Source organism: Kogia breviceps, chromosome 7 (assembly GCF_026419965.1).
Source record: "Kogia breviceps isolate mKogBre1 chromosome 7, mKogBre1 haplotype 1, whole genome shotgun sequence".
Classification (NCBI taxonomy): Eukaryota; Metazoa; Chordata; class Mammalia; order Artiodactyla; family Physeteridae; genus Kogia; species Kogia breviceps.
Window position 1 is genome coordinate 63,672,382 of NC_081316.1, and position 288,358 is coordinate 63,960,739.

General features: G+C 40.8%; 3 protein-coding genes and 1 non-coding gene across 11 annotated transcripts; 1 reads left to right on the plus strand and 3 right to left on the minus strand.

The window, feature by feature from the left end:
* Positions 1-2,990: 2,990 nt before the first annotated feature.
* Positions 2,991-12,083, minus strand: B3GNT6 (UDP-GlcNAc:betaGal beta-1,3-N-acetylglucosaminyltransferase 6). The gene is given in 5 exon segments (XM_059068590.2): positions 2,991-3,517; positions 3,520-3,720; positions 3,723-4,027; positions 4,029-4,238; positions 12,029-12,083. Coding segments are annotated over 4 exon segments (1,104 nt in total). The 5' UTR covers positions 4,127-4,238; positions 12,029-12,083; the 3' UTR covers positions 2,991-3,017.
* A 197-nt stretch (positions 12,084-12,280) lies between these two features.
* TRNAG-CCC (transfer RNA glycine (anticodon CCC)) lies at positions 12,281-12,353 on the plus strand. The gene has a single exon. It is a non-coding gene; the product is annotated as a tRNA-Gly (tRNA).
* A 9,564-nt stretch (positions 12,354-21,917) lies between these two features.
* ACER3 (alkaline ceramidase 3) lies at positions 21,918-210,051 on the minus strand. Of its 4 annotated transcripts, XM_067038438.1 has the most exons (12): positions 209,707-209,881; positions 139,688-139,798; positions 133,771-133,863; positions 112,616-112,668; positions 95,499-95,551; positions 92,582-92,663; positions 80,158-80,193; positions 64,292-64,350; positions 31,108-31,209; positions 28,666-28,770; positions 23,782-23,827; positions 21,918-23,247 (listed from the first exon to the last, which is right to left on the minus strand). In XM_067038438.1, exons 3-12 carry the CDS (start codon positions 133,823-133,825, stop codon positions 23,194-23,196), a joined length of 645 nt encoding a protein of 214 aa, XP_066894539.1. In that variant the 5' UTR covers positions 133,826-133,863; positions 139,688-139,798; positions 209,707-209,881; the 3' UTR covers positions 21,918-23,193. The 4 variants fall into 4 exon arrangements, with proteins under 4 accessions (XP_066894539.1, XP_058923769.1, XP_066894540.1 ...); XM_059067786.2 differs by lacking the exon at positions 133,771-133,863 and having other exon boundaries at positions 209,707-210,051; XM_067038439.1 differs by lacking the exons at positions 112,616-112,668; positions 133,771-133,863 and having other exon boundaries at positions 209,707-209,967.
* A 48,576-nt stretch (positions 210,052-258,627) lies between these two features.
* Positions 258,628-272,293, minus strand: TSKU (tsukushi, small leucine rich proteoglycan). Of its 5 annotated transcripts, XM_067038443.1 has the most exons (4): positions 272,199-272,271; positions 267,386-267,534; positions 264,765-264,856; positions 258,628-261,121 (listed from the first exon to the last, which is right to left on the minus strand). In XM_067038443.1, exon 4 carries the CDS (start codon positions 261,111-261,113, stop codon positions 260,052-260,054), a length of 1,062 nt encoding a protein of 353 aa, XP_066894544.1. In that variant the 5' UTR covers positions 261,114-261,121; positions 264,765-264,856; positions 267,386-267,534; positions 272,199-272,271; the 3' UTR covers positions 258,628-260,051. The 5 variants fall into 5 exon arrangements, with proteins under 5 accessions (XP_066894544.1, XP_058923765.1, XP_066894543.1 ...); XM_059067782.2 differs by lacking the exon at positions 264,765-264,856 and having other exon boundaries at positions 272,199-272,293; XM_067038442.1 differs by lacking the exon at positions 272,199-272,271 and having other exon boundaries at positions 267,386-271,331.
* Between the last annotated feature and the right edge of the window lie 16,065 nt (positions 272,294-288,358).

The following is a 288,358-nucleotide window of genomic DNA, read 5'->3' on the forward strand; positions in this document are numbered from 1 at the left end:
TCATATGTTCAACAAATATTTTTTGGACACTGTCGTGCGAGAAATAATGGCCCCCAAAAGATGTCTAGGCCCTAATCCCTGAAACCTATACATATGTTAGGTTACATGGGAAAAGGGAATTAAGGTTATAGATGGAATGAAGGCTGCTGATCAGTGGACCTTAAAACAGGAAGATAATCCTGAATTACCCAGGCAGACCCAGTGTGATCAAAGAGTCCTTATAAATGAAAGGGGAGGCAGAAGAGTCAGAGGATATGGGACCAGTGGAAGCAGAGGTCAGAATGATGTGACTGCTGGCTTTGAGGATGAAGGGAGGCCACAGCCAAGGAATGTGGGCACACTCTAGAAGCTGGAAAAGGCAGGGGAATAAATTCTTCCCTAGAACCTCCAGAAGGAATGCAGGCCTGCAGACACCTTGACTTTCAGCCCAGCAAGACTCATCCTGGACTTCTGATATGTAGGGCTATAAGATAATAACTGTGTTTGTGTTTTTAAGCCACAAAGTCTGTGGTAATTTGTTACAGCAGCAATAGGAAACTAATACACTCTCCCGATGGATACAGTTCACGCCACTCGGACAGATGGGCACAAATGAGTGGGCACATCCATTCATTTGTTTACCCCTAAAGCATTTAGGAAGTACTTACTATGAGCCAGACCCTGCTCAGAAGCAAGGCCGGCAAGGGATAAGTGGCCAAGGCTCCTGAGCACCCATGGCCGGGACTGCAGAAAGGGTGTTTGGGTGGTGCCTTTTCCTCCTGCTCTTTCCACCTCCCAGAGCCAAGAGTGAGCCTGCAAGATGCCAGGGCCTCCCTCCACGGGGTAACACCTGATGTGATTCAAACATGGTACCTCCCTCTGGGAGCAGCCAGTCTGGCTGGGGGGAAACAGGGATCAGAGAGGACACATTAGGTTATCTGGGATGAGGCAAGGCTGCCCTAACAAAGTGCTGACAAAATCCCAGAGGCCCAAAAAACATAAAGGTTTATTTTGTTCTTCTCAATAGTTTGAGCTGAGTATTCCAGGTCAGTCCATGGGCAGCCCCACTCCCTGGAGTGAACTGGGAAGCCCTCTTGTTTCCCTGCCTTCCTCTAGGCCAGTGGTTCCCACCTCAGGTGACTTTGCTCACCAGAGTACATTTGGCAACGTTTAGAGATATATTTGGTTGTCATGACTTGGGGTGTGATTCTGGCATCTACTGGGCAGACGACACGCATACGGCTAAATGCTCTCTCATGCTCAGGAACCGCCCTACCCCAAATGGCAATAGTGTCAAGGTTGAAAAACCCAGGCCTAGGCCTGGGGTGTTGTCCTCATCTGCAAGGTCACAGGCCCATCTGTGTTCCAATCCGGGGGAAGGGGGAAGTGAGCACAGGTGAGGCCCAGGTTCAGGAGGGGTCCTCATCACAACCACACACAAGGATGATAGCAGCCTGGTCACATGCCCACGCCTCACTGCAAGGGGGTCTGGGAAGTGTAGTCTAGGTGTGTGCCCAGGAGGAAGCGGGTAGCAGAGTTTGGTGGCCAGCCTCCCCTGCAGGCATCCTCACTGATACAAGAGACATGGACAGTGGTGGTTGGTGGATGTTTCCAGTAAAGGGATCAGAGCTGTGCGACGATGCAGGGGCAGGAGAGGGCCCGACAAAGCACAGCGCTGCACATGGTTCTGCTGGATGGAGTCCGCCATCGAGGAGGACTGGACCTGAGAGCAGGGGAGGCATCTGGACAGTCTTCTGGCTTCTCATCCAGGCTTTCCTCCTTGAAGCTCAGTCCTTCTTGTCCATCTTACATAGTTGAGACCTTGACAGCACACATATCTGCCTCACTCTTAAGCTGTTTCCTTGATTTTTGTACTTTGCCAACAACTGGCAGCTCCTGGAGGTCAGGACCACAGCCTGACCCTCGGAGTCTGGTCACTGAATCCCGGCCTCCTGTTCGATGTTCACAACAGACCCCAGTCGCCCCTGCACACTCCCTAATCACTGTCCTTCACGGTTACTGATCAGGTCCCCTCAGCCTCCAAATATAGCCCCTTACACTGACCTTCCACAGGCTTTCTCAACAGTGTCCCTCAGATTCCCCAATCACTGCCTTTCCTAGTTTCCTCACGACTGACCCTCACGGCATCCCCACACTGACCCCTGAACTGAACTCCCAGCTTGGTTCCCCAAGGCCGACTGATCCTGAGGCCCAGACCCCGGCAAGGAGCCTGTCTCTGTCCCCTGGGAGTGAGTGCTGGCAGGGCAGGTGTGCATGGGTCAGACCCAAACAGGCCATTAGCTGTGGTCAGGTTGAGTGTGGAGGGGACCCATGGTGTGTTGTCTGCCAGTGACCACACGGCCCTGGATTAGTCACTGCCCTGGCTGGGCCTCGGTTTCCACTTTGCACAGTGGGGGTCTTGGCCTCACAGGGATTGGGGTTGGGGAGTAGAGGGGGAGAACCAGGTGGGAGAGGGGCTGCCAGACACCCTCAGCTCAGACTCTAGGGGGGTTGCTTTCTAGGTCCCAGGTGTACACTGACTTCTGGGGAGGGGAATCTCTCTGATAGCTGTCAGTCCAGCTCCACACATTTGTGGAGGAAATGACGAAGTAACAGTTCGCATGTGCCCTGCACCTGCAGGCGACATTTGATCCTGGCTCCTCACCGCTCCCTTGCTCCATTGCCCACAATGACTCGAGGTGGGTGTCCTGGAAGGCTCATAAAGGGGGCGATGGAGCTGGGTCCTTCCCTTGTGCAGTGGGCTTCATTCCTAGCTGCGCATTCCCATGGCCTGAGGAGCTTTAAAAAAATACCGAGAAGTCTGGGGGCACCCAAGACAATCAGAACCTTTGGAGATGAGGCCAAGATATAGGAATTTTCCACGCCCTTCACCCAGGTGATTCCAAAGGGCAGCTAGGATTCAAGGGCACCACGCTGGGTAGGACAGAAGGTATCCAGAGCAGGGAAGATGCGCTCAGCCCGAAAAGCATCTCGTGTGGAGGCTGCTCATCCCCGCCCCCAGCGCAGCCCACCCAGACTCAGGAGACCCTGTGCCCCCCGCCACAGCTCAGCGCAGGGTCGCGCAGCACCTTCCACGTGAGCAGCATCTCGTTGGGGGCGAATAGGTGCACAAGCAGCAGCTCGCGGTACATGCAGGGGTCGAAGGACAACTGCCGGGCGCCGGGCAGCTGCACGCCGAAAGGCCGGATGCCCTTGTGGCCGCTGGGCGCCAAGCCGGCGCACTCCAGACACATGCCCATGTAGGCGTCGTCGATAGGGAAGAGCGGGGTGTGGCAGGCGGCTTGGCGCAGGGCCTGGATCGTGCGGCTGGACAGGCGGAAGCCGCAGCCGCTGCAGTACACCGGGTAGGCGGGTCCGGGAAAGAGTTGCTGAGGCACGAAGTACTTGCTCCCGCTGTCGCGGATGGGCACGGAGCCGCTCATGAGCTGCCCCGCGAAGAGGTGGCGGTCGGGCGGCTGCGCCTACAGGAAGCAGAGCACGTTGGCTGTGTGCACTAAGATGTCGTCGCCGCCGCTGAGCAGCGGGCCTCCAGCCAGTGGATCAGGTGCACGTGCTTGAGCGTGAGGTTGAGGAAGGTGTCCGCGGAGGCCCCCTGCAGCACGCCGCAGTGATCGCACGCCTCCAGCGCCACCACCGCCGCCAGCCGCTCGGCGCGCTCGGGAGCGGCGGCGCCCAGCCGGAAGAGGAGGCGCACCGCCCGCCCGCCGTAGCTGCGTTCCTGCCCCACATGCGGCGGATGAGCTCGTGACGCCCGTAGTTGGCAGGCGATGACTTCACGGCCAGCGGCAGGAAGGTCCCACGGCTGCCCGCACACTTGGCCGGCGCATCCCAGAGCAGAGGGAAGTGGTGGCAGTGGAGGTACCACAGGAAGTCTTGGATGCACATGGCCAGCCGCTCGAAGTCGGCCGTGGCGTTCGCCGAGGCGTTGGCCAAGCATGGAGGCCCTGGGCTGGACGGCGGCGCCGCAATAGGGGCCACACGGGCAATCTAAGGGGAGCCATCCGACATCCTCTCCTTCTGGGGACTTGGCTTCGAGGAACCACAGATGCAGGGCCAAGAAACTCAAACCCACTAGAAGGCAGGTCAGGGTCTTGGGTTTCACGGCCCTGCGGCAGGGAAAAGCCATCTGTTGGGGGAACTGAGTCAAATGTGAGCTGGGAGTTGTCTTTGAATCAGTGGAATGACACCCTTCCCCCGTCACGTCTCTCCCAGAACTGAGAACCAGCTCCTTCTCAACTCTGTTGTTAAGAAGATAAAATAAAGGAACGAGAACTGAAGCATTTCACGTCTCCCAAGTCTGAAGTGTTCTGACCTTCAGATCTGTGTATCTCGTTGCCTCCTGACATCTCCTCTGGATGTCAGGTAGGCCGGGCAGACTCAAGTCAAAGTCAAAGCCTCCGTCTTCCCGTGAATTCATATGCTGCTTTTTCCACTTCAGTGAATGGTACCTCCCTCTACCCAGCTGCTCCAGCCAGAAGCCCTGACTCTCTACCCCACTCTCAACTTATATAGACTTTCCACATCTTGTTGATACTGCGTCCAAATCTCTCCATGCTTATTCCCTCCTCTCCACCCCTGTCGAGCCCTGACCCTCTCTGATCTATTTTCCTCCTTGGCAAGGAAAGGGAAATAGATGCCCATGCCTCCTTGGGAAGGATGAGGTGACATACCCAGGTTAAAATTTAGTCATTACCAGTTATGTATCATCTTGAACAAGTCATTTCAGATTTCTAGAGCCGAGTGTTGCCCTCTATACCAAAGGGTTGGTAGCTTCCTACTTTGCAGGGTAGTTGAGAGCATTAAATGAGCATGAACTGGCCAGTCAATTCATGGCACCCATTCTTTACCCTCTTTGGCATCCTCTGGCCCCACCTCCTTCTATTTCTACCTGTTGGTGTTATTTTGTTTCCCACACATGCCAGGTCAGGCCCTCTCCTCTGTGTATCTAAATCCCCCAGCCTGCCCAGGTGCACCTCAAGCCCTGCCTTCATGACGACACCTCAGGACAAATCGCAGATCACAACAGCCTTTCCTGTATTTATTCCCTGCTAAATTCAGCCACACCAGGTCCTGCTCTTCTTGAAACACACTGCTCTCTGTTTCAGGGATGCCACTCTCTCCTGGCTATCCTCCTGCCTCTTTAACCATGGCTCTCAGTTTTCTTTGCTCATTTCTTCCTCTCTAACGTCCTTTAATAGTTGGGCCGGGGCGGGGGGGGGGCAGTTCTCCAGGACTCTCCTAGACACTCTTTTCACCTTTGTGCAAGATGATTTCCTTCGCTTTTAGCACCTCCAAACTCCAGAGCCATATGTCCAGCCAACAGCCTGTTATTTACCATATCCATGTGGTGGCCCACAGCCACCTTCGGTGCAGCCTGAGCTCTCATCTTCCTCCCCAGAGATGTCCCAGAGTTCCACCCTCACCGTGTTGTTCAAGCCCCAAACTGTGATTGACTGTCTCCTTTCCCTCATCACCCCCCACCAGAGCCTGGTCAGTTCTAACTCCTAAATACTTCATCAGTCTGTCCCCTTCCATTCCCACCATCAACAGGCTAATCTAAGCTAGCATCTGCTGTCCAGATGAACTAGGCTTTTGCTTGGTTTCACCACACACATTCTTGCTCTCAGCTGATCCATCCTCTACAGCAGCTGGAAAAACCTTTGAACAATGAAGATTTGCACGCCACTCCTCATGCTCTTTTCCTCAACTTCTCACTCTCATCCACCTACCCTGGCCGTCAGCCAAGTCACAGCTTTGGACTGCCAACCTCTTCCTACCTTGGAGCTTTCTCTCACACTGTTCCACTGCTGGGGTGGACCTCCCTTCCGCTCCTTCACCTACTTAACACCTGCTTGGCCTCTTCATCCTCTAGTTCCACTTGAATAGGCATGTCGTTGGGAAAGGTTTAACATAACTCAAAGGAGACTAGAGTGTTATTTGTTTCAAGTTTTATCTTCCCTCCTAGTCTGTAAGCATCCTGAGGGCAGGAATGGCATCTGTGTTGTTCACTACTGTCTCCCCAGTGCCCTGCCCAGGGTGGGGAGTTGGGACAACATACTGGTGGAAAATACTGGCTGCCTGGGTTCAAGTTCTGCCTGTACCACTTTCTAACTGCATATGCTGAGCAAGCTGATATAAACTGTCAAATAGCTACCTCTTAAGAGTTACTGAAATGATAATGTCTGTAAAGAATTTAGCATGGTCCTTGGCAGATAGTAAGAGTTCAGTAAATATTAGCTATTATGATTATCAGAGGTACCAATAAATATTTGTTGAATGAATACTTTGCCCAGAATATGTGCTCAATAATTATTCTCGGATTGAGTCGTCTGCACATAGTAGATGTTACCAGATCGAACTGTACTCTCATGTTTGGTTGTTACAGTCCATACACAATGTCTAGCACAAGGTGGGCACAAAGCTGGTGTTCCGTGAAATAATGGCAGCAGTTAACTACAAATAGAAGTGGGAGAATCTTGCAAAAGTTGTAATCTGTGAGGCCCATTAGAAATACTAGATGTAGGGCTTCCCTGGTGGCGCAGTGGTTGAGAATCCAACTGCCGATGCAGGGGACACGGGTTCGTGCCCCGGTCCGGGAAGATCCCACGTGCCGCAGAGCGGCTGGGCCCGTGAGCCATGGCCGCTGAGCCTGCGCGTCCGGAGCCTGTGCTCCGCAACGGGAGAGGCCACAACAGTGAGAGGCCCGCATACCGAAAAAAAAAAAAAAAAAAAAAAAAAAAGAAATACTAGATGTAGGTTCCTATAGCTCTTAATGGATTTCTGCTTCAGTGTTTAATGCACCGAGAAAGAGAAACAGCAAAATAAATGATTTTATCATCACTATATGCTCAGCGCCTAGTCCTATATTTGGCACATTTGGGGCATGCAATACATTTTTTTCCGATGAATGAAAGAATAAAAGAATGAATGAGAATGGAATTTGGAGTCTGAATAACGTGGGCATGAGTCTCAGCTTCTTTCATTAGCTGTGTGACTTTGTATGAATTTGTTAACCTCCTAGGTTTCAGTTTTCTCATCTGAAAAATTGAGAAAAGTTAACATTCATCTCTCAATGAAATACGGAGCAAGAAAATAATATTGTCAGTGCTAAAAAGTGCCATACAAATGTTAGTTTTAAAAAATAATTAAAAAGCATTCTCTACCTCCTCTTCCTGCCCACAATCATTTCGAGAAAGAAAATAATCTCAGTTTCAATGCAACAGTAATTCTTGTCTCAGTTAAACCCTCATTTACTTTGATAAACTTGATCCAGAAATCTGGATCTCAGCCACCTTTTGATATGAAAGGAAGAGGTTGAGCCAGGTCCTGTACCTGAGGATGTCACTGTTTGCTGGGCTCTGTTCTTGGGTGCTGACACTATGAAGCTCTGGGTGTCTTCTGTGTGGTTCTTTTTGCTGGATTTCCCCCCCCGTTCTCAAGCCACTCTTCCAGGCACCCTGGAGTCCCCACACTTTAAGCTGTCACGGTCTCTGCTGGCTCTGATCCCTTGTCTCTCAGGACTCAGCTCAACTACTACCTCTTGCTGGAAGCCTCCTGGTAAGTCCAGCTCAACAGAACCTGTGTCAGTGTTGATTGATACCACAGCTGCTGAGTAGCAAAGTTGGTGAGAGGACAGACCTGCCACTTATGCGACCCTTTCGAACCTCAGATTCCTCATTTGTGGGACCTTGGGCAAGTTATTTATCTAAGAGGATATATGAGTTATATATCCTCAGAGGGTAATATGAGTTGATTGGTGTAAGGCACTTAGAACCATGCCTGGCACATAGTACCATAGTAACGTTAGCAACTGGCTAACACAGGAATGTTTATGGGGCAAAGCAGGTCACCTTTTATGGATTAAGTTCAGCCTTCTCATGCAGGATTGTATAGAGTTGCTTTGTGACCCTCTTTCTGTGCTCCTTTCTCACTCCATTTATCGCTCCACACATTTACTTGCCTCTGCAGTGCTATTCACTCTACTGGGATTCTGTCCCTTATTTTCCCGGGAACAGGAAAAGTTCCTGTTGGTTATTTCCTCTTCTGGCTTGATGCCAAGTGACGGATGGCTGGAACATAGATTCCTCCAGCCCACTACCACCCCAGGGTATTCCTGTATATGCACCACAGATATGGCAGGCAAACACAACTTTTATTACCTTTGGCTCCAACCCCCAACATGGAGCCCTAAGCCTGGGGCTTTGCCCTGGTTCCTTTCCCCTTGGCCTCCCTCTGGTTCCTGCTTAGCCCTCTAAGGAGAGTGGGGCAGGGAGGGGGAGAAAATGCACCTCCTTGTTGATGGGAAGAAGCCCAAGCCCCTATCTTATCTTGAGTGTCTGAGAGAGAAGAAATAGACAGGAGCCATCCCCAGACTGGGACTTACCTTTAACCCCCTTCTTTCACAGGTTGAGGCCCCACCCCCAGGACTGTGGCTTAGGTCAGTATACTTGAATCTGACCAATCCATGCATCCCTCCTCCTCTGTGGAGTGGGGGACGGCTACAAGCTTCCTTCCGACAGTGACAGCTTGCTTACCCTTTATGATGAAGCTAAATGTTATCTCTTTTAGGTGTTTTCTGGACTCACCCACCAACCAACTGCTGTGTACACTCCCAGCAATACACTTGACTGAAACACTTTGATGCTGTATTGTAATGAGTAGTTTCCCTGCAAGACTGAGAGCAACTCCAGGGCCTGGGAGTTAACATAGGATGTGCTTTAAAATTTTTGTTGAGTAATTTGCATGTGAAATGTTCATCGAGGCATACTTTCTAGCCAAATTCATGACATCTGAGTATACTGAACTTGGCAAGTGATCAACGGCTTCATCCCATTACCACTGTGAGTGGTTGGGAGGGAGATGAATCAGACTCAGCGCTGGTCCTCAGAGCTCACTGTTTTGGGAGAGCCGGTTAGTAAATGACTATAAAGTGATGTGATGTGTACAAAACACAGAGGGAACTCAGGAAAGGAACGTGACTGAGCCAGGGAAGACTTCACATTAGAACTGCACTGTATCAGTTATCTACTGCTGTGTAATAAACCATCCCAAAACTTAATGGATTAAAACCACCAGCATTTTTCTCTCTCAATATTCTGTGAGTTACCTGGGAGGTTCTTGTGTTGGAGCCACCTGGACTCTCTCATGTGGCTCTATCCAGCTAATGTGTAAGCTGGGAGCTGGGCTCAACTGGGGTGGCTGGGCCTCGCTCTCCTGTGCTCTTTCATCCAGGGCTGCTACATGGCATGTTGGTCTCAGGGTTCCAAGATGGTGACAGTGGAGGCTACAGGCCCTCTTGAGGCCTGGGCTTCAGAACTTGTATCATGTCACTTCTACCACATTCTGTTGGCCAAAGCAAGTCACAAGACCAGCCCAGATAAAAGGGGTGAGGAGGAGTTCCAAAAATTTGTGGCCATATTTAACCTACCACATGGCTTTTGAGGTGGTAAGGAGTTTTCCCAGCAGGTAAGGAGTGGTGTAAAGAGGGAGAGGGCACTCTGGGCAGAGGTACAGAGGTGGGACTAAACAGGACATGTCTGGGAAACATTCCACGTTTAGTGTCGTTGGAAGGGTAAATATTGGGAGTTGAAGGTGCAAAGATAAATTAGAGGTTCCTGAGAAGGGCCTTGAATGCCGTACCCGGAGTTTTAACTTGATCTTTTGAAAGTTTTGACCAGTCCGTATCTGTTTTCAAGAGTCCATTGTAGCAGCCCATATGTGGTATAGATGCCAAAGAGGGAAATAGTGGAGGAAGGGAACCCAGAGACGGGTACAGTGATCCATGAGAGAGAGGTGAGGCCCAGGCCTGAACTGGGCAGGGGTCATCAGAAGGGCAGGGATGGTGTCCTCAGAGCTTGGTAACTTACTGGATTCTGTAAGAATGTTCCACCTCTCAGGTTCCTTGTTCTCCTTGCTAATTTAGAGGGGCTGGGCAGGGGCAAGGGGGATGTCTGGATGAGAGAAGAGTGAGGATACATGTGAGGGGAGAGTGGTGGGACGGGCCTGACCATATTCCTCCCCAGACTGAGCAACTCCTGTCCCACTCATGGCTGAGTCCAAGGCCTGGCACGGAGCAGACATCCATCCAGGTTGGCCCAATGACTTAATGTTGTTAACTCACTTTCTCCAAGCTCCCTAAAAACTCATCTTTTCTCTTTAGCAGAAATGTCTTTCGGGAAGTTTGGGGGTGAAATGAAGTGGGGAGAAAGTTAAATGGCGGTAAGCTTATTGGAATAAAGTGACCACACTTTAGGACAGGCAGTGATGACCTCTCTAGCAAGGTTCTGGAATGGCCAGGGAGGAATTTAGTGAGATGTATGTACTGGGTGTGGGTGGTAGGGTGGTGTCTGAGAGGTGTATTGTTCAAAAGACGTGGATTAAAGCAATCCTAACTCCTTTTCAGCCCTCACCTTTACAGTGGGTGATTGCTTTCACCTAGTGTGAAAGGTCTCGGTCCATTGCTTGTCCTGCTACACCTTCGTCAGAAAAACGGGGGGTGGGATAAGGCAGAGGAACCCGTCCCCACCTCTAAGACAAACGGGTTCTGTGGGCACAGGTCAGCCAGATGACCAGGAAGGGGAGGAAAGTTGGTTGTTCCAGGTTGAGCTGGTCAGTGGAAGAGGGGCTGACCCCTCAGGTCTGTCCAGCAGTTTTGAATTACCCCTGGCAAGCCTGGGCAGGCACTCTTACAGGAATGCTCCTATTCAGAAAACCCAATATAATTAAATTCTTACTACACCATAGCGCTAACCCTTAAGACAAGTCTACATTTTACATATATAGAACCCAACATTTAAGTGACTTGGACACAATCACACAGCTTTTCAGGGGAGGACCAGGATCCTAAGCTAGGGCTGTTAGACAGCAACCAGGACATGAAGTATGTAATAGCACTCCGCCGGGACTAATGCCAATGGACTCCAACTCGGAGCCTGCTGCCTCAATGCAGTGCTGGGTCGTTACTCCCCTCCAGCCCTCAGGCCTCGTGAAGGACCACATAGCCAGCCCTGCCAACAGCCACAGCTGAACCCAGCCCAGCAGCTGGCATCCACAGACCCCAAGGAACTAGAACTCAGGCCTTTACCCTAGGTTTCCTTTTCAAGTGACTGATGACTCTCTTGGGTTGGAGGTGCCCGTGTCCTTCAACATTCCTCTAACTAACCCTTAAATAGTTTGGTTTCTAGGACTCAGTCGGAGACCCTCTTCCACAAATCATCCACTCACATAGCTTCAAACACCATGTATGCTTTTGATTCTCAAATTTGTATCTTCAGTCCAGATCTCTCACCTAAGCTCCAGATCCACATTTTTTTACTCTCCTTAAGCTCTCCACCAGGATATGTATCTCGCCCAGACTTCAAACTCAACAAATCCCAAACTTGCTTGATGATAACTCACCCCATATCTGCTTCTTTCTGTATAACTCAGGTATATTTGATTTTCTATCTCCAGTGCCTCTATCATCATTATCTCTTACTTGAACTACCACCTTCTCCTTCTCCCTGATATCCCTCCTTTTACTCCATTCTCCACCCTTTCAAGAGCTTTCCAAATTCAAATTCTTAACATGGCTTTCAAAGCCCTGTGTGACGTAATTCCTGTTCATTTCTCCAGAAACCCATCACTTGTTCTTCTGCGATAACCAGCCTCTTTTTTCTTTCCTGATTCCTCTCATCCTTCAGTTTTTAACGTACCGTTCATCTTCAAGGAAGTCTTCCCTTCTCTGGTTCCCTTGTGCACACTCCCAGAGTTCCCTATACCCTTCCTCTGACACCCATCCCAAACGTGACTGGCACAATTATTTGTCAGACACTAGAGTGTAAGTGCCATAGGGCAAGGTGTCTTATTCACTGTACTCCTAGCACCTATCATGACACAACTTTCCAAAGTTTGTTGACGGGAGGGCACAGTGCCGTATGTATGGTTCCCACATAGTAGCGCTCATGAAATGAATCCTCTGTCTCTTTTTGTGCTTTCTCCACATTTTCCTTTGAGAATCAAGCCTTATTTGGGGGCTAGGCCACCTTACCAAGTGAAGCAGGTCCTGACTTCTCTCTCATTCAGGTAGATCCACTCTGCATCCTAGTCAAGGGCTGAAGCAAAAAAAAAAAAAAAGAAAAAGAAGAAGAGGGAAAAAGGTATCTCAGACATGCCACAGCTGATCCCAGAGTAAGCTCAATAAAAATCCAGTAGACTAAATGATTGTGCCTTTGTGTGTGTGTGTGTGTGAGGGGGAGGGGTATATGGCAGGGTGTCTTTAGAAAAGTGAGTACTTGGGACTTCCCTGGAGGTCCAGTGGTTAAGACTCTGCACTCCCAATGCAGGGGACCCAGGTTCGATCCCTGGTCAGGGAACTAGATCCCATGTGCATGCCACAACTGAGAGTTCACATGCCTCAACTAAGGAGCCCACGAGCCACAACTAAGAAGCCTGCCTGCCACAACTAAGACCTGGAACAGCAAATAAATAAATAAATAAAATATATATTTTAAAAGTCCATCTATCAAGATTCTTTAAAAAAAAAACCTGTGTACTCTTCAGAGGTGGAATTGAAGCAATCTTAACTCCTTTTCAGTCATCCCTTTTACAAAGCATGGTCCAAACTGTGTCCTCAGGCAAGGATCCAGGTTCACCTCTTGCCAGCATCTGTTGATCCAGGCAAGGCTGCCCCTCCCTGACACACAAAAGAGGGACTAGTTGAAGAATATCATATGGTCGGCAGTGAGATAAACGATCAATTCATGCAGGCTTGGCTAGGAAAGCTAGTATTTGAAAAGCTGTTGTTTGGAAAACTAGGTGAGTTGTAGGAAATTCTAATTTGTTTTACATCTTATAAGGCACTTTGGTCATTGCCAAAGATAGGACCCTAGACATATGTGGCTTATGCAGTAAGTTTTTTCTGTTTCCAATATGTCCCCCTTCATTGTGTGAAGCTGGAAGGTTCATGTGTTTACTCCAGAGCTCATAAAGTTAAGAATGCTCTGTACTTATGGATCATTAATGTTTAATTGAAAAGTTATTAGCTTTTAACCTTGTAAATCACCCAGGCTTGGAGTAGAAATTTACTGCAGTATCACTTAAGACTAATGACAAAAGTCATAATTACTAAACATCCTTCCCATGAACAGGATTGCTGCTGGCCTATATACAGCCCCCTTCACTCAGAAATGGGAAAAAAGTGTGTCGTGAGACACAACCCTTCCAAGGCACATACCATGAGGCTTCAGCCTGTAGTAACCCCCTCCCCCAACTGGGTACCACTGTGCAGTGCACAAACTGTATGACTAAACATGTGGCCCTGCCTTTATATAAATGTATAGATACATTAAATATAAACCAGGGATAAAACATTACCAGAAGTCTTATTCAAAACAGTATCATTTAATACATTCACCTATAGCAAGGTGATTAATGCTGAAATATAGCCTAGATTATAGCAGAATTGTGTATAAAATCACACAATTCTATCTTCTAGAAAAATAACTTTCTATGTGGCAAATCAAATAGAAAAAGTGAATAAGCAAGCCTGAGATCACCTGAAAATGGTTAGTTCCTTGTATAGATTCACGACCACCTATGTTTATTAAATAATTGCTAGTAGAACAAATATCTGCACCAAAGTGAAACCAGGAAACCCTGTATTAGCTTGGAAAGTTTACCTAATGGTCACATCAGAAATATCCAAAGTATGGAAATGCTTGATAGTAAACAATGCCTTATAATACATTAAACAAAAACTATACCTATTTCTTAAAATGATTCATTTATTAATTGCTATTAAGTAATTTAGTTCTAAAAGAGCCAAGAGAAACAAGTACTAATTGTGGAAAGGATTTTGAACTTCTCCTTTTGGAAAGTAAAAAAAAGTGTACACGACTACGATAGTTTATTAGTTCCTTGACATTACCACATGACACATTTTATATGGCATGAGAAAAAAATGGTCAGATGATCTCATCTTTCTAGAAGTCAACTCAAAAGCTGAATGCAAGTAGCATTTTTGGACTTTATAGCAGGGAATGGAATTTCCTTTATAACAAAAACAAAATCATGTAATTTTCCCCAAAGATTTAGGCACAATGCAGCACGTTGTTGCCAATCTAGTAAAACTGGTATGAAGAAATACTTTATAGTGTAAATATTCAAACACAAACTCTATGATTACATTCAACAAAGAAGTGATTAATGTCTCAAATGTATAAGATATTTCATTCTGACAAATACACACTGGAATCACCCTATGGAGAAATGCAGTGGGAAGGACTTTTGTCCTTCCATATTTGCGGAAGGTCTAGAGAATGGGGGGCAAACTCCCAGAATGAGATAGTGAACATTTGAGGCCTTGCAGGCCACACACATCTGTAACATAGTCCTCTTATTATTGTATGTTTCAACAATGCTTTTAAAGTGTAAAGATCATTTTTACTTTGCAGGCCATACAACCGCAGACTGGATTTCGTCTGTGGGCTGTAGTTTACCAACCCCTGGTCCAGAGCCATTTGATATCACAGAACTTTCATCATTTTCTTTTAGGTGCAGATGATGTCAGGATGAATATTTGTAGGGAACCATATTTCTGTGCTTAACGATTTCTCTAATAAATGTGCTCTGCTGCAACCTTAGAGTTACTTCTTCACACTCGATTTAAAAGTGATGATCTGCAGATCTGACACTTGCCAGAGAAGTTTCAGAAGCTTTACAACATTTTCGTAAATATTTAAATTACCAATGACTAAATCTTGTCCACATCGCAACACTGTGCTCCTTAAAAGCCATGAAGCAGGTCTCGTAATAAGGGTTAAAAAGGAACTGTGAGCCAAGTGTGACCTGTGATTGGTGCTGTAATACTGACAGCTGCTGAGCTAAACAGAGTGGGACAATTTTAGGTCACTTGCAGGCCTGTAATTGAGTGGGTTTTAGGGTTTTCTAGTAGGAAATATTCTTGTGATCATTTTCTATGCTAGCTACCAATCAAAACAGGCAGCAATTTGCTGATTTAATGATAATGAAGGTCTTGTGAAATAATACCAGATATTTAAAGTGTGTAAAGATGGTAGTCAGTATTGCTTATTCCAAAGGTGCATCAACAACAGCAGAAATTCTGTAGGTAACAATACTGCTTAAATTCCTTAGTGATCTGTCTTCTCCTTAGCTGCTCTGATTGCCAACTCTGTTTTCCACCTTTTCCTCAAATATTTCAAGGTTTCATTACCCAAGGTGAAAGGTTACAGTCTAAAGCTAGAGTTTTATCTTCAGTGTGAATTTCAAGTGAAGAAGTGTCTCTACCTGGGTCTAGGTAATGTCCAAATAAGATAAAATACTGAAACATTAATTACTAAGCATAAATTTATCTACTTTTGACTTATTTTTACAGAGGGACTAAAGATGTTTGGGTTTGTTGATAAACATGTCCTTTTACCACATTCAAAAACTGTACTATAAAGAAACATATGCTGGGCTTCCCTGGTGGCGCAGTGGTTAAGAATCTGCCTGCCAATGCAAGGCACACAGGTTCAAGCCCTGGTCTGGGAAGATCCCACATGACGCAGAGCAACTAAGCCTGTGTGCCCCAACTACTGAGCCTGCACTCTACAGCCCGCAAGCCACAACTACTGAGCACGTGCGCCACAACTACTGAAGCCTGCATGCCTAGATCCTGTGCTCTACAAGAGAAGCCACCGCAATGAGAAGCCCGTGCACCTCAACGAAGAGTAGCCCCCACTTGCCCCAACTAGAGAAAGCCCACGTGCAGCAACAAAGACCCAACTCAGACAAAACTAAATAAAGAAAAAAAGAAACATATGCTTCTATACATTGAGGTGGTTTATTCAGAAATTTGTTAATCCACTACAGAATTCTGATGTGACCGTTCACAATTGTCTACTTCCTCATTTTCACTGGAAATTAAGGTTACTAAGGGTTAAGAATTCTAATCAATATACATAAATAAAAATACGAGAAACAATAAAGGAGGAAAGCAATCTTGAAAGGTCTGAAAGAAACGAAGGATGTGTGTTTTTGTTTTTTGTTTTTTGTTTTGTGGTACGCAGGCCTCTCACTGTTTGGCCTCTCCCGTTGCGGAGCACAGGCTCTGGACGCGCAGGCTCAGTGGCCATGGCTCATGGGCCCAGCCAGCCGCTCCGCGGCATGTGGGATCCTCCCGGACCAGGGCACGAACCCACGTCCCCCGCGTTGGCAGGCGGACTCTCAACTACTGCGTCACCAGGGAAGCCCAAGGATGTGTTTTTGTTAAGGAAAAAAGGAGAGTGATTTTGTCCTAAAGTAGTCGCTTAGAGGTTGTCAAATGGTTTTCCAGAATGAGAAAGAGGAAAGTAAAGACAAAAACCCGCATGGGTATAGAAAGTTGTAAAGGGCCTGCAGACGGTGGGGGGAGGAGGAGAGGTAGAGAAGGGAATGGGGGCGGGGAGAATATCTTATTCATGTGGTCAAGCTGGCTAAGACTGAATGCATTTATTTATAATTTTTAAAAAATGAGCTCAATGAACTGCCTGATCTCCTTGCTTGGTGCCTGCAATAACTGCTGTACTTGCCTTCACCACACACACAAAGAGCTCAATAGTGTACAAATGCACAACTAGAGGTTGAAATTCCCTGTTAAAAGGATGGAGTTTCTTGGATTATTGGTCTGTATTTAATGAGACAAAGCAATTACTGTCATTTTGGTCACATAGGTAAGTATTTTTTCACAGTGACCTATAATATTATTTAATTAAGCGTTCAAATCTTTTAACAACTTCTCCAAATCAAATTCTAAATGAAGTCTTCTTGACCTCTGACTTGGAGATTTCCCAGAGGGCCCCTGGAAAACCTCAAAGGATTTGTTCTCTCACTTCGTAAAAAGAGAGGTGTTAAACTAATTAGGTTTATTTGATATGTTAAATTGCATGGCAAGCATTGTTAAATAAGTGATGCTTAACCTTCCCTAGATTATAGTTCCATGGGTATGTGTTATTAGTATAAGTATTTCAGAAACTGTATGAAATTTCTATAAGTTTGTTAATGTCATAGCTGTCCATGATATGTCCTGGTGTAATGTCATAACTCCATTTATCTTGAAATGCTGAATGTCAGAGTCAACCAAATTTCCTTGTCAACTACATTTTAATGAACTCATCAGACCTTTAACCATAGCCATTTAAAGCTTTTTGTCATTCACAGATATTGTTTTACTCTGATGCCTTCCTGAAAACTCTTGTAATCAGCTACAGGCTTCATTTTCAAGATCTTCTCAGAGATCCATGGAAAAGACTGTAACAGGTACCCTGAAGTACAGGCTTACGTAACTTTAAAATCACACCACTGGACTCGATAAGGATTTCCAGAACTAACGGAGAAGCTCATGGGTTTATGAAATTGCTAACCAAAATCAAGAAAGACCTGAATTTATCACATGGGACTGAGTAGAGTGATGAAGAATGATTATGATTCCTTCTATGACTTTTGCTTGGAATAGTGCTGGTTCTTCATTTTTTTAAAAAAAATATTTATTTATTTATTTGGTTGTGCTGGGTCCTAGTTGCGGCAGGCGGGTTCCTTAGTTGCAGCAGGCAGCCTCCTTAGTTGAGGCTCCTTAGTCCTGGCTAGTTCCCTGGCCAGGGATGGAACCCGGGCCCCCCTGCATTGGGAGCGCAGAGTCTTAACCACTGCGCCACCAGGCAAGTTCCTTATTGCTGGTTCTTTAATATTCTGTTTTCAGGATTTAAGGAAAGCCTTTTCTCTTAAGCTATCTAGCACTTACTGCAATTTAGTAACACATCTTTGTAAACAAAAATGAAGCATTTATCTTATCTCCCTGTCTGAACCCTCCAAAATTTGGAAAAAACTCTTATTGAATACTTATTTCCAAGGCAATATAGTTATTTGAACAAGTTCAATAAGAATTTGTTCTCCCTGTAACAGGACACAACTGGAAACACTGATTATATTACCAAGGCTTTGACTGGAATGTCATATTTGAGGATGATGTGCATAGATATGACCGGTTTTAAGGAATTAATAAGGCTGACTTTAAGGAGCCAGTGCTTACAAAGCCCTCCTGGAAAACTGCCTAGTGCCTGGTCTACAGGGGTCCCAGATTTACGGGTGAGTTAGGAAGGCCACTTCCTAGCAGGACCAGAAAGCTTAAGGTATTTTGGGGACCTGAAGAAGGAGGGATTCATCCAAATCTGAAGGCATGCAAGAGAAGTCTGATGGCAAGTTCTCAGCTTGGATTCCTAGACTCGAGGAATTAAAAAGTCCAATCTGGGATTCCTAATAAAAGTTCAAAAGGCCTGTGTCATCAATTACTATTCTCATTGCACTTATATAAACAATCAGGCCAAGTTTGATGAGACTAGACTCATTTTGCAAACAAAACCCGTCTTACCTTGATTATCTTTGACAAAACTAGGGTGATTATAAAGACAAATTTTATGTTTCAATGGAAAACTATAATATACCCATGTGGATTATCAGATTCTAGTCCTGTTCATTCTCCTTGAGCTATTTTCACCTCTTTTTAAGCCGGATCCTGCCATCTTGTGCATTTTGTCACTAATTAACATTTCCAATTTTCTACCACCCTTCTGACTTGGCATTACTAAGAACTAAAACTGCCCTTTTTCTGAAGCCCTGAAAGCTGAAGCTGGATGTAACTTTAAGGGATTTACCACCACAACAGCTTGGGCCACTCAGGAAGTTCACCAGAACATGGTCCTTTGAGCTCCGGGAAATAACCACGTGTGTGAGACGGCCACTACTATCCTGACTCCACTGTTTAAAGATGCCTTAAGACCAACATCTAGAAATCCTCTTGATTGACTGCCCTCTGTACTCAAAAACTGAGTTTATATAATCTGCTCCAACTATTAATTTTTGCTTTTCCTTTTGTTTCTTCATAAATCTATGCCTTCCTTCCCTTTGCAGATCTCTTATCTCCTAACTTCTAACCTGAATCTTCTCTCTACAGCCACCAACTTGGCTTCTGGTCTGTGAAACTTCTTGGAAAGTTTTAGAGGAAATAAAAGGGTCCGGAATACACCACTGTGGAATAAAAAACATTTTAAGCTGAATGCATTTGAGAATCAACAGATGCAGGAAGAGGCTTTTTTCCTGAATTCCCTTTTTATCTGACTAAAAGCAGAACCTCCCTAAAGGACTCAACTGTCAAATCCTCTCCTGGGAGTTTCAGTACCACATCTAAAAAGACACTGTCATAGAACTATCTCCTACCTATTCTCCTAAGGGCCCATTTATCTTTCCTAAAAGTCATTTGTTCTCCCCTAAGTACCCTTTCTGCTGTCCCCTTCTCTTATTAAGATGGTATATAAGCTGCAAATTCTGCCTCAAGTCACATTTTTCTCTGAACTTCCATTTACATATGTAAATAAAAATCTGCCCTTTCTCTTGCTAATCTGTCCTTTGTCAGTTTATTTCACAGGCCTCAACAACTGAATCTACGAGGGTAGAGGAGACGTGTTCCCCTGTTCAGTACGGTGGCACGCTCCCATAAACCTCAGCAACACTGGCAGCTTTTCGCCAGCCAGCAACTCCAATTAGACATAAACGTTTCCTTATTCTTAAAGGAAGTGCAGGAGTTTAAGAAACAGCACTGAAATTTTCCATTCAGATGGATCTTGACGGTTCCTTTTTTTCACTTACTGCCCCCTGCACAACGGACACTTAGCCAAATTTCAGTCATTACTTCCAAATGTTTACAGCATGGTGAGTAAGTGTAATTTTAGACATTGAAAAATAAGACAAAGTGATCAAACTAATTATATTATGGTATTGATGTGATGCACAATGTAAGACAGAGGTAGATCTGCAAATTGCCACTTAGTTGCAAATTCCAATTAGAACTGCTTCCCTTTGAAACATCAGTTTTACATGAACACTTATCCAACAGCACATCATAAACCACAGGGCTAGAATAATTTTTTCTGTCATGTAAATGTGGAATTGAGAGCTAAAACTGTTAAACTTAGCAACAGATGATTTTTTTCAAGAGCAAAGTAATATGCAACCCATAGGACTCATAAGAAACCTTTGAACTAAATTATTAGTCACCTCTAGGGACACTGGCTAAATTCTGAGGGTGTTGGCATTAAAACAGAACTTATTTTTTTTCAGGCATTTAAAGATTTTCATGCATCATGTACCTGAAGTTTTTGGTCTCTCGATTTTCTTTGACTCACACCTCTTCCTCTCCTTGGTATATGAAAAACCCTCTTGGTGTAAGGAAAGCCCAGTCCTGGAAATTTTGCAGAGGTTAAACCATAATATTTGATCTAATTCTAAACCAAATACCACTATTTGGGGGTCTCATTTGTGGATTATTCAAAAACAAATGTTTATCCTGTTCATCATTAATTTATATAATATCACAAGGATACAAGAGATCACTTCAGGAGTGGCAATGTTTCATGAAAGCACCAAGGTGCGAAGGGGTAGGCAGGTAGAGTAACCAATCAGATGAACACAACCACCTTTCACCTAGTTTTTCCTTAAAAAGAGTCAAACTGCTTTCAATTTTCTGGAGTGAAAATGGCAGCATAGGTAGTATAATAAAATGTGCATGGTAACTGCTTCTTTCACATCCTCATAAAGTACTAATGTTTTCTAGAATACAATTTGCTATAGGGCTCAGAGATGAGTACCTTTCACATCAGTTGATATGCACACAAACTACTATCTGCTCAAAAGGAAACAGGTTTTTTTGTACACTCTAGTTAACAGCAACTCTCTCAAGAAAATAAAGTGTGTGGGGGGGGGACGGTAATAACCCAACCCTGTAATAATACAACCCAGAGTCCTAGAAGGGAAAAAAATCAAGCCATATTGAAATAAAGACAATTTAGCAATATCCTAAAGGTCACCAGTATTTCCACAATACTTGATATGGCACAGATACAAAGTCTTGAGTGTGCTGATACTTAGGTTGTGAAAAAGGGAGCCATGTGTGAGACAAAAACTAACTTGGAAAATTAAAGAGCCTGGATTTAGTCTCTGCTTTCTGCTCAATCCTTCTAAAACTTCTTTGCTGAATAGTTTCATGTTGTTTGTTTTTTACAACAGAAACAAGGGTCTTTGAAGACTTGGCCACAGTGTTACAAGTCTCTAAGGTGCTGGACAGCTTTATTCAATAAGAAACTACAGGTGGCAGTGGCTGAATTGCTCATTCAACAAACTGCTCTAAAGGGCCTCAGTGTTAGGGCATGCTCTCTGTACCCTTAATCTGACCTTAACACTGCAGAACCTTAGCCTCACAGCGTTTAGCATGGTTAGGAAGGATACATCTTTGTTTTTATACAGATTCTTTATACAGAAGTATTTCTTAGTGAAAAGTACAAAAACGACAATGGTGTGAAACAAATGAACTCATTAAAAATTGTTAGATGACTGACAGCCTAGGTAGTTGCACACACGAATGTAGCCAGACGCCAGAATCTTGTGGCAAAATAAAGAACAGTCTTACAGGCTTGTGTTGTAACTGTTTAGTTTTCTAAGGCACAACCAAAGTTCTTTTAGATTTATATTTTGGCAAGTGTTTTTCTTGCTGGAGGATCATAAAAGCAGGTGGGAAGTATCTGCCTAATGGCATGTTGGCATGCTAAAGTAAGGAAAATAGTACTTGGACTAAAGCTAAGGCCAGCAAGTGAAGAAAAACAACAAAATCTGTATTCGTTTTAAATTTGTACCAAGGCTTCTTACTGAATACTAGAAAAACAACAGAAGTGTCTTATACCTTTGCTTAAGAAAAAAGTGACTTTCCTTTGGAAGCCGTAGCTCAGAATTTAATCTGGGGTAATGACACCATGTAGTAAAAAAAAAAATCTGGATTTTATAATAATGTATAAGCAGGGAAAAGTTGTAAAAATGCTAAATGGTACAGTGCTACAAATATGGTGATATATGAGCAAAGGGGTCAAATCAGGTTTTTATTCCAGGCAGGTGTTAAGTTTGTGAAGAGTGATTCAATTTGTTATACATTCAAATCCAAATTAGAACTAGCTGCTTTACAATGAGATTTCACCGCCATGTCTTACTTAGCACTTTAATTTTTGGTAGTTCTGTTACAAGTTCAAGTAAGTTAGAGCTGTTTTCAACCCTTATATCTCTTTCCTTCAACAAAATGAAGGAGCCAGGTATTCTAATAAGCTTTATGTACATAAGATCCTGATCATTTTAGCTCTAGTTCACCCAACACATTTCCCTGGTCATAACCATGGCCTCACTGAAAACTGGAAAATATTGCATAATTTTAAAAGTCAGAGTATAACGATATTTACTGGTAACTTCAAATGAGTTATTCTAGGAGGATGAAATATGTTTGCCCACCAATCATGTTTGCCTAGCCATAAAAACAGTGACAACTTAAAGATCTGCAAAGATCAAAGGAAACGGAGCAACCACCTTTAACTGGGTGGAGGTGGAACATTCTACAGGTGTCCTGGTAGCCTTCATAAAGGTTACAAGATGACCCACCCACCCTGCTGGGCTGTGACCACAAACGACATCCCAGAGCCCACCGCAAATCTGGAATGTGACAAGTATAGAACCAAATGGCAGGTCTGAGCTTGCTTATAACACTCGGACCAGCACAGAGGCAGACAATGAAGAACTTCCAGAATCCCACAGATAGCTCTTTTTTCTTTTCTTTTTTCTTTTTTTTTTACCTTGGGAAACCATCCATGAGGTTACTATGACAAAAATATAAATCAAGGCTGAAATAGCTAAGTGCTGCCTCACAGCTGGCCATCTGGATATGGGGTTTTGCCAGTCCTTAGCTGACTGTTTTCATTATTTAATCAAATATTAAAAAAAGTTTAATTCACATGCAAGCCTTGTCAAAAAAGGAAAAAGGTTAATTTCCTATGATCAGCACAAACTGTTAACCTGTTAAGAAAAGCCCAATATTTCCAGCATTCGAGTATATACATACACATCATGTCTGTTTCTTTTGAAACATCTTAGAGTGATGGTGAGGAGGAGGAAGACAAATGAGATAAAGACACAAGCTAAACATCCAACAAGCCCCATTCCTCATTCTCTGTATGGCTGGCAGAATTAGAAAGTCATTCCTTTGCTGCGATGGTCATGATATATTTGAACATGTAGATCTCTAAAGATTTCCTTAATCATTTGACCAGGTCTATGGTACGTGCTATTTTGTTTTACTGGTGAAATAATTCATCACTGCTTCCTGAGAGGCTCAAACAGGATCACCGGCCAGATTCCGAAGAGAAACTGTTTGGAAACAAGTTAGGACAAAATGAAAGAAGATAAAATTGTTCCATGTTATCCCTGAAAAAGAATGAAAAAGAACCCATGGGATATGACTACAGCGGTTTGCTAGTGGTTGTCCTGGTATTAATAACCTGAGCAGAGCATATTCTTTCTAGGTATACACCAGATCTCAGAAACTATTTTTATTTAATTTATTTAAATATATTAAGCATCTACTTTGTCAAGCATAGAGCTGGGCATTTAAATCATCTCAGATCTTTAAATTAACTCTACAATGTAGCTATTAACAGCTCCATTTTACTATTGAAGAAACTAAGGCTTAAAGAAAAGAGACTTGCCCAAGGTCATAGAGCAGTAAGTGGAAGACTTAAGATCCAAGAGCATCTGGTCCCAAAGCCTGTACTCTCTCTGCTACCCCTCCACCCCACCCCCTTCTTCCACCTCCATCACATCCTCCCATTACCTCTGTCCTACACACACACACACACACACACACACACACACACACACACACACCCTAGGAAGTGGACTTACCTTCACCTTTGGCCTGTATCTCAGGTAAAGTGTTCTTGTATATAAACTGAAAGAAAAGGGGAGGGTGGAAAGCTTTTCAGACAAATTTTTTAAAAATTGAAGTATAGTTGATTTCAATTCTGTGTTAGTTTCAGGTGTACAGCAAAGTGATTCATATATATATATATATATATATATATATTCTTTTTCAGATTCTTTTTCATTATAGGTTATTACAAGATATTGAATTTAGTTCCCTGTGCTACATAGTAGATCCTTGTTGTTCATCTATTTTATATATAGTAGTGTGTACCTGTTAATCCCAAACTCCTAATTTATCTCTCTCTCCCCACCCCCTTTCCCTTTTGGGAACCATAAGTTTGTTTTCTATGTCTGTGAGTCTATTTCTGTTTTGTAAATAAGTTCAGACAAGTTTTTAAGTTCACGCAAACCGGCTTACTGACAAATTTAACCACAGTGCCTCTGTATATACAAAGAAAAAGCAACACTGACAAATAAACTTTGTTCATTTAGCAACCGTTTTTTGAGGACCTACTCTATGCAGAACAGTTGGCAAGATCCTAAGGAAGACAGAAATGATCAACTCTCAGACTGGAACCTCAGGATGTTTGTAGTTTAGTAGGGAGCATTCTGTTCATGCTTGATGTGATTCATGTCATGATTGCCAGTTTCATCTCTGAAGATATATGGTAGTAAGAATTAAGGTAGAGTATTCCTAGAATATTTTAGAAATGGTTATACCAGCTCTATCAGGATTACAATATAGGTATGAAATAACCAGGAAGGTATCACTTCTTCAGAGAATCCTTTAAAATGAGTCACCTCTAAAGATGAGATCAGATTCTGGGCTTCCCTGGTGGCACAGTGGTTAAGAATCTGCCTGTCAATGCAGGGGACACGGGTTCAAGCCCCGGTCCGGGAAGAACCCACATGCCGCGGAGCAACTAAGCCTGTGTGCCACAACTACTGAGCCTACACTCTGGAGTCTGCAAGCCACAACTACTGAAGCCCGCGCACCTAGAGCTCGTGCTCTGCAACAAGAGAAGCCTCCGCAATGAGAAGCCTGTGCACCACAACGAAGAGTAGCCCCCGCTCGCCGCAACTAGAGAAAGCCTGCGTGCAGCAATGAAGACCCAATTCAGCCAAAAATAAATAAATAAAGTTATTTTTAAAAAAATAAAGATGAGATCAGATTCTAATATATCAGTCCGTACAGCAAAAATAAAGTTAAATTTATCTCTGAAAAATTTATGAACTGTCCATAACTTAACAGCATACATAGTTTATATACAGTACACAATTTAACTGTATTTGAATAGTAATATACAGTATAAGTACATATGCAAAACATAATTTTATAGCATGAAAAATTTTCTCCTTTAAATAAGAGAATGAAAAAGAGCACGTATGTGTGAATTTGTGTAATTTAGCATGGCTATGATGTCATTCTAATGTACCCAAAACTGGAACTGTAAAGAGAAGCATCATAGATTATGAATACTTTACTGTTTTCGAATATAATCTTACTCTGACAATTTTTCAGATGTTAATCTCTAAAAGAAAGTTGCCATGTTTGCTCTTCTCTTTAGTGAAAAGTCCTGGACTGGGGCAGAGAAGCCCTGGATTCTAACCCTTGCTGTCACCTCCACCGCTCCCAACTATTTGTTAAGTACCTACAACATGGGGGAAAGCACTGGACGCTGAGCTTTATACACACTTCATTCTTAAACTAACCTACGAGGTAGGTAATATTATTCCTGTTTTGCATATGAGAAAGTCTCAAAGAAGGTCAAATATTTCATCCAAGGTGCTACAGCTAGTAAATGCTAGAAGCAGGATTTGAATTCAGGTGCTGACTAATCATTATCCAATATATTCTACTCCAACTAGCCAGTGACCTTGAGTGTCACTTCTCTCTGGGCCCCAGTTTCCTTCACCATCAAATTAAGAAGTTATATTAGTTGATTTCTAAGGTCTTGATTGGTTTGGGGAGACAGAAAACTCTGGGCTCAAATCCAGGCAATAACACTAAGATCATGTGAGAGGCACCTGACTTCTCTGAGCCTGTCTTTCCTCAAGTGTAAAACAGGACCATCATGAGTATTAAAGGAATAATATATATCAAGCCCAGATGAGGCTATGAGCTGAAAATTCAAACTTTTTATTGTGGAAAATTTCAAACATAAGCAAAAGTACCTATCACATAACGTTGTTAAAAATACCTCTTTATCTTCCTTATATTTGCAGCATCTGTGGTGATGTTTCTTGTTACATTTCTGGTACTGGTTATTTATGCTTTTCCCCTTTTCTCTTTTAGTCTCACCAGATGGGTCAGCTGTTAAGTTAATGTATCTCAGCTCCAAATCCACTCTTCTATATTCCATCCTGTTTGTGATACAGGAGATGGACTACAAACTACATTCCTGCCTTGCCAGATGCTCCCTAATAGGCTCTGCTAATTAGGGCATTTGAGAGAGACTGAAAAGCTGGAGGAGAAAGAAAGGACTTTTCATTTTTGTTTCATTTTTATGAGGGGCCACTGGCTTGTGGTTCTTGTGAACAGCATCCCAACAACACTCCATCACTGTGGCAGCAACAGTTTTTTCCTGTAGCAGCAGTACCACTTTTAAAAATACATTTATTTATTTTAATTTTATTTATTTCTGGCTGCATTGGGTCTTTGCTGCTGCACGTGGGCTTTCTCTAGTTGTGGTGAGTGGGGTCTACTCTTCGTTGCAGTGCATGGGCTTCTCATTGAGGTGGCTTCTCTTGTTGTGGAGCATGGGCTCTAGGCACGTGGGCTTCAGCTGTTGTGGCACACAGGCTCAGCATTTGTGGCTTGTGGGCTCTAGAGTGCAGGCTCAGTAGCTGTGGCACACGGGCTTAGTTGCTCCATGGCATATGGGATCTTTCCAGACCAGGGCTTGAACCCGTGTCCCCTGCATTGACAGGTGGATTCTTAACCACTGTGCCACCAGGGAAGCCCAGCAGTACCCTTCTTAAGAGTCCTGAGTCTCAGCCCCATGGGGTCTTTCCTCTGAGCTCAGATACCAGCTCCAGCTGAACAGTGCCTCCTGTTCAGACATGAGTTTGGAGTCCCCAAATTCTTCAATACTCCTCCTGTCAAGAGACAGACTCTATGACTTTGACCAATGGAGTATTGTGAGAGTGATACAATTTGAGTTGAGACTAGGTTATAAAAGGCCCCACTGCTTCCACCTGGTTCTCTAGAGATGCTCCCTCTGAGGCAAGCCATCTGTCAGGTAAGAAGTATTCATTGCTGTATTATATTACACTGCAGTTATGTCCTTGGGACTTCGTGGGCAGTGTTAAAGTGCCAAGTTTTTAATTCTTGGGTTTGCTTTATAGTTATTTTTGTTTCTCCTTTTCTATCATTTGCCAGTCTCCCCAAGCATTTCCTCCCATAAACCCTCCCTCTTAAATAGTTATTTCTAATATGCTATGAGCTGAGAATCTAAATATTCAATGCAGTAAGAAGTAGCAAAAAATAAAATAATTATACTTAGAGTTTAAAGAATTCTTCCATGATTAATAACCTTGAGCTCTTCACAGTATGAATTCAGTGATCCTTATTTAGTTGCCCAGAAGTTCTTTTTATATCATTCACAAGTAGTTAAATTCAGGTTGTCTAAATAAGTTGATCTCTAGACAGGTGAGATGCAAATGTTTTAAAAGGTAGTCTAAAAATTTCACTTGAGTAAATTTTCACATTGGTTCAAAGGAAAATTTTCTTCCCCTTTCTATAAATATTTCAGCTCTCTCAATTCTTGAGATGAATTTGAGATTAAACATAGACTGATCCCCTGGTAAAGAGATCAATATGTATACATTCATTCATTAAATCATTTAACAATATACACTGAGTGCTTACTATGTGACAGGCATTGATTTAAGCACTTGGGAGAGTAGCAGTGAATAAGATAAAGTCCTCCCTCTCAAGAAACTTACAGTCTAGTTGGAGGAGGTAAACAAGTAAACACATGACTGGTTATAAATGCTGTGAAGAAAAATAAGGCTTGCTAAGGGGAAACAGTGATACAGACGTATTATTTGAGCAGGGTGATCAGAGAGCATTCTGATTCCATTTTTGCTATAAATGGCTGACCTCCAACAAATTCTTGAATTTATTTATTTATTTTTTGGCTGTGTTGGGTTTTCATTGCTGCGTGTGGGCTTTTCTCTAGTTGAGGTGAGTAGGGGCCACTCCTCACTGCGGTGCATGGGCTTCTCATTGTGGTGGCTTCTCCTGCTGTGGATCATGGGCTCTAGGCACATGGTCTTCAGTAGTTGTGGCACACAGGCTTAGCTGCTCTGCAGCATGTGGGATCTTCCCAGACCACGGCTTGAAACCATAACCCCTGCATTGGTAGGCAGATTCTTAACCACTGTGCTACCAGGGAAGCCCCAACAAGTTCTTTATTAGGGGAACAAGGAAAGAAAAGTGGCAACCAATTTATTTCAGGGAAGGAGACAAATTAAGTTGGGGACTTCAGATACTCATGCTTTCCCAGTCCCCACTCGGAGGATCTGGCTGCTTTTTTCCCCTTAAATTTGTTTTCTATAAACAAAGATATGATGATCAACAAGAAATGGAAATGTTTATATCCTACTTGCACTAAAAAAGGAGATGAATGATCTACTTAAAATGTGCCAGAGGTCAGTTACTAGAGCTATTACCCTTTAAAGATGAGAAAACAGAGCTTCAGAGAGAGTAAGGGGCTTGCTTAAGATCACCTGGTGGCTGAGGCAAAGCTGGAACATAAGTTTCTGATTCTGTCTGTGACATTTTATATTTACACCATTCTATTTGAAGAGTAAAGAAAGAAACACTCCAATACTAGGCTAAAAAAGTCTCTTTCCTACCTGAAAAGGATATGAAGATAAGAACCAAGGCCAGTTAAAATATGCCACCATGCATGAAACTGTGTGGTAACAGATATGATAGGTGGCACCTTCTTTCGAAAGTTCCTGTGTAGAGAGGGGGGGGAAATATGCATGTCAATTATTTTTTATATTTAACAACTAATGCTGACAGTCTTAGAGCATTTTGAAATTTTGAAATGTCATTTTCAAACATGGCAATTATTTAACTTCCTTATGTCTGCTTTAGTCTGCTGTATTGTTTTCCAAAATGTATTTTGAGGAACAGTATTCCTAGCAGAAGTTCCATGAAGAAATGACTCTTTGGTCAAAAGAAATGTAGGAAACAGTACGTAGGTTATTGCCCTCTTGGAGATTTGTAATGCATATTAACAAATTATAGGCTTTAAAAAGTCCTACCATAACTAAACAGATATTTTTTTCAGGTAACCTACTAATACATGGAACCCTTCTTTCAGGTAGTATCTTATTAACACCTTATGGAACAAATGTTTCCTGGAAAAACACTTTGGGAAACACTGGTCAACTTAGCTATTCACTCAAGAAACTAGACATGACCTTTTTTCTATGCCCTATGTACAACCATCATTGCAGAAGAGCACCAAACAGTCTATAAAGTCCTTTTGTATTTATAATATGATTTCACTTCATAGTGAATCTTTGAGGTGGCTTTATAAGCTTTGTTTTGAAGATGAAGAACCTAAAATAGAGAGATTATTGAGTTGCCCAAGTCACTCAGCTAGTGGTACAGCTGAGTCTCAAATTCTAGATCTTTTGATTAAGTGTGTATCATATTAATATTCTCATTTATTAGAGGGGGGAAATTCAGCGTGAAATACCAAATTATTTTCTAGATATCCCCACAAATTTTGCAGACATCTTTAAGAACCTACTTTATTTCTTAGTAGAAACAGAGGATCTCACCCAGAGGATGATGACTTACCTCTGCGCTGTAAAAGCCCCAGTTGGGGTTCTGAAGGATATTATGGTACTGATTCAGAACCACTCACTCAGATCTTAGTTTTTTAAGCAAGATGTATTATTTGTTTTTGTGCATGTAAAGTCTACATTTCAAACATATGCAAAAGTAGGCAAAATAATAATGTACCCATTACCCAGCTTCAACAATTATAATTTATGGCCAATCTCATATCATCTAAACTTCTCCCCTCCCATATTATTTTGAAGCAAATCCCAGATATTGTTATCATTATACCTCTAAATATTTCAGTATATATCTCTAAAAGGATAAAACTTCTTTAAAACGTAACTATAATACCATTTTCACACCTAAAAGATTAACAATAATCCCTTAACATAATTAGATATTCGATTACTGATCATAAGCTTTTTTTTTTTTAAACATTTGGTTTGTTTGAATCAAGATCCAAAAAAAAGTAATTACACTCAGTTTGGTTGATAATATCTCTTAAGTCTCTTTTAATCTTATGTTCCTCCTCCCTTTTTTGCCCCCTCTGCAATTTATTTGCTGAAGAGACTAGGTCATTCATTCTATAGACTTCCCACAGTTTGAATTTTGTTGATTGCCTTTCTGTGGTGCTATTCAATACATTCCTCTGTTGTCTATGATTATGCAAAACTATTAAGTCAGAATTTTGAGTTGGAAGGATCCACTAGTTTAACCTACTTAACATGTTCATTTTATGGAAACTGAGGCCCAGACAGACAGTGTCTTAGGTGACAGACTAGAGTCCAGAGACCCAAGATTCAAATTCCAGTGAATATATAATTACTGAAAAGGTAGTAAAAAGGAATACTTGCCTTTCTTAGAAAATAACATTAAGCATATTAAAGTACAAAATTATATACACGTATTTCATATGCTTATTACAAATCATTCCTGTTTTTTTTTTTTTTTTTAACAGGAGATAGTGCTAATCTTTTCATAAAAGATCCCATTACAATGGGATCTGTCTGGACAAACTATAATAAATCCGGAAATACAGCCATGCTAATATTAGAAGACAGTTGTTTGGGTGCCTCTCAGACGGGCCCAAGCCCCCCTTTGAAAGTGGGCGTGAATCACAAAGCCCCGCAGCCGCTGCAACTGCACTGCACGCATTTGGTGCAGCAGGCTGGTAAAAACCTCATTCCTATTTCTTATTTCTTCAGTAAAGCAGATTAGGCAGATTTCAAAGCCCTAGTCAATATCTGACTAACTGTATAGTACTGCAATGCACACACAAAATATCCCTACAGATGTTATGGAATATTCTTAGGTCCAAATTTTTACGTAATTTAAACAAGCATTCCCAGAATTTAGCTTCATTGTGCTATATGTATATTTTAAATTTCAATGATGGCAAAAATTCACTTCAGTGCACTAATAATTCTATATGCCTATGAAATGGTCTGCTTAATAGATTCCAAAAATATTTTTCAGAGATTGAAAATATATCTTACCTCAGTGAATCACAAAAGATGTTATCTATGTTCCATAATAAAAATCCCAATAAAAATACACCCAAGGATGTATAACCCAGTCCTCTAAGCCATGGATAAACCCTGTGGGTAAAAAAAAAAAGCAAAATAAAATTTCGTCAATTCATGTCATGATGAGAGCTTGAAGTCATCACTGTCATGAGAGGAAAAGGTTTTCATAAGTATTAAAAGCAAACTTATCTATTAAATTCTCTAATACATTTGCCTATTACATTTAGCCATTAAAAGGTACTAAGAAAAAAATGTGCCACTAAGACTTTGCTAAGTGTATCAAGAGAGTAATCTGAAAGTACCCAGTAACTTTATCAGTCACTTGGAAGAGGCAGAGGGGTGGTGGAATAGAAAGAACATTAACTGAGTCATTTGCTGTGTCAGGCACTACAGTATATTAGATACACACAATATATATACATAAACACACACACATGAATACAATCTTCAAATAAACCCTGTGAGACAGGTATTATTCTTTTTGCTTCGCTGATGAGGGAACTGAAGCTTGGTATGTTATCCAAAATAACAGGTATAGCTAATGTATTTTTTATAGCTTTATCCATCCCCTCCAAAAGCTTAGTTTATATATATTTTTAGAATGTTATATAAATGGAATAATACAGTATGTTCTCTTTATTATATGGCTTCTTTCATTTGGCATAATTATTCTGAAATTCATCCATGTTGTTATGTGTATCAATACTCATTTCCTTTTACTGCTGAGTAGTATGCCACTATATGGATATACCACAATTTGTTTATCTGTCCAAATGTTGGTGGACATTTGTGTTGTTTCGTTTTTTGCTATGACAAATAAAACAGCTATGAACATTAATAAATAAGTCTTTGTATGGACATATGCTTTCATTTCTCTTGGGTAAAAAGCTAGGAGAAGAGCTGAATTGTCTGGCAGGTGAATGTTAAACTTAAGACAGCTAAACTGTTTTACTAAGTGATTGTATCATTTTACATTCCCACCAGCAGGGTAAGAATGTTTTTGTTCTACATCCTCACTAACACTTGCTATGACATCAGTCTTTTTCATTTTAGTTGCCTCAGTAGGTGTATATAGGTATCCCAATGTGGTTTTAATTTTTATTTCCCTAATGATTGCTACTGAGCATCTTTCCATATGTTTATTTGCCATCCCTGTATCTTCTTTGATATGGTATGTTGAATCTTTACCCATTAAAAAATTGTTATTTGCCTTCTTATTATTGAGTTGTAAGAGTTCTTTATATATTCTAAATGTAAGTCCTTTGCTGGACATATATTTTGCAAACATTTTCTCCAAGTCTGTGACTTGCCTTTCATTTTCATTTTTTTGGATTCTTAAAAAAAAATTTTTTTTAAATTGAAGTATAGCTGATTTACAATGTTCTGTTAGTTTCTGGTGTACAGCAGAGTGATTCAGTTATACATATATTATATATATATACTTTTTCATATTCTTTTCCATTATGTTTTTTTGATGTGTTAATATAGGTTTATTTTATTTTTATTTTTTGAATTTTTTTAAATATAGCAGGTTCTTATTAGTTACCTATTTTATACATATTAGTGTATGTGTATCAATCCCAATCTCCCAGTTCATCCCACCACTACCATCACCACCCCCACTTTCCCCCCCTGGTGTCCATATGTTTGTTCTCTACATCTGTGTGTCTATTTCCATCTTGCAAACCAGTTCATCTGTACCATTTTTCTAGATTCCACATATATGCGTTAATATATGATATTTCTTTTTCTCATTCTGACTTACTTCACTCTGTATGATAGCCTCTAGGTCCATCCACGTCTCTACAAATGACCCAATTTCTTTTCTTTTTGTGGCTAAGTAATATTCCCTTGTATATATGTACCACATCTTCTTTATCCATTCATCTGTCGACGGGCATTTAGGTTGCTTCCATGACCTGGCTATTGTAAATGGTGCTGCAATGAACACTGGGGTGCACGTGTCTTTTTGAATTATGGTTTTCTCTGGGTATATGCCCAGTAGCGGGATTGTTGGGTCATATGGTAATTCTATTTTTAGTTTTTTAAGGAACCTCCAAACTGTTCTTCATAGTGGTTGTATCAATTTACATTCCCACCAACAGTGCAAGAGGGACCCCTTTTCTCCACACCCTCTCCAGCATTTGTTGTGTGTAGACTTTCTGATGATGCCCATTCTAACTGGTGTGAGGTGATACCTCATTGTAGTTTTGATTTGCATTTCTCTATTAGTGATGTTGAGCAGCTTTTCATGTGCCTGTTGGCCATCTGTATGTCTTCTTCGGAAAAATGTCTATTTAGGTCTTCTGCCCATTTTTTGATTGGGTTGATTGTTTTATTAATATTGAGCTGCAGGGTTCCCTGGCGGCGCAGTGGTTAAGAGTCCACCTGTCAATGCAGGGAACATGGGTTTGAGCCCTGGTCTGGGAAGATGCCACATGCCACGGAGCAACTAAGCCCGTGTGCCACAACTACAGAGCCTGTGCTCTAGAACCTGCGAGCCACAACTACTGAGCCCATGTGCCACAACTACTGAAGCCCATGCACCCAGAGCCTGTGCTCTGCAACAAGAGAAGCCCGTGCACAGCAACAAAGACCCAATGCAGACAAAAATAAAAATAAATAAATAGATTTATTTAAAAAATATTCAGCTGTTTATATATTTTGGAGATTAATCCTTTGTCCATTGATTTGTTTGCAAATATTTGCTCCCATTCTGAGGGTTGTCTTTTGGTCTTGTTTATGGTATCCTTTGCTGTGCAAAAGCTTTTAAGTTTCATTAGGTCCCATTTGTTTTTGTTTTTATTTCCATTGTTCTAGGAGGTGGGTCAAAAAAGATCTTCCTGTGATTTACATCAAAGAGTATTCTATGCTTTCCTCTAAGAGTTTTACAGTGTCTGGTCTTACAGTTAGGCCTTTAATCCATTTTGAGTTTGTGTATGGTGTTAGGGAGTGTTCTAATTTCATTCTTTTACATGTAGCTGTCCAGTTTTCCCAGCACCACTTATTGAAGAGACTGTCTTTTCTCCATTGTATATTCTTGCCTCCTTTGTCATACATTAGTTGATCATAGGTGCATGAGTTTATCTCTGGGCTTTCTATCCTGTTCCACTGATCTATATTTCTGTTTTTGTGCCAGTACAATATTGTCTTAATTACTGTAGCTTTGTAGTATAGTCTGAAGTCAGGAAGTCTGATTCCTCCAGCTCCATTTTTTTCCCTCAAGATTGTTTTGGCTGCTCAGTGTCTTTTGTATATCCATACAAATTTTCAGATTTTTTGTTCTAGTTCTGTAAAAAATGCCATTGGTAATTTGATAGAGATTACATTGATCCACTATGGTTTATTACAGGAAATTGAATATAGCTCCCTGTGCTATACAGTAGGACCCTGTTTATCCATTCTATATATAATAGTTTGCATCCACTAATCCCAAACTCCCAATCCATTACCCACCCCCACCCCCTGCCCTTGGTAACCACAAGTCTGTTCTCTACATCTGTGAATCTGTTTCTGTTCTGTAGATAAGCCTCTTTGTTGCTCTTTTTCAAAATTGTTTTGGCTCTTCTAGGTCCTTTGCATTCCATGTTAATTTCAGAAATTGTTTCTCAATTTTTACCATAAAGCCTGCAGAGATTTGGATTGTGATTGCATTGAACCTATAGATCAATTTGGAGAGAATTGACATCTTAATAATACTGAAGTTTTCTAACCCATGAAAATGATACATCTATTTATTTAGGGCTTCTTTAATTTTGCTCAGCAAAAAACTGTTCACCACAATTTCTAATATACAGAGCTTGCATATATTTGCTAAATTTAATCCTTAAACATCTGATGTTATTTGACGGCACTGTAAATTGTACATTCAAAAATTTCACTGTCCAATTGTTTGGTGCTAATACATAGAAATATGATTTTTGAATACTGACTTGAATCTCGTGACCTTGCTGAATTCCACTTATTGCTTCTAGTAGTTTTTGGTACCTGTTCTGTGGTATTTTCTGTACATGATCATGTCATTTGCAACCACTATGTTGGATAGACTTCCACCAGTGTAGTGTTGAACAAAAGTGGTTACAATGGATATCCTTGTTTTATTTTTAATTTTAAAGGTAACTTTTAAAAACATTTCATGACTAAATGTGTTAGATGCTGTAGTTTACAGGCTGAGAAAGTTTCGTTCTATTGAGTTTGTAAAGAGTTTTATTTTCTTTATGTGGTTTATTTAGATCATAAATAGCAGCTGAATTTTTCAGAATGCTTTCTCTGAATCTATTGCTATCATCATGTAGTTTTTATATTTTGATATTTTAGCTATAAGTATTAGCATATAAACAAATGAAAGGGGTGATTAACTTAAAAATCATCAGGAAAGCACAAACCTGGCTGTTCATGAAAAGGACATTATTGCCAGTGTTTGATGAAGGTTCTCAGAGATGAACTTAAGAGAGTCATAGTATGCTTTCAGCTTTTCTGAGTTTATCATTGCCCCATTTGAGGGAGGCAGGAATGAGTTCCAGGAAGCACAGAGTTCAGCATAGTGAAGGCATTTGGCAGAACTGCAGTGTGGGCCAGGTGCTGAGATGTGACAGGGATATGATCAGTGGGGGTGGGATACTCTCTATTTTCTCCTTCTAAGCTTACTTACCAGGGCCAATCTTCAGCTCTCAGAAGTAGTTCAAAGCAAAATTCTTCTGTGGGGTGAAATGAATGTCTTTGGTTATCCAGGTAGCAGGGCACGTGAGAGAGAGCAAGAACTTCATCAGCACATGGTCCATGCAAGCTAAGTACAGATAAGATTCTGGGGACAGACTACCTATATATTATCAGGTCAAGAGTAGTATAATACAGAATGCCCTCAACATATCTGTGTCTGGAGTCACACTGCTTCTTTCTGGACTGGCTGCCTGTCTAGTGTACTGTTATCATCTGAAAAGTCCCTTCCCTTTGCCTTCACCTTGGGAATTGCCTTCACCTTTCTCTGTGTTGGATTTCCTATGTCTTGCATCCTATGTCTTCCTCCTTTTTGGTTTTCTCTCTCATTTTGGTCAAACACATCCTTCAACAGGTTCCTGAGCAACAGTTTATGGAATATAAGTTTTTTTGAGAACTTGAATGTATGAAAATGTATTTTGTCACCATATTTTATAGACAGTTTGGCTAGGTTATTATCCTATAATTCTGGCTTCCAGTTTTGCTTTGGTAAGTCCAAAACCATTCTGATCCCTGATCCTTTGTGTATATCTGCCTTCTAACTCTATAAATGTCCTTGTCTATAATTCTGAAACTGGCATGGGTCTACTGCCACCCACTATGCTTAGTACCTAGTGGGTTCTTTCAAACTAATAACTCATATATTTCAATTGTAGGATATTTTCTTGAATTGTTTTGGTGATGATTTCCTCCCATTTTCTCTGCACAGTACCCCCTCCCCCTGTTTTACGTTGGTCCTTCTTTTCCGGCTCAGTAATAATTCTATTGAGTCCCTTCTATTCTTCATTTCCTTCTCATAATACTGATGGCCCCCAGGGTGTGGTCCATGAACTTAAGGAAACACCTGCTATTTAGTTACAGCAGTGGTGGTGAGTGGGCCCAAAGTCCTGAGGCCCCAAGCTGTCCTGTTTACTCTGGACCATACCATGGGTTTAGTGCCTCACCTGTGGTAGATGCTTGCTGGTGAATAGGGGGTGATGGACCATAAGACAATAACAACGTATGTTCAGGAGAAAGAATTCCAGTGCCTTCTTTAACTATATCTTTCAAACCCGTCATTTCAGCTTTTCATTTTATCATATTTTTAATATCCTCTCTGAGGGGGATTCTCTGAATGTTCCTTTTTTATAGCATCTTATTCTTGATTCATAGATACAGTATATATCTAGGAATATTAATGAATTATAATATTTGCTGTCATTTTGTTGTTTCTGAAGTTTCTTCATGCAAAATTTGTTTATTCTAAGCTGATTTATTCCCTTATTATTTGTTTTGGCCTCTTTCATATTGAATGCATTCATCATATGTCTGGCACTGTCTCCTCATTCTTGTGATCACCTTTTGAGTAGAAAACTAAAAAGGTGATCACAAGCTCTAAGCATATGACTGAGGGCTTTAGACTAGAAACCTTCACTGTAGGGTTATTTTTCTGGGCCAATTGTTAGGGAACCCCCAATATCAGGTCTTTTAGGCTGCTTATATTCCCTATAAAAAGATTATTTCAATATTCTTCCTAGATGTCTTTGCATTCAGCATTCATAAAGCATAAGGTTACCCAATTTACCTGATTTCAGTATGGTATTTATTTGCATGCTTAATTGTGCCTGGCAAAATCCAATCTAGAGATACTGTTCACCCTTTCCAGAGAATAAACCTGCAGACTTCTGTAGTTGCTCCATGGCATGCAGTTGTGTGACAGAGCCTAAACAATTAACAGTTTCTTAAAGCTTTTAACCAAACCTCTTTATTTTAGACCCCTCCTCCATTTCCTTTGCCAAACTGCCTGTTGCTGCTAATGCCTGATACTCGAGAATCAATTCTCTGATGTAAACTGGAGATTCTTGACTTAGAATTTGGCTTTCTTGGGTTAGTTAAGGCAGTTAGCAGTAATCCATTTACTTTCTAGCTTTTAAAATTTTACTGAGTCTTCTCCTTGTGGGTTTATGCTTTATAAATAAATTCCTTTGTTGTAGTCTTAGGGTTTCAGAAAGGAACAAAATTAGATACCTGTTGATCTTCAACATTGTACCTGATTTTTTTTTTCATTAATTTCTGCCTTTTATCAGTATCATTCTTCATTTCTCATTGGGTTTATTCTATTCATTTGTTTTCTAATTACTCAAGTTGAATACTTAGTTCATTATTCTTCAGCCTATTTCTAATGTAAACATTTAATGTAAACATTTCCCTCTAAGAACCACTTTAGATACATCTTACTTTGGTTTATAGTATTTTCATTGTGATTCCATTCTAAGTATTTCAATATTTCTATTATGATTTCTTTTTTAACTCATATTTACAAGTATAGTTTTAAGTTTCCCAATATATGGGCTATTTTGACTAATCCTGTTTTGTTTTAACTAATTGTCAGAGAACATGCTATGCATGATACCAATTCTTTAAAATTTGTTGAACTTTGCTTTAAAGCTAGTATTGGCAGATTTAATAATTACTCCATGCATGGTTGAGAAGATCATGCATCCTTTAATTGCTGAGTATATTAAATCATTTTGTTATGTTATTCAAATTTTATCAATCTTATTCATATGTTTTGGGCTGAGTTACTGTGTTAAAATACCTCATCATGATAGAGTAGTTACCTATCTGTCCTTTGTAATTCTGTCAATTTTTTTTTTTAGCGGTACGAGGGCTTCTCACTGTTGTGGCCTCTCCCATTGCGGAGCGCAGGCTCCGGATGTGCAGGCTCAGTGGCCATGGCTCATGGGCCCAGCCGCTCCGCGGCATGTGGGATCCTCCAGGACGAGGGCACAAACCCATGTCCCCTGCATCAGCAGGCAGACTCTCAACCACTGCGCCACCAGGGAAGCCCAATCTGTCAATTTTTGTTTAAAATTTTCCATACAAGTTTGTTGTCTTTTATGGGGGTGTGGTAAATTGAATCTTATAATAACAATGTAACGAACACATTTGTTATGAATAATGCCTTAAAATTCTTTGTTATTAAAATAGCTAGTCCAGCCTTCTTTTAGTCAATACTTGTATGGCATGTATCTTTTTCTTTCAAAATTACTATGTATTTATGTTTTAACCATGTTTCTTATGAACAGTAGATACCTGAATTTTTCCCCATTTGAGTCTTTGTCTTTTAATTGCTTAGCTCTGTTCATTTATATTTACTGTGACTACTGATATATTTTGAATTTTTTCTACCCCTTCATTTTTTGCTTTGTATTTGTCCTCACTTTTCTCTGCATCCCTTTTCCCCCTTCTCTTGATTTCTTTTGGATTCGGTTTTTATAATCCCATTTACTCCTTAATGTTTTTGTAATTGAAATTGTGAAATCAATTACTGTTTTTAGTGGTTACCAAAAAAGCACATGTAAAATCCAAAATTAATCACTGAATGTACCCTATCCCCAAATAAGAAAGACTTTAGGAACTATGTGACTAAGATTATTCTCTTGTATCTCACATGTTATTTTGTCATCATTTTAGTTCCTTAAAAAAAAAACCTCTCAAATTAGATATTATTAAAGTCAAAATATTTTGTTCCGATAGTCCCATAGGTTTTTCATTTTTTCTCCTTCACTGTTCTTTCTTGTATCTCAACTCTTCCTCCTAAAGAATATCTTTTAGAAGGTCTTTTAGTGAGGTGTACTAGTAAAATTTCATCATTTCTATTTGTCTCAAAATGTTTTTACCTAACCCTTGTTCTTGAAAGATATTTGGGTATACAATTCTAACTTGATGGTTAATTTCTCTCAGCACTTTGAAAATAATAGTCTACTGTGTTTTGGCTTCCACTGTTGCTGTTGATAAGCCTGCTGTAGACTATTTGTTATGCCTTTGTTGGTAATATGCTTTTTTCTCTGGATGTTTTTAAGATCTTAGTCTTTGGATTTCAGCAATTTTAATGTGCTTTTTGAAAACAAGTGTCAATCAGGATTCAACTGCAGATAATACCTCTATCTAAAGCAGAAAATAATTTAATAGTTTCAATTCTGAAAGAAATGCTCAACAGATTTAGGCTCTCTGGGAATAAATTATAAACACTACTACAGAATTATCTTGCCAAAGGAATATTTTTCTTTTTCACATTTATGAAGCTGGAGAACAGGAAAGCCTCTGGACCAACTGCTGCATCCAGCATCATACCATCATACCATCTTAGCTATAATTCACAGTCAGGAAGCTGCCATCACACCTGTTTGTACTAGAGCTATGATGCACACCCTAGATCCATAGAAGTAAATGGATGCCTACATACTTCCACTTCTCCTTCCCACTTAACTTGGTTCTGAATCCAAGACTCATGTGAATACATGTGATTGGCAAAACACCTGAATGTATCTGAAAACTTACCTGCAAAGGTAAGATGGGAAATATAGGTTTTAGCTTTTTAGCATCTACATTACAGGAAAGCTCACTTGAAAGAGGCTGAAACAAAGTTGAATGAGCTAATCTATCAAATCTGTCGTACCTGAGAAAGATTTTCTTTCATTTATCCTGCTTGGGAATTATTATTTTTGAAGCTGAAGAGTTATGTCTTTTACCAATTCTAGAAAATTCTCACCTATTATCTCTTTGAATATCTCTTCTTTCCCCATTTTTGCTATTCTCTCTCTTTGGAACTGCAATTAGACATGTTATTTCTCTCTGATGCTTTCTGGCTTATTTCTTTAGACTTGTCTTTCCATTTAATTAATTCTCTCTTCAACTGTCTAATCTACTTTTAACTTATCCATTGAGTTTTTAATTTCAATGATTTTTTAAACTGAAGTTGATTTACAATGTTGTGGCAATCTCTGCTGTACAACAAAGTGACTCAGTTATACAGACATTCTTTTTTAATATTCTTTTCCATTATGGTTTATCACAGGATATTGAATATAGTTCCCTGTGCTATACATTAGGACCTTGTTGTTTATCCATTCTAAATGTGATAGTTTGCATCAACCAACCCCAAACTCCCAGTCCATCCTTCTCCCTCTCCCTCTCCCCCTCCCCCTTGGCAACCATAAGTCTGTTCTCTATGTCTATGAGCCTGTTTCTGTTTTGTAGATAGGTTCATTTCAATGATTATTTTTAATGTCTTTGATTCTTTTTCAAATCTGTAATTTCATTTTTATGTTTTTTTTGTTTTGTTTTGTTTTTTTTGTTTGTTTGTTTGGTTTTTTTGTGTGCAGTACGCAGGCCTCTCACTGTTGTGGCCTCTCCCACTGCAGAGCACAGGCTCCGGACGCGCAGGCTCAGAGGCCACGGGTCACGGGCCCAGCTGATCGCGGCACGTGGGATCTTCCCAGACCGGGGCACGAACCCGTGTCCCCTGCATCGGCAGGAGGACTCTCAACCACTGCGCCACCAGGGAAGCCCTTGTAATTTCATTTTTAATGATATCCTGTTCCTTGGTCATATTTTCATTTTCTCTATTTTTTCATTATATATTTAAAAAACAGTTACTTTATATTTCAGCATCTGATTTGCGGGGGTTATTTCTGCTGTTCCATTTCTCCTGACTTTTGCTTATGGTAGCTTATTTCCTACTCTGGTTTTAGAATTATTGATTGTGTGTATATGTTTGAGCGCCAATCTGTGGAAATCCTGAGGGGCCTACATTAAGGTATATTTCTTTGAAGTTAATTTGCTTTTGCTTCTCTTAGATACATTGGGACTCTATACAAGGTGGATCAGTTTGAGTTAATTTTACATCTTGACGTTTCCCAGACAATGAAGGTTATGTACATTTGAATCTCAAACATGTGTGAAGGCATACTAGTGATTATAGATTCTCAGGGAAGTAAGATTTCCTACCTAAAACTGAGGCTGAAAGACAAGTTGCCTTGTCATCTTCTGTTACTGAAGGGCAAATTTTTTTCTAGCCCAGGCTTCCACTGACAGTATCTCTTTGATGGTCCTGACTTTATGTGTACATGTGTGTGTGTGGTGGTGGAGAGGGAGTTACAACTGCTCATCTTAAACATGCCCTAAGCTTTGTCTTCTATCTACCTTCAATCTCAAACCTAAAGTTCTGATTTCCTGGTATCTGCAAATGCCTTCAAGTTGATCATGATTTGTCATGATCATTTGTCAGTCTAGTCTTCAGCTCCACCTTTGGAGCTGATGCTTTGGAATTTTCTTTACATTCTTTTGAGCTCAGCTATGCATTTAAAAGAACATCTATTGTATTTTATCTGGAATTTCTAGAAGTTCTGTTACAGGAGAGATTTTCACATATCTTGTCATACATAATAAAAGAAACAGAAGTTTCAGAGTTTCAGTTTGATTTAAAACATCTTTACTGATAAGCAATATTCTGAGTTCCAGGAGTTATCAAGATAACTAAGACTTCAAGAAAACTTACAATCCAGTTGGGCAAAGAGATAATAATGAAAAGTACAAAATGATCACAAAATGGAGATATAAAAAAGAAGCTGTGGTAAAGCAGATAGAAGAAAGATGTTTTTATTTCATAGGATTTCCATTTTATATAGGTCCATCATTTATTTCTAAAAGTATTGGTACCCTATCTATCAGACTTGAATTTAAGGCAAGGACTGTGTTTTATATGCTTCTTTACATTTCCCTAAGGTGCCTAGACTAAAAACTGGAGACTTCTGCTTCTGGGAAGATGAAACAAACATAATCTTCCCTATTTTTCCCACTAAGTACAATTAAAAACCTTGAACATTATATATAAAAAACATAAGAAGACTCTGAAAGGTGGAGAGAAGGAGGCAGACTGGTTCAGGACTTTGGGACCCAAGTAATGCTACTGTGATAAATTCCATGTGTTTTCTTGTTGCCTCAGACACCTGAGAGTTGGAACTGAAGAAGCTAGTAAACCAGAAACACCACTAGGCACAGACAAAAAAACAACTCAACAAAAGCCTGCTCTCTCTCCAAAGAACCAGGAAAAAGGCAGTCTAGCAAGACAGAAAACTTACACAATAACCACTCTACAGCCAAACACTACAGAAAAAACTGTGGCCTCACCCCCATCCATTCTCAAAGCCTGAGTGGGAAGCCTAGACTTCATTCCTCATCAAGCCCTAAGAAGGTGCCCTAACCTCCTGCCACAGTAATGTCAAGCAGGGAGGGGCTGGATCTTTCCCCACCCAGCAGTAACAAGCTCTCCACTTCCTGCAGTGTCAGTGGAGACCACATGGGGAGCCTGAACTTCCATCTTCATGTAGTAATAACGAGGTGTTCTCCCTCCTCACTGCGGTGGTATGAGAGTAGAGCTACTGGGGAGTCAGAATTTCTACCACTGACCAGACGTAACAAGGTCATACCACTGAGCTGTCAGTGGAGGCCACATGGTGAGAAATAATTAGGCACTCTTGCCCTTCCCAGGCAGGGTGGTATCAGGAAGGCCTAGTAGAGAGTGGAAATTCTTACCCCAGCTCAGCAGTAATGAGGAGCTTTTTTCCCCATTTGTGTATCAAGAGATGGCAAGGAAGAACGTGGACTCCTACCAGTACCTGGCAATAATGAGGTGGCACTCAGGGACCTGTGGGACTATAAGGAAGATCTAGCATTCATGTTATTGGTGTCCCAGAAGGAGAGGAAAAAGAGGGCAGGAATGAAAAAGTACTTCATGATATAATGGCTGAAAACTTTCAAAGCTGGCATACACACACACATAACGAACACAAACAAACAACAACACTATAACCCACATATTCAAGAAGCTAAACCTATGTCAAACAGGTTAAAACCAAAGAAATCCACATCAAGACACAACATAGGCAAATTTCTGAAAACTAAAGACAAGGGAAAAAATGTTGAAAAGCTGTGAGAGAAACAATACCTTACCCTACACCATATGCAAAAAACAATATGACAGGATTTCTCATCAGAAAACTTGAAGGCCAGAAGGATGTGGCACATTTTTCAAGTTTTAAAAGAAAAGAACTGTCAACCTAGAGTTCTACATCCAGTGAAAATATTCTTCAGGAATGAAACAGAAATCAAGACATTCTCAGATGAAGGAAAACTAAGAGGATATGTTGCCAGATCTACCCTAAGAGAATGGCTAAGGAAGTTTTCAAAACAGAAAGGAAATGATGAAAGACGGAATCTTGGAATGTTAGGCAGGAAGAAAGAGAAATGGAAAGAGTAAAAATCTGGTTAGGTTATAATACATTTTACTTCTCCTCTTGAGTTTCCAAAGTATGATTTATGATTGGGGCAAAAATCAAAATACTATCTGATGTGGTTATAAATGCATGCAGAGAAAATACTTAAGATAATTATATTTTAAATGGGGCAGGAAAAAGGCAGTGTTAAAGGTTGAAGTGTTTTCCCTCAAAAAAGATATGTTGAAGTCCCAACCCCCAGTATCTTAGAATGTGCCCTTATTTGGAAATAGGGTCATTGAAGATATAACTAGTTAAGATAAGGTCGTGCTGTAGTGGAATGGGCTCCTAATTCAATATGGCTCATATCCTTGTAAGAAGACAGCCATGTGAAGACACAAAGACACAGGGAAAACACCATGTCATGACAAAGGCAGAGAATGGAATTACGCAGATAAGAGTCAAGGAATGCCAAAGATTGCCAGCAAACCACCAGAATCTAGAAAGAGGTGAGGATGAATCCCCCTACAGGTTTCAGAGGAAGCATGGCCCTACTGACACCTTGATTTTGGACTTCTAGCCTCCAGAACAATGAATTTCAGTTATTTTAAGCTATGCAGCTTGTGGTGTTTTGTTACAGCTGCCCTAGGAAACTAATATAGGTATGTAAAGGGAAGGTAAGATTTCTGCACTTCACTGGAACTGGTAAAATGTTAACACCATTAGACTGTGATGTTATGTATGAAACCGAGCAGGGCCCCGTGGCGTTCCTGGGCATGGAGGCCTGCTTTGTCTCCCATTTCTTGTAGGCAAGACTCCAGCCTCCATGACCTTCCCTGAGTTCCAAAGGGCAGATTCGAACAGTTGCTAATCAAGGGAGGAGCAGCCAAGAAACCACCTGAGGCAAGATTAAAGTGACCAGAGATGCTCATCAAGATTAGGAGACCACCTGAGACAAGATAAGAGAGTTCAAGCGCTGCACACACCCTAATCTTGTCAGCAACTCCACCCTTGAACTATTGCTATAAAACCCCTCATCAAATCCTCCCAGGTTGGTACACATAGTTTTTGAGGGCAGGAGCCCGCTGTGTCCCCCTTTGCCTGAGAAAGCAATATAGCTATTCTTTTCTACTTCACCCAAAACTCTGTCTCTGATATTTGACTTGGCACCAGTGTACACAGGGTGAGATTTTGGCATCATGTATATATAATGTAATACTAAAAACAATCACTAAAAGAACTATACAAGGATAAAGACTCACAAACACTAGAGATATACTAAAATGGACTTCTAAAAAATGTTCAAGTAACTCACAGGGAGGTAGGAAAAAGAAAATATAGAACAAACAGAAAATAAAACATAAAATAGTAGAATTTAAAAATTATGTTAATATAAATGATCTAAATAAACCAATTAAAAGAGACTGGAAAAGTGGATTCAAAATCATGGCCCAAGTGTATGATATCCAAAAGGAAACTCAATTCAAATATACCAATACAGGCAGGTTGAAAGCAAGAGTATGAAAAAGTATATCATGCAAACATTAATCAAAAGAAATCTATGTTGATATGGCTATATTAATGAGAGATGAAGTAGAGTTCAGACCAAAGAAAATGACCAGAGACAGAGAAGGACATTACATGATAACAAAAGGGACAATCCACCAAAAAGACATAGGAATTCTAAATGTCTATGCATCAAACAAGAGAACTGCAAAATAGGGTAGATGACCGAATGAAGCAAAAATTGATAGAATGAATGAGAAATAGATAAATCCACAAGTATATTTGGAGACTTCAACACCCCCCTCTCAACTGATGGAACAACTACCCAGAAAATCAATAAGGATACAAAAAAACTCAAAAACACCATTGTGCAGCAAATGGCTAATTCACTGGGGTTGGGCTGTGCAAATACTGTACATTCCAAAGAAAGGACTGGCCCTTGACTGGTTCCTGGGAGATAATGCCTAATTACTTCGAATATCCTGTTCTATAAGAGTGTCTTTGTATACCTGACACCTAGGGCCACACCATAAAGTTTACACTAATAATGTGACTAATAGTAAATGCCTGTTTCTTTGTTTGTTTCTTTGCTTAGGGTGCTGGGCCATGCTGTATCAGTTTAACCTCAGGTTAAATGTAACCATGAGTATTAACATTTTTTTCTGAGCGTTGTGAGTCTTTCTAGCAAATCTTTGAACCTGAGTGTGGTCTTGGGGATCCCTGACACAACCATCAAACAACATGATCTAATAGACATTTATGAAAAATTTCCTCCAGCATCAGCTGGAGGTATTTTGAATGAAATTGTATACATATTGAAATATGTATTCTTTTCAAGCACACATATAGAACATATGCCAAGAAAGGCCATATCCTGGTCTCCCAAGAAAACTACAGGTCCAGATGGTTTCTGTGGAGAATTTTTACCCAACGTTTAAAGAATAATTAACACCAACTCTTTGCAATTTCTTCCAGAAAATAGAAGGAGAAGGGAACATTTCCCAGTTGATTTTATGAAGCTAATATTATGCTGAAATCAAAATCAGACAAAGACAGTACAAAAATAAAACTATAAACCAATATCTATCTTGAATATAGATGTAAAAATCCTTAACAAAATATTAACAAGTATCATTCAGCAATATATAAAGATTTTTACACCATGACTGAGTAGGGTTCATTCAGAATACACAGTTGGATCAGTACTTGAAAATTAATCAGAGTAATACACCATACTAAAAGGAAAAAAAATCACATGATCAAATCAAGTGATATGAAAAAAGCATCTGACAGAATTCAGTACAATTCATGATAAAGATTCTCAGAAAATTAGGCATAGATAGTAACTTCTTCAACGTGATAAAAAGCTTCTATAAAATCTATACAGATAACATCATACTTAATGGTAAAAGATTGAATACTTGTCCCCTAAGACTGGGAACAATGCAAGGATAGCTGCTCTCAGCACTGTTATTCAATTCAACATAGTCCTAGAAGTTCTAGTCAGGGCACTAAGGCAAAAGAAGAAATTGAAAGCACATACATTATAAACCGCTGTCTCTACTTGCAGCAAATCTCAAGGAATTTACAAAAGTCTCCTGGAACTATTAAGTTCAGCAAGGTGGCAGAATACAAGGTAAACAAAAAGAAAATCAATCGTATTTTTTTCTCTTTTTAAAATTTAAGCTGGGCTTCCCTGGTGGCACACTAGTTAAGAATCTGCCTGCCAATGCAGGGGTCACGGGTTCAAGTCCAGGAAGATCCCACATGCCGCGGAGCAACTAAGGCCAAGCACCACAACTACTGAGCCTGCTCTCTAGAGCCTGTGAGCCACAAATACCGAGCCTGAGTGCCACAACTACTGAAGCCCGCGTGCCTAGAGCCCATGCTCCGCAATGAGAAGCTACCATGATGCCGCAGTGAAGAGTTGCCCCCTATTCCCACAGCTAGAGAAAGCCTGTACGCAGCAACGAAGACCCAGTGCAGCCAAAAATAAATAAATAAATATATATTTTTAAAAAATTTAAGCTATATTTACTGAGTGCTTCCTATGCTCTGGGTATTCTTCATAGCGCTTAAAATTCTCTGCATGAATTACTACATTTAAGCCTCATAAGGACCCCACAAAGTAGGCATTATTTTTTTTAACATTTTCAATATTCTTTATATTGATTATGCAATGAATTGATGATATCTTGACATACTGGTTATATATAATGGGATTAAAATAAATTTCACTGATTTCTTTTTATTTTTTTCTTTTCTATTATAGTTTATTATAAGATACTGAATATAGTTTCCTGTGCTATACAGTAGGACCTTGTTGTTATCTATTTTATATATACTAGTTTGTATCTGCTAATCCCAAACTCCTGATTTATCCCTCTGGTATCCCTTTGGTAACAATAAGTTTGTATTCTATGTGAGTCTGTTTCTATTTTGAAAATAAGTTCAGAGACTTCCCTGGTGGCGCAGTGGTTAAGAATCCCCCTGCCAATGTAGGGAACACAGGTTTGATTCTTGGTCTGGGAAGATCCCATATGCCACGGAGCAACTAAGTCCGTGCACCACAACTACTGAGCCTGTGCTCTAGAGCCCGTGAGCCACAACTACTAAAGCCCAAGTGCCTAGAGCCCATGCTCTGCAACAAGAGAAGCAACCACAGTGAGAAGCCCATGTACTGCAGTGAAGAGTAGCCCCTGCTCACTGCAACTAGAGAAGACCCAATGCAGCCAAAGATAAAATTAAATTTAAAAAAAGTTCATTTGTGTCATATTTTAGATTCCACATATAAGTGATATGATATTTGTCTTTCACTGCTTGACTTACTTCACTCAGTATGAGAACCTCTAGGTCTATCCATGTTGCTGCAAATGGCGTTATTTCATTCTTTTTTATGGTTGTATAATATTCCATTATACACACACACATGTATCACATCTTCTTTATCCACTCATCCATCAATTCTCTAGATATATGCCCAGGAGTGGGATTGCTGGATCCTATGGTAACTCAATTTTTAGTTTTTTAAGGAACTTCCATGCTGTTTTCCACAGTGGCTGCTCCAATTTACATTCCCACTAACAGTGTAAGAGGGTTTCCTTTTCTCCAAATCCTCTCCAGAATTTATTATTTGTAGACTTTTTAATGATGGCCACTCTGACTGGTGTGGGGTGATACCTCACTGTAGTTTTGATCTGCATTTCTCTAACAATTAGCAATATTGAGCTTCTTTTCATGTCTTACTGGTCATCTGGATGTCTTCTTTAGAGAAATACCTATTTAGGTTTTCTGGCCATTTTTTGATTGGGTTGTTTGTCTTTTTGTTATTGTTTGTTTTTTTTGTTATTGAATTGTATAAACTGTTGGTACATTTTGGAAATTGAGCCTTTGTTGGTCGCATCATTTGAAAATATCTTCTCCCAGTCCGTAGGTTGTCTTTTTGCTTTGTTTATGGTTTCCTTTGCTGTGCAAATGCTTATAAGTTTGATTAGGTCCCATTTATCTTTTTTTTTTTTTTTTTTTTGTGGTACGCAGGCCTCTCACTGTTGTGGCCTCTCCCGTTGCGGGGCACAGGCTCCGAACATGCAGGCTCAGCGGCCATGGCCCATGGGCCCAGCTGCTCCGCGACATGTGGGATCTTCCCGGACTGGGGCACAAACCCATGTCCCCTGCATCGGCAGGCGGACTCTCAACCAGTGAACCACCAGGGAAACCCTATCTTTGCTTTTATTTCTGTTGCCTTGGGAGACTGACCTAAGAAAACATTGGTATGATTTATGTCAGAGAATGTTTTGCCTATCTTGTTTTCTAGGAGTTTATGGTGTCATGTCTTATAATTAAGTCTTAATCCATTTTGAGTTTATTTTTGTGTATGGTGTGAGGGAGGGTTCTAACTTCATTGATTTACATGTGGCTGTCCAAGTGTCCCAGCATCACTTGCTGAAGGGACTTTCTTTTCTCCATTGTGTATTCTTGCCTCATTTCTCAAAGATTAATTGATCATAGGTATGTGGTCTTATTTTTGGGCTCTCTATTCTGTTCTACTAATCCATGACTGTTGTTGTGCCAACACCATGCTATTTTGATTACTGTACATTTGCATCAATAGTATTGTCTGAAGTCTGGAAGGGTTACATCTCCAGCTTTGTTCTTTTTCCTCAGGATTGCTTTAGCAATTCTGGGTCTTTTATGGTTCCACATAAATTTTAGGATTATTTGTTCTAGTTCTGTGAAAAATGTCATGGGTAGTTTGATAGGGATCACATTAAATCTGTAGATTGCTTTGGGTAGTGTGGCCATTTTAACAATATTAATTATTCCAATCCAAGAGCATGGGATATCATTCCATTTCTTTGAATCATCTTCAGTTTCCTTGATCAACGTTTTATAGTTGTCAGCATATAAAGTCTTTGACCTCCTTGGTCAGGTTTATTTGTAAATATATATGTATATATTTGATGTAATTTTTAAAGGGACTGTTATTTTACTTTCCCTTTCTGATAATTCACTGTTAGTGTAAAGAAATGTATGTTAATCTTGTAGCCTGTTACCTTGCTTAATTTGTTTATCAGTTTGAGTGGCTTTTGTGTGGAATCTTTAGTGTTTTCTATATATAGTATCATGTCATCTGCATATAATGACAATTTTACCTCTTTCCTTCCAATTTGGATACCTTTTATTTCTTTTTCTTGTCTGACTGCTGTGGCTAGGACTTTCAATACTATGTTGAATACAAGTGGTGAGAGTGGACAACCCTGTCTTGTTCCAAATTTTAGTGGGAAGGCTTTCAGCTTTTCATCATTGAGTATTATATTGGCTGTATATTTGTCATAAATAGCTTTTATTATGTTGAAATATGTTCCCTCTATACCCACTTTTGGGAGAGTTTTTATCATGAATGGATGTTGAATTTTATCAAATGCTTTTTCTGCATCTATTGAGGTCATTTTTGTCTTTTCTTTTGTTGATGTGGTGTATCACATTGATAGATTTGCTTATGTTGAACCATCCTTGTGACCCTGGAATGAATCTACATTGATAATGATGTTTGATCCTTTTTATGTGTTGTTGGCTTTGGTTTGCTAATATTTTGTTGAGGATTTTTGCATCTATGTTCATCAGTGCTACTGGCCTGTAATTTTCATTTTTTGGTAGTGTCTTTGTCTGGTTTTGGTATTGGGGTGATGGTGGCTTCATAGAATGACTTTGGGAGTCTTCTTTCCTCTTCAATCTTTCAGAAGACTTTAAGAAGGATTAGTATAAGTTCACCTTTGTATGTTTGGTAGAGTTCCCTAGTGAAGCCATCTGGTCCTGGACTTCTGTTTGCAGGGAGGTGTTGTTTTGGTTTTGTTTGTTTTTGTTTTTACAGATTCTATTTCACTTCTAGTAATAAGTCTGTTCAAATTATCTATTTCTTCTTGATTCAGTTTTAGTGGGCTGTATGTTTCTAGAAACTTATCCATTTCTTCTAGGTTGTCCAATTTGTTGGGATATAATTGTTCATAGTATTCTCTTAAGATTTTTTGTATTTCTGTGGAGGTATCAGATATTATTTCTCCTCTTTCACGTCTCATTTTGTTTATTTGGGACCTCTTCTTGGTGAGCCTGGCCAGTGGTCAATTGTGTTTATCCTTGCAAAAAACCAGCTCTGGGTTTTACTGATTTTTCTCTACTTTTTAAAATCTCTTTTTTTTTTTGACTTCCTGTCTGATCTTTATTATTTCCTTCCTTCTGCTAACTTTAGGTTTTATTTGTTCTTCTTTTTCTAAATCTTTTAGGTGGTAAGTTAGGTTGTTTGAGATTTTTCTTATTATTTGAGGAAAGCCTATATTACTATGAACCTCCCTCTTAGGATTGCTTTTGTTGCATCCCACAGATTTTTGTATGGTTGTGTTTTCATTGTCATTTGTCTCAAGGTATTTTTAAATTTCTTCTTTGATTTCAAGTTGATCCACTGGTTTTTTAATAGCATGTTGTTTAGTAATGATTTTTTTCTTGTTTCTCTTTCTATGGTTGATTGCTAGTTTCATGCTGTTGTAGTCATAAAATATGCTTGAAATAATTTGTCCTCTTGAATTTGTTGAGGCTTGTTCTGTGTCCTAGTATGTGGTCTATCCTAGAGAATGTTCCATGTGCACTTGAAGAGAATGCGTATTTTGGGTTTTTTGGATGTAATGTCATAATATCAAAATTAAAATATCAATTAAGTCTAACTTTTCTAATGTGTCATTTAGGATCTCTGTTGCCTTGCTTATTTTCTGTCTGGAAGATCTGTCCACTGATGTCAGTGGGGTGTTAGAGTCTCCTACTATTATTGTATTCCCATCAATTTCTCCCTTTATGTCTGCTAGTATTTGTTTTATATATTTGGGTGCTTCTATATTAGGTGCATATATGATGATGAGTGTAAAATCCTCTTCCTGTATTGATCCTTTTATCATTATATAGTGTCCTTCTTTATCTTTCTTTATAACCTTTGCTTTAAAGTCTATTTTGTCTGATATGAGTATTGCAAGTCTCACTTTCTTGTCATTTCCATTTGCATGAAATATCTTTTTCCATCCCCTCACTTTTCAATCTATGTGTAGGCAGCACATTGTAGGCTCTTGTTTTGTTATCCAGTCTGCCACTCTCTTGTCTTTTGATTGGAGCATTTAGTCCATTGATATTTAAGGTAATTATTGATATATATGTATTTCTTTCCACTTTAAACCTTGTTTTCCAGTGGATTTTGTATTTCTTCTTTGTTCCTTTCTTTTTCTGTTTTTCGTTTTGTAGTTTGAAATTTTTCTTTTGCACTATGCTTGAGTTCTCTATTTTTTGGTTTTTGTGAATCAACTATATGTTTTTGATTTGTGGTTACCCTGTTTTTCAAGTATGTTAACCCATTACTATAACTACTTGCTTTAGACTGGTAGTCATATAGGCTCAAACACACTCTAAAAACAGCCCCTACATTTTCTTACTCCCCCCACCGACATTTTATGATTTTGATGTCCTCTCTAACATCTTCATGTTTATACTTTTGCTGTTCATCATAGTTACCGTTGCTTGCACACAAAAAAGTTTGGGTTTTTTTTTTTTGCGATACGCAGGCCTCTCACTGTTGTGGCCTCTCCTGTTGTGGAGCACAGGCTCCGGACGCACAGGCTCTGGACGCACAGGCTCAGTGGCCATGGCTCACAGGCCCAGCCACTCTGTGGCATGTAGGATCTTCCCGGACTGGGGCATGATCCCGTGTCACCTGCATCGGCAGGCGGACTCTCAACCACTGTGCTACCAGGGAAGCCCCAAAAGTTTTTTTTTAATCTACGCACTGCCTTATTTAAGGGATTTATTTTCCAATTGTGATTTTTCTCTTTCCTATAGATTCTTGCTTCTTTTCTACGTATGTATGTATGTATGTATTTAATTATGCTGCACTGCGCAGTTTGCAGGATCTTAGTTCTCTGAGCAGGGATTGAACCTGGGCCCTGACAGTAAAAGTGCTGAGTCCTAACCACTGGACTGCCAAGGAATTCCCTACCTCTTTTCTATTTAGAAAAGACCTTTCAATATTTCTTTCAGGTTAGGTTTAGTATTGCTATATTCCTTTAGTTTTTGCTTGTCTGAGAAATTCTTTATCCTTCTATTCTAAATAATAATCTTGCTGTGTAGAGGATCCCAGATTGCAGGCTTTTTTGAATATATATTGCCACTCCCTTCTGGCCTGCAGTGTTTCTGTAGAGAAATCAGCTAATAGCCTTATGGGGGTTCCCTTGTAACTAACTCTTTGTTTTTCTCTTGCTACCTTTAGAATCTTCTCTTTAGCTTTAGCTTTTGCCATTTTAGTTATAACATGTCTTGGTGTGGGTCTGTTCAGGTTCATCTTGTCTGGGCTTCCTGTATCTGGATATCTGTTTCCTTCTTTACGTTTAGGAAGTTTTCAGTCATAATTTCTTCAAATATACTTTCAATCCTCTTTTCTCTTTCTTCTCCTTCTGGGATTCCTACTATGCATAGATTGGCTCACTTTATGTTATCTAATAGGTCTCATATATTGCTTTGATTTTTTTTCATTTGTCTTTACGTCTGCTGTTCTGATTGGGTGATTTCCATTATTCTATCTTTTAGATCACTTGTTCGTTCTTCTGCATTATTCAGTTTTCTATTTATTGCTTTCAGCTTGGCTTTCATCTCAGCAAATGAGTTTTCTAGTTTTAATTGGCTCCTCTTTATAGTTTCTAGTTCCATGTTATAGTGATCTGTATTTCTGTCAATAACCTTTCTTAATTCCTTCAGTATTTTTATTACCTCCCTTTTGAATGTGGGATCTAGTACACTGGAGAGGTCTGTTTCATTGTTCTTTCAGGGGATTTCTCCCATTCTTTTAATTGGGACTATTTCCTCTGGTTCTTTTTACTTATATTTCTCTGACTCTATGAATTTAGGAGAAACAGTCATCTACTGTGGTCTTTAAGGGCAGTTTTTATGTGGAAGAATTCCTGTGGAGCCTGCATGAGTCTAATATTTTTGGTGTGAGGGCTGTTTTTAGTATGGATGCCTGCTGTCTCTTTCCTTAGCATGTGCTGGCCATTATCCCGTTGATAGGGGGTGTGACTGGTGTTGTGGTGACCAGAGCCCATACTGGATATTGAGTGGGGCCTCCTCTTTGCTCTGTGGCTGTCACAGCCCTGTCAGGGGCAGGATCTGCTCCCCAGCTGTTGGAGTAGAAGCCCCCAGATCCAATTCTTAAGTGCAGTGTTTTGTAGGTGGAACTGGAGCACTTCCACTGGAAGAGGATCTGTAAGTATTCCTCCGCAGGAGCTGTCCACCAGAAAGTGAGCTCTGTGGTGTCACCTGTCACCGGTTGTGCACACTCACAAAGTACACTGTTGTTGGTACTGCCTTCGGCCCCATCTCAGTCCAGGGAATGCAGGCAATCGGCCTGAATGTCCCTCAGCTGCTGTGATCACAAAGCTGCTGGCACAGATCTGCCGAAGTCAGACATAGGGACCTGCCAGTCATGCACCTGGACCTGCCATGGGAGCTATGGAATCAGCACAGACCCTGGCCTGCCTCTGTGTGCACAGGCCCGCAAAGCCAACTGGTGCTAAATCTGAACCGACCCAAGGCTCAGGAGCACCAGTAATCCACTGAGATGTCCAGAAGGCCCTGAGCTAATAAAGGCACCAGTGTTGTAAATCCATCAGTCGCAAAGCTGCAAGCCCAGATTTCAGCCGTGCCTCTGAGTGTGGGCAACGGTCAGGACTTGCAAGCTCCCAGAGCTTGTAGAGGTGGAGCTATGCCTGCTGTGAGCAATGAGGAAAATGAGGCTGCTGTGGCAGGGGCTCATCCCTCCCTTTGCGTGTGCATTAACAATGGGGCTTCTATGTCATACCTGGGCTCAGTCCTGTGCATACCCCAAGTTGTGGCCTGGGCCACACTCCAGTCTCTTTGGGCTGTCTCCGCAGAGCCAACCTCAGTCCTCTCCCCAGGTTTGTCCTCTGAAGCCCAAGTTTCAGCACCCAGCCCCTGTACACACCAGCAGATGCATGTCGCAGACTGGGGAGTGCAGCAAGGCGGCCATGACTATGCTGGTCTCTCTCCATTCTGCCTGCCGCAAGCCAGTTGCTGCACTCTCCTCTGAACCTCTGACACTCCCTTTCTGCCCTGGCTAATCTTCCAGCCAGCAATGGGGGTTCCCAGGGTGAGGGAACCTCTCCTGTTTCACAGCACCCTCCCAGGGTATAGGTTGAACCCCAATTCCTTTTTTTTTTCGATTTCATCCTGCCCAGTTACATGGTGCTGTTTCTTGCAGCTCTTGTTGTATGAGATCTTTTGCCAGTGTTCAGTACTTATTCTGTGAGCAATGTTCCACATGTAGGTGTATTTTATATGTATTTGTGGGAGGAGGTGAGCTTCATGTCCTTCTACTTTGCCATCTTGATCTCTCTGGTACCGTTATTAATATGCTGTGTTTCTATATAATAGCAATAAATGTGTGCATACCAAAATTTTAAAATACAATATCATTTACAATTGCTTAAAAAAAAATCAAAGTTTAGTTTGCTTCCTTCTCAGTACCAAGTCAGTGGTTTTCCTAGCAGAAGTCTCTGGAGATTGATTCAAGATGGCGGAATAGAAGGAAGTACATGCTCTCACTCCCTCTTGCAAGAACACCAGAATCACAACTAACTGCTGAACAATCATCAACAGGAAGACACTGGAACTCACCAAAAAAGGTATCCCACATCCAAAGACAAAGGAGAAGTCACAATGAGACAGGAGGAGGGGTGCAAACACAATAAAATAAAATCCCATAACTGCTGGGTGGGTGACTCAAAAACTGGAGAACACTCACACCACAGAAATCCACCTGATGGAGTGAAGGTTCTGGGCCCCACGTCAGGCTTCCAAACTTGGGGGTCTGGCAATGGGAGGATGAATTCCTACAGAATTAGACTTTGAAGGCTAGTGGGATTTGATTGCAGGACGTTGACAGGACTGGGTGAAACAGAGACTCCACTCTTTTTTTTTTTTTTTTTTTTGTGGTACGCGGGCCTCTCACTGTTGTGGCCTCTCCCGTTGCGGAGCACAGGCTCCGGACGCGCAGGCTCAGTGGCCATGGCTCACGGACCCAGCTGCTCCGCGGCATGTGGGATCTTCCAGGGCCGGGGCACGAACCCGTGTCCCCTGCATCGGCAGGCGGATTCTCAACCACTGCGCCACCAGGGAAGCCCGAGACTCCACTCTTGGAGGGCACAAAGTAGTGTGCGCATCGGGACCCAGGGGAAGGAGCAGTGACCCCATAGAGACTGAACCAGACCTACCTGCTAGTGTTGGAGGGTCTCCAGCAGAGGCGGGGGGTGGCTTTGTCTCACCGAGAGGACAATGACACTGGCAGCAGAAGTTCTGGGAAGCACTCCTTGGCCTAAGCCCTCCCAGAGTCTGCCATTAGCCCCACCGAAGAGCCTGGGTAGGCTCCAGGGTTGGGTCGCCTCAGGCCAAAAAACCAACAGGGAGGGAACCCAGCCCCACCCATCAGCAGACAAGTGGATTAAAGTTTTACTGAGCTCTGCCCACCAGAGCAACAGCCAGCTCTACCCACCAACAGTCCCCCCCATCAGGAAACTTGCACAAGCCTCTTAGATAGCGTCATCCACCAGAGGGCAGGCAGCAGAAGCAAAAACTAGAATCCTGCAGCCTGTGGAAAAAAAACCATGTTCACAGAAAGTTAAAAAAGATGGAAAGGCAGACGGCTATGTTCCAGATGAAAGAACAAGATAAAACCCCAGAAAAACAACTAAATGAGGTGGAGATAGGCAACCTTCCAGAAAAAGAATTCAGAATGATGATAGTGAAGATGATCCAGGACCTTGGAAAAAGGATGGAGGTAAAGATCGAGATGATGCAAGAAATGTTTAACAAAGATCTAGAAGAATTAAAGAACAAACAAACAGAGATGAACAATACAATAAATGAAATGAAAAATACACTAGAAGGAATCAATAGCAGAATAACTGAAGCAGAAGAACAGATAAGTGACCTGGGAGATAGAATGGTGGAATTCACTACTGCAGAACAGAATAAAGAAAAAAGAATGAAAAGAAATGAAGACAGCCTAGAGACCTCTGGGACAACATTGAACACAACAACATTCGCATTATAGGGGTCCCAGAAGGACAAGAGAGATAGAAAGGACCCGAGAAAATATTTGAAGAGATTATTGTCGAAAACTTCCCTAACATGGGAAAGGAAATAGCCACCCAAGTCCAGGAAGTGCAGAGAGTCCCATACAGGATAAACCCAAGGAGAAACACACCAAGACACACAGTAATCAAATTGGCAAAAATGAAACACAAAGAAAAATTATTGAAAGCAGCAAGGGAAAAACGACAAATAACATACAAGGGAACCCCCATAAGGTTAGCAGCTCATTTCTCAGCAGAAACTTTACAAGCCAGATGGGAGTGGCATGATATACTTAAAGTGATGAAAGCGAAGAACCTACAACCAAGATTACTCTACCCAGCAAGGATCTCATTCGGATTCCATGGAGAAATCAAAAGCTTTACAGGCAAGCAAAAGCTAAGAGAATTCAGCACCACCAAACCAGCTCTACAACAAATGCTAAAGGAACTTCTCTAAGTAGGAAACACAAGACAAGGACCTACAAAAACAAACCCCAAACAATTAAGAAAATGGTAATAGGAACATACATATCAATAATTACCTTAAACGTGAATGGATTAAATGCTCCAACTAAAAGACACAGGCTTGCTGAATGGATAATAAAACAAGACCCATATATATGCTGTCTACAAGAGACCCACTTCAGACCTACGGACACATACAGACCTAAAGTAAGGGGATGGAAAAAGATAGTCCATGCAAATGGAAATCAAAAGAAAGCTGGAGTAGCAATACTCATATCAGATAAAACAGACTTTAAAATAAAGAATGTTACAAGAGACGAGGAAGGACACTACATAATGATCAAGGGATCAATCCAAGAAGATATTACAATTATAAATATATATGCAACCAACACAGAAGCACATCAATACATAAGGCAACTGCTAACAGCTATAAAAGAGGAAATAGACAGTAACACAGTAATAGTGGTGGACTTTAACACCTCACTTAGACCAATGGACAGATCATGCAAACAGAAAATAAATAAGGAAATACAAGCATTAAATGACACAACAGACCAGACAGATTTAATTGATATTTATGGGACATTCCAACAGAAAACAGCAGATTACACTTTCTTCTCAAGTGCGCACAGAACATTCTCCAGGATACATCACATCTTGGGACACAAATCAAGCCGTAGTAAATTTAAGAAAATTGAAATCGTATCAAGCATCTTTTCTGACCACAACACTATGAGATTAGAAATCAATTACTGGGAAAAATATGTAAAAAACAAAAACACACGGAGGCTAAACAATACGTTACTAAATAACCAAGAGATCACTGAAGAAATCAAAGAGGAAATCAAAAAATACCTAGAGACAAATGGCAATGAAAACACGATGATCCAAAACCTATGGTATGTGGCAAAAGCAGTTCTAAGAGGGAAGTTTAAAGCTATACAAGCGTACCTCAAGAAAAATCTCAAATAAACAATCTAACATTACACCTAAAGGAACTAGAGAAAGAAGAACAAATAAAACCCAAAGTTAGCAGAAGGAAATAAATCATAAAGATCAGAGCAGAAATAAATGAAATAGAAACAAAGAAAACAATAGCAAAGATCAATAAAACTAAAAGCTGGTTCTTTGAGAAGACAAGCAAAATTGATAAACCAACAGCCAGACTCATCAAGAAAAAGAGGGAGAGGACTCAAATCAATAAAATTAGAAATGAAAGAGGAAAAGTTACAACAGACACCACAGAAATACACACAGCATCCTAAGAGACTACCACAAGCAACTTTATGCCAATAAAATGGACAACATGGAAGAAATGGAAAAAAATCTTAGAAAGGTTTAACCTTTCAAGACTGAACAAGGAAGAAATAGAAAATATGAACAGACCAATCACAAGTAATGAAATTGAAACTGTAATTAAAAATCTTGCAACAAACAAAAGTCCAGGACCAGATGGCTTCACAGGTGAATTCTATCAAACATTTAGAGAAGAGCTAACACACATCCTTCTCAAACTCTTCCAAAAAATTGCAGAGCAAGGAACACGCCCAAACACATTCTATGAGGCCACCATCACCCTGATACCCAAACCAGACAAAGATGTCACAAAAAAAGAAAATTACAGACCAATATCACTGATGAATACAGATGTAAAAATCATCAACAAAATACTAGCAAACAGAATCCAACAACACATTAAAAGGATCATACACCATGATCAAGTGGGATTTATTCCAGGGATGCAAGGATTCTTCATTATATGCAAATCAATCAATGTGATACACCATATTAACAAACTGAAGAAGAAAAACCATATGATCATCTCAATAGATGCAGAAAAAGCTTTTGACAAAATCCAACACCTACTTACGATAAAAACTCTCCAGAAAGTGGGCATAGAGGGAACCTACCTCAACGTAATAAAGGCCATATACGACAAACCCACAGCAAACATCATTCTCAATGGTGAAAAACTGAAAGCATTTCCTCTAAGATCAGGAACAAGACAAGGATGTCCACTCTCACCACTATCATTCAACATAGTTTTGGAAGTCCTAGCCATGGCAATCAGAGAAGAAAAAGAAATAAAAGGAATACAAATTAGAAAAGAAGAAGTAAAACTGTCACTGTTTGCAGATGACATGATACTATACATACAGAATCCTAAAGATGCCACCAGAAAACTACTACAGCTAATCAATGACTTTGGTAAAGTTGCAGGATACAAAATTAATGCACAGAAATCTCTTGCATTCCTATACACTAATGATGAAAAATCTGAAAGGGAAATTAAGGAAACACTCTCATTCACCACTGCAACAAAAAGAATAAAATACCTAGGAATAAACCCTACCTAGGGAGACAAAAGACCTGTATGCAGAAAACTATAAGACACTGATGAAAGAAATTAAAGATGATACAAACAGATGGAGAGATATACCATATTCTTGGATTGGAAGAATCAATATTGCAAAAATGACTATATTACCCAAAGCAATCTACAGGTTCAATTCAATCCCTATCAAATTACCAATGGCACGCTTTACAGAACTAGAACAAAAAAATCTTAAAATTTGTATGGAGACACAAAAGACCCCGAATAGCCAAAGCAGACTTAAGGGAAAAAAACGGAGCTGGAGGAATCAGATTCCCTGACTTCAGACTATACTACAAAGCTACAGTCATCAAGACAATATGGTACTGGCACAAAACCAGAAATATAGATCAATGGAACAGGATAGAAAGCCCAGAGATAAACCCATGCACCTATGGTCAACTAATCTATGACAAAGGAGGCAAGGATATACAAAGGAGAAAAGACAGTCTCTTCAATAAGTGGTGCTGGGAAAACTGGACAGCTACATGTAAAAGAATGAAATTAGAACACTCCCTAACACCATACACAAAAATAGACTCAAAATGGATTAGAGACCTAAATGTAAGACTGGACACTATAAAACTCTTAGAGGAAAACACAGGAAGAACACTCTTTGACAGAAATCACAGCAAGACCTTTTTTGATCCACCTCCTAGAGTAATGGAAATAAAAAGAAACATAAACAAATGGAACCTAATGAAACTTAAAAGCTTTTGCAAAGCAAAGGAAACTACAAAGAAGACGAAAAAACAACCGTCAGAATGAGAGAAAATATTTGCAAACGAATCAACGGACAAAGGATTACTCTCCAAAATATATAAACAGCTCATGCAGCTCAATATTAAAAAAAACAAACAACCCAATCCAAAAATGGGCAGAAGACCTAAATAGACATTCCTCCAAAGAAGACATACAGATGGCCAAGAAGCACATAAAAAGCTGCTCAACATCACTAATTATTAGAGAAATGCAAATCAAAACTACAATGAGATATCACCTCACACCAGTTAGAATGGGCATCATCAGAAAATCTACAAACAACAAATGCTGGAGAGGGTGTGGAGAAAAGGAAATCCTCTTGCACTGTTGGTGGGAATATAAATTGATACAGCCACTATGGAGAACAGTGTGGAGATTCCTTAAAAAACTAAAAATAGAATCCCCATATAACCCAGTAATCCCACTACTTGGCATATACCCAGAGAAAACCATAATTCAAAAAGACATGTGCACCCCAATGTTCAGTGCAGCACTATTTACAATAACCAGGTCATAGAACCAACCTAAATGCCCATCAACAGACGAATGCATAAAGAAGATATGGTACATATATACAATGGAATATTACTCAGCCATAAAAAGGAACGAAATTGGGTCAATTGTAGAGATGTGGATTGATCTAGAGACTGTCACAGAGTGAAGTAAGTCAGAAAGAGAAAAACAAATATGGTATATTAATGCATATATGTGGAACCTAGAAAAATGGTAAAGATGAACCCTTTTGCAGGGCAGAAATTTGTTCTCTACATATGATATGCAGAGAACAAACGTATGGCACCAAGTGGGGAAAGCGGCGGGGATGGTGGTGGTGTTGGTGTGATGAATTGAGAGATTGGGATTGACATGTATACACTGATGTGTATCAAATGGATGACTAATAAGAACCTGCTGTGTAACAAAATAAAATAAAATTCAAAAATTAAAAAAAAGAAAATCAAAACTCCAAAATGCTAATGGAAGAAATCAAAGATGACCTAAATAAATGGAGAGACACAGAAGACACACAGTGTTCATATACTGGAACACTCAACATAGTAAAGATGTCAATTCTTCACAAATTGATATGCAGGTTTAATGCAATTCCTATCAAAATGCCAATAAGATTTTAAATATAGACATTATTATTCTAAAATTTATACATAAAGGCAAAGGAACCCAAACAGCAAAAACAGTTTTGAAAAAGAAGTGAGAGGAATCAATCTATATGATTTGAAGAGGTATTTTATAGGTAGACTAATCAATTATCAGAAAGTAGGATTGGTAGAGGGATAGACACCTAAATGAATGGAACAGAATAAAAAAACTCAAAAATACATCCACACAAATATACCCAAATAATTTTTGAGAAAGGTGCAAAAGCAATTCAGTGAAGAAACAGCCTTTTCAACCAGTGGTCCTGGAGTAGTTGGACCTCTGTAGGTTAAAAAATGGACCTCAACCTACTCCTTAACCCTTACATAAAAATTAACTCAAAATAAATCATAAACTTAAATGTAAAACTATACAAAACTTTAGGTAAAAAAACAGAAAACCTAGGGTTAGGCATTGAGTCCTTAGCCTGGATGCCCAAGCATGATATGTAAAAGGAAAATTGATAAACTGACTCCATCAAAATTAAAAACTTTTGCTCTGTGAAAGGCCCTGTGAACAGCATGAAAGACAAGGTACAGACTGTGAGAAAATATTTGTGAGCCACATATTTGATGAAGAGTATCTAGAATATGTAAAGAATGCTCAAAACTCAAATAAAAAAAAGAGAAACAATCCCATTAGAAAATGGGCAAAGACATGAACAGACGTTTCACCAAAGAGGATATACAGATGGTAAATAAGCACATGAAAATATGTTCAACATCATTAGCCACTAGGCAAACAAGAATTAAAACCACAATGAGATATCAGTACATATCTGTAAGAATGACTAAAATAAAGATAGTGACAACACCAAATGTTGTCAAGGATGCAGAGAAACTGGATCACACATACACTGCTGGCGGGAATGTAAAATGGTAGAGCCACTCTGGAAAACAGTTTGGAAGTTGGGCTTTCCTGGTGGTGCAGTGGTTGAGAATCCACCTGCCAATGCAGGGGACACAGGTTTGAGCCCTGGGCTGGGAATATCCCACATGCCGCAGAGCAACTAAGCCCGTGCACCACAACTACTGAGCCTGTGCTCTAGAGCCCGCAAGCCACAACTACTGAAGCCTGTGTGCCCTAGAGCCCGTGCTCCACAAGAGATGCCATCGCAATGAGAAGCCTGCATACCACAATGAAGAGTAGCCCCTGCTCGCCACAATTAGAGAAAGCCCACATGCAGCAACGAAGACTCAACGCAGCCAAAAATAAATTAATTTTTTAAAAAACAGTCTGAAAGTTTTAAAAAGAATTAAACATATGATTATCATACAACCTAGCAATTCCACTCTGGGCATTTATTCCCGAGAAATGAAAACTTATACTCACATAAAAACCTGTAAACAAATATTCATAGCAGCTTTATTCGTAATAGTAAAAAACTAGAAATAAAAAACTGGAAATCCAGATGTTATTCAACAGGTGAATGATTAAACTGTGGTACATCCATATCATGGAATACTACTCACAATAGAAAGGGTGAACTACTGATACACTCAACAACTTGTATTAATCTCTAGTGAATTATGCTGAGTGCAAAAGGCCAATCCCAATGGTTATATATACTGTGATTCCATTTATATAACACTCTGAAAATGAAAAATTGGAGAAATGAAGGGGAGATTAGTAGTTGCTAGGGGTTAATAAGCACAGGGGGTAAGGGAATGGGGTAGGAGGCAATTGGGTGTGGCTACAGAAAGACCACACAGGGATCCTTGTAGTGATAGAATTGTTCTGTATCTTGACTCTGTCAGTGTCAAATCCTGGTTATGACATGGTACTATAGTTTTGCAAGATATTATCACTAGAGGAAACTGGTAAAGGGTACAGACAATCTCTATTATTTCTTACAAATGCATGTGCTTCTACAATTATCTCAAAACAAAAAGTTTAATTAAAAAAGAAAAAAACAGGAACAAACCCATAAATCATATTATGTACTTACTGAGCATCTGTTATGTGGCCAGGTCCTATGTCAGGTACTCACATGAAATATTTCTTATTTTATTTTTCATGAACTGTATAAATATTATGCCTATTTCCTAAATGATCTTTCTGGTATACTGTTTCTCTGTGACACTAATAGTCTTCCTTGAGAAGTGTTCTGCAAAAAGGGTTCCTTAGTTAAGTAGTTTGAGAAACACAAAAACAATTATTTTCTTTTCTACTGTAGGATTTTTCAAGGCCTTTAATAAACTCATGTACATTATAAATATTCAAAAGGAGGCCATCACACACAGCTTTCCTCAAATTTCTTTAATTTTAGAACTCTTGGTTTCACGTGATGTCTATTAACAACTTACTTAAAGAATTAGTATTTCTTGCAATATACCATAATAAATGTTGGGTTATAAGTTTTCTATCAGTATACCTTCTGGAGTTGGGTTTTATGTGCTATTTCAGTTTAGGCTACAGATTTACCACCTAAGTGTACTCTTTTGATGATCCAAACTACTTACCATGTAACAATATAAATAGATCGAACTACTAATGTGAAGACCAACATTCCATACATGACCTGAAGAAGAAAGGGAAAATGAAGTTAGTAAAATCATGATTCTTTGGCAAAGGAAGTATATTTTGCCTACAAAAATAGTCCTCCCGGTTAAATGTAAACATTTATTATCTTTCATTACATTTTAAAGAACAGATGTATAATTATATAATGAAGAGTTATACTAACCTTTGAGGAAAGAGCCTTCTTGTGAATTATCAATATCAGAAGTCTCATGTCAATTTTAATTCTGGTTACATGAAATTTTAAATATCTGCTAAAACCTGAACAAATGCTGTATTTTTGCCTCATATTCCCTAGAGATCCTTTCCTTCTTGTTAGCTTCACTTTCAGCAAATGATTCTACTTCCCATTTTATAAATCTGAACTCTTTTAAACTCTCCTCCCAAGTGTTTCTGCATTCATATGCATCCTCTCCCTGCATTCTTTCTCCCATTCCTAGTTTCTAAAGAAAGAGGTGGCCATTTCTTCTTGACTGAGGTTAATCTACTCCCCTGTGTTCTTTATTCTATATGCTCCCACATCTTCCCAGACTTGGCTCCAACAACTAACCTCTTTCTCTTCTATACTGAGCACTGGATAGGTACTATTACCTGGAAACCTGAATCTAGTGGGAAATTTTAACTTTTAAAAGTGTGAAATATTAAATATAAGAAAACTGCATAGAATATAAATGTATAACTTAAATATTTATAAAGCCAATAACTGGGAAAGTACCATTCAGGTCAAGACACATGTTATCTCTTCCCAGTCCAACCCTCTCCCCTACTCCTTAGAGGAAAACACTCTTCTGACTTTTAAAATAAACACATTTTCTTGCTTTTCTTTACGTGTTTACTAACTTAAACTCGCGTCCTAAATATGCACTCCTAAATAAGTTTTTAAAATTTTAATTTACAATAGAATAATGTTACATACACTTGTTTTTGTTTTATCTTTTAGGATTCAATTATGTTGTATACGTAGCCACAGTTCATTCATTTTTGATATCACATAAATAAATACCACAATTTATTTACCAATTCTTGTATTGATGGACATTTTGAAGTTATTTCCAGTTTTCACTGCTATGAACATTTTTACCCATATATTCTAATACATACATACAAAAGTTTCTCCAGGGTATGTACCTAGGAATGTAAATACTGGGTCAGAGGATATATTATTATCAAAATTACTAAAAATGTCAAACTGTTTTCCAAAGTGGTTATACCATCCTTTACTCCAACCAATGTGTATTCTGAGTGTTTCTTTTATGCCACATACTCAAAACATGATATAGTCAGACTTCTAAATTTTTGTCAGTCTATGTGGTTTTTTTTTTTTTTTTTGCGGTATGCGGGCCTCTCACTGTTGTGGCCTCTCCCGTTGCGGAGCACAGGCTCCGGACGCACAGGCTCAGCGGCCATGGCTCACGGGCTTAGTTGCTCCGCGGCATGTGGGATCTTCCCGGACCAGGGCACGAACCCGTGTCTCCTGCATCGGCAGGCGGATTCTCAACCACTGCGCCACCAGGGAAGCCCTCTATGTGGTTTTTAATATTTCTCTGATTACAGGTTGAACACTGTACATTATGTTCACTGGCCAATTGATATCTATTGTTCAAACCTATTTTTTTATTTGGTTGTCTGTCATTTTCTTACTTACTTGTTCCTGTTTTAACTTTTAAAAACTTTAAAAATTAAAATATAACACACACACCAAGTGCTTAAAACATAAACACCGTTTGAGGATTATCACAAAACAAATATCTTTGCAATTTTTGACTTTGTAGGTCAAAAAACTGAACTTTGGCAGAATACCATAAATCAACCTCATACCCCTCTCTCAAGTTCTATACCCTTCTCTTCCCCAAGATTTACCACTATGCTAACTTCTCACATTAGAGTTCAGTTTTACCTGTTTTGAACCTCGATATAAATGGAACTCTGTTTTATATACTTGTGTCAAGCTTCTTTTACTCAGTATTGTGTTTGTGAGCCTCATTCAACTTGTTATATGAGCTGTGGTATATATCAGTGTTCATTGCTATCTAATATTCCATTATTTAAATATGTATATTTTATATATCCATTCTACTGCTGATGGACATTGGGGTCTAAGTTTTAGCTATTTATAATAATCCTGCTATAAACATATATAACATAGGAAGAACACTCTTTGACACAAATCACAGCAAAATCCTTTTTGACCCACCTCCTAGAGTAATGGAAATAAAAAGAAAAATAAACAAATGGGACCTAATGAAACTTAAAAACTTATGCACGGCAAAGGAAACCATAAACAAGACGAAAAGACAACCCTCAGAATGGAAGAAAATATTTGCAAATGAAGCAATTGACAAAGGATTAATCCCCAAAAGATACAAACAGCCCATGAAGCTTAATATCAAAAAAACAAACAACCTAATCCAAAAATGAGCAGAAGATCTAAACAGAGGTTTCTCCAAAGAAGGTATACAGATTGAAAGGATGCTCAACATTACTAATCATTAGAGAAATGCAAATCAAAACCACACTGAGGTGTCACCTCACATGGGTCAGAATGGGCATCATCAAGAAATCTACAAACAATAAGTGCTGAAGAGGGTGTGGAGAAAAGGGAACCCTCTTGCACTGTTGATGGGAATGTAAATTGATATAGCCACTATGGAGAACAGTATGGAGGTTCCTTAAAAAACTAAAAACAGAACTACCATATGACCCAGCAATCCCACTACTGGGCATATACCCTGAGAAAACCATAATTCAAAAAGTCATGTATTGCAGCACTATTTACAATAGCCAGGACATGGAAGCAACCTAAATGTCCATTGACAGATGAATGGATAAAGATGTGGCACACATATACAATGGAATATTACTCAGCCATAAAAAGAAATGAAATTGAGTTATTTGTAGTGAGGTGGATGGACCTAGAGTCTGTCATACAGTGAAGTAAGTCAGAAAGAGGAAAAAAAAAATACCATATGCTAACACATATATATGGAATCTAAGAAAACCAATGGTTCTGATGAACCTAGGGGCAGGATAGGAATAAAGATGCAGACATAGAGAACGGACTTGAGGACATGGGGAGGGGGAAGGGTAGGCTGGGACAAAGTGAGAGAGTACCATTGACATATATACACTACCAAGTGTAAAATAGATAGCTAGTGGGAAGCAGTTGCATCACACGGGGATATCAGCTCGGTGCTTTGTGACCACCTAGAGGTGGGATAGGGAGGGTGGGAGGGAGACGCAAGAGGGAGGAGCTATGGGGATATATGTATACATATAGCTTATTCACTTTGTTATACAGCAGAAACTAACACAACATTGTAAAGCAATTATACTCCAATAAAGATGTTTTAAAAAATGTGTGTGTGTGTGTGTGTGTGTGTGTAATTTTTGGTGTACATGTTCAGGGATTTCTACTGGGCATAGGCCTAGGAGCCAAGCTGCTGGATCATAGCGTATGCATAAATTCAAGTTTAGTAGTTTTTACAAACTCTTTTCCAAGGTGGTTATACCGATTAACACTCCCACGTGCAGTGTATGAGTGTTGCTTAATAGCCTTGCTAGTCAGCTCTTGGTACTATAAAGTCTTTTTTATTTTAGCCATTCTGTTGAGTACGTAGTGGTATTTCATTGTATTTTCAATTTTCATTTCCATGATGACTAATACAGATTGAATACCACTTCGTATGTTTATTGGCCATTTGGATATAATCTTTTGTGAAATGTCTCATCCATTTTTCTACTGGGTCTCCTACTTTTTTTATTGGTTTGTAGGAGGTCTTTACATATACTAGTCTTTGCTCGATTATACGTGTTGTGAATATCTTATTCCACTCTATAGTGTTATGTGTTCACTCTCTTTATGGTGTCTTTTTATGACCCTGAATTCTTAATTTTAAGATTAAATTAGTGTTGTCTGTGTCTTGTAATAATGGTATAGCTATTTATTTATTTAGGTATTCTTTAATGTCTGTAAATGTATTTTATAATTTCTTCCATATATAGGTCTTAGACATTTATGCTAGATTTACTCCTAGGTACTTCATAAATATTTTTAGATGATTATCATAAGTAGTAATTTTTTTTTTTTTTTTTTCGGCACACGGGCCTCTCACTGCTGCGGCCTCTCCCGTTGAGGAACACAGGCTCCGGACGTGCAGGCTCAGCGGCCATGGCTCACGGGCCCAGCCGCTCCGCAGCACGTGGGATCCTCCCGGACCGGGGCACGAACCCGCGTCCACCACATCGGCAGGCGGACTCTCAACCACTGCGCCACCAGGGAAGCCCAGTAGTAATTTTTAAATGTCATTTTCTACCTGTTTGATGCTATTATATATAAATACAATCATTTTTTTGCAAACTGCTTTTATATAATGTGACTTTACTTTTTAAAATCTCTTCTAATAATTTATTTGTAGAGTCCTTAGGTTTTCCCTATATACATTTGTATATCACTTGTGAATATTTACAGTTTTGTCTCACCCTTTTTAATTCAATAATTTTCATTTCTTTTTCTTGCTTAACTGAGTGGGCCTGCTCCCCCAGTACCATATGAATAGAATTGGTGGTAACAAGTACTGCTATCTCATGCTCAGTCTCAAAGAGAAAGCTTTCAATGGTTCATCACTAAGTGTTACATTGAGTGTAGGATTAAAAAAAATTTTTTTTAATAATCTTTATCAGATTAAGAAGCTTTTATTTCTAGTTTGCTAAGCGTTTTTAAAAATCATGAATATATTTTATCAAATACTTTTTCTTGAGATAATCATATAATTTTTGTCCTTTAATCTTTTATTATAATTTTCTAATACTGATTAATAATCTAACCAACTTGATACTCCAGGGATATATCTAATTTAGTCATGATGCTTGATTCTATTTTTGTTTATATTGGCTGATTTGGTTTGGAAATATTTTGCCTAGGACTTCTGCCTGTTATTTTAACTCTTTCAAACTCTCATTACTGGTATTAAAGTTTTGCTTGCCTCATACATGAGTTGGAGAGTATCTCTTCTTTTTGTTCTATTCACTATGAGAATCTGTGTAAGACTGGAATTATTTCTTCTTTTAATGTGTGGTAAACATTCTAGCAAAGTCATACTTGCACACAAATTTCTGACTACTGACTGAACCACTTTTCATTGTTATAGGACAATTCAGGTTTTGTATTCTCTGTAAGTTTCTACAGGTTATACTTTCTTTTTTAGGAATTTGTCCATTCAAAAAAATAAAAATGAAAAATGTAAATTTATTGGCATAAAGTTGTTCATAATATTCAATTAACTTTTTAATGTCGCCAGGACTTGATGTGATATCACTTTTTCATTTCTTCTTTTTTTAATATTTATTTTTTGGCTGCGTCAGGTCTTAGTTGCGTCACGTGGGATCTTTCATTGCAACGCACGAGCTCGCTAGCTGTGGTATGTGAGATCTCACAGTGCATGGGCTCATTAGTTGAGGTGCACAGGCTCTCTAGTTGTGGTGTGCAGGCTGCAGAGCACATGGGCTGATTAGTTGTGGCACGCATGCTCTCTAGTTGTGATGCATGGCCTCAGTAGTTGTGGTGCGCAGGCTTAGTTGCCCTGTGGCATGTGGGATCTTAGTTCCCTGACCAGGGATCGAACTGGCATCTCCCGCACTGCAAGACGGATTCTTAACCACTGGGCCACCAGGGAAGTCCCTTCGTATCTGATGTTGTTTGTGCTTGCCTTTTCCCCTCTTGATCAAATTCACCAAGGGTATGTTAGTTTTACTTGTCTGTTTAAAGAAGCAACTTTTGGCTTTGCTGATTCTCCCCATAGTATATTTGTTCTCTATTGTATTCCTTTTTGCTTTTATCTTTCGCTTCTTGAAATATACGCTATATCTTTCCATTTTTAGCCTTTTTTTCCTGGTACATACACTTTAAGGCTAGATATTTCCCTCCAAATATGAATTTTGCTGAATCCAAGTTTTTTTTAAATGTAGCCATTCTTTTATATACATATATATATTTATTTTGGCTGCTCTGGGTCTTGGTTGCTGCACATGGGATCTTCGTTGAGGCATGCGGCATCTTTAGTTGTAGCATGCGGACTTCTTAGTTGTGGCATGTGGACTTTTAGTTACAGCATGCATGCCGGTTCTAGTTCCCCAACCAGGGATCAAACCTGGACCCCCTGCATTGGAAGCACGGAGTCTTACCCGCTGGACCACCAGAAGGTCTCCCAAGTTTTAACATGTATTTATTTTCATTGATTCAATTCAAAATATTTTCCCATTTCTATGATTGGAAATTTATATATTTCTTTGATCTATATTATTTAAAATTATATTACCTAAATTCTAACATAATTGCATTACAGTCAGAAATTATATTCTGATTACAGTCCTTTGAAATTTGTTAAGACTTACTGTATGAGCAAGTATATGGTCAATTTTTGTAAATGTGGAAAAACAAAGTGTTTCTGCAATTGTTGGGTGCAGTATTTTACATTTGCTCTACAGGTCAAGTTTTTTAATCAAGGAGTTTAAATCTATATCTTCTTGAGTTACTGAGAGTTGTGTATGAAAATCCCCAAAGATTATAGATTTTTCTATTTTTTCTTCTAGTTCAGTCATTTTTTTCATTATACATGTTGAGGTATTATATATATTAAAGGTACATACAAGTTTTAAATTAATACAATTTTCTGAATTTAATACTTTTAATACTACAAAGTAATCCTCTATCAATAGAAATACTTTCCTCTTAAAGTCTACTTTGTCTGATATTAAAATAACTATACCATATTTATTTTGCTTAGTGTTTGCATGGTATATATATTTTTCCATACTTTCACTTTCAATCTTTCTATCCCCTGATGTTTTAGGTGGGCTGGCCCTGCTATGACTCCTGCCTACTACTTGTGGTCTCTCTACTAAATGGAATCCAACAAATATGTATTGAGCATTCTACTAGACCCTGGGGACATCATGGTCTGAGTAAAGGGTTAACTAATATCCAGCCTGGGATGATGTAAGCCTGGCTGCATATGACCTCAAGTCTTCCAGCTGTGAATATAACAGTTAAGATAAATGGGGAATGTTGTGTCTGCTTTTGTTGTTGTGAAAGACTGCACCTAGGTTGCAGGCTTGGGGTCTGTATCAGAACAGTATAAAAGATGCCTATTATAAAGAATGGTAGGGGGAAAAAAAGGGGGGGCTGTAGCTTCTGCATGTTACAGTGACTTCCAATACACTTAGCTCTCATCCCTGGCAGATGTACACAACTTACGTGGATGAGAGGGCAAAAGAAGCTGTGTATAAGGATAGCGCTGAATCTCCTGATGAGATGAAAAGTTACACTTGCTGTATCCTTGACCTAGTATTCTACAATAAAGCTAAGTAAACACAGTATTAGATGAAAGCCTATTAGAGACTGATTGCCCACCTGAATCAATAATTGCAGCCATGCTGCTATAACCGTGAACAAGAAAGGCACGATCCCTGCCCTCACTGCAATTAAAATCTAGTAAAGAGAGGTATAAGTAACCAGGCAGTCAAAATGTAGTATTTTAACTCTGTGACAGGGACTGAACAGAGTATTTTCTAAGCACATAGGAAGGCCACCTAATCCAAACTTATGCAGATCAGAAAGACTTCCATGGACTAGGGATGTAATGTACAACATGAGAAATATAATTAACACTGCTATATGTTATATATAAAAGTTAAGAGAGTAAATCCTAACAGTTCTTGTCACAAGGAAAAAATTTTTTTAAAATTTCTTTAATGTTGTATCTATATGAGACGATGGATGTTCACTAAATTTACTGTAGTAATCGTTTAATGTTGTATGTAAGTCAAATCATTATGCTGTACACCTTAAACTTATACAGTGCTGTATGTCAATTATGTCTCAACAAAGCTGGAAGAAAAAAAGACTTTTGGAGGATTTAATGTTTAATTTTATAACTGAAGTATTAGTAGGACAAGCATTATTAATAATAAACATTATTGAGAAGGTGGAAGACAGTAATGGTCATAGCTTACATTCTGGGGACTAGAAAAAAGTAATGCTGTGTAGAATATATTGTTGGAGAGAAGAGTAGGAAAAATGAAGTCAGAAAGGTAAGCAGAGGTCAAGTCTGGCTTTTCAAGTCATGTTAAGTAGTTGGACTTTATCTTAAGACCAATGCAAAGTCAATGAAAGTTTCAGCAGTAGCTCAAGATGATCACTCATGTTTTAGAAAGATGTCCCTGTCATGTTAGGTAGAGAATGAATTAGGAGGAGGCAAGACTGATGGAAAACAGACCACTGACAAAGTATTGTAGTGACCTAGGTGAGACATGGGGCCTGAACTAGGGTAGTGTTACTGGGAAAGGAGAAAAATGGATAGATTAGGGAAATATTTAGGGCTTAGACTGATAATTAATTTGATATGTGAGTTAGTATAAGTTGGGAAAAATCAGTGATAGCCTGGTTTATGACTTAGGCAGTTGGGTGCATAGTGAAATTGTTTATTGTGTTAAAGAATAATATGAAAAGAAAGACAGGGGATAAAAATGTTGACTTCATTTCTGGATATGTTTTGAGTTTGAGGTGCCAGTTAGATATCCAAGTGGAGATCTCTAGCAGGAGTTGGATATCTGGGTCTAAACCTTAGAAGAAAAAACTGAGCTGAATTAACAGATTTATGACTCATCAGCATAGAGAAGTCAAAAGAAATGGACTGTACAGCGAGTATGTTAAACACAATAAATGCTGGATAAGAACGTATGCACTGGAAGTGCAATGGGGATTTTTCAAATGAATTTTCTTCTCTTCACAAGCACCTCTACCCTATACATTCTGATTCTCCCCTAGGAATCTGAAGCAGACCCTGCTAGTGGCCTACGCAGTATCTATTCTTGCCTCTGTCTTTATAGAAGACTGATTTTATTAGGCTGGCAATATGTCCAGCTACAAAATCTTTATTTCCCAGGCTTTCTTGAAGCTAGAGGTGTCCATATAACTTTTTTCTATGCATATTTTAAGATGTCATTTTTAAAATAAAAAGATAATAGAATACATACTTTTCCACTCCCTGAAATTTTCATCTAAAAATATTTTTAGAAGGAATTTTCATATGTTTCCATATTTAATAATTTTTTCGATCTTCAAACTCCAAAGACTATAAAAATATTATTAGTGTTTTCTCCCTGCTAAAGCATCATAGAAATATGCTGTGTGTAAACTGAGACCTGGTATTTATCCTTAAGGAGCCTATAGCCTAGGAAAAAAGCATGTTGTGTTTTTGTTTATCAGTAAAAAGAAAAGTATCTTGAGCAAAGTAGAAAAACAATCTTTTGTTCTGTGACTTGGCATTAAGATGCCTGTGTGCAAAGATTTGAAGATAGATGAAACAGCGAGGTAAAAGATGGCAAATTAAGTGGGATGGGGCTGTAGTGTGGGACCTTGGAAACTGTAGATATACAATAATTATTTTGATAATGAGGGAGACTGACTTACAATATTTCTTCAGAGCTAACATTCTCCACTAAGGAATAGACTCATTCCTTATGGTCTATTCCTTGGATTAAGCCTAAACATGGAGGAGTTCCAAATAACTGACCAGTTTATTTTTTCTACCAAGTATTGGGTTGGCCAAAATGTTCGTTCGGGTTTGTTCGTAAGATTTTACGGACAAACCCAAACAAACTTTTTGGCCAATCCAATACTTTTTTTTTTTTTTTTTTTTTTGTGGTAGGCGGACCTCTCACTGCCATGGCCTCCCCCGTCGCGGAGCACAGGCTCTGCATGCCCAGGCTCAGCGGTCATGGCCCACGGGCCCAGCCACTTCGCGGCATGTGGGATCCTCCCGGACCGGGGCACGAACCCGTGCCCCCTGCATCGGCAGGCGGACGCTCAGCCACCAGGTAAGCCCCCCAATACTTATTGAACACCGACTGAATGACAGCCATTGGACGAGACATCCATTCATCATTCGAAGATGAAAAGACACCCTATTCCTGACCTCAAAGAGCTCAGTCTAATAAAGGAGAGACACATGTAATCACATATCTAGTACGTGGATCTGGTTTCTAAATTCCATTCTCCACTCAAAGAAACCAAGCCTCCATGGAGATCAGGCCTGGAGCAGGGAAAGAACAAGATGAGCCAAGAACATCTTCTTGTGCCAAAAAGTAAGAGACATTCAAAGAACGATGGGAACAGGTCAAAAGGACACAGACACCGGCCTGAAAGTGCTCCACTTGCCAAATCTGAGACAATTTTTACACCAAAATAAACCATGATAGTAACAAATGTTAACTCATTGAATAAAATAGGAATACAAGAGAGAGTCCATAGAAATAAAAATAAATTCAAAGTTTAATAATTAAGAGTATTTTCATAAGTCTCAGAGTACTTTACTACAAAGTTCTTATTAATTATGAAGGGACAAAGAGTAACTTTACAATGGAGAAGTCTAATAGACACTATCGTAAGTCATCATGCTCCAACAGGTTGACAGTATACTTTCAAGTGGTTCAGGTGGAAAAGTTCTTTTTATCATTCTTGCAGCTTTTCTGTAAGTTTGATATTGTTTAAAAATAAAAGATATTTAAAAGATAAAGAAAGAATTCCCGCTAGAATAATTATTAGCTTCACGCTGAATGCCCAGAGGGAGCTCAAGTCTTTCACTCTAGGAGAAAGGCACTCAGCTCACCTGTGGTCACGAACAGTTTATTAGGGTCGGAGATCAGGTAGTCATTTGTGGATAAAGCCCCAGTGAGTGGGAACCTATGGTGGTAATAGGTAATGGGATTTAGGCATTTGGAGTTTGTAATGGACTCATTCAATTGCCCAAACATAGTAAAGAGAACCTCTAACAGAAAAAGCCAAGGGCTGCAGTTGGGGGATTCTAAATTTTTCTACCACCTGATTACTGCCTCAGTACATGACCTTGAATAAGTCACTTCATTTATCTTAGCCTTGGACTCCCATTTGTAAAATGAAGGGAATGAACTAGGTGACTGTGGTTTCATATTTCTATAATCATAGTCAAAATAGGGATGTAAGAGGCATTTTATCTTGGGAGTTAATATATAAATTTATTCTCATATGATAAGGCTAAAAGGTTGGTGCTTCCTACATACTTAGAGGATAGTTTAAATAGTAATAAGCTAAATGTAGACATTACTTTTTAACTATAAAACAATTTCATAAGTCTCATAAGGCAATGTGGTCTATTGGTAAAAACGTAGTTTTTGTAGGTATATTCAGAACTGGTTTAAAATCTTAATTTGCCCAAACTATACAGCCTTCTAATCCATCCTACATACAACTGCCAGAATTATCTGAAACAGATATAATCTTATGCCTCTGTCCATGGCAAAATCATAAGTTTCAAACTCTAGCATGACAGCCAGTGATTCACAAATTGGTTCCAGCCTTCTTTCTCTTCTCATGTTCTGCAGGATCTAGTATTTAGCACAGGATTTCCCAAACAGTCCCCCAGAATACCACTGTGCTGAGAGACATTCAATAAAAAAGGGTTCCGTGGTCAAATAAATCCTGCTCAAATGTCATTTCCTATGTGAAGCCTTCCTGAAATCCTTCTATAAAAATTACTTAATCTCTTTTTATTCCCAAAGTACTTCACTTATATTTAACTTCGGGCAGTTTTTTGAATTGATAACTGAATTAAGGTTTACTTAAAGTAAACCACAGCTATACCTAAGTTTTACATATTCAGTCTTCACATTTTTCCAAGTTAATTATTGTACAAAAATCTAAACAGTATTTTTCATTCTTTTGAAAAACATCTGACAATAAATTAGATTCCAAAGTAATCTGCTATAAGGACATATCATATCATAAACGCAATATGGGCTTTGGGGAAAAAAAAAAGATCTGGTTTCCATTTCCAGTTCTGCCACTAACTAGTTGAGAAACACTGGGCAAATTACTAAACCCCTTCTGACTCTCAGTTATCTTACCTATAAAATGAAGATAATTCCTAAACAGGTTTGTTGATATTTTAGTAAGATAATGAGTGAGTCAATCTATATAAACTATATGAAAGAATATATAATATTTAGCACATAGTAGATACTAAAATAGTCATCTTCTTTTCCAAGTGTGCTTATACAGTAGTTTCCTTCTACCCTAATTTGTAATAAAATGGCACAAATGAAACATAATAGAATTTTTAAACATCTACTTAAGTTCCTGTTTTTCAAATTGTTTACATAGTGTTCCTTCTTGCAAACCTTGAAGGTCAAATTAGAAGTTTTTTTTTTTTTTTTTTGCGGTAAGCGGGCCTCTCACTGCTGTGGCCTCTCCCGTTGTGGAGCACAGGATCAGCGGCCATGACTCACAGGCCCAGCCTCTCCGCGGCACGTGGGATCCTCCCGGACCGGGACACGAACCCGCGTCCCCCACATTGGCAGGCGGACTCTCAACCACTGCGCCACCAGGGAAGCCCTGGCAAGAAGATTTTAAACAACAGTACTCTTTGAGACATTAGATGAGATCTCATCTGAGATACTCAACTACTGATTTGTCAATTAGCTACTTTAAGAGGGTTCAGTAACTTCTTAAAAATTCTTTTAGTCTATTCTCATGTATGCTTTTCTTTTTGTTTTCTTTCTTAAGATATGTTGGTGTTTCTATTGAATGTGACACCTATGTGATCTGAGTATTATCCTTTGCAAGGCCATCAAAATGAATAAATGGCATTTGGCTCTCCTTTGGAGATGTTTGGATCACCTTGGATTTAATACAATAAAGTAGAACTGTTATCAGTATATTCTCCCTCAGGGAAGCTAATCTGGTTAGCAAGACAATCATCCTTGTTATGACAGATACTTTTAATTGTACTATCACTACTTATCTCTCTAGCTCAACTCAAATATCTCCTTTTAGAAGCTTTCCATGATCATCATAGGCAGAAATTTATGCACATCTTACTAAGTACTTTTATTATCACACAGTATTAGTATGTTTATTGCCTTGTACTTTGCATTACCTTATATAAATTATTTTTATATAATCCTTGTGAAATAGTACCTTTCCTTGTTTTGAACATTTTATAGATGAAGATACTGAAGAATAGGTACAGCAAGAAATTTTTCGGTGGATAACAAAATGGCAAGAAATCAAGATTCTGAACTTCAAGAAATCAAAGTGATAAGAAATCAAGATTCCAGTCTTAATCAGAGCTCCTTTAGATTAGATCACATTGCTTTTCCTTCTTTTTCCATTATTTTTAAGATCTTGAAAAATATTGTAAATCTTGTAACAAATTTCAAAATAATTTTCTACTTACAAATTCTAAAACAATTTTTCTAAGTTTCTACGCATAAAAATATCAAGTTACCTGAAAGAATTGAGAGTAATACTCCAAACTTTGACAATTAGAAGATTCTCAGAAAAAGAAGTTCTCTTTTCTTAAGAATGATACCCAAAAAATAATTAGGGAAAGATTTTTTTTTAAGCCTTGAGTATAAATATCAATAGAAAGTATCAATTCTAATTTCTTAACAGACTAGCATAGGATACTCTAGATTAGACATTTGAGGCAAAGGTCTCTTTAAATAAAACTTAACAAAGCAGTGAGGAATACTACTGTATCAAACTAGTGGGCTATTTTCCTTAACTTGTTCTTTAGTACTAGAGTAAGTAATAATTTAGCTACATGCACTAGGTGTATTTTGTAATCCTATTTTGAGTCATCTAAACAGACAGATTGTGCCCTTGCCTACATTAGTACTTCTTTTACATGTTTATTACAAAACGTATATACTACAAATCTTCCTGACCAGATAGTGAGTTCTTTGAGACCAGCAGCCATGTCTTATGTGCTTTAGTATATTAACATTAGTTAACATTTACTGAGTGTTTTACTACATGGTAAGGTTTAAATGCATTATTTCATTTAATACTCAGACAACTATAGGAGATTATTATACCGACTTTAGAGACGCGGTCTATGAGCTCTATAAGAGCAAGAGACCTCATTATTTCACTCACTAGTACATCTCCTGTGCCTAGTACAGCACCGGGCATACTGAAGGCACTTAAAAAGTTTTTGCTGAATAACGAGGAAACCAAAGCTCAAAGAAGTTAAGTAACTTATCCAGAGTATACTGTGAATAAGAGGAGAGACTAGTTTGAATCCAGGTCTGCCTCACTTTAGATCTTAAAAGTCTGTGCTCTACTGCCTCTTTACTTCCAAATTCCAGCTCAGAATTTGGTAATGAGAAAGTACACAGTAAACACCTGATGAATGAATGAATGAATGTCTTACCTTCAGATTGCTTATCTACTTCGCCCTAGCATTCCTTTACTTCTTCACTTCCCTATCCTGATTTTTAATCTCTAAGCCTAGGATATAAGCCATAGCTATAAGTTTTCATCCTGCCTACCTTCCTATCAGCATACACAGATATCTATGCATCTTCCCTATACACAAAGAAGAAAATATTTATTACTGGAAAAACACATGGATATTGCAGCATGAAAAGCTATATGAATAGTTTGTTCCTATTATTACATAAACACAGTGTCAAAAAAGTCAAAAACACAAAACAGAAAACTGAATGGTAATAAACTTAGAAAACTTAACTCAAAATTTCCAAATTTTGTTCTTTTGTGGTTATGATTTTTCTTTCTTATAAAGGCAAATAAGAAGTTTATAAAAACGGAAGTATTCTTCACATAAATAAACTTCATTTTTTACACTGTGTCAATAAGTATTTCTAATAAAGGGGTAAATATATAATGACATCACTTCAAGCTATAATAAACAGGAAGTGAGAATGCCCCACCCCCCATAATATCTACATTAGTACATCTACTTTCAGCTGGCCTGTGGAAAAAGCAAGGCACAATAACGTGGATTTGGAATTTATTTCTTCAAGAAACATATTTCAGGTGGTATTGTCTAGTTTAAGTTTTAAAGATTATAGGAACATTTACTTTTTTATATAAGCAAAAAAATTCTAAAAGTACAAGGCCTCTAATCCTCCTGAAATGTGTGCTTGTTTGCATGCTTATTTAGTTATTTATCCTTTATCTATCTACCTATCATATCTATCATATCTATCTATCTATCTATCTACACTGCATTGTTAAAAGAAGGATGACAGGGGTCAAACAAATCTAGTTACAGCCCTGGCTCTGTCCCTTAATAACTGTGTAACTCTGGAACAAATTACCTAGTATCTCTGAGCTCATTTCCCTTAAAATGTAGACAGTAATTCATAATTTGTAGGACTGCTGGGGAGATTAGAGTCTATGTAGTAATAAGCATAGTGACCAGGCACATCATAGCACTCAATAAATAATAGCTCTCTTTATTTAGGGTCTGATACTTCATTTTACTCTGGTTTCATTCTAGGATGCACTTAAGTTATTATTTCTTATACCAAAGTTTCTTATGTTTGTTTCCCTCAATATAAATAACCTCCCACCTCAAAAAACTACTTAAAATGTTAGACTGAACATTCCATGAGTATTTTCCCCTTATCTTTTCTAGAAAATAATGTCATAAAAAAGACTATTTACATGTGCATGTGTATAATGCTTCCTGGTTTTTTTTTCTGCTTATAAGAACAATGTTGCACCTGCATAACTATCTACCAATAGCCATTGCGGCCTGGGCATTGACTATTCTTGGTATATTCCTGTTTTGCTTACATGTGCTTCTGTAGCAACCTGTTTGTAATCTCTGTTTTAAACACTGTTATTTCCTAAAACATCTACCATTTCATTTACAGAAGTTATATATGCATATAATTTCCTAGAAAAGGAAAACACAAGGCAGGTTAAATAATAAAATGTGTAAAAATTTTTAAAAATTACCTGATGGAATACAGGTTCCTTTACCTTAAGGTAAACCTGAAAAATATTAAAAGAAATACATGTAAATTAAGTGCATTACAAAGGGGAAAGAAAACCTATTCCTGCTACTCTGCAAATCTCAAATGTCTCCTGCTTCCCTAGTCTTGCTTCTTAGATCTGACTCCAGCCATGTAAAACCAATCAGATTAGGTGGCATGCCACAAAAGGGCTGTTACCTACAGGTGGGTGTGCCCCAGTGCTCACTTCATCATGGCAAACTAAATTTTTCAAAGCTGTTGTGGATTACTCTGACCTCTTGGCCTCTGCATCAGCATCAAGGAGAGGCAGAGATGCGTGGATAACTCATGAGGGCTGAAGAAGTTATGCTGACAATCCCTGCAGCAGATCTATTCCACAGCAGCAAGAACGCTGGACTTAGAGATAGGAGCTAAATTTCAAACTGCCACTTACTTGCTACATGCCTGAGCAAGTCACTTAACCATAAGATTCATTTTTCCTTATCTGAATAATGGGAATAATACTGGTGAGCAATAATAAGCCAAAATATGTGCAAGTGTCTGGCGCATAATATGTGCTAATAGGTGAAAACATTTAAAACAAATTTCTTGTCCTTTCTTCTGCTTCTGAAAACCTCTAACTCATTCACCTAGATACAGAAAAGTTACACAAACCCTAGTTTTAGGCTCCAGTGTCATGTGGGTGATTAAGTTCAATGCCTACTTATTGCATGCATTTATTGCCCTATAAGAGTACACCTTTAGGGACTTCCCTGGTGGCGCAGTGATTGGGAGTCCACCTAGTCCACCATGTCCACCCACCAGGGGACATGGGTTCGAGCTGGGGTCCAGGAGGATCTCACATGCCGCAGAGCAGCTGGGCCAGAGTGCCACAGCTGCTGAGCCTGCTCTAGAGCCCATGAGACACAGCTGCTGGGACCCCTGCGACTGGAGCCTGTGCTCCACAGTGGAAGGGGCACTGCAGTGAGGGGTCCACGTGCAGCAGTGAAGACCCAACGCAGCCAAAAATATATTAATTAATTTAAAAAAAGAAAAACAGTACACCTTTAAAATGACATGGTAGAGAGGAGTCAAAATTTAAATCATAAGCCTGAAATATCTCCCATCGCTTGCAAGACAAAGTCCAAATTTCAAAGTCTTCCATAATCTTGCTTCCGCCTTTCTGCTTAGTCTTATTCCTCTCCTCTTGTCTCTTCCTCATCCTAGGCTCCAACAAATATGCTAGTTTCATGCTTCTGTATCTTTAAACATGCTGTGCTTTACTTTGTTCAGAAATTGCCCCCTGCTGGTAAACACTCATCTTTCCAGATTCAGCTCAAACTATACCTCTTTCTTGAAATCTTTTCTGACTCCTTCTCTGCTAAGCAGAATCCATAACTCATCCTCTTTACCTGACTGTCCATATATAAACTTTACGCCGTTTATTAGTTTGTTTCTCTCCCCTACAAGGCAATAATCTTTTTGACAGAAAGGACGGTTCTTATATATCTCTACAGCCTCATTTAATGTATTGCTGATCTCATAAACTTTATGTAATTTTATAATTTGTCTATAGAACTTCTTATTCCTGGAGGAATTTCCCTAACCACAGCAAGAGCAGATTATTTCCTTGAAGCACCCATAGAGCTTTAATAGTGATGTAGGGGCTTCCCTAGTGGCACAGTGGTTAAGAATCCACCTGCCAATGCAGGGGACACGGGTTCGAGCCCTGGTCTGGGAAGATCCCACATGCCACGGAGCAACTAAGCCCGTGAGCCACAACTACTGAGCCTGTGCTCTAGAGCCCACGAACCACAACTACTGACGCCCTCGTGCCTAGAGCCCGTGCTCTGCAACGAGAAGCCACAATGAGAAGCCTGCGAACTGCAACGAAGAGTAGCCCTGACCACAAATAGAGAAAGCCCGTGCATAGCAACGAAGAACCAATACAGCCAAAAATTTAAAAAAACAAATTAAGTAAGATGTGTAGGAACATTTATATAACTCTAAATTCAGTAAGGCAGAATGCTTTTAATCTCTGAAATTTGTTATTTCAAAATACGAATTTTCCTTTACATAATTTCAGATTCTCATTGTTACTAATAAAAGAAATGCAGAAGGGCATGCCTCTTAAAAGTATTTTTTAAGGCAAAAGAATTATGGAGTCCTTACTATGCGCCAGGTATTAATTCTTACAACTAATGTGAAATGTATGCTATTATTAATTTTACAGATGAGGAAAACTAAAGCAGAGTTACCTCTCTCTTTAGTAACTTACCCAAAGTCCCACAGTTATTAAGTAACAGTGTTGGTCAAAACTCAGATATGACTGACTCGCAAGCCTAAGTTTTCAACCCCATCAGCTCTTAACTTACAAAGGTAAGTTGTCTTGACTCTACCACCAATTCTCCATATAAATTTGGTTGGCCAGGCAAGTCACTAAAACTCTCTGGACATTAGTCTCTTCTTTTATATAGTAACAAGACTTCCTTTCACCTCTGAAATTCTAGGAGTCTTTCCTGATTAACAAGTATGTATGCAAAGGACTACACAGGGCAATGTAAAAACGTAAGGAAATACAATATCTTTGCTCTTTCAGTCTCTTTTTCACCTTCTCAACTCACTGAAATCTAGGTTCTGCCTTCATCAATCTGCTGTGGACAGTACCCTCATTAATGTTACTTGGTCTTTTTTATGGGTCAAACCTCAATTTCATTTTATTCAGCCTCTCAGAGGCAACTGGTACCCTTTCTAGAAACCTCTTTGTACTCTGTGACATCAAGTTCTCCTGGTTTTCCTACACCTCTGATTACCTCCTTTGTTGGCTCTACCTCTTTCACTTGACCCTCAAGTGGTCAATGTTCCAAGGTACAGCATGATGACTATAGTTAATAATACTGGACTGAATACTGGAAATTTATTGACAGATTAGATTTCAGGTGCTTTCATCACACAGAGGAAACAGTAACTATGTGATATGTTAATTAGCTTGACTGTAGTAATATTTTCACTATGTATATGTATATCAAATCATCATGTGGTACACCTCAAATGTATAAGTTTAAATTTTTATTTACAATGTTGATTCTTATTGAATTCGTTAGATATTACAAAATGAGATATTCTCATTTTATCTTTTTAAATTTTATTTTTCTATAAGTAGGTCCCTGTTGGTTACCCACCTTAAATACAGCAGTGTGTACATGTCAATCCCAAACTCCCAATCTATCCCTCCCCCTTAAAAAGAATTTGCATATTGACAGGTTTTAAATGTCAAAAAGACAAATCAATTATAACTTTTAGGGTATAATATCATAAATGTATATTCTTTTGTTATTATTGAGGTAAAAAAAAAGCCCAGTGTTACAAAGGGTTGTATCTTTTTTTTCTTTTTAACATCTTTATTGGAGTATAATTGTTTTACAATGTTGTGTTAGTTTCTGCTGTATAACAAAGTGAATCAGCTGTATGAATACATATATCCCCATAGCCCCTCCCTCTTGCGTCTCCCTCCCACCCTACCTATCCACCCCTCTAGGTGGTCACAAAGCACTAAGGTGATCTCCCTGTGTAATGCAGCTGCTTCCCATTAGCTATCTATTTTACATTTGGTAGTGTATATATGTCAATGCTACTCTTTGTCCCTGCTTACCCTTCCCCCTTCCCGTGTCATCAAGTCCATTCTCTATGCTTGCATCTTTATTTTTGTCCTGCCCCTAGGTTCATCAGAACAATTTTTTTTTTAGATTCCGTATATATGTATTAGCATACGGTATTTGTTTTCCTCTTTCTGACTTACTTCACTCTGTATGACAGACTCTAGGTCCATTCACATCACTACAAATAACTCAATTTCGTTTCTTTTTATGGCTGAGTAATATTTCATTGTACATATGTGCCACATCTTCTTTATCCATTCATCTGTCAGTGGACACTTACGTTGCTTTCATGTCCTGGCTATTGTAAATAGTGCTGCAATGAACACTGTGGTACATGACTCTTTTCAAATTATGGTTTTCTCAGGGTATATGCCCAGTAGTGGGACTGCTAGGTCATATGATAGTTCTATTTTTAGTTTTTTAAGGAACCTCCATACTGTTCTCCATAGTGGCTTTATCAATTTACATTCCCATCAACAGTGCAAGAGGGTTCCCTTTTCTCCACACCCTCTCCAGCATTTACTGTTTGTAGATTTCTTGATGATGGCCATTCTGACCTGTGTGAGGTGATACCTCATTGTGGTTTTGATTTGCATTTCTCTAATGATTAGTGATGTTGAGCATCCTTTCAATCTGTATATCTTCTTCGGAGAAATGTCTATTTAGAACATCTGCCCATTTTTGGATTGTGTTGTTTTGATATTGAGCTGAATGAGCTGCCTGTATATTTTGGAGATTAATCCTTTGACAGTTGCTTCGTTGGCAAATATCTTCTTCCATTCTGAGGGTTGTCTTTCTGCCTTGTTTATGGTTTCCTTAGCTGTGCAAAAGTTTTTAAGTTTCATTAGGTCCCATTTGTTTATTTTTGTTTTTATTTCCATTTTTCTAGGAGGTGGGTCAAACAGGATCTTGCTGTGATTTATGTCAAATAGTGTTCTGCCTAGGTTTTCCTCTAAGAGTTTTATAGTGTCTGGCCTTACATTTAGATCTTTAATCCATTTTGAGTTTATTTTTGTGTATGGTGTTAGGGAGTGTTCTAATTTCATTCTTTTACATGTAGCTGTCCAGTTTTCCCACCACCACTTATTGAAGAGGGTTTTTTCCCCTCCATTGTATATCCTTGCCTCCTTTATCAAAGATAAGGTGACCATATGTGCATGGGCTTATCTCTGGGCTTTCTATCCTGTTCCATTGATCTGTATTTCTGTTTTTGTTCCAGTACCATACTGTCTTGATTACTGTAACTTTGTAGTATAGTCTGAAGTCAGGGAGCCTGATTTCCTCCAGCTCTCTTTTTCTTTCTCATTACTGCTTTGGCTATTTGGGGTCTTTTGTGTTTCCATACAAATTGTGAAATTTTTTGTTCTAGTTCTGTGGAAAATGCCATTGGTAGTTTGATAGGGACTGCATTGAATCTGTAGATTGTTTTGAGTAGTATAGTCATTTTCACAATGCTGATTCTTCCAATCCAAGAATATGGTATACCTCTCCATCAGTTTGTGTCATCTTTAATTTCTTTCATCAGTGTCTTATAGTTTTCTGCACAGGTCTTTTGTTTCCTTAAGTAGGTTTATTCCTAGCTATTTTATTCTTTTTGTTGCAATGGTAAACGGGAGTGTTTCCTTAATTTCTCTTTCAGATTTTTCATCATTAGTGAATATGAATTCAAGAGATTTCTGTGCATTAAATGTGTATCCTGCTACTTTAGCAAATTCATTGATTAGCTCTAGTAGTTTTCTGGTAGCATCTTTAGGATTCTCTATGTATAGTATCATGTCATCTGCAAACAGTGACAGCTTTACTTCTTTTCTGATTTGGATTCCCTTTATTTCTTTTTTTCCTCTGATTGCTGTGGCTAACACTTTCAAAACTATGTTGAATAACAGTTGTGAGAGTGGGCAACCTTGTCTTGTTCCTGATCTTAGAGGAAGCAGTTTCAGTTTTCACCACTGAGAATGATGTTGGCTGTGGGTCTGTCACATATGGCCTTTATTATGCGGAGGTAAGTTCCCTCTATGCCCACTTTCTGGAGAGTTTTTATCATAAATGTGTGTTGAATTTTGTTGGAAGCTTTTTCTGCATCTATTCAGATGATCATATGGTTTTTATTCTTCAATTTGTTAATATGGTGTATCACATCAATTGATTTGCATATATTTAAGAATCCTTGCATTCCTGGGATAAACCCCACTTGATCATGGTGTATGATCCTTTTAATGTGCTGTTGGATTCTGTTTGCTAGTATTTTGTTGAGGATTTTTGCATCTATATTGATCAGTGATATTGGCCTGGAGTTTTCTTTTTTTGTGACATCTTTGTCTGGTTTTGGTATCAGGGTGATGGCGGCCTTGTAGAATGAGTTTGGGAGTATTCCTCCCTCTGCTATATTTTGGAAGAGTTTGAGAAGGATAGGTCTTAGCTCTTCTCTACATGTTTGACAGAACTTTTCTGTTAAGCCATCTGGTCCTGGGCTTTTGTTTGTTGGAAGATTTTTAATCATAGTTTCAATTTACTGCTTGTGACTGGTCTGTTTATATTTTCTATTTTGTCCTGGTTCAGTGTCAGAAGGTTGTGCTTTTCTAAGAATTTGTCCATTTCTTCCAGGTTGTCCATTTTATTGGCATATAGTTGCTTGTAGTAATCTCTCATGATCCTTTCTACTTCTGCAGTGTCAGTTGTTACTTCTCCTTTTTCTTCTAATTCTGTTGATTTGAGTCTTCTCCCTTTTTCTGTTGATGAGTCTGGCTAATGGTTTATCAATTTTGTTTATCTTCTCAAAGAACCAGCTTTTATAGTTTTATTGATCTTTGTTATTGTGTTCTTCATACTTTTTCATTTATTTCTGATCTGACCTTTATGATTTCTTTCCTTCTGCTAACTTTGGAGGTTTTTGTTCTTGTTCCTCTAATTGCTTTAGGTTTAAGGGTAGGTTGTTTATTTGCGATTTCTCTTGTTTCTTGAGGTAGAATTGTATTGCTATAAACTTCCCTCTCACAACTGCTTTTGCTGCATCCCATAGGTTTTGGGACATCGAGTTTTCATTGTCATTTGCTTCTAGATATTTTTGTTTTCCTCTTTGATTTCTTCAGTGATCTCTTGGTTATTAAGTAGTGTATTGTTTAGCCTCCATGTGTTTGTAATTTTTACAGTTTTTTCCCTGTAATTGTTATCTAGTCTCATAGCATTGTGGTCAGAAAAGATACTTGATATGATTTCAATTTTCTTAAATTTACCAAGGCTTGATTTGTGACCCAAGATATGATCTATCCTGGAGAATGTTCCATGAGCACTTGAGAAGAAAGTGTTTCATGTTGTTTTGGGATGGAATGTCCTATAAATATCAATTAAGTCCATCTTGTTTAATGTATCATTTAAAGCTTGTGTTTCCTTATTAATCTTCTGTCTGGATGATCTGTCCATTGGTGAAAGCAGGGTGTTAAAGTCCCCTACTATGTGTTACTGTCAATATCCCCTTTTATGGCTGTTAGCATTTGCCTTATGTATTGAGGTGCTTCTATGTTGGGTGCATAAATATTTACAATTGTTATATCTTCTTGGATTGATCCCTCAATCCCTCGATCACTATGCAGTGTCCTTCCTTGTCTCTTGTAATAGTCTTTGTTTTTTTTTTGTTTTTGTGGTACGTGGGCCTCTCACTGCCGTGGCCTCTCCCACCGCGGAGCGCAGGCTCCGGACGCACAGGCCCAGCGGCCACGGCTCATGGGCCCAGCCGCTCCACGGCACGTGGGATCCTCCCGGACCGGGGCACGAATCCGCGCCCCCTGCATCGGCAGGTGGACTCCCAACCACTGTGCCACCAGGGAAGCCCTAGTCTTTGTTTTAAAGTCTGTTTTGTCTGATATGAGAATTGCTACTCCAGCTTTCTTTTGATTTCCATTTGCATGGAATATCTTTTTCCATCCCCTCACTTTCAGTCTGTATGTGTCCCTAGGTCTGAAGTGGGTCTCTTCTAGACAGCAAATATACGGGTCTTGTTTTTGTATCCATTCAGCCAGTCTATGTCTTTTGGTTGGAGCACTTAATCCATTTACATTTAAAGTAGTTATTAATATGTATGTTCCTATTACCATTTTCTTAATTGTTTTGGGTTTGTTATTGTAGGTCTTTTCCTTCTCTTTTGTTTCCTGCCTAGAGAAGTTCCTTTAGCATTTGTTGTAAAGCTGGTTGGTTGGTGCTGAATTCTCTTAGCTTTTACTTGTTTGTAAAGGTTTTAATTTCTCCGTCGAATCTGAATGAGATCCTTGCTGGGTAGAGTAATCTTGGTTGTAGGTTTTTCCCTTTCATCACTTTAAATATGTCCTGCCACTCTTTTCTTGCTTGCAGAGTTTCTGCTGAAAGATCAGCTGTTAACCTTATGGAGATTCCCTTTTATGTTATTTGTTGCTTTTCCCTTGCTGCTTTTAATATTTTTTTCTTTGTGTTTAATTTTTGACAGTTTGATTAATATGTGTCTTGGCATGTTTCTCCTTGGATTTATCCTGTATGGGACTCTATGCGTTTCCTGAACTTGACTATTTCCTTTCCCATATTAGGGAAGTTTCCAACTATAACCTCTTCAAATATTTTCTCAGTCCCTTTCGTTTTGTCTTCTTCTTCTGGGACCCCTATAATTCGAATGTTGGAGCATTTAATGTCCCAGAGGTCTCTAAGACTCTCAATTCTTTTCATTCTTCTTCCTTTATTCTGCTCTGTGGTAGTTATTTCCATTATTTTATCTTCCAGGTCACTTATCCATTCTTCTGCCTCAGTTAGTCTGCTATTGATTCCTTCTAGAGAATTTTTAATTTCATTTATTGTGTTGTTCATCATTGTTTGCTCTTTAGTTCTTCTAGGTCATTGTTAAACATATCTTGTACTTTCTCCATTCTATTCCCAAGATTTTGGATCTTTACTATCATTACTCTGAATTCTTTTTCAGGCAGACTGCCTATTTTCTCTTCATTTGTTTGGTTTGGTGGGTTTTTACCTTGCTCCTTTCTCTGCTGCATATTTCTCTGTCTTCTCATTTTGCTTAACGTACGTACTGTGTTTGGGGTCTCATTTTCACAGACTGCAGGTTCATAGTTCCCATTGTTTTTGATGCCTGCCCTCAGGGCGCGAGGTTGGTTTAGTGGCTTGTGTAGGCTCCCTGGTGGAGCGGACTGATGCCTGTGTTCTGGTGGATGAGGCTGGATCTTGTCTTTCTGGTGGGCAGGACCATGTCCGGTGGTGTGTTTTGGGGTGTCTGTGAACTTAGTATGATTTTAGGCAGCCTCTCTGCTAATGGGTGGGGTTGTGTGCCTGTCTTGCTAGTTGTTTGGCATGGGGCATCCAGCACTGGAGCTTGCTGGCCCTTGGGTGAAGCTGGGTCTTAGCGTTGAGATGCAGATCTCTGGGAGAGTTCTTGCTGATTGATAGTAAGTGGGGTTGGGAGGTATCTGGTGGTCCAACGTCCCGAACTCAGCTTTCCCACCTCAGAGGCTCAGGCCTGACACCAGGCCAGAGCACCAAGACCCTGTCAGCAACACAGCTCAGAAGAAAAGGGAAAAAAAAAGAAAAAAAAATAATAAATTTTTTTAAAAAGATTATTAAAATAAAAAAGATTAAAATAAAAAAATAATAATAAAAAAAGAAGAGAGCAATGACACCAATAAAAAAATCCACCAATGATAACAAGTGCTAAAAACTATACTAAGATAAACATAAAAACAGTAACAAGTCAGTTGCAGACAGCAAACCCTAAGTCTACAGTTGCTCCCAAATTCCATTGCTTCAATTTTGGGACAATTCATTGTCCAGTCAGGTATTCCACAGATGCAAGGTACATCAAGTTGATTGTGGGGATTTAATCCGCTGCTCCTGAGGCTGCTGGGAGAGATTTCCCTTTCCCTTCTTTGTTCGCAGAGCTCCTGCAGTTCAGCTTTGGTTTTGGCCCTGCCTCTGCATATGGGTCACCCTCAGGCATCTGTTCCCACCCAGACATGAGAGGGTTAAAGCAGCAGCTGATTAGGGGGCTCTTTGCTCACGCATGCCACGGGGAGGGAGGGATATGGTAGTTATCATTGGAATGCAGGGTGAGCCTGCAGCGGCAGAGGCCAGCATGACATTGCAACAGCCTGAGGCGCGCTGTGTGTCAGGACCCTGTCAGTGGCTCCTGGGTGTGTGTGGGGGGGTGCATGTGGATACTGACCTGTGAGTTTCATGCCCGTCTCTGGTGTCCAAGCTAATAGCCGTGGCTCGCACCATCTCTGGACCTCATTTAGTCAGTGCTCTGCCTTCTGTGTGCAGAAAGGGAAGGAATCCCCTCCCCTTGGGCAGCCGGAAACAATGGTCTCTTGCCTCTTAGGCAGGTCCAGACTTTTTCCCGGACTCCCTTCCTCCTAGCTGTGGTGCACTAGCTCCCTTCAGGCTGTGTTCACGCAGCCAACCCCAGTCCTCTCCCTGGGATCTGATCTCCAAAGCTGGAGCCTCAGCTCCCAGCTCCCACCTGCCCTGGCAGGTGAACAGACAAGCTCTGAGTGCTGGTTGGCACCGAGTCTCTGTGTGGGAATCTCTCCACTTTGCCCTCTGCACCCCTGTTGCTGTGCTCTCCTCCATGGCTCCAAAGCTTCCCCCCGCCCACCCCCCGTCTCTGCCAGTGAAGGGGCTTCCTAGTGAGTGGAAACTCTTCCTCCTTCACAGCTTCCTCCCAGAGGTGCAGGTCCCATTCCTATTCTTTTGTCTCTGTTTTTTCTTTTGCCCTACCCATGTACGTGGGAATTTTCTTGGCTTTTGGGAAGTCTGAGGTCTTCTGCCAGCATTCAGTAGGTGTTCTGTAGGAGTTGTTCCACATGTTGATGTATTTTTGATGTATTTGTGGGGAGGAATGTGATCTCCACATCTTACTCCTCCTCCATCTTGAAGGTCCCCCTCAAGGGTTGTATCTTTGGTCATCATAACGGTCTATGCTATCGCTGTGCCAGTTCATCTGTTCCCACATTTCTAGTACTACCTATAACCTGACAATTACCAAATCCACATCTTTAGCCCAACCTACTTGTTAAGCCTCAGATATCATTAATGTCAGGCACCTCAATCTCAGCACATTTCAAAGTGAACTTATCTACCCCTACCCCGTGACACAAACCTACTCATTATCTTTCCTGCAAAACCTGCTCATGTTCCAAGTTGCCTGTCTTGGTTAAGAACTTACTATGTACTCTGAGGACCAGGCCATAAACTGAGGAATCACTGTAGACAATTCCTTCTTTTTACTACATTTCTACCCCTTTCTACTTAGTGGGTCACAAGTACCATGGATTATTTATGACAGTTATTTTACTTCAGTCTGAGTCTCATATCTTGCCTAAGCAAATGCAAAAATCCCTAGGTCTAGGTTCATATTCCTCTAATCCATCACCCATAATCAAGTCTTTCTAAAACATGTATCTATTGATGTATTTCCTCTACTTTAAACCAATTAATGGCTCCATGTTACCTTGAGGATAAAAATCCAAATTTAAACATGGTATATAAGAGTCTTCATAATCTGACATTTGTCTGATTCACTACACTTGTTCACTCCTCCCCACTTAACTTTGATCCAGTCATATTAAATCTCTCCTAATTCCACTGGCAGTGATGATTTAATGAGAAAATAAATGTAAAGTACTCAGTAGAGTATCTGGCACATACTAAGCACTTAAAAACAATAGTTCACTATGTGTTCCAAGATTCTAGGCCTGTGGACAACATAATGGTCTATTTATTTATTTATTTATTTATTTTTGCGGTTCGCAGGCCTCTCACTGTTGTGGCCTCTGCCGTTGCGGAGCACAGGCTCTGGACGCGCAGGCTCAGCGGCCGTGGCTCACGGGCCCAGGCGCTCCGCGGCGTGTGCGGACCGGGGCACGAACCCGCATCCCCTGCATCGGCAGGCGGACTCTCAACCACTGCGTCACCAGGGAAGCCCCGATTCACATTTATTTATTTATTTATTTATTTTTCATAATGGTCTACTTAGAAGTGCTTCATAACATTCTTACCCAGGGGCCTGGTGAACTAATCAATTAAAACCCAGCTCAGGTACACCTCTCTGCAGCTTTCTTTGACCCACTCAAGCAATTCATTAATCCTCATTTATCTCATCGTCATATAACTGGTTTTTACCTGTATGACTGCAATTATCATCTTTTGATCCAATTCTTTGTTTACATGTTTAAGTTCCCCACTAGAATGCGGTCCTCAAGCATAGTGACTGCTTCTTAGTCATCGTTGTATCTTCTACTGCCTGACATGGTAGATTTGTGATAAAAGCTTGTTGAAATTAATATCTCTTAATACAAAATGTAATTCACTTGAGGAAAAAAGTGCTAGGGTAGGATCAGAAATGATTGGCTATCTCAACCTATTTGGAAAAGGTTAACCATTAAAAGAGTTACACTAGGCCCTACAGAGCAGAGCCAATTTCATTTTTTAACAAATAGGAGGTAATATGTGAATCCATGAGGAAAAGTTAATTGTTTTCCATTGCTACTAAATATTTGCCTTCTGACTTTTTCCTCTTCTGTAAAACAAAAAAACAAAAAAAGATTTTTTAAAAAGTTGTTTCATCTTTTTGTTGAGAAATAACACCTAAACAGGAAACAAAGGGGCAATATCTATAAGTAAGTTTTGTGTAGAAATATTTCCGTTTGAACAGCATGAAGCAAATACTAGAAGCAAAATGTACCAAACTCCATAAATGGCTAGTTTACTTGCTTAATCTGTTAGAAATAAAATATGACTTACTGTGGTTACTATTAAACTGAACAGAATTAAAGTAAAAAGTAGATGGTAGTTTACAGAGTTCTTTGTCTTGAAACATTCAAACCTTAAAAAGAAAAAAGAGAGAGAAAGAAACTTGTTTTAGAATATATAACTAGGAAAACAAATAGAACTCTTTTACCACTTGTATACTTGCCCCTGGGTCTAGTGATGCCCATCATTTCCTCTCAACCACACACTCATCATAGAGAACCCACACTGCCTACAGCCTCCAAGAGGCCATGGGGACCAGGAGTAGATGCCTGACTTAAACTAGGCCAGCGAGAGGCTCTCTTCTGAAAATTTTGGAGCTTGGGAGCCAGAGACTGAATCAAGTGTAGAGAATCAAAGTATAAAGCCGTGTGGACTCAAGGTCTGATGCTTATATTTGGCAACTAACTTGAAATAGATGAGTGAGCAGAGAAGTGATCTGCAGGGAGAGAAAAAGAAAGCAGATACAAAGACTTGAAGCCATGTGGAGAGGAAGGAATAGAGAAAAGAGGGAGGGAGAGAGAAGTTGCCCTTCCATTTCTGGTGAGCTGGGCTTCCTGCTACTGGGTGCCATATTCTCTCGTGTCCTTACAGTAAATAAATATCTCCTAAATCAACTGTCTTGAGTAGGTTTCCACATCTTGGAACTAATGATCCCTGACTAATGCACACTGTCATAGAAAATATCACTCTATTACAATTGTCTCTTTGATATCTGTCTCCCCAACCAGAGTGTGAATTTTTTGTGTGCAGGGATAAAATCTTTTTTTCATATACCTAGTCACTAGGAAAGTCTGACACAGGAAACATTCAGTGAATACATAAATATGAACATATATTTGGCTATCAGCTAAGTATCCAAACTTTGAACCTATGTTTTGTATAAGCAGCAGGAGAGTTCTCTCAGTTTACTAATTAATAGGAATTGGACCCAACTCCTATTTCCCTATCTGTAAAGAAAGGTGGCTGGAAAGTAATGGCGATCATATATTGAAAAGAATCAGATAACCATCACATAAAGGATTCAGAGAAGTCTTACTAGCACTAAGACCTCTTTTACCTTTAAATTCTGTGACTTGATGACTTTTTGTGTGTGTGCATGCTGTGCTTGATGGTTTTACCATATTGCTTCATTTAATGAGATACATAACCAGACTATTTGAGAGGGATATTTTTGGAACAAAACATAAACTCAGGTAAGAAAGCAGTCATCTTCTGCTTTCTGCTCTCCCTTTCTTGTCGTACTTGTCTGGGTACTTTTTAAGTATCTGCTCTCAGCTTTGTCCCATGCAGGTACAGGTACATCCGGACATTAGCATATCAATGCTCGCTGTTACTTTATTTTTCTTTTAATAAATATAGTTTTGACAGAAAAGATAGATCAGTAAACAATGTCAAGGAGAGCCAAGACCTTAGTCTCAGTCTTGAGGACAGCTTTCAGAAAATGGTGCATGGGATTTCCTTGTTTTTGATCTTGTTTTCTAACTGCCCAAATCTGCTTGCCACAGATGCAGACTGTGATGGGCTGATGACTTATTAAGAAGAGTCACCTGAAAATATTTTTCTAGATCAGGGGTAGCAAACTACAGCGCAAGAACCAATTTCTCAACCTAAGTCTGTTTTTGTAAATAAAATTTACTGGAAGACAGTCATACCCATTGGTTTACATATTATCTATGGCTGCTTTCACACTACAACAGCAAAGTTGAAGACTTGCAACAGAGACCACAGGCCCAGAGAGCCTAAAATAATTACTGTCTGGCCCTTTACAGAAGAAGTTTCTGATGAGCTCTTTTAAATAATATATTTTTTCAAACTATTTGTTTTTTTGCGGTACGCGGGCCTCTCACTGCTGTGGCCTCTCCCATGGCGGAGCACAGGCTCCGGACGCGCAGCCTCAGCGGCCATGGCTCACGGGCCCAGCTGCCCCGCAGCACGTGGGATCTTCCCGGACCGGGGCACGAACCTGTGTCCCCTGCATCAGCAGGCGAACTCTCAGCCACTGCGCCACCAGGGAAGCCCTCAAACTATTTTTATTTTTACATATCTTTAGAAGATATTCTTGAGCTAGCAATGATGATCCTGTTGAAAAGAATCAGGTAACCATCACATAAGAGGTTCAGAGAAGTCTCAAGAATTAACACTAGAAAACCACATTTTTTTTTTTTTTTTTTATTGCGGTACGCAGGCCTCTCACTGTCGTGGCCTCTCCCGTTGCGGAGCACAGGCTCCAGACGCGCAGGCTCACGGGCCTGGCCGCTCCGCGGCATGTGGGATCTTCCCGGACCGGGGCACGAACCCATGTCCCCTGTATCAGCAGGTGGACTCTCAACCACTGTACCACCAGGGAAGCCCAGAAGGTATATTTTAAAAGTTAAGTTTATTAAACTTGCAGTTCAATTTCCAACTGTGACACTTACTAACTGCATGACCTTAAGCAAGTCACCTAAGCATAAGCTCTGCTTATATTCTTAGATAAAATGGGGACAATACCTATTTATCTTGCACAACTGTGAGAATTTAGAGATGATTTCATGTGCTGCCCAGCACAATTACAGGTACAAAGTAGAGAAATGTTATTATGGCATAATATATAAAATCTTTACCTAAATTTTTATATATTCATAACTCAAGGAAAGGTAAATTGTGTAAGTAAGTTAATCTTAATTAATTTAAGTAAGATTCTATCGAAATTGGCTATAAGGTTTTGAGATCAAACAAGTTCATAAACAATATTATTATAACTTCCCAGAAATTATACTCTACATTGAGATCACAAAAGTTACCATCTTCTACACTGCTACAATCTCCCAGTAATGCCACTGGATTAGTTATATTACATAATTCCCTATGAAGCAAACATGAATTTAAAAATATATCAAGCATATGAATTTTAAACATAAATACTTACATGCAGTACACAAATATACAACAGCTGTAAATCATTGGGAGTTCATCCAATAGCTGTAAGAAACAAAGGTAACAGGACTTGAATATTGTAGAGCTGCAATTATTATGTGAATCCAAAATAAAACACCAGAATGATTAAGATGGTCACCTCTTATTATCTGATATCTTTTACTAATTCTCATACATTTATCATCATCTAATTTATTCTCAGTATGTATATTTAGTTTATTGTTTTTGAATAAAGAAGCTTACCCACCTATCTGTCCTAATCTACACACCTAAGTAGGATGCCTGACTCACTGGTCAGCTTGGATCATTCAGTATCATAAACCATGACATGCCTCCAGGAAAGAATGATGTCCACCATCTACAGGTGATAGGTCCTATCAGTATTCTTTTGCATTTTCCCCCCATCCTACAGCACCTAAGATAAATAAAATGTTCAGTCATATACATAAAAAGAGATAGTAATGGTTGGGGAAGTCAGTTAATCTAAGTATGTCTCTGAAAAATAATAATATCATTAGCAATAATAACAACTATAGCTATTACATATTAAACTACAAGCTGGACACTAAGTGTCCAGCTAAGTGTTGTGATAGGGTATTTCTAATACTTAAACCAATCCTATAGAATTTATTCACCAGATATGCATTTGATGAATTCTTTAATAATATATCTACTATGTGCCAGGCAACATGTTAGGGGCTGAAGATACGATAAAAACAACACATAATCACTACCCTCGGGGAATTCAGTCTAGTGAGGTAGAGGGAATGAAAAACATGTGATTAAATACACACTAAAGATTCCAAAAAAGGGGGCACAAAGAAGCCAGAAAAGGTGGTGGCAGGAAATGAAATGATGGCAGAGAGGCACTCTAGGAAGAAGGAAGAGAATTTATGCAAAGTGATATATTCTAGTAAATTATTGGAATAATGAAAATGACAGCATTTGTGCAAGGTCTTATGATTAAATGTTTCACATTTATTATTTCATTTAATTTTCACAATTGTAAGGTAGGAACTATTATCTACGTTCCGAGAACACTGAGACTTAGAAGGTTTAAGTAGCATTTTTTTTCCACATCTTTATTGGAGTATAATTGCTTTACAATGTTGTGTTAATTTCTGCTGTACAACAAAGTGAATCAGCTATATGTATACATATATCCCCATATTCCCTCCCTCTTGAGCCTCTGAAGATCACATGCTAATATGCAACAGAGCCAGATTTTGAACGGACTCCTCTATATTATGTTGCCTCCAAAACCATTCATTTGAATCACCTTTAAATGTTCAAAAAAAACTGGTATAATATCATGACTTACTGCAGGTAAATCTACCCGAGTTTTATGATATACAGAAGATTCCTTTATTTAAAGTTTTGAACCAGGATCTACTGACTTCACATTAAACACCTTTAGATGGGTCTTTTGTGTTTCCACATGTATTTAAAAATTTTTTATTCCAGTTCTGTGAAAAATGCCACTGGTAATTTGATAGGAATTGCACTGAATCTATAGATTACCTTGGGTAGTACAGTCATTTCTAATATTGTTTCTTCCAATCCAAGAACATGGTATATCTTTCCATCTGTTTGTGTCATCGTTAGTTTCTTTCATCAGCAACTTATAGTTTTTGGAGTACAGGTCTTTTGCCTCCTTAGGTAGGTTCATTCCTAGGTATTTTATTCTTTTTGATGAGATGGTAAATGGGATTGTCTCCTTAATTTCTCTTTTTGATACTTCATTGTTAGTGTATAGAAATGCAAAAGATTTCTGTATATTTATTTTGTATCCTTCAACTTTACCAAATTCACTGATGAGCTCTAACAGTTTTCTGATGTTGCTTTAGGATTTTCTATGTATAATATATCATGTCATCTGCAAACAGTCAACGTGATTTTTGAGGGGACACAATTCAGTCCACAGAAATGTGGCAGTGTGTTTCAAAATATAAATTTTATTATTATTCAAGTATGGTGACGGCAACAGATCAGGAGATGATTGCTACTGAAAAGGAATTCCCTGGCAGTTAGGACTCCATGCTTCCACTGCTGGGGGCCCAGGTTCGATCCCTGGTCAGGGAACTAAGATCCCGTAAGCCATGTGGCATGGCCAAAACAAACAAGGAAGTAAACAAAATAGGAGGTAAAAATTAAGGGGGAACTTTCCCCCGTTAAAAAAAAAGATAGTGTGTAATTCACAGTTCCCAAGAGGAGGGGGCACACCATGCCATGCAGGACAGCATAGGAAAGCACCAGGGTCTGTCAGGAGGCAGAAGGAGCAAGAGGAAAAGTGTGGGCAAGACTCTTTATTGCGGTTTCCTTAAGAAAGGCAAGGCAAGGGAGGGTAAGCAGGTTTAGAACTGGCTAGTTTGAATAACATCAGGGGGCCCTGGGGTATAGGAGCTATCTTTAGTTATCTGGCACTGGGCTCTAGGGTGATTAGAGCAGAGGAATACTGCCTCCTGGAGTGTAAAGTGTGGCTTAGAGAATGGGCTCTGGATTGGTTAGTTTGCATATGAAAGGCACAGACCAGGTTGAGTTGTTTGCTATATCTAAGAACTGGCTATCCCTGGGAGGGGCAGTCTCTCACTAATCAGCGAGGACCCAGATGCTAGAACATCAAGAATACAGAAGATAATATAGTTGTTATGAACTGAATGTGCTTGTGTCAGACACAAATTCATATGTTGATGGTCTATCTCGAAATCTGATGGTATTTGTAGATGGGTCCTTTGGGAGGTAATTAGGGTTAGATGAGGTCATGAGGGTAGGGCCCTCACGATGGGATTAATGCCCTTCTAAGAAGAGACACCAGAGAACTTGTGAGAAGGTAGCTGCCTGCAAGCCAGGAAGAGAGCTCTCACCAGACCTGACCATGCTGGTACCCTGATCTCGGACGTCCAGCCACCAAACTATGAAAAAAATAAATGTCTATTGTTTAAGCCACCTACTCTATGGTATTTTGTTATGGCAGCCCGAGATGACCAATAAAGTAGTAAATATTTGGTGCCAGATCAGGTACGTGTGGAGAGTGCTCTGAAGGGAAAAAACATGGATGTGGGATGACTAGCTAGGAGGTTACAGAAGTCAGACTAAGCAAAGTTGCTACTTGGATTAAGGTAACAGAATTGGGAATACACCTCGGTGAACAGACTTGAGAAATACTTAGGAAGTAAAATAAACAGAGATTTGTGATTGATTTGACATAAAGATGAGGCAGAACAAACTCTCAAGGATGACTCCCAAGTTTCTTGCCTAAACACTTCAGTTGATGGTAAGCATAGTTTACTGAGATTGTGAAAACAGAGACAATTACAAGAACAATTTTCAACATGTTGAGTTTGAGGTACCTGTGAGACAGCCAAGTGGAAATGTCAATCAGACAACTAGAAATACAGATCTGTAGCTGAGAAGAAAGGTCTGGACTCCAGATGTTGGCTGCTTTTCTATTTATTTGTTTAAAGAAACTAAATTGAATTAAGCATATGTTAAAATGGCATGGATTTTAAAATTTGGTTAATATAAATATAAAAGTCTTATTTCAAAACCATAACTCGCAAAATTATGACTGGTAAAAGAACACAGAGTTCTAGAGTGAGGTATGTGTTTGAAGATGAATCTGGAGAGGTAGGCAGAGGCCAGATCACAAAGCCTGTGGTTTAAATTCATGTGCTTGAGCTCTGGGAAGTATTAAAGAGGTTTAAAAAGTGACATGCCATCTGAAGAGCGGGGACTGTATTTATGCATCTCATCCCCAACACTCGTACAAAGCCTAGCAAACATTGCTAAAAGAATGAAAACAGGAAGAGTATTTCTATTCCAGTGTGACAAAAGGATAGGGGAGGCAGGGACACCAATTAGGAACCAGTTACAGGAATCTGGGTTGGAGATGATGGATTAAGGCAGTGGCAGTGGAGACAGCTAGAGGTAGACGTATTTAAGAGTTATTGCAGAAGTTGAATCAAGAGTTATTACAGAAATTGAATCAAGGGTTTGTAGAGGTGAAAAGAGTAGGAGAAATTAGAGATGAATCATGGGTTTTTGGTTTGGGGTTTGGGTGTAAGCTGGTTTCATTTACTGAGATAGGGAGCAAAAGGAGAAAGAAGGGTAGTAGTTATAACCAGAACATCTGCTGTTAACATTATAAAGTCTGACTTAGCTTATATTACCTAACATTTAAGCTATTTTTGTTTCTGTATTATAAATAAAGTTATAAGTGAACAAAATAGTTTTTTTGTTTTATTTTCTAGGATAAGTATATTTATTTTTACTTATGAGAAATACATGAATACATTTTTTACTAGCATTTTTTCCTAACATCAAACATATTATATGCTCAGTATAGAATACATGGAAAAAGCAGAAAAACAGAAAGAAAAAACTAAAAAATTACGTTCAATTTTACCCTCCCTGTGATTATCAATAACTGTATGTATCAGTTAGTGAAAGCAAAAAAGAATGAGTTGAATGAATGAATAGTTGAAAAGAAAATCTGGGAGAAGTCTCCTAAAAACTTAAAGTTCCTACCACCATCAACATAAGATAAAATCCTAAAACAGGTAAAGGCAACAAAAGAATACAAAACAAAATGTGGGTCCTAATCTTGTCCCTAACTTCTAGCCAGATCACTTTCCCTCTCTTGGGCTGTTCTTCCATTTGTAAAATTTACAGATTTGGACTAAATTTCAAAAATCTCTTTTAATATTAAAGTTCTATGATTCTAAATTGTTCTTTGGTAACTTTTACCCCTTACGTGAAGGCTGTCTGCTCACTCCTGTTATCTCTACCCCTTCCCTAATGTTGTCCTCAATCTCACTCCCAAATGTATTGCTCTTGGCTGGTTGCCACAAGAATGTGACACATTAATCAAGAGAAAGGAGTTAGTAATAGCTTAAAATGTTACCCTCCACAGTGGCACACATAATTTAACACTACTTACAGGAATGAATCACTAACAATGAACCAATAATGGTGGTTTCAAACATTCTGACTGACTGAAGAAAAAGGAAGGAAACTAACAATTATTAAACACTTATTTAATAGATCCTATTAAATAAGGATGTCCTTTCACATACGCCAATCAGCTGATCCTCATAATACTCCTACAGGCATATTAGACCCATTAGACAGATGAGAAAACTAAGGCTCAGCAAGATTAAGTGGCATGTCTATGCTCAAATAGCCAGTAAACTGATAGAATAAGAACTGGAACCCATGCAGCAGCCACCTAGGAACAATAAATCTGATGAAAATACCATTCAAGCTCCAAATCATTCTGAAGACAGAACTGTCAATATCTGCTTGTGCTCAGTTTAGGCAGGAATAAAAAACAGGCCTCCAATTTCTCTACGGCTACAACAAGCCAAGTTCAGGCTGGTGAATGGTTCGCTGACCACCAGAGGCAGGTTAAGTGGCAACATTGCCATTTCTTACTTTGCTTCAATGACTGTGCATAACAAATGATGGCCTAACATTGTTGAGTCAAATTTATCCTGAAAGGAGACAAGACAGGGAACCTGCAATGGATATCCATGATCATGTTATGTTTCGATTAAAGAAATGGAGAAGCTATTTAAAGAAATCCTTCGATACTGATGATTCTCTCCTCTTCCTCAATCATTGGGAAAATGGGTCATGTGTCATTTCTGCCATGTTAGGCAAGCACATAAAACCACCATCGTGTAGACCAAAGGGGGAACGAAATAAGGCATGTGTAAAACGTGTCCATGAAGTTGATAAAGCAGTATGATAATAATGATAAAGCATAGTGTCAAAGATCTCAGGATCAATGGCCATCTTGTCCATCCAAATGCTATGTTATCTTGGTGACAATCTTGCCAACTATTAAGTTTACATGCAAATCAAAGTATGTCCCACCTCTGCTCAACATACAGGTTAAAATAATGGTTCACAGGGGATAAAGTCCATGAGGCTTTGATGCGCCTGTGGTTAGTTCCCCAAACCACATCTGCCACTTAGTTCATTGCCTGCCTGCTCAATAATGTAACAAATGTTAGCTATTATTACTGGTAGAACTGTCACCATCATCACCACATCCTCCCACTCCAAGGCTACAACCATAATGTACTACCTGCAGGGCTCTAAGAAGCCAAACATACTCTCACAACTCTGTGTGTTCTAGTTGGCCTGGCAAATTCCTATTCATCTTTGACAATGCAGTTCAAACATGTGTCTGAGTCTTCTGTGTGAAACCCCTTTTCTGACCTCCCCGCCCTAATAATCACTTTCTCTTTCCAATCACTTTATTCACTAGCATATTGTCTTCATTCCTAGACCATAGATTCCTTGAAAGAAGGATTATATAATCTTTACCTATGCATAACTGTTACCCAGATACCAAAAAATTTTTATTGAACTAATGAAAGTGTTTGTCTAGCCTATGCTTGGGTACCTCCAGGGACAGAGGACTCCAGATCTTCTATGGCAGGCCTTACTATCTATGGGCTCAGAAAGTTTTTCCCTATGTTGAGCAAGATGTCTCTTAGTCTTTAATCCCACTAGGATCACAAAGAATAAACCTGGTCCTCTTCGATGTGTCAACGCTTAAATACTGATTTGTAAAACATTTATGTTGTGTTATATGCCAGACCCATGGGATAAGTAGAGGATACGCCAAGGTCAAGCAGAGAGAGTCCCTGCTCCTTGGGAACTCACATTCTGATAGAGAAGTCAGACACATAAATATACATAAAATAACACTGATAAGGGCAAGTAATAGTGATACATGGAGCATGATATGGAAGAACACATGAGGGTACATATGCCACCCTGGAGCCATGGAAGGCCCCCTAGAAGAGCTGCCACTCTGCCTGAGAGTTTAAAGGACAAACTAGAATGGAGAGAAAGCCAGGTATGTAGAGCTGAGTGGGGGTAACTGAATATGTCTTCTCTTCTTCAAGCTAAACGTTCCCAGTTCCTTCCCCTAGTCAGGTATCATGACTAGATTTTTAATTCTTTCACCATTCTGGGGTCTCTCATTTGAATACATAGCCAGGTCAGGCCTTAGACCTGAATGCAATATTCCTGTCATGATCTGATCAGTGCACAGAAGGGGAGTCTATCCCCCTGACCCCGCCCCACCTCACTCAGAGCCTAGTCTTGCCTGACAGCTTGTCTCAGCACATTGATCCAGCTGTTTCCTCATGTATGGAAGAGACACACACTAACTTCCAGGGTAAACATTTTAGGACTAATGGACAGCAAGAATGATCCTTGAGATTTAAAAATTTAAGTCTTAGAAAACATGTGTTAAGGGAATGTTAGAGAATACTGCATGCACAGAATTAGACTAGAAGCTTTGTAAATTTTTCTGGTTAAAATATTTGTCACTGTATGAAAAACCACCCCAAAACTCAGCAGCTTAAAATAGCAATATTTACTTTACTCATTAATGTGTGTTTAAAGCAGGGTTGGGAATGGAAGGTCCATCTCTACTTCACTCACTGTGAGCTGGGATAGGTCAAAGGCTCAGAACTGGAATCATCTAAAGATTCACCCACTCAAATTTTTGGCAGTTGATGCTGACTGAAGTCTGGGGATTTCAATGAGGTGTAGCAAGAACACCTACACATGGCTCTTCCAAGTGGCTTCTTTACATATGGTGCTGGGTTCTGAGGGTAAATGTCCCAGGAAGACTAGGCAGAAGCTATACTGCTTTTTATGACTCAGTCTTGGATGTCATATAGCTTCAGGTCTACTCTAGTCACAATCCTGCCCAGATTCAAGGGCAACAAACAAGAGATTCCACCTCTTGAGGACAGTCAGTGTCACCTTGTAAGAAAAGCAGGTGGGATGGCATATATGGGTGTGAACATATTTGGAAAATAAAATAATCTTGCCACATAAATAAAACTCAAAACTGAGTTAAATATCCCCAATAATAGGAGGAAGTCTGCTTTAGGATGAAGGGTATTCTGATTGGCTTATTAGTATTACTATTCCTCCGAAGAAACTTTGGAGTCCTTTAAAGTCTCCTTTCTTTACAACAAACATAAACATGTATTTTCCATATCATAAAAGTACTTCATATTTACTGTAGAAAACTTACTAAATATAGAAATGCAGAGAGAAAGAAATATAATTGCCTGTAACCCCACAAACCAGGGGTAACTACAATTTAATATTTCAATAGAACTCTTTAGTCATTCACTTGTGTGATTAATTAAATGTCCTTCCTTCCTCCCTTTCTTCCTCCCTTCCATGTATGTTTTTATCGTGCATACATATGTCAGCACTATTTTATATGCTAAGATAGAGCAGTATTTAAGAGAGGTGAGATACATGCTCTCAAGTTTACATTCTAATAGGGGAAAGTGCAAATAAGATAATTTCAAATAGCAATAAGTGCTATGAAAAACATAAAGTAAAAGCAATTCACGGAAGGGATTGCTTTACATTAAATGTTAAGAGAAATCATGTCTGAATAGATGTCATTTGTATTGAAGAGTCAGAAGGGAACAGACATGCAAAAATTTGCGATAAAAGTATTGCAGGCAGAGAAAATAGCAATTACAAAGGCCATGAGGTCTCGTCTGAAGAACAACAAGGCCAGTGTGGCTAGAATGTAGTGAACAATGCAAAGGAATTGTAAAAACTGAAGCTGCAGAACTAGAGCTGGATTGGATCATGTAGGCCATGGTAAAGAATTTGGATTTCACTTTAATGCAAATGGATGCCTTGGAGAGTGGTTTTTTTTCTTTTTAAATTTTATTTATTTTTGGCTGCATTGGGTCTCCGTTGCTGCAGGAGGGCTTTCTTCTAGTTATGGTGAGTGGGGGCTACTCTCTGTAGTGGTGCGTGGGCTTCTCCTTGCGGTGGCTTCTCTTGTTGTAGAGCACGGGCTGTAGGCATGCGGGCTTCAGTAGCTTCAGCACGCAGGCTCAGTAGTTGTGGCTCACAGGCTCTAGAGCACAGGGTCTGTGACGAACTGGCTTAGTTGCTCTGCGGCATGTGGGATCTTCCTGGACCAGGGAGGGCTCAAACCTGTGTCCCCTGCATTGGCAGGTGGATTCTTATCCACTGCACCATCAGGGAAGTCCCCTTTGGAGAGTTTTAAGTAGGAGAATGACGTGACCTGATTTAAAATTTCAAAGATCACCTTGGCTGATTACTGCAGTAGTCAGGAAATGGGATGGTGATGCCTTACACTAAGGTAGGAGTAGTAAAAACAGGGAGAGTAGGCAGATCCAGGTATATTTTAAAAGTAAAACCAGAAGAACAGATTAAATGTGAGGGATGAGGGAAAGAAAGAAATCAGGGATGAGTCTAGGTTTTTGGCTTCAGCAAATGGGTGGGTGATAGCATCACAGGGCAACACCAGGAAGGAACAGGTATGGGAAAAGAAATAAAGAATTATATATTGCCCATATTAAAGGTTGAGATTTCTATACTATGTCAAACATACAATTGGATATACAAATCTAGAGCTAAAAGTTTTGGTCAGAACTGAAGGTAGATGTTTTGAATCATCAATATATAGATCACATTCAAAGCCATGAGATTATATAAGATCACCTTGGAGAGAATACAGAGAAGGTAGCCCAGGACAAAAGAGTAGCCAGTGAGGTAAGGAAGAAAGCTAGGGGAATTTCCTTTCCCATAAACAAGGAAAACTGGGAAGCCCAGACGAATGTTTCATGAAGAAAAAAGCAAACAGTGTGTGGAATGCTACTGAGAGGTCAAATAAGAAGAATATAAAAACGTGTCTAGGGCTTCCCTGGTGGTGCAGTGGTTGAGAGTCTGCCTACCGAAGCAGGGGACACGGGTTTGTGCCCCGGTCCGGGAAGATCCCACATGCCGCGGAGCAACTAAGCCCGTGAGCCATGGCCGCTGAGCCTGCGCGTCCGGAGCCTGTGCTCTGCAACGGGAGAGGCCACAACAGTGACAGGCCAGGCCCGCGTACCTCACAAAAAAAAAAAAAAAAAAAAAAAAAAGTGTCTATTGGATCTGGTAAGATGAAGGTCACTGTTGACCTTGACAACAGCAGTTTCTGTGAAGTGAAGGGAAGAGATGCCTAACTGGGATGGGAGGGAAAGAAAGGGAGGTGAGTGGAGAGAGAGAGGAGATAATCAAATGTTTCTGATGTGATAAGGAACTGAACAATGACTCAAGAGCTAGGGCTGGACACAAGGTCAATGGAGGGATAATTTTTAAAAGATAGGAACTGTCTGAGCATGTTTGATGCAGATGGCAGTGACTGAATGTAGTTGACTTCCTAAAGACTGTGGTAGAGCAAGAGACTGCGGTGGGGTATGTAACTGTAGGAGTGAAGTCTTTGAGTAGGAGGGAGGGGATAAGTTTAGAGCGGAAGGGGACACTGGCTTTGACAGGATTTGATACATTTCTTCCATAATAATAGGAGGAAGAAGGTGGTGACAGAAAGATGAGGGAATTCTTGACTGATTCTCTCTATATTCTCATGAAATATCGAAGAAGATATCAGCAAGGAGAATGGGGTATGAGGCAAAAGAGATGTAAAAAGAAATCTAAAGAAAGGAACAGGTGTGAAATAACAGTTCTGGGAAGTGAAATTATCCGGGAAATGTAATGGCACTGCCTTGTGGCATTGAGTGCTTATTTGCGATTTCTGTTCAATAATTTAAAGTGAGATCATTTAACAAACGGATGTAATTTCTATGAGCAATACTTTGCTACTCAGTTCAGGCACAGAATAGGCATATAATTGAGCTGGATGTGGGCTGAATATTACTCAAAAAGCAAGGGGCAAGGGCTTTAAGGATACCTGTATGGGTGGGTAAGAGTTATAATTAATTTGGGGCCATAGGTTGCAAACTTTGTAAAAAGGGTAAAGAAGTGAGGCAAAATGTACTCCCTTCCAGTTGTTTCACTATTACTTATAAAATTGATATCAGATTACATAAAGTTTTGTTATTTCTCTATAACATTTTCCCATGTAAATAGTCTTCAAAATATTATTTTAATTTAGATATATCATAGTATATTTAACAATCTCCCTACTTTTTGTTTTTTGGCCATGCTGCGCAGCTTGTGGCATCTTAGTTCCCTGACCAGGGACTGAAGCTGGGCCTCGGCACTGAAAGTGCTGAGTCTTAACCAACGGACCGCCAGGGAATTTCCAACAATCTTCCTATTGTTAAAACATTTAGATCATTTAAAAGTCTTTATCACGTGTAATGCTGTGATAAACATCCTTGTGAAAATCTTTTCTCTGTCTCTGATTACTTTCTTAGGAAGTATTCCTACGAGTGCAATTACTGGGTCAAAGGATATGTATATTGCTTTTCTGTTTAAAAGAAACTATTAAAACAATTCCAACCTACAGAAAGGTTTGAAGTACAATACAAATAATCTTCTTCTACTGAACCATCTGAGTAAGCTGCTGACATGAGGTTCCATTACTCCAAAGTACTTTAGTGCATGTTTCCTTCAAAGATATTCACTCGGATTATATGCCTTGACCAAATGGGATTTATCACAGGAATGCAAGGTGGGTTCAACGTATGAAAATAAATCAACATACTAGACCTTACTAATATAATAAAGAAGAAAACCCACATGATCATCCTGAGATGCAAAAAAAAATTTTTTAATTCCAACACATTTTCTTGATAAAAACACTCAACAAGGAATAGAAGGGAACTTCCTCAGCCTAATAAAGGACATCTACACAAAGCTCCAGCTAACATTATAATTAATGGTAAAAAACTGAAAGCTTTCTTCCTAAGATCAGGAACAAAACAAGGATGTCTGCTCTCTCAACTTCTATTCAACAGTGTCCAGAATATAAATGAATGTATATGTAAAACAGAAACAGACTCACAAATATAGAAGACAAACTTGTGGTTACCGAAGAGGAGAGGAAGAGGGCTGGAACAAATCAGGGTATGGAATTAACAAACTACTATATATAAAATAGATAAGCAATAAGGATATATTGCATAGCACAGGGAATTATAGCCATTACCTTGTAATAACTTATAATGGAGTATAATCTGCAAAAATACTGAATCATTATGTTGTATACCTGAAACTAAAATAATAATGTAAATCAACTATATTTCAATTAAAAAAAACAACTGTGCTAGAAGTTCTAGTCAGGGCAGTTAGGCAAGAAAAATAAGCATAAGGCATCCAATTGCTAAGGAAGAGGTAAAACTATATCTATTTGCATATGACATGATCTTGTACACACAAAAAACCCTAACAAATCTATATACACATACACATAAAACTGTAAGAGGTAAAAAAAAACAAGTTCAGCAAGGATACCAGAGCAATATGCAAAAATAATTGGTATTTCTATACAATATGTGCATGAGAAATCAGAAAGTGAAATTAAGAAAACAATTTCATTTACAATAGCATCAAGAAGAATACTTACAAATAATGTAACAAACGAAGTCAAAACTATAAGACAGCACTGAAAGGAATTAAAAAGACTTAAATAAGTGGGAAGACATCCTGTGTTCATAGATTGGAGGACTTAATATTAAGATGGCAATACTCTCCAAAGTATGGATTCAATGCAATCCCTTTCAAAATCCCAGCTAACTTTTTGCAGAAATTGATAAGCTGATCCTAAAATTCATATGGAAATTCAAGGGACCCAGAATAAACAGTTTTTAAAACAAAGAATAAATTTGGAGGAATCACAGCTCCCAATTTCAAAACTTACTACAAATCTACAGTAATCAAGGTACATATAGGTCAATGGAATAGAACTGAGAGTTGAATTGAGCATCAAGAAATAAACTCATACATTTATAATTGACTGATTTTCGACAGGGGTGCCAAGACAATTCAATGAGGAAAGAACAGTTTTTTCAACAAATGACTTGGGACGACTGGATATCCACATGCAAGAGAATAAAGCTAGACCTGTACATCACACCACATACAAAAATTAATAAAAAATGGACCAGGGCTTCCCTGGTGGCGCAGTGGTTGGGAGTCCGCCTGCCGATGCAGAGGACACAGGTTCGTGCCCCGGTCCGGGAAGATCCCACATGCCACGGAGCCTGCACGTCCAGAGCCTGTGCTCCGCGACAGGAGAGTCCACCACAGTGAGAGGCCCACGTAATGCAAAAAAAAAAAAAAAAAGGACCAAAGACATAAATGTAAGAGCTGAAACTATAAAGCTAACTTCTAACTATGTTAGAAGAAAACATAGGTATAAATCTTCATAACCATGGATTAGGCAATGGTTCCTTAGATACAACATCAAAAGCAACCAAAAAAAAAAAAAATAAAGTGAACTTTAGCAAAATTGAAAACTTTCTTTTGCTTCAAAGAATGCTATTAAGAAAGTGAGAAAACAGCCCACAGAATGAAAGAAAATATTAGAAAACCATATATTTGATAAGGTCTAGTATTCAGAATATATATAGAACTCGTACCATGTAATGACAAAAAGGCAAATAACCCAATTTTAAAATAGGCAAAAGGATATGAATAGACATCTCTCTTAAGAAGGTAAACAAATGGTCAATATGCATATGAAAAGATGCTCAGGATCACTTATTAGGGAAATGCAGAACAAAACCACAATGAGATACCACATCACACCCACTAGGATGGCTATAATCAAAGGGAGGGACAATAACAAGTATTGGCAAGGATATGGAGAATTGCCAGCAGGAATGTTAAATGGTGTAGTCACTGAGAAAAACAGTCTAGCAGCTCCTCAAAAGGTTAAACATAGAGTTACCCTTTGACTTAGAAATTCCACTCCTGAGTATATACCTAAGAGAACTGAAAACATACATCTACGCAAAAACTTGTATATGAATGTTGATAGCAGCATCATATACAAAGGCCAAAACCTCATAAACAACCCAAATATCCACTAATTAATAAATGGATAAACAAAATGTGCTGTATCCAAATAATGGAATATTTCAGCCTAATTGAACCAAAAGGCCACATATCGTATGATCCATTGCTATGAAATGTCCAGAATAGGCAAATCCATGAAGAAAGAGTAGATTAGTGGTTGTCAAGGTAGAGGGATTAATGGGGAGTGACTGCTAATGGGAATGGGATTTCTCTTTGGAGTGATGAAAATATTCTGGAATTAGAGAGTGGTGATGGTTCCATAATTCTGTGAGTATACTTAAAACAACTTGTATACTTTAAAAGGGTATATTTTATGATATGTGAATTACATCTTTAAAAGAAGATATTCACCTACATATCCACAATACTACCAACAAAATCAGGAAATTAACATTGATTTATTACTATCATGTAATCCTCAGACCCCATTCAAGTTTTTCTAAGTGTCCCAATAATAAGTATAAGCATATACACACACACACACACACACACACACACACACCACACAGGATCCAGCCCAGAATTACACAGTGTATTTACTTCTCATATCTTTTTAGTCTCCTTCAATCTTGAACAGTTCCTCAATCTTTTAATTTTATGACCATGGATACTTTTGAAGACTACATGCCAGCTGTTTTGTAGAATGTCACTCAATTTGATTTTGCCTAATGTTTCCATATGACTAGATTCAGATTATGCATCTTTGGCAAGAATATCAGAGAAGTGATGCTATGTTTTTGCCACTGCATCCTCCAGTGGCATACAATTCTGATTTGTCCCATTATGAAGATACTCATTCTGATTGCTTGATTAAGGTGTTGTCTGCTAGTCTCCTCCACTGTAAAGTTACCCTTTTTCCCTTTATAATTATTTCATAATAATGTACTTTGAAACAATGTAAATTCAACATCAAACTTTTAATCTATTCATTTATTCATAATCACTTACTGTTTCAGTTATTATATCATGTATTATGTCAGTATGGACTCATGATTTCCCATTTTATTCAGTGGGTTGTGTCTTCAATGGCTTTAATAACTGTTATAATCTGTTACTATCATTGCTTATCTTAATGCTCAAATTGTCTCAAATTTGAGAGAAGCCCTTCAAGTTGGCTTCAGTGTCCTTTTGACATCTTCCCATCATTCTTTTATCATTTCCATTCCTTCTGGCACAAAAAGATGTTTCAGGCTCATATTGTCCTTTTTTTCTGCCCCAACCCTCAGAATCCAGCCAGATTCCTTTTAATGGTGAACGATCTATATGATAGGTATGCTCTTTGGTGTTGGGATTCCCGGCTCCTAAGTCCTCTCATGGACAGAGTCAGAGACTAGAATGGACGTGTGTGTGTGTGTGTGTGTGTGTGTGTGTGTGTGTGCGTAAAGAAATCTGCATGCGTGTGTGTGTGTGTGTATGTGTATGTGGTGTGTGTATATCATTTATAAACCGTGAATGATTTTGGTCAAATCAACTAGCCTCTTTCAGCTGTAGTACTAGAATTTGTAAAACATGAGTAATGGGCTTCCCTGGTGGCGCAGTGGTTGAGAATCCGCCTGCCGATGCAGGGGACACGGGTTCGTGCCCCGGTCCGGGAAGATCCCACATGCCGCGGAGCGGCTGGGCCCGTGAGCCACGGCTGCTGAGCCTGCGCGTCCGGAGCCTGTGCTCCGCAAAGGGAGAGGCCACAACAGTGAGAGGCCCGCCTACCACAAAAAAAAAAAAAAAAAAAAAAAAAAAAACCATGAGTAATAACTACCTAAGATAGTATATATGGAAGCATTCGATGACTGCTAGAGCTGGACAAATTCTAGTTATTTTTTAGTATGATAAAATGCAAAGCCTTATTTTCAGAGTTATTATTTAGCTGTTGCTCACTGGTATCACCATTCTGATTGCTGGTATTCTTGCCATACAGTTAAAAATTTTTGAATATCATTCCTGTCATTTCTTCAAACACATTTTAAGTTCTAGCTTTATCACTGTTGTCAGATACACCATCATTGTAATGACTCCCTGCTTCTGTTTATGTCATAGTGCAAGTGCAGTATGTCATTTCACCTTTCACTACCTAAAAAGTTTCAACTAGATTCTTTCAGATTCTGTTTAAATGTTTTTAACGATTACAGATTCTTCTAAGCTCCACTGTGTTGCCATGGCGTATTTGTACTTCTTTAAAAATAATTTCCATATTATATCACTGTTTATAAGTCTTCTTTCCCAGCCAGAGAGTGTGAGAAATGTGTTCTATGCTCAATTAAGTCAGACCAGTGTCTTACTCATTTGTGTATTCTCCATGTCAAGCATGGCATGCACAGGAAACATGACACCTTATAATAAATATGTGTTGAATATTAAAATCAATTCTAAGAATTCTTACATTTTAATATAGCTATAATTAATAATTCATAGACTACTGTATAAACATATTCTTCCAGAACAGCACTATCCAACACAGTAGGCACTAGCCTTATGTGGCTATTGAGCACTTGAAATAAACCTAATCTTAATTGAGATACACTTTCAAGTGTGAAACATACACCCAGTTTCAGGCTGTGAAACATTTCATTAATAAATTTTTATAATGATTACATGCTGAAGTAACACTTTGGATATACTGGGTTAAATAAAATATATTATTAAAACTGATTTCACCTATTTCTTCTTAATGTGGTTTTTAAGATGTGGCTACTGGAGATTTTTAATTATATACGTAGTTCACATTATATTTCTACTGGACAGTGCTATTCTAGAAGTTTCTGGGCTAGTGATGGGGAACAAAGAGGTTAAAAGATTGAGGACTAGCTATATGGCCCCCTTAGAGCAAAGACAGTAAATAAAAATCCTTGCATAGCTCTAAAACCTTGCTATTAGAGGGACCAGTCCATTCAAGTGGATGCCACAAGAGAGACATAGGCAATGTAGGCAGCCAAGAATAAGAATGCATTACTTTGGTGAACTGATTTTATCTTCTTAAAATGTCTCCATGAGACTCTACTTTCTAATACTACTCTAAAATCATACATGCCTGCACAGAGGTGGTCAAAAACCCATTCTGCTCTCGCTTGTTTTCTCTATGGACAACTTATTTGCTTGCCTCTTCACTTACTCAACCTGGATCCTTTGGCCTGAAGTAAAAAACTCCAGGGATTACAAATTCCATCATTTTTTCTTCTTGCCTCAATGTCATCCTCTAGTAATGTGCTCTTTCCTCAAATATGAAGTGTCTATGGATTAAGAGAAATAAGCATTTACGTCAATTTTGTCATTACTGACCTGCATTTCATATTTCAGAGTCATGTGGAAGCACCAGGATCCCATTCCTACCACTGAAATTAAAACAAACAAATAAAAAAAAAACAATTAGCATGAAATTCTTTGGGGGTGGCCAGAGTGACTTGAGAAGACAGTTAAGATATTTCAAAGCACTGAGTTTTAGAACAAATTTATGAAATCTTGTGACAGGATATAGCAGACCCTGCTTAAGCTCTATCTATAATTGATGAAATTTTGGTACAGAAAAAAACAAGTACAAGTTATCTTAAATTCCCTCCACTAAGTGATTTATTAGATTAATAAATATTCTCCATTTTTTGCATAAAATGTATTACAGATGCTCAGGGTAAGCTTTAATGATCATAGCTGGTCAGCTACTCTTCAGCACTTCCTTCGGATTAGCTAGTTCTAATCCAAATAGCTGAGGTGGATGCTTAATAAGAGCCACAGTCACTTTTGTTTGTTCCTAAACTTGTTAATGCCACTGTGTTTAGTTATCAGAAGTATGACTGCAAAAAGAGAGCTATTATTTCTGCAAAAACTGTTTAAAATGTTTAAAACAGACTCAATAGAATTGAGTTGCTAATAAAAATTGCTATTGAATTAGCTGTGGATAAGATATCTGTTATAGATTGGGAAAAACAGTAAAAATCTAAAGATTCTGGTATTCATGTCTCAAAGTTCTTTCCAAGTGCCTCCATTTAAAATTTTTTTCATTTTAGGGTTTAAAATTTTTTGTTTGTTTTTCAATGCAAGAAAGACTAAGGAGAACTATAATTAGGGTCCCATATTCAAAGGCCATGCCCTACATCAAATCATTGTCAAAGATTATACAACTATATGTTAATTAAAATAAAACTTGAAGGTGGGTATACATTTTTTTCAATATAATTATAGCTTTGACTCTTTAAAAATTAACAGACTAAATATCACTCCCTATCACATCTGATAACACAGCTTCTACTATGATTAAGTTTAGTTCAACAAGCCTTTACTGAATACCTCCCATTTGCCAAATTCAACTACAGATGCTGAGGTACAAAGATAAGATCCAGTCGTTGGCCTTAATGAAGTTTATAAGCTCAAGGAGGAGACAGGCAGATAAATAGAAGATGCCAGTATGTGGAGATATGATTTAAAAAAAAAGATATGCATAGAGTACCATATGAGCACAGAAGAGGGGACTTATGAAAGAAGTCAGAGGAGTTAGCCTCAAGGATGTAAGAGTCAGCCCAACAAACATGGTAAATGTGGATGTTACCAAATCATTTGTATGAAGCCACTTGAGAAAAATTTCAAACTCTTTGTTACTCTTGCTTTTTAAAAAAATCATTATAGACATTATCACATTATTTACTGCTCAAAATGAGATGAGAGAAGTAAAGAGTTATTGCACTCATCTTACTAAAGAAATGAGGAAATGGATGGTTGCTGTCTTTTTTCCAAAGGAGAAATTAGAAGGTGCAAAGTAGAATAAATTAATGGAAGGAGGGAAAAAAACAAAACCTGTGAGTTATTTAAAGTCACATAATATACTATAAAGTAAAAAAATTAAAATGAGGTGGATGACTATTCATCCTGAAAGGTAGACTGGCCACTAAATCATGTCTCACTCAAAAACTGTTTTTATCCAAACCTTTCCAAATGTCCTCTTGTTACTGTTTACTATATCACATTAAAAGTCTGATTTTTAAAAAATCTCTACAGTTTATTTCCTTTCAACACTCCATTTAGAATGCAAAGAAATGTAATAGAAGAACATCACCTTTCTCCATGCAGTATTTTATATTTTGCCACTTTAAAGAAAACTACCAATTTTTGCTAAAATTTATTATCTTTACTGATGTAATTCACATACTACAGAGTTAAAGTATACAATTCAATTGTTTTTAATATTTTCACAGAGTTGTGCAGACGTTATCATTATTAGAACATTTTCATCACCCCAAAGAGAAACCCCAGGCCTATTAGCAGTCACCCCTATTTCTCTTCAAACCTCCTCCCTCCTCAACCCTAGACAACCATTAATTTATTTTCTGTCCCTAAAGATTTGTCTGTTTTGGACTTTTCATATAAGTGTAATCATACAATATACAGTGTTTTCTGTCTGGTTTCTTTCATTTAGCATATTTTCAAGGTTCATTCATATTACAGCATGTATCAATACCTTCCTTTTATGGATGAATAACATTTCATTGTATGAACATGCTACATTTTATTTATCTATTCACCAGGTTATGGACATTGCTAAGGACTGCACATTTGTGTCCCCTCCAAATTCACGTTGAAGCCCTAACCCCCTATGTGACAGTAGTTGGGCATGGTGCCTTTTGAGAAATAAACAGGTTTAGAAGAGGTCAAGAGAGTAGGGCCCCCATGATGGGATTAGGGTCCTTACATGAAGAGACAGGATTTCACTCTCTCTCCCCACCTACATGCAATAAGGATAGGCCACATGAGGACACAGGGAGAAGGTGGCCCTCTGCAAGCCAGGAATGGAATTAGTCAACCCTTAGTCTTGGACTTCCAGAACTGTGAGAAATAAATTCTATTGTTCAAGTCTATGGTATTTTGTTATGGCAGTTTGAGCTAACTAAGAGACATTTAGGCTTTTTCTACATTTTGGCTATTATTAATAATGTTGCTGTGAGAATTCATGTATAAGTTTTTGTGCAGATGTATGTTTTCATTTCTCTTGGGTATATATTGAGGATGGAATTTCTGGGTCATATGGAAACTCTATGTTTAGCATTCTGAAGAACCGTGAAAGTGTTTTTCCAAGTGGCTGCACTATTTTATACTCCCATTAGCAATATATGAATTTCTCCACATCCTCCCTATACTAGTTGTTGGTTGTCTTTCTGATTATAGCCATCCTAACGGATTGAAGTGGTATTGTGGCTTTGATTGGTATTGCCCTAGTGATTACCCCATTCCCTTTTTTTTTCTGATAAAATGTTCCACATTTCAGATTTGTCTCACTGTGTGTGTGTGTGTGTGTGTGTGTGTGTGTGTGTGTGTGTGTGTGTTTAATGGACTTTATTTTTTAGAGCAGTTTAGATTCATGGCAAAATTGAGCAGAAGGTACAAAGATTTTCCATATAACCTCCACTCCCACACACACATAGTCTCCCCCACTATCAGCATGCCCCACCACAGTGGTACATTTCTTATTACAACTGATGAACCCATATTGATACATCATTATCACTCAAAGTCCATATTTCATATTACATTTCAGTTTTGAGCATAGACAAATTTATAATGACATGTATCCACCATTATAATATCATACAGAATAGTTTCATTGCCCTGAAAATCCTATGTGCCCTGTCATTTCAACTCTCCCTCTCCCCTAACCCCTAGTAACCACTGATCTTTATAGTTTTGTCTTTTCCAGAATGTCATACAGTTGGAATCATACAGTATGTAGCCTTTTCAGACTGGCTTCTTTCACTTAATAATATACATTTATGGTTCCTCGATGTCTTTCCATGGCTTTATAGCACACTTCTTTCTAGTGCTGAATAATATTCCATTGTCTGGAGGCACCACAGTTTATTTATCCATTCACCTGCTGAAGGGCATATTAGCTGCTTCCAAGTTACGGCATTATGAATAAACCTGCTATCTGTGCGCAGGTTTCTGTGCAGACAACAGTTTTCATCTCTATCAGGAAAATGTCAGGGAACGTGATTGTTGGATTGTATGGTGAGAGTATGTTTTACAAGAAACTGCCAAACTGTTTCAAAATGGCTGTGCCATTCTTCATTCCCACCAGCAATGAATGAGAGTTCCTGTTGCTCCACAACCTCATTCTCTTTTCAACAAATATTTACTGGGCTCTTAACAATGTTCCAAGCATTTCCACTGAGATAAAGGAGTGAACAAGAGAGATATGTTTCCTGTCTTAAGAACTTTAAGCTAGCCACTAAAAATATGAAAGGGGCCATTTCAAAGCTATGCAAAGGGGTTACTACCTTGTCTAGGGAGTCAGAAGAGGGCTATCAGGGGAAGTAACACATAAGCTAGGACTTGAAAAATAAACTGAGTTAACCAGGTGAAAAGAATTTTTTTTTAATGAGATCACCTTACTAGAAGGATCATCTAACATAGAGGCAAGGTAGTGCATTCAAAGAAGTAAAGGAGCTTGGCTTAGACCATGAACACTTGCATCCAGTGAGAAGACTGGCATGATTTGTAGGCAGTAGACTGAGAAGAGCCTTTAAAGTCATGTTACGATTTGGACTTTATCCCAAACACAAAGTAAGTTGTTGAAAAACTACATACACATACACAAACACATAAATACACACACACACATAGAGAGAGATTAACAGGACTGATTTTACATTTTAAAAAATATCACTCTGGGGCTTCCCTGGTGGCACAGTGGTTGAGAGTCCGCCTGCCGATGCAGAGGACACAGATTAGTGCCCTGGTTCGGGAAGATCCCACATGCTGCGGAGCGGCTGGGCCCGTGAGCCATGCCCACTGAGCCTGCGCGTCCGGAGCCTGTGCTCCGCAAAGGGAGAGGCCACAGCAGTGAGAGGCCCTCGTACCACAAAAAAAAAAAAAAAAAAAAAAAAATCACTCCAGCTACAAGGCAGGAAAATGTCTACAGGAGTAGTCTCCTAAATTTGATAGCAAAAAAATTTTTTAGGAACTCCATATATGTATATTTATTTATAAATTGTATACATACTGCTGTGTTAAGATACTACATATATTTTAATACATAAAATAGAAATTTTAAAAAATGATATAAATATATACAAACAGAAGTTACAAAGTTTTCTTCCTGCACCCCAACAGATCATTTTTCTCACCACCTGGGGAATGAGCATCCTACTTGGTAACTGCTAGTTTTAATGATGAAAACTAAACTCCTTGCAGGGCACACATGGAGCTTCATAATCTGGCTCCATTCATTTCTTTTTACTGAACTTGTAATTCAGTTACACCTGACTGCTTACCTGTCTCTTATCTCACACTATCATATTCTAGTCTGTTCTGCTTTTGTTCAGAGCCTACCCTGTCCTTTCAGCCTGGAATACTTATCCCCTTCATTATCCAATCCTGCCTCTACCTACGTCTCTTGCTTATTGGAATCTTATGTAACTTCTGGATCCAATTTATTTTTGATCTTCATTCCTTTCAGCTTCATTCTTTTCAAACAATTTCAAACTTCAGAAATGTTGAAATAGTATAATAAACTCCTATATATACTCTATTCAGATTCACCAATTTTAGTATTTTGATATATATATAAACTACTATTTTTCTGAACCATTTGAGTAAGTTGGATATGTCATATCCCTTTACCTCTTAATAGTTCAGTGTGTATCCCAGATCCATTTAAAATATCACCTCCTAAGTTAAATCTTCCTCTGCTTCCTCCCCACATAAGTCAACCATACAAGGCATCTAAGAAATAATGTTTGGCTAGGCCAGTAGTTACAGTTTTTGAAAAACACTATTTTGCCTCGAGATCTTTGTAAATGCTAAGCCCTCGTCCCAGAAACTCCTGATTCAGTGGATGCCCTGGTTACCTGTATTTTAAAGGCCTGTCAATGATTTTGTTGAACTCAAAAGCCAAAGATCACTGTTAAATTCTAAGATTCATAAGGCATGGTCCAAGTCTCTACAGTTCACTAAAGAATCTCCAGAACCTAGCACAGAACCAAGCATATAGAGAACACTTACTAAGTATCTGGTGACTGGCTGATTTTTTTTTTTTTTCTTCCTTCTCGATGACCCAGCATTTCACTTTAAAGTAACAGTATGTGTATGTGTAGTAGAGGGAAGTGAGGAATGAACTGAGAAAATATAATAGAAGAAATAAATGAGTTCCAAAGAGGAAAAAGTGTTATTTGGGTGGAATGTTGACAATAAGAACAGAGAGGCTTGCCTGGAAAGGTGACATTGGAGCTAGAGAGATTCACAGACAGAGATAGTGAGGGAAAACGTATAAACACAGAACATACACAGTCTGAGTCTAAATATTTAGCTACAATAACACTCTGGTTCTGTTCTCACTGTTATCAGTTAGTGTTCCATGTTGCCACCACCTCAGGACCAGTGTGCTCCTTCCCTCCTTCCCTGTGGCAGCGTGCCTCTTCTGTGCAAAGGCCAATCGGGCTCTTGTGCTCTAGGATATCACCTGGTCTCTAAGATCTTCATGTTATTTATCACCTTTCTCTCCTGTACCAGCCATCTCCACCTCTCTAATGGACTGTTCACACAGTCTCTAATATCTCCTGTCCCATTTACCTGCACCTCTTCACGTTCCTGAGTTTTCAGAAGAACTGCCTCCACTTCCTCACCTCTCTTCTGCATCCCCCCCCTCAATTCTATTCACACCAATGAAACAGCCCTTCTCTCTCTCTTCATCCTCCTCAGTCTCTTAATAGCATTTAATAAGTGAAAACACATCCTCTCTAGTTTTCTGTAACACCGTGTTCTCCTGGTTTTCCTATCTTGGTGTTGCTTCCTCATAGGTTCCTTTGTTGGCTCCTTCTATCCTTAACGTGTAAATCAGGGGCTGTAAATTCAAATGCCCAGAGAGGCATTTGACTAAAACAGGCTAAGTAAAAGAAAAATAAGGAACAGTGTAGAGACTGTGGTCAACTGGACAGACCATACTAAAGAGCATAGCTTAGGCTGATTGTTACTGCATAGAAATACAGGCTCAGTGATGCTGCACCTTCTAATTATTCAAGAGAAGGCAAAGATCCGAATTTTTATGGGAACTCTCAATTTTCAAATGTGAGAAACCAGTTTAAAGCATTTTTAAATTTTAAATACGGCAATTAAAACATGTCTGGATGCCAGGTTTTGCCTTGGGTGAATGAGCTTGTGGTATTTATGTTCATCTTTGGGCCCTCTTCTCTCTATATATTCATCCTCTTGGTGATCGCATCAGTTCCCATGGTTTTAAATACCAATTATAACAATGATGCCTACACCTCACCTCTAAACTCCGATGTCACATATTTAAATGCCTATTTGATTCTTCATTGAATGTCTTATAGGCATTTCAAACATAATCAAAACAGAATGCCAGCTTTTCTCTCTACACAGCTGCTCAAACTAGAAACCTGAAAATAAACTTTGAAAATCTTTCCTTTTTTTCAACCCCCACTTTTAATGCATTAATGAGTCCTATAGGCACTAACTCCAAAATACATCCTGAGTCATCCACTTTTCTCCCGTCTCCACTGGTGCCATCCTAGTCTAAGCCACTCTCATCTCTCACTTGGACCACTGTAGTAGCCTCTGTTGACTGGTTTTCCAGCTTGCACTCTTACTTTCCACAAATCCATTCTCCACCAAGCAGCCAGGGAGATATTTTTAAAACACATATAGGATTCATGTCACTCTCCTGCTAAAACCTTCCACTGGCTTTTAGAATAACATCCATTCTCTTTATCTTTACTCTGGCCTATGTTAAGACCCTACGTGATCTTCTGGTCCCTGCCTAAATCTCTCCAACCTCATATTCTGCTACTTTCCCCCTTAACTACTAAAGAATATTAGGGGAAAATCAAAAAGTAAACAGATAATACAATATGGTGTAGTAAGTGCTGTGATAAAGGTATGCATCATATTCAGTGGGTCATCTAATTCTATCAAGAGGCTGAGGAAGGTTTAATGGAAGGCTTTCTAGAGGAAATGACACTTAACTGAGTCCTGAATGACAGACATGCCCAGTTTACCACACATAAGAGGTTAAAGGAAGAGATATAAAAATATATATGGTACTAAAAACAGCAAATAGGTTTATATAGCTAAAGTGTAAGCTACATGTGTGAGAGTTGTAGACAGTGAGGCTAGTAAGGCAGAGGGTCCAGATTAGGACCAACCTGCCAAGGAATATATCAATAGATTTTCAAATGGGTTATCTCATTCAAAGAGAAAATGGCTGAATCAAAAGAGGCATCCCTGCCTGGAGAATACTGGTAAAATTTACCAGAATACTGGTAAAACAGTAAGCCAGTTTTCACCAGTGACACACTACAATTTATCAAAAGGTACATATTTTCTAAAATATTATCCAAATTGGCACAAATAAGAAATTCAAGAATAGGAAAGTTGAGTTATTTAGGCCAAAGAAACAAATGTTAAATGTGTGAAAGCAAAACAACACTCACTGATCCCTGACAAATTAGAAATTCTAGAGATACTTAAAAGGATCTAAGCATTTTCCTTTTCTTCCTTTGCAATTTAATTGATTCTATCACATGGAGAATAAAACATTTGATTAATATAAGGGTGACTCAGCCAACATTTCATCACAATGTCTCCCTTAAAAAGTCTGAGACATCAAAGTGAAAATAAAATTCACATTTTTAGGAATTATCCAGAGCATTCCAAAAAACAAGTAACAGGGACAAACAAATTTGCCTACATGGTTGTGGCTATACGTAGTGAAAACTGAGGCAGTCAAAATAGTAATGGAACCGGAATAAAGAGGTCAAATGCACCACTTGAATCTTCTAACTAGATGTTCATATTCACAGCATTTTACCACAATTTTAAGAGTCTCTCAAGCATATAGATAGAATTTCACCAAGTTGGAACCACTTGATTCAAATATTTTGGCATGCTACCAAACTTATTCAAGGTTACAACAGAATACAGATATGTTCTGATACACATTTATTTTGATCCATTTGACTGACCACACTGGGGAAAGAGTGTACAAGGGCTTTGGAATCAGACCTAAACTAGCATCCCAAATCTGTTACTTATTACTTATCAACTTTGGCAAGTTGCTTAAATCCCTTTGAGACTCAGCTGCCTCAGTTGTAAAATAAAAATAACAATGTTTATCATGAAAGGCTGCTGTGAGGATTATCTAGCATGCACCTGGCATACAACAGGTATAAACAAATTTTATTTTCCAGTCTACGAAAAAATACTCATGTACATAGAGAATGGAATCACTAGGTTTTGGAAGTAGCCACAACACAAATTTAAAGGCCCAAGAAATACTATGAGTTCCTTTTAAATTATACCAAGATTTACCATGATGCACAAGGGACCTAGAATAAATGAAAAAGGATATATTACCTTATATTACCCCAAAGTATCAAAGGCATTAAAAGTGTAATATGTGGTTATTTTAAAACCTATGAATTCAGAGTTCATTTTAGTATTATTGGTGGTGTCAAAACAATGCCAGCTACAATTACAGGAATGCGTGACTGTTCTTTCCAGGTGAAGCTAGCATTCACATCAGAAACAAAAGAGTGGTCACAGAATGTAGTAATTAAAAGTGTGAGCTTTGAAGAGCTGTCCTAAGAAGTTTGGACTTTATCCCTAAGCTGATAGGAAGCCAATTTAGGGTATTTAAAAAGAACTTTTCTAATTGCTCCCCACCTACCCTAAAGGTAAGTGATCACTCACTCCCTTTTCAAATCTATCACTTGTCTAGTATATAATCTTATTATACTCACACACACACACACACACACACACACACACACACCCCAGAAGATCCTACTTAGCCTTATCAATGTATTTTGGATTACTTTCTCCCCACACCCAACATGGATTCTGCAACATTAGTAGCAGATGAGCTACCACATTACTTTAGCAACTCTTGGGCTATCATACTAACTACACTAGTGTGGTACACAGAATAATGGCTCCCAAAGATGTCTATGCCCTATCTCTGGAAGCTGTGAATATGTTGCCTAAAATGGCAAAAATGACTCTGCAAACTTGATTAAATTAAAGGCCTTGAGATGGGGAGATTATCCTGGATTATTATAATGTGCTCAATTTAATCATCTGAGTCCTCAAAAGCAGGAACCTTTGGAAGATGTGACTATGCAAGAATGGTTAGAGAGATGTAAAACTGCTAGGTTTGAAGAAGGAGGAAAATGGCCCAAGTCAAGATGGAAAAGATGGAATTATGTGGGCTGCCACATAAACTGGAAAGGACATGGAAATTGACTCTCCCCCTAGAGCCTCCAGAAAGGAACACAGACTTACCAACACCTGGACTAATGAGACTTGTATCAGAATTCTAATTTAAAGAACTGCAACATAATTAATTTATCCTGTTTTTGGTACTTTTTTACAGTAGCAGTAGAAAACCAATACAATTACTAACAGATAGCTAGTTTATTAGTTACTAAACTGGTATCTGAAGTGCTTCTTAAAACTCTTGCCTAAGAACTTTGGCTCATCTGAAGATTCTGAAGTAAAGTAAAAACTCAAGCTACAGACTAGGAGGAAATATTCACAATACATATAATATCTAACAAAAGGCTCACATATAGAAAATGTGATACAAAAATCAGATAGAAAAAGACAGCCCAATTTTTAAATGGGCAGATGATTTGTAGAGGCACATCACAAAAGATGATACCCAAAGGGTCAACAACAAGTGCTGAGCATCATTATTCATTGGGAAATACAAATTTAAACCTCAGTGAGATATCACCACGTAGCAACCCAGAATGACTAAAATTTAAAAGACAGACAAGTATAGGACTTCCCTGGTGGCGCAGTGGTTAAGAATCTGCCTGCCAATGCAGGGGACATGGGTTTGAGCCCCAGTCTGGGAAGATCCCACATGCCGCGGAGCAACTAAGCCCGTGTGCCACAACTACTGAGCCTGCGCTCTACAGCTTGCAAGCTGCAACTACTGAGCCTGCGTGCCACAACTACTGAAGCCCGTGCACCTAGAACCAGTGCTATGCAGCGAGAACCTACCGCAATGAGAGGCCTGTGCACCGCAATGAAGATTAGCCCCCACTTGCCGCAACTAGAAAAAGCCCGCGTGCAGCAACGAAGACCCAATGCAGCCAAATAAATAAATAAATACATTTTTTTTAAAAAGATGGAAAAAAAAGATAGACAAGTATAGATGACAATGTGGAATAACTGGAACTCTCAGATATTATTGGTGGGAGTGTAAATAGTCCAAACATTTTAGGAAATTGTTTGGCAGTTTCTAATGAATTTAAACACAGACTACCGTATGATCTAGCAATTCTACTTCTAGACATACAGCCCTTAAAGAAATGAGCACAACTGTTCATCAAAAGACATATACAAGAATATCCACAGAATCTTTATTCATAAAAGTCTCAAGTGAAAACCCAAATGCCCATTAACAGAAAAATGGGCAAATGAATTATATTCACACAATGGAATATTATATATCAATAAAAGAGAATGAACTACTGATAGAAACAACATAGATGAATGTCAAAAACATTACATCGAATGAAAGAAGCCAGATGCCAGAGTACATACTAAATGGTTCCATCTATATAAAGTTCAAGAACATGCAAATTAATATATGGGCATGTAAGTCAGAATATCGGTTATCATTTTGGGGATGTGCTGACTGAGAAGGGGCACAAGAGAACTTTCTGGGATGACTGAAAATTTCTGTATCTCATTGAGCTGTATGTATACTTAAGATTTATACATTTTACTGTTTACGGAATACACCTCAATCAAAAAAAAGAATTTGGAGGGGGAAACTTTCATGTGCAATGCTCCAAACATACTTTGCCTGTAAAAATATTCCCACCTTAAGTGATCTGCTTTAGTACTTTTCATACTGTTTCTGAAACAACTCTATCCAAGCCTTCAGGCAGGTTAAGTTAGTAACAAGCAAATGTTCCACAGGTAGAGGAAAAGTAGGAACACAAAAGAACAACGATAATAACGGATGAGACAGAATACGGTAATTGAAAGGAGAACCAAAATAATTCTGTTTAAGAATATCTATAGCCAAGTGAGGGGAATGTTTGGATTGCCTAGGGAGGTTAAGGTATGTTAAAGAGAATGGAGCTAGAGCAATAATAATAACAGACATAATAATAAGAAAAATGAGATGACCTTATGATATTTTATACTTATTTTCTTAGAAAATAAGTGTCATTCAATTATTATCTTATTCTGGCTCCAGCCTAAAACACTGAAACATAAACCACAACTGAGGCCACAGGAAGCAGATGAAGAGCCGTTACAGCTCATGTTTTCTGGCTTAGGCTATTTTCTACCTGGCTTTCTACCTTTCTATTTTTACTTTCTACCAGGCTATTTCCCTGGCCATTTTCACTTCCTCACTTCCTGTTCACTGACTACACAGGCTACTTAGCTAACTGGTTCCTGCTTCTCTGGCTGAACCTATCCCTGGGTTTTGGCTTCTAGGTTGGGCATGTTTATTAAAAGTGTAGTCATATAAAACCACAAATGCATATGCACAAAGATTAGGAACTATTAACTAATAAAAGAAAATACTGTTTCTGTTGGGTGATGGGATTATGGGTATTTTGCACTGTCTTCCAAATTTGTCTTCAATGTTACTATATTACTTTTTCCACTAACTAGAAAAAAAGACCATTGATATTTCTGGCAATGTCTGGAAAACTGGGACTAAATAAAGGGGAATAAATAAGTTAGTAAACAAGTTATGAAATGATTTCTGAAGTTCCTTTCCCCAGCGTATTGATTTTTATCTGTTTCACTGCTAAGTGTAATTGCTATAATCTAAAAGATTATTAGTCTAGTATGCAGTCCACTCACTTTCCCCTTGACAAATGGTATAATATTCTTAAGATCACTTCAGATGTCTTTGATTCAGTATGGCAGTGACTACTGTAAGTATGATCACACTAAACTTAAGGCTACTCCATGCAAAGCATTTCTAGTGGTCCTTTCCATGGGGAAATGACTGTGATATTTCTATTTCAGCACTGAAGTCTATCTTCAACAGACTTTTTCTGCCCTATTTTATTAATGTTTTGACTATTTTACCACTAATTTTTTCTTGTTGCCAATTACCTACTCATTTAGATAACTGCATAACAAATACATTTGTACAATTACAAATAGATTTTGTTGTTTATATGCAATTCATCTCTCCTCAATGTAGTATAAGCTCTCTGGGGACAGACTTTGTCTTTTTATGCTGGCACACTGTATGTACTCAATATAATTTGTAAAGGAAAGTGAACCTATTTCTATTTTAAAGGAATAAGATAGATAACAATTTGTGACTTTGGGAGTAAAGAGAAAAATTAAATTTCATGGAAAAAACAAATCTCATGAAAGGGCTTCTTTTGGTTTGTTCTATTTTAGACAATGCACAGTTGTAAATAAGTGTCTTATGGCATAATGATTAAAAGCATATATATTTGGGTTCAAGGTATGGCTCTACCATTTACTAACTGTGTGATCTTGGTCAAGTTACTGCTCTTCTCAAATATTACCTTTATAAAATGAAGTTGAAGAGTTCCTCACAGATTGTAGAGAATTTTAAATGACATAATATAATTTAATGTACTTCCCACAGAGCCTGGTATATAATAAATGCTCTATGAATGACAATTACTATTATCTCTCTAAACTCCCCCAACATTAGCAGAAAATTTTATGACCTCATAAAAAGTAATGACTAATTCAATACCACATGAAGCTTGGAAAATGTTAAGAGTCCTAACGTCAAATACTAATAGCAACTAGGCAGGCAGAATTTAGCGTCAAATACTAATAGCAACTAGGCAGGCAGAATTTAGCGTCAAATAACTTGTCTTTACTTTTCAATTTATTCTCCTAGTTTTATTGTGGGACAAGGAGTATTAAATTCACTTGAATTCTTTATCTTCCTTCTCTATATTTAAGCAGAAATAATTTTGCTGATTTTAAAAATGTTTACTTAAAACAAGTGTTAGGTTCTTAATCCCCCCCTTCTTTTATCTTGGCTGCCCCAAGTCTTAGTAGCAGCACGTGGGATCTTCATTGCAGCATGCAGGATCTTTAACTGTGGCATGCAGACTTCTTAGTTGCGGCATGCGGACCTCTTACTTGCAGCGTGCGGACTCTTAGTTGGGCATGCAAACCCTCAGTCACGGCGTGCATGCGGGATCTAGTTCCCCGACCAGGGATCGAACCTTGGCCCCCTGCATTGGGAGCATGGAGTCTTACTCACTGGACCACCAAGGAAGCTCCCCCCCACCTTTTAATAGCAAGTTTTACTAAGAGACCTATTAGAAAAATAATCAGAGAAGACATTTTTGATTCTTCTATTGCTGTGTTATGAGCATCTCTTCCTTTCATAAAATGTGCATATTTGGAATAAAAATAAACAAAGAGGAAGAGAAAAATATTAGACAAAGGGACTGGGTGGTTCCAAACCAGCTATAACTGGGCAGGTGGACTAAACTGAAATCAGGCTTATTGGAAGAACTGGCAATTGCTCAAGGACATGGGATGGGAAAAAATATTTTTAAAGTAATGTCTGTAACTCTTAACTTCCCTAATTCTTCCTCACTGTACTTGGTACCTATACTTATAACACTTACCACACTGTTAGTGCATACTTAATTATAAAATTATTTGATTAATCTCTGTTTCCCCTGCTAAACTCTAAGCTCCAATGAACAATGGTTTGAGAGCTAGACCTAGCACATAACTGATTCTCAGTAAAAATTTGTTGAATGAACTAAAATATGACTAAATTCTTAGTAAATCTAGGCTCTAAGCCAGAACACAACAACTCTCATAAATTACTAACAATCTGTTCATAATATACTTCTACACAATGCCAAAATTTCCAAATCCTTCTGCAAAATCTCCCTCAACTCCAAAAAGTTCATATCAACTAAGTAGTTATTATAAATTTTTGGTCATAAAATTAAGATACTGAAAAATCTTATATGGTATTCAGTAAATGTCCTTGATTTGTTAATCAAATCTGTTTCCAGATAAAGTTTGTTCCCTGTGTGTGTGTGTGCATATGTGAATCTCATACACACACACACATACAAATTTTGCTTTTGGTGGGGAGACTTATCTCAGTGAAAAATTCAAACAAGTACATGAAAAAGAAGTCCTAGCAAAAATGCCTGTTGTTTAAAATAAAGTATCCATTCATTCATCAAACAGCCTCATGTATTTGGTTTGCACCAGGTATTGCTGAATGCTAGAAATCCAGAAGAGTAAAAACTCAGCTGCTTTCAGGAAGCAAAGCTTAGTCTTGTAGAAGGGACAGACTTAAAAACCATCCTTATTCAAACTTTGCTGTTTTCCCAATATTGCCTTTTAGACCTTCTCCTTGTGCCCCAACTCAGGATCCAATGAAGATATTGCATGTAGTTGTCCGTCTCTTTCAACCTGGAACAGTTCCTCAGCCTTCCTTTGTTTTCATGACTTTAACATTTGTAAAAAACAAAACAAAACAAAAAACAGGTTGGTTGTTTTATAGAGTAACCCTCACAAACTGGGTTTTTCTGATTGTTTTCTCATCATTTGGTTCAGGTTATGCACTTCTGGCAATAATATTGTATAAATGATGTTGTTTCCTTTTCAGTGCTTCACACCAGGAAGAATCAGTTGTTAGTTTATACTGTTATTAATGATGTTAGGATTGATTACTTAAATAAGGTGGTATCTGCCAGATTTCTGTGTTGTTACCATTTTTCCATCTGTAACTAATGAGTGATTCATCAGGAGATACTTTCAGGCTGTGTAATCATGTTCCCAAACACTTTCACCCAATATTTTTAGCATTCACTGATGACTCCTGAATCAATTATTACGATGACGGTTGCAAAATGATGATTTTAAAAAACCCTATCATTCTGTTTACATTTATTAGTTGGCAGTTCTACTCTTTAAAATAACAGCTTTCTGCTTCTCACACCATTTTTTTGTTAGTATCAGTATGAGCTTGTGCATTCTTTTTTTATACCATGTGTTACATAACCCATTACAGTCATTTTCCATTTGGAAGCTCAAATTTTCAGTTTGGCCAAACTGTCTTCTGTGTCATTTTGACATTATTACCTCATTTTTTGAGCCCTTTCTTACTTTCTGGAGTGACAAGATGTTCCAGACTCATCTTGTGCTTTCCCTGCCCTATCCCAGAAATGAGGCATTTCTCCAAGAAGCCTTAGTTCCTTTTAGTGAGGAAAGATTTTTAGAAACCAAGGTGTGGCCACTAGGTATGTTCATTGCTACTTAAGACTCACTGCTTCCAGACCCTTTCAGAGGATAGAACACGTGAAATCTTTTTTTATTTTTAATCATACTGATACCTCAGATTTCAATGTTCTTTCAGGGTTCTTCCTGCCTTCCTCCATCCAAATTTGTACCTCCTTCTTCTACATGAGAACCCTAGCCCCCAACAATATCAATATATTTCCTCATTTGCTTAATCCTAAAATGCAAAGATAACTTCAGAATTGCTATATTCATACCATTACTGACAATAAAAAGTAAATAAATAAATACACAGTAAATAAAGTTAGTAAAGTAAGGTTCAATATCTCACTGAATTCTCTTTCTGTTTTCAAATTGGGTATATGAGAAAACCATTTCAAAGTTAACTAGATTAATACTTTCCTCTTATGTGGTTATGTTCTCTGTTTGATAAAGAGTACAATACATTTTAAAAACTAAGACTTTTTTTAAAGAATAGTTTTAGGTTCACAGCAAAATTAGGCAGATGGTACATATATTTCCCATATCATGCCTGTCCTCCTCACCCCCCCAACCCTCTGGCTTCCCCCATTATCAACACCACTCCCCCAGAGTGATACATTTGTTACCATAGATGACTCTACACTGACACATTATTAGCACCCCAAATCCATAGTTTACATTACAGTTCACTCTTGGTTTTGTATATTCTATGGGTTTGGAAAAATATATCTACCATTACAGTATCATACACAATAGTTTCATGATCCTAAAAATCTTCTGTCCTCTGCCTATCATCTCTCTCCCCACAACACCTAGCAAACACTGATCTTTTAACTGTCTCCACAGTTCTGTCTTTTCCAGAATGTCATATAGTTGGGATCATACAGTATGTAGCCTTTTCAGACTGGTTTCTCTCACTTAGTAATATGCATTTAAGGTTCCTCCCTGTCTTTACAGTTTGATAACATAATTCTTTTTGGCACTGAATAATATTCCACTGTCTAGAGGTACCACAGTTTCCTAATCCATCCACCTACTGAAGGACATCTTGGTTGCTTCCAAGCTTGGGCTTTACGAATAAAGCTGCTTTTGTGTAGACATAAGTTTTCAACTCCTTCGGGTGAATACCAAGGAGAGTGATTGCTGGATAGTATGGTGAGGACACATTTAGTTTTGTAAGAAACTGCCAAACTGCCTTCCAAAGTGGCTGTACCATTTTACATTCCCACCAGCAATGAGTAAGAGTTCCTGTTGCTCCACATCCTGGCCAGCATTTGGTGTTGTCAGGGTTCTGGATTTGGGCCATTCTAATAGATGTACAGTAGGATCTTACTGTGGTATTAATTTGCATTTCCCTGATGACATATGATGTGGAACAACTTTTCATACTATTTGCCATCTGTGTATCTTCTTTGATGAGGTGTCTGTTAAGGTCTTTGGTCCATTTTTTCCATCATGTTGTTTGTTTCCTTATTCTTGAGTTTTACATTTATTTTATGTACAAAAACGTTCTGTGTGTATTTTGGATTAACAGTCCTTTATCTGATGTGTCTTTTGCAATTTGATTTTCTTTGTATTCAATTTTAGGGTCTCTCTTCCTCATTTCCCCAACTCTTGTTCTTGTTGATCTAATTATATTCTTTGAATATGTGAAATCATAACAAGGTTGAAAAAATAAAAATACAAAAGGGTTTACTCAGAGAAGTGTCACTCCCTCCTCTAGCCTTTCCACCCACCCCCTGTAGAAACTAATTCCATTATTTTTCTGGTTCATGCTTTCTATGTCTCTTTTTGAAAAACTAAGCAGATGTATGTATATTTTATTTCCCCCCTTTCTCCAAGAAAAAAAATTATATACCTTGTGTGTGTGTGTGTGCGCGCGTACGTGCGCGCACGCATACTTTCACATGCTGCATCTTTTACTTAACAATAAATCCTGGAAATCACTCCATATCAGTTCAGAGACATTCCTCACCCTTTCTGTACCTTCATAATACTCACTGTGTAGATTCCCCAGTTTATGCAACCAATTTCCAACATATGGGCTTTTACGTTGTTTACATTATTTTGTAATTAAAAATAATTCTGTGATAAATAATCTTGCGCATTTAACTTTGAATCACAGGAGATATATCTTAACAGAAAATTTTTTTTAATGCGGTTGCTGAGTCAAAGGGTAAATGCATATACAGTTTTGTTAGATGTTGACAAATTCACCTGCAAAAATTTTGCATTCTCACCAGCAATGTGTGAAGAGTACCTATATCTCCTACAGCCCTGCCAAGAGTGTGTTGTCAAGTGTTTCATTTTTTGTCAATCTGATAAAAGAAAAATAATGTATCAGTGTAGCTGGATATCTTTTCTTATATATGCTGGCTATTCTGTAGTATCTTTTTTGGAGAATGTTCTGTCTGTCTTTACTTCTATTGGATGTTTGGTCCTTTTTATCCTCAATATTTAAAAGTCATTTTTGTATCAGGGATATTAAACCTCTATCCTTAGTGTATGTCACAAATATTTTCACAATTTGGTCTTCTGCTTTGGACTTGCATATGGTATTTTTTGCCATGCCAAAGGTTTTATTTAATTAGCCAACAGTTTATGACATCTGGATTTTGAATTATAAATACTTTCCCACACACTGAATATAGAATAATTCACATTTTCTTCTAGTATTTGCAAGATTTTAAATCTATCTACTTTTGGCTGCGTTGGGTCTTCGTTGCTGCATGCTGTCTTTCTCTAGTTGCGGCAAGTGGGGGCTACTCTTCGTTGTGGTGAGCGGCCTTCTCATTGAGGTGGCTTCTTTGGTTGCAGAGCACGGGCTCTAGGTGCGTAGGCTTCAGTAGTTGTGGCATGCAGGCTCAGTAGTTGTGGCTCATGGGATTAGTTGCTCCGCAGCATGTGGGATCTTCCCGGACTAGTGCTCCAACCCGTGTCCCCTGCATTGGCAGGCAATTCTTAACCACTACGCCACTAGGGAAGTCCCACAAGATTTCAGTTTTTACATTTAGGTCTCTAATCAATTTAGAACATATTCACATGTACAATGTAAGGTATACATCTATTTTATCTTTTTCCAAGTATCATTTATTAAAATATTCATCTTTGCCCCAATGCTCAGAGATGCCATCTTTACCATACACTAAACTCTAATATGGATTTGGGTCTATTTATGATTTTTCTTTTAAATTCCACTGTATTATCTATCAAAATATCTGTACTCTACTATTTCACTGAGGCAGGTTTTGCAGTATGTTTTAATATATAGGAGGATTAGTACATCCTTCTATCTCTTCTTTTTTAAAGATTGCCTAGATATCTTTGCATGTTTATATTTTAATATGAACTTTAGTATCAACTTGTTTAATTAAAAAATACTTATTGGGTTTTAAAAATTATTTATTTTTTGGCTGTATTGGGTCTTCATTGCAGTGTGCAGGCTTCTCATTGCAGTGGCTTCTCTTATTGCGGAGCGTGGTCTCTAGGCTTGCGGGCCTCAGTAGTTGTGGCTCGCGAGCTCTAGAGCGCAGGCCCAGTAGTCGTGGTGCACAGCTTAGTTGCTCCGCAGCATGTGGGATCTTCCCAGACCGGAGCTCGAACCCATGTCCCCTGCATTGGCAGGCTGACTCATAACCACTGTACCACCAGGGAAGCCCCCTACTTATTGGTATTTTTATTAGTATTATTTATTAGATATAACTGACATCTTTCAGTTTTCTTAAGTTATTCAAGAACAACTTTTCATTTGTTCAGGTTTACTTTCATGTCTTTCAGAAGTGTTTTAAGTTTTCTTAATATAGGTTTTACACATATCTTGTTAAACTTATTTTCTGATATTTATCCTTTTGGATGTTATTTTAAATGGGATTTTCTTCTCTATTATATATCTAATGGGATATTGTTTGTATATATGAAGGCTATTGCTTTTTGTGATCATTTTAAACCTAATATCGAACTGAATAGTTTTATTGTTTGAATAATAATTGTTTGCTTGATAACTGATTTTCTAGGCTAGAGTTTTCAGGAATACCATGACAGCTGTAAATAGAGATAGTTTTCCTTGTTTTCCAGTCCTTAATCATTTTCTCTGGTATAAATGCATTGATTAATACCTCCAGTACTTTGTTAAATAGCAGTGGAGACAGACACACTTGCCTTGTTTTTGACCTTCATAGGAATGCTTCTAGGGCTTCCACACTGAGTAAAATGCTAGCTTTAGGACTGATGTGTGTATTTATCATATTAAGACAGGATTTGTGAATTTCTGTTTTCTTGAGTTTTTCTTTTTAAATCAGAAATGGTTGCTGAATTTTGACAAAGGCTTTCACAGCATCTATGGAGATAATCATGTGGTTTTTCTTCTTAAATCAATTAATATAGTAAATTGCATGAATGGATTTCCTAAATTTTAATTGTCTTCAATTCTGGACACAAACTCCATTTGTCTTGGTGTTTTATTTCCCTAATGTCGAACTAGATTCTGTTTACTGTTTACTACTTTTTAAAAGAAAACAGAGAGTTAGATAAATTTATATATCTTGTTTAATAAGACAGTTCCCAAAAAATCTTTTAAAACCAAAAGATGTTTTGTCCTTTAAGTTTGGCACAAATTCATTTGATAGCAAAACCTGACCTAACTGGACATGAGGCTATTTATAGTGATTATTTAGCCTAGTTACTGTGAATATTCACACGCTAAGCAGGAATATGGATATGTTCACCTACAGGGTGCTGTCCCAGGTTTTGGTGGGCTTAGTATACTATAGCAAACACAGTCTATTAACTTTCTAGAATTCAAAAACAATCTGAGTTCAGAAATACTTCTGGTCCCAAGGATTCGGATAATAAGGACTTGTTAATGTATATTAGTGATGTAATTGGAAAACATTGAAAGAAAGAAATTGAGCTCAAGGGCTTTCTCTGAACTTCAGATAATGAACTTTATAAGGATGACTTTCCATGAAGAGATACTGATACAAAGAGACCTGTCTAAAAATTATCTTCCAACTTTCTTCAGTTGGAAGAAGGTTACAGGAAAAAATAATTTAGAAAATATGTTCCTCCATATATTCACAAGAATATTAGAAGAGGGCAGATTACTGTATGTGGAATAGTTTCTCAAATCATCGTATCTGTATAAAGATCAAAAAATAACTTTAGGTCTTTAACGTGCAAAGGAAATCTCTTAGTAAGACCTGGATCCTTGTTAAGAGCGAACAGAAAATCCTCAATGTGACAAACAGGATTCATCTATCTTGAAAAATCAGGAGTGGCTGCCTGGATTCTACCTGTCAAGGACAACAAGAAAAGTAGTTGTATTCTACTAGAGAAGAGTTATAGCACTTATACATGCTAGCACTGACACACACACACATATATATATATATATATATACATATATATATATATATATATATATATGTTGTTTTTTTTTTTTTTCCTGCTCTACTGTTTTCTTTCTTCCTTCAACACCACCTCTGAGATGTAAGGACTAAATATCCCTCTTTCTTTCACACAGTGTGCACATTCCTCCATTTCCTGTGTCCACTGGTTTTTATTTTTTAAACAAGTACTGAGATATACCGTTAAATTCACTCATTGTAAATGTACTGTTTTAGGAGTTTCAGTAAATTTAAAGAGTTGTGCTACCATCATCACAATCCAGTTCTGTGATAATTCCATCACCCCGCAAGGTTCCCTTATGCCTATTAGCAGTCAACATCCACTCTAAACCCCAAGTAACTAATTTTTTGTTTTTATCTCTATAATTTTGCCTTTTCTAGAAATTTCATATGAATAGGATCATATAATCTGTGGTCCTTTGCATCTTTTGGTTCCTTTCACTTGGCATAATGTTTTTAGGGTTCATCCGTATTGTTACATGTATCAGTAGTACTTACAAAAAGTATCATTCCTTTTTGTTTGGTAATAATTTACTTAGTATATCTGCACTGATATTAATTCACGATATTAGTCCTTAATTTTCTTTTTTATGGCATTTTAATTAGGTTTACATAACAATGTTGTTTGCCTCATAAAAAGAATTTGGAAGTTTTCTTTCATTATCTATGCTTGAAAAAATTTATGTAGCATTGGGGCTATCTGGTCTTTGAAGGTTTATTGGAACTCTCTGTGAAACTATCTAGACCCAGTACTTTTGTGGAGGAATTCCTTCATAAGTTACTCATTTCCTATACAGAAATTGGTCTGTTCAAAGCTTTCTATATTTGGGGTCAATTTTGACAAATTGTATTTTCCTAGGAAATTATCCTATTTATTTATTTACATAGAGGTTAAAAATTTTTTTTCCTTTGTTTCAGTGGATATTTCCTCTTTGTCATTTCTTACTTTAATGTTTATGTTTGCTTCCTTTGTTCCAAAGTTAGCTAGTTGTCTACTTTTTCTTAAAAAAAAATAGATTTTGATTCATTAATTAGAACATTTTTCTGTTCTCTATCTTGTTACTTTCTGCTTTTATCTTTATAATTTCCTCCCTTAAACTTTCATTTGGTTTATTTTGCAGTCTTTTTCTTGCCTTTTGAGTTGGGATTTTAATTAATTTTTACCTTTAGTTTTTATCTTTTATTATTATTTAATTGTTTAAGCCTATGTATTATGCTCTGATGGCTGCTTTATATAAATCCCCATAGATTTTGATATGCAGACTTTTTGTTACAACTGTATTTTAGGACTCCTATAATTTCCATTTCTATTTTCCCTTTCAACCAAGAGTTAACAGAAGATTTAAAATTTCAAAGAGGAAGAGCTTTTTTATGGTTTGAATTTGTTGTTAACTTCCAGCATGGATGCACTGTGACCAGAGGATGTTGTTTTAATATTTCTACTTAATAGAACTTACTGTTTTGTTTTTATGAATGTTCTTAATAGAACTTAACTGTTTTGTTTTTATCAATGTTCTATGTATACTTCAAAAGAGGGTATATTCTCTATTATAAGGGTGTAAAGTTCAGCATAAAGCCATAAGATCTATTTTATTGTTTATGCTCTTTAGGTCTTCCAGATATTACTGATATATTTTGTTCACTTCATCAGTCTTATACTGAGTGTGGCATATTAAAATCTTCTATTATTCTTATGTTTCTATTTTGCTTTGTATCTCTTGTAGTTTCTGCCATATAATAGTAGCGGTTGTATTATTTGGTACAGAGTTATTAAAAACTTGTATTTTCACTTTGAATCATGGCTTCAACATTAAAAACATCCTTTTGTCACACAATGCTTTTTGAAGGGAATTCTACTTTATATGATATCAGGATCACTACCCCTGCTTTCTTATTATTTGTTTCTAACTTTTCTGAATCACTTTGTTTTAGTTTTAGATATGTCTTTTGTATACAGCATAAAGTTCAATCAATAATTGCTGATCAAATTCAAAAATCTTTTTCTTTTGATATTAAGCTGATTCATATGACTGATGTTTAACCTCAACTCTGTCATATTGTTTTATTATAATAGTTACATATATTACTTTATATTTAATATATTTCTCTAAGTGAAATGTCTTTTTTGTACTTAATTCTTTTGGTATTTAGAAAAGAGGATTTTTTGGCCTAGGGGTTAGTTTTGTACTTACGTCTTTTATAGAACCCTGAGTTCTCCCCTTTTTTTTCTTAACCTTTTACTGTCTAGTTTGTTACTTTTAGATCATATTCTTCAATACTCAACTTACTACACAGGCAATAGTCAATGAACTTATTCTACTTTGCCCTTTCCTTCTCCCATTTAAAAAACTTCATTCTCTCTACTTTATCAGACCATATAATGTCCATATACTATTCTTCAGTCCTTATCACATCTGTTTTAGTCTTAGGTCTATAGTTAAATGTGTTAAATGCTCATCATCAGACATTTTGCCCAAGTTTGCCCAGTCTTCTCTTAGTGGGATGAACATCATTCTCTAGTACAATGCAGTCAGTAGAACTTTGTGATGAAGGCAATGTTCTACATCTGCACTGCCCAATACAATAGCCACAAGCCACATATGGGTACTGAGCACTTGAAACGTGGCTAGTGTGACAGAGGAACTGAAATTTGCATTTTATTTAATTTTCATTTCTTTAAATTTAAATTACTACATTTGGCTAGTAGGTACTAAATCAGAGAGAGCAGTACTCATGGATTCATCAGGAAGGGGTCATGTGTACAGTTTTCAATGAGTACTTGTATGTTTAAACCTGTCTTTCTATAACCTGGATAACTGAAAAACAATTTGGTTGGAATATAAAATCTTTGGTTTGCACTAAAAATGCAGTTCCACTGATGCCTTTCTTTTTATGTTGCTGATGAGGTCTAGTGCCAGCCTAATTTTCTTGCCCTTATAAGTAGTCTGGTCTTTTTCCCTGGGGCTGTGAGGATTTTTTTCATTTTTAAAATCCAGTAATTTTACTAGTCTCTTTCAGAGTTGACCATTCCAAGTCAGTTTTATGAGACAAACATGGACTATTCAATATCTAGATTTGGGTCTTCTTCTATTTCCAAAAAGTCTTCTTTCAAATTAATTTGAAAATTATAATTTTTAATATAAGATTTGTTCCATTGTTTTATTTTCCTTCTTCAGGGACTCCAATTACAGTTGTATTGAATCTTCTTTGTCTGTCTTCCATTTCAATCACTTTCTCTCTGACTCTTTTTATTTCTTTATCTCATTTTCATTCTCTTGCTTGTTTCTCTTTCTTAAATAGCCCTTATTAAATACTCAACACATTGTAATTCAGGCTTAATTTCTTTCCTAAGTTTAATCAATTCTAATTTTATTTCTTTTGGCTGGTGAGGAAGCTATTTCTGTTATTACTTTTTATTTTTTTAATTAATTTTTATAGGTGTTATTAGTTTTTAAATTTTTATCCATTTTATTGGTTTGAGGCTAATTCAGTTAGGAGTACTGTGCTGCAGTTTCTTTCTGCTTTATAATTAGTTGTGGGGAAAGAACATCCATGAGCCAAAAGGTATTGATTCTCATTTTCTGTTTTTTTATTACAGTAGCTTTGCATGAGTGTAGACTGATTTTGCGGGGGTTCCACTTTGTGGAAAGAGTAAAGGTTTGGGGTGGCTTAAAAGATTTCAAGTTCAAGCCTGCCCCCTTCTGAATAATAAAGGTTAGTGTCCTTTTTCATATACATTTATTTGTTTTGGTGGCAGGGTGGGGTGCAGGCAGAAGGGTCTAATGTATTTTATAGTTGTTTTGTTTCAGTAGGATCTTAATTCCTCACTCTAACTTCCTTCTTTCCCTACACTTACACATTTCCAATAGCTATCTTCCTCTTTCTAGTTATTTCTTTCCCAGAAGTAATACCTTTCCCAAACTGCCACTTTAGGTCTTGTACACCTTCAAGCCCTTTACTATGTATTTTAAAGTACTGTGTACTTTATCAAGTACTATGATTTACCAGGTCTCATAACGTTTTCAGAAATTTTGCACTTATCATGAAGCTTTCTCTTTCTATTGGTGTTCTGTCAGATTAAGCCCTCAACTCTCTCTCCTCTTCTCCATATAGTTTTTCAAACCTCCCCAAGTCTAAAACATTAAAGACAGTTCTGCTAGAATGTAGTGTTTATTTGTTTAAAAATGATTTGATGTTCATGGTATTCTTTTTCTCTTAGTAAGGCTGAAAGTGTGGGCTAAGTGTGGTTTTTTTGGTTTGTTTTTTTTGTTTTTTTGTTTTTTTTGCGGTATGCGGGCCTCTCACTGTTGTAGCCTCTCCCGTTGCAGAGCACAGGCTCCAGACGCGCAGACTCAGCGGACATGGCTCACGGGCCTAGCCGCTCCGTGGCATGTGGGATCTTCCTGGACCGGGGCACAAACCCGTGTCCCCTGCATCAGCAGGCAGTCTCTCAACCACTGCACCACCAGGGAAGCCCCTAAGTGTGGTTTTATTTACTTTCCTTCTTAATCTGTATGGTTTTCTAGAAGGATGAATGGACAAATTCTAACTCAGGATGTCAATATTATCCTAGGGCAACTTGGAAGTCCCTCAAATCTTTTTATTCTTATTACTGATTGTGATTTGTTGGTATTTTATAAACATTCTTAAAACATCCCAGGAATTAAAGCAAAGGGCTAAGTTTGTGGACAAATCTTCCTTTTGAAGATGAATGAAGTAACTTTCTCAAAACACCACACATATGAGAAACAGATTCAGAAATTAAACTCTCTCATATGCAATGACTAATATAATTATATAAAATCTGATATACTATAGCTTACAGTTTTGTGGTAATTAGAGGTCCTTTCTGCCCATGTGTAAATAATATCTACCTTGAACTAAAACAAAAGAAATTGTGTTTAATTTAGAAAGTTATATAAAAGAAGCAAACTAGAATCCACTTTCTTTGCTATTTTTGTCTTTATGATGATAATGCAAGGACATGAAAGAGTGATTTTCCCATCTTAGGCTCTGGTAAAGTTCACTCATCCCTCCATGTAACATTTACTGAGGACCACTAACTTGCCAGGCAATAGGGATACAAAGATAACTAAGACACAGTCCCTGTCTCACAGACAAGTAGAGGAACAGGAGTAAGTTGCAGAAGATCAGATATAGAATATCCTTTACAAAAAGTTTTAAAATATGTGAATGATATTTTTCATATTTTTAAGGATATATACATATATAGTATAAATACCAAAATGTGAAAAAATGATAATCAAATTCAGTATAGAGGTTAACTCTAGCAGGGTGAGCTGGGAGGAAGATGGGAATAAAATCAAGCAGGAGTAGAAAGGGAGCTTCAACTTTATCTATAGTAGTTTATTTCTTTAAAAAAGAAAAAGTAAGAACTGAGACAAATATTGCAAAGTGTTAAGATCTGACAAAGAAGGATGGTGTGATACATGGATATATTTGTTATATTATTCCTGTTCTTTCTGGATGCTTGAAATATCTTGTTATTTTTAAAAATTTATTCAAAATACAGTTCAAATATTGGCAAGATTTGTGGAGTTTTAATTCAGAAGTTTCAGAATGTGCTCAAGTTGTATAATAAACAACACAAAATTGAGAAACAATTTTAGGACAAATGAGAAAAACAGTCTGTCTGAATATGGTACATCATTTTTTTCACATCATTTTTTAGATGAAGTGTTATACATACCTGTGAGTGCTAAATAGGAAGCAATGTACCGCTTTTCCAGTCCACCTCTAACACTGTGAATTGCACCAAAAATTGGAGGTATAATCATAATCAGGTTACTCACTGTATTCCCTATAGAAAAAAAGAAAAACACACAAGAAGATAATGAGATTAATCAATACCACTTTAAATAAAGATATACACAGTTAGCCCTTAGCAAAAGTTAAGTAGGTGACTTCTTAGAAAGATGATGGAAAGATATTTACAAGGTGCTAAAGGAAAATAGTTCTCTACTCAACAAAAAGTTCTTACAAAAATCAAAGTAAAATACAGATACCTTCAGACAAATGAAACTAAGAATTTTCAACCAGAACATCCACTAAAGGAACTTCTAAATTCTCAAGGTAAAAGGCAAAAGTATCTCAGAAAGAACCTCAAAAATAAGCAAAAAGTGAGTTGGAAAAAGCAGCTTACACCAATGCTACTGAAAGCGTGGTCCATGGATAACAGTATGACAAGATAAAACACAAAACTGAGTTAATTTGTCTCTTGAAATGAATGACAACAAATCAGGGCTTGCATTTTGCATCTCTTCTTAAACTTTAACTTCTGTGCCAACATTTTTAGTTCCTAGTTTCTGTTTCTAGTAAACACAAAAGGCAACAGATCTTGATCTGATTTTTGATCCTCTCTTTACAAAAACAAAGCTGAAACATGAATAGCAAAGAAATAATAGAAACCGTAATAGAAGAAATAAATAGTAAAATGGGGAAAAAGATGGCTAAACTGTTTTGTATATTGATTCTGGGTAGTATTTTATACATCTATTCTGGGAATATAGTGGCACAAAACATTCAAAATTCCAAATTTGTGATTTTCAACATAGGAGCATATCAATTAATGGACATATACAAAACACTCTACCCTACAACAACAGTACATACATTCTTCTCAAATGCACATGAACATTTTCCAGGATAGAGCATATGTGAGGCCATAAATTAAGTCTCAATAGAATTAAAAAGGCAGATATGAAGTATCATACAAAATATCTCCTCCAACCACAAAAGAATGACATTAGAAATAAATAACAGAAGGAAAACTGGAAAATTCACAAACCTGTGGAAATTACACAAAATATTATTAAACAATCAATGTATCAAAGAATAACTCACCAACCAAATTAGAAAATGCTTAAGAGATGAATTAAAATTAATACACAACATACCAAAATTAATTGGATGTAGTAAAAGCAGTGCTGAGTGGGAAATTTACAGCTATAAGTGCTTACATTTAAAATCTTCCAGCTGAACTGAAAGAATGTTACTTAGTAACATGAAAATATATGAAAATGTATAACACGCTGGTAAAGCTAAGCATAATCAAATTCAGAATACTGTAATATGATGGTGTATTAACCACTTAAGTCTCGTACAATGATGAAAGAACAAAAGTATTAAAAATAACTACAACTACAATAATTTGTCAATAAATACAAAATAAAAAGCAGGTAAATTGTGATATCAAAATCCTAAAAGGGTGTAGTAAAAGGGTAGAGTTTTAGTATGCAAGGTTGCTATCAGTGTGAAAAAGACAGTTATAGATATAACTTGTTTTATGTAAGCCTCATGGTAAGCACAAAGCAAAAACCTACATTAGACACAACAAAAGACTGTTGTTGGAGGGAATCAAAAAGGAGGGAATTGAAGTATACCACTACAGAAAATCATCAATTCACAAAGGAAAGCAGCAAGAAAGGAATACAGGAACTACAAAACAGACAGAAAAAAATGAATAAAATGAAACTACTAAGTCCTTATCTATCAGTAATTGCTCTAAATGTAAACAGGTTAAATTCTCCAATTAAAAGGCATACAGTTACTGGAAGGATAAAAAAACAAGACTCAACTACATGCTGGCTACAAGAGATTTACTTCAGCTTTAAAGACATACATGGGCTCAAAGTGAATGGATTTAAAAAGATATTCTATGGAAGTAAAAACCAAAAGAGAACAAAGGTATAGCTACAGTTATATCAGACAAAATAGACTTTAAGCCAAAAACTGTAACAAGACATCAAGAAGATCATTATGCAATAATAAAGGGTTAATTCATCAAAAGGATATATCAGTTGTAAATATATATGCACCAAATCAGAGCACCTAAATATATTAAGCAAATATCAACAGATCTGAAGGAAGAAATAGACCACAATACAACAATAGTAGGGGAATTCAATACCCCACTTTCAACAATGGATAGATCATCCAGACAGAATATCAACACAGAAAAGTTGGATTTCAACTACACTTGAAACCAAATGGATCTAACAGACATATACAGAACATTCCATCCAAGAGGCAGCAGAGTACACATTTTCCTCAAGCACACATAGAACATTCTCCAGGACAGATGATATAATAGGTCACAAAACAAGTGTTAGAAAATTTAAGAAAACTGAAATCATATGAAGTATCTTTTCTAAGTACAATGGCATAAAACTAAAAATCAACAATAGGAGGAAAACTAGAAATTCAAAAATATGTCAAAGTTAAACAACACACTCCTGAACAACAAATGGGGCAAAGAAGAAGTCAAAAGGTAAATAAAAAATATTTTGAAACAAATGAAAATGGAAACACAACATACCAAAACATGGGATGCAGCTAAAGTAGTTCTAAGAGGAAAGTTTATAGTAATAAATGCCTATATTAAGAAAAAAGATCGCAAATAAACAACCTGATATAATACCTCAAAGAGCCAGAAAAAGAACAAACTAAGCCCAAATTCAGGAGAAGGAAAGAAATAAAGATCAGAGTGGAAATAATGAAACTAAGAGCTGGTTTTTTGAAAAAATAAAATTGACAAACTTTTAGCTAGACTAACTCAAAAAAAGGGTACTCAAATAAATAAAATGAGAAAAGAAAGAGGATATTAAAACTAATACCACAGAAACACTCACTGGAGAAAGGTTAGTCTTCAATAAATAGTGTTGGGCAAACTAGATAACCACATACAGAAGAATGAAACTGAACCTCTATCTTATAAAATGAACTCAAACTGGATAAAAGATTGAAGCACACATGAAAAACATGCTCAACAACACTAATCACCAGGGAAATGCAAATCAAAACCACAGTGAGATATCATCTCACACCTTATTGCTAATTATTAGAGAAACGCAAATCAAAACTACAGTGAGGTACCATCTCACACTGGTCAGAATGGCCATCATTGAAAAGTCTATAAATAACAAATGCTGGAGAGGGTGTGGAGAAAAGGGAACCCTCCTACACTGTTGGTGGGAATGTAAACTGGGGCAGCCACTATGGAATGGAGGTGCCTCAAAACACTAAAAATAGAGTGGCCATATGATCCAGCAATCCTACTGCTGGGCATATATCTGGACAAAACTATAATTCAAAAAGATACATGAACCCCTATATTCATAGCAGCACTATTCACAATAGCCAAGACATGGAAACAGCCTAAATGTCCACTGACAGATGAATGGATAAAGAAGATATGGTACACATACACAATGGAATACTACTCAGCCAGAGAAAAGAATGAAATAATGCCATTTGCAGGAAAATGAATGGACCGAGAGATTACCATACTAAGAGAAGTCAGAAAGAGAATGACAAATACCATATGATATCACTTATATGTGGAATCTAAAATGTGACAAAAATGAACTTATCTACCAAAACAGAAACAAATTCACAGACACAGAAAACAGACTTGTGGTTGCCAAGGAGTAGGTGTGGTGGGGGAAGGAGGGATTGGGAGTTTGGGATTAGCAGATGCAAATTATTATATAGAGAATAAATAAACAACAAGGTCCCCCTATATAGCACAGGGAACTATATTCAATATCCTGTGATAAACCATAATGGAAAAGGAATATACATATATATGTATATATATATACATATATATGTATATATACATATATATGTATAACTGAGTCACTTTGCTGTAAGCAGAAATTAACATAATACTGTAAATCAACTATACTTCAATAAAATAAATTTTTTTAAAAAGATAAGTGTTGGCAAGAATGTGGAGAAAAGCGTTGTAAAACGTGTGTTGGTGGGATGTAAAATGGTATAGCCACTACATAAAACAGTACGGAGGTTTCTCAAACAATTAAAAATAGAACTACCGTATGATTCAGCAATCCCACTTCTTGGTATATATCCAAAGTAAATGAAACAGGACCTCAAAGAGACACCTGCACTCCCATGTTCATTGTAGCATTATTCACAATGGCCAAGATATGGAAACAACCTAAGTGTCCATCAACAGATGAATGGATAAAGAAGTTGTGATATATATATATACAACAGAATGTTATTTCAGTCGTGAGAAAGAAGGAAATCTTGCTGTTTGCAAACGACTTGGATGAAACTTGAGGGAATTATGCTAAGTGAAATATGCCAGAGAAAGACAAATACTATATGATATCACATATATGTGGAATCTAAAAAAGCCAAACCCAGAGAAACAGAGAATAGAGTGGCAGTTACCAGGGGCTGAGGGTGGGGGAAATGGGGGAGATGTTTTCAAAGGATACAAACAGTTACATGACTAACAAGTTTGGGGATCTAATGAATAGCATGGTGACTACAGCTAATAATACTGTATTATATACTTAAAAGTTGCTGAGAGAGAAGATCTTTAAATGTTCTTAACACAAAAAAGAAATGGAAATTATGTGACAGGATGGAGGTGTTAGCTAATGCTCTGGAAGTAATCATTTTACGAATATGTGTATCAAATCAACAGCTTGTACATCTTAAATTTATATAATGTTATATTTCAATTATACCTCAGTAAAGCTAGAACAAAATCCAAAAGGATCAAACTATTTCCAAGTAACTTAACTGAATCCTAGAACAAAATTCAAGCCTATTTATGGTAATACAAAAAATATTCAGGACCCAACAAGGTAAGAAGCACAATGTCTGACATCCAATTAAAGATTAGCAGGCAGGGAATTCCCTGGCGGTCCAGTGGTTAGGACTCTGTGCTTCCCGTGGGGCATGGGTTCCATCCCTGGTCAGGAAACTAAGATCCCACAAGCTGCACGGCACAGCACCCCCCCAAAAAAGATTACCAGGCATACAAAAAGGAAAACAACCCCCCAAAACACTCAACTGAAACCAGCCCAGAACTAATATAGATGTTAGAATTGGCAGACAAGGATTAAAACACTTCATATAAGTCTAGAAAATACAAACTAACCTATACTATAGTGTCAGAAAGCAGATCAGTGGTTGTGGGTAGGGCTGGGGTGGAAGAGACAGCAGGATGGAGAAGGACTTATAAAGGGACATGAGAAAACTTGGAGGTGATGGATCGTTCACTGTCTTGATTGTGGTGATGGTTTCACATGTGTATACATATGACAAAACTTAATTTGTAGACTTTAAATAGGCACTTTCTATTGTATGTCAACTATACCTCAATAAAGCTGTTTAAAAAAAAAAGTTTTGCCTCTGGGGATTAGAATTGGAGGGTAGAGAGGAAAGTTAGGGAAGGGCACTGCTTTCTGGTTTCATTACAAGTCTTTTAGCACAGGCTGGATTTTTATCTATTTTTAATGCATTACTTTAATAAAATAAAAGTTAAAGAAACTTTTAGAAAGGGAATAAAATAGTTGGGGATAATTTCACAGATGTGATAAGATTTGAGCTAGACCCTGAAAGGAGAGAAAGGAACAATAAAATCTACTGAGCCTATTATTAAGGACCAGGTACTGGAATTCACATTTTACACGTGCTAACATTTGCTTTTCATAACAATATTGTGAAATATTATCGGCCAATTAAACAACAAAGTCAGGCTACGGGATTATATAATTTACCCAAACCCTCATCAAGTATAGTTCGGCCCAGCAATGATAAACATATGTTTTGGTAAAAACAAGTTTTATAGTTGTTATCAGTAATAGTTAACAATTTATTCCCTCTCTGCTCCAAATTGATCATTTATCTCATGCTCTGTGAAAAATGGACTTGGGCCCTTTAAATTTGTTTCTTTTGCCAACTAGCCGGATGTTAAGCTTTGTCAGTAGAGGGCGCTGGAGAGACGTTGCAAGAGGTAGAGTTTTCAGTCGTGGTGGTTGTGTGCTGGCTTGGTGGCTTCTTAAGTGCCTGGCTCTTGCAGTGCCAGTGGTTCATCCAGCCTCTGTCTCATACAATGCCCAGATCCTGAAGTTTGCTCAGCTTCTCCAGTGCCAGCTCATGCATGACTGCAGTCAGCAGCACCCAGTGGCCAGTAGCTCCCCACTCCAGGTGATCAGCTTTTCCCCCCGCATCCCAGAGGGCAGATTAAAGACAAGGTCCTAAGGGTGGATTTTCACTGAGGTCAGCAGGGGTGGCATCACAGCAACTTCTCTGCTCTTTGTTGAGCTGTGGTCATGCCCTCTCCCACAGGGTCTGCATCTCAGCCCTGGCTGAGACCTCTTCTTGTAGTGTTCTGTCTCCATCTTAGGAGTAGTGGCTGTTGCTTACATCTGCTCTTTCTATAGTCTGTAGAGTTCTCTTTACTTACTACTAGCTATAAAACATCAAAATTAAATTCAATTAAGTTACAGAGAAGCATATTTCCACTCAATACAAGGCAAAACATTCTAAAATTAGAGATGTCAAAAAAAAAAACAAGTAACAAGACTATGAACTTTTGGGGCAGGGACCAACCACGTCTTACTCATATCTGTATGCTTTTGACTGGCACAATACCAAGGACAGAGCAGGCACTCAAGAAAGTCTGGTAGAATGAATAAATTCATACATGCATGCTTACTGAAACCCGAGTATAGCAGTTTCTCCTTTTATCCCCTGCTATTATTCACAAAATTATGTGTTTCTTACTTTTTTGATTTAACAATGGTTATAGCAGATGGTAGCTTGCTTATTTTAGCATAATTTCACTCTTTTTAAAAAAGTGACAAACGTTTACTGTAAAAAATTTAAACAATTCAGAAAAGTGTAAAAAAAATTAAATCATCAAATATCCTAACACCCAGTAATTATCATCATTAATATTTGTTAAGGGACTTCCCTTGTGGCACAGTGGTTAAGAATCCACCTGCCAATGCAAGGGACATGGGTTCAATCCCTGGTCCAGGAAGAGCCCACATGCTGCGGAGCAACTAAGCCCATGTGCCACGACTACTGAGCCTGCACACTGCAACTACTGAAGCCCGTGTACCTAGAGCCCGTGCTCCGCAACAAGACAAGCCACCGCAATGAGAAACCCGTGCATTGCAACGAAGTGTAGCCCCCGCTCGCCTCAACTAGAGAAAGACTGTGCACAGCAACAAAGACCCAACGCAGCACCCCCCCCAAAAAAAAATTTTGCTACGTTTTACATATACAGAGAGAGAGATGAATGGATGGGAATTTTTAAAAGTTTTAAAGACTATTAGACATGCTGTTCTTTTATAAAAATGTTTTAACAAAAGTAAAACTGAGTATGAAACGACTGAAAGATTAGAGTGCTGATTTTTACATGGTTAATTTTTATAGCATATGCATCCTTGCCATGAAACAAAGAAATTCACACTCCCAAACTTCCTCCCACCTCCCTTCCACTATGTACTGATTTTTATTAGTCGTATCTACATTTTCAAGGACTATATATTTCACATTGTCAAGGATTTACATTTAGTTCTGCAAACCACATTTTTCATCCCTGTTTTTTAAAAATAACAGATTTATCAAGATATAATTCACATATCGTAAAAACAACCCTTTTCATGTGTACAATTCAGTGGTTTATAATGTACTCACAGATTTGTGCAACCAACATCACTATCTAATTTTCGAACATTTTCATCAGCCCAAAATGAAACCCCAGACTCATTAGCAGTCACTCCCCCATCTCTTCTCCCCGAAGTCCTTGGTGACCACTAATCTAATTTCTGTCTCTGGCTATCCTGGACACTTCATATAAATGAAATCATATAATATGTAGGCTTCTGTGTTTGTTTTTTCTCACTTGGCATAACATCTTCAAGGTTCATCCATGTTGTAAGCACGCATGTGTCCAGAACTTCATTCTTTTTTATTGACAACGAGTTCATTGTTATGGATATACCACATTTTGTTTATACATTCATCAGTTGGACATTTGGGTTGTTTCCAACTCTGTGGCTATTATAAATAATGCTGCTATGAACATTCATATACAAGTTTTTGTGTGGTCATGTTTTCAATTCTCTTTAGTATATACCTAGGAGTGGAATTCCTGGGTCATATCATGATTCTATGTTCATCTTCGCTTTTAGTCTCAGGTATCTATTTAAATGGATATAGTGCCAAACTCCAGTCTTTTTCCCCATGGCTTTTCTTTCCATTTTGCTTTTTTTTTTTAAACCAAGTTTTACTTGTTTAGATTTCATCATTCATCTTCATATAGTTTTTTCAAGGATTTATATGTGCTGTATTCCCTGACTTCTTGAGTACATGAGAATATTGTCTTTTACATTTATACTCAAAAGATAACTCAGCTATAAAATTTTGGGGTCTCTTTCTTTCAAAAGTTTGTAAGTACTGTGTTATTGTCTTACAGATTGAATATTACTATGAAGAAGTTCGAAGCTAGTCTGAATTTTTCCCTTGTAGATGACTTGTTTTGCCTGCACTCCCAATGAATTCTTTCTTTATACTTGAATCTGTGTATTTGAGTAGCCACTGGGCATCCAGATAAGATAGAGATGCTGTACCCACTCTATCTCTATATAAAGCTAAGTAAATATAGTATTAAAGACTTTTTTTTTTTTTTTTGCAGGCCTCTCACTGTTGTGGCCTCTCCCGTTGTGGAGCACAGGCTCCAGATGCACAGGCTCAGCGGCCATGGCTCATGGGCCCAGCCGCTCCGTGGCATGTGGGATCTTCCCGGACCGGGGCACGAGCCCGTGTCCCCTGCATCAGTAGGTGGACTCTCAACCACTGCACCACCAGGGAAGCCCTGAAGACATTTTTTACTCAAGTCAGACTGACAACTTGGACCTGTAACTGCCACTGTGATGCTACACATATAATTTACAATAACCTCAACACATGTCACATACCTAGATACAAATCTAACAAAAGATGTGCAAGACATAATACTAATATCAATAAAACTCCCAACAGGTTTTTTTGGGTACAAATAGATAAACCGACTCTAAACTTTATATGAAAATTTAGAAGGCCAAGAAGAGCCAAGACAATCTTGAGCAACAAAACTAGAATATTTATACTACTAGATATCAAGACCTATTAGGAAGGACAGATAAACAAAACAGTAGAACAGATAAGATTCTAAGAACAAACTAACATTTACAGTCACCTGATTTATGACAAACATGACCCTGCAGTGCAGTATGAAAAGGACAGTCTTTTCAATAAAGGGCACTGGATCAACTGGATATTTACACGGGAAAAAAATGAATCTGAACCCCAACCTCACACTTCTTATACAAAAATAAATTCCAGATGTACTGCAGATCTAAATGTGAAAGGTAAAACAGTATAATCTTTAGAAGAAAACATGGGAGAACACCTTCATGACCTGGGAGTGGCAAAGAATTTTTCAATAGGACACAAAAAGGATGAACCACAAAAGCAAAAAGACTAAAAATGTCAAGAAGCTAAGACAATAAAATCAAAAAGAATAAAAGGTTGTTTTTATTTTTATTTATTTATTGGCTGCTTTGGGTCTTCGTTGCTGAGCGTGGGTTTTCTCTAATTGCGGTAAGCGGGGGCTACTCTTCATTGCGGTAAGCGGGCTTCTCACTGTGGTGGCTTCTCTTGTTGCGGAGCACAGGCTCTAGGCACGCAGGCTTCAATAGTTGTGGCATGTGGGCTCAGTAGTTTGTGGCTTGGGGGCTCTAGAGTGCAAGCTCAGTAGTTGTGGCACACGGGCTTAGTTGTTCCACGGCATGTGGGATCTTCCCGGACCAGGGCTTGAACCCGTGTCCCCTGCATTGGCAGGCGGATTCTTAACCACTATGCCACCAGGGAAGCCCAAAAGGTTGTTTTTTTAAAAGTTGATTTAGAGAAAAATAGATGCGAAATTGCTTTGTAAATAAGGAGATACATGCATACTAGCTAATTTAACTTTACTGATCAAAAAGAATGCACAAAAAATTATCATGGACTGAAAATTTTGGGTTAAAAAGTGCTATCAGCCTGGGTCCAATCAGGAGCGATAAGCCACAGAGTAATTTGAACAGGAAAAGTTTACTATAAGGAATCATTAACTAGAAGAGGGAACTGGAGTAATGAGAGATTGGCTAGTAGTAAGTAAAGAGAACTCTACAGAATATAGAAAGAGCAGATGTAAGCAACAGCCACTACTCCTAAGATGGAGACAGAACACTAAAAGAAGAGGTCTCAGCCAGGGCTGAGATGCAGACCCTGTGGGAGAGGGCATGACCACAGCTCAACAAAGAGCAGAGAAGTTGCTGTGATGCCACCCCTGCTGACCTCAGTGAAAATCCACCCTTAGGACCTTGTCTTTAATCTGCCCTCTGGGATGCGGGGGAAAAGCTGATCACCTGGAGTGGGGAGCTACTGGCCACTGGGTGCTGCTGACTGCAGTCATGCATGAGCTGGCACTGGAGAAGCTGAGCAAACTTCAGGATCTGGGCATTGTATGAGACAGAGGCTGGATGAACCACTGGCACTGCAAGAGCCAGGCACTTAAGAAGCCACCAAGCCAGCACACAACCACCACGACTGAAAACTCTACCTCTTGCAACGTCTCTCCAGCGCCCTCTACTGACAAAGCTTAACATCCGGCTAGTTGGCAAAGGAAACAAATTTAAAGGGCCCAAGTCCATTTTTCACAGAGCATGAGATAAATGATCAATTTGGAGCAGAGAGGGAATAAATTGTTAACTATTACTGATAACAACTATAAAACCTGTTTTTACCAAAACATATGTTTATCATTGCTGGGCCAAACTATACTTGATGAGGGTTCCCCAAGCACCAAAATGAGAGAGTCTTCAGATGGTAAAGTGATGGCTTTTTCTCTTCTTTTTTTCATATTTTCTACAATGTGGTTATATTGTTCTTATAATTTAAAATTAAAATATTAATAATATAAGGGAATGATAGAAAATAAAAGTTATATTTCTTCTATAAGAGTTTAATTGAGTTTGGGGTGCTTCTAGAAGATTCAATTAAAACAGGGTTTTTTCCAGAAATGAAAACTAGAGATTCATTCATATACCACACAGTAGTGTACTAAAACTTTAAAGTGAGAAAAATCTTTTTTTTCTACAGGGAATCCTGTTTTGATATGGACTTATGGGATTTAAAAAAACAATCTGAAAACCATATTTTTATACTCCCAAACACAATATCTCTGAATTCTCCCCTCAGTACAAATTATGGACGAAGCTGATGATATTTCAATAATTTCAAGATTTCTTAACAGGTAAAGCCATCTTTTAGCAAGTGAAAAGAAAACTCAAATATCAAAAATATAAGAAAGAAGGTCAGGGGAAAAAGGTAATGTGCAAGAGTTTGAAACAACTCTGAATGAAGATACAGTAGGAAGATGTTTGCCTCAGCCTGACAGTAGGTGGAGCTAGTGTGCTCAGCAATCTTAAAAGTGCTCCCAAGTTTGGCAAAATACATAGAGACCTAGGGCAACCAGGTAGACAATTTAGAGCTCAGTTGTATTTACAATTGTGTAACCACCACCCAAAAAAATAGTAGCATTAAAACCTGGTTAGCTGAAAAAGTGATCTATACTGCTTCATTGCCGCTGTGAGGATCCCTCCTGCACAGTCAGCAAATGAGCTAGATGAAAGCAGTAACTGGTTTGAGCCTGAAAGCAACCCAGTACTTTCCCCAAAGCAAGTTCATTTTGTCAAATATTTTACTGTTTATGCAAGTGCTCAAATAATGTTAAAGATTCCCAGAATTTCAGAGTCTTTGGAGCTAGAAAAAGACATGGAGATCATCTAATTTAATCTCCTCAATTATAGAAGGCAACATTGTGTTCATACCTACTACCACTTTTTAGCTGTGTGAAGAGGGCAACTTATTTATGCTTAAGCCTTAGTTTCCTGACCTATAAAAAGGGGAAAAATACTTTTTTTTTTTCGGTACGCAGGCCTCTCACTGTTGTGGCCTCTCCTGTTGCGGGGCACAGGCTCCGGACGCGCAGGCTCAGCAGCCATGGCCCACGGGCCCAGCCGCTCCGCAGCATGTGGGATCTTCCCAGACCGGGACACGAACCCGTGTCCCTGCATCGGCAGGCGGACTCTCAACCACTGAGCCACCAGGGAAGCCCGGAAAAATACTTTTTAAATAATTAAAATGATGAAAATAAATATGACCAAATAACACATGTAAAGATTATTTCTGATATGAGAAAGATCCACTGAACATTATATAGGAACTTCCACAATCTTGCTATGTTAAGAATTAAGTGCTGCCTGGGAATTGCCTTGGTACTTGGATCAGCTCAACAGCTGTCACAAGTGAGAAAGTTTGTCTTCCTATCCAGAACAATAACAAGGAAAGTTGAGTACTCTTATTCACTAAGTTAAAAAAAAAATTATATACATGCATGTTATAGTACTAGAAGCTCCTTAGCATCTTTTAATTAAGATAGATGTAAGAGGGCTTCCCTGGTGGTGCAGTGGTTGAGAATCCGCCTGCCGATGCAGGGGACACGGGTTCGTGCCCCGGTCCGGGAAGATCCCACATACCGCGGAGCAGCTGGGCCCGTGAGCCATGGCCGCTGGGCCTGCGCGTCCGGAGCCTGTGCTCCGCAATGGGAGAGGCCACAACAGTGAGAGGCCCGCGTACTACAAAAAAAAAAAAAAAAAAAAAAAAAAAGATAGATGTAAGAATAAAAACAGGAAACTATTATAGGTATGTCTTACTTTAAGAAGCGATAAACAGGGCTTCCCTGGTGGCGCAGTGGTTGAGGGTCCGCCTGCTGATGCAGGGGACACGGGTTCGATCCCTGGTCTGGGAAGATTCCCACATGCCGCCAAGCAACTAAGCCCGTGTGCCACAACTACTGAGCCTGTGCTCTAGAGCCCACGAGCCACAACTACTGAGCCCGTGCATCACAACTACTGAAGCCCGTGTGCCTAGAGCCCATGCTTTGCAACAAGAGAAGCACTGCAATGAGTAGCCCCTTCTCACTGTAACTAGAGAAAGCCCATGTGCAGCAATGAAGACCCAACACAGCCAAAAATAAATAAGTAAATAAATTTATTTTTTAAAAAAACCACAAATAACAAATGTTGGTGAGGATATGGAGAAAAGGGAAACCCCATACACTGTTGGTGGAAATGTAAATTGGTGCAGCCACTGTGGAAAACAGTATAGTGGTTCCTCAAAAAAACTAAAAATAGAACCACCATATGACCTAGCAATTCCACTCCTGGGTATGTATCTGAAAAAAAGGAAACATTAATTTGAAAAGATACACACACCCCAATGTTCATGGCAGCATTATTTACAATTGCAAAGATATGTAAGCAACCTAAGTGTCTATCAACAAATGAATGGATAAAGAAGATGTGGGAGTTCCCTGGTGGCTAGTGGTCAGGATTCCAGGCTTTCACTTCTTGGCCTGGGTTCAATTCCTGGTCGAGAAACTGAGATCCCACAAGCTGAGCAGCAGCTCAGCCCAAATAAATAAGATGTGAGATACATGCACGTGCGCACACACACACACACACACACACACTAAAATACTACTCAGCCATAAAAAAAGAATGACATTTGCAACAACATGGACAGACTTGGAGCATTATTATGCTAAGTGAAATAAGTCAGAGAAAGACAAATACTGTATGATTTCACTTATATGTGGAATCTAAAAAACAAATGAACAAACATAACTAAACAGAAACAGACTCACAGATAAGAGAACAAAAAGGTGGTTGCCAGCGGGAGAGGGATTGGTGAGGGAGATCAAGAGGTACAAATTTCCAGTTACAAAATAAATGAGTCACAGGTATGAAATGTACAGTGCGGTGAATACAGCTAATAATTATGTAATACCTTTGTATGGTGACAGATGGTAACTAGACTTATTGTGATCATTCTGAAATGTCTAGAAATAATCAAATCATTATGTTGTGTACCAGGAACTAACATAGTGTTGTAGGTCAATTATACTTCAAAAAAAATTCATAGAAAAAGAGATCAGATTTTGGTTACCCACAGGTAGGGGGTAGTGGGAGGCAGAATTGGATGAAGGTAGTAAAAAGGTACAAACTTCCAGTTATACAGTAACTGTACTATAATAGTACTAGCGATGTAACATACAACATGATAAATATAATTAGCACTGCTGTATATTACACATGAAAGTTGTTCAGAGAATAAATCCTAAGAGTTCTCATCACAAGGAAAAAGATTTTTCTACTTCTTTAATTTTGTATCTATGTGATGATGGATATTCACTAAATTTATTGTGGTAATCATTTCATGAGATATGGAAGTCAAATCATTATGCTGTATACCTTAAACTTATACAGCATTGTATGTCAATTATATCTTAATAAAACTGGAAGATAAAAATAAAGAAAAAATATTACCTGAACAATGAACAATTTTTAAAAATGTGTCACTGGTCACTGTCTTCTTTAATCTATAAATAGAGACCTATCATTTTAACAAATGATCATATAGTATTACATTTTATGGATATATTATAATTTATGTAATCAATCCCTTATTGGTGGACGGTTTTGTTAGTTCCAGGTTTTTACTTCAGAACAAAAATGCTGTAAACATCTGTATTAGTATCCTAGGGCTACCATAACAAATTACCACAAACTGGGTGACTTAAAACAACAAAAATTTATTCTTCGGGAGGCCAGAAGTCAGAAATCAAGGTGTTAGTAGGGCTGGTTCCTTCTGAAGGCTCTGAGGGAAAATCTGTCCCATACTTTTCTCTTAGCTTGCAGCTGCTGCTGGCAATTCTTGGCGTTACTTGGCTTGTAGACACATCACTCCAATCTCACCCTCATCTTCACAGCTTTCTTCCCTCTCTGTCTCTGTGTGTTTTCTTCTTATAAAACTATCAGTCACTGGACATAAAGCCCACTCTAAATCCAGTATGACTTCATCTCAAGATCTTTAAGTAATTATATCTACAAGGACCCTATTTCCAAATAAGGTCACATTCCAAGGCTCCAGATAGACATAAACATCGGGGAGATACCTTTCAAACCACTACAACCTTGAACATATTTGTTTATTCATTTTATTAAGTTCACAGGATGAATTTCTAGGAGTAGAATCTTCTCTTGGAGAAAGTGTCCAGCAGCTTCCTTTTAGTGTTGGCTCCCTAGCCCCTTCTGGAGTAGGTAATGGGAGGTTACAAGATCTTCCCAGTTCCCTCATCCCCCCAGACAAATCTCACACTAATTCCAGACTTTTTGACTGAAAAATTAAAATTAGGACTCAACGAAAAGCAACACTCTTTTGGATACTTGTACTGAAAGGTAGTATAAAGCTAAAGTCAAAATATCCGTATTTAGGCGAAGTGTATAATGAAGCAGAGAAAGTTGTTCTGAGGAAAAGCGCAGGTGGGCAGAGAGTAGCAGACATGACACACCATATAGTAGCAGACACTGTAGAGAGTAACCTTAAAAACTATAAAAAACTTTACGGCTCTAAAAATAGTTTTTATGAATATAATGGCACTACATGTCCATTGGAAAAAAAACTGGAAAACATAGAAATATAAAATCAAAATCATGCATAAGCCTTCTACCATACTGTTAATATTTTTATGTATTTCCACCTAATTAAAATAAATTTAGAATTGTACAATAATTTAGAATCATACTATAACTTCAATAGTACTGAATGCTAATTTTCATACTTAATATTAGCACATGAGTATTCATCCATGTAACTTAATAATCTTGAAAATAATAATTTCGATGGCAGTATAATGTTCTACCAAATGATAATCACTTTATTAATCATTTTACTTGTGGGTACATTACACAACACAACCAAACTGCTTTCCAGAATGGTTGGAAAATCGTTCTCCTATTAGCAGTGTGTAAGGCTGAGTGGCTCACAGTATAACCCTAAAATTGAACAATATAATGTCTTATATAAGAGGTGAAAAATTATATATCATTATATTTCTTTGGGTTACTGAATTACTTTTATGTTTATTCATTTTTCTTTTTATTAATAGTATATTTTATGAAATGTTTATTCAGGTTATTTAACCACCTTAAGGCTTAATCTTCTCATACGTAGATTAGGTTCAATACCTATCGTTATGATAAAATACTGCAAAAGTAAACTGAGTAGGTATACAATAAATGTTAGTTCCCTTCCTAAGATTTTATTCTATAATAAGATAAAGTTTTATTATAATAAGGTAAAAGAGTTTAGAAAAATATACAACTATAAATCATTTGTTTGAAAAAAAACAGTAATAGATTCACTGGAATTACATGTAATCTTTAAAAAAAGAAAATAGGAAATGGTTATCTGTGAAAATTATAGTTTGTATACCATGATAAGCAGTAATAGTTTTATAAAACTGGACATTGTGGGCTTATTTCCTTAGATTCAAAAATAATCTTCTGTGGGCTTCCCTGGTGGCGCAGTGGTTGAGAGTCCGCCTGCTGATATAGGGGATGCGGGTTCGTGCCCCGGTCTGGGAGGATCCCACATGCCGCGGAGCGGCTAGGCCCGTGAGCCATGGCCGTTGAGCCTGCGCGTCCGGAGCATGTGCTCCGCAACGGGAGAGGCCGCAACAGTGAGAGAGGCCCGCGTACCGCAAAAATAAATAAATAAAAATAAAAAAATAATCTTGTGTACTTCCCTGGCGGTCCAGTGGTTAAGCCTCTGCACTTCCAATGCAGGGGGCACAGGTTTGATCCCTGATCGGGGAACTAGGATCCTGCATGCTACACAGTGAAAAAATTTTTAAATTGAAAATTAAAAAAAAAAATCTTGTAAATCTGAACAGTTAAAAATCAAGATGAAAAAAAGAAAGTCATGAAGAGCCTAGGGGTAGGACGGGAATAAAACAGAGACCTACTAGGGCATGGCCTTGAGGATATGGGGAGGGGGAAGGGTAAGCTGTGACGAAGTGAGAGAGTGGCATGGACATATATACACTACCAAACGTGGGGTGGATAGGTAGTGGGAAGCAGCCGCATGGCACAGGGAGATCAGCTAGGTGGTTTGTAACCACCTAGAGGGGTGGGATAGGGAGGGTGGGAGACACAAGAGGGAAGAGATATGGGAACATATGTATATGTATAACTGATTCACTTTGCTGTGAAGCAGAAACTAACACACCATTGTAAAGCAATTATACTCCAATAAAGATGTTAAAAAAAAATCAAGATGAAAACAAATAAATGCACTCAAGAAAGTCACCAAATGAGTATGTTATCCTTGTTGCCAACAATATGAAAGAGGCAACCACAGAAACAGAGACATAATCACACCAGCAGCAAGTCCACTAATAACAAGTTAGCTAAATAGCACAGGTTTCACAATAGATTCATTTGAAATAGTGTCTGGTGAGTTGTAATTTACACAAAGACTTTCAAGTGCAGAAGAAATAACTGAATAATAACACAAAAGTTGCTAGACTGGGAGTATTGTATCTCTCATAATAACTGGTTCTTGGCCCAATGTATTTTAAAGAATGTTTGTTTCCTGAATTTGTACCTCAGAGTATTCCTTCGAATTATGGTTTTCTCCAGATATATGGCCAGGAGTGGGATTGTTGGATCATATGGTAGCTCTATTTTTAGTTTATTAAGGAATCTCCATACTGTTCTCCAGAGTGCCTGTACCAGTTTACATTCCCACCAACAGTGTAGGAGGGTTCCCTTTTCCCCACACCCTCTCCAGCGTTTATTATTTGTATTTTTTGATGACGGCCATTCTAACCAGTGTGAGGTAATACCTCATTGCAGTTTTGATTTGCATTTCTCTAATAATTAGTGATGTTGAACATCTTTTCATGTGCCTCTTGGCCATCAGTATGTCTTCTTTGGAGAAACACCTATTTAGCTCTTCTGCCCATTTTTGATTGGGTTGTTTGTTTTTTTGATATTGACCTGCATGAGCTGTTTGTATATTTTGGAGATTAATCCCTCGTGGGTCACTTCATTTGCAAATATTTTCTCCCATTCTGTGGGTTTTCTTTTCATTTTGTTGATGGCTTCCTTTGCCAAGCAAAAGCTTTTAAGTTTAATTAGGTCCCATTTGTTTATTTTTGTTTTTATTTTCATTACTCTTGGAGGTGGATCAAAAAAGATCTTGCTGTGATTTATGTCAGAGAGTGTTCTGCCTATGTTTTCCTCCAAGAGTTTTATAGTATCCGGTCTTACATTTAGGTCTTTAAACCATTTTAAGTTTGTTTTTGTGTATGGTGTTAGGGAATTTTTTTTTTTTTAGAGCAGTTTTAGGTTTTATAACAAAATTGAGAGGGAGGTACAGAGTTTTCCCATGTGCTCCCTGCCCCCCACATGTAAGGCCTCCCCCATTATCCACATTGGTCACTAGAATTGTACATTTCTTACCAAAAATAAATCTACATTGACCCATCATAACACAGAGTAATTTTAGGGCAGTAAAAGTACTTTGTATGATATTATAATGATGGATATATGTCATTATACATTTTTCCAAGCCTAGAGAATGTACAATGCCAAGAGTGAAACCTAAGATTAACTATGGACTTTGGGTGATTATGATGTGTCAATGCAGAAAATGTTCCAAGTTCATTATTTTACATGTAGCTGTCTAGTTTTCCAAACACCACTTATTGAAGAGACTGTCTTTTCTCCATTGTATAATCCTGCCCCACCAATAGGTTTTATTAATAAAAATTATAATGGAGAGATCCATTAGATAAAGGATGCTCTCCATCATTCCTTTAAATTGCTGTATAGTATGCTATCACAGGAATATACCAAATTTTATGTAACTATTCTCATACCAATGGACATTCTAGGATGTTTCCTATGTTTTTCTATTAAACAGTATTTTGGTGAAATCCTTATTTATGTACATTTATACAGGTGTCTTGCTTTATGCTTTATACACATATGGAAGAATATTCCTGGTTGGGGGTGAAGGAAAAGAAAAGAAGAAAGGGATGGAAAGGGGTCCTAGCTATCACAGGAGGCAGAAGGTCAATGGACAAAGGATGAGAATGCTCACTGGAGTAGAATTTCTTTACATCCATCTTCACTGTCACTGCCATATTTCAGGCCCTTACCTTGACATGTATGATAAAAAGTAAAGTAAGTGAAAACTTAAAGAACAATGCATGCTAAGAGTATTATTTTACAAGCAGGGAGTCAACAGATATTGTTTCACTTTTTTTTTTTTGTGGTACGCAGGCCTCTCACTGTTGTGGCCTCTCCCGTTGCGGGGCACAGGCTCCGGACACGCAGGCTCAGCGGCCATGACTCACGGGCCCAGCCGCTCCGCGGCATGTGGGATCTTCCCAGACCAGGGCATGAACCCGTGCCCCCTGCATCAGCAGGTGGACTCTCAACCACTGCGTCACCAGGGAAGCCCCTTTTTATTTGTTTGTTTGTTTCACTTTTGATAGAGAAATGTAGGTTCAATTTTTCTTAATTTAAAGGTAAACTTTTCTTTTTATTCTATAGGTGCTTATCTTCTAAATTACTTTTTAAAGGCATGTAAGTATTCATTAAGTGAGAAAAATCACATCAGAAACATTACATAATGCATAATCATATTTTTATTTTAAAAAATATATGTGCATATACATACAGAAATAGAAGAGTCTGGAAAATTTATAGCAAATAATTAACTGGTCTTAAGAAATTTTCCATGAGGCCACAGGTATGGGATGAGGGTGGGATGGTGAAGCAGTAGGAGCTGGTACCATGGAATCTAAGACACCTGCTTCTGCAGTTTAATTGTGCGTCATGGACCTGCTTGGGTCAGGTCCCACATTTACCAATTTCATTTTATAACATAATGCTGGGCAGAGTGATTACTGGTGCTTTTCATTTTCTTTTTCTGCTTCTTTATATTTTCTTTAATTTTTCCTTCACAATACTTTGAAGAGTTAAAGTATTTGTTTGTTTGAATACTTCCCCAAGTCTACTATGAGCTCCACAAAGACTTTACCACTGTTTCTATCAGGCTTAGCATTGTGCCTGGCATATTGAAAGTAATCAATTAATATTTGCTGACTAATTAAAAATGTTCTACAATAGGAAAATAATTACTTTCTAATAAGAAAAACAAGAACAGTTGTTTTCACAAGGAAAATTCATATGAACATAATATGAATTTTTATTATTTAAAAAAAATTTAACGTCTTTATTGGAGTATAATTGCTTTACACTGTTGTGTTAGTTTCTGCTGTAAAACGTATAATGAAGTGAATCAGCTATATGTATACATACATCCCCATATCACCTCCCTCTGCGTCTCCCTCCCACCCTCCCTATCCCACCCCTCTAGGTAGTCACAAAGCACTGATATGATCTCCCTGTGCTATGTGGCTGCTTCTCACTAGCCAATTATTTTACATTTGGTAGTATATATAAGTCCACGCCACTCTTTCACATCATCCCAGCTTACCCTTCCCCCTCCCCATGTCCTCAAGTCCATTCTCTACGTCTGCGTCTTTATTCCTGTCCTGCCCCTAGGCTCTTCAGAACCATTTTTTTTAGAGCATATATATGTGTTAGCATACGGTATTTGCTTTTCTCTTTCTGACATACTTCACTCTGTATGACACACTCTGGGTCCATCCACCTCACTGCAAATAACTCAATTTCTTTTCTTTTTATGGCTGAGTAATATTCCATTGTATATATGGCCGACATCTTCTTTATCCATTCATCTGTCGATGGACACAATATCAATTTTTAAAATGTAACATATGAGAAACTTGTGGAGCCTGAACCAAGATGGTGGAGTAGAAGGACACACTCTCACTCCCTCCTGTGAGAACACCAGAATCACAACTAACTGCTGAACAATCATTGGCAGGAAGACACTGGTACTCACCAAAAAAGGTACCCCACATCCAAAGACAAAGGAGAAGCCACAACGAGACAGTAGTTGGGGCACAATCACAATAAAATCAAGTCCCATAACTGCTGGGTGGGTGACTCACAAACTGGAGAACACATACCACAGAAGTCCATCCACTGGAGGGAAGGTTCTGAGCCCCAGGTCAGGCTTCTGAACCTGGGGGTCTGAAAACAGGAGGAGGAATTCCTACAGAATCAGACTTTGAAGGCTAGAGGGATTTGCTTGCAGGACTCTGACAGGATTGGGGGAAACAGAGACTCTACTCTTGGAGGGCACATACAAAGTACATCAGGACCCAGGGGAAGGAGCAGTGACCCCATAGAGACTGAACCAGACCTACCTGCTAGTGTTGGAGGGTGTCCTGCAGAGGCGGGGGGTGGCTTTGTCTCACCGAGAGGACAATGACACTGGCAGCAAAAGTTCTGGGAAGCACTCCTTGGCCTAAGCCCTCCCAGAGTCTGCCATTAGCCCCACCAAAGAGCCTGCAGACTCCAGTGTTGGGTCACCTCAGGCCAAACAGCCAACAGGGAGGGAATCCAGCCCCACCCATCAGCAGACAAGCCGATTAAAGTTTTCCTGAGCTCTGCCCACCACAGCAACAGCCAGCTCTACCGACCATCAGTCCCTCCCATCAGGAAACTTGCACAAGCCTCTGAGATAGCCTCACCCACCAGAAGGCAGACAGCAGAAGCAAGAACTACAATCCTACAGCCTATGGGACAAAAACCCCATTCACAGAAAGATAGACAAGATGGAAAGGCAGAGGGCTACGTACCAGATGAAGGAACAAGATAAAACCCCAGAAAAACAACTAAATGAACTGGAGATAGGCAACCTTCCAGAAAAAGAATTCAGAATAATGATAGTGAAGATGATCCAAGACCTCGGGAAAAGAATGGAGGCAAAGATCGAGAAAATGCAAGAAATGTTTAACTAAGACCTAGAAAAATTAAAGAACAAACAAACACAGATGAACAATACAAAAACTGAAATGAAAACTACCCTAGAAGGAATCAATAGCAGAATACTGAGGCAGAAGAACAGATAAGTGACCTGGAAGACAGAATGCTGGAATTCAATTCTGTGGAACAGAATAAAGAAAAAAGAATGAAAGAAATGAAGACAGCCTAACAGACCTCTGGGACAACATTAAATGCAACGACATTCACATTATAGGAGTCCCAGAAGGAGAAGAGAGAGAGAAACGACCTGAGAAAACATTTGAAGAGATTATAGTCGAAAACTGTCCTAACATGGGAAATAGCCACCCAAGTCCAGGAAGCACAGAGAGTCCATACAGGATAAACCCAAGAAGAAACACGCCAAGACACAAAATAATCAAACTGGCAAAAATTAAAGACAAAGAAAAATTACTGAAAGCAGCAAGGGAAGAACAACAAATAACATACAACAGAACTCCCATAAGGTTAACAGCTGGTTTCTCCACAGAAACTCTACAAGCCAGAAAAGAGTGGCATGATATAATTAAAGTGATGAAATGGAAGAACCTACAACCAAGATACTCTACCCAGCAAGGATCTCATTCAGATTCGATGGAGAAATCAAAAGCTTTACAGACAAGCAAAAGCTAAGAGAATTCAGCACCACCAAACCAGCTCGACAACAAATGCTAAAGGAACTTCTCTAAGTGGGAAACACAAGAGAAGAAAAGGACCTACAAAAACAAACCCAAAACAATTAAGAAAATGGTCATAGGAACATACATATCGATCATTACCTTAAATGTGAATGGATTAAATGCTCCAATCAATAGACACAGGCTTGCTGAACAGATACAAAAACAAGACCCATATATATGCTGTCTACAAGAGACCCACTTCAGACCTAGGGACACACAGAGACTGAAAGTGAGGGGATGAAAACAGATATTCCATGCAAATGGAAATCAAAAGAAAGCTGTAGTAGCAATACTCATATCAGATAAAATAGACTTTTAAAAAAAGAATGTTACAAGAGACAAGGAAGGACACTACATAATGATCAAGGGATCAATCCAAGAAGAAGATATAACAATTATAAATATATATATGCACCCAACATAGGAGCACCTCAATACATAAGGCAACTGCTAACAGCTATAAAAGAGGAAATCGACAGTAACACAACAATAGTGGGGGACTTTAACACCTCACTTACACCAATGTACAGATCATCCAAAATGAAAATTTAAAAAGGAAACAGAAGCTTAAAATAACACAATGAACCAGACAAATTTAATTGATATTTATAGGACATTCCATTCAAAAACAGCAGATTACACTTTCTTCCAAAGTGCACACAGAACATTCTCCAGGATGGATCACATCTTGGGTCACAAATCAAGCCTCAGTAAATTTAAGAAAATTGAAATCATATCCAGCATATTTTCTGACCACAACGCTATGAGATTAGAAATGAGTTACAGGGAAAAACACATAAAAAACACAAACACATGGAGGCTAAACAATACGTTACTAAATAACGAAGAGATCACTGAAGAAATCAAAGAGGAATTCAAAAAATACCTAGAGACAAATGACAATGAAAACACAACGATCCAAAACCTATGGGATGCAGCAAAAGCAGTTCTAAGAGGGAAGTTTATAGCTATACAAGGCTACTTCAAGAAACAAGAAAAATCTCAAATAAACAATCTAACCTTACACCTAAAGGAACTAGAGAAAGAACAAACAAAACCCAAAGTTAGCAGAAGGAAACAAATCATAAAGATCAGAGCAGAAATAAATGAAATAGAAAAAAAAGCAATAACAAAGATCAATAAAACGAAAAGCTGGTTCTTTGAGAAGATAAACAAAATTGATAAACCATTAGCCAGACTTATCAAGAAAAAGAGGGAGAGGACTCAAACCAATAAAATTAAAAATGAAAAACAAGAAGTTACAACAGACACCACAGAAGTACAAAGCATACTAACAGACTGCTACAAGCAACTCGATGCCAATAATATGGACAAATTCTTAGAAAGGTATAAGCTTCCAAGACTGAACCAGGAAGAAACAGAAAATATGAGCAGACCAATCGCAAGTAATGAAATTGAAACTGTGATTAAAAATCTTCCAACAAACAAAAGTCCAGGACCAGATGGCTTCACACGTGAATTATATCAAACATTTAGAGTAGAGGTAACAACCTTCCTTCTCAAACTCTTCCAAAAAATTGCAGAGGAAGGAACATTCCCATACTTGTTCTATGAAGCCACCATCACCCTGATACCAAAACCAGACAAAGATACTACAAAAAAAGAAAATTACAGACCAATATCACTGATGAATATAGATGGAAAAATCCTCAACAAAATACTAGCAAACAGAATCCAACAACACATTAAAAGGATCATACACCATGATCAAGTAGGATTTATTCCAGGGATGCAAGGATTCTTCAATATACACAAATCAATCAATGTGATACACCATATGAACAAACTGAAGAAGAAAAACCATATGATCATCTCAATAGATGCAGAAAAAGCTTTTGACAAAATCCAACACCTACTTACGATAAAAACTCTCCAGAAAGTGGGCATAGAGGGAACCTACCTCAACGCAATAAAGGCCATATACGACAAACCCATAGCAAACACCATTCTCAATGGTGAAAAACTGAAAGCATTTCCTCTAAGATCAGGAACGAGACAAGGATGTCCACTCTCACCACTATCATTCAACATAGTTTTGGAAGTCCTAGCCATGGCAATCAGAGAAGAAAAAGAAATAAAAGGAATACAAATTGGAAAAGGAGAAGTAAAACTGTCACTGTCTGCAGATGACATGATACTATACATAGAGAATCCTAAAGATGCCACCAGAAAACTACTACAGCTAATCAATGAATTTGGAAAAGTTGCAGGATACAAAATTAATGCACAGAAATCTCTTGCATTCCTACACACTAATGATGAAAAATCTGAAAGAGAAATGAAAGAAACACTCCCATTTACCATTGCAACAAAAAGAATAAAATACCTAGGAATAAACCCTACCTAGGGAGACAAAAGACCTGTATGCAGAAAACTATAAGACAATGATGAAAGAAATTAAAGATGATACCAACAGATGGAGAGATATACCATGTTCTTGGATTGGAAGAATCAATATTGCAAAAATGACTATATTACCCAAAGCAATCTACAGATTCAATGCAATCCCTTTCAAATTATAAATGGCATTTTTTACAGAACTAGAAAAAAAAACTTAAAATTTGTATGGAGACACAAAAGACCCCAAAGAGCCAAAGCAGTCTTCAGGGAAAAAAGCAGAGCTGGAGGAATCAGACTCCCTGACTTCAGACTATACTACAAAGCTACAGTCATCAAGACAATATGGTACTGGCACAAAAATGGAAATATAGATCAATGGAACAAGACAGAAAGCCCAGAGATAAACCCACACAACTATGATCAGCTAATCTATGACAAAGGAGGCAAGGATATACAATGGAGAAAAGACAGTCTCTTCAATAAGTGGTGCTGGGAAAACTGGACAGCTACATGAAAAAGAATGAAATTAAGACACTCCCTAACAGCATACACAAAAATAAACTCAAAATGGATTCGAGACCTAAATGTAAGACCAGACACTATAAAACTCTTAGAAGAAAACATAGAAAGAATACTCTGACAGAAATCACAGCAAGATCTTTTTTGATCCACCTCCTAGAATGGAAATAAAAACAAAGATAAACAAATGGGACCTAATGAAACTTCAAAGCTTTCGAATGGCAAAGGAAACCATAAACAAGATGAAAAGCAACCCTCAGAATGGGAGAAAATATTTGCAAACGAATCAATGGATAAAGGACTAATCCCCAAAATATATAAACAGCTCATGCAGCTCAATATTAAAAAAAGAAACAACCCAGTCCAAAAATGGGCAGAAGACCTAAACAGACATTTCTCCGAAGAAGACATAGAGATGTGCAAGAAGCACATGAAAAGCTGTTCAACATCACTAATTAGCAGAGAAATGCAAATCAAAACTACAACGAGGTATCACCTCCCACTAGTTAGAATAGGCATCATCAGAAAATCGACAAACAACAAATGCTGGAGAGGGTGTGGAGAAAAGGGAACCCTCCTGCACTGTTGGTGGGAATGTAAATTGACACAGCCACTATGAAGAACAGTATGGAGGTTCCTTAAAAAACTAAAAATAGAATTACCATATGACCCAGCAATCCCACTAATGGGCATATATCCAGAGAAAAACCATAATTCAAAAAGACACATGCACCCCAATGTTCATTGCAGCACTATTTACAATAGCCAGGTCAGGGAAGCAACCTAAATGCCCATCAACAGACAAATGGATAAAGAAAATGTGGTACATATATACAATGGAATATTAATCAGCCATAAAAAGGAACAAAATTGGGTCATTTGTTGAGATGTGGATGGATCTAGAGACTGTCATACAGAGTGAAGTACGTCAGAAAGTAAAACAAATATCGTATATTAATGCATATATGTGGAACCTAGAAAAATGGTACAGATGAACCAGTTTGCAGGGCAGAAATTGAGACACAGATGTAGAGAACAAACGTATGGACACCAAGGAGGTAAGCGGTGGAGGGGTGAGAGTGGTGGAGTGATGAATTGGGCGATTGGGATTGACATGTATACACTGATGTGTATAAAATTGATGATGAAGAAGAACCTGCTGTATAAAAAAATAAAATTCAAAATAAAATAAAATTGTAAAAAAAAAAAAGTAACATACCATGATGGAGGTTGATAAAAAAATGTTATCAACTAATTAAACCTTGGTTTGGTATAACTGATGAAAATTTCACAGAAGAGATATTTGTGTGTGCCTTAAAGGGTAAGTAGGAATTAGACAAGTGCAGAGAACAGTATTCAGGGGAGAGATAAAACATGGATATGCGAAAGCAAGAAAGAACACGGTGTGCCTATGAAACCACAAGAAATAACCTATATTATGTCTAGCAGGCAAGTTGTGTAAGGAGATAAAGCTACTAAGATAAACTAGAATGAATATAAACATGGGTAACATGTTTGTGATCTCCCTATCACACTGAAAAATTTGAACTCTATCCCAGAGGGAGCAAATGGAGAGCAAATGATGCAGAAGAATGATAGAAAGACAAGTAACTTTAAGATAAGCCTGACAGACTGGTTATGGTAGGAAGGGGACAAAGAGGACACTAAAGCAATAGTCCAAATAAGTGACGATGAGGGCTTGAACTAAGACAGCTGTAAGATGGGGAAAATGGAAGAGTAGGCATAAATTTGACTAAGAGAGTTCTCTACAATGAAAGAATGCATTCCCAATTGGTTTCCCAGTTGATTATACAAAAGGCAAATAAAAACATGCAAGTATGTAATTACTACTCTACTGAAACACTAATAAAATGTCAGAAGTGTGAAGAAAGTTACCTGCTTTCTTTCCGTAGAAGGAGGAAATAACTTTAAACATGAAGGGCCATCATCATTAATATACCCTATTCAGATTTTTCATTGTAATTAAACAAGGTGCTTAGCATAGTGGCTGGTACACAGTAAGTGCCAGTAAATATGAGCTGCTGTATTAATATTGTTGTTTTTAATATTATCAAAAAGGCCACAAAAGGAACTCATTTTCCCCTGGACATCTGCATATAAAACAAATAGTGATTCCTCCTTGAAATACTGGCCTGAGTTCTCAGAATTTAAATCTTTCCTACTGCCTAGGGCATAAGGAATTACATCAGATCTAATCACTGAAAGAGTCCTTCAATAGAACAGGAAGTACATAAAACTATTTAGCAGTGGCAGGGAGGCTACCAATGAGCATTTTAAATATGTCTATGCATAGAGTAGCGTCCATTATCTGAAACGACTAATTAATTGTATTTTCTTACTTCCTGTTAACTCCATGTAAATGCTTCTACGAAGTACCAGACTTCAAAAAGCAAAATGTTAAATATTATGTGTAAGTGTATAAATCTTTTCTTAGTAGGTTAGAGCAACAGTTCTCAAACGTGGTCTGTGGAATCTTCAAGGGGCCCTTGAGGTCAAAAGTATTTTCATAATACTGAGAGTTATTTACTTTATTCACTGTATTGACATTTGCACTGATGGCACAAAGGTAATTCTGGGTACAAATGCTGGCATCTTTGCGCGAATCAGGGCAGTAGCAACCAAACTATACTATAATCATTGTATTCTTTTTTTTTTTTTTTTTTTTTTGCGGTATGCAGGCCTCTCACTGTTGTGGCCTCTCCCGTTGCGGAGCACAGGCTCCGGACGCGCAGGCCCAGCGGCCATGGCTCACGGGCCCAGTCGCTCCGCGGCATGTGGGACACTCCCGGACCAGGGCACGAACCCGTGTCTCCTGCATCTGCAGGCGGATTCTCAACCACTGCGCCACCAGGGAAGCCCTAATCATTGTATTCTTCTCTACCACTGAACATTCACAGTTTTTTAAAAAGGCAGTTTCATGTGAAGTGATGTCCGTGTTAATTAACTAGATTATGGTAATCATTTCACAATATATATGAGTATCAAATCATCATGTTGAACTTTAAATATATACAATTTTGTCAATTATACCTCAATAAATCTGGGAAAAAAGTGTTAAAATAAAAAAGCAGTGTCAATCAGCAATGCCTTTGATGAAGGCTTTCATTCTGATGAAGCCTTTAAATAATGTCTTTTATTTTGATAAAATAAAAATTACCAATTGTATTAAATCTCAACTCTTGAGCAGACAATTTTTTAATATTCTCTGCAATGAAATGGGAATTTGCACTAAAGAACTAAAGATTTTAAAGCATGATGGTCATCTGAAGAAAATCTGTGTGACTGTTTTGAGTTGTGATCTCAATTAGCTACTTTTTCCATAGAACACCATTTTAAAAGAACTGACAGGTAAACTATGATTATTCATTTTGGGGTATTTGGAAGACGTTTTCCTAAAAATGAGTAACTTCAAGAAAAACAACTAACAGTACTTTTGCCAATGATAAAATTCAAGCTTCCAGGCAAAAATTAGAATTTTGAAAAATTTGCATCTGCCATTGTGAGTCTGATAGCTTCCCAATACTTAAAATACCTTCCAATGCAATATGAGATGAAATATTAACAAATGTGACCTTCTGATATTATATAAAGAAATATGTCAACATCTGGAAGATCGGCATCAACAGTGAACCAATATTTTCCGTAAGATCAATGATGCATGATACTACAAAATCATGCATGGGTAAAAGTCCATTCAAAGTGCAAGATAGACCAATGAATTTTAATGTATCATAGTTAAGAAAAGTTCAATGATACAGCCTCAGATTCCACATTCCAATTAACCCCAGGATAGCCACTTGTCAAGTTTTGATACACTATCAAAGAAGAATATCCACAATTACCTGTAAAGGCTATTATTAAAATAATTCTCCCTCTTCCAGCTACATATGTCTGTTTAAAGCCTGATTTTCTTTACACACTTCAATCAAAACATTATTAAAAGAGATTAAATGCAAAAGCAGAAGTGAGAATCCAGATGACTTTTTTTTTTTAATTTATTTTTGGCTGCAGCGGGTCTTCGTTGCTGTGTGCGGACGTTCTCTAGTTGCCACAAGTGGGGTCTACTCTTCATTGCGGTGCGCGGGCTTCTCGTTGTGGTGGCTTCTCTTGTTGCGGAGCATGGGCTCTAGGTGTGCGGGCTTCAGTAGTTGTAGCATGTGGGCTCTAGAGCGCAGGCTCAGTAGTGGTGGCACACGGGCTTAGTTGCTCTGCCGCATGTGGGATCTTCCCGGACCAGGGTTCGAACCCGTGTCCCCTGCATTGGCTGGCGTATTCTTAACCACTGCACCACCAGGGAAGCCGTAGATGACTACTATTAAGCCATACCTTAAAAAGACCCCCAAAAAACGTAAAGCAATGCCACTTCTATCAGTAAATTTTGTTTGTTTTGGCTATTTTTCATAAAAATGTTATTTATGTTAACATGTAATAGATTTATTATTTTTAAATAAATTAAAACATAAATATTTAAAATTTTTTCTCAGCTTTAATTTTTAATATGGTAAATATCAATAGATAAAACCCACATATAAATAAAAACTCTTTGGAATTCTTAATTTTTAAAAGTGGAAAGAGGTTCTGAAAGCAAAAAGTTTGAGAACAGGAGAGAACAGCACTAGCCCAAGCCAATCTTCTATTCAGAAACAGCAAGAATTGGGAGTTGAGGTTAGGGAGGTCTCCTTTAGTCAAGTTCCCATAATGCACTTCTGTCTCAAAGATTTCCACTTAGTGGGACAGTAGTGAGAAGCCCTGAAGGAAGGATTCCACTAGTCATCTTTATTCCCCTTAACCACTGTATGGAAGGATAAAAAGGAAGAATAAAATGTCATGAAAACCCCAGTTGCAGCTCCAGAACTTGGGCTTTGGTAAGACAGTAAGGATACAATGGATGGTAGATGTGTAAAACATGTTTCAAGGATTCAAACATTTAAAAGCAAGAATCCTTCTGTACAGAGGGACAGATACGAAGTGAATTTCCTTATTTTGCAGTTTGGCCTAAGGGCAAGCCACAGTCGTTAATGGTGCAGCTAACCTCCAGAGAGAAAGCCTACAGTCACTTTGGCCTGAGGAAACAGGGAGTGGAGCCCAGGGCAACAACTGCCACCTGAGAGTGAGGGGAGAAACACAGATGGGGGAGCCCTAAATTCTGCATATGAACTCTACCCAAGTCTCTGGTAGACCCCTGAACTATGCATGCACAGAGCCAACTCAAAGCAGCTTGCATCTATGGTTGGAGAAGTGAGCTGATATGATTATTTCTAAATATGGCAAATGTTGATAGACACAACCTATATAAACAAAAGCTCTTTGAGGTCCTCAATTAAGTTTTCAGAGTATAAGGGGTTCCAAAACCAAATTGTTTAAGAACTGCTGGTCTGGGACTCCCCTGGTGGTCCAGTGGGTAAGACTCCACGCTCCCAAAGCAGGGGGCCTGGGTTCAATCCCTGGTCAGGGATCCCACACACATGCCGCAACTAAGAGTTCGCGTGCCTCTGAATGCTGCAACTAAGAGCTGGCATGCCGCAACTAAAGATCCTGCATGACGCAACTAAACATGCCGCAATGAAGATCCTGCATGCCACAGCTAAGAGCCAGTGTGGAACGTAGGAAGGAAGGAAGGAAAGAAGGAAGGAAGGAAGGGAGAAAGAAAGAACTTCTGGTCTATAGGATAAACTATTATTTATAAGATAAAATTAAACTTATTAAGATGTCATATAAAAGCTTTAATAATCTGTCCCCAAATCACTTTTCCATTACCACTATGCATTCTATGCACAATCACATTAGATTATCTGTTCGCCAGAAAAGCTTGCACTTTGATCATGTATGGATTTGAACATATTGTTCCCTACTTTAGGTGACCTATAATTAAATATATCAAATATTAATTGAATGTCAGCCACTTGTGCTAGACATTGGCAAAATTCTATTCATCATTTAAACTCATCTAAATTGTTATTTCCTCTGTGAAGCCTTAAATAAGTCTTTACCAGACACCCTAACAGAGTTAGCTGCTTATTCCTCTAAATGCCAATATCACTTTGTTGATTTTCTATTTTTTCTTCACTAATCTCTGATCTCTCTAGTTGTCTTACTCCTCTTGGTATGCCAAAGTCATAGCATATACCTTGTGCACAGTAGGTACTCCAATATAATTGTGTAGGATACAGTCTATTTATAGCTGGACTAGGAAAGCTCTATCCTTATCTCTGGAGACACCTAGATGTCTGGCTTTTGGACAAGATAAGGTCAGTTGGATTTATGATGTGCTGTTTAGAGTCTAAAACTGCCCTGGTGGCCTCTGAATCAGTGTTTATTAATGGTTTTCACCTGACAGAACTCATTAGCGAACCTACGTTGACTACATGACCAGAGCGACATAAAAATACCCCACTGGGATCTTCTGCCTTGAGCGCTCTTGAACGCAAGACTTATTACACAGATCTTGGTGGTTCAATCCAGAGATGAAAGGGACCTGGGTGCAAATTAGGATACTGAGTTTTCCTTTGACATTCCCCACATCCTCATTGCTCGTCTGCCCTCTCTCTTGCTGCACCATATCCTTTGCCTTTAAATAAAAGCCCTAGGTGAATATGCTCTATGGAGATTTGTGAGTCCTTCAACTATCCAAACTTGTGAAATCTTGCAATAATACTTTCTACACACTTTACACGCTTTCGTGAATGTAAAAACAAGCCCCATGACCCAGCTCATATCTGTGTCAATCTTAATAAAACAAAAATTTCTATATTTTATAAATACTTTCACATCCACTAACACTAAATTCCCAAAGAAATCCTGTAGAGGGGTAGTCTCACCATTTACTAGAAAAACTCAGGCTCAAAACATTAAATGACTTGTCCACAGTAGCTCAACCAGTTAGGGGCAGAACTGGACTCAAGCCTAGATCTAGGCCTCTCAGCTGCACTAGGCTTCGCCCAGCGTTTGCAGCAATCATAGTTGACTCTTGAACAACATGGGTTTGAACTGCACAGGTCCACTCACTCACTGATTTTTTTCAATAAATAGGTACTACAGTAGTACACGATCCACGGTTAGCTGAATCTGTGGATGTGGAACCCTGTACACAGGTATAAAGTTATACAGGGGGGCTTCCCTGGTGGCACAGTGGTTGGGGGTCTGCCTGCCGATGTAGGGGACGCGGGTTCGTGCCCCGGTCGGGGAGGATCCCACATGCCGCGGATTGGCTGGGCCCGTGAGCCATGGCCGCTGGGCCTGCGCGTCCAGAGCCTGTGCTCCGCAGCGGGAGGAGCCACAACAGTGGGGGGCCCGCGTACGGCAAAAAAAAAAAAAAAAAAAAAAAAAAGTTATACAGGGATTTTCAAGTATGCAGGGCTCGGCAGCCTAACCCCTACGTTGATCAAGGGTCAATTGTACATGCCTATGCTGTAATTTGAGGATTTAAGGTAATATCTCTGTATCCTGATAAAGTTTATTGAAACAAGTCACAAAGACATCTGCATTCATCTATTAAAGAGGTTAATAGTAATATACAATGTTGATATCAAGAAGGTGAACATATTAATCCCTTTACTCCACAATTATATGAGCACCAATTATAGGGCTTAGGCACTGTGTTAGGTAGAGTTTACAGTTTTAGTGAAAAAGTGAAACATTTTAAAGAAGAAAAATGAATACCTTTTCAGTTCATGGATGAAAAGAAAGTTCGAATTTAAGTGCATAATCTGATATTCTAAATTCTTAAGAAAGTCATTAAACAACATTTATATAGTACTTTAGAGTGTATAAAGTCATTACTTTGCCTAATTTCATCCTCAAAACCTGAGACATTTTTAATCCAATTTGACAGCTAAGGAAAGTGAAAATAAAAATTAAGTAATGTGTCCTAATATATACAAAATCATAGCTTGTATAAGGCAAAGTCAGGATTCAAGTGCAAAGGTACTATTTATTTTCTTTCTACTTTATACTTCTCTTATTCTTATGTTGATTTAAATGTGCTATTTCACTTTTTGTTTTAAAATCCATAAAATGAAAATTAAGTAAAACATTTGCTTATCATAATTATTAATAATTCAGAATTTAAAGTAAAATAATTTAAATGTCCTGGTGATGGTTTTCTGCTTTCTTTTTTTTTTAATTGAAGTATAGTTGATCTACTGCTCTTTCTAGCTGATGGCTATAAATATGTTTCTTAAACATTTACTGAATGACATATCTTTAACCTCTGGGTAATTTTAAACAGTTTTTTGATAAATGAAATAAAAATCATTCATTTCTTTTAGTCAGCCTGCAGATCAATATAAGGAAAACGAATAACTAAATTTAGATATGTATTTTCTAAACATGAAAAGCTTTCTGAGTTGCAGAATTTTGGGAAAATGTATAATTAGTTGTTAATGTTTAACAGTATCTCATTCTTGAACAATGTAAGCAACTAAATATATTTTTTCCAAAAGAATACATTAGGTAAAAAATAAGTTTATGAATTTAATTCATTTAACTTAAATTCTTAAAGTGTTCATGCTAAATTCCTAAGCAGTAAGGAAAAAATTAAAGACTGTAAAACACAAGTTTTAAAATTTTTTTAATTCCCAAATCTCTCAAATGAACTGTTCTAGTTCTATCTGAATCCTTTGGGCCAAGTTCCACTGGAACAAGTCTTTTTTCCAGGGTATTCATTGCCCAAGTGTCAGCTTTTAAAGGTCTGAAAAAACCTGCTTTAAAGAAAGCCAGAGAAAATGAGATAGGCCAGCCAAGACAAGTGTGCCATGTAGCAAACAGTGGTTTCTCTGTGATCCAAATAAAACAGCAGTGCTGTTATACCCATACAAACATATAACTGGAATATTTCTATGGTCTTTCCCATTAACCTTTAATCTAAATACTAATTTATTTTTTTAAACTTGGTTTTGATTTTATATTAAACAATAAAGAGAATGAAACAGTGAAAAAATTCACACAAATTACATAATAAAAGACAAAGAATAAAACAGTACTAAAATCTATTGAACTTGTATGCCTGGAATCATGCTGGTGACTTTATTTACATAATCTCTCTTAATACAAACTATCACCTTGTCAGCTGGTGTTAACATTCTTATTTTACATATCAGGAAATTGAGACACAGTATGAATAAGAAACTTGCCCAGTGTCATATCACTCCTAAATGGAAACATCTACATTCAATCTCATACCATTTCTCTTTAACAAGCTGTGGTCCTCCTACCACATCATGCAAAAACAAAAAGCAAAGAGAAGAAAAAGGACAAAAGAGACAAAATCATGAGCATTGGTCTACTCTAATAATTCTTTTTTTTTTTTTAAACTTTAGTAGCCTTACTCTTTTTTTTTCGGCTATGTTGGGTTTTCATTGCTGTGCACGGGCTTTCTCTAGTTGTGGAGAGTGGGGGTTACTCTCTGTTGCCGTGTGTGGACTTCTCATTGCGGTGGCTTCTCATTGCAGAGCATGGGGCTCTAGGTATGCAGGCTTCAGTAGTTGCAGCGCATGGGCTCAGTAGTTGCAGCACACAGGCCCTAGAGCGTGCAGGCTTCAGTAGTTGCGGCATGTGGGATACAGGGCGTGTGGGCTTCAGTAGTTGTGGCACGCAGGCTCAGTAGTTGTGGCTCGCAGGCTCCAGAGCACAGGTTCAGTAGTTGTGGCACACGGGCTTAGTTGCTCCGCAGCATGTGGGATCTTACCAGACCAGGGCTCCAACCCGTGTTCCCTGCATTGGCAGGAGGATTCTTAACCACTGCCAGGGAAGTCCCTCTAATAATTCTTAAGAGGGAAGCAAACCATATAATTCTGGCAACTATACTAGATTCATCTGAACCTCTACAGAATTTATTCGTTTGTAATCCATAACAGTAAAGAAACAATACTGTCTTAAAAACAATTCCTTCACTGGTGTAATGAATCATTTATCTTTTGTGCTATTTATCTTTTCACATTTTTAAGTTTATATACTAGCTAGCACATAACCTATTGGGGAAAAAAATCCATCATACAGCACTGCAAAGTAATACACATAGAGTAGGTATTTAGTAAATATTTGTTGAATACTTTGTATATTCACAATGCTTTGAAATCAGTAAGTAGCTGAATAGCTAATGATATGATTAGCCTTCAGGGACACTGGTCTTAAAGTTCTGGTTTTGGAGTTCTGTTTGCAAACCGGGTCTATTTTAATCAATCATGACCAAGACACACTACTGTTTATCTGAGTTCATCATTTCTCTAGTATTCTCCATTTTATCAAAATGGCTTCAAAATGACAACCAGGCAAAATAAATCTTTTTTATTCTGCAGATTACAATGGGCAGAACATGCCAAACAATTCCTCACTGGTTTAATAAACATTTACTGATAACTTAATCCATATTAGAGACTATGCTAAGTGCTGTGGATTCAAGGTTAGAGTTTAAAAGTTTTTAACTTGAGGCATTATCAATATAGTGGAGAATATAGACACATATATAAATAATTACAACACTGTGTGAAGTGTACACACATCATTCATTCAGTAAATATTATTGAAAGCCTCATGTAACAAACACTGTAACAAGCCTGGGATACAGCAATGAACGAAACTCTAGGGTCCCTGCCCTCATAGACTTTATAATTTAACATGGCCTCAAAGACTTCCCAAGTCTCCAGAAAAATGAACTCATGGTCAAATATCACAAAAACACATGAGGGAACATGCACCCATAAAGAATGAATCAGTAAAAGAACAAGCAACAGAAACAAATATGCAAAGATGAAAGACACTGAAATTAATGGATACAGAATATTAAGTATATGTTTAAAGAAATGAAAGCAACAAAAAGAACCAAAGAATAAAAAAATCATTAAAAATCATCATGGAGGAATGGGGCGGGGAGGGGAAGGGCGAGGGAGGCAAAAAAATAAATAAATAAATAAATAAATAAAAATCATCATGCAGATGTGAAAAAGAAACAACAGAACCTTTAGAAATGAAAAAATATAATAATTAAAAATATTAAAGACAAAAAGTAAATTTAGGAGGAAAGAAAATAAGGCTGAATTAACCAAATAAGAGAGATGAGAGGGAGAAAGCAGGACATTCCAGACAGAAAAGACAGTATATGCAAGCACATGAAACCATGAAGCTGCATTCTGTGTTCGAGGAAATAAAAGCTGAATTATATTGCTGAAGTATAATGTGCAAGTGTTTAAAAAGGAAAGCGATTACATCAGAAAAGTCATCAAGGGCTAGATTGTGAAAGTCTTCATACACTATACTTCTCAACTCTATATTCCATGTGTGCCTATACCGATTATCTGAAGTTCTTATTTTATATATATGTAAGTATACATATTTATATGTATATACAGTAAACAATATTTCCAGTTTTGAAATATATAAATCCTTAGTTAAAAGAGAATAAATATCTACTGGGCAATTTGGCAGACAACCCAAAAGTCCTCTCTTTACAAACACCTAGATATGTTGGATAATATTTAATAGGTTTATTTTTAAATGCACAGTTGAGCTCCTGAAAGACTAAAGGTAATTCCCAGAGAGGGAAAAATGAGAGTAAATTGAAAATCAATATGGTATCTGGGTATGACTCTCCTACCAAGGGAAAAAGGTAGGGCAGTGAAATGCCTGACTCAGTACCATAGGAGGTTGAGTTTCAATGATCACACAGGAATAGGAGATGAGGCATTCGACCATGCAAGGATGGGAATTAAATCTGAGATCATGTACATAAAGCTGAAATGCTTGAGAGACTACCTACTCAGTAGCTAAGTGAAGTAGAAAAGTAACCACTAGCCCAGAGAAACAAGAAAGCTGTTATATATTTTAAAAATACAAATAAAACAATAAAAACAATTACCTCACTTAGAAGTATAAAAACAAGATGTGTGACAACCACGGAACTCAACCCCATGATCCTTGCCTTGAGCTTGCTTTTGCTTTCTCATCACCTACTCATAATCTTTATCCTTTCTTAAAACTAATTTAGCTTTAGTCCCCCAATCTCTTATTGAAAATACTTTATAGAAAGTTGAGGACAATGGCCTTCTCTGATCTATATAGCTATTTTATAGATCCTTTCTCTCATCATTTATTTTGGCCATTCTTAAAATTTAAACTTTATTTCTATGTCGTTCTTGATAAGAAATTCTTACGTTTAAAAAGCGAGGGTACCTGAGCACACAGGCCTGCTTTGTCAGATTCTTCTCCTTTCAAATTTCATCCTCGTTCTTCATCAATCCTAGTCTCCCTCCATGATCAATATTCTCCTTAGAAGATGGTTGTTTCATGAAAACTTTCCCAATTTAATAACATCTTCATTTTTAATCACATAATTGTAACATGTTAATATAACTCCCAAGCGTTACACTGTCATTGTCATTGGTACTATACTGACTTGTTCTGAACTGAGTGTAGAAAGATTTACTCTTCTGGCTAAAACCTTCCAAGGGCTTTTGATCACAAATAAAATAAAAACCAAACACCTTACCATGGACTACAAAGCCAACACATTCGACCTCTGCCTTCCTCTTCTAACTATTCTTCTTGCCCACCCATTCCAACACTAGCCTTCCTAATGCTTCTAAAAACAAACCAAGGCCATTCCAGTCTCACGGCCATAAGCAGAACTACCTGGAACATCATTACCCCAGATTACCTCTGGGTAATTCCTTCTCATTCTTTAGGTATTATGCCAAATACTACTAACTCAGAGAAGCCTTCCTTAATTACCTTATCTAAAGAAGTCCTCTAACCATTCTCTATCATACTACCTGTTTTATTTCTTCATAGCATTTATCACAATTAGAAGCCTTTATATACTCACTTACATATTTGTCATCTTCCCTCATTAGAATGCAATCTCTTGACAAAATCAATCTTATTTATTTTCTTCACTGCTGTTATCACAAACTCCTAGAACAGTACTTGTAATAGCCATGTGTTCTGGTTTTCATAATTTCTGCTTTGACATGTGGGGTCTTGCTGACCTTGGTGGGACTGTTCTTCCCAAGGCTAGCTAGTTAGCATACTGCTTGCCTGTAAGCACACCTTTTATATGCAAACCAAACAATCACAGCCCATAACCCCACCTACCTCCTTTATCAGACTCTAGGCCACTATTCCTCTGCCCTAATCACTTCTGGGCCATGTACCAGACAACTAAAGACAGTCCCTAAGCCCCAGAGCCCACTGAAATTATTCAAACTAACCAATCCCAGGCCTGCTTACCCTACCTTGCCCACTCCTTCCCACAGAAGCCACAATAAAGGTTCTCACCCACATCTCCCCTCCACAACCTCCCCTCCCTGGACTAACCCTGGTGCTTCCCCATGTGGTACTGCACAGTGTGCTATGCCTCCTGCTTCTGAGGAACTGTGAGTAATAAAAAATTCTTCCTGGGCTTCCCTGGTGGCGCAGTGGTTGAGAGTCCGCCTGCCGGTGCAGGGGACACGGGTTTGTGCCCCAGTCCGGGAAGATCCCACATGCTGTGGAGCGGCTGGGCCCGTGAGCCATGGCTGGTGGGCCTGCGCGTCCGGAGCCTGTGCTCCGCAACGGGAGAGGCCACAGCAGTGAGAGGCCCGCGTACTGAGAGAAAAAAAAAAAAAATTCTTCCTTTATGGCAGTCATTTCCATGTTTGTGTGTCTTATCATACCTAATTAAACAAATCTCAGGTACCTTTAAAATAAGTGCCTAGAATAAAGTACATGCTCAACAAATATTGTTGAATGTATCACCTGGAGAATAAATTGCTTTTGTTTCCTTTCAGTTCCTAGCATGACTGAGTTTACTCATATCATTCTTCAATACACTTTAATAGTTGAATCATTTGTAAAACATGTATTCTTTGCCCAATAAGAGATAGTTATCATGCTAAGTACTAAAGATACAGGGATGAATAAAAAATAGATATGTTCTGTTCATAAGAGTTTCAAATAAGACATGAGAATGCAGAAAAGTCGAAAATAAAAGAATGAAAAGATAATCTATAACTACTACAGAAAAAAAAACTGGTATAGCTATCATAACATAAGACAAAAAAAGAACCTTAAAATAAAAAGTATTACAAAAATAGGGATCCAATTCACCAAGAAGATATCATAACCCTAATCATCACATACATATCTAATTTAATTGCATAGCTTCAAAACACTTAAAGCAAAAACTAACAGAATAATATAGGGAAAGTAATCATATCCATCAACATACCCATCTCAGTGTTTGAAATATGAAGAAACTTTCCCCATTCTCCTCTCCATACCACCCCAGCCCCAAATCAGCAGGGTTCCAGAAGATTTTAACACCACAAGTGGCTTGAACTAATAAACATTAGCACTAATAGACATAAGGACACTACAATAATCTGAGGGCCTTTCACATGTAGCCATGACAGAGTAACTGGGACTGGACCTTTCCCTTGCTGTCAACAACTAGAAAAGAGGTCAAAAGATATGAAAAACCTCCTTTCAGACGTTGAACAACAAGGTAGTACAGAAATGTGACCCCTGAGAAAAGGGAAGCAAATGAGGTAAGCGATATGATTACCCCAGTTTTCTAGAGGACACACTTTCCAGATCTTGGTGTAAAGAAAGGGAATCCAAACATAACACAGCCATCTCACTAAACTGAGGAGACAGAGATTAAACTTCAGAAAGACTGAGCCATTAAGATTTATAGGACAGAATACCAAAGGAGGTAGCTTTGCAGAGAAAGAGGTCCAAAACTTTAAAGGGATCCTCTTGAGTCTGTTGTTGAATACTGAGCTGCACATGCACAGAATAAGACTCAATTAGGCAGAGAAAAGAACTACTGGGGAGAAAATCTACTAGAGAGCTGTAAAATGAACAACTACCATAGCACACAGACAGAATACAGATCACACTGAACACCTAGTGTATTCAACAGGGATCCCAGAAAGGTCACATTTCAGTAAGGAAGCAAAACTAGCCAGAGAGTAAAGACAACAACTCTAAACCCACCCAAAAATGTGTTTTAAAACAAGCCATGAGAGATAAGCTGACCAGAAATTAAATCACTGGCCAAAAAAGAAGTCAAACACCCTTTAAAAGAAGATAACAAAATTCAGTCATTCAACAACATCACAATTCCAACACCCAAACAAAAACTGCTATATAAGTTTAAAAAGCAAGAAAATCAGTCAAAAGAAATAGCCCAGAAATGACAGTGATGGTGAAACTGGCAAAGATTTTAAATCAGCTATTATAACTATGTTCAAGAACATAAAGAAAAACATGAAAATAATGAAGAGAGAAATGGAGTAAATTTTAAAAAGACAAAATACATTTCTGCTTCCAGTAATGACAGAGTAAGATCCTACTGTCTGATTCTCCCTCATAAAAAAAGGTAAAATCTGGAATAATACAAAAAGAGATTTTATGTGAAAGCACTGGAGAGTAATAGAGAAGCAGACAGACTCCAATGGAGAGTACATACTTGAAGAAGGGGAGTTATACAAAGTGGGTTCCCATTTTCACAGCTTTCAGCCTTGGGCAAAGTACAACACACAAGGGGCAGTGGAATGTAATACTACAGGCTTTCTAGCCTGGGGAACCAAGAAACTGAAGTCAGAAGAAACATGACCACTGAAGAAAATGGAGAAATCCTTAAAGGGAACAAGACAGAGAAGGTACCCCCAAATTCTATCTGCTTATGTCTCTACCACTAGAGACCCATGCATGTACATATGACAGATTGAAAGGAGTTCAGCTAAAGGTTCTGGCCAAAAACAGAGTTTACAGTTCAAGTCAAGTCAGTCAAGATAAGTGTCAACTGAAACCAAAGAAACAACACTCACCAGGAAAAAAAAAAAAAAAAAAAGAACAGAATCTCCACAATTTAACATTCTTTTTTCCTTTTATATATATATATATATAGGCTGTGTTGGGTTTTTGTTGCTGTGCATGGGCTTTCTCTAGCTGCAGTGAGTGGGGGCTACTCTTCGTTGCGGTGCACGGGCGTCTCATTGTGGTGGCTTCTCTTGTTTTAGAGCATGGGCTCTAGGCACCAGGGCTTCAGGAGTTGTGGCTCATGGGCTCTGGAGCACAGACTCAGTAGTTGTGGTGCACGGGCTTAGTTGCTCCACAGCATGTGGGATCTTCCCGGACCAAGGCTCGAACCTGCGTCCCCTGCACTGACAGGCGGATTCTTAACCACTGCGCCACCAGGGAAGCCCTAACATTCTTACTATCTAAAATAAAATCTAAAATTACTCAATATATGAAGAATCAGGAAAATGAAACACATTCTCAAGAGAAAAGAGTGTCAAATGAGACTGACCCTGAGATCACCCAGGTAGACAAGGGCTTTAAAGCAGCTATTATAACTATCCTCAATGAATTAAAACAAAATATGCTAACAATAATGAAAAGATAGGGAATTTGTGGAGAAAAATAGAAATGATAAAAAAAGCACTAAATCCAAGTTCTAAAACTGAAAAAATACAGTATCTGAAATAAATTACTCACTGAATAGACTTAACAGACAAATGGAAATGACAGGAAAAAAAAGTGAACCTGAAGACTGATCAATCAAAATTATCCAACCTGCACATGCACAGAAAGATAAAAATATATTTTTTTGTAAAATGAACTGACCTTAAAAGGCCTGTTACATGACAACAAACAGTCCAACATACTTGTAACTGGAAACAAATTACAGAAGAGAGAGACTGAGGCAGAAAACAATATTTAAAGAATGAACAAAGTTTCCCAAAATATGCTTAAAGGCAGAAATTTATAGATATAAGACTCTCAACTTGCTGAAGGGAAATGATACCAGAGGGAAATCAAGATCCTCAGACAGGAAAGAAGAGCATTAAAATGGTAAACCCCCAATTAAATGCAAAAGTTAATTATTTTGTTTTCCTTAAATTTATTTATAACTTATTTACTTTTAACGTATAGCTGTTATGAACATAACATATATAGATGTAATATAACAACTATAACATAAAGAACATGGTAAGTAGGATATGGACCTATACAGCTGTCTTATTCTGCACGCTTCTACATTTTTCATGAAGTGGGCTGTGAAAAGTTAAGGATGGATACTGTAATCCCTCAAGAAACCACTAAATAAATAATACAGTTGAAAAGCCAATAGGAATGTTAAAATGGAATTCTCAAAAATAGTCCAAAAAAATTTTAAAGTAAGAAAGAACAGAGAAAACTCAAATAAAAATAAAATGGCAGACCCAAACCTGGCCATATTAACAGTAGTAAACCTGATAGTCTGTTGCCCTGTTGATAATATTTACATTGTTATCTGTTCAGGATTTTGTTTGTTTTTAAAAAGATAAAAACTTGCAATATTTCTTTGTTAGAAGAGAGCTTTGGGAATTTCCTTCTCCTTTCATACTTATAAGTAAAATAAGACTGTAACTCTAATGAATTTCTTACTTTAAAAGTTTGAGGGTTGCTGTTCATTTAATTCAACAATTAGTGCCTAGACCAACCCATATGAGAGCAGCAACTGAAGAATAATGGCTCAAGGTGGGGCTCAGATAACAGCTGGAGAGAAAGGTAAAAATGACCTTCACTGGGGTCCCACAGAGGAGCCTGCCTGTTTCTACAGTTTGTTTCTACACTGTTTCTGTTTGTTCAGAACTTCAAACTGTTTATACTGAAAGAATCTTCGGAGTTATCAGAAGGTGTCCAAGGCAATTGCATAACAGAATTACATGGTTTTCCTCTTGCAGTTATCTTGAGGTTCTATTGATTATTAAGATGCATAGTACATGTATTGAGTTAAAAGAGTGACTATCTGGGTTGTGCCCTGAAATTCTAGAGTTCTGGTTTTGAGAGCCTGATCAGGGTAGAATCTTAATCTGATCTAAGGAAAGAGTTTTTTTCCTTTGCAAGAATTACAACTAACCCAATCCTAGAGAGGGGAGGTGTCCCCAGACTGCAAGCAAACTAGCAGACATTCTACGAGGTAACTGGTATATAATCTTTAAAACTGTCAAGGTCACAATGGTCAAAAAAGATTTAGGAACTATTCCAGATAGAACGAGACTAAACAGATGTGAAATCTAAATGTGACATGTGATTCTGGACTGGATACTCTTGCTATTAAGGGCATTATTGGGACAACTAAAAAATGTTAAATAGGATTATAGGATTAGATGGTAGTAATATATCAATGTTCATTTTCTGATTTTAATGGTTGTATTGTGGATATGTAGAACAATATCCTTGTTTGAAGGAAATATACAATAAAATATGAAGGGTAACAGAGGATTACACTGGCAATTTACTTTCAAATGGCTTACAAAAAGTTACTTGTCCTGTACTTGAAACTATTCTTTACATTGGAGATTGCTTTCAAAGTATTTTTTTTCACTAAAGCAGATACAGCTATAGATAAAAATGTTTATATATTTATATATTTACTCTACATGCAAGGAATCAGGAAAATGTGACTTACTACAAGGGGAACAAAATCAGGCCTAGAAATGAAGAAAAGAGCAGAACTAGCAGATGAGGATTTAAAACACCTATTACAAATATGTTTGAGGATTTAAAGAAAAACATGAATACAACAAAGAGAAATATATAAACTATTTTTAAAAATCAAATGAAACTTCTAAAGCTGAAAAATACAGTATCTGAAATTTAAAAATTCATTGTATGTGCTTAAAAAAAAGGATCAGTGAACTTGAATCTAAGGAAATAGAAACTACAAATTGAAGCACACAGAGAAACAAGGCAAGAAAAAAAAAGAATGAAATGACAGGTAAGATAATATCTATTTAACACATGTATAACTGGAGTACTAGAAAAGAGGAAATAGAAAACAAAGTAGGAAAATATTAAAACTATACTGACTTAAAATATTCCAAATTTTATTTTTAAAAAAATCAAGCCACAGATCTAAAAAAAATCAAGAAACTTCAAGCAAGATTACCACGCAAATACCACCATCAACACCACCAAACCACACTAAGGAACATAACAACAAACTGCTGAAACCAAAGATAAAGAGAAAATTCTAAAAGCAGATAGAGACAAATGGCAAGGGGAATAAAGATAGTAATAAACGACTTCCTAAACAAACAAATAAACAAAAGGCAAACTACAAGAAAATGTAACGAATTGTTAGGTGCTAAAAGAAAATAATGATCCAACAAGAATTCTATACCCAGAAAAAATGTTTCAGATAGGAAGGTGAAAAAAGACATTTTCAAACAAATATAAGCTGAAAAAACTTATCACCAGCTGAAGTGTACTATAAGAAAAGTTAAAGTACACAATTTAAGGTTATTACATTATACATAAAGTGGTATAATATTATTTGAGAGTAAACCATAATAAATTAAAGATATATACTGTAAAGTCCATAGCAAACACTAATGAAATAAAAGAGAGATGTAACAGAGAAGCTAGTAGACAGAATGAAATAAAACACTAAACACACACACACACACACACACACACACACACACACACACACGTAAATTAAGTTAAAAGAAGCCAGGAAAAGTGTGAGGGGGAAAAAGCCAAAAAAAGGAGATGAAAAAAATATAAAATTAACAGCAAGATAGTAACTTAATCACACTGATAATTACATTAAATGTAAATGGACTATATGCACTGATTAAGAAACAGAAGCGGTCAGGGAGTTCGTTGGTGGCCTAGTGGTTAGGATCTGGGGCTTTCACTGCCATGGTCCAGGTTCAATCCCTGATTGGGAAACTGAGATCCTGCAAGCCACGCAGCACAGCCAAAAAACAAAAAAAAAACTTAAAGAAATCAGAGATTAGGAACCAAAATGGCAGAGCAGAAGGATGTGCTCTCACTCCCTCTTGTGAGAACAGCAGAATCACAACTAGCTGCTGAATAATCATTGACAGGAAGACACTAGAACTCACCAAAAAAAACACCCCATATCCAAAGACAAAGGAGAAGCCACAATGAGACGGCAGGAGGGGCACAATCAAAACCAAAAATCAAAAACCCATAAAATCAAAACCCATAACTGCTGGGCTTCCCTGGTGGCGCAGTGGTTGAGAGTCCGCCTGCCGATGCAGGGGACACGGGTTCGTGCCCCGGTCCGGGAAGATCCCACATGCTGTGGAGCGGCTGGGCCCGTGAGCCATGGCCGCTGAGCCTGCGAGTCCGGAGCCTCCGCAACGGGAGAGGCCAAAATACCACAAAAAAAAACCAAAAACAAAAAAACAAAACCCATAACTGCTGGGTGGGTGACACACAGATTGGAGAACACTTATAACACAGAAGTCCACCCACTGAATTGAAGGTTCTGAGCCCCACGTCAGGTTCCCAAGCTGGGGGTCCAGCAACAGGAAGAGAATCAGACTTTGAAGCCTAGTGGGAATTGATTGCAAGACTTCGACAGTCTGGGGGAAACAGAGACTCCACTCTTGGAGGGCACACACAAAGTAGTGTGCACATCGGGAACCAGGGGAAGGAGCAGTGATCCCAAAGACTGAACCAGACCTACCTGCTAGCACTGCAGGATCCCCAGCAGAGGCTGGCAGTGGCTGTGGCTCACCAAGGGGACAAGGACACTGGCAGCAGAAGTTCTGAGAAGCATTCCTTGGTGTGAGCCCTCCCAGAGTCCAGCATTAGCCCCACCAAAGAGCCTGCAGACTCCAATGTTGGGTCGACTCAGGCCAAACAACCAACAGGGAGGGAACAGAGCCCCACCCATCAGCAGACAAGCAGATTAAAGTTTTACTGAGCTCCGCCCACCACAGCAAGAGTCATCTCTAACCACCACCAGTTCCTCCCATCAGGAAACTTGCATAAGCCTCTTAGATAGCCACAACCACCAGAAGGCAGACAGCAGAAGCAAGAAGAACTACAATCCTACAGCCTGTGGGACAAAAACACATTCACAGAAAGATAGACAAGATGAAAGGCAGAATGCTATGTACCAGATGAAGGGACAAGATAAAACCCCAGAAAAACAACTAAATGAAGTGGAGATAGGCCAGAAAAAGAATTCAGAATAATGATAGTGAAGATGATCCAGGACCACAGAAAAAGGATAGAGGCAAAGATCGAGAAAATGTAAGAAACGTTTAACAAAGATCTAGAAGAATTAAAGAACAAACACAGATGAACAATACAAAAACTGAAACGAAAACTACACTAGAAGGAATCAGTAGCAGAATAACTAAGGGAGAAGAACAGATAAGTGACCTACCTGGAAGACAGAATGGTGGAAAATTCACTGCTGCAGAACAGAATAAAGAAAAAAGAATGAAAAGAAATGGAAACAGCCTAAGAGACCTCTGGGACAACATTAAACACAACAACATTCGCATTACAGGGGTCCCAGAAGGACGAGAGAGAGAAAGGACCTGAGAAAACATTTGAAGAGATTATAGTCAAAAACTTCCCTAACATGGGAAAGGAAATAGCCACCAAAGTCCACGAAGCACAGAGCATCCCATACAGGATAAACCCAAGAAGAAACACGCCAAGACACAAAATAATCAAACTGGCAAAAATTAAAGACAAAGAAAAATTACTGAAGGCAGCAAGGGAAGAACAACAAGTAACATACAACAGAACTCCCATAAGGTTAACAGCTGGTTTCTCAGCACAAACTCTACAAGCAAGAAGGGAGTGGCATGATATACTTAAAGTGATGAAAGGGAAGAACCTACAACCAAGATTCCTCTACCCAGCAAGGATCTCATTCAGATTCGATGGAGAAATCAAAAGCTTTACAGACAAGCAAAAGCTAAGAGAATTCAGCACCACCAAACCAGCTCAACAACAAATGCTAAAGGAACTTCTCTAAGTGGGAAACACAAGGGAAGAAAAGGACCTACAAAAACAAACCCAAAACAATTAAGAAAATGGTCATAGGAACATACATATCGATCATTACCTTAAACGTGAATGGATTAAAATGCTCCAACCAAAAGACACAGGCTTGCTGAATGGATACAAAAACAAGACCCATAAATATATGCTATATACAAGAGACCCACTTCAGATCTACGGACACATAGAGACTGAAAGTGAGGGGATGGAAAAAGATATTCCATGAAAATGGAAATCAAAAGAAAGCTATAGTAGCAATACTCATATCAGATAAAAGACTCTTTAAAATAAAGAGAGACAAGGAAGGACACTACATAATGATCAAAGGATCAATCCCAGAAAAAAGATGTATCAATTATAAATATATATGCACCCAACATAGGAGAACCTCAATACATAAGGCAACTGCTAACAGCTATAAAAGAGGAAATCGACAGTAACACAACAATAGTGGGGGACTTTAACACCTCACTTACACCAATGGACAGATGATCCAAAATGAAAATAAATAAGGAAACAGAAGCTTTAAATAACACAACAGACCAGATAGATTTAATTGATATTTATAGGACATTCCATTCAAAAACAGCAGATTACACTTTCTTCTCAAGTGTGCACAAACATACTCCAAGATAGATCACATTTTGGGTCACAAATCAAGCCTCAGTAAATTTAAGAAAATTGAAATCATACCAAGCAGCTTTTCTGACCACAACGCTATGAGATCAGAAATCAATTACTGGGAAAAATATGTAAAAAACAAAAACACACGGAGGCTAAACAATATGTTACTAAATAACCAAGAGATCACTGAAGAAATCAAAGAGGAAATCAAAAAATACCTAGAGACAAATGACAATGAAAACACGATGATCCAAAACCTATGGGATGCAGCAAAAGCAGTTCTAAGAGGGAAGTTTATAGCTATACAAGCCTACCTCAAGAAACAAGAAAAATCTCAAATAAACAATCTAACCTTACACCTAAAGGAACTAGAGAAAGAAGAACAAAGAAAACCCAAAGTTAGCAGAAGGAAAGAAATCATAAAGATCAGAGCAGACATACAAGAAATAGAAACAAAGAAAACAATAGCAAAGATCAATAAAACGAAATGCTGGTTCTTTGAGAAGATAAACAAAATTGATAAACCATTAGCCTGACTCATCAAAAAAAGAGGACTCAAATCAATAAAATTAGAAATGAAAAAGGAAAAGTTACAACAGACACCACAGAAATACAAAGCATCCTATGAGACTACCACAAGCAACTCTATACCAATAAAGTGGAAAACATGGAAGAAATGGACAAATTCTTAGAAAGGTAGTAGCTTCCAAGACTGAACCAGGAAGAAATAGAAAATATGAACAGACCAATCACAAGTAATGAAATTGAAACTGTGATTAAAAATCTTCCAACCAAAGTCCAGGACCAGATGGCTTAACACGTGAATTATATCAAACATTTAGAGAAGAGCTAACACCCATCCTTCTCAAACTCTTCCAAAAAATTGCAGAGCAAGGAACACTCCCAAACTTGTTCTATGAAGCCACCATCACTCTGATACCAAAACCAGACAAAGATACTACAAAAAAAGAAAATTACAGACGAATATCACTGATGAATATAGATGGAAAAATCCTCAACAAAATACTAGCAAACAGAATCCAACAACACATTAAAAGGATCATACACCATGATCAAGTAGGATTTATTCCAGGGATGCAAGGATTCTTCAATATACACAAATCAATCAATGTGATACACCATATGAACAAACTGAAGAAGAAAAACCATATGATCATCTCAATAGATGCAGAAAAAGCTTTTGACAAAATCCAACACCTACTTACGATAAAAACTCTCCAGAAAGTGGGCATAGAGGGAACCTACCTCAACGTAATAAAGGCCATATACGACAAACCCACAGCAAACATCATTCTCAATGGTGAAAAACTGAAAGCACTTCCTCTAAGATCAGGAACGAGACAAGGATGTCCACTCTCACCACTATCATTCAGCATAGTTTTGGAAGTCCTAGCCATGGCAATCAGAGAAGAAAAAGAAATAAAAGGAATACAAATTGGAAAAGGAGAAGTAAAACTGTCACTGTTTGCAGATGACATGATACTATACAGAGAATCCTAAAGATGCCACCAGAAAACTACTACAGCTAATCAATGCATTTGGTAAAGCTGCAGGACACAAAATTAAGGCACAGAAATCTCTTGCATTTCTATACACTAATGATGAAAAATCTGAAAGAGAAATTAAGGAAACACTCCCATTTACCACTGCAACAACAACAGAAAATACCTAGGAATAAACATATCGAGGGGGAAAAGAGACCTGTATGCAGAAAACTATAAGACACTGATGAAAGAAATTAAAGATGATACCAACAGATGGAGAGATATACCATGTTCTTGGATTGGAAGAATCAATATTGTGAAAATGACCACACTACCCAAAGCAATCTACAGATTCAGTGCAATCCCTATCAAATTACAAATGGCATTTTTTACAGAACTAGAAAAAAAATTTTTTAAATTTGTATGGAGAAACAAAAGACCCCAAAGAGCCAAAGCAGTCTTCAGGGAAAAAAGCGGAGCTGGAGGAATCAGACTCCCTGACTTCAGACTATACTACAAAGCTACAGTCATCAAGACAATATGGTACTGGCACAAAAACAGAAATATAGATCAATGGAACAAGACAGAAAGCCCAGAGATAAACCCACACACCTATGGTCAGCTAATCTATGACAAAGGAGGCAAGGATATACAATGGAGAAAAGACAGTCTCTTCAATAAGTGGTGCTGGGAAAACTGGACAGCTAAGTAAAAGAATGAAATTAGGACACTCCCTAACAGCATACACAAAAATAAACTCAAAATGGATTCGAGACCTAAATGTAAGACCAGACACTATAAAACTCTTAGAGGAAAACATAGGAAGAACACTGTTTGACATAAATCACAGCAAGATATTTTTTGATCCACCTCCTAGAGTAATGGAAATAAAAACAAAAATAAACAAATGGGACCTAATGAAATGTCAAAGCTTTTGCAAAGCAAAGGAAACCATAAACAAGATGAAAAGACAACCCTTGGAATGGGAGAAAATATTTGCAAATGAAGCAACGGACAAAGGATTAATTTCCAAAATATATAAACAGCTCATGCAGCTCAATATTAAAAAAACAAACAACCCAATACAAAAATGGGCAGAAGACCTAAATAGACTCTTCTCCAAAGAAGACATAGAGATGTGCAAGAAGCACATGAAAAGCTGCTCAACATCACTAATTATTAGAGAAATACAAACAAAAACTACAATGAGGTATCACCTCACACCAGTTAGAATGGGCATCACCAGAAAATCTACAAACAACAAATGCTGGAGAGGGTGTGGAGAAAAGGGAACCCTCCTGCCCTGTTGGTGGGAATGTAAATTGACACAGCCACTATGAAGAACAGTATGGAGGGTCCTCAAAAAACTAAAAATAGAATTACTGTATGATCCAGCAATCCCACTACTGGGCATATACCCAGAGAAAACCGTAATTCAAAAAGACACATGCACCCCAATGTTCATTGCAGCACTATTTACAATAGCCAGTTCATGGAAGCAACCTAAATGCCCATCGAAAGACAAATGGATAAAGAAGATGTGGTACATATATACAATGGAATATTACTCAGCCATAAAAAGGAACGAAATTGGGTCAATTGTAGACACGTAGATGGATCTAGAGACTGTCATACAGAGTGAAGTTAGAAAAAGAAAAACAAATATTTTATATTAACACATATATGTGGAACCTAGAAAAATAGTACAGATGAACCGGTTTGCAGGGCAGAAATTGAGACACAGATATAGAGAACAAACGCATGGACAACAAGGGGGGAAAGAGGCAGGGGGTGGGGTGTGTGTGCGATGAATTGGGCAATTGGGATTGACATGTATACACTGATGTGTATAAAATTGATGACTAATAAGGACCTGCTGTATAAAAAAATAAATAAAATTAAATTTTAAAATTTAAAAAAAAAGAAATCAGAGACTGTCAGACTAGACTAGAAAGAAAAAAAGAAAAGAAAGCGAGCGAGCGAGAGAGAGAGCCAACTATAAGCAACTACAAGAAAAGCATTTTAAATGTAAAGATACAGAGAGGTTAAAATTAACAGCATAAAAAAGAAGTACTATGCCAATGAAAATTATAAGAAAGATGACTGGCTACATTATCAGGCAAAATAGACTTCAGAACATAGGATATTGCCTGAGAAAAAGGAGGACATTTCATAATGATAAAGGGTGAATACCTCAAGATTACATGACAATCCTGAAGTGTATATGCCTAAGAATGCAGCATAAAAACATATAATAGAAAGGAGATACAGAAAAATATACTACTGAAGTTGTAGTATAGTATTTGTGATTCCAATACTCTTCTTAATAATTAACAGAAACAGACAGAAATATCAGTAAATATACAAAGACCTGAACAACACCAGCAACCAATTTGACCTATTATAGAATACTACATGTATAAATGGCAGAATATATATCCTTTTCAAATCTGTGTGGAACATTCACCAAGTAAAACATGTGAAGAGCCATAAGACAAGACAATAAGTTTAAAAGAATTTAAATTAAAAATATGTTTGGGGCTTCCCTGGTGGCGCAGTGGTTGAGAATCCGCCTGCAGATGCAGGGGACACGGGTTCGTGCCCCGGTCTGGGAAGATCCCACATGCTGTGGAGCGGCTGGGCCCGTGAGCCATGGCCACTGAGCCTGTGCATCCGGAGCCTGCGCTCTGCAAAGGGAGAGGCCACAACAGTGAGAGGCCCGTGTACCACAAAAAAAAAAAAAAAAAAAAAGTGTTTGAGGGACTTCCATGGTGGTCCAGTGGTTAAGAATCCACCTTCCAATGAAGGGGACGTGGGTTCAATCCCTGGTCAGGGAACTAAGATCCCACATGCCACAGGGCAATTAAGCCCAAGCACTGCAGCTACCGAGCCTGCACACTGCAACTAGAGAAGCCCGTGCACCACAACGAAGAGCCCACATGACACAACCAGAGAGAGAAGCCCACACATCGCAACTAAGATGCAACACAGCCAAAAATTAAATAAATAAATAAATAAATAAATACTTTTTTAAAAAATAAAAATGTTTTCTGAACATAATGAAATTAAACTAGAAATCACTAACAAAAAGATACCTTGCAAATTCCAAATATTTGGTAATTAGACAACACATTTCTATATAACCTATAGCTTATTTCTACTTCCCCTGTGATTTCTTCTTTAATCTATGGGTCATATAAAAGAAATCACAGGAAGAATGGAAATAAAGCATATTAAAATGTGTTGACACACAGCTATAGAGTGCTAAAGTGAAATTTATAACTATAAATGATTCTAATTTTTTAAAATAAGGTCTAAAATTAGTGTTCTAAGCTTCTATCTCATGAAACTAAAAAAATAATGAATTGAGTAAAAAATAAGTAAAAGAAAAAAGAACAGAATAAGAAAAAAGTAGAGAAAATTAACATAGCAAGAAGTTGTACTTCTGACATGATTAATAACATTTAATAAACCACTAAGATGATTAATCAACAAAAAAAGAGAGAATACACAAATTACCAATATGAGGAATGAAAGAGCAGAGATCACCTTAGAGTCTACAGACATTAAAAGACCAATAAGAGAACATCAGAAAATTCAGCAATTTACATAAAATAAATTTCTTGAAAAATACAACCTATAAAAAACTGACAAAAGAAACATAATGGAAAACAAAATTATAGACCAGTCTCTCTCATGAACAAAGATACAAAATCCTTAACAAAAATACAGTTGAGGGCTTCCCTGGTGGCGCAGTGGTTGAGAATCCGCCTGCCGATGCAGGGGACGCGGGTTCGTGCCCCGGTCCGGGAAGATCCCACATGCCGCGGAGCGGCTGGGCCCGTGAGCCATGGCCGCTGAGCCTGCGCGTCCGGAGCCTGTGCTCCGCAACGGGAGAGGCCACAACAGTGAGAGGCCCGCGTACCACAAAAAAAAAAAAAAAAAAAAAAAAAAAAAAAAAAAAAAAAAAAAATACAGTTGACCCTTGAGCAACACTGGGGTTAGGGAAGCCAACCCTCCAAGCAGTTGAAAATCTGAGCATAACTTTACAGTCTGCACTCTGCACCCACGGGCTCCATATCAGGGGGTTCAACCAACCATGGATCATGTAGTATTGTAGCACATATTCACTGAAAAAAAATCCCTGTATAAGTAGACTTGCACAGTTCAAACCCATGTTGTTCAAGGGGCAACTGTACTGGCAAATCAAACCCAGATATAGATTTATAGATATAGATGTGGATATGGATATGGACATGGACATAGATAGAGATGGAGAGATAGAGATGCTAATACATCATGTCCAAATGGGCCAGGAAAGCAAAGTTGGTCCAACATTAAAAAATCAATTGAATTCATCATATTAACAGAAAGGACAAAATCACTTCAATAGATATAGAATAATATTTGACAAAATTCAATACCCACTCATGATAAAACTAAAGCAAGTCAGGAAAAGAAAAGAATTTCCTCAACCAAGAAGTCCTACAAAAAATCTACAGCTTACCTAATAATAAAAAAAACCCATCATATCTAATAATAAAATATTTAATGCTTTCCTCCTTAAATTAAAAAATAAAAATAAAAAAGGCAAAGCTGTTTGCTCATATCTCTTCTACTCAACAATGTACTGGAAGGTCCTAGCCAGTACAATAAGGGAAGAAAAATAATGCATAAAGATTATTGAAATGGATGAAGCAAAACTTTCTATTCATAGATTACATGATTATTTACTCAGTGACAAAAAAATTAATAAGTTTAGAAAGGTAGAAGATATAAGGATGATGACAAAAATCAATTTAAATATCTATGCTAGCAATAGAGAAACAATGAGAAAAATGAAATTTTAAAAATATAATGTATAAGAACATCAAAAAATAAAAAGTACTTAGAAATAAATTTAACAAGATGTTTAAGACCTCTACAATGAAAACTACTGAGAGAAATTAAAGGAGACCTACATAAATGGAGAAATACAACATGGTGAATTGTAAGACTATTATTTTTAAGATGTCTGTTTTCCCTAAGATGATTTATAGATATGATACAATCCCAGTAGGCTTTTAAAACAAAAATTGATGTATTATCTATTTTATATAACAGATTACCTCAAAACTTAGCAGCTTAAAACATCAGACATTTATTATCTCACATAATTTCTGAGAGTCAAAAATATGCAAGCAGTTCAGACTCAGGATCTTTCATGGGGATGCAGTCAAAATGTTGGCCAGCTCCAAAGTCATCTGAAGGCCTAAATGGAGCTGGAAGGTCAACTTTCGAGATGGCTAATTCACCTGTCTGTTGGCTGGAGGCCTCAGTTCCTCATCACATAGACCTTTCATGACATGAGGGCTGTCTTCCCCCAGAGCAGGTGACCCAAGAAAGAGGCCAAGAGAGAAGCAGTCATGCCGTTTATAACCTAGTATCCAAAGTTTCATCACATTACTTCTAATTTATTTTATTAGAAGCAAGGTACTAAATTTGGACCACACTCAAGGGGAAGGTAATTAAGTTCTACAGAGAAATAGCAAAATGCACAACTTGTATTTATTATTATTTTTTTTGCGGTATGCGGGCCTCTCACTGACGTGGCCTCTCCCGTTGCGGAGCACAAGCTCCGGATGCACAGGCTCAGTGGCCATGGCTCACAGGCCTAGCCGCTCCGCGGCATGTGGGATCTTCCCAGACTGGGGCACGAACCCATGTCCCCTACATCGGCAGGTGGACTCTCAATCACTGCACCACTAGGGAAGCCCAGTGCACAACTTTTAAAACCACCAAAAGAGACAAGCTGATTCAAAAATTTATATGAAAATGCGTAAGACCTAAATATCCAAAATAATATTCTAAAAGAAAAAAGTTGGAAGATTTATAGTAGTTGACTTCAAGGTCTACTATAAAGCTATATATATCAAGACTCTGTGGTAATGGCATAAGGATATGCAAATAGATCAACAGAGCAGAGAGTCCAGAAATAGACCTACATGTACAGCTCACTGATTTTTGACAAGGAAGCAAAAGCAATCCAATGGGGGGGGGATGTTTTTTCAGCAAATAATGCTGTAACAACTGGACATGCATATGAGAAAAAAAATAAACTTCAATCCCTACCTCACACCATATATACAATGAATTTGGGATGGATATAGACCTAAATATCAAGCTATAACTATAAAACTTCTATAAGAGAATATGGGACAATACTTTTATAATCTGAGGGTAGACAAAAGTTTTTAAATGGGATAAGAAAAGCAATAACTATTAAAAAAGATAAATTAGACTCCATAAAAATTTTAAACTTCTTCTCATTAAAAGATACTTTTTAGAAAATGAATAGACAAAACACAGACAGGGAGAAAACAGTCACAAAACATCCATCTGATAAAAGGACTTATGTCCAGAATATACAAGAAACCCTTGCAACTCAATAATAAAAAGACAACCCGGGGGCTTCCCTTGTGGCGCAGTGGTTGAGAATCTGCCTGCTAATGCAGGGGACACGGTTTCGAGCCCTGGTCTGGGAAGATCCCACATGCCGCGGAGCAACTAGGCCCGTGAGCCACGACTACTGAGCCTGCGCATCTGGAGCCTGTGCTCCGCAACGAGAGAGGCAGCGATAGTGAAGAGGCCCACGCACCGCGATGAAGAGTGGCCCCCACTTGCCACAACTAGAGAAAGCCCTCGCACAGAAAAGAAGACCCAACAGCCAAAAATAAATATAAAAATAAATAAAGAAATAAGATTTTTTTTTTTTTTTTTTTTTTTTTTTTTTTTGTGGTACGCGGGCCTCTCACTGTTGTGGCCTCCCCCGTTGCGGAGCACAGGCTCCGGACACGCAGGCTCAGTGGCCATGGCTCACGGGCCCAGCCGCTCCGCGGCATGCGGGATCCTCCCGGACCGGGGCACGAACCCGTGTCCCCTGCATCGGCAGGCGGAGTCTCAACCACTGCGCCACCAGGGAAGCCCAATAAATAAGATTTTTTTTAAAAAAAAGACAACCTGGGCTTCCCTGGTGGCGCAGTGGTTGAGAATCCGCCTGCCAACACAGAGGACATGGGTTCAAGCCCTGGTCCGGGAAGATTCCACATGTTGCGGAGCAACTTAGCCCGTGTGCCACAACTACTGAGCCTGCACTCTAGAGCCTGTGAGCCACAGCTACTGAGCCCGTGTGCCACATCTACTGAAGCCCATGCACCTAGAGCCTGTGCTCTGCAACAAGAGAAGCCACCGCAATGAGAAGCCCGCACACTGCAACGAAGAGTAGCCCCCGCTTGCCGCAACTAGAGAAAGTCCACGCGCAGCAACGAAGACTCAACACAGCCAAAAATAAAATGAATTAATTAATTTTAAAAATAAAAAGACAACCCAACTTTTTTTAATGGGCAAAAGATCTGAAAACACAATATACAAAAAAAGATATATGAATGTTCAAGAAGCACATGAAAATGTGCTCAGCATCTTTAGTTATCAGTAAATGCTAATTAAAATCACAATGAGATGCCACTATATACACTCCAGAATGGATAAAATTAAAAAGCATGGCAACGCTAAATGTCCTTGCATGTGTGGAGCACCCAAAATTTCCATGATGAGAATGAAAAGTTACATCACTTTGGAAAAAAGTCTTGCAGTCCCTTAAAAAACTAAACATAAACTAACTCTATGACCTGGTAATTCCACTTCCATGAACTTACCCAAGAAAGATGAAAAATATATGTTCACAAAAAGACTTGTATAAGCTGTTCATAGCAGCTTTATTCATAATAGCCAAAAACTGTAAGCAGTCCTAGTATCAATAGGTAAATGGATAAACTAACCATAGTATATTCATATAGTGAAATACTACTCAGCAATAAAAAGTAACAAATTACTGATTCAACGGTAGGACAAATCTTATTTCTCATAGACATGAATCTTAAATGGACTAATAAAGATTTGTTTCTAATTTTAACTTCTAATACAGTAAATACCAATAGATTTAACTCACAAAGTTCTCCAGGGTTCTCAATAATTTTAAATGTGTAAAGGGGTCATAAGACCAAAAAGTTTGAGAACATCTGATCTAATAAAAGTTGAATATAGGCATGCCCTACAATCTAATAATTATACTCCTAAATATATACAGACACTCTTACACTTGTGTGTACCAGAAGATGTACAAGAATGTTCATAGCATTATTTGTAACATCAAACACCTGGAAACAACAAAACATCCAACGACTGAAGAATGGATAAATCAATATATTCATACAGTGAAATTCTAAACAGTAAGAAAAAAATGAACTACCTAACCTATCAACGTAGATAATTCTCAGGAACATGGATGATACTAAGGACCACAATCTGAGTGAAAAAAAACGAGTTGCAGAAGAACGTATATATAGTAAAATTCCACTCACATAAAATGTAAAACAAGCAAACCTAAACTGTATTTTCTAGGAATGCATAAGTGGTAAAAGACTAGGAAGTGAAACACTAAATTAAGGATAGTGGTTATCTCTGAAGAAAAAGAAAGAAGATGGGATGAGGGAAGGGCACATAGGGGGCTAAATGTTTACCCAATGATGGCTGCTCTTAACCAAAGAATAGTCCTCCTTTATCAAGGTCATAATTCTCTTCAATTGTCAACCTTTAAATTGGACATTCCTAGAATAGTGAGAACAAAGAATATCCATTTGATTGGCAAGCCTAATTGAATCAACTCCAGTGATCAACAGATCAACAGAGTATCAGACAACAAAGCCAGACTGCCCTCACATCTACTTTAAAAAAGCATGTGTGTACATGGGGACAACTTATGGAATGGGAGAAAATATCTGCAAACGATGCACCTGACAAGGACTTAATTTCCAAAATATATAAACAGCTCATACAACTCAATATCAAAAAAACAAACAACCCAATCAAAAAATGGGCAGAAGACCTAAATAGGTATTTCTCCAAAGAAGACATACAGATAGCCAATAGGCACATGAAAAGATGCTCAACATCACTAATTATTAGAGAAATGCAAATCAAAACTACAATGAGGTATCATCACCTCACACAAATCAGAATGGCCATCATCAAAAAGTCTACAAATAATAAATGCTGGAGAGGATGTGGAGGAAAAGGAACCCTCCTACACTGTTGGTGGGAATGTAAAATAAATTGGTGCAGCCACTGCAGAGAACAGTATGGAGGTTCCTTAAAAACCTATAAATAGGGTTACCATATAATCCAGAGTCCCACTCCTGGGCATAAATCCAGAAAAGACAAAAACTACCACAATGTTCATAGCAGCACTATTTACAACAGCCAAGACATGGAAGTAACCTAAATGTCTAGGTATTTACCTATGCGAAGTGAAAATATATATCCACAAGAAGACCTGTACAAGAATGTATATCACAGCTTTATGGTTACCAAAACCTGAAAACAGCCAGGTGTCCATCAACAGGAAAATAGATAAACTATGTTATATTTATACAATGGAATACTAATTGGCAATAAAAAGGAACTGCCAACACATGCAACAACATGAATATCAAAAATACTATGCAAGTGAAAGAAGCCTGACACCAAACAGTAAATATTATATAATTCTACTCACATGCAGTCCTAAAAATGAACAAATCTAATGTATGGTGAAGAAAAAAATCAGAACAGATAGTTGCCCTGGAGAGAAGGGGGAAGGTGAAGGTGAGAATTACAGGGAAGGGGCATGAGGAACTTTCATGTTTGACGGTAAAGTTCTCTATCTTGATAGGGGTTTTGGTTATGCATATAAATGCACTTCTTAAAATTCAGCAAATACAGACGATTTGTGTATTTACATTGAATATAAATTTTACTTCCAAAGAAAAAAACAGAGAATTGAACTTTAGTTAATGATATGTATGTCGAAGTATTTAGAGGGAAAGTATACAGATGTTTGCAATTTACTTTAAAATGTATCAAAAAATAAAATGAATTGATAGAGGAATAAATAGATATATGATAAAATAGGTACTGTATACTAAAATGTTATTGGCAGGATTTAGGCAATAGGGGAATGGATAAACACTGCAAAATTCTTCTAACTTTGCTGTACATGTGAAAATATTCATTAAAAAAAGGGGCTTTTCATGCCATATTTACTATTTGGCCTTTATCCTTCAGTCAATAGAAAGTCTTCAAATGGAAACAGAAGAAGCACCTAATTCTGTAAGGAGTAATCAGTCAAGGTTTAAAGAGGTATCCACTGACTGGGAAAATGCAGCTACAAATGACAAGGGAACAGCAGATGCAAAAGCAATCGGGTTAAGGTTGTGAGGCACACTAGATTACTCCAACTGACCTTTCCACTGAAAACATCTAAAAATTCTGGTATATTCACAAAATATTCAAATAAATGAAACAAAGAAGGAAGAAAGGGAAGAGGGGTGAAGGGAGGGGAGGTCCACCAAGGTGAGGGGTCAGATATGAGACCTCCCCAAATAAAGGTTTAACTTCCCTACCCCAATCCCTAAACTCAGTGTTTGCTCTTGAGGCCTTTCAACTGTTTAAATGAGGCCCACTCACATTATTGAGAGTAATCTTTACTTAAAGTCAACTGACTGTTGGTGTTAACCACATTTACAAGATTCCTTCAGAGCAATACCTAGATCAATATTTGATTAAGTAACTGGATACTATAGCCAAGCCGAGTTCACACATAAAACTAACCATCACAGATAAGAAGGCCACAACTATAACAAAGCAGTATTTATTTTTTAAACTTATTTTGACTAGATTCCAATTAGACTTTTATTGAGCACCTAGTATTTGCCAGGCACTTCCCTGTGCATTTTCACATGTATCATGCCATTTAATTCTCACAACCCTACCAAATACTCATTGTTCTCATTTTATAGAAAATAAACTGGTACAAAGAATGATTAAGTGATTTGCCCAAAGTCACAATGTTCAATGGAGCAAAGTTCAGAGAGGATTCTGATTCTGTCTTCAAGTCATTATGTCAGGTACTTTCCCCACAGGAAAGCACGTAGGGTTTCATGTCACCATAAACTGCTTTTGCTGTCTCTTTTGGGCTCAATCATTTTTCTGGGTCCTAAAATGTTTCTTCATGCCTTTACTTTTTTTTTTTTGGCTGTGTTGAATCTTCGTTGCTGCGTGCAGGTTTTCTCCAGTTGTGGCGAGCGGGGGCTACTCTTCGCTGTGGCGCGCGGGCTTCTCATTGTGGTGGCTTCTCTTGTTGCTGAGCACGGGCTCTAGGCACGCGGGCTTCAGTAGTTGTTGCTCCCGGGCTCCAGAACGCAGGCTCAGTAGTTGTAGCAACTAGGCTCAGGGCCTAGTTGCTCTGCGGCATGTGGGATCCTCCCGGACCAGGGCTCGAACCCGTGTCATCTGCATTGGCGGGCAGACTCCCAACCACTGCACCACCAGGGAGGCCGCCCTTACTTATTTATTGTAAAACACTCTTTGTTGCACTACTGAAAACTCTCCAGGTGAGTGTTTTTTCTGCCCACTATGAAACAGTTGGCAAAGGAACAAGGGTAGAACCCCAAAATCTAACAAACAACTTAAAATTTCAACCTGAAATAATAGTGTACTGCACAAAACTTTAAATGTTTACTATTCTCTGTATTCCAGTTAGTAAAGTTGCCCAAATTACAATTTGAGGTATTTGTTCTCCTTATTTACCCATACATCAATTACTGTTCCATTAAAATAAGTAAATGGGGACTTCACTGGCGGTCCGGTGGTTAAGACTCTGCGCTTCCACTGTAGGGGCCACGGGTACAATCCCTGGTTAGGGAACTAAGATCCCATATGCTGCACAGCACAGCCAAAAAAAAAAAAAGGAAATAAATCATTTCTTCCAACATGTGCTACAAAATGACAAGTTTTCCTAGTTAAAATCTTGGATGACCTAGGTAAATGCTAAATCAAGATTAGACTTCAAACTGTACTTAGCCTTCAAGTACAGTAGTTTCTCCTAATCTGCGGTTTCACTATCCAAGCTTACAAATACCCATAGTCAACTGCAGTCTGAAAATATTATATGGAAAATTCCAGAAATAAACAATTCATAAGGTTTTAACTGTGCACCGTTCTGAGTAGCATAATGAATCTTGCACCGTCCTGCTCTGTCCCGCCTAGGATCCTCAACCATCAACATCATCTGCTCCTGACATCCAACCATCTACATCATTATGGTTCAATGATCCAGGATCACCCAAAGCAAATGAATCTCCTTCTCTGCATAATCAGAAGTTAATAGTAGCCTAACATTAGGTCACAATACCTTCTCATCATGTAGGCATTTTATCATCTCAGATTATCACAACAATAAGGGTAAGTACAGTACAATAAGATATTTTGAGAGAGACCACATTCACATAACTTTTATTACAGTATATTGTTATAACTGTTCTATTTTATTATTAGCTGTTATTAATCTCTTATTGTGCTTAATTTATAAATTAAATTTTACCATAGGTATGTATGTATGGAAAAAACACAGTACATACGGTTGACCCTTGAACAAAACAGGCTAGAACTGTGCAGATCCACTTACAACTAATTACTAACTATAGACCAAAGTCTAAAAGATAGTTTGGTTTGAGCTTCACTTAGGTCTTGGGAACAAATGAAAAGTAAACTGTTTCTAAAATGAAACTGTAATATGTTCAATTTTAAATTCAATTTAGCTCATTACCCAGAACAATCATTTTCAAACTTTGGTTCACATGCAGTATTTTGGGCCTGTTACTGCTGGGGGCAGGGTGGAGGAGGGGGGGTGGTGATCAACACCTAACTTGATTTTCAAGTTAGAAACCTAGGTTCCAGTACCAGCCCTGTGATTCTGAACAAGTCACTTATCCTTTTGAACCTGGTTCCTTACATACAAACAGTGATAACACTTACAGCCCATAGGAAAAAAAGAATTAACAGTGTTTTTTGAACTATAAAGTCTTGCTTCTCCAAGTATAATCTCCAGACCAACAGCACTGGAGTCATCTGATAGCTTATAAGAAATGCAGAATCTAAGGCCACATTCCAGACCTACTGTACTGGAATATGAATGTTAACAAGACCTCCAGGTAATTCACATGCACATTAAAATCTGAGCAGAACTACTATAAAGCACTCTACAGATGTTAGGTATCTTCACCATAAAAAAAAAAGTTAATTAGGAGCTCTTGTTGTGAGGAAGTCCTATGAGCTGGTAACCCATTAACAATATGACATCAACAATATTTGACATCATCCTCCTCAGCTCTACCATTTCCCACACTGAGAAACTACTGAATATGGATTCTGGTCGAGGTTTCACAACTAATTGGCAATATAATCTTGAGCAAATCATGTCAACTCTCAAGGTCCTTCTCCTTACATGTAAAATGAGAATGTTAGACCATTAGTTACCAACCTGAGGTCCCTGGACGCACTGGGGTCTGAAAAAATAGTAACGGAGGGAGGCAAGATAGTATGATAGTTAAGCGCATAGCTTTAGAATCAAATGGCCCTTGGGTCACTTAGGCTCTGCCACTTAATAGTGTTGACCTAGGGCAAGTTACTTAACCTTCTTAAACTTTAAAAGAGTTGTTATAAGGATTATAATAAGGGTTTGTATAAGATAATATACACATAGAGCTTTGCACATAGTATCCCATAATGTTAGCTTTTATTATTTCTATTGGCTATTTTCAGTATCTCAAAAATCATATTTATCTGAAATAAGGCTGCAATAAAAGTATTATGCTTTTTTGCTTTGGACTAGAATTATATCAATATATTAAGGTAATACATTACCTTATCTCATATATCTCATATGGATCAATACAGTGTAGTAGCAGTGACTAGATCTCCTCTAATTGACAGTCACACGTGCCTCTGATTATTTGAAATGGGGATAAAGTACATTAATAATTATAATTTATGCAGAAATAATAAGTTACAATTTATATAAAAATAATAATAAATTCATGGAGCCCATGACAGAAAATAATAAAATGCTTCTTTCTAATGAAAAAGTTAAAATAGACGCTACATCACCATATGATCCAGAAATTCCACTTTTGGGTTGAAGAGATATTTGCACATCCATGTCACAGCCTCACTATTCACTACAGCCAAGAGGTGGAAGCAACCCATGTGTCCATCAATGGATGAATGGATAAGCAAAATGTAGTGTATACATACAATGAAATATTATTCAGCCTTTGGAAAGAAGGACATTCTAACACATGCTACAAAATGCTACATAAGGACATTATGCTAAGTAAAATAAGCCAGTCACCAAAAAAAAAAAAAAAAACAAAACAACAAAAAAAACCCACTGTTGATTCCACTTATATAAATTCATAGAGACAAAAAGCAGAAGATTGGTTGCCAGGGTCTGCGGGGGAGGAGGGAATATGGAGTTGTTAAATGGAAATGGAGTTTCAGTTTTACACGATGAAAAGAGTTCTGGAGATTGGTTGCACAACAGTGTCAGTGTACTTAACACTACAGAACTGTACACTGAAAAATGGTTAAGACGGTAAATTTTATGTTATATGTGTTTTTCCACAATGATTAAGAAATACACAAACAACCAGCTAGCTAGCTGGTATGGCAGTTCTTCCAGCACTAACACTGTAAAGTCTTTATGCTTTAAGTTTTTAATAAGCACCCCTTCCTTGCATTCCAAAGTACCATATACATATGTCCATCACAGCACCCGGAACAATTTACTGGCAGTCTCTGACTATGTAAATTAAATCTAAACCCTTTGGTACACGAAATTTGACCCTTCATTTGGCCTTCATTCTTCAGTGGACTTATGGTGTTTCTGAGCTATGAGTCAGAGGCAGTGATGCTTGCTCATCAATAACTCTCAGGAAAAAGACTATCTTCCTTAAGGTGACAGGATGTCACTCCACCAGCCCACAGAACCCCATGGCCAAAAGAAGCCTGAAGCACGCTCACTTCCTTGAGGCTACTATTCAGAGAAGATAGTGGGAAGGGGCCTGAAAAAACGAAAGGAAAAGGGTACAAGGAGGTACAAGCAGCTAGATGCCTTGAGTGGCATATGTGTACGGCAGTGGCAGCTGATTAAAGCCTCTCTAGTCTTGTGCTGCACTGGCAATGAAGGACAGACTCCTTTATCCCATCTAAGCAAATCCCATCATAAAGGTGTAAAGACTGAGGGTTGCCCTGCTTCCCTTCTGCCCAATTCCTATGAATAGGATGGGGAGAGGGGCAGCAAACCTGTGAGAAGAGACAACACCTAACTAGCTTGAATCATCCTAGCCCAAGGACAAAAGGGAGACAGCTAGATGGTCCTACCAGAAGTTACCATCCATTCTCCCCATCCATGAAAGTCTTACTAGCCAGGTTACCCCCTCAGACTGAAGTAGCTCCTATGAAACCCATAATTAGGATTTTAAAATATTCTTTAGCTTTCTAATAAATAAACCCTCCTTTATAATATATCAAATTTTAAACATTCTTCTTTCAAATACATTTTTAGGAATGCATTTCCCTTGAAAGTAGGAAATGCCTATTTGAACTTATCTGTTCATACCTCTACTGGCTTATTAGCTACCTTGAACAGGGAGACAGTCTTTGTATGGTTTTGTATTTTAAGTCAATGACAAAATAAGTTTTCAATAAATATTTGCTGAATAAATTAAACACTCTGAAAAAAAATTTAACCGGGTTATTCTCCCTTGAGGCCATAATTAAAACACAGAATTTCCTTCTGCTTCCCTTTAGGAAATATTTCTTCCATAAAAACGACAGCACCTGAAATTCCACTTCCTGTAACAGTGTTTCTTGGTAGAAATAGTTGCCAGACCTATATTTGAATACCATTTCTGCCACTTAATAGCTGTATAACACTGAGCAAGTGACTTAACTTCTCTAAGACTCAGTTCCCTCACCTATAAAATGGAGATAACACCACCTATTTACTAGGAATGTTACTAGGATTAGAAATACACAAGCAGTCTTCACTTTGCAGAGTTCTAATATGCACAAATTTCAGTTACCACAGTTTCGTTAAACAATATCGATTCCCCAACAACACAATTCAAATTTCAGTTACCATAGTATATTAACTGTGAATAACTGAATACAGTACAAACTTCACTGCTAGATCTTCAACCCACAAATGACTATGTAAATAATAGAAGCACATCACGATCGGTGACTAACCAAGTCACTCCTTTTAAAGTTTGTTGGTGGATTTGACAAAATAAATTGCAAAGGAACAACAATTAGGCCATTGGTGGACTCCTCATCAGTAACACTAAAAGCCAGGATACAATGGAATAATATCTTCAAAGTGCTGACAGAAAAATATCTCTCTGCCTAAATTTCTAACTATAGATAAAAGACCAGGGCAAAGTCTGTTGGTGTTTAGTCACTGCACATCTGTTATTCAGTTCATGTACAGACGGCAAAGCATGTAGCTGAGTTGCCTCCTTGTCTCCTGGTGATGAATGTACATGACATGTTACAAAAATGGATAATTGAAAGGCGGAACAGGCCAACAATGATGAAAGTGCAGCAAAGAAACAAGAAGTAATAGTGTTAAGGGAGTGGGGGAGGGATGGATTGGAAGTTTGGGATTAGTAGATGCAAACTATTACATAGAGAATGGATAAACAACAAGGTCCTACTGTACAGCACAGGGAACTATATTCAATACCCTGTGATTAACCATGATGGAAAAGAATATGAAAAAGAATGTATATATGTATAACCAAATCACTTTGCTTTACAGTAGAAATTAATACAACATTGTAAGTCAACTATACTTCAATAAAATAAAATTTTTTTAAAAAGTAATAGTGTTGGAAATAAAATCCCAATCAAACACAAACAGAGTTATAGAAGAAATAACTGACCATGACAATGTTGACCCTGTTGCCATTCGAGAGACTAGATATGCAGCCAGAGGAACTTAGTGAAGGCAAACTTATCGATACAAATGAAGAAAGTGGTTGTGAGAAAAGGATGAAGATGGAACAGAAGTGACACCAGCAAAAACTCTGCATTAAAGGAACTCTCAGAAATATTTCACAATATTCAAAGTGCAAAGAATGAAATGTTGGAACCTGATCCAAAGTTAGAAAGGAGCATGACAATCCACCAAGGCACAGAAAAAAATACTCATTCCATATCATAAGTTACATGGCAAGAAGGCAAGTACTACTCAAATTACTCTAGATAAGTTCTTCTACAAAGAAATAACATTTTAATTCTCAATGTTTTTAATGTTTTAAATTACAGTGTACTAAATAAATATTAATTTTAACATTTTTTTCATTTCTCCATATATTTATGACTAACTATAAGAGGATTTACAATGTTTGACAAAAATGTGTAAAGGTCATGGAATACTCATAACTTTTCTCATTGATTATGAAGATTATTTTGCCAGGTTTTAACTTGCATGTTCATTTGTATTGTCCCATACTACCATGCAAAGTACCTGTAACTTCTGGCACATCAAGGCACTTAGTATTTCACAACTAAAGAGAAACTGGCTACCTTTTCCCCTGATTCTTACAATCCGCCCAAACAAAAAAGGTATATGAGCTCATCTTGGATGACGTTAAGAAGACAGCGTTTCAGGTTTTTCAGTGACTGAGAACTGTTGCCATCTTTACATGCAATTCCCCAAACTTGTCCTTAGATTACCCAAAACACACACACCCCAATGCTGAAAGATAGGCTTCCTGAATAGTTATTCAATTTGTCATCTGTGATAGTATACTACTTCATGCTTGTCCTCATCCCCTGCAGGCAGCGGCAAAACAATGAATGTGTGATAGAAGTAATATGGTATATAGTAGCTTTAGAGTCAGACCTCAACTTGAATACTACCTCTATCCCACTTTTTGCAACCTTAGATACATTACTTGTTAGAGTTTCAATTTCCTAATCTGTGAAATAAGGATAATGCCTTCTTTTCGGAATTATGGTAAATATCAAAAAAGATAAGATATATGAAGTGCTTAGCAAAGTGTGGTACATAGTAAGCACTTAGATATAGCTATTAGCACCATTATTATTATCCTGAATATTCCTATCATTATTGTAAATATTATAATGATGATAAAGTTGCACTTGTTTTAAACACATTATTAATCAGCCTGTTTTTCAAAGATCAAGTCTCTTACTCAAAGATATGATAGACACACACCACTTGCTGGGTGAGAAGGTTGACCTCAACCCCCTCCAGATCATTTTCTCCCAAGGTACAAGTGCAAAGGGCTGCCAACACTCACTCAACCTGTTCTCGCAACCCCTGATTCCTATGTCAAAACCCTCCCTGCCGGCTGCTCAGTTTCCTCTTCTGAGGTCATTAAGAACTAAAGGCATTTCCCAATTCTCAGAGCTATCTGTCAAAACAGAAGTATCTTGCTGTCTCATAACTCACATGACTTAACTGTCAGTTTTCTCTTTTGATTCTAATCCTTCGTTCTAAACTAAGAGTCATTATTACCTATATCGACCCATAAAGCTGCAAAGGACCTAAAGGCCAACTAAAACCAACCTGTTTTCTCTACCAAACAATTAATTCCCCCTAAAATATCCATGTGAGTTAGTTGAGCAAGGTCTGTTTGAACACCTTCAGTAACAGAAAGCCCTCTACCTCTCAAATCAACCCATTCAAAGATTATAACTTTAAAATTTTCCTTACATTGAAGCAAAATCTCTCCCCTTACAGGCAGTTTATACCCATAGCCTCTAATTCCACATTCTAGAGAAATACAGAAAGCTTAACTGCTCTATATCACAGCCCATTCAACATTTTAAGAAACCTGAGTTTCACTTTTCCATATTACAAATTTCTAGTTCAGAAAGCACAATTTTAAGTCCCTTCTCTCGTGGACCTCCTCTGGACCATGTATGGGCTTGCCAACGTGATCTAACAGCAAACTGGTAAAGCACTTCCTTTGCCAACATTTGAGCTGCCGAGTAATTATACTACGAATGACCCCTTTGCCCATATTCATCCATTATTATATAAAAATTATTAATTTAAGCTAGTAGTTCAGGAAAAGTAACTCTCAGCCTAAATCACAGTTTAAAGGGAATACTACTAAAAGTCTTAAAAACTACCAAGAGTTCTTTTTTTTTTTAATCCTAGCCAATTACTGGGAATGCAATAAAGTAGGATCAGCTGGCATGAAAGTCTTGCCTCTTTCCTACAAAGCGAAACACATGTCTGGGACAAAGACCCAACAATGGGAAGGTTAGCTAAAAAAGAGTTTTGCTTCATGTCCTGAGAAAGTTGAGCCAATTAAAAGAAGGCAGTAATAATGAGCCAAAAAATATTCTCTGTACCTTGCCAGAAGCAGGTACCTGAAGAAGGATCAAATGCTGTGCTCTCAAAACTTGACCACAGTAAACTACAGAAAAAGAAGTGGCAGATTTTTCCTGTTCCTAGCCTGGAAGGAACAATCATCTGGGGAAATACACACACACACACACACACACACACACACACACACACACACACACACGGAACAATCATCTGGGGAAATACACACACACACACACACACACGGAACAATCATCTGGGGAAATACACACACACACACACACACTCTCTCACAGCATCCCAAGGGGCCAGTCAGGGGCAGCAGCTGGAGGAGGATTCTTCCCCAAGTCCTCAGAAGGTGTAATCAGTGGATGTAGCGTCCTCAGAAGAACCTTAACCTTCGTCAGGTAGTCGGAGAGGAGGCAGGGTGGAGTAGGGACTTGATCCCTTGTGCTCTTAGGAACCTGGCACGAGCCGGAAGGTACAGACTAGATGCTGCTTTCTACTCCTGGTGCAAGGAGATACATGAATGATGGTACTCAGAAAGGAGGTGATCGCTGGTACCCGAAGATATCCTGGGTGAGACTGGACTGGGGGCTAAGGGTTGGGGGTCGGTATCCGAGACCGGGAAAACCATTCCCTGGAGTTGACCGAAGGAGGACTCACAGGAACAGAGAACGAGGAAGGGAAAGACCGCGCTTCCACGTATTTGGGGGAAGACTGAGCTAGGACCCGTTCCCTTCTCCTGTGCCCTTGCGATGAAGGTGGTGGCAGCAACACTAGGAGCAGGTGTCCCGGGCCCTCATTCAAATGAGCAGAATCCCCCACTGTCCCAAGCTCCACTCAGGCTGCCCCCCACTTGCCCCTCAGGCAGCGAAATCCTCATTCCCAACCCTGCCCCTCAGGCTTCCCCTAAGGTCCAGCAGGGGCTCTCCACATCTCTTCCGCCCCCCCAACCTCGAGGCCCCCCTCAACCCGTCCAGACCGGCCCTCCTCACCCGCCACACTGGATTCCCCTAGCTGCTGCCTTCCTCCGCAGCATTCCCGTTCCTGTCCCCTGGCCCGGTCTCCCCACGCCACCTCCCCCGGCCAGGCCCCATGCCTCCCCCGGCGGCCAGGTCCGCCCTCTCCCTTCCTCACGCGGCGTCTCCCCCCTTCAGACCGGCGCCCTCCCTCCCTCGCTCCCGCCTCAGGCCGGCACCCGCACTCACAGAACTCGGCGATGTACCAGGTCACCGCGTAGTTCTCCTCGCACCAGTCCAGCGTGGAGGTCGTGGGGCCCCAGTAGCCCTCGCGGTCTCCAGCCGGAGCCATAGCGTGCGCCGCCGCCGCCACCCAGGCGCTCCGCTCGTTGCGCTCGGTTCCGCGGGTTCCCAGGCCGGCTCTGGCCCTGCTGGCGCGCTAGCCTCGAGCTCCACCCGCTCTCCCTCCCCGAGGGGCAGGGCCCAGCGCCGTCAGAGACCCGCCCGGCCGGAGACCCCGCCCACCGCGGCCGGCGCAGGGCCCAGCCGGAGGGCGCCGGGACTGCCCTGCCCCCTCCTTCCCAGGGAAAGGGTGTGAGCTGGGCCACCGGCCCCGCCTCGACACGCCCTTGACTGTGGGTTGGGCGTTCCTGACATCCCGGAGGCTGTTTTCTATCTGGATGCTTGAGCTTCTGTGTGTGTGCAGCTGGGGAGGGGGGGCGGGGGGTTGATTTTACTGCGGCGGGGGTGGGATGAAGGCTTCAATCAAGCCCTGGCTTGATGAAACCAGTGCAGAGAAGCACTTCAGTGTCTTTCTTCGGCAGCAGGCCTGAAAAGGAGCTCAGAAACCGAATACTCCCAGCCCCGCTGGGGACTCCCAGGAAATAATAATTTTCTGATAAAGGTGTGTCACCTGGGAACAAAGGGAAAGGGCAACAAACCCCGGACCGAGCAGAAAGAAGGGGGAGGGGAGGACTTAGGGATCCAAAAAAACAGTGCAGCCAGAGCACTAAAGCAATTTACCTGCTTCTGTTTGGGCTTCCAAGCCCAGAAGTTTCTACCTTCTAGCAATCTATAATTGTGTCCTACTCTTCAGGCAACCAACAGCCTCCCCTACCACCAGCCTCAAGACCCTAATACTTCACAGAGTTGCTGGAAGGATCTCTTTAAAACACAAATGCAACCGCCCCCTGCACCTTGTGTTCAGCTACACCAAACTCTTCCCTAGCTCAGAATGTTGCAGAGTCCACTCCCATCTTCCTGCCTTTGCTCCTGCAGTTCAGCTGGGACTGCCTGCCTTCCTCTCTTCTCCATTTATCTAATTTCCACGGGTCCTTTAGAATCCAACTTCCTGAAACCCTCCCTGACTCTCAACCCCAAGGGTTCCCTTGACCTTTGTTCACCTCCTCCAGTGATAGATACATCCTGATCTGAAAGTTTGATTTCCGTTCTTTACTGTCCTAACACCCAGGACTCCGCCTGACCAAGCAGTTTGAAATGAAGAGTATAGTTAAGGATGACACAACTGCTATTTTCTAAAGAAATAAGTCAATTAAGGTGTAATTGAAGGTAAAAAAAAAAAAAAAAAAAAGATGAGGCACCCACAGCCTCTTTACAAAGTGACCCTACCGGATGACAGAGGCAGAACCTTTACTTGCAGGGTGAAAAACCTAGGAATAGAGGCTGTGTTTTAATAGAAATAGTAGGATATCGAAATTTTTCTTTTGAACAGCAGACATTGAGCTTCTGCTATGTGCCCTGCCTTTGGCTGAGTGCTAGGAACACATGGAGGTAAACAGTAAAGATTCAAGATGGCAGTTTCTGGAGAGATTAATAAAATTGAGGTGTGGGAAAACTTCTATTTCTAGTCATTTTTTATCTTGTCCTCTAAAATTTCTGTCTCATATGTATTCTTAATATGTATATTAATCATAAGTGTATATAATTTATAAATGAATAAATATACATATATTTGTATACTCATAATGAATATGCAGAAATACATACTAAAAGTGATTTGCTGATGAGATTGCAATAAAAACTGTAGAGACCACAAGCATAGACTGTGATAATACTTGCTAGGAGTAAAGCAAAAATTAGGGTTTTGTGGGAGCCCTTATGTGGAAAGAACCCCTAACTCAGCCAAATGACTCAAAGCAGGGGATGAGGCCTTGGCTAAATACCTTGTCACATCAACAGTTACAGGGAGGTGGGACCTACCATGACCAGAACAAAATTTAGAGGAGAAAAATTAATTTTCTCACCAAGGCAAAAGGTACACTGCAGTAGTATCACTCAGAAAACACAAATGTATTTCATAGGTCCTTCAGCAATGTCTGTCCTCCTTTCTCTCTTTTCTAAAATACTCCCCCCCAGTAAAAATGCAATGCATGGAAATGTAAGGAACCCAGAACAGCCAAAACTATCTCGAAAAAGAACAAAATTGGAGGACTTACACTTCCTGATTTCAACACTTAATACAAACCTACACTAATCAAGACAGTGTAGTACTGGCATAAGGATAAACATGTAGATCAATGGAATAGAATTGAGACTCGAGAAATAAAAACTAAATTTATGGTCAGTTGATTCTCAACAAGGATGTCAAGGGAACGAATAGTCTTTTCAACAACTGGTGCTGTGACAACTGGATATCAATATGCAAAAGAATGAAATTAGATTGCTTCCTGCCATAATAAACAAAATTTAACTCAAAATGGATCGGACTTACATGTAAGAGCTAAAACTATAAACTCTTAGAAGTTTATATAAAAGTAAATCTATTGTGTAACCTAGGGTTAGACAATAGTTTCTTTTATAAAATACCAAAAACACAGGTGACAAAAGAAAAAATATATAAACTGGACTTCAACAAAATTTAAAACTTTTGATACAAATGATACCAAAAATAGGAGAAAACATTTGCAAATCATATATATGATAAGAGACATATTCTGAATATATAAAGAACTCCTACAACTCAAAAAAAGAAAAATAACCCCCAAAAATGGGGAAAGCAACTGAATAGACATTTCCCCAAGCAAGATACACAAGTGGCCTATAATCACATGAAAAGATGTTCATATTTGCCATACTAGAAATGCAAATCAAAACCACAATCAGAGATGTGGATGGACCTAGAGACTGTCATACAGAGTGAAGTAAGTCAGAAAGAGAAAAACAAATATTGTATATTAACGCATATATGTGAAATCTAGAAAAATGGTACAGATGGACCGGTTTGCAAGGCAGAAATAGAGACACAGATGTAGAGAACAAACATATGGACACCAAGGGGGAAAAGTGGGGGGGCGGGGGAATGAATTGGGAGATTGGGATTGACATATATACACTAATATGTATAAAATAGACAACTAATAAGAACCTGCTGTATAAAAAATAATTAAAATTCAAAAAAATAACCCACAATCAGATGCTACTTCACACACACTAAGATGGCTATAATCAAAAAGACAAACAATATGGGACTTCCCTCATGGTCCACTGGCTAAGGCTCTGCACTCCCAATGCAGGGGCCCCCGGTTTGATCCCTGGTCCCACATGCTGCAATTTAGAGTTCACATGCTAAAACGAAAGTTCCCACATGCCACAACTAAAGATTCCCCACGCCACAATGAAGATCCTACACGCTGCAACTGAGACCAGGTGCAGCCAAATAAATAAATAAATAGACAAACATTAACAATTCTTAACAAAGATATGGAGAAATTAGAACACTCATACATTGCTGGTATGTAAAATGATGCAGCCACTTTGAAAAACAGTTCCTTAAAATGCTAAGTGGAGTTACCATATGACCTAACAATTCTACTTTTAGGTATATATATATATATATATAAAAAATTCTACTTCAAAAGACTTGAAAACATATGTCCACAAAAAAATTGTACAAGGATGTTCATAGCAGCATTACTCTCAATAGCCAAAGAGTGGAAACAAAGCAAATTCCATCAACTGATAAATGAGTTAACAAAATGTGGAATATCCATACAATGGAATATTATTTGGCAATAAAAAGAAATGAAATACTGATACATGTTACAACGTGGACGAGCCTAGAAAACTATGCTTCATCAAAGAAGTCAAAAACTAAAGGGTACATATTGTATGATTCTGTTTATACAAAACATCCAGAGCAGGCAAATCTATAGAATAGAAAATAAATCAGTTATTGGCTGAGAGAGGGAATAGGAATGCAGAGTGACTGCTAGTGGGTACACACTGGTTTCTTTGGGGATGATGAAAGTGTTCTAAAATTAGTTTGTGGTAATGGTTGCACAACTCTGTAAATATGCAACAACAAAAAAAAATGAATTGTATACTTTTTTTAAATTAATCAATTTATTTTTATTTTTGGCTGTTTTGGGTCTTTTTTGCTGTGCGCAGGGTTTCTCTAGTTGCGGTGACCAAGGGCTACTCTTTGTCATGGTGCGGGGGCTTCTCATTGTGGTTGCTTCTCTTGTTGCGGAGCACAGGCTCTAGGTGTGCAGGCTTCAGTGGTTGTGGCATGTGGGCTCAGTAGTTATGGCTCGCGGGCTCTAGCGCACAGGCTCAGTAGTTGTGGCTCACAGGCTTAGTTGCTCCATGGCATGTGGGATCTTCTGGGACCAGAGCTCGAACCGGTGTCCCCTACATTGGCAGGCGGATTCTTAACCACTGTGCCACCAAGGAAGTCTGAATTGTGTACTTTAAATTGTACACTAAATGGTCTAAATAGTGGAACTGTGTGGTATGTGAGTTATGTCTTAATAAAGCTTTCTTTAAAATACATTCTCAGGGGCTTCCCTGGTGGTGCAGTGGTTGAGAGTCTGCCTGCCGATGCAGGAGATACGGGTTCGTGCCCCGGTCTGGGAAGATCCCACATGCCGCGGAGCGGCTGGGCCCGTGAGCCATGGCCGCTGAGCCTGCGCGTCCGGAGCCTGTGCTCCACAACAGTGAGAGGCCCGCATACTGCAAAAAAAAAAAAAAAAAAAAAAAAAAAAAATACATTCTCTGGCTTCCCTGGTGGTGGAGTGGTTGAGAGTCCGCCTGCTGATGCAGGGGACACGGGCTCGTGCCCCGGTCTGGGAAGATCCCGCATGCTGCAGAGCAGCTAGGCCCGTGAGCCATGGCCGCTGAGCCTGTGTGTCCGGAGCCTGAGCTCTGCAACGGGAGAGGCCACAACAGTGAGAGGCCCACATACCGCAAATAAATAAATAAATAAATACATTCTCATGTTGGAAAAATTAGAAAATATCAAAAAAAGTGTAAAAGATAAAGGAAATCACCTATAATCTCACCAACTAGCAATAACCATTGTCAACGTTTAAGTATATTTTCTTTGAGCATTTTATCTATGGATTCTTTTTCACATGATAGAACTAATAATGCATTTATACAGCATATTTTTTCATAAGCATTTCTCATGCCATTAAAAAATCCTTGTAAATATATTAGTAGTTATATTCAATTTTACTGATAAACCACAATTTACTTAATTATTAAATATCCATGTTACTACTCCCTTACTTCTAGGTAGTTAGGTTATTTCCAAAGCCTATATTTATTTTTCAGCTAACAAATGAGAAACCAAATCTGAAAGCTTTGAACCAGATTCCTACTGGAAACCGTTTCTACTAGTTCCCAAAACATCTAAAGAAATCCCAGCTGTAATCAATTTTTTCCACACAAGATACATTGCACCATAACTTCATAACTGCAAAGGAAAATTTGAATCTACCAAGACTGAGTGTGTAGGCTCGCCACAGATTAAGTGACCTTATGATCTACAAGTTACCTCTTGGCCTCTCTAACAGCAAGGCACAGTCATGGCAGCCTATCAACACTTCCTAGCCCCCATTCATAGGGGATATTAGAGCATAACCCAAACGCAATAGACTGCAACCTGGGGACACAGCCCCAAGCCTCTCTGGGAAGAGTCTCCTGACAGCCAGCCTGGGTTGGGGCCTCTCTATGTTCCTGCAGCCCTTGGGTTTCCTTCCACCATAGCCCTTCTCACCCCTCACAGTAGTCCGTTTAGGAGTTGGTCTCTAGGCCCTGTTGCATTCTACCTCCGTATCTCCCTCCAGTCCCTCACTTAGTCCTGACACAGAATTGGTGCTCAGGGAATAGTCATAGAACAATAATAATAATAAGGTAACATTTATTAAACATTTAACCATGGGCCAGGCCCTGTTCTGAGTCCTTTATATACATTAACTTAGTTAAACCTTACAACAACCCTATGAGGTATTTAGATACTGTTCTTTTCCCCATTTAATAGTTAGGGACATTAAAGTACAAGGAGGTTGAGTAACTTGCCTGAATATACATGACTAGTTGGCAGCAGAGCCAGGATTTGAATTTAGCCATTCTAGCTTCAGAGCATGGGTGCTTAACAGCTATGTTAAGAAAAATTGCTAATGAATTTGTAAAATATTGAGAATGAAGCCTAACTCTGAGAATTTTATAGGGATATGGAGGGCACACATGAAGGTAAACTCCACGAGTACAGGCACCATGTAACACCACTGTATCCCCAACATACTGTTTGATACAGATTAAGTCCTCAATGACTATGTGGTGAATGAATGACATAAAAAGACAAGGATGGAAAAGGTACAAGAGAAGAATTTTTAAAGTGTTACTACATTTGTTATTTACTTTCTCTGTTTAATATAACAGCAATACACATTCATTATGAAAAACTTAACAATATAGATGAGGAAAAGTTTTATTATGAAATATATGATATATAAAATATCACTTATATATAAAGTATCAAGAATAATAATGAAGTGAATCTTGATATAGCCACCACCCAGCTTAAGGGATAGAACTGGATTCCTTAAGCCCTTGTGTGTCCTTCTCCAATCTCATCACTTTCCTCCTTCCAGAAGTAACCACCTTCCTGAATTTTGTTTTTATCATTCCTTTACTTTTCTATATACTTTTATCACATGAATATATCCCTGAGCATAAATTTTGTATGTTTTTAAATTTTATAAAAGTGGACTCATATAATAAGTATTCTTCTGAGATTTGCTTTTTTAAGCTCCACATTATTTTTTTAAGAGTCATCATGTTATGCCATAAATCTGTAGTTTCTTCATTTTTAGTCTTTTATAATAAGTCTTCTGGGGAATTCCCTGGTGGTCCAGTGGTTAGGACACTGTGCTTTTATTGCTGTGGGCCCAGGTTTGATCGCTGGTTGGGGAACTAAGATCCCGCAAGTAGCGTGGCCAAAAAAAAAAAAATTTAAATTAAAAATTATAAAAGTATTCTCTTGTATGAAAGCCACAGTGGATTTATCCATTTTCCTGAGATGGATATAAGTTGTTTCCCATTTTTGCTATTATAACCAATTCTACCCTGAACCTTCATTTTTACAAATCTGATACACATGTGCAAAAGTTTCTTTAACATGTTACCTGTGAATGGAAGTGTCTTTGCATCTTCACATTTATTTGATAACACTAAATAATTTTCTAAAGCGGTTGTACCAATTTACATTTCTACAATAAAATTATGTTTCATAATAGAAAATGTATTTATACAAATAAAAATATAATCCACAATAAAAAATGTATATATAAAGAATCACTTGAAATTTCATCACTTGGTAGTAACCACTGATAATACTGATATTTTGGTATATAACTGGCCAAACATTTTTCTGTGTGTGTGTGTATGTTTTATTAAGCCATAGACATGTGTTTGTTTTGTTAAAATAGAATAAAATAATACAGATCATTTTGGAGCTTCCTGTTGTCACTTACAGTACATGAAAAGCATTAAAGAATAAATGTTTTATGCACCTACCGATGCTTATGTTCCCAGAAACATCATTAGTGTGATCATCACTCCCAATCCCAAACTTTGAGACTTAACTGCCACTTCTATGGCTGGACCCCAAGCCCCACTTTCAGGCAGAGTTAGTGCTTCCTTCCCCTTGCTTTCTAGCTCCCTGTGCATTTCCCACACTTGGCTTCATTGCCTGTTGACTAGTTTGTACCCACAAGGCAGCTATGAGTTCCGGGAGAGAAAGGATATCCTATATTTATGTTCCCAGTGCCCAGAACTGGGTCTAGCACGTGAGCAAAGATGCAGATATTTTCAGATTAAGTGATAAATCCACTTTTATGAAGCAATCTGAATAGCAGTTAAGGGTATTGGCTTTGGAAAGTGGCAAACATGACCTTGTATCCCAAACTCACCTCTTAATAAGCTGTAATTTAACCTCTCTAAGGTTTCCCCATCTATAAAATGGGGAAGCAGTAGTACCCACTTCATGTTTAGATTAAATTCAAAAAATAATTGCTAAATACAGTACCTGGAAATGGAATGAGATCAATACATCTCAGGGTATTATGGTATTATTACTCTGAAGGGAGGAGGAAGCCTCCTTGGTGAAGCACAGGGAATCATACTGTCCACCAGGCACAGGGAAGATACTGGGGAACATTTGGGCCTGATTTTCCCATAAGACCTGTTTCTAAACTAAGATGAAACTTGGATTACAGAGAACAAAAAGTCAATTTCACACTCCTTGAGGTAGTTGAACTTCCTTGGCCCCTAGTCTCCCTGTATTTCCTCTCACAGTCTGTCCCCCACTCCCATACTCTAGTCACAGCCATCTGCTGCCAGTGTCTCTGGCACTATTCTAGACAATAGAAGAGGACAAAATAGACACATTTCAAGCATAGAAATGAGGTGTAACAAACAATTATAATAGTTAACACTTATGTAATGTTTACTCTGTTCCTGACACTGTTCTGAGTACTTTTCAACATTACCTTCTAAAATCTAACAACCCCATGAATGAGCGCTACCTTTAGCTCTCATTTACCAGTAATGAAACTGACATGGTGAGGTTTCACCCAAGAGCACACAGCTAATAGTGGCTGAGCAGAGGCTGGAATCTAGGCACTCTGGTGCCAGTGGCCATGTTCTTAACTACTGTGCCAGGCTGGTCCTGCAGGAGCTCAGAAGAGGGGCTGTGCAGGACAGAGAGGACTGTGGACAACACTGGATTTGAATTCTCTCAGCTCCTGGAATATAGAAAATGAGGCTTGAGAGTTCTGCAGGGACGATTCCCTTAGGGACCTAGAGGGTTTTAAGGAAGACATTGACCTGGGTAAATGTGCAGAGGGGAGGACGGATTGATTGAATTGGGAAAGACTGAAGACATGGAGGCTCCTCAAGAGACTTGCAGTGATTTGGTTAGTATCAGGAGTGACAGAGAGGAGAGGGCAAATTTGCAGATGTTTAGGGGATAGAATCAACAGGAGTTGGAGAGAGACTGGGGATGATGGGGGGGGGGGACTGAGGAAGAAGTAGGAAGTGGACTGCTCCTGGGTTTCCAGCTATTCCTGGCTGCTGGAAGACCAGCAAATGAATCTGGCTGCGGTGAGTATGTGTGGGTAGGCAGTCAGTGCAGGAGACGAGAAAGCATTATTGGGCAAGAAAACAGCCTGCAAGGGCTTGAAAGGGCAAGAGGAATGTGGGCAGAATGAGACATTCAGGGTGGCTGCCCATGTGTGCAGAGATGGGGGAGTGGTGGAGGCAATTATCAGGGATCGAGGCTGGGAAGATTGGGGCTTAATATGCTGTAATAAGGCATTTGGGCTTTATCCTAGAGACCACAAAAGTGTTCAAGAGAGGGAGTAACATGTTTTCATGTGTTAGGGAGAATAGATTTTTGGCCTGGGGATTTTTTTTGTTGGGGGCAAGGTGGGGAGAAGAGAGGAATCAGGAAAATTAGGCTCATTGGCTTCTTAGTCAATTAGGATGCTGTGACAAATAATCTTGACAAAAGATAGGACAGGCCGGTTAAATTGCAACACAGGTCCTGGGCCAGCAGCACTCACACCAACCTTCCCAGAAGGAACTCCAGGGGTACTTGCTCCAGGAAAAACAGAGAACAGCTGAGGTTTACCAAGTCAGCTCCTGAGCCCCAAACATACCACACCCTGGGAAGTAAGTCACCACACTTATGATCAGAGTCATCAGCCCTTGCTTAAGCACCTGGAAAGTTGTTACAAAATACATTTCTGGTAGGTTGAGTATGAATTGAATAGCCCTAAATTGATTGTTTTGTTTTGAATGAGGTTATGGAAACATCAACAACAAAAATGTAACCTAAAGACACTTGCCCTGTGAACAGGAACTCCGCCTTTCAACATTGCCCACAAACTGAGCCCTCTCTATCCTTTAACCCATAAGAATCTCTTACTTTTGTGCATTTTGGGTGCCTGGTTTTCTTGTATCGACCTAAACACTGTCAGTTACCATCTAGATGCTGACCTAAATCACTATCTCTAACCCAGATCGGTCTCCAGAGCTTTTGCCCTTGAATCAATTAAGATCATGTTTTGTGCAGGTGACAGAAAACCAGTCCCCATGGCTTAACTAAATTAGGGTTTCTTATTCTCAGATGGTAAACAGCCCAGGGCCATACAACAGCTCCATAATGTCCAAATCCTTCTGTCTCCCTCCTCTACCTTCCTTCCTTAGCATAAGCCTTCATCCTCAAGGTTACAAAATGGTTGTATCTTGTCCAAGCATCGCAACCCTGTTTAGGCAGGAAGAGGGAAGGACAGGGTGAAGGGCAAATGCCTCCTGGGCCTGTACATTGTTATCAGGAAAACAATAGCTTTTCCAGAACCTCCACTCGAGATGTCCCCTTAGAGGTTATCGGTCAGAACTGGGTCTCATGACCAACCACAGAGAGTCTGAGAAGACTGGCAAGAGAGTCTAGGAGGGTAAATGTTTTAACTGGGCACTTCACTGTCCCAAACAAAGCTGGCTTCTGTTAGGAGAGAAGAAGGGGGAGAGGATATTGAGTGAGTAACTAGCAGGATTTCCACCTATCTTCTGGATGGCTCTACTTGGGTATTTCATAAGGATCTCAAATTATGTCCTAAAGTGATCTTGTCCTTTTCCCTCCACACTGGTTTCTCTTCCAGTGTTTTTTTTAACTATGATGAAATTCACAACCATTGACCCAGTTTGCTAAAGAAAGTCTTAACTCCTTCCTATCCACATCCAGCCATATCCAATCAGTTATCACCCGTATGGATTCTCATATCTGTCCCCTTCCCACCTTCTCTCCCTGCCATTGTCCCAGTCCTAGTCAGTAGTGCCTGTTCCCTTCCTGATTGCCCTGAGGAAATTCTTGCCCTATTCCAGACCTGCAGCCTATTCTTTACATTGTGTCTACCACAGGGTTCTTTCTTTTTTTCCTTTTTTAAATATTTATTTATTTATTCATTTGGCTGCACTGGGCCTTTGTTGCGGCACTTGGGATCTTCGTTTCTGCCTGTGGAATCTTCCTTTCAGTGTTTGTGATCTTTTAGTTGCAGCATGCGGGATCTAGTTCCCTGACCAGGGATTGAACCGGGGGCCCCCTGCATTGGGAGCACAGAGTCTTAACCACTGGACCACCAGGGCAGTCCCCACAGGGTTCTTTCTTCAATTCAAAACTATCGATGCCCTCTCCCCCAAAATAAATTTCCCACTACCTGTAGGGTAGTCCAAACTCCCTGATGTGACCGGCAAGGCTCTGTGACCTTTGTGACTTTTCTGCCCACTTCTGCAGCCTCATTGCTTCATTCTGCACTCCAGTCACACTAAAATACTTTAAAATTCTCTTCTCTAAAAGAGCCATTTCTCTCATTTTCCCTTCAGCTTGAATCCACCCTTTCCTTTCTGCCCCCTTGGCTTTTTCTAATCTGACAGATCTCAGCTCAGGCCAGACTTCCTCCAGAAACTCTTCCAGGACCTGCCTTTGTAACTCTTATCATTCTGTATTGTAGCCATCTGTTTACTTGTCTTCCTTACCAGCAAGATCAGTGACTCTCAAACTTATGTGAATGTCAGAATCTGCTCATAATGTTCCTCCAGAAACCTACAGAATCAGAATCTCTGGGGAGGGGGGAGTTGGGAATCTGCATGTTGAACAGGCAGCCAGGGTCACTGACAGGCGGATGATCCAGGAACCAGGTCTTGAGAAACACTGAACCAGACTCCAGGCAACCTCAAGGAAAGTGTTTTGGTCCCTAGTGCATCCCTAATGCCTAGCACGGAGCCAGGCACAAAGTGGGTCATCTAACTCCAACCTTTTCTCCTTCCTCCTCTCTACACTGCCTCATCGACATAATAATAATGATCACTATCTATAGGGTAGCACAAACCGCTGTCAGGCAAATGAATGAATTATTCTCCTTCAGTGATTCTCCATTGTCTGCAGTTTCAAAGTCCAAACTCTCTGACAAACCTGAGATTTGAATCCAGCAGTACCTCTTACTATCTCTGTGACTTTGAGCAATTTGCTTGAACTATATACACCTTGGCTCCCTCACCTGAAAAACTATGCTAATACTTATACCAACCTCATATGGTTGCTATTACAAGTAATTGAGACAATGAGCTTCAAGCACTTAGCACAAGCACTTAGCACAACGCCTGACACATAGCAAGAACTCAATACAAATTGACCATTTATTATTGTTATTATTACTACTACTATTACTCCTCCTACTACTACTGTTTTTGGAGTACCTATCAAATTCTAGCCAGGCATTTGAGTATGCATTTTTATATGCATTATTTTCTTTAATCCTCCTACTCATCATAGCAAGGTAAGTATCATTATCCCCATTTTACAGATAGGAAAACCCAGGCTTAGAGAGGCAAAATAATTCATACTAGGTATAATTGAGAGCAAATAGAAGAGATGCAATTTGAACTTGGTTAAAAAAGAAACTTTTTAAAGCTTTATTAAAGTAAATCAAGTTTGGCAACCACATAGAACAATATGAACTTTTATACACTGCTGGTAGGAATGTAAAATGATTTATGATCACTTTGGGGAGCACTGTCTGGCAAAGGTGAAGCTGTGCGTACACCATGATTCAGCAAATACACTCCTAGGAATATATCCTAAAAAATTATCACACCTGTGTATTTGGAGGCATGTCCAAGAATGTTCATTGTGTGATTATTTATTGAACAGAGGGAAGTTTAAATGAACTGGAATATAATCACAAAATGAAATATTATACAGTAGTTATATTGAATGAATCTCAAAAATGTTGAGGGGGGATGAAAGGAAATTCAGGAATAGTTACAGGAGAATACCGTTTATATAAAGATTAAAACATGCCATCTATTTTTGTGGATAAATACGTGTGTACTAGAGGCATAAATACACACATTGAGTTGATAAATTGATAAGCCCCAAATTCAAGATGGCAATGACCTACAGGGAGAGAAGGAAATGGAATTAGGGAGGGTTACACAGAGACATTCAGCTATATATTTAATGCTTCACTGCCTAAAGAACAAAACAGCTGAAGCAAATACAGGAAAATACTAAGATGTGACTAAGCTGGGTAATGAGTACATAGAGACTGGTTATATTATTCTATTTTTGTGTATGTCTTATTTCCTAATTTTTAAAAGGTTTCATTAAGAACACGGAGAATAGACACTTTGGGGTCCAGAAACGTCCTACATCTCCCCTTGGGCCACTCCACCACCATCCCTGACGGTCGTCGCCTCCCCAAGCCTCCTGGCTGCCTGGGGGCCTCAGCGTCAAAGTGACTGACCTGCGCCATGGGCGCCCGCAGGTCTGAAGTCTAGCAAGCTCTGGGCACTCGCGTGACCTAGTCTGCAACTCTCCCCGGCGGGGACGCCTGCCCGCCGGTGCCACCGAGTTTAGAGCCAGAGGAGAATCAAAGTTACCCTCCAGGAGCCGGTCCCAGCCATGAACCTCCGCAGCTCGATCACTACTCCACTCAGCTCCAGCCACGCCAGAGAGCTTGAAGTGGGGAGACCAGCGGACATCAGCCCTAACCCGGCCCGGACCCACCCTCGGGCCCGCCTTCCGGCCCGGGCCCCGCCCCTGGACTCTCGGTTCCCTGCGCCAGCAGCACAGGGCCCAGCATGCCCTGCGGTGAGCCCGCTGTCCCTGCCTCCCGCTGTGACAGGATGCTTCAAATTCCCGTTCAAAATTCATCTCAGCATTCTCACATATAAAGGGGCTTGGAAGCCACCTGAACTTCATCAGTACCATCAGATCTATATTCATAGACATGAAAAGTAATGTCATAAGATAGTAATATGAGAAAAACAGGTTACAAAAAACAGCATGTGTAAATATAATCCCATTTTTTAGCGTGTGCCTAGAGAAAAAGGCAGATAGATATGAGTATCTGTGTGAAGTAGGGTTAGGAATGATTTTTATTACTAGCTGTATTTTCTAAATGTTCTACCATGTTTTACTTGGTTAAAAAAAACTGGTGTAGGGGAGGAAAAATAATTTTCCTTCTACCCTTCTAGGTTCTTAGCTGAGACGTCCCACCCCCATAATAAAAAGGCAGATTAATAGAAGAAAATCAAATTTCTGCAAATATATGAGACTCAAAGGCAACCGGGCAATTGAGGCTAATCTACCATCCTGAGCTAAGGAAAGGGATAGGAGTCCGGGTCTTCAAAGAGGGGGAAGCAATTCACAGAAAGGTGAGAAGAGCAGATGTTTGTCCTCCCATGCGGATATGTCTCTCAGATGAAATACTTGTCTCTGGTAACAGCTCTCTTCTTGCGACAGGCCCCGTTTCTAAATTGTTTTAGGCAATTAAGGGAGAGGTAAAAAGCTTTTTTCCTAAGTGCTGGGTCTTGATTGCCTTCAGCTCAAAATAACCCAATGGCAAAGTGGCACGTTTGGGGGTGGCATATCCTACCCACCTCCCTCCCAGCCTCCCGTCATTAGATTAAAAGAAAAATAACTACACAGTTCAAAAATTCACCAAGTACAAAAACGTACTCAAAAAGTAAGTCTTCCTCTCACCCCAGTTCCTTAACCCTCCTCCCCAGAGTAGGGCTTTATATTCTGAACCAATTTTTATAATCAGAAACAAAGGGCTATTTGCAACGAATGGGGTGTTTGTTTCTGGGTTTCCATCTCCCATTAAGAGACTGGGGAGATTCCTATGGCAGGGAAAGAACTCTGAGCTTTGGAATCAGACAGGGTTTTGAACCATAGTTCTGCAACTAGTGCAGTCTTGAGCAGGTTACCAAGCCTTTCTAATCCTCAGTTTTCTAATCTTTGAAATGGAGTAACCACCCAACCCAATATTTTATTACAATTAGATGAGATCATGTGTATAACGCACTTAGTACTATTTCACACATATAAATGCCCAATAACTGCCAGCCTCAGTCATTATAGTAATTATTTCTGATGTGTGGTACATGAGCTGGCACTCAGTTAAGTCTCCAGAAATGGACTGATAGACCATCTGTGTGGCACGGGATAATTTTTTTAAAAAAATTTTCTCCTTTGAATTTGTCCTGCGTCTGGCATGTAGTACAAGTTATATTTATTTATTTATTTTTATTTTTGGTTGTATTGGGTCATCGTTTCTGTGCCTGGGCTTTCTCTAGTTGCAGTGAGCGGGGGCCACTCTTCATCGCGGTGTGCGGGCCTCTCACTGTCACGGCCTCTCTTGTTGCAGAGCACAAGCTCCAGACGGGCAGGCTCGGTAGTTGTGGCTCACGGGCCTAGTTGCTCCACGGCATGTGGGATCTTCCCAGACCAGGGCTCAAACCCGTGTCCCCTGCATTGGCAGGCAGATTCTCAACCACTGTGCCACCAGGGAAGCCCAGGGGATAATTTCTGAGATGAAAAGCAGCTACAAAAAAATCCCCTGAAGGTGATATAGGCTTCAAGGAACCACAAACTCCTTTGCAGCTTAATAGCTGTTGGGCAGGGTGAAGGGTTCATTATGGGAGGAGGAATGCTAAGACTATGCTCCGTAGCTAAACCACGCTGCATAAAGCTGTGGGCAAACCCAAACATATATGCTCTCAAAAGTCTCAAAAGGCAACCAACCAACCAGAGGAACACAAAAGACCAGGACCCAAGAGTGAGGAAGTTATGCATTTGTCCACTGTGCTGAACTCGTGTCCCCATCTTCTGTGGGTGAGTGGTCCCCAACATGCACATAAAAGGCTCAGAACTTGGAGTACTTGATTATGGTCATAGAGTTTGGGGGAAGGGCCAGGTAAGGAACTAAGATTTACTGAGCCCTGACTACTTGTAAGGCAATTCATACACATTTTTTTCATTGAATCCTTGTAGTTTTGTGAGGTAGGTGCTACTGCCCCATTTGCAGATGAAGCACTCAGGATTAGGGAGGTTGGTGACTTGATTAAGGTCACACAGTTACTAAGTGACGAAGCTCAAACTCAGAGTCAAACTCAAAGGCCGACTTACCCCAAGCTGGCATCCTTTCCCACCACACCACTCTACCATGTCAATTTCCATTGCCTTGACAAAGGCTTCATGGAGAAGATGGCTAAATATAGTGGAAAGGCAGGGGCTCTCAATTAGAAAACCTGGCTTCAATTCTGGAGACTTTCTGTGTGGATCAGGGTGAGTCACTTGATATTTGTGGACTTTGGTTTTCTTATCTGCAAAATGGAGATCATGACACCGGTAGCACTGAATGGTTGGATAGATCAAATGCATCTGACAGTGCTGCTTAAACTCGAAAGAGCTCTGTGAATGTTAGTGCTTTTTGTTAGGGGCTAGAACTTTAGGATATCTCAGAGGAGACTGTTGCCAGCAAGGTAGTATAGATGCAAATGCAGAGTAGGCCCTTTGCTTGAGCTTGGAGAGATGAGATGGAGAGAATGACTCGGCTTGCTCAGAGAAGGAGGGCTTTTGCACAGCATTTGGTACTTTAAAGCAGGTCAGTAAACATTAACTGAAATTAATCCAGGCATGGCACAGGAAGCGGTTTGGGTGAAAATCAATCCTTTCATTCAATATTTGTTACTCACTCTGTGCAAGGCCCAGGGGAGATAAAGGAGAATAAGACAGGGCCTTAATAACATGAGATATAAGGTGTAAATATCACTAGAGAAGTCCTCTGGAACTGCTGTGGAAATAGACATGAAAGACCCTTGCTCAAAGAGCTCCATCTGGGAGAGGGATACACTGCATCCTAGGCAGAGTAATCAGGATTCTCAGAGTGGGGCAGAGGTGTGTGTCATCAGAAGGGGAGGGAAGATGCCTGCCTGGGGGCAAGAGGCTGAGAGACAGGAAAGGTGGAAAGAGTAGGTGGGAGGTAAGGTCCTTGGCTCTTGGTTTTAACTCAGGGGGTGGTCAGCATCAATATGAAACCTGGACAGTAGTGGGGTTTAGGGATAGAAAGGGAGGGGACAAGGAGAAATGAGGTTTGGAGGGAGGGACTGGTGGGGTGCTGTGAGGAATGGGATGGGGGGTTGGGGGAGGGGGCATGGATTAGAAGTTGTCCAGAGAGCAACTCTTTGCCTAGGGAGTGGGTCAGAGGGTGGATTCCTCCTCTGAGGGACCACTTCATGAGGTGGGGAGATTCAATATACAAAAGCCTCACACTTCTTATTAGACTCCTATCTTTCGTCATTGAAGTTTTCTGAACCTCAGTTACTTTATCTATAAATGAGGCTAATTATATGTTCCTCATATGATTGTTGTAAAGAATGAACTAGATCAATTCCATAGCATATGTTCCCTAGGAGACATATCCAAGAATGTTCCCACTAGCACTATGCGTAATGGAAAAACACTGGAACCATCTTAAATTTTCCTCAACTCAATGGATACATAAATTATAATGTATTCATAAAACAGAATACTATACAGCCAAGAAAATGAATGAATTAGGACTCTATGCATTAACAAGTATGAATCTCAGGAACATAATGTTGAATGAAAAAAATGTCACAGAAAAACAGGTGTGCTCTAATTCCTTTTATATAAAGTTTAAAAACATGCAAAACTTAAAAAATGATACTCTTTAAAGATACAATTATGTTGTTATAAAGAAAAGCAAGAGAGAAAGGCAGAACATGGGAGAGTGATTATCTCTGGGATGAGAAGGAAGGCAATGGGATGAGGGAGGGGCACTCAGGGGGTTTCCAAGGTAATGGTAATGTTCATTTTTTTAATATAAAAATTGTTTTTGGTAGTGGTTTTTTTTTTGTTTTTTTGCGGTACACGGGCCTCTCACTCTTGTGGCCTCTCCCGTTGCGGAGCACAGGCTCCGGACGCACAGGCTCAGCGGCCATGGCTCACGGGCCCAGCTGCTCCGCGGCATGTGGGATCTTCCCGGATTGGGCACGAACCCGTGTCCCCTGCATCGGCAGGCGGACTCTCAACCACTGCACCACCAGGGAAGCCCTGGTAGTGTTCATTTTTAAAAACTGGTTTTTGGACTGTTCTAACAGTCCAAGCCCCAGGAGTTTTGTTGTATCATTTTTTAATACTTTATGCATATTTTATGTTTTCTTTTTTGCCTACTTAATATTAATACGAAAAAAATGTCTATCCCACCTAATACCAACTGCTATAAATTGCATAAGAGTTTTCAAAAGAAACAAGCAAACTTAGGGAATTAACTTTGAATGATTTGGCTTTTGATGAATTAGTTTCTGGTTTATAAGCCATTTGGCAAAGTGATGGTTTGGGGAATTATTCATTTGGGCGGCTGACTTTTTGTGATTTGCTTGTTGGAAAACTGACCTGGAGTCTGGTGCTGGGTGCGACCAGGACTATTAGAAGGAAGCAAGGCCTGGGCCAGCCTGGGGGAGGGGCCTTAACTTGCCTAGAGGAGGAAGGGAGGTTTGTCAGAGACCTGGGGTGAGCACTGCTAATGAGTAACTGCTAACCAGTTCTGTCAACTCTCCCCCTCAGCAGCTCTCAGATATGCTCCCTTCTCTCCACCCCCCACCCCAGCACCACCCTGGACCACTAGTGTGGGCCTCCTGATGGGTCTCTTGGCATCTACTCTGACCCCCTTCAGTGCTCCATACCAGAGCCAGAGGGAAGTTTCTCACATACAGATCTGATCTCTTTTCCCTGCTTGACATCATTCAATGGCTTCCCTTGACTCACCGGATAATAATCACAATTATTACCCTTACAGGTTATTGGGACAATTAAAGGAGTTGACACATGTAAAACGTCTAGAAGAGTGACTGGCACATAATGAGTGCCACACAAATGTTAGCTGTTATTATGGTTACAAGGCTGTGCCCCTCCCCCTACCTCCACCTTGCAGGGTCTCTTCAGGTTCACCTTGGGATCTTGTCCCTGATCTCCAGGTACTCCCCACTTGTCTTCTCAGTTCCTGGAATGCACCAGACTCCTTCTTCTTCAGGAACCTGCTATTTGGGACTTAGCCACGTGGTGACTTACCTGTTCCAGGAAGTGTCTTGGATCACACAGTCTGCTTCCCCAGACAAGACGCTTCTCCAGGGCAGGAAGCATCTAATTTCTCTCTGTGTGCTCCGTGCCAAGCACAAAGCAAGTATTGGCAAGCTTTGTTAAAGAGAAGAATGACACAGTGAGGGTCTGAATGGTTGAAGCCAATGCCAGACTGACTTATTTCTTGCCACTCTGATGATAGCAAAGCTGCATTCCGCACTGTGCTGAGCTGTCAGCAGCCCGTGGGACCTGTTCATTGGCCTAGCATTTTGGGGGTTGCAGGGAATTTCCTGAGGACTTTGCCACTGAGAACCACTCACCCAAAGCCTAAGCAGGAGCCCCAGGACAGCCAAAGCTGAAGCATCTTTTGCTATTAACCAGGAGGATCCTGGACTCTGAAATAAGATTCGAGAGGCCCTGGCAGCCTTGGGTCGAACTTTCGACGTTGTCCCACCCTATTCCCTGCTTGACTTCCTCCCCTCCATTCCCCTGCACTCAGTGTGGCTCATTTACAGGTCTTCCACGTGTGCCGGCACCTTGCGAGCACTAGGGGACAAGGGGCACTCAGTGATGACAGCCAGCAGCAGCCCGGACCTCAGGGCTCCGGGCGAGGAAACGAGGCAGGTACAAGCACAGTTCATGTCAGCACAGTGACGACAGCAACCTCAGGAATCTGGTCAGTGCAGCAGCTGCCCAGAGGGGATGTCTGGTGCACAGTGAATGGCCAGTATTGTGGGGTGGATGTATGGCTAGTATGGGTGCTGTTCATGCGGTCAACCATCTCCTCCTTCACAGAGGAAGCTTTTATCAGAACTGGGTTTTGAGGCATGGGCAGCTGTTTATCAGATGTTGGGGGACGGTGAGTGGAGGTAGGGTGTCATTTGAAGAGGAGGGAACAGCGTATGTCAAGACACAGAGGCCTGAAACCACACAGAGTTGCCATGGTATTACAGTAGCTCTGGAGGAATGCAAGGAAGTATGTGGGGCGGGGGACAAGGGAACCTGGGGGAGCAGAGGACTAGGCTGAAGAGGAAGGCAGCTGAGGCTTCACCCTATGGCACTTGGAGCTAATGAAAGGTTTGCAGCAGCAGAAAGGCATGATGAGATTTCTGTTTGAGAAAGGTCACTCTGATAGGCTGTGCAGGCTTAAAAGTAAAGAAGGGAGACTGCTAGGAGCCTGTTCTAACAGTCCAAGTGAACGACGACGGTGTGGTCTGACCTAGGGCTGTCAGCAGCACTGAGGAGCAAAGACCAATTCAAGACACCTTTGCGCACTAGAACAGCAAGGCTAGGTGGCTCATCTATTAAATACGCATCATGCTCCTGCTGTGTTCGGGAAAACGTGTGTGTGAGAGAGGAAAGGTGCAGAGATGAAGGAGACACATCCCCACCCTTAGAGAGGGGAGGCCAACCGCGTTCGTCCATCATGTTCACCGAGGGCCCATTTAGCCCAGGCACAGAGGTAAACACAATACAACATCTGTGGCAGCAAGCGGGCGAGGAGCTGCACCATGAAGCACTGTGGGAACTTAGGTGCAGGAGGGACCCTTCTAGCTTGTGCAAATGGGTGAGGCCAGGTGAAGAGGTGGCATTAGAGTGGGACCTTGGGATATGGGGGTTTGGTGCCTTGGGAGGCCGCTCCAGACAGGGGGCACAATGTGAGCAAGGCATAGTGATGCCAAGGAACTATGATTCAGTCTGGTGCCTCTGTGTGTGTGTGTGTGTGTGTGTGTGTGTGTGTGTGTGTGTGTGTGTGTGTGTGTGAGGGGGAGAGAGAGAGGACATGATGGCAGGGGCAGCCAGGTGTGGTCTGTGGTGAGCCTTAAACACCAGCCTAAGGAGCTGGGGGTGGGGGGCAGCTCTAGTGAGCCACGAAGGCTTCTGCGCAAGGCAAGGGACATGGTCTGTGCTTTAAAAAGACAAATCTGGCACCATGTTCAGTAAGCTGGAGGGACAAGCCCTTCTCTGAATGGGGAGATCAGTAGGTGGTTGTTGGCAGAGCCACCATGAGAGACGATGATTCTCTGGACCAGATTTCTGGCAGAAAAAACAGAACTGAAGGGACAGATGTGTGAAGCAGGCGAAGGGAGCCCACTTCGGAGTCCACAAGTATTAATTCTCTATTCACTGTTTACTGTCTGTTCACAGGGCCAGACTCTGTGCTAGGCATGAGCGGGAGGGCAGATTCAGGCCCGGTTAACAAGGATCCTGTGCTTGGCAAGCTCACAGGCCAGTAGGGAGAAGAGCAAAAGGAAACATTTGTTGCCTTTGGAATTAGGTGCTAGTTACTGTGCCAGAAACTTGATATACTTAGTCTCAAAGCTACAGCTGGAGTAAGATTATCTCCATTTTTCAGATGTGGAGACAGACTCTGAAGCATGAAGTGACTTACCCAAGGTTGCCCCAGCAAATTAGGGGAACCTTCCAAAGACAGCGCTTTGTCTCCTATACCAGGAGTCTCCACTGAAGCCATCCAGACATTTCTGGCATTCTTTTCCCTCACTGCATATGGAGATATCAACAATGATATCAATGACTAATAGTTGAGAGGTACCAAGAATGGTTTATGATGTATACCAACTAATGTAATACTTGTAACAACACTGTGAGTTGGATACTATTATTATCCCCACTAGATAGACCAGGAAACTGAGACTCAAAGGGATTAATGATTTATCCAAGGTCAAAGCATTGGTAACTGGATGAGAAAGGATTTGAACCCAGGAGGTCCAGTTCAAAGCCCATGCTCTTAACCAATGTGCTATCCATAAATAATAACCAGATAGATTCCCCAAGGTAGACAGAAATTAAATCACCTAGCGTGCTTGTTTGCAGATTTTATATTTACATGTTTATTTATTCATTCAGCATTTACTGAGTGCCTTTTATGTGCCAGATCCTCTATCTAGCACACCAAGGATCCAGGGATATTTAAGACAAGGGCCTGCTCTCCGGGTTGGTGGGGACACCAATGAACAGGTACAGTGAAGTACAGGGAGGACGTCAGAGGGGTTGAGCAGAGGTGAGACATTATCTAAATTAAGGTTTATCATGTTCATTCTGCCTGCTGTGTGGACAATAAACCTTAGGAGGGTGAGGGTGACAGTCAGAAGACCAGTGAAGGTTATTGCAATAGATCAGGAGAAAGACACACTCACTGGTGGCCTGGGCCAGGGCAGTAGCTGTGCAGTTGCATTACAGGGAGTCAGTGGTTTGGCTGAGTGCTCTGCTTGAATGGGGTCTCCCACTAACTCCTGGCTCTCCCACTCACTGACCCTGTTAGTCTCTGGGCAGGTCTCTTCTGCTGGACCAATGTGAGGTGAGATGCTTGGGTCAGAATGACTCTACTGTTCCTCTCATCTCTAAGGCTGAATGTCATTACCCTGCTTACCTTTCGCCAGTGACTTTCTCTAGCTGTCTAAACTCCGTGCCATGGCCCTGTATGATCCCATCTCCTTCCTACGTCATTTTCTGCCACTTTCCCTATTGTTAATTTACTCCAAACACACTGGCTTCCTTTCTGTTCCTCAGAGACTCTTACTTGGCCCTACCTCAGTGCCTTTTCACCTATACCCTCAGCCCAGGAAGCACTTTCCCTAGATCATCACTTGGCTAGGTCTTTCTCAACCTGATCTCAGTTCAAATTTCATCTGCTCAGGCCATTTCTAACTACCTTAACTTAGATGGAACCCAAATTTACCATATCAATTCTCCTAGATTACATTTCTCCTAGAATTTAGAATAAACCAAAATCATCTTATTTAGTTGTTTTCATCTTTATCGTCTGCTTCCCAATACAAAGTCAGTTCTATGAGAACAGAGACCTTGTCTGTCTTTGTACATTATGATATATCCAGTGCTTAGAACAGTACATGGTCAGTACATAGTAAACGCTCGATAAGTATTTGTTGAATGATTGAGTGAATGAATGAATGAACAAATGAGCCATCTTTCAGCTTTTTGTAACATATAATCTAAAACAGGACATTATCCACTTCCTGAATCAGGAAAAAAAATTTTTTTTTAATTTAAATAGTTAAAAGCCTGGATTTAAGGAAGGAAATGGACATATATTCTCCTGAATTATTTTTTTTTTTAAATCATGAAGTCATAGACTGTTCAAATTGGGTGGGAACCATCTTGGTCTTTAGAATCAGGCAGACCTGGGTTCAAATGCCAGCTCTGTTGCTTGCTAGCACACGTGGTCACTTAACCTCTTGAGCCTCAGTTTCCCCACTATAAAATGGGGGTAATAATGGCTACCTTAGAGAGGGCATTAAAATTAGACATTAGATATAAAATGCTGGGGACACAGCTGGTGCTCAGTAAATGTTAATTCCTCCTACATCCACCCAGGGACTTTGTGGGCACGAGCCTGTCTCACTCTCCAGGCTGTGACCTCCCGAGGGCAGCCTTGTCTTCAGTTTTTCCTCTGTGGGACTGTGCAGGTCCTGAAGATCTGTATATGTTGAACAAATAATGGAACCTACTCCAAGACCCTCATTCCACAGAGAAGGAAACTACAGCCCAGGGAGGCAAAGTGACTCTCACACACAATGTGTGTAAAAGGCAGAGTGTGGTTTAGAGCTTGGCTTAATTTAGAGCCCTGGGCTTTTTTTATCACCCCCCGTTCTCATTCTCTGCTGCCCTGGTTTTATTCATTGTTCACAAGCAGCTCTGGTTTTGTATGCATCCACATAGCTCTCCGAGGCTCAGGGGGATATTTAGGCTGCGAGGAAGCCTGTGCCAGAGCTAGTAAACAAAACTGAAATACTTTGCAAGCTTTATAAAAAGTGTTCCAACAGGCTTACAACTGGCTTATAATGGTAAACTCTGAAATAAATTCTCAAAGACTAGAAGTACAGGCAAAGAGTCACACTATTATATCCACCAGCCCTCAACTGTGCTCCCATATCATTCTGTTCAGTTCATAATGTTTCCTGATGCCACCCCAGTGGCTGGCCTTGTGCTGAGCCCTGGACCCTGGAAGACCAGTGACATCACATTAGGGGATGGGAACAGATATGGACATGGGCAATGACCACACGATGTAATCTGAGCAGAGACAAGAGAAATACAGGAAGCTGGGGGAACCAGAGAAGGAGCACCTAGACCAACTTGGCTGCATGGGGGGCGGGGGTGGGCTTCCTGGAGGAGGTTATATCTGAGTTTCACTTTTTTCTGTATGAGGAATATTCTCTTGCCCTGGTAACATGACTTTCATCAAACCTGGAAAATTTGTAGGTGAGGGGAAATGAACTACCCCCAAAGCACTTTAGTTTTGCTTCTTGGAGGTTTAGGTAATTCTTATTTGCTGATCAGATACTGATGTGGGCATTTTTGCCACAATGCCATATATATGATCCTGAAAACAAAACAGAACAAAGTAAAACAAAATCCATTTGCAAAATCACATGGTGTAAACACGAAAGGGTTTAACAAACAAATTTGGAGCAGATCATTTAAAACCTATGGGTCTTTGTAAGCAGAGCTCTAACAAAAACAGCACCGATCCCAATAAAAGAGCAGTGGGGCTAAATCACCAGCAGCATTTGCACCCAGACTCATGGTCACTTTGTCCTAGCAGCCTTAAACCTGAGGTTTTTTATCTTCTCCCAGATGTAGGATCTTTGTGGCATTTGCCTCTAACAGAGACTAGGTCCACCAAAGTGAAAAAAATCTAAGGTCTAGACTTCTTCAAAAACAACAACAAAAATTGTTTTCTTAAATACCAGAGGAAGTATCTGCACTCTCCACTTCCTCAGAGAGCCTAACATTGGAAGGGACTGTGGTTCATGAAGCCACTAAACCAGTGACGACTAGTACCAGAGAAAAGCACTTCTGCAGGATTTTCCGTGTTTTTTAAGGTCTTCATAAAATGCTACAGCTTCCTCTTTAGTGGTGAGAAGGTGTGCTCCTAATTGCTTCAAAACATGTACAGGCTGGAATATACTGCATAGGAATCAATATGACTTCCACATAATATGGACACTGTACCCCCTTTACCAATCATGTGTGTGCTATTCCTATGAAAGGAATACACATTTCAGCAGAACAGACTCTTTTGAATTTTCCTTGAGGAAGGAATTTTAAAGTGGTTTCTTCTTCAGGAAGTTTTCAGAGACCCTCTGGCCTCTCCATTCTTCGGGCTAATCATCAGAGCCCACTCATCCTTTACAACGCATGTGACCCTTTATAACGTACATTCTTGCATAGTCTTTTTTTAAAAAATATTTATTTATTTGGTTGTGCCAGGTCTTAGTTGCAGCAGGCAGGCTCCTTAGTTGTGGCTCCCCGGCTCCTTAGTTGCGGCACGCGAACTCTGAGCTGCGGCATGCATGTGGGATCTAGTTCCCTGACCAGATCGAACCCCGGGCCCCCTGCATTGGGAGCGTGGAGTCTTAACCAATGTGCCACCAGGGAAGTCCCTCTTGCATAGTCTTTTCTTCAAACTTCACAATAGTTTTGTGGATTAAGACATGTAGGTGACAGATACCACCTTAGTGGAGAGGGTGATGAAATTATCCACTGCTGAGGGCCCTGAGGCTACAAGCCTTGTGCCAGACACCTGCCATATGCCACCTAATTTCATCCTCACCACGGCCCAGTGAGGCCAAGGAGGATTTACTTCCAAGACAGTTTGATGTTGTCTTCACTTTTCAGGGGAAGAACCTGGAGCTTGGGGATATTAAGGTCATGTAGCTGAGGTGTGATAGGGCAGGATGGGAACCAGGCCCTGTGTGAAGATAACCCCTGTGGTCTTTCCCCAGCGCCTCCGGGAGCCAAACTGGCAACTGGCAGCAAAATGGATGAGGTTATCTCTGCTGCAGAACAGCCCTTGAAAGCCTGAATGCCTCCCAGGCTGAGAGCAGGAAGCTCACATCTCAGCAGGACTGTGAGAATAACGATTCCTATTTAGTGAACATTTATCATAAGCCAGGCACTGTGCCAAGTGCCTTGCAATATTATCTCCCTAAACTTCTCCCAAGCCCTGTGAACTGAGGGTTTTTAAACCTGATTTGCAAGTGAGGAACTTGAAGCCAAGAGTCCTGTAACTTGCCCCAGAGGCTTGTTAAGCAAAGGGCTGGGATCTGAATCCACATCCCACCGACTCCGTGTGCATCTAAGGGTGCTGGAATCAATGAAGCCTGACAGGGCTGAGACAGCTTCCTGTTTGTCTGGGCGTGTCCTTGGAGGCACCAATGACCAAGGGCAAGACAACCCACCTGTGACAAGCTAAGAGACTAAAACAACCACTGTAAAGAGACACGAAAGCTGAGACTTTGACAGAAAAAGAAGAAATGAAGATTTCACTGGAGAGTGGACAATATTGTCCATCTCTGCCCCGCCTGTGTCCAATCCTGACCCCCATGTGGGAAGGGTAAAGGGGAACTTCTTCCTTTCTTAAACCAACTGAGGGGGCTTCCAGGGAACCATCCAGAGAATGTGTTTTGTGTGCCTTAACATTTAACGGGTGTAGAACTAGTCCCTGACCCACACCTGAAAATGTCTATGGGTGAGAGGCTTGGCTAGAGCACCCACTCATGGCCAAGTTGTGAGATGGCGTGCTTTGGGAAGGGCCCAGATTCTGGCTGGGCAAGAATGCCTGGGTGTTTCCTAGGGCCAGGTGTGTCTCCATGGAGAGGAGCTGGATTAAGAGGACCTTCTAGAAGGGCAGGTGACCCCTAGAGGGGTTGAATGGGAGCTGAACTGTCAGTCAGAAAGGCAAAGCCATGTCAAGGTGCCATAGGTGGGAGATCCCCAGGGATGGGGAAGGGCTGTGAGGGACCCATGGACCCTCTCACAAGACAAATGCCAATGATTGGACAGCTATCTTGAAGGAGGCCCCGATGCCAAGTTATGTCTGCACCTGTCAATTTTGACTTTGGCTGCTCGGATCTCACCTCCTGTCCACTTCCACCTAAGGGGGGTTTAGAGTGTGTGTGCGTGTGTGGGGTGGGAGGAAACAGCAGCTAGAGAATGGGAAAGGAGGTGCCCAGCCCACCAAGGGCACCACTTAGAGACAACTGGACTCAGCCACTCCCTTCTGAGGCCAAAGGGATAATCATTCAAGATACTTAATTTTCTTGTAGCGATGAAATATTCTACATGTGGAATAAATCCCCTTTTTCTTTTTTAGTATCCCTTTAAGCACTGCCACTCTTTTGTCCTGCAACAGGAGTAGGAGGTGCCTGTTGCTTTTTTAAAAAAATTAATTATTTTTGCACCTGTTGCTTTAAATTAACATCTGGCTACACTGTGGCTGCTCAGTTCCATCCCTTACTTTTTGTGAGCAGAGGTGTTCCTGAAGGAAAAGGCCTGCTCTAGACAGGAATTCCACGTGCCTTAGATGGGAGGTGGCCTGGACACGGTGGAACCCTGCACTGAACTTCAACTTTGTACCAGGAAATTTCTCCTGCTCTTGGGGAGATGATTGAGGAGGACTGTGTGTATGAAAACATAAAGGAAAATGCCTGTCTCCTCAGGCAGACTCACAGGTCACTGTATCTCTGTGAGGTTCCCAGGGAGACTGTGTCCAGCTAATCAAGCCCCAGAGAGACCCCAAAACAAACATCACTAACTTTGGGATGAGTGGGAGACTTATTACTCTTACAAGAAAATAGATATTAGTTTTTCCTTTTCACATGTGTATTCGTTTATTAACAGACATTTTACTATGAGCCAGGCACTGTGCTCCATTCTGTGTATAACTTGCAGATTTAATAAGAGCCTTTGGGGAAAACAAGAAATATCACTTCACTAAATGTACATGCAAATTTTCAGACACATCCCGATTTCAATAAACAATACAAGGAGAATAACGCATGTCTGGGAGGTGAGGCGCTAGAGCAGCTCTCTTGGATGGGACTGCTCTGTGCCATCCTGGCTCTCACCAGGCCTCTCTCAGAGCTGGAGCCTGCACCTGGTTACCCTACCTTGGCCTGGATCCAGCTCCAAAGCTACCAGGACCCCTAGGAATCAAATGCTCAGGACCCTGCCAAGGCCCTACTATGCCATCTGGGCAAGCCCTGGATGACAGAACAGGGTGGGGTCCACATTTCCAGATGGCTCCTACGAACAGCTCAGTTTCTGAAAGCAGTCCATCAGATCTCACCCACTGACGTATGAGGCTGGGATAGCAGGTGCCTACAGGATTTGCTGGGACTAAGAGATTCAAGATGGATGACAGTGCAATAGTCCTTAAAAGCATTTCTTATTATTACATAAGCAACTTCTCCTTGTTGAAAGTTGAAAAATACAGAGAAAGCAAAAGAAAAATAGCTATTCAGATCATCACCCAGAGATAAGCACTTTTATCATTTTGGTGTGTAGTGTGGAAAACTGATCCATCTTCCCCCTGCCTGCCTGCTGCCCTCAACACACACACACACACACACACACACACACACACACACACACACACACACACAGACACACACCACATGCACATATATAACACTCACAAACACACACTCTCACATACTTCCACAACACTCACATGCATGAACATCACACGCACAAACCTCACATACATACCCACCTCACGTACATCAAGAAGAGAACTAAAGCATTTAATAAAATCCTTATTAGAATGGTCAATCTGAGCCCCTCCTTCATTTGAAGGAGAGAACCAAGGGGCAGAAGTTTCCAAGCCTCAACGGATCTAAAAACTACCTGGAAACATGTTAAAGGCAAGAAGATGGTGAGAAGGAGGCTTTTGGAGGAAGAGAGGTGTGAATCTCAGAGCAAGTGAGGGGAGGTTAGAAACTGGGGTGTGCCCTGTGGGAACCTCTCTTTTACGAAAAATCCTAAGGGTTTCCCTTCCATATGCTGGGAAATGTCAAGAGAGGGAGAGCCTTGACCTTCCCCTTGGACACTGTAGCACCTTTTAGGATTGTCCCAATCCTTCTGTGCAGAAAGGTTTAGCCCCGTTCCTTCCCATCTCCTTCAGGGCTTCTGTGGTGTTCACGTCCCATTGAGGGGGCTATAGCCCAGGTCCCAAGGCAGAGACCTGTAGCCCAGTGGGTAGTGGCCCAGTCAGGAGTGCTCCTGGGTGGACAGTTTAAGAGAGGCAAGAAGACTGAACCTCCTCTGACCCCTGCCTGTTAGAAAGAGTTTCACTTTTGAAAGGAGAAAGAAAAACACCAGGAGTACCAGGTCACCTGTAGCCCCCTTGGTGTCTCTGTGCAAATTAGAAAAAGGCACACTTCCTCAAGACCCTTAACTTGCATCTGTCACAAACTGTCATGATATTATGAGAAAGCAAGCACTTGACTACCATCCACTGGAAAACTGTTATAACAAACATACAGCTCTCAGTGGGGAAGAGCACGACCTTAGGAAGGGCACCCTGACATGCTGCAAGACTGCGTGGGACATACTTGCTTACAGGTGTCTGTGAATTTTACAGCTGAAGAAGCTGAGCTGAGAGAGGATGAATAAATAACTTGACCAGGGTCGCACTGCCAGTTAGAGGTGGATTCAAACTCAGCCAGTCTGACTCCAGAGCCCAGGCTGTGCACCATCAGGCCCCTGTTCTTTCTCTCTCTCTCTTTTTTTTGTCTGTGCCACATGGCTTGTGGGACCTTAGTTCTCTGATCAGGGATTGAACCCAGGTCCCCACAGCAGTGAAAGCACCAAGTCCTAACCACTGGACCCCCAGGGAATTCCTAGGCCACTGTTTCTATTGGGAATGTTTGTTACTTCCTCATCTTCCTGAAAAAAAACTTAACTATTATCCTTAAAAATGTCTAATTTTAGGGCTTCCCTGGTGGTGCAGTGGTCGAGGGTCCACCTGCCGATGCAGGGGACACGGGTTCGTGCCCCGGTCCGGGAAGATCCCACATGCCGCAGAGCGGCTGGGCCCGTGAGCCATGGCTGCTGAGCCTGCGCATCCGGAGCCTGTGCTCCGCAACGGGAGAGGCCACAACAGTGAGAGGCCCGCGTACCGCAAAAAAAAAAAAAAAGTCAAATTTTAAATTTCAAATATCACCTCTGCTTATGCTGCTTTCTTTGACCTCACCATGTTCAATTGGCCATTCCCTCCTCTGAACCCCACTCCTGGACTGTATCCAGCCCTCTATTGAAGCCTTATCTTAATGAGTGAATTTGGCAAGTTTACCATCTGTCTCTACTCTCAGACCATGAACAAATTCTTCAAGGGCTGCTGGGGAGACTGAGGAGTGCCAGCTCTGAGCTCCCAGAGCCTGGCACTGAGCCAGGCACAGAGGAGCAGCTCGGTTAACGATGGATGAAAAGAACTGAAATGAACTCTCATGTGAGGGGATGGACACAAGGCCCTCCAAGGACCACCCCAGCTCTGACCTTCATGAGTGCTTGACTCAGTGTCTGATGGTATTTTTTAAAAAATATTTATTTATTTATTGGCTGCGTTGGGTCTTCGTTGCTGCGCGCAGGTTTTCTCTAGTTGGCAGCGAGAAGGGGCTGCTCTTCGTTGCAGTGCAAGGGCTTCTCATTGCGGTGGCTTCTCTTGTTGTGGAGCATAGGCTCTAGGCACATGGGCTCAGTAGTTGTGGCATGTGGGCTCAGCAGTTGTGCCTCACAGGCTCTAGAGTGCAGGCTCAGTAGTTGTGGTGCACGGGCTTAGTTGCTCCGCGGCATGTGGGATCTTCCCAGACCAGGACTCGAACCCATGTACCCTGCATTGGCAGACAGATTCTTAACCACTGAGCCACCAGGGAAGCCCCTAGTGTTTGATTCTAAACCTCTGCCAACGCTGGAGGGTAGAAATCACAGCTGTGTACAACAGAGGGAGGCAGGATAAAGAGTTAATGCCAGGAAATGGCAATCACAACTGCTCAGAAGATGTCAGAGTGATTAGATGGAAATTGGTCTAGAAATTGTGGAACTTCTTGGGAGGCTTACAGGAGCCCATGAAATACCACTGAATGCCTGAGGGCTCCCCAGGCAGAGTGGGGGAAGGGAAGCTGTCAAGGTCATGTCCAACTTTGAAATCCCCCTGAAGCTACTCCATGAATAGGTTTTCAGGAAAGGAAGAAAAAAGCAATGGGCTGTCATTCTAATCAGAGGACATGAATAATGCTCTCACTAGAAAAAGGTCAGGGGCTTTCCGTCAATTTCAGTCAAGTGTCCAAGGACATCCTGTGTGTTCAGAACTTTTGGGGGGGATAGTGAGAGATTAGTGGGCTCAGGGGGGTGACAAGACACAGCTAGTGAGACCCCTGGTTCCATCTCCTTCTCTGCACTTAGTGGAATGTAACTGAACCCACCATGGACTGGGTCCCACCATGAGAGAAGAGGCGACCTTCTTGCTCCAGAACTCAGGGGAATCTCGAGGGGTCAGTGGTGTCTCTCACCATTTAGATTTTACTAGGACTGAGCTCTACTAATCTGGGCCAGCCAACATACAGTGACTCATACTCGATGATTTAATTTCTTTATAATTCTGTCTGATTCACTCATCGTTTGAAAAAAAGAATTCTCAATGTATCCAAAAAGATTCACAAAGTTGATCTTGCCCCTTCATTAATTCATTCAGTATGTTTTCTTGCACATCTGTCATGTGCTCCTGGGCCAGCTCGACAGCATCTTACCTTTGTCCTTCTCTTCACCCACTTGGAAGGAGTCCCCAGCACCCTCCTAAGCCAGAGATCCTGATGCAATTCATTAGTGGCCTCTGTCCCACCTGGACCAGGGTCTAAGAATCAAGAGGGATTGTGCCATTCAGGACCCAGAGAAGCAGCCGCTCAGCCGCTGCCCAGGCACAAGGGGCTGCTTCCTCACTCGTCAGAACACCCAGGGTGGGGGCACACACATGGGGACAGAAGTACCTTCAGACCCTTTGGCGTTGCTCTAAGGGACTTTCAGTCCAGAATCCGTATCTTCATAGCAGAGGACATAGCAGAGCAGTAATATTTGTTTTTGTTCCCAACGAAGGAATGAGGAAAATACATACAGATAGTAAAATATCCCCTGTGATTCATCATCAAGAGATAATCACTTTTAGGGCTTCCCTGGTGGTGCAGTGGTTGAGAATCCGCCTGCGGATGCAGGGGACACGGGTTCGTGCCCCGGTCCGGGAAGGTCCCACATGCCGCAGAGTGGCTGGGCCCGTGAGCCATGGCCGCTGAGCCTGCGCGTCCGGAGCCTGTGCTCCACAAAGCGAGAGGCCACAGCAGTGAGAGGCCTGTGTACCACCAAAAAAAAAAAAAGAGAGATAATCACTTTTAACATTTTTATGTTTACTATTTAAGTTCTTTTAAAAAAAATTGTATATAGACACATCCATCTATTTTTACAAAAATAGGATTATTCTGCAATACTTTTTATGACTCCCTTCCAAAGCATAAATTATTGCAACTATTTCCCCATGTCTCATATTTCATAACATTGCCTAATATGGATGTAACAGTTTATTTAACTTACTCTCTATTGACATCTAAGTTACGTACAATGTTTTTTCTACTGTGCACAGGGTGAATTTTTAAAAGACATGATAGGTATTTCTTGTTAACTCACCGTGTAGCCCTCTCCCCTGGTCTTTCCTTCTGTGTTTCCACAACCAGCTTGTCAGCCAAGCCAGAATTCTGGAGTCAGTCCTGCCCCCTCCCTGCCTCACACCTCCCCATCCAGTCAGTCACCAGTCACCCAGTGGTCTCTTCTTCTCCAGGTCCTCAGCCCTAGCTCAGACCTTGTCCGTTCTCTCTGGACCATCACAAAGGCCTGGCCTCCCAGAGACTCCCCTCAATTCCTCCTCCTCCCCACTCTGAATCATCTTGGACCAGGATGATATTCAGTTTGCTCATCTACTGTCCTTGGGGGCAGGGAATGAAGCCAAAACTCCTAGTCTTGGCAGAGTGGCAAGAACCGTGTTTAATGGGGATGGCTGTACCCATGTTTTGAGGAGGCCAGTTTCTGGGTATAGGGGAGAAATTGGTGATGGGGTGTCTGAAGGAAAATGTTCTGAATCTCCAGGGTGCCTGTTAGAAGGCCTCGGGGGGTCAGTCAGGGCACTGTCTGGGCTGGCTCTGCTAAAAGGAGCTCAGCCTTGGGCCGCTGGCCAGCGCCCTTCCCAGGCCTTTCCCCTGCGCATATGTTCTTTCACAAGTCCTCACTCTGGCAGGGGCTCAGGCCCTCGCAGGAGAAGCTCAGAATGGGAAGTTAAAACCCCATTCTGGGAAGATGAAGGCCCTCAGGGTAGGAGAGGCTGTGCCTGTTTAAGGCGGCCTGCAGTGGCATGCAAATTCCACTTGGGAGTTTGGTAATCCTGTAACTTGGGCTCCAGACCCTTCTTTAGTCCTGAGACGTTACACTTCCTCTTGGGTGCAGAGGGAAAATGACCTTATGTTTTCCTTCTAATCAGGGTCAACTCGGAATCTCAGACTTTAGAAAGACATGAAAGGCCTTTTATTCCAGCCTCTCTGTTCTCTATTTAATGTTATCTCCCCTGAGTATTCCAAACAAAGCCAGCTCCTTCCCATGCCCTTCCTTCCCAGGAAGGCTTTTCAGCCTTTTCAGGCTTTCAGATCTTTAGAAAGCTCTTCTTGGACCGTGAGGGGGAGGCCGTTTCTCACATCCTTGCCTTTGCTTTGTAAGTTGGCTCTGCCCTTCCCCATCTTGTCCACCAGGGCAAACTCTCATTCCTTCTTCAAATCCTGGCCTAAGGTCACTTCCTCCTTCTTTGTATCTCACAGGCTGAGTTGATCTCCCACAGGGTCCTGAGCTTCTCTTTTTCATTTGCAACTGTTAGTTTACTCATCCACATTTTGACCCTCTTCTTTACCCGTTCCTGTCACCATGGGCACTGCTGAGGGTGGTACCCAGGCTGATTCATTTCTCTATCACTAGTGCCTGGCCAAGGACTTGGCCAAGAGAGGATGCCTGAATGAATGGATGAGAAGGGAAGAAAGGAGGGTCCCTGACCACTTTAAACAGCAAGAACTCCTGGACCACCTTGGTTATCCCAGGTCCCTGATTTTCTTAAGCCCTCCCTTATCCCCGATCCTACTGGATCCTCACAGCAGCCCTGAAGTAGTTTAGTTAGGGTGGGGACTTGCACCCTGGTTGGCAAATGAGGAAGCTGAGGTCCCAAGAGGAGAAGTGACTTGCTCAAGGTCACTTCAGAACCCCTTGTGGGAGACCAGTAACTGTTCCCTTCCTCTCTCACCTTCTCTTCCTCAGCTCCTTCTACCTGACTCATTTCCCTCAGGGCTGCAAGAGCAGAGCTGGGACTCCCAGTGGGATGTGAGGGATTTTAGAGGCCTGGAAGCTGTTCTGGGCAGTGAAGTCTGTGGGTGGAGTGCATGCAGACTCCCCTGTTTGTGAGGGAAGGGTGATACTGGCTCCCAGAGGACCCCAGAACAAGTTTGGCACAGAGATATCTCCTATGTCTCCTTTCCACTCCCTAGTCCTGAAAGGGAGATCCCAGATGGTCCCCCAGTGTCCAGATAGCTCCACCCATGTCAGCAGAGTCAACAGAGTGCTGTGCCAAGGCAGACACTCATTAATCATATATTGAAATTGCTGTGTGACCTTAGGTAAGTCACTCAACTTCTCTGAGCATCAGGGTCTGGATCTAGAAAATTTAGAAGCTTGGAGTCCTATCCTTAGGAACTAGGGACAGGGACAGATTATTGTCTCCCAAATTCTACAGGACTGTAGAACTACAAGGAAAAGGGGTCATACTTGTTTGTGTAGCCCAAGGGGCAGGATTAAGATGGATGAAGGAAGGTGGAGGAATGCAGTGTAGATTTGGGGTCAGTGGAAACGCTGGGCCATTTACTGAGCATTAGAGCAGCTCTAGAATGGAAGAAGCTCCCTGTGACTGGAGGTATGCAAGTAAGGACCAGGTGGCCATTTGGGGGCATAACGTAGAGGATGGTAGCATTGGACTAAATGACATGTGAGGTCTAACTCAGAGAGCTATGATTTCAGTTACCTTGGAAGTCCCCTTGGTGCCCAGTATGGTCTTTTGCCCATGTTAGCAGGGTAGTGATGGTGAAAGCTCAGGGTCAGAGCTGGCAGACCTGAGCGCTAGTCTTCACTCAGATTTGTAAATGTGGAGAGACTTTGGATAAGTGACATCTCCTTCCTGGGCTACAATTGCCTGATCTTAAAAATTGTAATAATGATCTCTGTCTTCCTGATCTTTCTAAATAATACTTGTAAGCTAGGAAATTCCATACAAATATCAAAGATTAGCATATAAAACAACTTTTTGTGTGTGTGTTTCCAAAAGTAATACATATTTATCGTAGCAAATATGAATAAGACCAAAGAAGAAAATTTAGAATCAGCTATTATTCCACCACCCAGAGATAGCCAGTGTTAATATTTGGGCATATCTTCCTTTAGTCACTTTTCTATGCATGTATACATTCATATAATTTTTAAACCAAATATTGTATCAAATAATATATACTATTTTGTACTCTGCTTTTATTTCTACTTAAGATATCTATATTTAAGTGAACATTTTCTCACATCCTTAAATATTCTTCTGCAGGTTTAACCATTAAGAAAATGTTTTCTTGAAGTATTGATATAATATAGGTACAGAAAAGCTCATGGATTGTAAATGTACGGCTCATTGAATTTTCACAAACTAAACTCATCTGTGTAACCAGCACCCAGATCAACAGAACAGAATTACCTGTCCCCCAGAGGGGTCCCTCAGGCTCCCTCCCACCCCTGGGGTTGCAGCTTCATACAAAATTTTCATTTTGAAATAATTATAGATTCACAGGAAGTTGCAAAAGAGATGTACAGGGAGATCCAGTGTATCTTTCATCCAGTTTCCTCCAATGGCCACATTTTTGTGTTATCAAAACCAAGAGATGGACATTGGTATCATCTACTGAGTACTCAGATTTCACCAGTTTTACACGTACTCACTTCTGTGTATGTGTGTGTGTGTAGTTCTATGCAACATTATCGCTGGTACAGATTCATGTGACCACCATTACAATAAAAATACCTAATTGTTCCATTTCCACAAGGCTCCTTCCTGCTCCTCCTTTATAACCACATCTACTCCCCCACTCCTAACCCCTGGCAACTACTCATCGGTACTCCATAATTTTGTTCCTCCAAGAATATTATATACATAGAAGTATACAGCATATAACCTATGGGATTGGCTTTATTTTTTAAATTAATTACTTACTTAATTTATTTGGCTGCCTTGGGTCTTAGTTGCAGTGAGTGGGCTCTTCGTTGTGGCATGCAGGCTCAGTTGCTCTGTGGCATGTGGGATCTTAGTTCCCCGACCAGGGATAGAACCCACGTCCCCTGCACTGGAGGGTGGATTCTTAACCACTGGACCACCAGGGAAGTCCCGGGATTGGCTTTTATAACACAGCATAATTCCCTTGAAATCCACCCAAGCTGTTGCATATATCAATAATTCATTCCTTTTTATTGCTATGTAGTATTCCATGGTGTGGATATACCGTTGTTTGTTTAACCAGTCACCTATTGATGAACAGTTATTTCCATTTCTTGACTATTGTGAATCACCTTTATGAATATTTGTGTACAGGTTTTCTGTGAAACACAAGTTTTCACTTCTCTGGGATAAATGCTGAAGGGTGTGATTGCTGGGGCATGTGGTAAGTACATTGTTTATAGTTTTATAACAAACTGTCTGTTTTCCAGAATGGCTGTTCCCTTCTGCATTCCCACCAGCAATGCACGAGTGATCCAGTTTCTCTACATACTTGTCAGTACTTGGTATCATCACTACTTTTCATTTTAGCTGTTCTGAGAGGTGTGTGGTGGTATCTTGTGGTTTTAATCTGCATTTTACTGATGGCTAATGAAGTTGAACATCTTTTCACATTTATTTGCCATCTGTATATCTTCTTCAGTGCACTGTCTGTTTTTGTTTCTTTTTTTGCCCATTTTCTACTTGGGGTGTCTGTTCTTGATCTGTTGAGATTTGAGAGTTCTTTATATATTCTTGATACAAGTCTTTTGTCAGATACGTGGTGTCCAACTATTTTCTCCCAATCTACATCTTGTCTTTTCATCCTCTTTAGGGGGTCTTTCATGGAGCAAAAATTAAAATTCTGATGAGGTCTAAATTATCAATTTTTTATTTTATGGATTGTGCTTTTGATATCAAGTCAAAAATCTTTTTGGCTAGCCCTTGGTCTTGAAGATTTTCTCTTGTTTTTTTTCCTGAAACTTATATAAGTTTATGTTTTACATTTAGGTCTGTGATCCAATTAGGATCCAATTAGATCCTAATTTGAGTTAATTTGTATAAAATGTGAAATTTGAATTAATGGTTGGTTTTTTGGTTTGTTTTTGGTTTTGCCTATGCACAGCTTAATTTTTAGAGTGGCCAATATTCTATCCTTAGACATATCATAAGTTACTTAAACAGCCACCCTATTGATGAATCTTTAGGTTGTTTTCAATATTTTTGCTGTTATCAGTAGATGATGAATATCCTTGTAGCTAAATTTTATACTTTTCCATGATTGTTTTCTAAGAAGAGTGTTTTAGAAGTGGAATCACTGTGGCAATATTTAGGGCATTGGGTAAGTACTGCCAAATTGCTCTTCAGGCAAGTCTCAAGGCACACCTGTGAACCCACACAGGTGAGAAACCTTACCACTGTGACTGGGACGGCTGAGGGTGGAAATCTGCCCGCTCAGATGCACTGACCAGGCACTACGGCAAACACACCAGGCACTGCCCCTTCCAGTGCCAGAAGTGCGACGGGGCATTTTTGAGGTCAGACCACCTTGCCTTACACATGAAGAGGCACTTTTAAATCCCAAAACAGTGGATATGACCCACACTGCCAGATAAGAATTCAGTATTTTTTTACCTTTCACACTGTCTTCCCGGTGAGGGGAGGAGCCCAACTGGAAAGCACTACAATCATGGTCGAGTTTCCAAGGAGTCAACTTGTGAATGCATAATCAGGAGACATGAGGAAACCAAATGACAAAGAACAGATGGGGTCTGTGATTGGATCTTCTATCATTCCAATTCTAAATCCAACTTGAATATATATTCCTGGACTTACAAAACGCCAAGGGGGTGACTGGAAGTTTTGGATATCAGGATATAAATTAGACCTGGGAGTTGGGGAGAGGGAAGACCAAAATCCCTTGAATTGTTTCAATGCAATATAAGTATAAAGATCACCTTATATTCTCTTTGCCTTTTAAAAGCCATTATTATGATCTTAGAAGAAATTCAGGTACAAAAAATGTGTTTTAATAGCCTAAACGATGGTGCTTGGTGAGTCTTGGTTCTAAAGGTACCAAATGAGGCCAAAGTTCTCAAACTGCTGCATACTTTGACAAGGAAAATTTATTTTTGTCTTCCAACCTACATTTATGACCTAACTCAGGTAAATACACCTGGTTTACTTTAACCTTTTTATGCAGTCTGTTATGCACTGTGGTTTCAGATGTGCCATAATTTGTACAGTGGTTTATTCCCAAGTATGCCTTAAGCAGAACAATTGTTTTTTTCTATATAGTTCCTTGCCTTAATAAATATGCAATGTAAATTTAAGCAAACTTCTATTTTGTATATTTGTATATTACAAAGTAAGAAAAATGAACATTTTGTGGAATTTGTATTTTGCATATTCAAGGTGAGAATTAAGTTTTAAATAAACCTATAATATTTTATCTGAAAAAATATGCTTCATCATCAAGGAGATTCATAGAAAGGCTATGGAAGCAGTTACAACAGTTCCACACCAAGATGATGGCTATGTGAGGATTCCAGCCCATACTGACCTAAAACAAGGAGCTTTCCTGTCCCTGGGGCCCCTAGATCAGGCATCCAGAGATTTTTACTCCCTGACAGACAGGGTCGATGCCCATACTCAGCCTTGAAGCAGTTATAGAAGACAGACCATCGCCCTTCTGTTTCCTGTAGGAATATGGGAGTAAAATCTCTGAAGGGGGAATGAAACAGGAGGGAAGGGGGCAGGGTACAGCCTCTGAAAGAATGACATAGACCTAGGACATGACATAAACTGATTAGAACCAAATGGGCCCAAGATGGCGGACAAGTCAACTTCCACTAGACCCTGAGCCTCAGTATACGCTCACTGTAACACATCAGCAAGCTAAATGACACACCCACAGGCACCATGACAGTTCCAAGGCCAGTATCATAAGGATCAAAAAGTGGGTGGTAGCCCAATTTCTGGAAATCCCTGCCCCTTCACAAAATAGCTGGAATACCCCTCCCACTCATTAGCCTATGAAATTACCCACCCCTATAGAAACTGACAAACCCATACCCTGGTGCCATTCTCACATTCTGAGATGGCCCACACTCTGCGGGAGTGTGTTTCTCTTTAAATAAATCCACTTCTTACCTATCACTTTGTCTCTTACTGAATTCTTTTTTTTAAAATTAATTAATTTATGCTTGCATTGGGTCTTCGTTGCTGCGCACGGGCTTCTCTCTAGGCTCCAAGGCATGTGGGATCTTCCCGGACCAGGGATTGAACCCATGACCCCTGCATCGTCAGGTGGATTCCTAACCACTGCACCACCAGGGAAGCCCCTCTTGCTGACGTCTTTCTGCGATGAAACATCAAGAAGCTGAGCTTCATTAAGTCCTAAAACCAGGTGTGTTATCTCAGTTGGAAGACCGCGGGTTTTGGCCGGGTTAGAGTCCTGGCTGCGTGGGTTAGAGTCCCAATCTGAGGTGCACAGTTTCAGGACCACTGGCCTGCAGGACCCAGAGTCCCTTCTAAAGTCCCCACCAAGCCGATCTTGGCTTCTGTAAGGAAAGAGCCAAGGAGGCTGGCACTCTGGGATTCTCTGTTTCTGATTCTGTAAGGTTAGTATTCATAGTTTATTTCTGGGCTCCAGAATCAGACAGACTTACTTTTAAAATCTATATACTCTGTCATTTACCTGCTGTGTGACCTTGGGCAAATTACTTAACCTCTTTGAGCCTCAGTGTTCTCAACTGTCAAACATCTTTTTGTATAGTGAAAATGAAATAAGTCAATATATAAGCATTAACCATTTGTTGAATTGGAAAAAAAACCTACCTGAATACGTTAGTTTTAAAATTCTGTAAAACACAAAGATTGGAAGTTATTTCATCAGAGGGGACGATGTGAAAGCAATGGAGTCCTTGGTGACTGCCGAAAGCCACTGCTGGTTCTGGCTCCTGCTTCTCTGAGTTTGCTCTGGGCTCTGTCCTTACGCGACGTCCCCACCCCCACCCTCAGGCCTGGGCTAGAGCGTCAACTCCAGGAATCGAGGGGGAAGAACTGCGCAGAGAAAGGAAAGGGGAGTGTCCCAGGCAGCGCCTTCTGGTGGCCGGTCTAAAACCTGCACTCAGCCCGGAGCTTGGCCTGCAGCTCCGTTCTTGCGGCGCGGGGCGGCGCCCCTGGTTCGCCCATCCGTCAGATGGGAACTCACGTTCCAGCCCCGCCTACGTAGCCACTTGCCACCTTGTATAGCAGTCGAAGACTGAGGAGCCGCGGGGGCCAGGGCTCGGTTTGTTCCACCTCTGGGTGAACTGTGGCCAGGCTTAAAATTGTGTGGGAGCGGACCCTGAGCTCTGAGGCCTGGGGCTCACCCCATGGGCTGCCCTTATCTTTTGAGCCACTCTCTCAGCATCCTGTTGCCTTTGTCCCAGAGTTTTATTATTCCTGTCATCTCTCACCCCCATCTCCTAGAGAATGGGCTTCCCACCAGATGATTTAGCTCCCTGCCAGGACTAAGCAAGCTGTTTGGGCAGGTCTATCAAGTAGTTATATTCATTCTCCTTTTTTTTTTTTTTTTTTTTTTTTTTCTGAACCAGAATCACTCTGCAGAGGAGTGGGAAGAGGACAGAATCTGGAATAGGGCTTTTGAGTGCAAGTCCCAGGTTCTGCCACCCACTCTCCAGGCATCATTTTCCCCATCTGTGAAATGGGTTAGTGATCGGCCCTGCCCTGCTTTCCTCACGATAAGGTTGTGATGAGTACATGAGGTATGGGTGTGAGATGTAAGATCTGTGTAAGCTTTAAAGTGTTGCCCAGACCTAATGATGCAGTAGAATCATCTGGATTTGTTTGTTTTCAAAATCTGAAAACTACCATCACATGTGCACACACACACACACACACACACACACACACAGACAAACACACACACACAAAATAGTGGAAGTTGGAAACTTATGTAATATTGAAGTAAAATTCTGGTACATATGATAAAAACAAGATTTCTGGGCCTTTCTGGTGCTTGGTGAAGGTTTGTGCTTCATGCCACAGAGCAAGCAATGTGGAGCTGGCCACGAGCTAGGTTTCTGCAGTCTCGTTCATAGGGGTTCCCAGACCCTCAGTTAGAAGGAGCCTCCCGATCTCCGACTCATCTTTCAGCTGCGGAAGCATGCTCTGGGAGGTGGGACTTGCCCTTCTATAGCCAGTGGGGCTGCTGTTGGGGTGGGTGAGGTGGGGCACAGATTTAGACACAGCGTGCAAGTCAGAGCAGAGGTGGGACCCTGCCAAGGAGCTGGAGAGGAAGAGTTGGACCCTCACAGGGGACTCTGGCCCCTTCAGGCCTGTTAGTGCACACACCTGCCTCCTGAGGGGTAGGGGAGGAGGCAGGGGAGGGAGGGTCCTGTTGCGCAACTGGAAGTCTCAAGAGCTGGTTTCTTGCTGAGCTTGCTGTGCAGCCTTAGGAAAGTCCCTTGACCTCTCTAGGTCTCCATTTAACCGTCAATAAAATGGATGTATTTTATTTTTTGGATGTGTATTGATAACCAACTATGTGCCAGGCAACAGCCTGGGTGCTAGGGACCCTTTGAAGAGCAAATGTAGGCACAGTTCTTACCCTCAGTGTAAAGTGGAAGCTGGAAAAATAAACAGAAAATAAACGTGATGAGTGTCACTCTGGAGGGAAGATGGGGTATTGGGTGAGCACAGATGAGGTTCATCTAACCTTGCCTGGAGCAGGATGGGGAAGGTGGTCAGGGGAGGCTTCCCAGAGGAGGTGGCAGGAACACTGAGGCAGGAAGGATAAGTGGGAGGTAATCAGGCTGGTGGGTGTGAGGACAGGCGAGCATTCACCGACTCCTCACCTACTCCTTTGAGCGTCACCTTCCTTTAGAACATATTAGCAAAGGGAAGTTCTGTGTAGTCACTCCCGAGGGGTCTGCTCCAAACCTAAGACACACTCCCTCCAAACACCCATCCTGTTCCCCACCCCCATGTGTCTGCACAGATGTCGGATGGGGCCAGCCAGGGAAATTACAGTGTTTGTGTCTGTGTGTGTGGAGATTATTTTTAAAGCTTGAGCTAAGTATGACTTTGTCCGCAGTTTGCGGGAAGTACTAAAAAGCTACACCTTCCCCAGAGTCCCCTGTGTTCCAGACTGGCTTCCCTCTTCCCTGCTCTCCTCTGACTGCTCTCACCTGCCCCCACCCAGTGCCTGGCCTCCCACCAGCCTCAGTTCGCTGCTTGTAAGTCCCTGGGTCTGGAGGAAAGGCCCTGAGGGAAGGAGAAGGCCCCTAGCAGGACAGTGGGTCTAGGTCTTTACTCTCCAGGTTTCCAGCTGGGGCTGTGGAGAGACAAGGGAAGTCCCGGCGTGAGAGGTGTGTCTGTCTGGGGACCTGCAAGTCATTTGTCTGGTCTGAGAGGAGAGTGAGAGGCTGAGGGGAGACAGGCCAAGCCTGCTGGGTGGCCGTGACACAAAAGTATAACAAGAGATGAGCTCATGTGCAGGGTGGCACCTCATAAACTTTAAAATACCGGGCACATGTGTTTCCTTTCAACTGTGCTTCTCTGCTTGGTCCCTTCAGACTGACCATCCTCAAGGAGGCTCTGGCTGTCTGGCTTTGTCATTTGGCATCTTTGCATCTTCAGCTGCTCATGTCCCATGACTAGGTTAGCAGTTCTTTCACCAGGAAAGCCAGAGGGGGTGGAGGAGGGGCGACAGGGCTGGGGAAACCCAGCCTGTGACTTGGTTGTTTTGGTTATCTACTGCTGTGTAAGAAACCACTCCAATGTATAATAGCTCAGCACAGCAATCATTTTATTTGCTCACTATTCTGTAATCAGGACTGGGATCAGCTGGTTGGTTCTTCTGCTACTTTTGTTGCAGTCACTTATGTGTGTAAAGGGTTGGATGGGGTTTGCTATCTGCTGGGATACTGGATTAGCTTCTCTGTATATGGCCTTAGGGCTTCTCCACATGGTCTCACCAGACTCTGTACATGGCAGCTGTGGATGCCCAAGACTGCAAAAGGGAAAGCTGCCAGAATTTAAGACTTAGGTCTGGAACTGACCCAGAGCCACTTCTATTCATTCAATTGATTAAAGCAAATCACAGGCCCAGCCCAGATTCAAGAGGATGGTTCTACACAGGGTGATGATACCAGATGTGGTTCGTTGGGGGTTACCAATATAACAGGATATCACATTGGTTGGTAGAGAAGGCAGCATATGAAAAACACCTTATCCTTCAACTATCTTCTTTATGTCTCACAATCTTGCCTCTAGGATCATAATGTTAAGCAACTGTCCTATCAACATATCACCTTAAAATCACTTTTTTAAAGTCTTTTTTTCATTTTTATTGTATTATTTATTTATTTATTTATGGCTGTGTTGGGTCTTCGTTGCTGCATGTGGGCTTTCTCTAGTTGCAGCGAGCGGGGGCTACTCTTCACTGCGGTGTACAAGCTTCTCATTTCAGTGGCCTCTCTTGTTGTGGAGCATGGGCTCTAGGCACACGGGCTTCAGTAGTTGTGGCTTGCAGGCTCAGTAGTTGTGGCGCATGGGCTTAGTTGCTCCGTGGCATGTGGGATCTTCCTCGACCAGGGATCAAACCTGTGTCCCCTGTGTTGGCAGGCGGATTCTTAACCACTGCGCCACCAGAGAAGTCCCCAAATCAGCTTTTAGAGTACATCACATCTGGGCCCCTGCCTATCCAGCGAGGACATCAGACAACAATCAAAGCTAAAGCCAAAGAGTAATGGTAGAATTTCAGACAGAGAGTGAGGCTGTCTGGGAGAGTGAGAAGAGTAGCAAGTTTTCCCTGCATCTCAAATTGCAGCAGGTCAGCCATTCCATCTTTGACTGCCAGGCCTGGGGAGGATGGTCATGCAGATGTTTCCTCAGCACTGAGTGTTGGGAGGAAGCTGTGTGGTGAGGCCATTTTGAAATGTTCTGGTGCAGAGGGTAGAACCTCATTACAGTCAAATTCCTAAGCATAATAGCTTCTATGAGATCACCTGCTGAGAGCTGATGGCCACCAAAGAAACCCTGTCTGAGAATGTTTTGAGTCATAGCATGCTTATAAGCTTGACAAAAGAAAGAATTTTCAAAAAAAAAAAAGTAAGGTTGACCCTTGAACAACACATGTCTGAACTGCATGGGTCCACTTATATGCAGATTTCTTTCACTAAATGCGTACTACATGATCCACAGTTGGTTGAAACCACAGACGCGGAACCATGGATATGGAAGGCTGGCTGTAAAGTTATACTAGGATCTTCGACTTCTTGGCGGGTTGGCTTCCCTAACTCCTGAGTTGTTCAAGAGTCAATTGTATTTCATATTATTTATTATATGGCACTTATTATATGCCAGGCACAATTCTAAATGTTTTATGTACATTGACTTTCCCACAACAACACTTTGAGGTGGCTACTACATCCATTATACAGATGTGGAAACTGAGACTCAGAGAGAACCTGAGGGACTTCCTTGGTGATTCACTGGTAAAGAATCCACCTTCCAATGCAGGGAATGCGGGTTTGATCCCTGGTGGGGGAACTAAGATCCCACATGCCGCGGGGAAACTAAGCCCGTGCGCCACAACTACTGAGCCTGCACGCCACAACTAGAGAGAAGCCCATGCACCGCAATGAAGGGCCTGCATGCCACAGTGAAGATCCCACATGCTGTGACGAAGACCCAATTCAGCCAGAAAAAAAAGAGAGAGAGAGAGAGAGAGAGAGGCTGAGTGGCTTAGCTGGAAGTAGCGGAGCTGCCCTTGAGCCAGGCAGCCTCCCTTTGGAGCCTGTGCCTTACCCACTGGCTCTTCTGCCCGAAGGAGCCCTTGCATCAGTGTCTTAACGTTATTAGAGAACCTAGCTTTTTTCAGCCCAGTGTAGGGCTTTTTGTCCTTTGCCAGAGCAGGAGGGCCGACGTCTCGAATTATCACTCAAATTTGGAAAAGTTGCTTCCTTTAAGAATCAACTAATTAGAACATTTTTCTTGTCTTGACACTTCTGTTCTCAAAGCAGTTTCTCTTTTTCTGTCTTTCTGTATCATTCCTGTATTTAATAATTATATATACATGTTACATGTACATATGTGTATATGTCAAGAAACATAAATGTATGCTTGTGTTCCTAATTTGGAATATTTTGACTAATGGGTATGCCAAATAAAATAATAAATAGCTTTTGGAATTAAACAGAAAACACAGGAAGACTTTCCCACCCAGCTCAACAAACACAATAATCCCCATAAATACAGCTACTGGGAGTTAAATAAATAAAAGAGAAGAATAAACACAGGGCATGTAACTTAACTAGATGGCTATTTGCTGTTGCCAGATGTTAAGTCTGGACCAACATTAGGTAGTGACACAAAGAGCAGTGATCCTTGCAATGAACTACCTGCAAGCACTGGCATTGGTGTGTGCTGGGCAGTAGTGGACACTACCACCACTGGACATTTTCCCTTTGTGGATATCAGCCATTGGTGAGGGCTGTCATTGATGGACATTAGGTACTGATAAATATTAGGTATCAGTGGACATTTGCTCCTTGGTCAAATTAGCCCACACAGAACATTGAGCATCAGTGGGCAAGCCCTGTTAGCCTACGATGACCTCTAGTGTCTTGGCGGACATTAGGTACAAGTAGAGGTAGGCCTCTGCCCCCCACATGCCTGGCAGTCTTGTCCAGAGAAACATCCTATCAGCTGGTTTGGAGGCAATTGGTAGGTGTTAGTATCTCCATTGCCATCTGCCTTCTCTCTCCAAGAGGGCAACCCTTTGGCCCCTTGGCCATGACAATTTGGGGAAATCAGGGGATGGTACGATAACACCATGGAGGGAAATTACTGGATTTGAAAGAGTCTAATCAGCTCCCTGAGCCACAGAGGGTTTGGGTTTCATACAAATCCATACAGATGCTCTTTTGCCATATTGACCAACACAGGGCATTTGCCTCTTCCTTCTCTGTAATGGTACGATTAAAGCACAGCAGGGCTGGCTTCATGGGTGGTGGGACCTTAGAAGGATCCCATGCTTGGTTTAAGTCTCTGCTCTTGCCATCTTGAAATTCTTAATAATTTTGAACAAAAGACCCCACGTTTTCATTTTACCCTAGGTTCCGCCAATTATATAGCCAGATCTGAAGCATAGAATCCTGGCCATGTGGCCATGTCACCTGCCATGTGACCTTGGGCTGCTCCTCTCTGGGCCTCCATCTTCCCATCTGTGAAATGGGGCCAGGAGGGGAAGGATTTTATCTTTGGCTTTTCATGCTCTAGGATCTAGAATCCGTGGTCTGATTGGAGATACTTAGAGCTGTGTAACTCCACCCCCCCACCCCCTTTTTTTTTCCAACAGAAAAATAAATGGAGTCCTAGTGTTTTTGGTTTCTTAGAGCACCTCTGCCCTCTCTGACACATGTGATCTGCACAGCTGGTCCAGTCACTGAGGTAGGACATTCAGGAATGAGAGACTTGCCATATGACAGATGAAGCCAGGCACAGGCTGCTTTCCTCAGCTGTACGGTGACAATAACATCCAGGGCAGTTGTGGAGAGGAAATGATAGCATGTACACCAAGTCCAAGGACATGTGCCCAGTAAACGGCAACGGAATTATTAATGAAGTGCAGTGAAATGTTTGTGACCCAATCTGTGCTGTGATGGCAAACTGTACTCAGATGTTTCCCCATCTCTAAAACTCAACTGACAAGTGTGTTGAAGGCTTATTCCGTGTTAGGTACACAGGGCAAAGATCCTGCAAACTACACTATTGTTCCTCAATTCTACCATCCTAAAGCTTTACAAAATCCTTCAGTTCTGCATCCGTTATCAAAATATGAGTCTAAGACTACACGTTTCTGTAATCTAATCCATAATTCAGTGGTTGCATGAGGGAGGAAACAAGCGTTTCTGGAATGTCTATTTTGTGCCAGGCACTGTACTTGATTCTTTACAAATGTTACTTCCTTCATACAATCCTGTGCAGGGAGGTATTTTCATCCCCTTTTCCAGGCTTAGAGAAGTAAAGTGACTTGGCCAAAGTCGCACAACCGGCTCGTGACGGACCAGGATTTTAACTCTTTTCTGGGAACTCCAAAATAGAATCTTTGCACTAACCTCTGTAATTCTGTAAGATTCCAATGACGTCATTCTCGGTCCCGGGATTCCAGGAAGGCGGAGGGTGGCCGGATGAAGGCGGTCGGCGAGGGGAAAAAGGGGCTGGCTCCGCAAACTGCGCAGGTCCACTTTGGCCTCCAGAGGCCCTGGGCTCCGCGACCTCTTGGATCTGGGGTGTCTGGCCACGCGTGAGCACGAGGTGGCGCTGCGGGCTGAGAGCCTCCGGAGGGGCCGCGGGCCGGCTGCCCCGCGGGGCTTCTGCTTTCCTTACAGCACGCAGGGGCTGGGGGTGTGCGAGGTGATGCCCCCACCAGGAAGGAGAAGCCCGCACGGTTTGGCGGCGTCTGCCCACCTTCCCGCTGGAGCTTCAGCCCCGCCCCATTTTGCAGATGTGGAAGCTGCAGCTCAGGGAGGAGGTGAACAGTAGGAGTCCCGGCCTCCCTTCCCCTGCTTTCAAAGACCCTTATGTTCCATGGCCCTCCCCAAGGACGCCTTCTTCAAATGGGGCTTTAAAGCCCCACTGAGTGGAAGTCCCAGGGATCTCTCCCTCACCCCTGTATTTGAGGCCTCTCTTGTCCCAGGGCATGTGGGAGGATGGAGTACCAATCTGAGGACTGTGAAGGCTGGGGTCTCACTCTGACCCTCCCCTGTCCCCCATACTTCAGATCCTTCCCATATTGGCAGGGGCCAGCCTCTGGCTCAGGGAGCCCAAGCCCTGGGGGGCCTAAGCCACATGATGGGCAAGCACCTCAACCCTACCCATGGCCTGAATGTCCTGGGATCTGTGCCATTGCTCACCCATGACCCCTCTCAAGTGCCGGCCACCTCTGTCCAGGTCCACTTGTCCTTCTCAGCTCCATGGATGAGCCTCCTCCAGGGAGCCTTCCTAACCCCACCACAGGTCTCTCACAGGTCCCTGTACTGCTCTTATAGTTAGGTGTCCTCCATGTGTCCTTCCCCCTCCCACCCCAGGAACATGAATCTCAGGGCACAGAGTAGACAGCAGGAAAAACTTGGTGGTAGTGATGGTGATGGATATTCCTGCAGTTCTTGGCTAGTTAGAAGGAAGAACTTGCTGACAGCAGAGCCATTCAGATGAGCTGGAAGTGGGTTCCCTGTCACTGGAAGTGTGCAAACAAGAGTTAGGATACCACAGCAGTCAGATGCCAAGAAGGAACACAGTACTGTCGGAGCTCAGCTCAGTGGAGGGAGGTGGACGGGGACCTCAGGGAAAGCTTCTAAGGAGGTGAGGTGGGAACTGGGTCTGTTAGGCTGGGAAGTTGAGAAGCAGGGATGGGGGCAAGGGCCAGGTCCCAGAGTAACAGCCTGAGCAAAGGCGGAGGCATGCAGGGCCTGACAAGTTCATGGAGTTGGGGCGTCAGGGAGAGGGGAAATGAGGAAAAGCAGGCAGTGTTAGCTTCAGTGAAAGGTGCCACCTACCCCCGAGGAACTCCCTCCCTCACGTCACCTCACTCCCCTAATCCTGGGAGGTTATTGGGCTTTTCAGAGAGAACAAGCTTGTCTCAATTCATCCTTGTGGCCCCAGGGCTCAGTCTAGGGAATGTCAGTGGATGCTGGTCAAATGATGGGAAGAGGGCCTCTTTATAGTGTTTATTAAACCAAGGACCAGGTGTTGGGTAGGGCCGGTGGGGGAGGACAGAGCTCTCATTGTCCTGTGGGTGTCCCTGTGGGACCAGCCCCCTGACGCCCACATGGCCACATATGGATGTCTTTCACCCAACGCCTCCTCCCCCAACCCATCCCCAGGACACAATATTACAAAAGCGAACAAATGCAATGTCTTTCTTCTTTTACAAATGGCATGTTTCCATCCCCTGCCAGCAGGGACCTGGACGGGGGTGCAGGGTGGTTGAAAGTGACAGTCCATTAAAAAGGCAACAACTTTTATTAACCCCATGCTAAGGAGAGAGCCCAGGGCTGGGAAGCTGAGATGCCACCCTGGTGGCAGAGCATAAACATGGGTGGGGTCTCCCCTATCTCCTTCACTGCATTCTCAGTAGGATGAGCTGGGCTGTTGGGCATAGGGCCAGTGGGGTCTGAGGGAGCTCAGGAGCTCAGGGCCTGGAGGGGCTCCAGGACTGCATCTAGAGGCAGTACCTCAGGGGTCAATGGGCGCATTTCCATTCTTGATGCTGGGGGACCCCCCCCTCCACAGAGTGGGAAACTGGCAGGGCTGGGACTGGTATCCCTGAGGCTTCTAGAGGCTCTGAGGTGAACTGACTTAGCCTGTGCCACAGCCGGTTACCGGGCCCAGAGTGCCACCCCCGAGGCCCTGGTCTCTCCTCCTGGGGTCGACAGGGAAAGGGCACAAATGGCAGGATGTGAGTCTTGGAAGCAAGGGGGAGCCCAGAAAGGGGAGAGGGAGGGCATGATTTAGAGAAGAGAGAAAAGTGCAAAGGGGCCCTGCTGGGAGCCTGGACATTGGATCCATTCACGCTTCTGCCACTGTAGGACCTCAGAATAGCATTTTTCCTTCCCTAGGCCTGAGTTTCCCCATCTGGCACATGAGGAGGTGGACTAGATTTTTTTCTCCAGTCCTTTCTATAAAGTTCTATCCAGAGTTCTAGGGGAAGAAAAAAGGATGAAGTAGGCCTCACACGCCCAGAGCAAAGAGAGGGCTGTGTCGTAAAAGAAACCCATGCCTGAGTGGCTGGACCTCTGCCCTGCAGCACTACTTCCCGCCCACCCTCCTCCTGTCATGGGTCAGGTTGGTCCAGGCCTCAGGGAAGGCACTTTGGGGACAAGTAGGGAAGGACAGCAGGGGACTGCTGTCTGGTTTGGCATCGAAGACCCTCGGCTTATGGTCTGGGGAGCAACATAGACCAACGGGCAAAACCTTGCTCCTGGGTGTGGGTCCCAGGTCCAAAGCCTTTCTTTCAATGATGCTGCCACACAGGCCTGCAGAGTCCCTGCTGGCATTGGCACGTTAAAATATAAATTACCCAGGACCCGAGGGAGCCCAGGGCGAAGTCTGTTACATGGCCCCAGGCCACACCATTCGTCACAAGGTATCAGAGCCCCCAGCAGCTAATTCCTGGGTGTCTATGCAGTGCAGGGCCACCTTGGGGGCGGAGCCAGGCTGCCTGGGGTAGGTGCCCTCCCGCACCAGGCGCCGGCACTGCACGCCCTGGCCCACGCTGATGCTCTGCAGCGCCGGGAGGTGGAGGAGCAGCTTCTCGGGCAGGGGCACCAGGCCTGTGCCTGACAGGTCCAGCTCCTGCAGGGAGCCCAGGCCTGAGAACACCTCGGGTCCTGCCCACTTGAGCTTGGGGTTGCTTGACAAATCCAGGACCTGCAGGCCCTGCAGCTCACGGAAGCCATAGGGCGCCAGCTGGGGGAGACGCTGCAGGCTGCCTAGCGACAGATGTGTAAGGCCTGCCAGCCCCTCGAAGGCCCCTGGGCCGATGGCCGCCAGTGGGTTCCCGTCCAAGCTCAGGTAGCGCAGGGGCAAGTCCCGGAGGTCGGGCACGGTGTGGAGCTGGTTCCAGGCCAGGTTCAGGCTCTGAATGGTGGGTGCCGGCAGGCTGGCCCGTGCGGGGTGGGGCACGAGGCTGTGGAGGAGGTTGTGCGAGAGGTCCACGTGCAGAGGCCTGCCCTGGCTGTGGGTGGCGAAGGCGGACACGGAGACCTTGCGGAGCTGGTTGTGGCTCAGGTTCACGTCGCTCAGGGGCGAGCTGGTGAAGCTATCAGCGGGCAGGGCGGCCAGGCCATTGTGGCTGAGGTCAAGCGACTCCAGGTAGCGAAGGCGGGAGAAGGCCGTGGGCGAGAACCTGGTGAGCAGGTTGTGGCTGAGATCCAGGCCGGCCAGCGTGGTGTAGCCTGGGCCTGCCAGCACGGACTCGTTCACTGTCTCCAGACGGTTGGAGGACAGGTCCAGGTGGGCTGTGTCCAGGGGGATGGGCACGGGCACGATGTGAGGACCCAGGCCGCTGCAATCCACCCGTGTCAGGCTGAAGCTGTCGAAGAGGCCAAAGGTCTCCACCTCACACTGGCATCCAGGGAAGCAGGGCCGGGTGGTCTGGGCCTCACCGGCGGCCAGCAACAGCAGCAGGGGCCACAGCATGGTGTGGGCTAGAAAGAGAGCCACAGGTGAGGGCTGGCGGCAGGCACCCCATACCAGATGGTTCTAAGCCACCCCGTAAGACACCAGCCGGTGTGTGTAGGCACAGCTACAAATTGCCACCAGCCCCTCAGGGCCCCCAGACGCTTTCCCTGAATACCCCTCCTATATAATTCCTAGTCCCTATTCCTCTCTGGCCTTAGTCTCCCCATCTGTATGGTAAAGGGGGTTAGGCCAGATGGCTGAATTTTAAACTGGAAGCAGGAGAACTCTTCGTTAAATAAGATTAGCAAGTGAAAGTGGGCCTGTTCTGGTTGAAGTGAAGGTGAGGGCCTGGAGCCTTCCTTGAATGTTAAGAAACCCAGTTGGAAACGCACTGGACAGGATGGGTCTTTGGCTGGCCTCTCCAGCTCTGAGGGTCTAGGGTTCATGGGCTCATCTTGACCCAGGCCCTACTGCAGAGGGGCCACAGCTTAGAGGCTAGGGTATTCCATTTACCTCTGCTGAGCATATGCTACACGCTGGGTGCTATGTGCTGGGTGCTGTGCTAGCTGCACCCCTGCACGTTCCCACTTAACGCTCACAACCATAAAAACTGCAAGGCAGTAATGCTGTCACCACGTCACGAAGAGGGAACTGAGACTTAGAGAGGTTCAGAAGGTCATGCATGGCCACAAGTAAGTGGGAGTGGAACCTGATGGCATACAGAGGAAGCATGGCTCACTGTCGTGGTTTGGCAGTGGCTGAGCCATGCCTGAGACCCACACTCCAGCTTCCCAGACAGAGGCCTCTTCCTGCAAGGGGGGTCTGCAATGACTGTCCCCACCTCACTCCTTTTGTGGGTAACAGTGGCTGGGTCCACAGTCCTAAGCCCTCTCACCTGGCCTGGCCTTCAGAGGCAGGATCCTTCATTCCAGTTGGGGGACCCTGTGCCAAGCCCCTTCCCCCTTGCCCTGCCCTGACCCCAGCGGTTAGAGCTGTTATACCTCTCTGGCCCTTCCTTTAACCTAGGGCAGGCAGCTGGGCTGGTTCCCCCATTATACAAATAAAGAAATAGAGGCTCAGAGAGGAAAAGGGTTTTACCCCAAACCAGTAAAAAGCAGGGCAGGATTAGAACCCAGGCCCGCTCAGTCCCAATTCCTCTATTTTCATCTGCCGCCTACAGCAGGACTGTCAGGAGAGATGGGGTCCAAGAGGGGCTCTTCCCACCAACACAGGCTACGATGCAAGCCACTGCCTCTCCCTGGGCTTCAGTTTCTCTCCCTGGACAATTGTAACAGCAGCTGCCATTGATGCCGGGCACTACACGTACACTGTCACCTTCAGTCCTCATATCCATGCATGTCTGTAGCTCCTGGGACAGTGGTGCTCGCAGGAGGATGAGAGAGAGGGTTGAGCAGTGAAACCTCTAACTAGGCAGTCTGTGGCTACACTCGCACTCTGCACAGCAGCCACTCAGCCCAGGACATAGAAGGCACTAACTAAGCCTCCCTCGAGCAGGTTCTTCAGCTCTGCACCCTTGCCCCATTGCCCCATCTTCCCCCCACCTATTCCTCCCCCTGGTCTTCAGGTAGGGGTGGACTAGGGACCTGACCACCTTGTGGACTGGGGGTGGGTGTGGAGGGAGCAGCAGGACAGCATTACTAGCCCTACATGAAACTTTAAAGGGGCAGCCACTTGATATGCACTTGGGCTCGGAGCACAGGCAGGGAGAAGGGGGGCTATTCTCCCCTGCCCCCCTATGTGGGCCCCTCCTCTCCCGCCCCTTTCTGCTGTAGAGTCCAATTTGAGGATTAAACCCGGCCCAGGTGCATCCTGGGCTTGGTCCCAATTGAGGCAGGACAGAGTGTTCCAGTGTCTGGAACTGAAAGGAAAATATTAAGTTACCTCACACCCCCTTTGTTCCCCTGGTGAGCTTCTCACTGCAGGGGTTCATTACCACCTAGGGCCTCCTCTTCCCTGCTAAGCTGATCTGCTCATACCCACCCTTCCTGGGGTTTAAACAAACACCAAAGACGCACAAAAAGGCCCTAAGATTACCCTTTGGTTCCCAAAGGTGATTATACAATGTGCCTCTTAAGTGCCAAATGGCCCCTCATGAGCTCCTGCTTATGTAACACAGCCCAACGCTCCCCCTCCCCCTCTAGAGAGGGGGCCTCTGAGGCCTCAGCTTCGTCCTCTGTACCACAAAGCAGTATTTCCTGCCCTCCTCACATACGTTGATGCAACTCTCACTGCAGTGCAATGCAAACTGTGAAGAGCTGTGCACACATGCTGAGTGGTCACCACTGAGCCACTGAGGCAATGGGGGTGACAGCTGGTACAGAGGGAGCAGGAGCGTAGATTGAGACCCGCCTGGGTAACTGTGCTTGTGATGCTCCCAGGGCACTGTGGACAAGGTCTCTGCTCAGCCCTGCACAGTGGACACCTCTCCCTGGGCCCCTGTTCTGTGCTAGGCCTGGACCTTAAGTGGAAAGTGCTGACAGTGACAGAGCCTGTCCTCACTAAGTGCTGGACACATGTTCCCTATGCCATCCCGTCACTCCAGGAGGTGAGCAGTCTTATGTCCTTGTTACAGTGGAGGAAACCGAGGATGGCAAGAGGAAGATAGCAGAGCCAGGAGGTGAACTCAGGCCTTTGTAACCTCATAACTGGCTTGGTTCAAGTGGAACATGTACTTCTGTGTGTTGCTGGGGAAAGAAGAGCTAAGCATCCAGAGTCCTAGGGCCACGCTCCAGCTGCCATCGGCTGCTGGGACAGGTAGGTACCAAGCTTTCTAATACTCAGTGGCTCTGGGGCTTTCCTGAGGTCACAGCGGAGCTCAGAGCCCTCCCAGGGCCATCCAAGGCTGTTGGGAGAGGAGAAGGAAGAAATCTCTAAGATGCCTCACAACTTTGGACCCAGAAGGGGGCAGAGGCAGAGGTGTGGGCTAGTGGTCTTTGAGGGTCAGTGCCCCTGTTCTGCTTAGAGGCAATGTCCCCTTTGGGGTAACATAAGGAGGGGTGCTTTCATGTGAGTGTCTCACGAGATGCTAGGTCTGGCATCGCTGCTTGGAGCAAAAGATCCAGGAGCCAAGGGGAGGGCAGAACTTTCCCAGGAGGAAACTGAGAGAAGATAAGGAAATCCCCTGCCGGGGGCACAGCCCCTGATAATTTCCAAAAGACCTTTGCTCATTTGAGCTGTGAGGGCTGCAGAGCAGTGCATGCAATCCCTCACTTTAGTGATGAGAAAGCTGCGGCCCAGAGAGCATGCAGTGACTTATCCCTGGGTCCTCAGTGAGGTGATGGCAGCCGATGCTCAGGCTGACCCCTGACTCCAGGACCAAGCTTTCCAGCCCACTCAAGATGCCTGTGGAATCTCCTAGGGATCTTATGGAGTCAATAAAAATAATGCTCAGAAGAGTCTGCAACCTCATGGAGGGGGCTGATGCCATAATGCTAGAGATCATAAGGATAGATTGCATGCTAAGAAAAGTATAACTATGCATTAAAAAAACAATGTAAATCGTAATTTTAGAAAGTCTAGAATAAAATATGTCAACCCAGTAGTGGTCTTTCTTTAGATGGTAGAACTTCGAGTGGTTTAACCATGTCTTGATCTCCTTTTCTCCTCTTATTTCCTCTCTTATAGTAAAAAAATATCTATAAAACACACCGAGTAATGAAGCTTCCTAATAGGACTGCCTCGCGGCCATCTCTGCTTTCTCTGATCTTGGCTAGCCACAATCTGAGCCTCAGTCTCCTCATCTGTAAAATAGAGATGTTAAGAGCCATCTCACAGGCTTGTCACGAGGATGAAACATAATGGTGGGAGTAAGGCACCCAAGCAGGGTTCCCAGCACAGGCGAAGGGTGCAGTGGGGATCCCCTGCCTCCCTCCACAGATGGGAGCGGGTGGGGTGGGGATAAGTGGGTGGGCCTGACCCCATCTCTCTTGCTCCTTCCTCCAGCAAATATGTATCAGACATGACAAAGCTCTTACCACTGCCCTACTGGAAAGCAGGTCTTCCCTAGGAAGCCACACTATGACTATGCTGTTTCTCAACAGGGCTGCTGGGTCTGGGAAGGGATGAGTAACGTGAGTTCCTCTTCACAGAAACCACTAGCCTCAGCTCCACGGAGAGGAAAGGGCTTCTTATAGAGTGAGAAGGCCTTGAACACCAACCTGCAGTGTGAACAGGGCAAGTCACTTTACCTGGACCACTTCCTTCAGCTGTGAACCTGGGATGCTAACGATGGTCCTATCAGGCTCAGAGAGGATGGCTGTGAAGATTAGACTGAGAAGACCAATGCCCCAGTAGAGAAATGAGGCCACAAGGGGTAGAAGCCACATAATGGAAACACTGTACCTTTTCATTCTACCTATAATACCCATAGCCACTGCAGACAGAATTAATCAATTACAGCACTAAATTGCTAAGTGCAAGGCAGTGTACTAGGCCCTGTGAGGTGTATGTTGGGGTCAGGGTGGGAGATCCCAGGGCCCCTGTCCTCATGGGGCTTACAAATCTGCAACGTGGACAGGAGAACAACTCATATCAAGATCACTAGCACCTGCCTTAGACCCAGGAGATCAGGACTCTAGTTCCGGATCTGCTACTAACTGTGTGACCTTAACAGTTTTCTTTCTTTCCTGGAGCCTCAGTTTCCTTTTCTGTGTAGTACTGACTCTGCCTCTTTCCCTCCCTCTGGGACCCTGTGATCTACCCTCGGGAGAAAGGGAAAGGCAGACAGGTATTCACCATGGAAGGCCAGGGAGGATCTCTGGCCCAGGATACATCATTTACTTTCCAAACCCTGACCTGCAGATAAAAGGCATCTACTGATCAGCCAGGTTACAGAACACAAGGGCAGCAGGATAAAGGCTTAGTAACTGTACCCACCCTTGGTTAGGGGGATATAGCATAAGGTCCTCTGGGCAAGGGCCATGAGTTAGTCTTTGTTGGGTCCACTGTGACTCTAAGGAAAGTTTACAGATGGCCCGTGAGGTCAAAAGAGTCAGCGGTGTGGCCCCAACAGGCCCCAGGCAGGTTCCCCACTGCGACACTCCAGACCCTGCTAGGAGAACCTCTAAAACAGCTTTGGCTACATCATCCCCCCTCTCAAAAACCACCTGACTTCTACTTTACCTACAGAAATCAAGTTCCCTCTCGCACAGAGGTATCTGAAAGTTGTCCCCACCTTCCTCCCTCCTTCGGCTGAACTCTCTTGATTTGAACCTATGGTGGTGGCCTTTGGACGACTCTCAGCCTCTGCTCATACTTTTCCAAACTCAGAGAATTCCAGGGCTGGAGAGCTGGAAGGCCCCTCAGAGATCACGAGTAACTGAGGCCCAGAGATGGGCAGTGATTGCAAGTAAACGGCAGAGCAGGACCCAGGACCTGGGTTCTGATGCCTCACACTATTGCTGGACTGCCGCATCCCCAGGCCTGCCCTGGCCCTGCCAGTGGAACAAAGCCTGTTCTGTCCACTCAGGCTCCCGGGCCACACCCCCCTCCTTTCCTTGCTTCCCGGGCCTCTCACACCACACTATCAACACACCTCCTTCAGACACACACTGGGTAAATTCTCCGCTGTTATTTACCCGCCCATTTCCTGACTTGAAGTGTGAGCAGCTTGGGGCAGTGACCCTGCCTTCTTCACCTGTTCATTCCTTCCCTCACCTGGGGCCACAGCCAGGCCTGGCAGGCCCGGCAAACACGCTGGATGAATGAAGAGCCCAGAATTTCGAGTCAACCACGGGACTCAGACCCAGGTGTGAATTCAGCTCTCTACCTACTAGCCTTGGGCACATCTCAACCTTGCTGAGGCTCAGTGTCCTCAACAGGGGCGACAACACAGGGCTGGTGAAAGCGTTAGGGGACAGCATGTGAAACAGTCAGCTCAACTGCCATACTTTGAGTGCTGAATGCATAGTAGACAGTGATGGTGATGATTTATTAAGCTTCCTGAAGGCGATGACCGTGTTATTCCTTGTTCTGTTCCTCCCTACCCAACTACCCAAAGAGGTGCCAGCACCCGGCGGGTCTGTGACTACCTGTGCTAACATCCTCTGGTCACCATGCTGGTGTCTGCTGACAAGGTCCCAACCTCCCTCCTCCTCTGAGGAGGGCTCCCTGGGGTTAGGGATTCCAGCTCGGGTCCTCCTGGCTCCAGCTGCCCGCCCGTGGTGCTGTATCCCAACATCTCTGGCCCCTAGATTTGCCAGCTTCTCACCACAACTTCAAGGGGGAGTCCCTGGCCAAGGGGTGAGGTGGGCAGGGGGCCGAGCTCCCACCTGAGACGGGCTCTGTCTCCACCGGCTGCTCCATGCTGAGATGCCTTCAACCCTACTTATGTTCATCGTGAGCTCCCTCAAGCTGACGCCAACGAAATCCCCAGGTGGAAATTCCATTAATGTCCTGGGCCCCAGTGGCTTAGTGAGTTCTGGAAACGCAAGGCAAAAAGAACGTCAGGGCCAAACTCCCGGAGCCTTGCGGGTCGGCTCCCCCAACAGAAGCTCTAATGCCGCACATCTGTACAAACACGTCAGCTCGCCACGCACTTCTACAGCAGCATCTCGTTTCTGCCTCACCACAACCCTTGACCATGGGGATTACTGTCCCGGTTTTGCAAAGGAGACTGACATTCACCTGAGGAGGACAGGAACCAGGTCTCAAACCTACATGTCTGAGCTCCAAATCCAATGCTTGTTATATGGCTGTGCCCCAACTTACAAATGGGCATGTGTGGATCGTGCTGGACTATAATTACACTTACCTGTCTGTCCTCCTGTGGGCAGGAATGGGGTTAGGTTCACTTTTATGTCCTTGGGCCTGAGTGCCGGGTCTGGCACAGAGCAGGTACTATATGAAGATATACCAGGCATTTAGAATACTACCACCTCGCCAAAGGATACCTCTCAACCTTCCCAATGCCTCTTCAACTCTTATCTGTTCAGTCACTCTGCAAGATCAGCAGGTTACATGGCATTGTATCTATTTTACAGCTGCGTAGAGACCCAGAGAGGTTCGGTGATCTGCCCAGAGTCACACAGCCAGTGAGGTCAGAGGCTGGACTCAGAATCCAGGTGTTCTGACACTGAGTGCCTAGCCTCCTCCATGACATCATCCCTGGAGGATAATCTACAGGGAAATAGACAAGGCTCCCAATACTATTTTCTCCATTCTGAAGCTTTGCAAGTTCCCTTTGGTCTGAGGCATGTGTGGACACACGGGCAGGCAGTGTGGGGCAGAGGAAATGGGTTTTACGGTCAGGCACACCAGGTTCCAGCCCCACCAAGCCTCACCTGCCAGGAGGCCCTCTCCCTTCTGAGTCTGAGTCTTCATCTGTAACATGGTGAGAAACCTAGTACTGTTCCCAGCAGGCCACTGGGATGATTACACAAGGTAAAGTGAAGACTCAGCCCTGGGCCTGGCACACACTGGTGCTCACTGCATGTGGGTTCCTGCCCCCTAATGGGTGATTTCAGGGGCCAGGAAAGAAAAAGGAGCCGTGACACCAGCAGATCTGAAAGCAAGGCAGGGGCAGAGGATAGAGAAGACTACAAAATGTATTCTTCCTTGGATTCTCTCCCAGTGTACCATCCAAGGTCCCGCTTGGGCTACAAGCACTGACCAGGCTCTACCAGAGAGTTGGTAAGGGAGTTTGGAAAGGTCATAGAGGCCAAAGCAGGCTGAAGGAGTTGTGTCACCTGTGACAGAATGAGACTCAGCAGCTACCCCTGGGTGGGTGGCTCACTGTCTTCCCCACCCACCCACCCACCTTGCACAGGTCAGGTTCAGGAGACTTCCTGGCCTGGATTGCTCCAACAGCCTTGTTCCTGGCCCTCTGCTTCCAACTGCCGGCCAGGCTGGGCACCAGAGTACAATCCCGACAGAAGACCAGGACCCCATCACTGCTCCTGGTTTAAAACCTATCCTGCAAAGACAGCTTGCCAGTCTAGAGGCCTGCCTTACTCATCGGGCCCCACACCTCTGCACAGGCTGTTCCCTTGGACGAAGATGACAGAGACACCCTTCTTTTCTTTGTTTTCCATGCAAACTCTCATTCACTTGATTCAAAAGTCACCTCCATGTATAAGTATCATGTCATCTTCAAATAGTGACAGTTTTACTTCTTTTCTGATTTGGATTCCTTTTATTTCTTTTTCTTCTCTGATTGCTGTGGCTAAAACTTCCAAAACTATGTTGAATAATAGTGGTGAAAGTGGGCAACCACATAGCCGATTCACTTTGTTGTAAAGCAGAAACTAACACAACACTGTAAAGCAACTATACTATAATAAAGGTGTTAAAAAAACCAAAAAGTCACCTCCTCTGTGAGGTCTTCCCAGTCTAACCTGCCCATCATCCAGTAAAAGGTCACCCTCTCCCTGGGCACCAGTGGCCCCTAGGTGGCCCCGTCAAGATATCGCACACTTTGTGCTGTGTGGCCATCTCCAAATCTGACCGTCCATCCCCTCTCCTGTGTGGGGCCTGGCCATGCGAATGGGATAAGCCAGATGAGTGAAATGTCCTAGGCAAAAAGCTTCCCTCTGCTTAGGAGAGGGTACCAGTGGTCCAAGCTTGCAGGATACCTAGGGCTTTCCCAGGGGGTGATGTCAAGTTTAGAACCATAGTAGATGTTGGCTCTGCCTTCTATTGTCAGTGCAATCCAACAAATGTCTGCATGATGTAATACAGACTACAAACCTCTTCTCATTTTATTAGCACATGTAATTCATTATCCTATTTAACATTCACAACAGATCAGTGAGACCGGAATTACTAACCTCATTTGAAGGATGAGGAGACTGAGAATCAGAGAGGTAGAGTTACTTGCCTAAGGCCACAGAGCTAGGAAGCAATGAAGTAAGTGAAAATCTCTTTCTGACTCTAAGAGGCTGGAGCGCTTAGCCTCCAGATTGGTCTCCCAGGCTCCAGTACCACCCACAAGCCAGAGGAAGGTTTCCTAGCATTACCAACCCCACCCTGTCATGCCAGCTTAAAAAACCCTCCAGCAGCTCTCCACTGCCTAAATCCCAGCTCCTAGGTCTGGCATTCAAGGCCCTCATATTTGGCCCTTGTCTTCCTTCCCAGCCTCAAGTTGAATCCCAACCCTCCCTCTCCAACCTTGCATCTGACAGTCCACAATGCTGACTCCCCCTGCGCTGTTTCAGAACACACAGAGCTGGGCAGGGCAGTTCCTTCTGTGGGAGATACCTTCTGCCTCCCTCCCTCGTGTATTCATCTGGCTACCCCAGCCTGCTGCTTTCCAGCCTTCCCTTCCTGGGCTGCAGGGGCTCCAGCCCACTTTACTTCATCCCTACCTAACTTCAAAGCCACCTCCCCTCTCCCTCTTCAAAAGAGCAAATTAGTGCCTGGGAATTGGTCAAGTCAGAATGGAGGTGTTAAATATCAAAGTGTTTCCAGGTTCTAGGATCTCAACCAGTCAGCCAGAACAGGAAGGGAGGAGAGAGGCTGTCAGCACCTCCCTTTCCAGAAGGGAAACTGAGGCCCAAAGAGGGAAAGGAAAGTGCCCACAGTGAGGCGAGTGGCTTGTACCCATCCTTCACGTCTGCATCATCAAGCAAAATTCTAGGTTAAAGACTGGGGTGGGAGTGGGGTAGGGACAGGGGAGGGAAGGTGTTAAAGGGTTATCTTTGCCACCCAGGATCAAAAGGAGGCTCCGGCAGCCTAAGCCCTCCTTCTCAAGTCAGACCTGAGCTCTGCAAGTCTGGACTTATCCGAAGGGTAGAGCAGGCAGGGAGGATCAGAAGCTCCTGAGTCACCTCCTCACCCAGGCCAAGAGTGGGCGGGCACTGCACCTCAGGCCGTCTCTGCCGGCGTTGGTTATCGCCACCGTACGCTCTGCCCCGCGAGGGAGTTCTCAGCCCCTTCCATTACAAGGTGACTGCGGCTCAGAGAGGCTGAACAACTTGCCCAGTGCCATATTGTGGGCCAGTGGACATCCCATTCGAAACTAGAGAGTGTGCAAGGTTCCTACTCCCAGCAGCCCAGTTGGAGGTCCCGGGAGCCGGCGCCGCGGGCAGCCGTCGTCGCCTTCTCACCTACGGGACTGGAGGGCTCGACACCCCCCGTCCCCGCCCCCCGCCCGGGGCAGGATACAAACGGAGAGCGGATCTCAAAGCGGAGCCGGGGGCAGTGGCTGGCCTCTCCGCCAAGCAGACACATCTCTCTCGGTCACATTACACTCTCTCCGAGGAGCGTGGGGCGGGCAACACCAGCTGCCCGCTCCTCTCCTCTCTTCAGCCCCCGATCGGGGGCCAGGACCGGCTGCTTACCTCTCTCCTCCCAGCCGGTTCGGCTGGCGTGTGCGGCACGCTCTGCCCAGCCTCGGCTCGGGTCAGTCCTCAGGCGCTGCCGATTGCCCCACCCACCAATCCTATCCCATCCCCTCGCGGCTCTAAGGACCCCTGGAGGTGAATGAGGGGAGGGCTGCCAGAGCCCCCCGCCCGGGCTACAGTGGGGAGGAGGACGGGCGCTGGTTGCCGAGGAACCGGGAGAAAAGTTTGAAGCCAAGTCTGGGCCCGGGTGGACAGCAGGGGAGTGAGGAGTTGGGGCGGTGTCTGGCTCTCGGCGCGCACATACTCCACGGACACCCAACCCAGACACGTCGACAGGCACAGACCACGTACGCGGACACAACGATGCGCCCATCAACACTCACAACCAAACGCGGGCCCACGAAACGTGGACACAGGCGCAAAACAGCCTCCTCAAATCACGGACATACAAAGGCACAGGCAGATGCATGTCCCCGGACCAAATTCACAAAGACCCACAAACGCGAGATGCACGTGTCCGCACAAAGACCCCAGAGGCGCCGGCCCACGCCCACGGCCCCCGGTCACAGCCTTTGTCTCCTGGAAGCCCCCTTCCCGGTCCGGGTTCCCCACTCTGGCCGAGTCCCGGGCGTCAGGCCGCCGCTGCCGACGCCCTGGGTCCAGGAAAAGTTGAGGGGCCCCAGCCCCGCCCCTGGGTCCAGCGTCGTCCGCTCGCGGGATGGAGCTGCGAGGTTGGGGTGGGGGGGCTCCTGTCCTTCGCCCGCTGCGCGGACTCCCGCTCCGCCCGGGGACCCGCACCCACCTGGAAGCCTGCGCCGCAGCCGCCTCGGCACGCTCACCCAGGCGGCCCGGTCGCGGGCCCTCTGGCCGGCGCTTTTCTCAGCGCGGCGCGGCCCGCCCCCCGGCCCCCCGGCCCCCGCCCGCGGCTGGGCGCTCCCCCGCCCGCCCCGCGCCCAGTGGCTGCTCTGGCCAGCCGCCGGGCGATTTAGGGAGTGTCGCCAAAGTGCCGGCCTTTCCTGGCGCGTTCCCCGCTCCGCCCCCCGTCCGCCAGCAGAGCCCTTGCCCAGCCCGGGTTCCACCATAGGGAGCGTCTCAAAAGTGCGCACGCAGCTCCCTCCCACTCCAGTCGGCCTTGCTCCCAGCTTCTTGCATCCCGGGTCCCTGCCCCCTTCCGCGGAGCGCCTGAGCCATCTCAGCAGATGGCCGCACTGTCGGGAACATCTGGAGGTCGCTGGAGTGTGTGTGTGTGTGTGTGTGTGTGTGTGTGTGTGTGTGTGTGTGTGTGTGTGTGTGTGTTGAGAGAGAGAGGGGCAGAGAGAGAAAGAGATTGGGTCGTGAGGCTTCCCTCTTCTCGAGTTCATACCCCCGTTTTTTAAAACGGGTGACAGAGGTCCAGAGACGTTAGTGAGAGGGAGTCCAAGAATCTGAAGCAGGGAAAGACTGGCTGAAAGACGAACCGACAGAGAGGAGAGAGCCAGGCTTGGGCAGAAAAGCTGGCAAGAAAGGAGAGAGAAAGCAACAGACTTTTCGTGTGTGTGTGTGTGTGTGTGTGTGTGTGTGTGTGTGTGTGTGTGTGTAGGGAACCATCGACTTCTGGTTGGATTTCTAAGAAGGGAGACTGGGAGTGTGACTAGGCAGCAGTTTTTAAGTCGATTCTTCCCCCTGCAGCCCATCCTCTCTCACCCGTCTTTATGGTAAAAAGTGCAGGAAAGCATCCAAAAAAACCTTTTTTACGTGGGGGTTGGGGGGAGAAATTGCCTGGTGAATGCATTCCCTAGAAGGGGCTTGGGGGGGTGGTGAGTTTGAGTCTCCCTGTCCACACACCGAGACAGTGTCATTGGGGTGAGGGAGGGGACAGTTCTCAGGCACCCCAGAGGTATGTGGCCTGGGGGTTGAGGGAGGTTTTGGCCTTGAACCCTGGACCTCCCAAGAGCTTTCGTGCTACGCAGAGATTGGGCAGTGTTCCCCTTGCAGTGGCCCAGACTTGCACACCCAGTCTTTTTGCTCCTTCTTTCCTTATTACTTTTTTTTTAATTAAAAAAAGTTGTTTGGCCGTGTGCGTATGTGTCTGCTTGTCTGCCTGGGGAGGGAGAGGCAAGTAGGGAAGAGGGAAGGGAGGAGTAGAGGCCACTACCCTAGGCCTCAGGGCAGCAAAAACAAATCTGCCTCCCAGAGAACAAAGTGCTCTTGCAGGTCCTCGCTGGCACTAGTCTGTGTGGTTGTGTGATCATGGTGACTCTGCTCACCTGGGCTGAAACCTGGGAGCCCTGCCAGTTAGGGAGGTGCGGGAAGAAGGCTGGGAGCCCCGTCTTATCAGTTTAGGACAGGGAAAGCTCCCCTCTCTCCTTTCTGCCTACCATTGTCCTCCGATAATTAGAATCCCAGCTTCATGAACTGGGAGGCCACCAGCTCAGATGTCTCATCCAACCAGCTTTGAAATTGCACCGTAGGCCCCTTTGCACCCTGTCACCTCCTCACAGTCATGCTTAATAAAGGAGCTGTTGAGATTCAACTCTGCATCCCCTAGTGGTTCTCTGTGCATCCTGGGGCCCTCAGGAGGGGTTAGAGCCCTTCCTGCTCTTACCTACCAGCCCAGAGGGGAGAAAGACCTGAAAATCAGTGCTTGGTGAGGGCCCCAAGCTTGGACAGGGTTCAGGTTCCAGCCCTGCCACTTACCAGCTCTGGGTAATCTTAGGGAGGTTACTTAACCTCTCTGAGTTTCTGCAACTGTAAAAGAGCTGTTGTGAGGGAGGAGTAAACAGTAACTTAGTAAAGTATTAGTCTGGCTTACAGGAAGCACCATTGTGGGTTGTTATTGCCATTATTATTATACCAAGTTGTCTTTGGTCAGGGATGGGGTAGAGTCTGGAAAGCTGAGCAGGCTTGGGAGGGGAGGAGGCAGAGGAATGGTCACCTGACCCTCTGCTGGGCTAGTCCACCTGCTGGCTATCTCCGGCCCTCCTGTGGTGGAGGGGGCTGTCTTTCAAAGGAACCCCTGCCCCCCTCCTTTGCCCTGGCCTGGAGAACATGGCCCTCCCCTCGCTTGTTGTGGAGTGATGCTCAGGCTCAGCATCTGCGCAATGGAGGTAAATACACAACTCCCAGGGAACTCAGGGATGCTAACTCCCACTGCCTTTTGTCTGCGGGCTCTAGCCAGCAGGGCTGGAGGCCCCAGGCCCCTCCAAAGGGCCTGTCATGTAACAGAAGCGTGACAAACAACCCTTCACACCTTGGCTGGTGGCTGGCAATAGTTTCAGAGTACTTTCACATTCATCATTTCCCTTGATCTTCCCTGAGTGGGAGGTGGCCTCCAGGGACTTTGGATTGGGAATTTCCATCAGCCCTCTTCCCCTTCCCCACAAGGGTCCCTTGGCCTTCAGTCTCCCCCTCCTGTCTGCTGTCCACACTGCAGCAAAAATGACCTTTCTAAACTGCAAAGCTGCAAAATATATGATGATACCTGCTTAAAACCTTTCAATGGCAAAAGCCAAATCCTTAGGTTGGCATTCAAGACCCATGTGATATGCTTCCCTCACCCCTACCTCTTCAGCCTCATTTCTGGACACTCCCCTCTTATACATCCCAAGCTCTAGTCCTCTAGTCACATAAAACCAGAGGGAGGGAGGTGAGGGAGGGAAGGGCCTCTGCATTCTTGAAATCTCTGTCCAAATTCCCCTCCCCCAGGAAGCCCGATGCCTGGTGAAGTTGGTCCCTCCTTCTATTATGTTGCCACACCTTTTGTACATATGCACTATCACTTTTCATTCTCTTCACCCTTCTTGTGGTCATCTTGGCTGTTATCTCATGCCAGGGACTGTGTTGGATACTTTTAAGGTCATCACATCATTTAATCCCTATAGCAACCACCCTAGATTGATAGTGGTGAGGCCCAGAGAGGGCAAGAGATATGTCTGGGGTTACACAGCATGTTCTCTGCAGAGCTGGAACAATAGTTAGGGCTCTAGTGCTCTTTTTACTATCTTACAATCAACACAAGAAGCAAAATGTGGTGTAGTAGAGAGGCCTTGGAGCCTAAGGGTCCCAGGTGCAAATCATTGCTCTTGTCCCTGACTACCTATGGACTTTGGGCTAGTCAGTCCCTCCCCCTGAGCCTCAGTTTCCTTACCTGTAAAATGAGAATAAATAAGAAACGCTACCTCACATGAATATAGAGAGGATCAAATGAATTAATACATATATAAATATGTTGTAAGTTGTAGGGTGTTGTGTACTTTTACTTGACCAGCCATACTTCAGTTGGGAGTGTTGGTTGAGGATCTCTTTTCTCTCAGAACTCTCCAGATTGGAGGTCAAAGTCACCATTAGTCCTTTTGGCTACCTTGCTCTTTTCCCACATTTTGAGAAAGCTAAAAGGTCCTTCTTTTCTCTCTCTTATTATAGCTGTCAAGCCCTGACCAGAAAACCCTCCAAATTCAAAGTATTTCCATGAAGCTGCAGGATCTCTAACTATTCTTCTTGCTACATTTTCTTCTTTCCAGTTGTCAGAAGCTGGCAGATTGAAAGTTAATAGAGCATCAGGACCATGTAAGGAAATAATGGAAAAAAAGACCAGAAGAAAAATAATGCCAGTTCAATCTCCTTCTGATTCTATAGATCGGGGTTGGCCTGTGATATGTTGTATTATTTATTTATTTATTTGTTTGTTTATTGCGGTACGCGGGCCTCTCACTGTTGTGGCCTCTCCCGTTGCGGAGCACAGGCTCCGGACACGCAGGCTCAGTGGCCACGGCTCACGGGCCTAGCTGCTCCGCGGCATGTGGGATCTTCCCGGACCGGGGCACGAACCCATGTCCCCTGCATCGGCAGGCAAACTCTCAACCACTGCACCACCAGGGAAGCTCTGTTGTATTTTTTAAAAGCACCTATGGGGGTTCTGATGTCAGTACAGGGACTGGCGGACATGGCAGAACGCCTTAGGGTTTGCAAAGTCTTTCCACATGTATTCCCATTTTTAAACCTCTAAGAAAACTTTTTAGGTAGCCTCTTATCACCTCCATTTAAAAAATGTGGAAACCGAGACTCAGAAGCGACTCATCCAGGGTCACACAGATAGAATGTAAAATTGGCTCTTTGAGACAACTCCAGCCATTCCTCTGAAGGGCCAGATTCCGCGCATAGGCCTTGCTGGTGTCTCAGCAGTCACTGTACAATGAACATTCCTCCCCTCCTGCCAAATCAAATGCTTCCCTAAATATTTCTCTCCCACTCTCCCACCTCCATGCTTTTTCCCCTGCCTGGAATGACTTTCTCAGCCCAATATACCAGCTGCAGTCCTTGCTGTATTCCAAGCCCTGATGCCTCCTCCACAAAGACTTTTCCAGTTCCCACAGTTCCCCAAGCCTGGAAGCACTTGGTTTGTGCTTCGTTGCAGCCCCCTCTCCAGCCCTGCCTCCTGCTGAGACTCGATGCTCCAACATCTTCAGCTATTAGGGTTCCCTGCATTCTGGCAGTTTCTTGCTGCCTCCACATCTTTGCTCCTGCTGTGCATCACCAAGTGCCCCTTGCCCTACCCCATCTCTTACTTGTCATTCAGAATTCAGTTCAGGTTATCACTTCCTCCAGGAAGCCTCCCCTGTTCTTCCCAATCCTTAACTCTACCATTGGAGGCCCTTCCCCTGTGCTTCCATGGTACAGTGAGGATATCTCTGTCATGAACAAGATTGTTCATTCATTCTGGCAAGGCACAGGTTTTGTAGCCAAACTGCTCAGGTATGAATCCCAGCTTCAGAGTAGGCAAGTTCTGAAACTTGCCTACTTCTCTGCCTTACTTTTATTTTTAAAAATTATTATTTTATTTATTTTTGGCTGTGTTGGGTCTTCGTTGCTGTGCGTGGGCTTTCTCTAGTTGTGGTGAGTCGGGGCTACTCTTCGTTGCGGTGAGCGGGCTTCTCATTACAGTGGCTTTTCTTGTGGAGCACGGGCTCTAGGCGCGCGGGCTCAGTAGTTGTGGCGCACAGGCTTAGTTGCTCCGCGGCATGTGGGATCTTCCCGGACTAGGGCTCAAACCCGTGTCCCCTGCACTGGCAGGTGGATTCCCAACCACTGCGCCACCAGGGAAGTCCCTGCCTTACTTTTCTTATCTGTAAAATAGTCCCTAGCTCAAAGGTTGTTGCAAAGATTAAGTGAGTTAATTCATACAGAATGTGTAGAGTAGTGCCTGAATATAGTGAGCATTGGATGACTGTTGGCCACTACTATTATGATTTATTAATTCATTCTACAGCATAGGAAAAGCATTTGTAAAACTGGACAAGGAAACTGAGGCAGGAGCCTGATTGTATGGCCTAGGAGAACACAGTGTGAGGTGTGGGAAGCTTAGCAGACACTAAGGTTATTTTTCTCCCACTGCAGAGAAAAAAATGGAAGGTGGCTTTGACCTTGAGGGGGGAGAGGGGACACAGTAGAGAAGGAGGCTCCCTCAGCTGGAGCCGTGGGTCTCTGCTTGACCCTCTGGGAAAGGAGACTTTTGCAAAGAGACGGAAAGCTGTTGGTCAAATCTGCCAAGGCCTCAGCCTCCAAATTTCTCAGTTTGGTGGTGAAGGTAGCAGGTCAGGAACAAATTGTTTCCTGAGCTGCTGCCAGAGCTTGTCTCCTGCTAAGAGGCCAGGTCCACACCTCAGGCTCTGCCCTTCTGTACCTTGGCTTCCAGGCGTCCTCTGACTCCAGAACCTCTGCCCTCATCCCTGCATCCAGTAGCTAAGCCAGCCTGGGTGTTCAGACCGAATGTGATGCATCTGGCACCATGGAGCCAGCATGGCAGCTGAAGGGCCTTTGGGGATCAGACATCAGGCATCTTACCTTATCATGTCCCTCACTGTACAGGTGGGAGACTGAGGTCCAGTGAGGGGGAGTGACTTGTCCCAGGTCACAGAGCTAATGAACAGGAAAGCTTCTAGACTCCCAGTTAAGAGCTCTTTTAACCTCTCTGTGTTGCCACTACAACTACATGTTACCCCTTCTCCCAGGCCATTCTTTGATCCATCTGTCCTACTGTCTTTTTTACTTTTTTTGGCTGCGTTGGGTCTTCCTTGCTGCACATGGGCTTTCTCTAGTTGCAGCAAGAGGGGGCTACTCTTTGTTGCTGTGTGTGGGCTTCTTATTGTGGTGGCTTCTCTTGTTGCGGAGCACGGGCTCTAGGTGCGCAGGCTTCAGTAGTTGCAGTGCATGGGCTCAGTAGTTGCGGCTCGCGGGCTCTAGAGCACAGGCTCAGCAGTTGTAGCACACGGGCTTAGTTGCTCCATGGTATGTGGGATCTTCCCGGACCAGGGCTTGAACTCGTGTCCCCTGCACTGGCTGGCAGATTCTTAACCACTGCACCACCAGGGAAGTCCCCTACTGTCTTTACTCTCCATCCATTCATCCATCCAACATCCATTCAACAAATGTTTGCCTATCAAACCTCTGACACATGTCTGGTGCTGGGCTTTAAGAGCTCATAGTTGGGATGGGTCCTAAAGACATGTCTTAGGTCCTAAAGAGTTTTGGATGCTCTGATAGAAGTCTGTGCAGAGCATTCAGAACAGAGAGGGGTCAGGTTCTAGCTGGAGCAATGAGGAAAAGTGTCATCAGGGAGGTGATGCCTGAAAGAGCCCTGCTGGACATAGAGGGATCGGAAATATGGGATCAGGGAGGAAGTTAAGGGCATTCCACCCAGAAGGAGCAAAGCCCAGAGGGAAGAGTACAGAGCAATAAGTGGCTCAGTACAGCTGGGGTACAGGATATGAGGGGACCCAGCCAGGGACAGTTCCTAGAGAAGGAGAGCAAGCTGCAGGGCACGGGGCCCTATGGGCTGGCTGAAGTGACAGTCCGTGGTGCCAAATGCATGGGAACCTCAGGTGATCTCTTACGTGGTCAGGTGCTCATCTGAGAGAGCCCCAGTGAAGGTTCCCAGAGAGGAGGGAAGGCTCCGCAGGGCCTGACAGTCTCCTTCCAGAGACCTTACACCCCTCCCCCTCCTCCACTACTCATTCCTCCTTCCCTGTTCCCTCCTCTTTCTTGTCTCTCTCTCATTTTAGTCCCTCAGTCCTTATCAATCACCTGGACCCTCCCCACTTCCCTCTTTGTTCTGTCTTCCTGACAAGAAACAGATTGTATCCTACCACCACACTCTGCAGGCAAAGAGCCCCTGACTGGAGGTCAGGACATGGGATTCCAGGCCTGGCTTTGTCACCAACTGACCTGGGTGAGAACAACTTTTTAATAACAACATATTTGCGGGGCTGTTTCCCCACTGATAAGTCCGCGGAACTATTGTCTCCTTGACCCCTGGCAAGAGCGCCCTCTGCAGGGGAAGAGGGCTCATCTACACCCCGGTGCAGAAGCCTTCCTGGCTAGTCTAGTCCTTGAGGGCCAATGAACTCGGGGACTTTGTTATCAGGCTTGGGTTGCATGATTATGTTATTGCGTGCAAAGGACTGTGTGCTCAATTTATTACCATCTGTCCCAGGACAAACAAAACTGCAGAACGCTACCCCCACAGAAGTTGACTCTCAGAAAACAATAGAATATTTCTGTGCACACAGAACATTCTCCAGGACAGATCACATCTTGGGTCACATATCAAGCCTCAGTAAATTTAACAAAATTGAAATCTTATCAAGCCTCTTTTCTGACCACAACGCTATGAGATTAGAAATCAATTACAGGGAAAAAAACGTAAAAACTACAAACACATGGAGGCTAAACAATATGTTACTAAATAACCAAGAGATCACTGATGAAATCAAAGAGGAAATTAAAAAATACCTAGAGACAAATTACAATGAAAACATGACGATCCCAAACCTATGGGATGCAACAAAAGCAGTTCTAAGAGGGAAGTTTATAGCAATACAAGCTTACTTCAAGAAACAAGAAAAATCTCAAATAAACAATCTAAACTTACACCTAAAGGAACTAGAAAAAGAAGAACAAACAAAACCCAAAGTTAGTAGAAGGAAAGAAATCATAAAAATCACAGCAGAAATAAATGAAATAGAAACAACAATAACAAAGATCAATAAAACTAAAAACCCGTTCTTTGAGAAGATAAACAAAATTGATAAAACTTGAGCCAGATTCATCAAGAAAAAGAGGGAGAGGACTCTAATGAATAAAATTAGAAATGGAAAAGGAAAAGTTACAATGGACACCGCAGAAATACAAAGAATCATAAGAGACTACTACAAGCAACTCTGTGCCAATAAAATGGACAAAATCTTAGAAAGGTATAACCTTCCAAGACTGAATCAGGAAGAAGTAGAAAATATGAACAGACCAATCACAAGTAATGAAATTGAAACTGTGATTAAAAATCTTCCAACAAACAAAAGTCCAGGACCACATGGCTTCACAAGTGAATTCTATCAAACATTTAGAGAAGAGCTAACATCCATCCTTCACAAACTCTTCCAAAAAATTGCAGAGCAAGGAACACTCCCAAACTCATTCTATGAGGCCACCATCACCCTGATACCAAAACCAGACAAAGATACTACAAAAAAAGAAAATTACAGACCAATATCACTGATGAATATAGATGCGAAAATCCTCAACAAAATACTAACAAACAGAGTCCAACAACACATTAAAAGGATCATACACCATGATCAAGTGGGATTTATCCCAGGGATGCAAGGATTCTTCATTATACACAAATCAATCAATGTGATACACCATATTAACAAACTGAAGAAGAAAAACCATATGATCATCTCAATAGATGCAGAAAAAGCTTTTGACAAAATCCAACACCTACTTACGATAAAAACTCTCCAGAAAGTGGGCATAGAGGGAACCTACCTCAATGTAATAAAGGCCATATACGACAAACCCACAGCAAACATCATTCTCAATGGTGAAAAACTGAAAGCATTTCCTCTAAGATCAGGAACAAGACAAGGATGTCCACTCTCACCACTATCATTCAACATAGTTTTGGAAGTCCTAGCCATGGCAATCAGAGAAGAAAAAGAAATAAAAGGAATACAAATTGGAAAAGAAGAAGTAAAACTGTCACTGTTTGCAGATGACATGATACTATACATAGAGAATCCTAAAGATTCCACCAGAAAACTACTACAGCTAATCAATGAATTTGGTAAAGTTGCAGGATACAAAATTAATGCACAGAAATCTCTTGCATTCCTATACACTAATGATGAAAAATCTGAAAGGGAAATTAAGGAAACACTCTCATTTACCATTGCAACAAAAAGAATAAAATACCTAGGAATGAACCCTCCCTAGGGAGACAAAAGTCCTGTATGCAGAAAACTATAAGACACTGATGAAAGAAATTAAAGATGATACAAACAGATGGAGAGATATACCATATTCTTGGATTGGAAGAATCAATATTGCGAAAATGACTATATTACCCAAAGCAATCTACAGATTCAATGCAATCCCTATCAAATTACCAATGGCATGCTTTACAGAACTAGAACAAAAAAATCTTAAAATTTGTATGGAGACACAAAAGACCCCGAATAGCCAAAGCAGACTTGAGAGAAAAAAACGGAGCTGGAGGAATCAGACTCCCTGACTTCAGACTATACTACAAAGCTACAGTCATCAAGACAATATGGTACTGGCACAAAACCAGAAATATAGATCAATGGAACAGGATAGAAAGCCCAGAGATAAACCCATGCACCTATGGTCAACTAATCTATGACAAAAGAGGCAAGGATATACAATGGAGAAAAGACAGTCTCTTCAATAAGTGGTGCTGGGAAAACTGGACAGTTACATGTAAAAGAATGAAATTAGAACACTCCCTAACACCATACACAAAAATAGACTCAAAATGGATTAGAGACCTAAATGTAAGACCAGACACTATAAAACTCTTAGAGGAAAACATAGGAAGAACACTCTTTGACAGAAATCACAGCAAGATATTTTTTGATCCACCTCCTAGATTAATGGAAATAAAAACAAAAATAAACAAATGGAACCTAATGAAACTTAAAAGCTTTTGCAAAGCAAAGGAAACTACAAAGAAGACGAAAAAACAGCCGTCAGAATGGGAGAAAATATTTGCAAACGAGTCAATGGACAAAGGAGTAATCTCCAAAATATATAAACAGTTCATGCAGCTCAATATTTAAAAAAAACAAACAACCCAATCCAAAAATGGGCAGAAGACCTAAATAGACATTTCTCCAAAGAAGACATACAGATGGCCAAGAAGTACATGAAAAGCTGCTCAACATCACTAATTATTAAAGAAATACAAACAAAAACTACAATGAGGTATCACCTCACACCAGTTAGAATGGGCATCATCAGAAAATCTACAAACAACAAATGCTGGAGAGGGTGTGGAGAAAAGGGAACCCTCCTGCACTGTTGGTGGGAATGTAAATTGACACAGCCACTATGAAGAACAGTATGGAGGTTCCTTAAAAAACTAAAAATAGAATTACCATATGACCCAGTAATCCCACTACTGGGCATATACCCAGAGAAAACCATCATTCAAAAAGACACATGCACCCCAACATTCATTGCAACACTATTTACAATAGCCAGGTCATGGAAGCAACCTAAATGCCCACTGACAGACAAATGGATAAAGAAGATGTGGTACATATATACAATGGAATATTACTCAGCCATAAAAAGAACAAAATTGGGTCATTTGTAGAGACGTGGATGAATCTAGAGAGTGTCATACAGAGTGAAGTAAGTCAGAAGGAGAAAAACAAATATCATATATTAACGCATGTATGTGGAACCTAGAAAAATCGTATAGATGAACCAGTTTGCAGGGCAGAAATTGAGACACAGATGTAGAGAACAAACGTATGGACGCCAAGGGGGGAAGGTGGGGTGGTGGTGGTGGTGGTGTGATGAATTGGTAGATTGGGATTGACATGTATACACTGATATGCATAAAATAGATAACTAATAAGAACCTGCTGTATAAAAAAATAAATAAAATTCAAATATTCAAGAAAACCCCAACAAAACATTAGAATCTTTCTGATCCATAAGGAAACAAATTCTATCAAGAGATTTTCAGATTTCTTTTCTCTCTCTTTCTTTCTTTCTTTCTTTCTTCCTCTCTTTCTTTCTTTTTTTCTTTCTTTCTCCCTTCCTTCCTTCCCTCCCTCCCTCTCTCCCTCTTTATTTTCTTTTCATTTCCTTCCTTCTCTCTCCTTTCTTTCTCCCTTTCTCCCTCCCTCCCTTCTTTCCTTCCTCTCTATATATTTAAAACCAAAGTTTGACAGAACAGTACTTACCCTTACCAGGGTGGTACACTATACTTTTCCCTCCTATTCTGTTCCATTAGGAATAATGATGATAGTCACAACCGTGTAAACTGTTTTCACATCCCACTAATGGGTTACAATGGGAAACTGGAGAACCTTTGTTTTTATATCTCCCATGTTCAAACAAAACAAGCCAAAAGAACAAAAGAATACCTCCTGCAGCCTAGTTGTTCCATAGTCACTGCTCTTTCTCCCCACAACTCTTTCTCTAATACATTCACTTAGAAATATTTACTGAGTTCCTTCCTTTGCATCAGTTAAGCTTCTTAAATGATAGTCTGGATCTATTGTTTTCACTTTCCCACCTCCCATTCATCCCTTCTAGAAAACCATAAACTGCCTTTTGCTACTGCTAAGCTGCTGACAATGGCTCACCAACCCTCACAGAATGACATTTGTCACAGCTGACTCTTTCTCCTTGGCTTCCCTCTTGGTCCCCTTTGCTGGCTCTTCCTTGGTCCCCAGTCCATATGTGACTGTTTCCCAGGCTCTGCTCTGCAGCCCCTAGTCCTCTCACTCTGCACTCGGTTCCTGGGGCTGCTCACCCCAGCCCTGCCTCATGCCTTCAGTTGCTCCGCGATGCTGAGGAATGTGCACCTGTACCTCTTGCCGGCACCTCTCACGTGAGCCTTTGTCAGACACCTCTGGCCACCTGCCTGCTTATCGGCTCCACTTGGGAGTTCCATAGGCTTTGCACTCCATTCACCTGAATCAAAGATTTAGCTTTCACTCTAACCTGCCCCTCCTGAGTCCTCATCTTAGGGAAAGGTGCCACCACCCACCCAGCTGTATAAACCAGGAAGCTGGGACTCGTCCAAAACTCCTCCTCTCTCTTCCTCATCCCCACAGTCGGTGCATACCCAAGCTTCTCAAATCTATCTTCTTCTCTCTGTTTGTATCACCTGATCCTGGTCCAGGTGATGGCATTTCTTGCCTTGACCATGGAAATACCTTGAGGTCTCCCTGCCTGCATATCATCACCTCCAGACCAAGCTCTTTGGAGCAGTAAGAGGGTTTCTTTTAAAATGCAATACTGATCTTGTCTCTACCTTGTTTAAAATCTTCCCGTGACTATTTGCTTCTAAGATGAAGTTGCAATCGTTTAGCATGACATAAAGAACCCTGTGTAATCTGACCCCATGCTTCCTCTCCTGTGTCTCCACTTTGCAGACACAGCAACCCTCTCGCTTCCTTGGACACGGTGCACCCACCCCTGTCCCAGACTTCGCACCTGCTGTTCTCTTGAACTAGAACTCTGACTAACGTCCACCTCTGCCTCCAGGTGCCTCTTAGCTGGCAGTTCTTTGGGAGGCCTTCTCTGACCCGCTACACGTGGGTCTGCGGTATCCTCTTCCTCTTCTCTCATGGTCCTCACCTCGCAGTGTCATAATGGGCTCATGCTTGTCCTCTCTGACTCTGGACTGTAGGCCCTGTGAGTCTAGGGACTCTGCTGTGCTGGTTGTCGTGTCCTGGCATCCAGCTCAGTACCTAGCACATCATAGGCACTCGATGAGTATTTGTAGAAGGATGCGCTTTTAGACTCAACGAAAGTTGGAAGCATAACACAACCACGGTGGTGTTAGGGACAGTAACCGATGTTTGGAACAGAGACTGTTACAATCAGAGTCATAGGATGTTGTAATCATGAAAATATGGTGATTTGATTTACAGGATGTAGATCGTGTGACAAGAAAATATTCAGTTCCACCACTTCCCAACTGTGACCTCAAGCAAGCTGATGAAGCCCTTTCTCTGACTTCTGGTTTGATTTTTTATAAAGTGTTGATAAGAGGCCCTGCCTGACCAGTCTGCGGGTTGTAAACAATGAGACCGTGAACGTGACTATGAACATGCACATCTTGCTCCCTTTGACCTGAGTAAGTCTCTTTGCAACCTAACAGCTGTCCTGGGGTTCTCACGGGGAGACCTGGTTGGGTTATTTTACTTAAACTATCCGAGCCTTGGGGCTTATTCTCCTGGGGTCCCAGAAGACAGAGCCTCTGCCCTGGCCTGGCATGCATCAGTACTCAGGGTTAGGCCCTGGGAGAGAGAACAAACACCCTTCAGGAGCACCTCTCTATTATCAGGGTGCGCTGAACTGCCTTCGAAGCCTGGAGTTTACAGATGGGGAAACTGAGGCTCAAAGAGGGTAGGGTCTTGTACAGGGTCACACAGCATGTTGGGGCAGAGCCATAGCTAGAATCTACTCCTTTGGGCTCTGAGTCATCAGGGAGTCTCCTCCTTAAATTCCCAATCTTCCTAGTTCTAGACTATCAAGAGGCATTTGCTTTGGTCTAGAAGAACAGGAACCATGCTTGGGGTTTCTGAAGATGGCAATGTTCAGGGTTCATTCTTCAGATGGTGCCAGATCGTTACATTCTGGGTCCATCAGCTGAGCAGAGAGTTCTGGTTAATTATTCCTTAACATGACCAAAGCAAGGTCATGTGCACAAAGCGTTCTCGTACCCCTGTGTGAGATGAAGAGAAGGAAAGAGGCGGTTAGGTCAGGCTCTGGGCTGAGTGCACACATCCATTACAGCATCTTGTCTCTGTTGTTTAGATGAGGAAACTGGGGCTCAGAGAGGTAAAACAACTTGCCCAAAGTCACTCAGCTCACGCATGGGGGAGCCAGGACTCCAACCCTACTCTCTGATTCTGAGGCACATGCTCTTTCGGCTGTCTCCCTTAGGTAACCACTGCTTCATGCCCTGGGAGGTGGACCGAGCAGGGATGCTGCCGGGAAAACGACCGACCCCAAAATACGGTGGGAACAGCCAGAAGAAGGGGATGGAATTTGGGCTCTGCGCTTCCTCTGATCTCCTTAAAGACTCCATTTCCTTTTCTGTAAAATAAAGAGAATTATTACCTTGCAAGGCAGCGGAGGGGATTCAATGGATTCACTTATGCAAAGTGGTTCACATGATTCTGGACATGTAGTAATTGTTCAATGTTTATTATGATCAATAATAATAATCATCATCTCTTAAATAAACATTTTAGAAGGAGATGGTCAGCAAAGCCTTGTTGAATAATTGGGGTGCTCAGTTCACACACCTGTCCTGAGAGCAGAGGATAATGGAATAGAGGGCAAGGAAGAGGAGTAATATTTATGAAGCTCCCGCTGTGTGCCAGGCACCGTGCTAAACGTCACGATTGCCAGCATCGCCTCTGTGAATGCTCACAACAAGGTAGGTGCTATTGTTAGTCCGATTTTAGACTTGGAGAAACTGAGGCTCAGAAAGAGGGAGCGGTTGGATGGCTTGCGAGTGGCTAGAAGGAGATTTAAACCACGGGCTGAGGACCTGAGAGACATGGAGCGCTTGGCCGTGCCCCTCCAGGCTCACAGCTGCCATAACGTCCCTCAGAACCGGTGATGCAGCTCTAGCTCACCAGCTAAGAGGTGCCCTGTGCACGCCCCGTGCTGGGCCACAGTGGACATTCTGAGGGGCTCTGGTCCCAGGGAGCAGTACATTAAGGCTTTGTCCCACAGCCTCTGCCTGTCTTAGCTTCTCAACGCTCTTGAGGGATCATGAGGGAGGCTCTGGCTGCCCATCCAGCCTCCTTTCTCACAACTCGTCTGCCCACCCCCATACACAAACGATGGTCACCCGCACCAGGCGACAGGCCCCCGGACACTTCAGTGCAGAAAGCCTCCAAACCTCTGCTCTGCTTCCACTAGTCCTAGTAACCTCTCCCTTTAACCCCAAAGACTGAAATCCTGAGTGTCTCTAGTCAAAGGTCTAGGAGATGTGAGGTCAAGGTCTGTCCTCAAAACCAGAGCCTGAGCAGGGGAAGTAAGATGGTCTGAGTGTGGGGAGGCAGGAAGCAGAGAAGAGGTGGAGAAGGGAGGTAGGGAGAGAGAGGGTGAAAGAACAGGGCAGGACCCAGTGTGCTCTTATATAAGGGTGCATGCCCAGGGCAAATGCATGACTGAACTCAGGTGCCTTCCCAGGCAGGTGAAGAAAATTCATCAGCCATGGGCTCTGTGCTTCCAGAGCAAATATCCGGGGAATGACTGCACAAGAGAAGGATGCTTCAGCCCTTGATAAGCAGCCAGTGTCAGTGACTTGTCCGTGGCAGAGCTGGGGGCCTCCCTCCCACCCCAGCCAGCTCCAAGTCCTACTGTTTGGAGCTGCAGGGCAGCCCCCATACCAAAAAGAAAAAAGGATACTTGTCTATCAATGTGCTTTCATTTTAATTTCTGGTGGTAGTCAGGGGAATTAAATATTTGTAGACTGTTTCCCAGGGTTCATGCCATGGTTACCTTTGATGCTCCCGGGGACCCTAGGAGGTGTGGCTCAAGCCCTCATTTTACAGACTGGGGCTTAGAGGGGTTGTCCAGGGCCTCGCAGTGAGAAAGAGGCAGAGCTGCGACTTAAAGTTAGTTTTTGTGCTGTTAACACCTGTAACAGTGGCTCCAGTAAATAAAACTTAAAATTAACAACTTACTGAAACTTACAATGGGCAAGATACAGTTCTTAACTCATTTAATCCTCACAACTCTATGAGGAAGGCATTACTGTTGTCATCCCTATTTTACAGAAAGGGAAACTGAGGCATAGAAAAGTTAAATAACTTGTTTGGTTCATGGACTTAGTAAGTGGCGGAGACAAGACTTGAATTCAGGCCCTCTGGTTTCAGAGTCCGCGCTCTTAACCTCTTCATTGACACACGGGTTCAG

Coding starts and splice junctions, on each gene's coding strand:
- ACER3 (XM_059067786.2), bottom strand. CDS start 209,809: ATGGCTCCGGCTGGAGACCGCGAGGGCTACTGGGGCCCCACGACCTCC. Junction 80,194..92,581: donor TCAGTTTAATAGTAACCACA/GTAAGTCATATT, acceptor AATATTTTTCAG/GTTTACCTTAAGGTAAAGGA. Junction 23,828..28,665: donor TATCTTCATATCCTTTTCAG/GTAGGAAAGAGA, acceptor CTTTTCTTTCAG/TTTATATACAAGAACACTTT.
- TSKU (XM_059067782.2), bottom strand. CDS start 267,419: ATGGAGCAGCCGGTGGAGACAGAGCCCGTCTCAG. Junction 261,122..267,385: donor GGAGACAGAGCCCGTCTCAG/GTGGGAGCTCGG, acceptor CTCTCTTTCTAG/CCCACACCATGCTGTGGCCC.